The sequence below is a fragment of the Zea mays genome, chromosome 2 (genome assembly GCF_902167145.1).
Source record: "Zea mays cultivar B73 chromosome 2, Zm-B73-REFERENCE-NAM-5.0, whole genome shotgun sequence".
In the NCBI taxonomy this organism is placed as follows: Eukaryota; Viridiplantae; Streptophyta; class Magnoliopsida; order Poales; family Poaceae; genus Zea; species Zea mays.
In genome coordinates this window covers 124,475,907-124,737,808 of record NC_050097.1, presented here as the reverse complement: position 1 = coordinate 124,737,808, position 261,902 = coordinate 124,475,907, and the positions used below count along the sequence as shown (strand labels likewise).

The following is a 261,902-nucleotide window of genomic DNA, read 5'->3' as shown; positions in this document are numbered from 1 at the left end:
ATCCAAGGTTGAAAACAACCCCAAAATGTTGATTTATTTTCTAAAGCATGTTTTGAATTAATTTATGATTTTTGTGAATTATCGTTGTAATATTGAGATGACGTGATTTGGTGATTCATGTGTATGAGTATATGTGTATAAGACATGTTATTTGTGCACAATGGTTTTGACGAAATTCGGTAGACATGTGGTAAAAATAATAAATAAGTGATTTTATAACTAACTCTGTTTAGGATGAATTTTAATTAGAAGTTATAATCAAAAGGTTCATTTAGTCTCACTAATTAAATAAAGGAAATTCTTGAGCACGAAATTAGTAAGAGGTGTAGAATTTATCTTGGTGCCAGAATTATAGGTTAATCATCGGTCTAAATTATTGATTAGATGTTTGGACATCTGATTATTATTGATACTTTATTTTGGAAATAAAATATAAAACTAAAAGAATATCACCAGTCATAATGAAAATATGTTTTTACAATTCATGATAAATGTATTCATAAGTATAGCACTTAATTACTTAGAATAGTAAAATGCTTATTTATGTCATAACAACCATGATTATGTTACTAAAGCCCAATTAGTAATTTACATTAATTCTTAGAATATTAATTTTAGAAGAATTATAAAAAACAATTTTTAGTTATACGTATAATTCCTATTTAGAAAAGAAAGGAGAAAACAGAAAGAATAGAATTTTATAATATTGATAAAATGGCTTAATTTAGTGCTCACACCGTCATAACTAAAAAGATAGTTAATGAATATAGTATTCATTTTAAAAATCTAGGTCATATGTTCATAAACTTAAGGTAAAGAAAAGTAATAGATTAATTATGTTTCCTCATAATCTAGTTAATTAGATTTATATTTCAATTTCTTCACAACTAGTTATATAGGCTTAATTAATCATTTAATCAAACTTAGTCCATGTCATATATATATATATATCAATTAGTTTTCTAGACATGATTAATATTATCCATCAAATTAGTCCATATTATATATATATATATATATCACTTAGTTTTTCCTAAAGGATAAAATAACTAAATTAGTGTTCATGTTCTTTTTATAATTAAAATGTTAGTTTACATATTATTTTGTATATAGCTTTCTTAATAAAGAATAAAGACCATGCACCTTCAATAAAAATAAAAGATGGTTATTCGTTCATTATGTTTTACATGAAAATCCACTTAAGGGCCTATAACCTAACTTTTCATAAAATAGGTATTTAATAATAATGATATTTTCACATAAAACCTATTTAGACTTATATCTTAGTTTATCATAAGTGAATGTTTAACAATGATTTTCAATATGTTCCATAATGCTTCTAAAATTAATAACGTGTTTCGTAGCCCATTAACCTTAGATATATAACATATATCTTTTCTAAAAGGTTAAAAAGGTTTAATATTGTTATAACGTGTTTTATCATCTTATAAACCCTTAATCTTAGACATATCACATATGACGTTTTATAAAAGATTAAATTGGTGAACCTAATATTTGTATATTTGAATTATATTTATAAGTTCATGTCTTGTTTTATAAAGTATAGATCACACATTTTTGAAAAGAATACCTTTTTATTATAACCCTTGCGTGTAATGTTTTTGAAAAGCGAACGCTCTTTTCGTTAGGCTTTCTTTTAGCGAACGCTCTTTTCGTTAGGCTTTCTTTTAGCTTTACGTATGGTGAATGTTGTATGTTATTGAGTGGTGTTTGTTTTTTCTTGTTTGTTTGTGTGATATTCAGTGGTTGATCTAGTAGTTAAGAATCAAGATCTATTTAGATCCGTGGAAGAACCTCAAGTTTTCTATAAGCAAGGCAAGTGGACTTCTCCCTCTGCATACTCTGTTTGATCCCAAACAATACATTTAATAAAGTTTATTCTTGGATATATATGCATAATTTGATGGGTTACCTATTTAGATACACCTAACCTTTCCAATCTTACTCCTTGTTTAACCTGGGATTATGATCTAATCAAGTAGCTATGCTATTGCTACAACTTAACTTTATGCAGTCACTCCTGATTATGATATTAATGTTCCAAATGGTAAGTTTACATTATTGTTGCTAATCCGACGATTAAGCAAGATCATATGATTTAATTGGAACATTGAGTGACCACCCGGGAAAACAGTGCTACCATGAGGGTGGTATGGGACACCCTTGGCTAAATAACTAGGGAAGTCTTATGTTGGGTGCTGGTCGTGGTCGACCGGAACGGGGGCATCTACCAAGCGCTTATATTTCAGGCTCAGGAAGATTGGATACGGGCATAGTTTCCAAAGCTTTACCCTGCAGAATGGACTATAAGTTGGTTACATTAGGTGTGCTTTATGCAGTTTGACCATTTCCAGCATTTGCATAATGAGGACTCTAGAGAAAAGCCTCGTAGTGAGACCCTAGCCATTCACCTCGGAAGTGAATACACGTCTAGCTAACCCGGGCTAGAAGGGAATCGTGACTCATGGGTAAAGATGCGACACCTCTGTAGAGTGTAAAATAGATATATCAGCCGTGCTCACGGTTATGAGCAGCCTAGACCCTCACATGATAATTGAACTTGAAGATGGAAATAAACCATGGTCCTTTTTGGTTCAAGTGGTTCTGAGCTGATCCTGGTGATTATTTATGTTGATGACATATATGCTGATGAATATTTCATGTGCTTAATATGGGTTTGGTATATACTTATACCTAGTAATCAGGTGTTGATAATAAAATGTTGACCAACTAAAATGCTACCGCATTTAACTTTAGCCTTACCTTGTTACCTTGCATTTTCCCCCACTTACTAAGCCCCGACCATAAGTGAGCTCACCCTTGCTTAAATTTTGATCAGAAGTTTGCAGATGAGGTTATAATGCTGAGTTCCATGGATGCTAGTCTAGTGATACTGTGACACCCCAGGTGTCAGTTTCGTGTTATGACGGGAGATTAATCCTAATCTCGGATGCTTAGTAAAAATTTCTCTTTCCCGCTCGCGTATGTCTCTGATTATCCAGATTATTCATTCACATTTCGCCGAATTCGGAATTATTCAATCTCATAGAAGGCCAATTTTGGAGCTTGTTAAAACTTTTAATTCTCGGCACGAATATGAACTCGATAATCCATCTCGGATTATAAATCTCATCTGAAGCTCATTTAATCAAACTCTCGACGACTGTTATTTGATCTGAGCCCGAGTCTAATTCCTCGAACTTCGATCGATGTCTGACTATTTTAATCTGAGTCCGTACTCTCAAACGGAATGCTCAATATGTCGTCCTCTAATCAATTTTATCTGACTCGGCCAAATATCTCATGTCCGAACCGAATTCAAAACCCCGTATCGACAACAATTTTAAAATATCACGATTCACATTCTCCGACTAAAAATCCGAAAGCCGGTCATATCTCAAGACGATTTTAATTCAAATAAGGCGTAGGGAATTATTTCCGAGCAAATTCAAATCAGACCCTCGGCCGAATTAATCGCGCAATCGTTCGTTCGTCCGAACTCTATTTCGCTCTATTGTCCATAGAGACGAATTCCGCATGAGCGTTTGTATTCCGGGAAAATAATTAGCGAACCGATAATCCGTGTTTAATCAAAACACCATAAAAAAATGGAAATAAATTAGAGCAGCCCGAATTAGTGTTTGGGCCAGCCCAACCTAGCCCATTTAGCCCACTAAGAAAACCCTTGCCATCACATGTCTATAAATATGATGCCTCCCCTTGCAAGTTGGAAAAAATTACCACTCCCTACCCCTAGCCGCCACAGCCTTCTTCCTCCCCTCCCACACGCCACTCATCCCCTTTTTCCCCTGTTCATGGCGCAGGAAACCTCCCCATCCGAGCTCCATCCATGGCCGCTCCTCTCTCCTTCCCCTCACCAGCACACCGGGCTCCTCCCTCCTTGGCGCTCGGCCTCCTTGGATCACAACTCTTCTGCTCCTTCACCGAGGTCCATGCAGCAGGCTGTGTATGCACGCCAGGAAACGCCCGAACTCCCTCAACTACCCATGGCGCAGGGGAGCAGTAGCTCTTCATCCCCTAACCTCCATTCCCCTGCTCGGTTCGTCTTTAACCTCTAGGCCACGCGACCTTCTCCATGGCGCCCGAGCTCCATTCCTTGGTCTTCCTGCTCGGCGCTAGGTCCCAGGTCCGGCGACCTCTCCTGGATGCCTGGATCCGCGACGTCTCTGCTCTCCTCTGCGGCACCACTCCTCCCCATGGCTGGTGCGCGCCCCTGCTGTGTTTCTCCCAGCGAGCTCTCTGCTCGGCTAGCAGCCATGGCCGGACTTATGCCCCCTGTGCTCGGCACCCCAATGGTTGGAATCCGACCCCCCCTGTTTCCCCTCAAATCTGAGCTCTCCTGGTGTTTTGTTTTGTCCTGCAGAAACTCCCGTGGGCGCTGGAGATGCCCAGCTCACGCCGGAGCTCAAGGTCGCACCTCCGTCTCCATGGCTGTCGCAGCCACCACGCACCCTTGCTACCCCTTGACTGCGCGCGAGTGCTCTCCCATGTCGAGCCCCCTCCATCTGGTTTCGGGCTGCAGCAGCCGCCTCGGCATCGTCGCGCAGCGAGCTCCATCGCTGATCTACACAGCCCCTATTCGGTTGTCGTTCTGCCTTCGTCGATCTCCTCCATGCACGTGCAACAGCAGCCGCTGCCCCTTCGCTTCGAGTGTGCCGACACGGATCTATGCAGTCCCGACGCGATGTTGTCAAACTCCGGTAAAACCCCATCGCCCTCACTGCAACTTGTTCTTTTTAGCGCTCCATGAAATGACCAAAACCATGCACTGTCATATTCTCGCAGCCGTGTCATCGTCACGCCTCGCGCGTTGCTCGTCGGCAAAGAGCCCAGTCTGATGGCATGCATGTGCGACTCCGATCGGATTTTGGCCAGGTTGTTCGTCTTGAATGATTTGCGATTTGTTTTATTTACGTATTTGGTTGATGAGGTGCGTGTGTGAATATGTGCGTGAAATTATAATTGTATGAATGAACGCGTATATAGAAGAAAATGAAGTAGAACAAGAACTCAAATGTTTTTATATCTTGGTAGGAAAAAAATATATGCGATGCGTTGTTTGATGCGAAAAACTAAGTTACAAAATGTGGATTATGTTTTGGGAAATGTATCGATATGTGGTTATGCGAAAAGTATAATTGTTTTATGCAATGTGATGGGATTCATGATTATATATGGAGTATATTTATTGATGTGACGAGTAGTTAGAAAATGCTAGTTGCGTAGAGGATGAATTATTAAAACATGAGTATCGGAGTTCATATATTAGTGGTCGCGCCACATTAATTGAAGTGTCTCGAGTGCACGCCACAACATGGTTGTATGCGAGATAAGGTAATATAAGGTGTGCTCGACACGAATGTTCGGTCGATATAAGTAAGAATTGTTTTGGCTTAATTAGAGAGGTGGTGACATGCTAAAGTAGTCATCGTTTTCTCTATATTTATAAGTCGAGTCATGTCGATGCGCATTGCGCGTTCGTTAAATTATGCTTCGCATATAGTGTATGATTGTGCTCACGATTTCGAGTAGACACTTCAAGTAAATCAAGTAGGATCGTGATACAAGTTGTGTAATGAAGTTAGTCGCTTTAGAATAATTATTGGAATGTTCTGTTCATATGATAAACATGTATGTGTTCACGGTTTGGGAAGTAAATGCATGGTGTTTTCGATTTAGAGATTAGTGGTTTACGATTCGTATGCTTTGGTCGGTGTGCGAAAATACTTGTGAATATATATGTTTATAAAAACGTTGTAGTATATGTTGTGTCTCGGATTGTGATAACAATAGGCTAGCCGACGAGTAGGTTGCATAGCGGGCTAGGTCGTTGCTCTAGTTAGCCGAATTGTTAGATGACTTTAGTTAAGCTCGTAGTCACGGTGATTTGCTTGTTGTAGTCTAAATGCGTATATTTATGGTCGCGGGTAAAAAGTAGTAGTGCTGATGTGATGTCTAATTTAAAACGCAAATTGTTGGGTGTTATCGTGAAGAATGCGTTGTTAATTGGTTGTAGTAATTTTAGTGCACTAAATGATTTAGATAAAATTTGTAAGTCTAATTATTAGTCCTCATTTAATTAATTTAACTCTAAGAAATGGTAAAGTGCTAGAATGATTCAAGTCTCTAGAATGCGTCAATTCTTGAATTATATAGAAGCTGGAATCTATTGATTGCTGTTTTGGGCTGCACGCATTGTTTTCGTTGTGCTGTTTGTTTGATAAACCAAATCATGTTTTCTATAGAAAAGTCATATAGAAGAGTTGTAGATAACATGATTATATTGCTTGTACTAAACTTTGACAGCCATAAACCTAATCGTTTAGGAGTTGTGCTTTTCACAAGATCAACACCTGAATCTGTCGAATTTCTGAACAGATTTCAGAAATTGCAATGATTGCTTAAGTTAATGTTGACATAAGTTATTGGTGGTTACAAGAAAGTTGTAGATAACTCTATTATCTTACTTGTGTTAAAATTTGACAGCCATAGGTCTGACAGTTTAGGAGTTATGCTTTTTACAAATTTAGTAACTGAATCTGTCCACTTTCTGTACAGATTTCAGAAACTGCACTGTTTGCTTAAGTTAATGTTACAATCTGTTCATGGTCATTATAAGAAAGTTGTAGGTGCTTTTCTTATCTTGCTTGTGTTAAAATTTCATAACCATAGGCCTGATAGTTTAGGAGCTATGAATTTTACAGACTGGTTGCTGTGTTCTGTCCACCGTCAGAACAGATTTCGAAAACTGTGTTGTTTGATTTAGTTAAACATTGAATCACTTCTTGGTGATTATAAAAGTTGTGTAGTGCGTTTGCTGAGCTTTCCAAAAAGTCTTGGATCACTCTTTTTGGTGATCTGAAGATTAAATTATGGATGTTTAAAGTGGGAAGACTGAATCTGTCCAAATCTGGACAGCAAAGTCTTCTAGTGTATTTTATCCTTAGTTAAATATTGAATCACCTTGAGATGTTCATAAATAAATTGCAGAACATTTAATTAGCTTTCCAGAAAGTCTAAGATCACTTTGTTTGGATGTCTAAATCTTTAGTTGTGGATTTTTGAAGTTGCAAGTCTGAATCTGTCCAAATCTGGACAGAGCTGTTGTGTTGGCACTTTTTGACCTTGCTAAGTGTTGAATTATACCGAAGTAAAAATACCAAAGTTGTAGAGCCCTTTGTAAGCTTTACAGAAAGTCCTAATTTTCTATTTTTGGGTTAATATTTGAAAAGTTATGATTAAAACAAGTAGCTGCTGTGTTGCTGTCCCGAAAATCTGCTAATGCGTTTTTGATTGTTTAGTTCACCCTTCTCGCTAAAAATGTTTGGTTTGCTCTTAAGTAATGTAGACTTGCCATGGCTAAGCTAGAGATGACATGTGTGTCTTGTTTTATATGTTCCTTTATCTAGTGGTGCGATATAGGAGTTCCTTAGACATTGACGCTTATGTCCTCTATTGAATTTGTGTTGTCGATGATGCTTGTGCGCGATCAATAGGAGAACTAATGAAAAGCCGTATCCAAACAAATAAAATGCGCGTACCTGTAATGTCATAGTTGTGTTGCGTTAATAAATAAAATGTTGTTGTCTTTTTAAAGGTGTTATTATTGGACGTCGATAACGTGTAGATAACTAATGCTAGCATATGGTTGTTTACGGTGTCTTCTCATTTAATGTTTAGTTCGCCGCTGTGTCTTTGTATATCTTGTGTTACTTTCATTATATTCATACATATGCATCTTGCATCTCATATAGGACTGAGAGATGATGATCGAGCAACTGATGTGGTGCCAACCACAAGATGCAGATGATGGACAACCTAAGGAAGGATGGACATAACCAGTGGATGCTCGCCAAGCGAGTGCCACCCAGCAAACACTATCTAAGTGTTAAATTAAAGGCAAGCCCCGGTTTTATGTATAACCGTTTATATATGCTATTTTACTACACTTAATGTTTGTAGGCTTGTATTGTGCACTTAAGTGTAGGAGTTGAATGAAACCTTAGTTGCATGACTCAGGAATACCTTTGAGATGGATACTAGTATGCTAGGTCGAGTAGCTGCTTTACTAATCAGGGATCTCGGTAGAAGTCGAGTGATTTTTCTAGCACTCGCGCGAGGTCAGGACATTGATTGTACCCACTTTCATATCATATTGATGTTGGTCTGTGGACACGAATCCATGGGGATGTGTGGTCTACGAGATGAAATTGGAATAAGGATTAACGTGCGGATACCTGTGTCAAGCGATTGAACGTACTAAGCACATGCCGAGAAATATGGTAAATCGATAAGCCTAGTACCTGAGTGAACCTGGCAGCGGACATATCCCCTCACGCGACCTGAGACGTGGCCTCCCATTCCGGTTATGGTGGGTACAAGTGCGGTCACTGCACGACGGCAGTCGGGGTCAGTGAGGCATTGTACGCCAAGGCGGTGAGCCCTGATCTGCTGACGGGGAATCGATGGGGACGGTTGATGTGTGTGGGGACAGAGTGCCTCGCCATGTCGTGTGTTTAGGTTTACCTTGCAAGAATAAAAACTCGATTTGAATCGTCTGCTTCTCGCAGCTAATGAGACTGCTTGATCCATTGTACTGCATTGAGTAACAAGTGGAAATGTGATGATTTGGCAAAAGATGTTGATTGCTAAATTGCTTGATACCATGAATGAGTAGATAGTACACATTTAGTCTTAAGAGAGTCACACTAAAACTTGACAAAGCTAAAACTTGATTTTAGACTCAGCTAGTGCTTTTGGCAACCAAACCCCTCAGCCAAACAGCTGCATGTCTAGAGGTAGAGGAGTAGACTCCTCACACCGGGTAAGTCTAGCTGAGTATTAGTATACTCAGCCTTGCTTGTGGCATAATTTTTGCAGGTACTCCTTGATTGGTTGATGGTGTGACTTGGCCTTCATCCCTGCCACTGGGATAGATGGTCGAGTGGGTTACTGCTTCCGCAGGAGAGGACCAGGAGGAGTAGTGTGGCCAGGCTTCGCCATCTTACTCGGTTTTCTCCGTTAGTTATTTCCGCTGCATTAAAATTTATGATTATTATTTTTGAAACTCTGATAATGTAATCACTAATGATACTTATTAAATTTGTGGTATTATTCTTTATTGTATTTCTTTGTGCCTCTCCTTCGAGTGAGCTAGTGGTATTCGATCCTGGTAAGTGGCTTTATCAGACTAGATCCGAGGGACTGACGTTTTATTCCTACTTAAGTGTGGTCTAGCCTCTAAGGTGGGACTTAGGCACTTAAGTTGGAATAATTCGGGCGGTTCCGCCACAGATACCCCCGGTCATCTTCCTGTGGATGGATGTCCATGTTTTGTTGTACTTTGATGAATAAAGGTTAAGGCATTATGTCTGTTCGAAGTGTAATGTGTTAATATAATCGTTATTTACGCTTTTATGCATTGTTCTTTTGATATATTACACTTGTGATGTCAACATATGTGTGGAAATAGATCCTGGCACACATATGCGATGCACCCGGCTCTGCCCCTGGAACCGGGTGTGCCAGAAGTGGTATCAAAGAAATGTGACCGTAGGTCGCTAGATTAGTTAGAAATGGAAAGCCCAGTCAGCCTTTCAAATCCTGATATATTTTCCTCCATAAAAACTTACTTTATATCAAAACTCGTCTCTTTTATTTTCAACTCTTCTTGTCTGATTCTTTGTCTATCAGAAGGTTCTAATGAGAAGCATTGCAAGATGATCAAGCTAGGATTGCGGAAGTTGAAGAGAAGTTTGCCAGAAGAAACCCTTTTCGAGGCTATCGACGATGCCCTATTCTCTGTCTTATCCCCACTCAGCAAGAAGTTTTGCTATGGATCCTTTGGATCTATTACCAGACTTCTTGGTTAGGTTGATAGGATTGTTCTTTAGTATTAAGATTTTCGACTAGATCGGTAAGGGCGATATTATATTATAGTGGTTCTCTAATCCATAATATTGCTATATAACCCATGACTTATTATACTTTTGCTTTCTTGCCATTGTATTGCCACCCTTGCGCAATATCTACCTTGATATATTAAACCTTTGCCTCTCTACTTTTCTCCTTGATAATGCTTTCTTCCTAACTCACTTCATATCCTTGGTTGTATCATTTATCCTCACTTTAATAGTTCATGGTTATCTTATTTCACTATTGGCCACCAACAAATATGTCTTGTCTAACTCCTCGCTATTTCTTACCTGACTCCTTGACTTTATAATATCTTTCTTATTCCAAACCTTGTCTCACCTTTTGTTTTGGTTGAATGAGTGGAATTGGATTGTGTTGTGCTGGTATGTTTGAATTCATTGTCCCTTGTGTTCATGATTGATTTGCTTCTTTGAAATGATTGTTGGTGTATTGTGTGACTTTTGTCCATAATGGCATCAGTTAGCTAGGTAAAACCTTAGATAGATGGGTTTTCTCTGCTCTCTATAATCTATCTTTGCTCAACCCTTTCATCTCTTCCATTCTTCCATACCCATACAGATGTCAGACCTTGGAATGTCAACTACAAGTGATGTCACTAAGTGCAAAGAATGCGGTGTGTTGACAAGTCAAAACAACACTATAAATAAAACAGCTGATGAACAGACATTCAAGACACAAAAGGATGCACAACCAAACAAATAGACAAGTGACCTTGGAACATGTTGTTGTTGTGAGTACTATGGAATTCCTTGTCACCAAACCAATGCAAATGAAAGTGAAACTGCAAAACAGAAGAACCAGATTTTATTTTCTGGCATAAAAACAGATGTCCCCCTAAGAACAACTAATAACATATTTTCTCATACCTAATGCACTGTTAGTTGATGAATTGCAAAGTATTCCAAAAAGGAAACATCACAAGGATGCCCAGCCCCAAGAAGAAAAACAGGAGTATTACATTGATGGATGGATTATTACTTGCACATAGTTTCAGCCTCGTGGTCGCATCAGGTCCAAGAAACAAAAAGGGAAACATGGAAAAAGTCAAGAAATAACTTCAAGAAAAGCTTGCTATCAATGTGGACGTGAAGGTCATTACTTCCGTAACTATCCTCAGAAGAGTTCACTACAGATCACCTCCGAGATGAAGCTATCTCAGTCTTCAGACATGGAATATGAACAAAAATGCACAGAAACTTCTACCAACAACGTAAAGACAACTCCACCATGTAACTCATCAAGTTGTGCTTGCTTTGGCTGTGGTGATACCAGCCATCTTTTTAATAGTTGTCCTAAGAAGGATGTGGAGATCAATAAGGTCCAAAAGAAAAGACAACACCCTCAAACTCATGCATCAACAATGAATAAACAACGGAAAAAGTCCATGGGAAGGATAAGTTATGCAGTGACAGGAACCATTCCATATGAAAATGCAGTAATTTTTGGAACACTGGTCATTCACACAACCATCGCCATCGCATTGTATGATCCTCGTACAACACATTCTTTTATCACTACCCAGTTTGCAACAAAGTATGGTATCTTTAAGTGTCCCTTGAGATCAAGGATGACCATCAGTGCACCCGAAAGAAAAATGTTAGTAAAATACATATGTCCAAATGTAAGTGTTAAAATCAATGAGATAGATTTTCTAGCTGATCTTATAGTGATAGAATTAGTGGGAAAGGATGTGATTCTTGGAAAGAATTGGTTACAAAGAACTAAGGTAGTAATCCAACATACTGAGAGAACCATGTGTTTGGAAACCCCATCTAGAGAAAGAATAGTAATTGAAGACAATCGACCTCTAGCTCTGATTGGTGCATCTGACAAGGAAGAATAATATATCATTTAGCTAGAAGGAGTATGTCTCACGAAGAAAAAAATGTCAAGGTGTTGCCCCTTTCAAGATTTGTAATTGTGCTAAGTGATATATGAATAAATTTGGAGAATCTCTCGCACCTATTGTGTTTTGCCTCTTTATAAAGAGAATAAAGTGTGGTATCATCTACTATATGCAAACAATATGATGCTCTATTCTAGTTGCCCTAAAGTCCCGCTCAAGTTTTCTATCAATTTGTGCTCAAAGAAATACTGTTGGATCAGAAAGATGATTTGGATACCAGGCTCTGAAATCTATAAAGTTCAAAATATCTTTGTTAAGGATTATAACACTTGTACACTCTTGTAGTATGATGAAGCTAGGAGGAATCGGAAATCATCCTTAACTAATCTTATTTTGGAAATCGAAATGTTGTGTTAGCTCTTTATCTTAATGTCATGCAAGCCTCTTATGCAGTCTGTCTCACTAACTCTATTACCCTCTCACTAGATGATGAATCCCAATGGAAATAAAGTAAATGATGCCAACAACAATATTCCTACATTAACAACTATGAACGAGAAAAATGAGTCACATAGATATTTGATGAATGGAATGAAGAACAACAAAAGGAATAGAAAAATGTTTGGATACATGATTAGTCCACCTCAACCACAAGCAAAAGCCACGAAACACATGGATACCCAAACAAAAGAATCAAGTCAGGCTCAACTATATGAGATACAAACACCCAATCAACCCTCACCCCCTGTTGGTCAAGCAGAGTTGACTCGCAAAGAACTCAAAGCAAGAGGTGCTTGCTACTACTGCAAAAATGAAGGACATATTATTCGCGAATGCTCCAAGAAGAGTCTAGACCGACTAAAGAAGAAAGCTGCCAAATATGACCTAAACAATAATTCAGAAGACCAGCCATTTTATAAGTACGATGATGAAGGTCGCTTGATTAGTATACATTGCGGAGCAAAGAAGAAAGGAAGTTCCTTAATATTAGAAGAGTTCAATGTGAACTAAGAACCTACAAATAACCATGTATCTCCTTTCTTTCGTGCTAGCCTTCCTTGATCTCGAGGACGAGATTCTTTTAAGAGGGCTAGGTTTGTAACACTATAAAAACCATTAAATAAGAATAGTGCAGTTAGTTTATTAATGGTAATTATGATAATAATTTTTTCATTCAAGTGTTTGTTATTTATTTGCATTTGAAATAATTTTTGATTGCTCATGATTGATTTTAGATATTTAATAGCATTTCTTCTTAAATGAAAATCCAAATAAATAATATAATAATTATTAGCCCAAAATAATAAATATTTAATTTACAAATAATTTTGGTATAATTATTATGAATTTTAGGGTTATTTAAAAATATTTTTTGAATTTAGAAAAGAAATAGAAAAAAACCTAACCTAACCCTAACCCTAAGGCCCATTAGGGGTCCATCACACAAGCCACGCGCCCCCCATCCTCCCTGCTGGCCACCGCCACTCTCCTGTCCTCCCCCCTTATCTCACTCATAGGCAAGCGGGCCCCACGCGGCCCTCTCTTTCCTCCCTTCTCCCTTCCCTGATTTTTCTTTCACACGCAGCCGCCAGGGAGCCGAGCGCCCCTGCGCCTAGCAGCAGAGCCACAAGACCCGAGCCACGCGACGCCAGCCGCGCTTGGACGCTGATCCCGCCCTGCACCCGACGCCCGACGTGTCGCCAGGAACCTAGCACTGAGTCGTCGCCGTGCCCAGCCCCGCGTCCAATCCCACGCCAGGACGCCACGTCGAAGCCGCCGCCAGCCGAGCCGCCCCACGTCCGTTCGCCATCTCGAATTAAGGAGCTTTAATCAACCGTTTCTCTTCCCTCCCCGTTAATGGTGATAATGGTGACATTAAAGCCATTGATGGCCGCCGTTCTTCCCTCCCCAGCGCCCTCTCATCTCCTCTCTCCCTCCCTATAAAATCCGGGACTCCCTTCCTCTCTTCCTCCCCAAGCTCCCTCTCTCTCACGCGCTCCTCACTCTCTTGCTCGCCGCCGACCACGCCGTCGTAGCTCCGTCCGCGCAGCACCTCGGACGCGCCCGTTCTCTGCCCACCGAGACCGCCGAACCCTCCCTACTCGTCGACCTTCATCCCTACGCATGAGCGAGAATCCAAGGTTGAAGACAACCCCAAAATGTTGATTTATTTTCTAAAGCATGTTTTGAATTAATTTATGAATTTTGTGAGTTATCATTGTAATATTGAGATGATGTGATTTGGCGATTCATGTGTATGAGTTTATGTGTATAAGACATGTTATTTGTGCGCAATGGTTTTGACGAAATTCGGCAGACATGTGGTAAAAATACTAAATAAGTGATTTTATAACTAACTCTTTTTAGGATGAATTTTAATTAGAAGTTATAATCAAAAGGTTCATTTGGGCTCACTAATTAAATAATGGAAATTCTTGAGCACAAAATTAGTAAGAGGTGTAGAATTTATCTTGGTGCCAGAATTATAGGTTAATCATGGGTCTAAGTTATTCATTAGATGTTTGGACCTCTGATTATTGTTGATACTTTCTTTTGGAAAGAAAATATAAAACTAAAAGAATATCACCGGTCGTAATGAAAATAGGTTTTTACTATTCATGATAAATGTATTCATAAGTACAACACTTAATTACTTAGAATAGTAAAATGCTTATTTATGTCATAACAACCATGATTATGTTATTAAAGTCCAATTAGTAATTTACATTAATTATTAGAATATTAATGTTAGAAGAATTATAAATAAACAATTTTTAGTTATACATATAATTTCTATTTAGAAAAGAAAGGAGAAAATAGAAAAAATAGAATTTTATAATATTGATAAAATGGCTTAATTTGGTGCTGACACCGTCATAACTAAAATGATAGTTAATGAATATAGTATTTATTTTAAATATCTAGGTCATATGTTCCTAAACTAAAGGTAAAGATAAGTAATAGATTAATTATGTTTCCTCATAATCTAGTTAATTAGATTTATATTTCAATTTGTTCACAAGTAGTTATATAGGCTTAATTAATCATTTAATCAAACTTAGTCCATGTCATATATATATATATATATATATCAATTAGTTTTCTAGACATGATTAATATTATCCATCAAATTAGTCCATATTATTTATATATATATCACTTAGTTTTTCCTAAAGGATAAAATAACTAAATTAGTGTTCATGTTCTTTTTATAATTAAAATGTTAGTTTACATATTATTTTGTATATAGCTTTCTTAATAAAGAATATAGACCATGTACCTTCTAATAAAAATAAAAGATGGTTATTCGTTCATTATCTTTTACATGAAAATCCACTTAAGGGCCTATAACCTAACTTTTCATAAAATAGGTATTTAATAATAATAACCTTTTCACATAAAATCTATTTAGACTTATATCTTAGTTTATCATAAGTAAATGTTTAACAGTGATTTATAATATGTTCCTTAATGCTTCTAAAATTAATAATGTGTTTCGTAGGCTATTAACCTTAGATATATAACATATATCTGTTCTAAAAGGTTAAAAAGGTTTAATATTTTTATAACGTGTTTTATCATCTTATAAACCCTTAATCTTAGACATATCACATATGACGTTTATAAAAGATTAAATTGGTGAACCTAATATTTGTATATTTTAATTAAGATATTTATAAGCTCATGACTTGTTTTATAAAGTATATATCACACATTTCTGAAAAGAATACCTTTTTATTATAACCCTTATGTGTAATGTTTTGAAAAGCGAACGCTCTTTTCGTTAGGCTTTCTTTTAGCTTTACGTATGGTGAATGTTGTATGTTATTGAGTGGTGTTTGTTTCTTCTTGTTTGTTTGTGTGATATTGAGTGGTTGATCTAGTAGTTAAGAATCAAGATCTATTCAGATCAGTGGAAGAACCTCAAGTTTTCTATAAGCAAGGCAATTGGACTTCTCCCTCTGCATACTCTATTTGATCCCAAACAATACATTTAATAAAGTTTATTCTTGGATATATATGCATAATTTGATGGGTTACCTATTTAGATACACCTAACCTTTCCAACCTTACTCCTTGTTTAACCTGGGATTATGATTGTCGGAGAGTAGATCTCCGGCTGGGTGGTGGAGTGCACCCGCCCTAAATCCTAAGATGAGGAGGGGCTTAGGCGTTTTGCTTGATCGTTGGAATGAACGGGAAGAACTCAAAAACACACAAGGATTTAGAGTGGTTCGGGCCGCCGGAGCGTAATACCCTACTCTACTGTGAGTTGTATTGCTTGTGAGCTTGTATGAGCTTGCGAGTCTAAGATTGCGTATGTGTAACGTCGCATGCCTCCCCTTTTATAGCTGAAGGGGGGCATGCACAAAGGCACTGGGCCCCGACATGTGGGCCAGGGACATAAGGAATATAGTGCTTGGAGCCTACTAATGTCTATTGCTGAGACAATCTTCTTGTGCCCTGACACCCGAGATCTGCGTATCTTCGGCGTGTAGGGAAAGCTTCTTGTAGAAGAGAGGGTGAGTATAGCGCGTTGCTCGGCACGGGCGCACTGTTTTCCAGCAGACCCAGCAGGCGCGCCGCCTGCTGGATGACCTTGACGCCGCCTGCCAGCGGATGGGACGGGACGCATTAAATGCTGAGAGGGCACGTCGCCCGTCAGTGCAGTGGCAGGCGGCGCGTCCTTTCCTCAATAAATGCAGGGGCTGCACGACTTCACGTCAGGCTCGTCCCGGTAGCTAATGTCATGGGCCACAAGCAGCGGGTCTCCGCCTGAGCGGGAAGTGGAGGGCAAGGACCGGACACGTGTCAGCACCAGACCCCTGCTCATACTAGGGTCCTCCTCGTTCGGGGACCCTGCTAGGGTTCGGACCTACCCGGAGGCTCCGGACTTATATGTATAGGGGTCCAGTGTCCTTCTGTGGTGGTCCGGACTTACTAGGATGTGTTGTCGCTCCTTGCCACGTGGCGCCCTTTGGCCTGCCCATGCGGTGGGGTCAGGCGCCATCCCCTGTGTGGCTAGGAGACGTCGCATGGGTGCAGCGTCTTTATGCTGTAGAAGAGGGTACCCCTGATTTAGGGTACCGACAATGATCTAATCAAGTAGCTATGCTATTGCTACAACTTAACTTTATGCAGTCACTCCTGTTTATGGTATTAATGTTCCAAATGGTAAGTTTACAGTATTGTTGCTAATCCAACGATTAAGCATGATCATATGATTTAATTGGACATGGAGTGACCACCCGGGAAAACAGTGCTACCATGAGGGTGGTATGGGACGCCCTTGGCTAAATAACTAGGGAAGTCTTATGTTGGGTGCTGGTAGTGGTCAACCAGAACGGGGGCATCTACCAAGCGCTTATATTTCAGGCTCAGGAAGATTGGATACGGGCATAGTTCCCAAAGCTTTACCCTACAGAATGAACTATAAGTTGGTTACATTAGGTGTGCTTTATGCAGTTTGACCATTTCCAACATTTGCATAATGAGGACTCTAGGGAAAAGCCTCGTAGTGAGACCGTGGCCATTCACCTCGGAAGTGAATACACGTCTAGCCAACCCGGGCTAGAAGGGAATCGTGACTCATGGGTAAAGATGTGTCACCTCTGCAGAGTGTAAAACTGATATATCAGCCGTGCTCACAGTTATGAGCAGCCTAGACCCTCACATGATAATTGAACTTGAAGATGGAAATAAACCATGGTCCTTTTTGGTTCAAGTGGTTCTGAGCTGATGCTGGTGATTATTTATGTTGATGACATATATGCTGATGAATATTTCATATGCTTAATATGGGTTTGGTATATACTTATACCTAGTAATCAGGTGTTGATAATAAAATGTTGACCAACTAAAATGCTACCGCATTTAACTTTAGCCTTACCTTGTTACCTTGCATTTTCCCCCACTTGCTGAGCCCCGACCATAAGTGAGCTCACCCTTGCTTAAATTTTGATCAGAAGTTTGCACATGAAGTTATGATGCTGAGCTCCATGGATGCTAGTCTAGTGATACCCCCGATCATCTTCCTGTGGATTGATGTCCATGTTTTGCTGTACTTTGATGAATAAAGGTTAAGACATTATGTCTGTTCGAAGTGTAATATGTTAATATAATTGTTATTTACTCTTTTATACATTGTTCTTTTAATATATTACACTTGTGACGTCAACATATGTGTGGAAATAGATCCTGGCACACATATGCTATGCACCCGGCTCTGCCCCCAGAACCGGGTGTGACACTTTCTCTTCTGGCTCCTAGCTTATTGCGGTGAGAGTGTCTCCTAATTTGTGTCCAGTGGCTGCAGGGCAACCCCTAGCGCCATTGTCTTCTTCGGCGGCATGACGAAGGTAAATGCTTGTCGAAGGTGGTCGTTTGAGTTCACTTGAGGTGGGCACCAATGTTAGTCACTTGTTCTCAAATGCTGTGAATAAAGAACGAGGCAACACAATTGTGAATTTAGTGAACTTCGTCTTCTGGAACATTATCTCCCCATGGGTATAATGATCATCAGATGAAGGTCATGAAGGATAGGCCTCCATCATTCAATATGTGAACATGAATGCGAAAGGGCAGAGGTAGAAATTACATCTCATTAATTCCTTCATATTCGCATATTATAAAATATGTATGAACATCAACAGAACTAATATTACATTGATACCTTTGGCTTGCTCGAAGGTGAAGACGTGAGAGAGAGATTACAATCTAGCGTGAACAGTATGATGCTACTGTTCATCTATTTATAAACACAGGACGCAACACGGGTAAAAATACATTTATGTCCCCAATATTCATATATGATCATAATACAAGTTATTAAGGACTAAGTAGTCTTTTCCTCTTTCGGTCAACATCATCATTATACTTCATCTACGTTGTGAGCCGAAGCTATCCATCTGATGATAGCTTCGGCATTTACTTTTATCCCCTTTAGATCTATCTTCATCTTGTGTGCCTTCGTCATGAGGAAGAGGCGTGTATCCTCCAGACGAAGCTTTCTGTAATAGCTTATGCTGAAAACTAATGGTTAATTATGCTTTTAAGGAGAAGGCCCCCAATAGTAGTCTTGCTATTGCACCACCTGGTTTTGGGATTAATGCTACATCAGAATTATGATCATGTTCCATTTTTGTTGTTGGTTTAATTATTGTTCATGACAAGATTATTGTGATAATTGGAACATGTAGCTTAACTTGAGATAACAGTGCTACCACAAGGGTGGAACGGGATGCCCTTGGCTAAGTAATTAGGAAAGCTAGGGAGAGATTACCTTACCCAAAAGGGGCAAGCAGAGAGGCGTCGTTGCAGAGTATAGGGAGTTCCTCGGGTTGAACTGCTGCGATGGCTTTTCGGATGAGGGATTCCTATGCCTCCTTCTTCTTGAATCCGTAGCGGGTTTTCTCGAACTAGTGGAACTTCGGAAAGGCCTTGCAGTGGAACCCTAGCCATTCACCTTGGAAGTGTTTAAGGGTCTAACTAACCCTGGTGTCGGAGAGTAAATCTCCGGCCGGGTGGCGGAGTGCACCCGCCCTAAATCCTAAGATGAGGAGGGGCTTAGACGTTTTGCTTGATCGTTGGAATGAACGGGAAGAACTCAAGAACACACAAGGATTTAGAGTGGTTCGGGCCGCTAGAGCGTAATACACTACTCCACTGTGAGTTGTATTGCTTGTGAGCTTGTATGAGCTTGCGAGTCTAAGATTGCGTGTGTGTGTAACGTCGCATGCCTCCCCTTTTATAGCTAAAGGGGGGCATGCATAAAGGCACTGGGCCCCGACATGTGGGCCTAGGGACATAAGGAATATAGTGCTTGGAGCCTACTAATGTCTGTTGCCGAGACAATCTTCTTGTGCCCTGACACCTGAGATCTGCGTATCTTCGGCGTGGAGGGGAAGCTTCTTGTAGAAGATAGGGTGAGGATAGCGCGCCGCTCGGCACGGGCGCACTGTTTGCCAGCAGATCCAGCAGACGCGCCGCCTGCTGGATGATCTTGACGCCGCCTGCCAGCGGATGGGACGAGACGCATTAAATGCTGAGAGGGCACGTCGCCCGTCAGTGCAGTGGCAGGCGGCGCGTCCTTTCCTCAATAAATGCAGGGGTTGCACGACTTCACGTCAGGCTCGGCCCGATAGCTAATGTCATGGGCCACAAGCAGTGGGTCTCCGCATGAGCGAGAAGTGGAGGGCAAGGCCCAGACACGTGTCAGCACCGGACCCCTGCTCATACCAGGGTCCTCCTCGTTCGGGGACCCTGCTGGGGTTCGGACCTACCCGGAGGCTCTGGACTTATATGTATAGGGGTTCAGTGTCCTTCTGTGGTGGTCCGGACTTACTGGGATGTGTTGTCGCTCCTTGCCACGTGGCGCCCTTTGGCCTGCCCATGCGGTGGGGTCAGGCGTCGTCCCCCGTGTGGCTAGGAGACGTCGCATGGGTGCGGCGTCTTTATGTTGTAGAAGAGGGTACCCCTGATTTAGGGTACCGACATTGGCCCCCGGGCCCCCCTCAGGGGAGGATGCGAGCCTGCAGGTGGGACCAGAGTCTGGTTGGCGGTTGGACCGCTGCTCCGGCGCGCCTATTGCAGTAATTACTGCCGGCTCGCCTATGGCCTTGCCAACTATTGCGCCTATTCCCACGGTTGACTGGCCCGTGACCATCGTACTTAATGGCACTGTTGGGCCATGCGCAGGGCTACCTCGAGTCGCTGCACTGGTTCTGAAAAAAATTACCTTTTCAGACTCTCGTGACGGCCCCGAGAAGACAAGGCATTGGCGCAAACTGCGGCGCGGTTTTTTCGCACACGGTAACCGGCGCGCCAGTTGTATGACATGTGGGCCTGGGCCCCCGAGTTGGACCGCCAGTTGCAGTGGAGCTGAGGGGGTGCACAGCCGTGGGACGGTTGTACGCTTCTTGCGCGGCGGTTTGCCTCTTTGACCGCTGGATATGGCGAAGATGAAGGGGCGCTTAACCGTGGGGTGGTTGCATGCCCCTTGCACGGCGGTTTGCCTTCCTGATCGTTGGTTGCCCCGAAAACAAAAGGGCGCGTAACCGCAGGGCAGTTGCACGCTCCTTCTTAGGGTTAGTCCGTATGACATGTGGAGCCTGGCCCCCGTGTCATAAGGTGGGATCCTTGGTGCACTCCGGAGAAAAACCTATATGTTTAGGAGAAAAACCTTATCCATTAAGGTAAGGAACTTCAAGAGCAGCTAGGTCTAGAGGGAAGTTGTGAGCATTACGTTCGTGCATTACCTCCATACCAAGATTAGCACGGTTGATGATATCAGCCCAAGTATTAATAACGCGACCTTGGCTATCAACTACAGATTGGTTGAAATTGAAACCATTTAGGTTGAATGCCATAGTACTAATACCTAAAGCAGTGAACCAGATCCCTACTACAGGCCAAGCAGCCAAGAAGAAGTGTAAAGAACGAGAATTGTTGAAACTAGCATATTGGAAGATTAATCGACCAAAATAACCGTGAGCAGCCACAATATTATAAGTCTCTTCTTCCTGACCAAATTTGTAACCCTCATTAGCAGACTCATTTTCAGTGGTTTCCCTGATCAAACTAGAGGTTACCAAGGAACCATGCATAGCACTGACTCAACCCGTGACGCTTCAGGGGCGCGAGTGGGGGGATCTGCCTTTAAAAAGAGTTCGATCTCCCGGGCAGTAGACATGCCTTGCTCCTCTTGCGACCATCGCGCCCTTCCGCATTCTGGGCCTCCAGATGGGGTGCGCCAGTGTTCTCTGGAGGGATCCGCGTCAAGGTCGTCCCTTCCGGTGACTTCACGATCGGAGAGCGCGCGCTCGTGGAGGTGTCGCCGATCTTGTCTTCTTCTTGCTGCTGTTGGAGGGGTGCAACCCCATGGGAGTTGGCATCCTTCCACCAACATTCTGCTTCAAGGATTTTCATCACGCAGCCCGGTCGCAACCTCCGGCCGGGGGTCATCCAGAAGGATGACTACCAGCCTTGGTGGAGAGAAGCGAGCCAGGCTGCGGCCTCCCCCCTGCCCTCAGCTTCAAGGATGTTCATCATCCACGCTGGGGAGGGGGGCGTGCCGAGTGGGAGCTTCGCCTTCCTCGTGGGCTAGCGGTCCACTTCTTCCTCCAGCATTCGGGGGAGAAGGGCGTTTGCCGGCTTTGCGGAGGAGGCGAACTCCGGGTACTCGGGGCCGGCCGTCTGTGGCGCCGTCAGCTGCCACGTGTCTGGCTCCCCAGCCTGGGTGTCTCTGGTGCCGCCTCCGGCGCTGCCTCCTGCCGCTGGGGCGGAGCTTGGCTGCCCATCCACCGCACGGGCGATGGTGGCGCCGTGCGCGGGTTGGCCACATCCACGGCTTCTCCCGCGCCATCGGTCGCACCGGGAGGTCGTACAAGACGTCATACGCCGCGGGGGCGGCAGCGGCGTTCTTAGATGGTCTTGTCCTCACTCCCATAGTGAGGACGGGAGCGAAGACCTCTTCATGCGCGCTGGTGCAGCCGCTGCCCATCGGTGCAGAGGTGGTCGCTGCCACCAGTGGGCTGATGTGGTCGCCTCCACTGGTGAAGCTGCCCACTGCAGAGGTGGTTGCCTCCACTGGCGAGTCCGTCAGTGCCACCTGCCGCCGGACCTCCGGCTCTTTGGCTTTAATGGCCTCGCTGTCACCCCCCATAGGAGGACGAGGGCGAGGACCTATTTGCAGCAGCACTCACCCTGAGGTGACTGCTGCTGCTGGTGAGCCGCTCGGAGCAGAGGTCATTGTCGTTGCGGGTGCAGAGGTGGCCGCCGTCGTTGGTGGGGCTGTCCGAAACCAACTTCCAGCGCGACTCTTGCTGGTGCAGCGTAGTCCATTCCTGCAAAAATGGAGCTAGGATCCCGCTTGTAAGGGAATGTAACGACATTTGCTTGAGAGCAAAATGTAATAACATATGTACGCATGATTTTAGCCTGGGAAGCCAAGTTGTGTGTCCGAACCCCCTGGATGGTGGCTTTAAGTACTAAGACACCTGTCGCAGGGCGGTGGAGTATGCAGGCTCAAGGTACGGGATCAGGCTGAGCGGCCGCATGGTTTCCGGACCCCCCTAGGAGACAAGTGCTCGTTCCTCAGAGCCGGACCTCCAGGTTGTTGGATGCATAGGACTTTAGTTTTAAATACTAGGACAACCGCCACGGAGTGGTGGAGTGTGCAGGGTTTTGGGTACGAAACCAGGTTAACCGGCCACACAGGCTCCAGACCACCCTATGGAACGGGCATCCGTTCTTTAGAACTGGCCCCCAGGCCTTCCCCTATATTTGTAAAGAAATAAACATTGTTTTCTAAGCAGCATTTAACACTTATTTGTGTAACGCCTGTTACTGTTGTGTGCGATGTTGTTGACTCCTCTTTAGCACCTGGCCCCCCGCCTGGGATGCAGGCTTGATGTATTGAGGTTGGATACCAGCGTTTCTGAAAAGGTTGTCAACAATCCTCAGGAGGCAAACTCGCCGGGATCTGGATCTGTACACAACTTTTAGCTAGGAAGCATTAGTAGTACACCTCGTAGGGTTCTTTGTCTGACATTAGTCGCCCTTCGATACATGCTCGGGACCTGCAGGTTTTAGTACGGGTGGCCAAGTTGCGTGTCCGGACCCCATTGGGTCGTGGCTCTAGATACTAGGACACTTGTCGCAGGGTGGTGGAGCGTGCAGGCCCACGGTACGGGACCAGGCTGAGCGGCTGCACGGGCTCTGGACCACCCCAAGAGACTAATGTCCATTCTCTAACTCTGGTCCCGAGGTTGTCGGACTCGCAGGACTTATAACTCTAGATACAAAGTTCCCGTCACGGGGTGGCGGAGCATGTAGGCCCACGGTACAGGACCTGGTTGAGCGGCTACACGGGCTCCAGACCACCCTATGGAACAGGGTCCCGTTCTCTAGAGCCACCCCCAGGCTGTCGGACCTCCCTACTTTCGTATCAGGGGCCCTAAACTGCAAGCCTGGCTGTTCAATTCGGACATCGCCTTGTCAGACAGATGGAAACCGTATGGGTGGGTTAGCTAAAAAGTATTATCTAAAAGACTGCAAGGTAGGACCATGGAGCAGCAAGATGGAACTATCACAAGAGCAGAGCTGAGGGGGGTAGTTCCTCTTTATAACTTGTCGCGCATGTGTGCAGACCAATAGACCGGGTTCATGGGGGCAGACCCTACCGAGTTGTCGTACACGTATGCGTTATCTAGTTACAAAAAGGGGAACAAACTCAACCCCTTAGTCTTGCTCTATGGATAGAACTTATAGCGATGTTTGGCATCAGGGTAAGGTACTCCTCCAGTCGTAGCTAGATGGTTGCCCCTGGGTCGGTGCACTCCCGCTACTTTGAAGGGTCCTTCCCAGCTGGGGGAGAGTTGCGGAGCCCTCCTTGGTATGGTACTTGCCGTGGGGCTAGGTCCCGACCCAGGGTTCCCGCCTGCATTTGACACAGGAGCCCTCGTCCCTGGCTGTGGTCACTTCTGCATGTACCTGTCTGTAGCCTGGACCCGCGGGTGATCCGGAAGGGCCTCCGGAGGAAGGCATGCTTCAGTTTTGTAGACCGGGAACCCGAGGTCCCTCTGGGGTCCGTCTAGTTGTCTTCACCGGAGTAGGAGCCTCCGGCGAAGATATCCTTCAGGTCCCCCTCGGGCGACTGATACCCGAGGTCCCGCTCAGCCGCGGCCACCTCGCCGTCGTCCACCTTTTCCTTGCCGAGGTGGCGGCGAGGCGGGGAGTCGTCTTTGGAAGACTGCTCGCGCCGCTTGCTGACGCATTTTGCAAGGTCAATGATCTCGCGGCACTCCGCATTGTCGTGGCGACTGTTCGGATGCACAGGGCATGAACTGATACTTCCCCTCTGCGGCTGTGGGCGTTTGTTGCGGTCGCCCTGGCCTCTGGTCGCGGCTGCGACCACCAGAGCGGTGGACCGACCTTTGGTAGTCGCGGTCCTTCTTCTTTCCATCCCGGAGGACGGCCTCCGAGCCGCCCGACTGGGCAGCTCCAGTTTTGGGGCCGAGTGCCATGCACGGCCCTCGGCGGCTCTGGCACACTTGTCGGCCAGAGCAAAGAGTGTGGGGACAGTTTCCATGTCATGTGTGGCCATCTTCTCCAACATTTTTCATCACGTACTCCCAGTCGGAAGGCCGTGATGATAGAAGCATCAGAAATATGAGGTATCGTACCTCGCACCTTGGTGAAGCGGGAGATGAACTTCCGGAGGGTCTCCCCAGGCTCCTGCCTCACCGCATGGAGGTGGGCCTCCACATCGTGCTGCTGGTAAGCACTGGCGAAGTTCGCAACGAACCGCACGCAGAGCTCCTCCCAGGAGTAGACTGACCTCGGGGTAAGGTTCATAAGCCAGGTTCGGGTAGGTCCAGACAAGGCCACATGAAAATACGTTGCCATCACAGCGGTGTTTCCACCTGCTGCCGTGATGGTGGTAACGTACACCTGCAGGAATTCCGACGGATTCGACGTTCCGTCGTACTTTTCCGGCAGGTGCGGCCGGAACTTGGGTGGCCAGGATGCCGCACGGAGATGATCCGCAAGAGCGGCGCAGCCCACACCGGCCAAAGGGGCACTCGTTTGGGACCGGGTGCCCATTGGTGTCTACGGTGCAACCGCAGCGAAGTCTTGATCGAGGTCGTGACCATCGATGTTCTGGCGGTGCTCGCGGGCCCTTTCCAAGGAGACTCGGACATCCTCTCCCGCACGCCTGTGGTTGAGCTCTGCTCGGAGGTCGTTGGTCTGCGCGCCCCTTACTGAGGGCGAGCGCACAGATGCTGACGCCTCATGTTGGCGCCGGGATGACCGCGTCTTTGGTCTGGTCGAGGCAGAATGCGCCATACCGAGCAGTCGGTCGATGTCGTCCCGCCATTGCTTCATGGCCCCTGGTGAAGTCGCGGAGCTTGGAGGGTGTCGCAACAACTCCCTGGCCACCGACAACGCCCCCGGAGACGCCCTTGATGGAGTTCGGGACGTTTGCGCTGTCGTGTGCTGCCGTGCGGCGTGCACAGTAGGAGTGACTGGTGCTGGGCGACTGGGAATCTGCGGTGTGGAGGAAGCAGCTTCTCCTTCCACCGCAAAGTCAACCGAAGTCTCGGCGCGGTGCTCAATGATCTGCACCATCATGCTTGGGCAAGGGATCAAGCAAAAACCTAATGCCCAGGCCCCTACCTGGCACACCAAATGTGGAGAGTAAATCTCTGGCCAGGTGGCGGAGTGCACCCGCCCTAAATCCTGAGATGAGGAAGGGCTTAGGCGTTTTGCTTGATCGTTGGAATGAACGGGAAGAACTCAAGAACACACAAGGATTTAGAGTGATTCGGGCCGCCAGAGCGTAATACCCTACTCCACTGTGAGTTGTATTGCTTGTGAGCTTGTATGAGCTTGCGAGTCTAAGATTGCGTGTGTTTGTGTAACGTTGCATGCCTCCCCTTTTATAGCTGAAGGGGGCATGCACAAAGGCACTGGGCCCCGACATGTGGGCCTAGGGACATAAGGAATATAGTGCTTGGAGCCTACTAATGTCTATTGCCGAGACAATCTTCTTGTGCCCTAACACCCGAGATCTGCGTATCTTCGGCGTGCAGGGGAAGCTTCTTGTAGGAGAGAGGGTGAGTATAGTGCGCCGCTCAGCACAGGAGCACTGTTTGCCAGCAGACCCAGCAGGCGCACCACCTGCTGGATGACCTTGACGCCGCCTGCCAGTGGATGGGACGGGACGCATTAAATGCTGAGAGGGCACGTCGCCCGTCAGTGCAGTGGCAGGCGGCGCATCCTTTCCTCAATAAATGCAGGGATGCACGACTTCACGTCAGGCTCGGCCCGATAGCTAATGTCATGGGCCACAAGCAGCTGGTCTCCACCTGAGAGGAAACCTAACTCGTCTTAAATAGGTGATTAATAATATAATTATGATCTTTTCACATAAAATCTATTTAGACTTATATCTTAAATTATCATAAGTGAATGATTAACAATATGCTCCATAATGCTTCTACAATTAATAACGTGATTAGTAGCCCATTAACATTAGATATAACATATATCTTTTCTAAAATGTTAAAAAGGTTTGAATATTGTTATAACGTGTTTTATCATCTTATAAACCTTTAATCTAGACATATCACATATAACGATTTATAAAAGATTAATTTGGTGAAGCTAATAGTTGCATATTTTAATTAAGATTAAGATATTTTAAGCTTATATCTTGTTTTATAAAGTATAGATCACACATTTTTGAAAAGAATACCCTCTTATTATAACTATGACTTGCGACGTTTTTGAAAAGCGAACGCTCTCTTTTCGTTAGGCTTTCTTTTAGCTTTACGTATGGTGAATGTGGTATGTTATTGAGTGTTGTTTGTTCTTCTTGTTTGTTTGTGTGATATTTAGTGGTTGATCTAGTAGTTAAGAATCAAGATCTATTCCTATCCGTGGAAGAACCTCAAGCTTTCAATAAGCAAGGCAAGTGGACTTCTCCCTCTGCATACTCTGTTTGATCCCAAACAATACATTTAATAAAGTTTATTCTTTCGGATATATATGCATAATTTGACGGGTTACCTATTTAGATAACCTTTCCAACCTTATTCCTTGATCAAACCTGGGAATTATACTTTACCTTCGTAGCTATGCTATTGCTACAACTTAACTTTATGCAGTCACTCCCGCTTATGATATTAATGTTCCAAAATGGTAAGTTTACATTATTGTTGTTAACCCAATGGTTAAACAAGATTATTGCATATTAATTGAAACATGAAGTGACCACCCGGGAAAACAGTGCTACCATGAGAACTATCATGGCTCTGGTCTTGGCTAAATAACTAGGGAAGTCTTATGTTGGGTGCTGGTCGTGGTCGACAGGAACAGGGGCATCTGGCAAGCTCTTATAGTTCCGGCTCAGGCATATTGGATACGGGCATAGTTCCCAAAGCTTTACCCTGTAGTCTGGACTATAAGTTGGTTACGGTAGGTGTGCTTTATGCAGTTTGACCATTTCTAGCATTTGCGTAATGAGGACTCTAGGGAGAAGCCTCGTAGTGAGACCCTGGCCATTCACCTCGGAAGTGAATACGGGTCTAGCTAACCCGGGCTAGAAGGGAATCGCGACTCATGGGTAAAGATGCGCCACCTCTGCAGAGTGTAAAACTGATATATCAGCCGTGCTCACGGTTATGAGCAGCCTGGACTCCTCACATGATAATTGAACTTGAAGATGGAAATAAATCGAGATCTGATGATCTGCCAATGGTTTGCTTAAGTGGTTTCACTTAAGTGTTTTGATATACTCTTGTACCTTTGTTTAATGGGAATACTTGGGATTCACACTTATTAGTAAGACATGTGTTGTTAATAAAATGTTGACCAACTAAAATGCTTACTGCTCAACCTCAACCTCACCTTGTTACCTTGCATTAGTTTTCCCCCACTTGCTGAGCCCCGACCATAAGTGATCTCACCCTTGCTTAATTTTGATCAGAAGTTTGCAGATGAAGAGATGATGCTGAACTCCATGGATGCTAGTCTAGTGATACCCCCGGTCATCTTCCTGTGGATGGATGTCCTTGTTTCGCTGTACTTTGATGAATAAAGGTTAAGACATTATGTCTGTTTGAAGTGTAATATGTTAACATAATCGTTATTTACGCTCTTATGCATTGTTCTTTTGATATATTACACTTGTGACGTCAACATATGTGTGGAAATAGATCCTGGCACACATATGATATGCGCTCGGTTCCACCCCCTGGAACCGGGTGTGACACCATCCATAACATAGATGAAGCCAAAGTTCATCAGCAATATAAGCATAAAAGAGAAAAGGTTGCTTCAGCAGATTAACCAAAGCCCATGCTTTTGTGTGAAGACATAGCCGAGCAAAAAGTGCTATTGGGATCTCAATTATCTAACGAATAAGAGAAGACCTTGCTGAGATTTCTGTTCAACAACAAAGATGTTTTTGCTTGGTCAGCCAATGATCTTTGTGGTGTCAATAGAGATATCATTAAGCACTCACTGAATGTAGACCCGACCTTCAGACCACGAAAGCAGAGGCTTCAGAAAATGTCCGATGATAAAGCCGAAGGTGCACGAAACAAAGTGAAAAGACTTCTGAGTGCCAGTGCTATCAGAGAAGTGACATACCTAGAGTGGCTGGCTAATACTGTGATGGTAAAGAAAGCTAATGGAAAATGGAGAATGTGCATTGACTTTACAGATCTCAATAAGGCATGCTCGAAGGATGAATTCTCATTGCCAAGAATAGATTCCCTTGTGGATGCAGCAGCTACCTCGGAGCTCATGAGCTTATTGGACTGTTACTCAGGCTATCATCAAATCTAGATGAAGGAGGAGGATGAGCCGAAGACAAGCTTCATAACTCCTAGTGGGACCTATTGTTACCTTCGGATGCCTAAGGGGCTCAAGAATGCTGGAGGAAGCTTCAGCAGGATGACTGCCAAAGTTCTTCACTCTCAAATTGGCAGAAATGTGCTAACATATGTTGATGATACATAGTAAAGAGTACAAAGTAAGAAAACCACGTTGTTGATTTGTAAGAAACATTTGCCAGCTTCAGACGGTCTGGTCTTAAACTAAATCTAGAGAAATATGTCTTCAGAGTGAAGAAGGGCAAATTTCTTGGTTGCTTGGTATCAACAAAGGGCATCGAAGCTAATCCATGTAAGATAGAAGCCATACTTCGAATGGAGCAACCAAAGTCAAGAAAGGGTGCCCAAAGATTGGCAGGAAAGCTGGCATCATTGAACAGATTCATTTCAAGGTCAGCAGAGAGGAACTTGCCATTCTTCGAAGTGTTGAAGCCAGCCGAAGTCTTTCAATGGGGACCAAATCAGCAAAAAGCCTTCGAAGAACTGAAACAATATTTGATAGAGCTGACAACTTTAACTCCACCTTCGCCAGGAACTCCATTGTTGTTGTATGTAGCTGCTTCCCATGCTGCGGTTAGTGCAGCACTAGTGCAAGAGAAGCAGGAGGGCCAGACGAAAAAACAAGTGCCAGTCTACTTTGTTTCCAAAGTGCTTAGTGCATCAAAGAAAAATTATACAGAGTTAGAGAAGGTACTATATGCTATACTAATGGCTTCCAGGAAGCTTCGACATTATTTTCAAGCATACCACATCATAGTACCTTCTTCACAACCTCTCAAGAAAATAATGAGAAATAGAGAAGCCATAGGAAGAGTTCAAAAATGGGCTGCAGAACTGAATGAATTCACTATCGATTCCGTTCATAGATATTTGATCCAGTCCCAAGCGTTAGCAGACTTCATTGCTGATTGGACGCCAGGGGCTCGGGACGAAGAGAAAACAACCGATGTCAAAGCCTGGACAATGTTTTGTGATGGGTCTTGGGGAACCTTCGGCACAGGAGCAGCAGTTGTCTTAATTTCACCATCAAAAATCAAAACATGTTATGCGGCAAGATTGGACTTCAATTGCACAAACAATATTGCAAAGTACGAAGCCTGCACTTGGGGCTCCAAAATCTCAAGGCAATGGGAATAAGAAGGGCAATACTTAAATCCGACTCATAGGTCATCTCATGTCACGTTGACAAAAGCAGCAAAGCAAGAGACCCGAAGCTAGAAAAATATCTGGATACAGTCCGAAGGATGGAAGGCTCTTTCGAAGGCTTTTCTGTAAAAAATATCTCGAGAGGAGAAAACGAGCACGTAGATTTGCTAGCTAAATCAGCGGCACAGGGGCTTCCGTTACCTTCGGAAGTTTTCTTTGAAACAATAAAAGCACCTTCGGTTGAGCTCATGGAAAGAGCAGTGCTCACAATTTCACCAGTACATAGTGAAGATTGTAGGACTAAGATTGTATCTTTCCTCCAAGGCAACTGTCTTTCGGATGATGAAGTTTACAATAAAAGAATAGAAGCAAGGGTAAGACCATATATAATCATAGAAGGGGAGTTATACAAACACGGAGTCTGCTCTCCATTGCTCAAGTGCTTGTCCAGAGCCGAAGGTCAAGAATTGATGAAGGAAATACATGCAGGATTATGTGGGGCACATATTGGATCTAGGCCTCTGCTGGGGAAGGGTTTTAGACAAGGTTTTTACTTGCCGAAGGTAGCTTCGGATGCTGCAGATTTGGTTCAAAAATGTGAAAATTGCCAAAGATGTGCCAGAGACTAGAAACAACCTTCGTCTCTAACCCAGCTAATACAGCCAACTTGGACACTGCAAAGGTGGGGCCTAGATTTGTTAGGCCCACTTCCACCAGCACAAGGCAACTTGAAATATGTTGTGGTGGCAGTGGAGTACTTTTCAAAGTGGATTCAGGCAAAGCCCTTAGCTACAATAACTTTGGCCATAGTACAGAAATTCTTCTAGCAAAATATTGTTTGTCGCTTCAGCGTGCCGAAGGCTATCACCGTTGATAACGGAACTCAGTTCGATGCTGAAACATTCAAAACCTTTTGTAACCAGATTGGTGCAAAAATACACTTCGCTTCAGTAAGGCATCCGGAGTCAAATAGACTGGTAGAAAGAGCAAACGGAATTATAATAACAGGAATAATGAAGTCAATCTTCAACCAACCCAAAGGGAAGTGGCCAGACGAACTAATAAAGGTGGTGTGGAACCACAACACTGTTGTATTTAGGGCAACAAGATTTACCCCGTTCAAGCTTCTGTTCGGTGACGAAGCAATAACACCGGAAGAAGCAAGAACGGGTTCAATAAGAACCTTAGCTTCGAAAGAGGATGAAGGTGATTGCCAAATAACAAAACACACCATAGAAGGGACTAGACTGCAAGCAATAGAATACATCAATAAGTACTAGGTCGAAACAATTAAATGGCATGATAGAAAGGTAAAATTGAAGAATATTAAGGCAGGACATTTGGTGCTTCGTAGAGTGGCCTACCCTGATACAGTGGGGAAGCTTCAGGTCAAGTGAGAAGGTCCCTTTTTGGTGGTATCTTCGTCAAGACCTAGATCTTACATATTGAAAGGCATGGATGGCAACGACATACCAAGGTCTTGGAATGCGGATGAGCTTCGACGATATTATGTGTAAACAATGTAATTTTCTTATTTTTTTCCTATGGCACTCTTTTCCTTTCAAGAGGGGAGAAATGTTTTTAATGGGGCCATAGGTTGTAATTTTTATTTTTTGTTTAGCCCTATGCAATACAAGGGTCAAATTCCCCCACATGTAAAATGTAACATGAGGGACCGCACCATCGAGTGTAAGAGGCCATGGAGAAGCTCAAAATTCGTCCCTAAGGGGATGTAGAGCTAAATTGTCACCTAAGAGGTGAAGAAGCTACAAAGTCGTTCCTAAAGGGACGAAGAGTAAGTTACGAAGCTCCAAAGTTGTTCCTAAGGGAATGCAGAGCCAAAATACCACCTAAGTAAAAGGTGAAGAAGCTCCAAAGTCGTTTTTAAGGGAATGCAGAGCCAAAATACCACCTAGGTAAAAGGTGAAGAAGCTCCAAAGTCGTTCCTAAGGGGATGCAGAGCTTAAATGTCACCTAAGTAAAAGGTGAAGAGATTCAAAAGTCGTTCCTAAGGGAATGCAGAGTCTGGGTGTGTTTTTGGCATACATTTGCATATTTCATCACATCATCCTTTGCATTCATGTGAATAGGGATGAAAACGGTCGGAAACGGTCGGTAAACACTAAAACCATTACCGTTTTCATATTTTTTATCGGAAACAAAATCGAAAATGGTAATTCCGGAAACGGAAACGATATCGGTATTTCGGAAACATCGGAAATGAAAGTTTGGTGCGGAAAATACACCGGTAACGGTCAAAATCTAAAATACGATCGGTAAACATATCAAACTTCATAATACAACAAAGTTGACAAAAGTTCACAAAGACCACAAGTTCACAATTCATGACATAACAAGTTCACAAGGATCACAAATTTATAATATAAAAAGTTTACAATGATCACAAGTTCACAATATAACAAGTTCACAGTATAACAAGTTCATAAAGATCACAAGTTCACAAACTCAAAGTTCCGAATTCACAATATACACTCGATCTAGCTGACATGGCATGCTTACTTATGAAATATTTTTTTCCTCACATAAAGAGTTTTTCACAACCTCACAGGAAAACCCTAAAACCTAGTGTGTGGAAAAGACCAAATCGTTAATCTCAAATGCCTTCCAACACCATCTATCCCAAAAAAATCTTAAGGCGTCCAAAAAATACAAAAATAAGTAATCCTTATCTAGAGACGTACAGGCGATGCGAAAAATCACTTGCTGGAAAATTCCAAAAAATTCTGAGAAACAATTCCGAAAAATTCCGAGACACAATTCCGGAAAATTCCGAGACATAAATCCAGTAATTTCCGACAAAAACCGGTAACCGAAGGAAACGGTCGGTAAACACCACGCCGATTCCGAAAGAAAATTCCGAAAACCGATTTCGTTTTCGAAAAATACCGTTACCGATGAATCCGATCGAAAATTTTCGAAATCGGTTTCCGGAATACCGAAAAATTCCGAAACTGTTTTCATCCCTACATGTGAACATACATTAGACATTCATAGGCTCATAATCATGGCATAAAGCATAGACATTAATAGGAAAAATAGGAAATGCTTGTCCTTGATGAGAAAATGCTTCATTGCATACGAAGATGCTTCGTCTTCAATGAAAAATGCTTTGATGCGAACGAAAAGAAGGGAAGGTGTTTTTCGCCTTCGGCTCAAAAGACTACAAGCATTGATTTCGTCCACAACAAAGCAGTTCACACATGAGCGAAAGTTAAAATGGTATTACAAGGTATTAACAAAAATTTACAATAATTTGTCCAACTAACAATTACAATTTTTGCCATATGATACAAAGAGTTCCTAAGTCTTTCTACAGATAAATACAAAAGGAGATTCTATAGTTTTCTGTATTTTGGAACAAGCTTCGGCTTAACGACCTTCGGCGCCATCATTCTGCAGAAAAACAAGGTATAAGGTAATCGGAAATTTAATAAGGAAAAATCAAGGTAAAAAGGAAAAGGTAAAGTTTCATACTGAGTTAAGTAGCTTTCATGCTTCATCCCCGACCAATTCGCGCCCGCCCTTTGCCCAAATTTGGGTAATAAATCTATTTCCTATACTTTGGGCCTAGGTTGGAACGTCAACTAAATCTGATGATGAAAGATTAAAGTTCGGCTTGTTGACAGCTCTCGCGTGATTGCACCCGACCTTCATGAATGCTGCAGGTGTGCCGCGTGAAGCCACCAGAGCACAGAAATATCTGTGCCTAGTTATAACTTCATCAAGGGCCTCAACTTCATTCTCGATATGCTCAAAGGCCCTGGGGATATCTTCGGTAAAGGGACGATTTCTTCAGAAGTGGCTCCGACTGAGTTAAATATCACTTTCAATCGATTAATACATCGGGTCACAAAGCCGGAGCATTTATCCCGAAGGTCCTTAACAGTTTCACTTAGCTTCGCATTCTTTTCAACTTTGGCTTCGATCTTTGCTTTCAGTTCCTTCGTTTCTGTCACACCAGGTTTTAGAAGGTAAACCGAATGCGAACCATGTACGTGCCAGGATCAGAAATTCACGTACATAGCGATTACATAAATGACTCATCATAGCACAATGCTTCGAATAACAATAAATAGTAAGTAATAATATTATAGACTAGAGCCATTTACATAATATAAATCAAAGTACACATAGTAGAAACGTAGCCAACGTAAACAACCCACCACAGGCAGCTGACTGGGGGAGGTCGCTAGCCTAATCCTCGAACTCGTCGAAGTCCTGGAACTCCTGGAGATCTGCCTCGACACCTTCTTCTTTACCCGAGCATAGATTGCACCAAAGGCAACCTGGTGTTTTGTGAAAGCAAGGGTGAGTACACATCAATGTACTCAGCAAATGTCCTGTTTGGCTGTAGTGGACTAGCTTTATGTGGGGTTAAGTCAAGCAGTTGCTTTTAGTTGGTCAGGTTATTATTACTAGTAGAAAGCCAGGTTTTAGCATTAACCCAAGTTCTTAACCCAAAGTACCCTTTCCAAACGGAAGGAATACCACTTACCATTACCATAATCATAATCAAAAACCATCATTCTCATCACCACATGTAATCCGAACATCTCTGATCAAGTATCACTAATCAATGGTGCTCCCTTGGCCGCTCATAACCGCGAGCACAGCTGATATATCAGTTTTCAAACACTCTGAAGAGGTTGCACACTTTACCCACAAGTCGTGATTCCCTCTCTAGCCCAGGCTTGCAAGACCCTTATTCACTCCCAAGGTGAATGACCAGGGATTCACTACGAAGCCTTTACAAATATTCCCTGATGTTGTAGCCGCCCGTTAGGTTTCCTAAATGCACCGCACTCCTCCCCAAGAGGCGAACCAACCTTGGCAGAGCGAGCCGCATACACCGAGCCCCATTAACGGCAGGACGACGAAGCGAACTACACCCCAGTTCCTCTAATTATTCAGCTAAGGGCGTCCCATTCCACCCTCATGGTTGCACTATTTTCCCGGGCGGTCATCCAACGAACCAGTCCTTACGGATAGGCACTCGAGAAATAGCTCGAGTCCCCTTAAATGCCACAAGTATATCATCATATCCAGAATAAAACCATAGTATCATCATTGTATCTCATTATATTCATTGATTAAAGTAAAGCACTAGCATGAAGCTAACCATAGTAACCCAAAAGGTAATCAAGGACAAGGTAAATAGAAAACTAGTCAATCCTTAGGATGACCATGGTATGCGGGTTGATGAATTATAAAGTAAATGGGATATAATAGGTCAGAGGACACTTGCCTTCACCAAACAGATGCTCAGGATCTTCAGCCTCGTAGAACTCGAAGAGTTTGATCTCTTAGTCGCCGAAGCTTGATCGTGGATTCCTCGAAGCTCGGAAACGGATCGCGGTCTAATCGCAACGCGAAGCGAATACGAACAGGCACAAGTAAACAAACATATAAATATGCATAAGAATATTACACCATACAAGATAAAACATCATAAAAACGAGCAATATAAAATAGAGAGCGCTTCTTTAGTTACGCGTGGAAAGAAACGCGATCGTCGGAGCTACGGTTGAGAAGTTAGTGTGTTTACGCCAAACAAGTATTAGTTAGAAAATTTAAATCAACATAATTATATTAATTGATATTAATCAAATGTAAATTAATTCTACTACTTAGTTTTGACTAAATTACTATTTTAATAGTTGACAGTTAAGCAAGTAACTTAATTAATATAAGAGATACTAAGCGAGACGAATCAACGACGCGCGACGTGCAAAAATGACGCGCGACGCGCGGACACACACGACTTAGCGCGTGGACAATATGTGGCGACGCGCGAATAGCGCGCGACTCGCGAAAAGGGCGCGACAAGCGTGAACGATGCGCGAATCAGCACGCGACCATGGTGTGCGGACGACGTGCAGCAATGCACGCGCGACACGCGAGAATCACTAACTGAATGTCGTGTTTATTATAAACGAGTATTAATTCAGAACGTGCGAGTTGACATTAATCAAATTAACTTGTATTTATAAAAGCGCAAATTAAAAATAAAAATTATTTTAATTGGAAAGTTATTTTAATAATCAACGGATAACCAAATAACTATATAATTAACTAAAACATGTGTTGCGACAAAATAATGTTTCTAACAAGTTGACGACAATATTATTAAGCTAACAATATAAAATGGATCGAAACTGAATCGTAACACAGATTATATCGAATAATTAATAGCTCACAGATTATTTACGAAGTGACGCAACGGGATTGGTTGGAGCTAAATCACATGGAGGACCATACAAAGTGCATGCGCAGATGATCCGCGGGATCTAGTGTGGGGGCAATTTTTCTATTGGTTGATTGCATTGCATGACAGGCTGCATGCACGTGGAGACTTGAAGCTAGTCATTTCCTCATTTCTAAATAGCAAGGGGAAAAAACTAAATAGTGGAGGATCGGAATGCATCTGGGCCCACTCACCATTTTCTACTTTTCTCTAGCTTCAACCACACACACGGAAATAGAGGACCGGCAAGCAAGGGATCTCGTCGGGGCCTGGCCGCCGCGCTGGGCATGCGCAAGGCTACCGCGCTGCCTGCCGCGTGCACCCGCTAGCCGCTGTGGAACACCGGGCTGGGCCACGCCGCATCGCAGAGGCGTACCGCCCGCGCCCAGAACAAGGAGGCCGCAGGCACAGGGCCATGGTCGGACCACGGCCAACCGGCTCCGCTGCGTAGGGACGCGCTCGCGTCGGGAGAGGACACGCGAGGGGAGGGACGGAGGTGTCGTGCCTGCTGGTGGTCTGGCCTATCCGCGCAGGGGATTGGGTGTGGTGCCTCGCCGTCGAATGCAAGGAAGCAGACGATGGAACGAGGGAACCGCGACTATGGCCCTCGGCGCGCATGCCGGGAATGGAGAGGCACGGCGAATCGGCTACCCCCAACGAGGAAGAAGGCAAAATCGAAGGTTAGGGAGAGAAGAAGAAGAAGGGAGCTCACCTCGGCGGACGAGCAGTGGCGGCGCGGGTCCGACGAACAACGACGCAACGAGCAGCACTAGCGAGGTGAGGGTGTGAGGGCTGTGCAGGGACGAACGGTTTCGAGTTTATGGGGAGATCTAGAACGTGCGTCGTGGAAGGGGGTTAGAGAGGGAAGCAAGCAGCAGGTTAGAGCGTTGCGCCTGCAGGCCCACCAACCAGGGGTGGCATGGAGATGGGGTCGGTGCGCGAGCCCGCACATGGCGGCAGCGGCTGAAGCCGCTGGGCAACTGCCCAGCGCCCGCGAGGCGGACAAGCGCGTCCGCGCTCTGCGCACCGGTGGCTAGGCCGCCGTGGGCACGCTGGGCCACAGACGCTGCCAGGTGGGCCCCGCGCAGGGAAGTGTCTGGCCGCGCGCAAGCCCGTAGCCGGAGCTGGGCCGCGGACGCAGAAACGAATCAAGGCCGGCGCGCGGGACGCGTCAACGCTGGGCCGGCGGGGGTAGGTCGAGAAGGGCATGGGGGTTTTCTTCCATTTTTTCTATTTCTTTTATTTTCTTTGCCCGCTTTTTTGTAATTTTCTTTTGAATTCAAATGCAAAGCGCAAATTTGCAGACTACAGGAATGCACAACCATGGTAAATCAACATACAAAAAGAAAAAGATGATCCAGCATGTTGTGCAACAATCATGACCCTCTTTGGGTTTTATTGTACTACGCTAAAAACCTATACATATATATATACCTATTATAGAATAAATTAACTCTGCACTATTTAGAAAAAAGAGAAGAAAGGTGGTAAAGGAGAGGGTAACACCTGAATTTGGTGAATATTAGGAAAGAAATTTTATACCCCCAAATTCAGGGTGTTACAGTTTCGTGGTCGAAACGCTCTGATATCTTGTTCAAGGTTGCTCGAGCTTCGTCTAGCTCTTTCCTCATCTTATCATTCTGAGACCGCGCTTCCGCCAGGGAGCCTTCGGATGAATGCAGTAGGCTGTCTTTTTCTTTTAAAGAATCTTCAAGTTTCTTAATTTTATCTTTTAAGCCTTCAATAATAACTTCATTTTTTCTATCTTCGGCATCCTGCTGCATTTTCAAGGCTTTGCTTAATAACATACTCTGCAAAACAAGTTAAAATTAGAATATTCAAACCGCTGCGAAGGTAATATTAAAAAGTTTAGAGAAAAACCTCACCTTGAAATTGGAATAAAACAAACTACCAACAATATGTTGTCTCCTGTAGCAGCTAATGTCAGTCTCCAACTTTGGGAATCCAACCCCTTTTGGATAAGGTGCCTACAATCTTCGCCCCGGTGCGGTCGCGAATGCATCCCAAGATTTCTTCATCGACCCCACCGAAGAGCATGGACCCTGGTTGGTAACCACAAGACATAGTGAATTCTTTTAACTCTAACTTATCTTCCTCAGAAAGTTTCTGGCCACCCAGGTCCCGAAGGTCAAAATCCTTCTCTTCCGAAGGGGCATCATCAATTTTCTTCCCTTTATCAGGCACTGCGGCCATGCTTTTCTCTGCAACCACATCTGATATAAGTTTGTCAATTTCTGACATTGTGGCTGCGAATTCTTCAGCTTCGGCTCCGCCAGCATCTTCAGCGTCGGCAGGAATCCCTGCTTTCACCAACAAAGCTGAAGGCGGTGTTTGCTCAATCGCTTGCATTACATTCATAATCCGCCGCTTCCTCTGCCCTCCAACCTTCTCCTCCGTAGCTGAAGCCATTTTCTTCTTCTGTAAAAGGTTTGTCACTTCCAATCCCAGAGGACTTAGCAGCTTGAATGGTGGGGATTCAGTCATTACCTTCAAAATTTCTGACACCTCGACAGCAGAAGGCGACAAAGGGCTCAAGGTTTTTTCCGGCACTGCTTTCTTCAGAGCCTCTTCGTCCGCCTTCACGGACCGGGCAGCTTGCCTGCTCAGAACGCTGACAACTCTTTTTCTTTTCGCTCCCCCGACTCCCTCGTCAAGTCTTTCATAGTCTGGATACTCGAAGTTCAGTGCATCCATTTCTTGATTTAGCCTTCGTTTCGACTGGGTGCCGAAGGAAGCAGTCATTAGTTGATCCTCTTTCTTCGTGTAATTACCGAGAATCTCATTGCACATAGTTTCAATCATTTCTAGCCATTCGGTGCACGGTTTCTTGAATTGTTTCTCAAATTTGAAACGGTAGGGGAGTCGAACAAGCTCATATTTCTTTCCCCCTTCCTTCTTCTTCGGCATCCCCCAGTCGCTGGAGGTCGGTAAGGTCTTATTCGCCAAGTACTCCTGTACTAAATCTCTGGTGCTAATTCCAGCAGCCACCACTCTGAATTCAACCTCGACCAGCTGGCACGGGGAGCCGAGTTGCGTATGGCACAATGGCCTTGTCATCCCGAAGCTCAATCTCATGGGACTCATAACCATAGTCATCAACTTTTCCCTCTTCTTCTCGTCAGCTTTTACGTAGAACCACTCATTTGTGCACCCGGTCGGCCACTTGGTGCGGTAGACGATTACCGGGGCCCTGGTGTCCTTTCGATACGCAAAATTATAACATCCAAAGTTTTTGTGAAGGCCATCCGCTCTGGCCTTCGTTTGATAGTGCAACTCGTGCACTCGGCAGAAACCTTTGGCATTAGCACTCATGCCCTGGCTTCGGAGAGCCCATATGTAAAGACTCAGCCTGACAATGGCATTTGGCGTCAGCTGATGAAGGTATATCTCAAACTTCTTCAAAACCTATCCTATTATATCATATAGAGGAAACCGAAGCCATGCCCTGAAGAAGCTTTTAAAAACAACAACTTCATCCTCCTTCGGCTCTGGAATCACCTCCTCGCCAGCAAAACGAATAAGTTTACTCTCAGTTTCCCCAAATTAGCCCAGCTTCTTCATCATAACTAAGTCCTCTGCTGACATAGTAGATTTTCCAAATTCAATATGGCTCGGTTTCGACGGGCTCAAAATACTATTGTCTTCTTCAAATTCATCATCACTTCCATCCTCTATAGTCTGCTCAGCTTCGGCAGTTTCACCTTCGGCAACAGCTTCTTTCGGCACTACTAAACCTGATCGCCTCATCATTTCTGATATTGGCACTGTCTCTATCATTCCATCATCATCTCCCTCACGGGGCACTATAGCAGTAGATCTTACTCGGGCCATCTCAAGTATCACGGTTCCTTAAGACGAAGCTGACTTCGAAAGAGGAAGACTGTGTCTAGAAAGAGCAATCCGGAAAACTTCGGCTTTGGTTAAAAATTTTAATAGCACAACAATGCAATGGTAATGAATGTGTGGTAACTCCTCACCAACTCGTCTGCTTATATAGTGTTGTAGGGGAAGAAGGCGAACCGCCAGACCACCTGCACTGGCTGAGCGGTGCACCGCTCAACGTTCAGAATATTTTAATCGTTTTTCGATAACAAGCTAAGGGAAGGTGTTTTTCGAGCCTTCGGTATTCTGAAGCCTTTGTGTTTTTCATAGATCGAGTTTGTTACGAAAAAACGATCTAGCACCACAAAAGGGGCTATTGTTGGGGGTCTTCTTCTCTGCCGAAGGTCCTCAAGGCAAAAAAAAACCTTCGGCAAAATAATACAAAGGCTCGTCAAAGTTATCTTCAGCCTCGGTTTAGCCTCTCGAGACGAAGACTCTGTGTAGAGGTGACTATGCAGAATGCCGAAGGTCAATAGCTTCGGCTCAGACCAAGCAGAGAAGGAAAAAGGACTAGATGGACCTTATTAGTTTTAATTGCTTGTAAACAAATGTTCAAGGCATGAATGTAATTTTACCCAGTCTATCTTATACTGTTCACGTTGGATTGTATTCACTCTCTCGTATCCTCGCCTTCAAGCAAGCCAAAAGTATCAATGTAATATTGATATTGTTGATACTTATATATGTTTTATGGAATGCAAGAATAAATGAATTATTGTGATATAATTATAATATCCATCCTTATGCATTCTCGTCTATGTATTAATATGATGAAGTGAGATAATACTTCGAAGGACGAAGGTCCTTAACGATTAACAATTGTGTTGCCTTTTTCTTGATTCACAGTATTTGAAAACAAGTGACCAACACTACCGGTTACTTTTATTTGAGACACTGCACCTATCTAACGGACCATGAGTACCACGTGATTCGACACACATACGTCCACCAATATATACAACCTTCGCATAAACGAATGTTTCTAATCCCATTCATCACATCAAACGACATGACTCGCCCTTTCCTCTGATTCACCTACGTGTTTACACTACTTGCGTCCATAAGAGAAATTTCGCCAATCCACTTCACGCATATGAAAATGGCAACTAACAATAGTAAGAAAACATAAAGAAATATCTCACCCTTTTAATTTACTTCTTCCACGAGATCATCCATTTTGCACACCTGCAAGTTTTGGCAAAGCCATAAGCTTGCAAGGAGACATGACGATGACGTCGCGTCCATGATGCATGGGGTAACAATGCACTCGGGGACAAGTGCATGAGTTGAAGTGTGGAATGGCGAGGGATCGACGACGCAAGGCTGATAAGTAGGACGTGACGTGTGTGAAGGGGGTGCTCTGTGGAGGAGTTGCGTCGGTCACGACAACGACTAGAAGCCAGCCATGTCCGGTGGTGCTCACACGGGGAGGAGTTCGGACACACTGCAGAGGCAAGCACTGTGAGAGGGACGGCGACCACGAAAACAAGGATAGCATGACACCGTAGACGACGCTCGCTACCCAAACCAAGACAACACGCTGCGATGACCGTGAGTTGCGGGATAGCGAGTACAAGGCATTATAGCAGCAGGACGCACGGTGTTGCTGCTGCAGGGGTGAGGCTGGCTTAGGCATTTGGTCGAGCGCCTAGCAAGCATCGACGGCGCGGGTGTAGCGGCACGATGCAGGGGTTCCTTGCTGCTGCAAGGTACCGACGACGTGTGGTGTGTTGTGCATTTTGTCGAGCAAGCAACGCTCATGGAGGAGCAGCGGCGAGTGTGCAAAGCGGGGCTAAGCGAGTGCACAGGGGGAGCGGCGACGCACAGTGGAGCCGAGGCAAGGTCACAAACTTGGGGCTGCGGCTCCCACCATGGCAAGACCAGAGAAGGGCGGGAGACCTGCATAGATGAGGAACAAGGGGGACGCGAAGGAGAACGAGCTAAAGCTCCCTGTGCTTGAGGGACACCCAGCTGGGGGAGGCTGGGCGCTGGGGAGGGGCTCGGCCGGCGAGGTTGGCCGGTGGCCCGGCGAGGTGGAGCACTAAGCGCTTGGGAAGACGAGTCGCCACCGTCGAGCGCGAGGCCATGACAGAAGGAGCAAGTTCGGCTGATGGAGGACCTTAGGCTCCTATGCCTTGGAGCAGAAGAGGGCATGGGGGAAGGCCCATGGCCGACTTGGAGATGGTGGCTAGCAGGGAGCTAGGACAGAGGGCGCGGCCGAGAGGGAGGGAAAGCTGCAGGGGGAGAGGGTGGCGCCATGGGAGGCCTCTGCTCCTGCGCCTAAGCCAAAGAGCGAGAAGTGGCATGAGGAGGAACAGCCTAGCGGCTAGGAAACAAGGAGATTTTTGCCATTATAAAACACGACACACCCAGCTTCGACGAAACGGAGGCGCTGAGAAGGGATTCGATGATTTAAAAACCCACACAACGTGCAGACGCTGGTATAGACATGGATTCTCTCTTAGGCGCGCTGGACACTGCTTAATTCTCCGTTGTGAGGATTAGTCTGCGTGGGCATGGCTGCCGTCCTCAACGCCGTCGCTGCTCCCGGCGCCGTCGCCCATGAGTTCCTCCTAGAGATCAGCTCTCCTTCTCTCTTCTTCCTTCCCATTCTCTCCAATAGATGCTAGGTGCCATCCACATTGCAGTGCTGGCTGGGTGGAGATCGGCTGGGAGTACTAGCTGTTGTGACCTATTCTCCCCATTCCCCATTCCCTGCAGTGCAGCTGGAGCCGACCGGAAAATGTGCACCAAGATCTGTGTATTCCCCAGGAAGAAACTAAAGATCAGTGCTCACAGGCAGCAGTAGAACTGAAGAACAGAGCTCCACCAAGATCTGTGTTTGTTTTAGTGTGCTGGAGGACTAAAACAATATGCTTGTTTCAGTGTATTCCTTGTGTGTGTGAAAAGTTTCGTATGTGTTTGGTTTTAGGTTCTGTGTAGAACAGAAAATGTGCACATGAATTTCAGGTTTGTGTGTGTCGAAACATCAAGTTTGCATGTGTAGAATAGAAAATGTGCACATAAAACTTGATTTCTGAATCTGATTTTGTTCACTAACTGAATGATGTCTACTCTGCAGTTCCTCCCAGTACCGAAGGGGAGAGTGGGCAGACTAGAGAAACAGCAGAATGATAAAATCCTGAACTCTTTACTTGCCACAAGCTTTGATGAACCACTTGAATTATAGAACTTAAGCCCCAGAACAAACTCACAAGCAAAGAGGCCTATCACATAAATTATAGGGCTGACAAAGTTGTGGGCACAGTAGAAAACTGAATCTGAAAATGCACGAGTAGCTGACGACAAAGGTGAGAGAAAGGTCACAGTTAGCCGACGGCATCACCTCTAGCAGCTAAATCTCTATCTGTCGCACATAAGAGAGAATCCCTGTCCATATCAGCGACTGTGTGTTGTGTGGGTTTCCAAATCGTCGAATCCCTTCTCAGCACCTCCATTTCATTGAAGCCCACCATGCCGTGTTTTATAATGTCAAAAATCTCGGAAACAAGAGGAGTGGCGGCTAGGGGTCAGAGTGGAAATGTCCCCAAATGCAAGGAAGGAGGCCCATATTTATAAGAAGCACTAGGGTTAGGATATAGAGGGGTTGCTTAGGATAGAAGCAAAGGGCTGCTTAGGAGAGAAGCAAGGAGGTTGCTTAGGGTAGAAGGAAAATGGCTTCCTTTTAGGCTAAGGAAACTATTTACATAAAAAAATAAAATTCTCCCGCGGATTTTGCCGGTGCGGAGAACAGATGAAACCCAACATCTGACGAACGAGAGACCAAGGGAAAAATAATTGGACCAAGAATTTGATTTGGTGTCTCTCGAAAAAAATTACTCGTGCACTATTAGAAACAAATTTTTAACTCAAGGTTTTGATCAACTTTCGGATTTTTAGTCAAAAAAGGCAAATCGTGACATTTTAAAATTGTTACCGATGTGGGTTTCGAATTCGGTTCGGACACAGAGATATTAAGCTGAGTCGGATAAGAATTAATTAGAGGACGACACATTAGAGATTCTGCCGGAGAATACAGATTTGGATTAAATATCTGGACATATATCGAATAACGAGAAATCGGATTCAAACCCATATCAGATAACAACTGTCGAGAGTTCGAAGAAATGAGTTTTAGACGAGATTTGCAAGACAGGATTGACTTTCGGATTTGCATTTGTTTTGATAAATAAAAGTTTTAATAGACTCCAAATTCAACATTTCTTGAGATCGAGTAACTTCGAATTCGTGAAACTTTCATGAAAAATGTTGATAAACAGAGATAGACGTGATCGAGAAACCAAAATTTTCACTGACGATCTGAGCTTTGGATCAATCTCACGTAATAACACGAAAATAAACACATGAGGCATCACATATGGGATGCACCATATCAAATCAAGTCTATTGTCAAGTGGGTTAGTAAATAATTTTAACCCAAATTCCCCACTCATGACTAAGGTAACGAGATTTATTGCATTTCCTTGTTTTTAGATATGTGTATCTATTTTTTGTATCTAATTGTTACATTTCATACCTAGTTTAGAGATAGTGTTTAGAAGTCCTAATTCACCCCCTCCTAGGCGTCACTGTTAACTACAAAGGTTTTGAAACATATTTGCACAAACATCCCATTTAAACAAGGTCTATATGATATATAAAAATTGTAGCAATGCATGAACACCTAACTAGTAATATGTATGTGTGTGTGTACGCGCGCGCGTGGAAGAGATCTTGTGGCTTATGAAAACAAAAGCAAACATGACCTCCACTTATCTCTAACCATACACAAGAGTCAGATTGGCTATAGGGCAATTCCTTGTGTGCCATAGAAAATTATACTCATTCCTTGTGAGCCCCTAGCCCACATGTCATACACAAAAATAAATCTCTATATGCCACTCAATCTCTACTACTACTTATGTACCTACTGTAGGCGTTCACAAGACAGTGGTGCACGTTCTGCCAACGGCTGATGCCTCCCTCTCCTCTCTGCGACTGACACCTTCCTCTCCAAGATCCTCTCCGCGACTGATGCCTCTGTCTCCTCCGGCCCATCCGCGCCCCTTACAACCTCTCCGCGACGGGCGCGGACGCCTCCCTCTCCTCTGCCCCACCTCACGACTCCATCCATGCCACCATCAACGAACGGCTCCGCCCCATCCGAGCCCCTTCCAATCTGAGCCAAATCCGCCTTTCCATCCATCAGCAAATCCGTGGGGAGCATCCGAGCATCTCGGGCGACTGATGCCTCCATCTCCTCCGCCCCATCCGCGCCCCTTCCATCCTCTCCACGACGGGCGCGGACGCCTCCCTCTCCTCTACCCCACCTCGCGAGAGACGAGGTAGCAGGCTAGAGAGATGGCGTCTCCGGTTGTAGTGGTCGCGGCGCTGCTGGCGGCGGCGCTAGCGGCATTCTGCGGCACGGACCCGCTCCGGACAGGCAGCATGGTGGACTTCCCGGGGTTCGAGCCCCACCTCGTCGACCTCCCCGATCCCACCGAGATGCCGATGCACGCAGACGAACGGGAGCGGCTCCGCGGAGCCGAGGTGCGGTTCCACGGTGAGGTGCAGGAGCCCGAGAGCGTCACCTTCGACCCGTAGGGCCGTATACGGGCATCAAGAGTTTGATTTTTTCCTTCACGGTTCCTCCAATTCCCTTGTCCGACGGCCACTACCCACAGTCGTTGTTCCTCCCTTCTCTCCGTAGAAACCTCTTCCGACAGGTGACTTCACGCCGGAGTCGACCCCGGCGCCATAAACCCAAGATTCGATTGGTACGCTCTATTTCTTCTCGAATAATGGGTTTCTTTCCTTCAATACGTATTTGGTTGAGGTTGAGAGAAGATTTAAGGGTGTTGATGGAATTAGCGGCTCATGTTGTCGGGTTAGGGCGAATTGAAGTTCCTGACCGATTTCCGGTGCGCGATTTGTTGTAATCGGGCTGGCGTGAGTCCGTGGTTGCCCGCTGGGCGATGGTCGATCTGATGAGCGAGGCAGGCAAATACCCAAATCAGTGGTACCGACGTTTTGAGTTGAAGAGGAGCTGTGGTAGATTGGGTTGTGTTCTTGGTTAGTACGCACCATTTTGGTTGATCTTGGCATGATCTAATATCTTTGTGATTCATGTATTCCAGCAGATGATTTTGTACAAACAATTTGAGAAATTTCTCTATCATGGTCTCCTGGACTATAGTCAGGGGAACACATTTAATTTTACCTTCACTAGAGTATGGTAGTAGAAGAAAAAAAATATTCATCATCAATAAATATTCTATGTGTTTGTCTATGTAGTCAGGGGCCCCTTTTTTGTGTGCCTGCCTTTTTTCTCATTTGATAAGGACTTGTTGTTGAGTGGCTAGTTGATGACTTCTGTGTATTATTGCTAGCTTTCTGAATCTAGCTCCATGGCGTTTAATCTTAGTTTGGTGTTTTGTTGCCCGTGATAAGCCCATCATGGTTCATTTTCACTAGAGTTTCACTGAATCTTTCGAACTTAGTCTTATTTCTTATTTTGCCACCATTCAGTGACGCATTTGCCTATATTCAGTACTTCTTATCCTTTTGAAGTGAGGGAGTACCTTCTAAATTAAATTGCACTTGCAGGTTATGTTGACCACTTTGTTAAAGGTGTATTCTAAATGTGGTCTCTTTGAGAAGGCTAAGGGACTGCTAACTGAACTGCAAGCCTCGAGTTTTGCACAGGATGAGGCAAAACATGTGGTCTCACACATAGAAGTACTTAATGTGCATACTTGCATGGTCCCTTGAAATTAACCGACATTACATGCTATCACGATTCCATAATCCTTTGTAATGTGTCCATATGCCATACTGAATATTGATTGATGGCCTTGTCAAAGGTGGAAAGATACAGGAAGAAAAGATTCTATTTAATGAAATGAAAGAAAAAGGAGTCAAATCTGGTATGGGATGTAGCTGGATAACAGATTAAATTATCTCTCTTTTCTAGTTGTAGTTGAAGTGGACCTATTGTATCAGTTCATAGATAAGAGGTGAGACCCCCATATTTGAACGAACTGTTGTGGGCTGTAAAAAAGCAGGGGAAGACAGGCTCACAGGTGCCATCCGTGGATCTCAACCAAGTGCAGATTTCGAAGACATGAGCTGTGAGATGATATACGGCCAGGTGCCGCCTCCGTTGGAAGAGGACCTAGCGTCGAAGCAAGCTTGCTACCCGAGCCTCTGTGAGTGGTGGTAGCTCGCTCCCAGATTCAGCAGCACAGACTGAAGCACTGCGCATTCTAAACCGGCCTTTTGCTTTGTTTTCTTCAGGTTCCATGTCGATGTCGTCTGCCCTGGCCTGTCCCAAGCTTCAGTAGGTCCATACATGCATGCTCAGAGTTTGTCGGTCGGACTTGGGGTGGAATAAGTATCATTTGTTTTTTTATACATAAATGTAGCTTGTAAACTATTAGTAAAGCTACATACAAGTTTTGTTTTGAACCAGGACAGAGCACTCTGTAACAAATTCGTTGCATTTCCATTCCTTCCGCTGATCAAATGCCTTCGTTCCCAGTGGTTCTTGTAGAGCGGTTGTGTCGTCCGAGCGTTGATCTGAACCAACACAGTTTATCAGGGACGTCGCAGTGAGTTGGTGAGCTCTCTCGGCTCATAGAAGCCCTACTTTTTCTGATTTTTTTTCGAGCACAGGCTGAAATGTCAACTATTGGGCCAAAGGTTATAGAGAACTCATAGATTTGATGGCTAAACATAAAAGCAACTTAGAAGGATCCAAGTTAGATGTATACAGAAGTGGTGAGGACTCGCAAGAAGTTCAATCCACTGCCAGGAGGTTAGATTTGAGTCTCAATTTTTTTCATGGGAAGGGATCATGCTGATAATTCACTCCATGGGTACGTATCAAACAAGAAACTTTAAGGCAATTGTCAAAGATAATTAATTTTGTATTCCACTTTTTTTGATGATTACTGATGCTGCCATTTGTTGTTTGTATTTTTTTTAGGTACAAGGTTTTCAAAAATCCGAGCATTAGTGATGTCCTGTGCACAACAACATCAGAGGCTCTTGCAATGGGGAAATTCGTGATCTGCGCAGAACATCCATCAAATGAGTTTTTACGCAGTTTATCAGGGACGTAGCAGTGAGTTGGTGAGCTCTCTTGGCTCATAGAAGCCCTACTTTTTCTGATTTTCTTCGAGCACAGGCTGAAATGTCAACTATTGGGCCAAAGGTTATAGAGAAATCATAGATTTGATGTCTAAACATAAAAGCGACTTAGAAGGATTCAAGTTAGATGTATACGGAAGTGGTGAGGACTCTCAAGAAGTTCAATCCACTGCCAGGAGGTTAGATTTGAGTCTCAAGTTTTTTTCAAGGGAAGGGATTATGCTGATAATTCACTCCATGGGTACGTATCAAACAAGAAACTTTAAGGCAATTGTCAAAGAAAATTAATTTTGTATTCCACTTTTTTGTTGATTACTGATGCTGCCATTTGTTGTTTGTATTTTTTCAGGTACAAGGTTTTCAAAAATCCGAGCATTAGTGATGTCATGTGCACAACAACAGCAGAGGCTCTTGCAATGGGGAAATTCGTGATCTGCGCAGAACATCCATCAAATGAGTTTTTCATGTCATTTCTGAACTGTTTGGCAAACAAGACTTTAGAGGAGTTTGTTGCGAGAGTGAAAGAGGCAATGGATAGAGAACCCCAACCGCTAACCCCTGAGCAAAGATACAACCTTTCGTGGGAGGCAGTGACCGAGAGATTCATGGAGTACTCAGACCTCGAAAAGGTTCTGAACAATGAGGCTGCTCAGCCTGAACAAGGTAGGAAAAGAAATAATAAAAGAACCTCACAGCCTAATTTGTCTTCGATCTTCTGAAAGTCGCCTAGAGGGGGGGGTGAATAGGCAAATCTGAAATTTATGAACTTAAAGCACAACTACAAGCCGGGGTTAGCGTTAGAAATATAACCGAGTTCGAAAGAGAGGGCGAAAACAAATCACAAGCAAATAAGGCGGATGACACGGTGAATTGTTTTACCGAGGTTCGGTTCTTGCAAACCTACTCCCCGTTGAGGTGGTCACAAAGATCGGGTCTCTTTCAACCCTTTCCCTCTCTCAAACGGTCACTTAGACCGAGTGAGCTTCTCTTCTCAATCAATTGGGACACTTAGTCCCCACAAGGACCACCACACAATTGGTGTCTCTTGCTTTGATTACAAAAGTCTTGGGAACAAGAAATGGGGAAGAAGAAAAGCGATCCTAGCGCAAGAGCTCAAAAGAACACGGCAAAACTCTCTCTTCTAGTCACTAATTGCTTTGAGTGGAAATGGGACTTGGAGAGATTTTGATTCAATCTATTTGTGTCTTGTATTGAATGCACTAGCTCTTTTATTGAATGTGTTGGCTGAAAACTTGGATGCCTTGAAGTGTGGTGGTTGGGGGGTATTTATAGCCCCAACCACCAAAGTGGTCGTTGGGGAAGGCTGCTGTCGAAGGGCACACCGGACAGTTCGGTGCGCCACCAGACACTCTTCGGTGTGCCAGCCACGTCACCCAACCATTAGGGTTCGACCATTGGAGCTCTGACAAGTGGGGCCACCGAACAGTCCGGTGGTGCACTGGACAGCACTGTTCACTGTCCGGTGCGCCTTCTGGCACCTGCTCTGACTCTACGCGCGCTGTCCACTCACTGTTCACGCACTGTTCACTTTTGCAGACGATCGTTGGCGCTGTTAGTCGTTGCTCCGCATGGTACACTGGACAGTCCGGTGCTACACCGGACAGTCCGGTGAATTTTAGCGGAGTGGCTCCCCAAATTCCTGAAGCTGAGCAGTTCAGAGTTGTTCTCCCTGGTGCACCGGACACTGTCCGATGGCACACCGGACAGTCCGGTGCGCCAGACCAAGGCAGCCTTCAGTTCATTTTTGCTCCTTTCTTTTCAACCCTATCTTGGACTTTTTATTGGTTTGTGTTGAACCTTTGGCACCTGTAGAACTTATAATCTAGAGCAAACTAGTTAGCCCAATTATTTATGTTGGGCATTTCTGTAGGATCTAGGACACCGGCTAGAGGGGGGGTGAATAGACGGTTTTGACTAAAATCAACAATACTAAATAAATTTAATCAATACAACAAGAGGAATAAATTATCTAGTGTCAATAAGTAAACAATGTATGAAAAACAACTACGGAGATTGAATACTTGAAGAACAATAAGCAAATCACTAATCAATTGCAAGGCAATAAGTAATGCTAGAAGGAATAGACACCGAAATTTATCCCGTGGTATCGGTGATTTGCCGATCACCCCTAATCCACGTTGAGGTGGACTTCAAGCTCTCACTTGCTCCTCTATCAAGACACGACTTGATCTTTGAGCCAAGTGGACAAGAAATCACTCAATACCTCGATTCCACTAATGTCACCTTTGCCGCTCCGGCGAGGTAGGCGCGAACCCCTCACAATCCACACCGCGGCTTCTCCACAATCTTCTTAGAGAGCTCGACGGAGACAATCACCCGAGCCGTCTAGGAGGCGGCAACCTCCAAGAGTAACAAGCCAACGACGCTTGCTCGGTGTACCACCTAGTGCCTCAAGAATCACCAAATGATGCAAATGCACTAGGAACCCTCAATCTCTCACTAGAATGCAATCTCAAGCAAAGAGTGTGAGAGAGTGAGTTGGAGGATCACAAATGAGCTCAATGTGTGCAAGGAATGGCCAAGAGAGCTCTCTCACACGAGCTACCCTTCTATATATAGTCCCCCATCTAAAACCAACCGTTATGTGCAAAGGGGGGGGGCAGTTCTGCGCACACGCGGACCGTCCGCGCCCTAGGGCCGGACGGTCCGCCGTACATATAACGGCTATAATGACCGTTAGAAACATGTCAGAGCTGACTCAAAAGGTGGGTCCGGACAGTCCGCCCTTCAAGGCCGGACCGTCCGCGACCTGGCAGATTCAAACACCCGAGCCTCGGATCAAAAGAAGTTAACACATGCGGACCGTCCGGCTATAAATCCCGGACGGTCCGCGACCTGAGACAGTACTGTCCGGACTAGTCCCCCGGACAGTCCGTAGTACAAATCTATAAAAACACACAGTCCCTGGCCAAAAACGAGTTTGACACTTGCGGACCGTCCGCCCCTCACAGGCGGACCGTCCGCCTATAATTCAGGGACTGGCCCGAAGCCACCCTCCTCTGGTCATGACTGCGGACGGTCCGTCCCTAAGGCCCGGACGGTCCGCAGTGCAATAGAACACAGTGTCAATACAAATGGTCAGACTTCGGACCCCTCTGGTGGATCGCGGACGGTCCGCCCCTAAGGCCCGGACAGTCCGCGCGTCCATGACTACGCAATTTTTTAAACATGCTTTTGAAAGAACTTTTGACTCGCGAAATGAGAAGCGCTGTTAGTCCTCATGCAAATGCAACTACTTGATGCTCTATGAGGCACTAAGTGTTACACAAATCTAAGTCATTGACCCCTCTTAATAGTACGGCTATCTAGCCTACTAATCCGGTCAGGTATCTTCTCTAAACTCCTTAAGACCGGCAAAAATGAAACCTATATAATACCTTTCCCTTCATCTGATCCACAACCAATGCGTATGATTCTTCAACATTTCCTGTTCTATGTGGTCCAACCCTGCATTCTTATTTCTCCAAGAATCGTTAGTCCACAAACAGTTGTCATTAATTACCAAAACATTACCAAAGGGGCCTAGATGATTCACAATCTCCCCCTTTTTGGTAATTGATGACAACAACACATAGTATATTAAAGAGAAGTTTAGTTTTTCCAAATCTCTCTCATACCTAAGGTATAAGATAGATCTTGGAGATGAGTTTCATAGGACTTATCTTGGTTTGAAGTTCTGTCCGAGAGATAGATAAATCCCAATAAAAACTCAGTATGTAAGAAAGGCTCCTCCTAAGTGTGTGCAGGATTATTTGAAGCTGAAGATATAACACACATAATATATTGGAGTTTGATGGAGACTTTCCTACAATCATGGTTATCGAGGCATACAAGAGATGATTCGTAGAGTGAGCGCAGCAATTATAATCACTCCTCGATTAACCACACATAGAGTAATTTGAACTAAAACATAGTTCATCCCACAGAATATTACAGATAATAGTCCACAGACATACGACATAGAGTTAACAGTTCAAACCAGTTCCAAATGCGTAAGACATAAACTAATGCAAGCGGCATAAAAAGGTAAAATGCATATGCATGGTCTTAATGTCCACATAGAACCACCAACTCCCCCTGAAGGAGACGCCAGACAACTTCTCATCACTTCTCTCCCCCTTTGGCATCAATTGCCACAAAGGAGAGGCCTCACTGATCACTCGGCGGAGGATGCATGTTGTAGTAGTGAGTGCTGAAGGTGTCAAACAGGGAGGAGAACTGGCCAAAATCCTGCTGGAGCTGCTGCTGCCTCTGACTTATATCATGCATGTTGTCATTTGTAGAAAGATTGTCAAATTGACTGGAGAGAGCACCCATGTTATCTTGAAAACTCTGTTGCATATTATTCAGCCTGGACATGATGGGATCAGTGACATTAGTGTGAATTTGATCACGAAACTCAGAAAATTCAGAGTTGAGTGCATCCCAGTTACTGTCAAAGCGAGACTGCATGTCATCGAGGCGGTGATCCACATGTGTCATCAGGCCCTCAAAGCGAGTATCAATATGAGTCTCAAGCCCTTGCTGCATATTGTGAAAATAAGGATCAAAGTATCCTGGAGCAGGCTCCCAATAGTGCTGAGGCTGAGGAGGAGGTGGAGGAGGAGGCATCTGCTGGCCCTCAACATTAGGAGCTGCTCCACCCTCATAGCCAGGGTCTTCCTCATCATCTGGGAAGGGAGTGAGTGGCCTAGTGAGAAACCCTATCTCATTCTTAAAAGGCCTGAATGGGGTGTGAACAATCTCGCATGGGCCCTCAAATCTTGTCTTGGATTTGATGAGAGCCATAATGTAAGGAGCATATGCCAAATTTTGATTCTTGTCCATTTTCAAATCATTAAGCTGCCTCATCATGAAAAGAACAATATTCATGACTTCACCATTCATGATGTGCTGGATGATGTTCCAGAACTTATCCCGTATTTTACTCTTATCACCACTCTTGGGAAGAATGGTGACTCTGGCAATCTTGTTGATTACAGCAGGATGATGTCTGAGTCCTGCTGTCTCTCCAAACCTCCTGGGTATACCAAGCCTGGCTGGCTCATAAAACTGCACAAAATCCTCAAAATTATCTTCAGTATAAAGATCCAGCCCAGCAGAAATGGTGCCATAGTCCAGACTGTTGGCAGTGGCAAAGTCAGCAAAAGAAGCAGAATAGCGCTTGAAGCCAGTCATCCAGGTGATAGATTCTTCTTCAATATCAATCTCTGAGGTAGCCAAGAATTGCTTAACAGCCATTTCATTGAAATCTGTGCGTTGTCCCATAAACTGATATAATCCACATGTTTCAAACTTAGGGATGAGACCCTCCATGACTGATTGACTGAGCAAGAAGGACCAATCAATCACCTGATGCTTGTGAAAATTGGTATCCACCAGGGTGCCCCAAAAGACATCAAACTGCAGCTGAGTGTGGAAAAAACTGGATATTCGTATCAGATGGCAGAGTATACTGGTTCACAGTCCGTCTAGAGCAGTACTCAGCCATAGAAAATCTCCGCTTGGGATAAGTCCAGCCTTGGGTATCAATGGGATAATCGGGATGAACATGAGGAAAATCTTCAGCATCCATGGATTCAGTGCCCCCAGCTGAGGATTGGGCCTTTGAATCAGTGGTTGGTGTATAGTCATCATCATTTCCACGAGGGCGCTTGGATTTAAAGCGACCTGCAAGTTTCTTGCGGAGACCACCAAAACCACTGCAACAATGTGACAGACATCCATAGATAAATAATTGATACCAATCACCACTATAAAAAGGAATGGAACTGAAATGCTCTGCCAGGGTCCGGACGGTCCGCGCTAGGGGGCCGGACTGTCCGCGCCAGAGGCCCGGACGGTCCGCGTCCACCAGGCGGACGGTCCGCGACCGACCAGGGGCGATTCCAAAGAACCCTAGCCGCCACAAAAGTTTAATTTGATGATTTTGCAGAGAATACGCATCCAAACAAGTTCAAAATTTTGCATAGCATTCACATTGAGGAGAACTAACAATCCCACCAATCAGATTTTGAAACCCACTGCTCAATTGCAGATCAGAGAGGAAACCCAAATAATCTCAAAATAGAAGAGATTTGATGAAATCCACAAGATTTGAAGATACCGTGATGAAGACATGTTGATGGAATGTTGCTACAAGCTGTCGGACTGTCTGCGCACAACTTCACTTCACCGTCCGCGCACACTCGACACAGGAGAGTATTTGGCGAGTGGAGAGCAAGAGAGAACAAGCGAATGAGCGCAACTGACAAGTCTGCTGCCACTGCCCGTTTTTACTGCCCTGTCGCGGATGGTCCGCGCTGGGGCGGCGGACGGTCCGCGCCCTGATGATTTCAGACTGTCTGCGAGGCTGATCGGACTGTCCAGTTCCTGATGCTGCGGACGGTCCGCGGTCCATGGGCGGACGGTCCGCGGCCTGATACTCATTTTTCCAATTGCTGTCCACTTGCTGATTTTGAATTTCGAATCCGAATTGGTGCTCATATATGGACATTTTGACCAATCCAAGAGTTAGTATGCATGCATATACATATGATGTAATTGAGTAATGCAAAATTTTTGAATTAAACTATCTAGAGCAATTCGGAATGAAAAATGCACCAAAAATACCAAATAAATAGCATAAAGAGCATATTTAGACCCGAGTTGCAATACGACACATGTGTGATCAACTTCAAGCCACATTTGAGAGATCGATCACATTCATTTCACTTCTTAGAGAACAAAATCTTGTTTCATCCAAAGGCTTTGTAAAAATGTCTGCTAATTGATCATCCGTGCCAATGGAATAAATAGAGATATCTCCCTTGCCAACATGATCCCTTAAGAAGTGATGTCGTATATCAATATGCTTGGTTCGTGAGTGTTGGACCGGATTGGTAGCCAATTTTACCGCACTCTCATTATCACACATGAGAGGCACATTCTTGAAAATAATTCCATAATCCAATAAGGTTTGTTTCATCCATAATAGTTGAGCACAACAATTTCCGGCCGATATATATTCCGCCTCGGCGGTAGATAGAGCAACCGAATTTTGTTTCTTAGAAGACCATGAAACAAGAGATCTACCAAGAAATTGACAACAACCGGAGGTGCTTTTTCTATCAACTTTGCACCCCGCATAGTCCGAATCCGAATATCCAATTAATTCAAAGTGAGCACCTTTGGGATACCATAGACCAATATTGGGAGTATACTTCAAATATCTTAGAATTCTTTTAGCGGTCTTCAAGTGAATCTCTCTAGGTGAAGCTTGGAATCGAGCACACATGCATACACTAAACATAACATCGGGCCTAGATGCGGTAATATAAAGTAAACTACCAATTATTGAACGATAAAGTTTTTGATCAACCATAGTACCTCCTTCATCTAAGTCTAGATGACCATTTGTTGCCATTGGAGTCTTGATAGGTTTAGCATTTTCTAAACCAAACTTCTTGAGCATGTCCTTCAAATATTTTGATTGACTTATAAAAATTCCATCTTTCAATTGTTTGATTTGAAGGCCAAGAAAGAAGCTCAATTCTCCTATCATAGACATTTCAAATTCTTTTGACATCATTTTTCCGAACTCCTCACAAAATAATTCATTAGTAGATCCAAAAATAATATCATCAACGTAGATTTGACAAACAAATAAGTCTTTGCCAATTCTTTTAGTGAATAGGGTAGTGTCAACCTTCCCAATTTTGAAGTCTTTGGAAAGCAAGAAATCCCTAAGCCTTTCATACCAAGCGCGTGGAGCTTGCTTAAGCCCATAGAGAGCTTTAGAAAGCTTGAACACATGGTTAGGTCTTTTGGGGTCCTCAAAACCGGGAGGTTGTTCAACATACACTAGTTCACTAATCTTACCATTTAGGAAGGCACTTTTTACATCCATTTGGTAGAGCTTGATATTATGTGCACAAGCATAAGCAAGTAGAATCCGGATTGCTTCTAATCTTGCTACGGGAGCGAATGTCTCCCCAAAATCCAATCCTTCAATTTGAGTATATCCTTGTGCAACTAATCTTGCCTTGTTTCTTACTACCACACCATCTTCATTGTGCTTGTTGCGAAACACCCATTTTGTACCAATAACATTGTGGTTCTTTGGTCTCTCAACAAGCTCCCAAACTTCATTTCGAGCGAAGTTATTTAATTCTTCATGCATTGCATTCACCCAATCAACATCAAGTAGAGCTTCATCTACACGGTTAGGTTCCATACAAGATACAAAAGAGAAATGTTCACAAAACGAAGCTATGCGAGAGCGAGTTTGAACACCCTTACTAATATCACCCACAATTTGATCAACCGGGTGATCCTTCACAATAGAATGATGAATTCTTGATACCGTTTGATAATTGCTTGTTGAAGCATTAGGAGGAACCGAAGGTCTTGAAGTACCTTGATCATGAGTATCCATGGTTTCATTGAGTTGTTGGCTTTGGTGATCTTCCTCATTTATAGTTGAGGATGAAGGAATGGCAACCACACTATTTTCATCATCATCTTCCTTTGGTTTTATTTCACCAATGGCCATTGTTTTCATTGCATTTATCAATTGAGTTCCCCCAACATCATCGAGATTATCACTCTCATCTTGAGACCCATTTGTTTCATCGAATTCAACATCATATGCTTCCTCAATAATGCCATGAGTTTTGTTGAAGACTCTATAAGCCTTACTATTTGATGAATATCCAAGAAGAAAACCCTCATCACATTTCTTCTCAAATTTAGAAATCCGGCTCCCCTTTCTCAAAATATAACATTTGCAACCGAATACCCTAAAATATGAGATATTTGGCTTTCTACCAATGAGCAATTCATATGGAGTTTTCTTCAAGAGCTTGTGACAATATAGTCTATTTGATGAATGACAAGCGGTATTTATTGCCTCGGCCCAATAAGAATCCGATATACTATATTCCGCTAACATAGACCTAGCCATGTCAATAAGAGTTCTATTCTTTCTTTCAACAATACCGTTTTGTTCCGGGGTATATTTGGAAGAGAATTCATGTTTGATACCCTTGTCATCACAATATTGATCAATTCTTGCATTTTTGAATTCCGAACCATTATCACTTCTAACCTTTTTGATGTCGAAATCAAATTGATTTTGAGCCAATATAGCAAATGACTTGAATGTTTCAAACACATTGGATTTGTCTCATAGAAAATAAACCCAAGTAAATCTTGAATAGTCATCCACAATCACAAGACAATAAGAATTACCACCAATACTTACAAAAGATGTGGGCCCAAATAAATCCATGTGAAGTAATTCCAAAGGTCGATGAGTGGACATTTGACTTTTATTTGGATGAGTATTTGCCACTTGCTTACTGGCTTGACAAGAGCTACACAATTTGTTCTTTTCAAACTTCACATCTTTTAAGCCTCGAACTAAGTCATGCTTGGTTAACCGATTGAGTTGCTTCATCCCAACATGACCAAGTCTTCTATGCCATAACCAACCTAGCGAAGCTTTTGAAAATAGGCAAGTTGTGAGCTTTGCCTCATTAGATGAGAAATCAACAAGATAAAGATTTTCATGTCTAAAACCTTTAAACTTAAGATTGCTACCATCAACACTAGAGATAATAACATCTTCAACCGTGAAATTGCAACAAAATCCTAAATCACATAATTGAGCTACGGAAAGTAAATTAAAATTCAATGACTCAACCAAAAGCACATTTGATATAGAATGATCATTTGAGATAGCAATTTTACCCAAACCTTTAACCTTTCCTTTACGATTATCTCCAAATGTGATACTATCATAATTTGAGCAATCTTCCTCACTCATTTGGGTAAACATCTTCATATCCCCGGTCATGTGTTGAGTACATCCACTATCCAACACCCAATGATTCCCTCCCGCCTTGTAGTTTACCTACAAAAGGAAATCAATCTCTTTTAGGTACCCAAACTTGCTTGGGTCCTTGGATGTTAGTGACCAAGGTCTTTGGTACCCAAATAGCTTTCTTTTTGTTTCCAACAATTGAAGTACCAACAAATTTAGCATGAACACCTTTTGCATTATGAGAAAGAACATAACAATGCTCAAAACAAGTGGAGGATACATTTTTGAACTTGGGACAATTTTTCTTAACATGTCCCTTTTTGTGACACTTGTGACACACTTTGTCACATTCTTTCACAAACAATGTCTTTTGCTTTACAAAAGCATTCTTTCCTTTCTTGGGAACATATCCAAGACCTTCACGGTTAAGAGAGCATCGTTGACTTCCCAATATGAAATCCAATTTAGTCTTACCACCATATGCCTTTTCTAGGTCATGAGTTAGAGTATTTATTCTATCTACTAACACTTCATTCTCAACAATAATTTTTGATTCATCAAGAGCAATGTTATCATTGAGAGAAATTTTGCATTTATCACAAATAGAGTTAGTAGGTAGTGGTTCACTTGTAAGACTATCAAGTAAGTCACAAGTGACTCCAACATCCTTAGTGACCACCTCAACTTCATGCACAATAGATGATTTTTGAGCATCCGCAAGCTTCTCACAATTTTCTTTGAGGTCATTGTGAGAGGTCTTGAGCTCCTCAAAAGACACTTGGAGGTTTTTATACAATTCCTTCAAGGTCTTAAATTTTTCTTTTTCTTTGTGCATGTAGTCATCGGCCTCACCTAACATTCTAACAAGATCATCATATGAATAGCCATCATCATCAACATCATCGATATCATCATCATCTTTTATATCATTTAAATCGGTGATGATTTTTACCTTAGCATCTCCCTTTGCCATGAGACAATGGGGGGATGAGAAGAGTGAGGGAGCTTCCTTGATAGCAATTCCGGCATTAAGCTTGGATGAGGTGTCATCATCATCATCATCCGAGCTATCATCCGAGTCCCATTCAACTAAGTAGGCTTTGCCATCTCTCTTCTTGTTATAGTATTTCTTTTTCTTCTTGTCACTTTCATCTTTGCCCTTCTTCTTCTTGCTTGGGCAATTCATGGCAATGTGACCGGGTTCCCCACACTCAAAACATTTTCTATCATTGAAAGCATTTCTTCTAGATGTTTGACCTCTTCTAGGTTGACCTCTTTTTATCTTCATGAATTTATTGAATTTCCTTACAAATAAAGCCATGTCACCATCACTCTCACTTTCATTTTCTTCATCATTGCTATCTTCTTTTTCAATTTCCTTTGAGGCCTTGGCCTTGAGAGCAATAGATTCATTTTTCACCTTCTTTGCCAAACTTAAAGCATCGGCTTGTGACTTCTTAAATATATCTTGAGTGAGAATTTCTCCCAATACTTCGGTTGGAGAAGTTGTAGATAAATCACTCCTTACTAGCATTGTCACAATAGTCTCATATTTCTCCGGAAGTGATCTAAGGAACTTGTGTGTGAAATCCACATCCGGTACATTAAAACCAAGTCCTTTGAGTTCATTTACTATCTCATTCAACCGATTGAACATATCGGATACACTCTCATCTTCTTTCATAATAAATTGCTCAAACTTCCCTTTGCACACATATAGTTTGGCACTCTTCACAATTGTAGTTCCTTCATGAATTTCCATTAGTTTTATCCAAATCTCATGAGCGGTTGTGAGATTCTTGATACGATTGAACTCATTTATATCAAGAGCATCATAAAAGACATTCATGGCTTGATCATTTGTGAGGATATTCTCATTATCACTAACGGATGGTTCATCTTCCTTCAATACAACAAATCCATCCCTAACAATTGGCCAAATTTTTCCACCCATTGCTCTAAGATGCATTGACATTCTTATTTTCCAATAATCATAATTGTTTCCATCAAAGTGCGGTGGCTTCCCAATGTGCACATTGTTGTTACTAGCCATTTTGTCCCACTCCGGGATGATTAGATCCACAAACAATGGAGTCCTCGGCTCTGATACCACTTGTAGGATCTAGGACACCGGCTAGAGGGGGGGTGAATAGACGGTTTTGACTAAAATCAACAATACTAAATAAATTTAATCAATACAACAAGAGGAATAAATTATCTAGTGTCAATAAGTAAACAATGTATGAAAAACAACTACGGAGATTGAATACTTGAAGAACAATAAGCAAATCACTAATCAATTGCAAGGCAATAAGTAATGCTAGAAGGAATAGACACCGAAATTTATCCCGTGGTATCGGTGATTTGCCGATCACCCCTAATCCACGTTGAGGTGGACTTCAAGCTCTCACTTGCTCCTCTATCAAGACACGACTTGATCTTTGAGCCAAGTGGACAAGAAATCACTCAATACCTCGATTCCACTAATGTCACCTTTGCCGCTCCGGCGAGGTAGGCGCGAACCCCTCACAATCCACACCGCGGCTTCTCCACAATCTTCTTAGAGAGCTCGACGGAGACAATCACCCGAGTCATCTAGGAGGCGGCAACCTCCAAGAGTAACAAGCCAACGACGCTTGCTCGGTGTACCACCTAGTGCCTCAAGAATCACCAAATGATGCAAATGCACTAGGAACCCTCAATCTCTCACTAGAATGCAATCTCAAGCAAAGAGTGTGAGAGAGTGAGTTGGAGGATCACAAATGAGCTCAATGTGTGAAAGGAATGGCCAAGAGAGCTCTCTCACACGAGCTACCCTTCTATATATAGTCCCCCATCTAAAACCAACCGTTATGTGCAAAGGGGGGGCAGTTCTGCGCACACGCGGACCGTCCGCGCCCTAGGGCCGGACGGTCCGCCGTACATATAACGGCTATAATGACCGTTAGAAACATGTCAGAGCTGACTCAAAAGGTGGGTCCGGACAGTCCACCCTTCAAGGCCGGACCGTCCGCGACCTGGCAGATTCAAACACCCGAGCCTCGGATCAAAAGAAGTTAACACATGCGGACCGTCCGGCTATAAATCCCGGACGGTCCGCGACCTGAGACAGTACTGTCCGGACTAGTCCCCCGGACAGCCCGTAGTACAAATCTATAAAAACACACAGTCCCTGGCCAAAAACGAGTTTGACACTTGCGGACCGTCCGCCCCTCACAGGCGGACCGTCCGCCTATAATTCAGGGACTGGCCCGAAGCCACCCTCCTCTGGTCATGACTGCGGACGGTCCGGCCCTAAGGCCCGGACGGTCCGCAGTGCAATAGAACACAGTGTCAATACAAATGGTCAGACTTCGGACCCCTCTGGTGGATCACGGACGGTCCGCCCCTAAGGCCCGGACAGTCCGCGCGTCCATGACTACGCAATTTTTTAAACATGCTTTTGAAAGAACTTTTGACTCGCGAAATGAGAAGCGCTGTTAGTCCTCATGCAAATGCAACTACTTGATGCTCTATGAGGCACTAAGTGTTACACAAATCTAAGTCATTGACCCCTCTTAATAGTACGGCTATCTAGCCTACTAATCCGGTCAGGTATCTTCTCTAAACTCCTTAAGACCGGCAAAAATGAAACCTATATAATACCTTTCCCTTCATCTGATCCACAACCAATGCGTATGATTCTTCAACATTTCCTGTTCTATGTGGTCCAACCCTGCATTCTTATTTCTCCAAGAATCGTTAGTCCACAAACAGTTGTCATTAATTACCAAAACATTACCAAAGGGGCCTAGATGATTCACAATTTCAACCACCAAAATCATTTAGGAAAAGGTTTGACCCTATTTCCCTTTCAATCTCCCCCTTTTTGGTGATTGATGCCAACACAAGCCAAAGCAAATATATAAGTGCAGAATTGAACTAGTTTGCATAAGGTAAGTGCAAAGGTTGCTTGGAATTAAACCAATTTACATTTTATAAGATATGCATGGATTGCTTTCTTTCTTTTAACATTTTGGACCATGCTTGCACCACTTGTTTTGTTTTTGCAAACTCTTTTGGAAATTCTTTTCAAAGTCCTTTTGCAAATAGTCAAAGGTAAATGAGTAAGATTTCGAGAAGCATTTTCAAGATTTTAAATTTTCTCCCCTTGTTTCAAGTGCTTTTCCTTTGACTAAACAAAACTCCCCCTCAATGAAATTCTCCTCTTAGTGTTCAAGAGGGTTTTAGATGTTAATTTTAAAGGAGGTCATACCAATTTGAAATTATATCAAAAATAAGATTCCAATTGAAAAACTTCTTTAATACAAATTGAAAGACTACATTTTTGAAATTGGTGGTGGTGCGGTCCTTTTGCTTTGGGCTAATACTTTCTCCCCCTTTGGCATGAATCGCCAAAAACGGATACTTTGTAGTGAAATATAAGCCCTTCATTACTTTCTCTCCCCTTTGGCAAATAATATATGAGTGAGATTATATCAAATTGGAGAGTGGTGCGGAGTGACGGCGAAGGATAAATAATATGATGGAGTGGAGTGGAAGCCTTGTCTTCGCCGAAGACTCCATTTTCCTTTCAATCTATGACTTAGCATGGAATGAACTTGAAAAACACATTAGTCATAGCACATGAAAAGGATATGATAAAAGGTACATAAATGAGCAATGTGTGCAAAGTATCAATCAAAGTTCCTAGAATCAAGAATGTTTAGCTCATGCCTAAGTTTGGTAAAGGTTTTCTCATCTAGTGACTTTGTAAAGATATCGGATAGTTGTTCTTTGGTGCTAACATAAGCAATCTCGGTATCCCCCCCCCTTTGTTGGTAATCCCTCAAAAAGTGATACCGAATGGTTATGTGTGCTTAGTGCGGCTATGCTCAACGGGATTATCCGCCATGCGGATTGCACTCTCATTATCACATAGGAGAGGAACTTTGGTTAATTTGTAACCATAGTCCCTAAGGGTTTGCCTCATCTAAAGCAATTGCGCGCAACAATGGCCTGCGGCAATGTACTCGGCTTTGGCGGTAGAAAGAGCTACAGAATTTTGCTTCTTTGAAGCCCAAGACACCAGGGATCTTCCCAAGAACTGACAAGTCCCTGATGTGCTCTTTCTATCAATTTTACACCCTGCCCAATCAGCATTTGAATATCCTATTAAATCAAAAGTGGATTCCTTGGGGTACCAAAGACCAAACTTAGGTGTATAAACTAAATATCTCAAGATTCGTTTCACGGCCCTAAGGTGAACTTCCTTAGGATCGGCTTGGAATCTTGCACACATGCATACGGAAAGCATAATATCCGGTCGAGATGCACATAAGTAGAGTAAAGATCCTATCATCGACCGGTATACCTTTTGATCTACGGATTTACCTCCAGTGTCGAGGTCGAGATGCCATTGGTTCCCATGGGTGTCTTGATAGGCTTGACATCCTTCATCCCAAACTTGGTGAGTATATCCTGAATGTACTTAGTTTGGCTGATGAAGGTGCCCTCTTGGAGTTGCTTCACTTGAAATCCTAAGAAATACTTCAACTCCCCCATCATAGACATCTCGAATTTTTGAATCATGATCCTACTAAATTCTTCACAAGTAGATTTGTTAGTAGATCCAAATATGATATCATCAACATAAATTTGGCATACAAACAAATCATTTGCAATTGTTTTAGTAAAGAGAGTAGGATCGACTTTTCCGACTTTGAATCCATTAGCGATAAGAAAATTTCTTAGGCATTCATACCATGCTCTTGGGGCTTGCTTGAGCCCATAAAGCGCCTTAGAGAGTTTATACACATGGTTAGGGTACTCACTATCTTCAAAGTCAGGAGGTTGCTCAACATAGACCTCCTCCTTGATTGGTCCATTGAGGAAGGCACTTTTCACGTCCATTTGGTAGAGCTTAAAGCCATGGTAAGTAGCATAGGCAAGTAATATACAAATTGACTTAAGCCTAGCTACAGGTGCATAGGTTTCACCGAAATCCAAACCTTCGACTTGTGAATATCCCTTGGCTACAAGTCGAGCTTTGTTCCTTGTCACCACACCATGCTCATCTTGCTTGTTGCGGAAGACCCACTTGGTTCCTACAACATTTTGATTAGGACGTGGAACAAGATGCCATACATCATTCCTTGTGAAGTTGTTGAGTTCCTCTTGCATTGCCAACACCCAATCTGAATCCCTTAATGCGTCTTCCACCCTGTATGGCTTAATAGAAGACACAAAGGAGTAATGTTCACAAAAATGAGCAACACGAGATCGAGTGGTTACCCCCTTATGAATATCGCCGAGGATGGAGTTCACGGGGTGATCTCGTTGTATTGCTTGGTGGACTCTTGGGTGTGGCGGTCTTGAACCCTCATCATATTCCTTGTTTTGATCATTGGCATCTCCCCCTTGATCATTGTCCTCCTCTTGAGGTGGCTCCTCTTGATCTTCATTTTCATCATCTTCAGCTTGATCCTCATCTTGGGTTGGTGGAGATGCTTGCATGGAAGATGAAGGTTGATCTTGTGCTTGTGGAGGCTCTTCGGATTCCTTAGGACACACATCCCCAATGGACATGTTTCTTAGCACGACGCACGGAGCCTCTTCATCATCTAGTTCATCAAGATCAACTTGCTCTATTTGAGAGCCATTAGTCTCATCAAACACAATGTCACAAGAAACTTCAACTAGTCCAGTGGACTTGTTAAAGACTCTATATGCCCTTGTGTTTGAGTCATAACCAAGTAAAAAGCCTTCTACAGCCTTAGGAGCAAATTTAGATTTTCTACCTCTTTTAACAAGACTAAAGCATTTGCTACCAAAGACTCTGAAATATGAAACATTGGGCTTTTTACCAGTTAGGAGTTCATATGAAGTCTTCTTGAGGATTCGATGAAGGTAGAGACGGTTGATGGCGTAGCAAGCTGTGTTGATTGCTTCCGCCCAAAACCGGTCTGAAGTCTTATACTCATCAAGCATGGTCCTCACCATGTCAAGTAGAGTTCTATTCTTCCTCTCCACTACACCATTTTGTTGTGGTGTGTAGGGAGAAGAGAACTCATGCTTGATGTCCTCGTCCTCAAGAAAGCCTTCAATTTGAGAGTTCTTGAACTCCGTCCTGTTGTCGCTTCTAATCTTTTTGATCCTCAATCCGAACTCATTTTGAGCTCGTCTCAAGAATCCCTTTAAAGTCTCTTGGGTTTGGGATTTATCCTGCAAAAATAACACCCAAGTGAAGCGAGAATAATCATCCACAATAATTAGACAGTACTTACTCCTGCCGATGCTTATGTAAGCTATCGGGCCGAATAGGTCCATGTGGAGTAGCTCAAGTGGCATGTCGGTCGTCATGATGTTCTTGTGTGGATGATGAACACCAACTTGCTTCCCTGCTTGACATGCGCTACAAACCCTGTCTTTCTCAAAATGAACATTTGTTAGTCCCAAAATGTGCTCTCCCTTTAGAAGCTTGTGAAGATTCTTCATCCTAACGTGGGCTAGTCGGCGATGCCAGAGCCAACCCATGTTAGTCTTAGCAATTAAGCAAGTGTTGAGTTCAGCTCTATTAAAATCAACTAAGTATAGCTGACCCTCTAACACTCCCTTACATGCTACTGAATCATCACTTCTTCTAAAGACAGTAACACCTATATCCGTAAAAAGACAATTGTAGCCCATTTTGCATAATTGAGAAACTGAAAGCAAGTTATAGTCTAAAGAATCTACAAGAAAAACATTGGAAATAGAATGGTCAGGTGATATAGCAATTTTACCAAGTCCTTTGACCAAACCTTGATTTCCATCCCCGAATGTGATAGCTCTTTGGGGATCATGGTTTTTCTCATAGGAGGAGAACATCCTTTTCTCCCCAGTCATGTGGTTTGTGCACCCGCTATCAATTATCCAACTTGGGCCCCCGGATGCATAAACCTACAAAACAAGTTTAGGCCTTGTTCTTAGGTACCCAAACGGTCTTGGGTCCTTTGACATTAGAAACAAGCACCTTGGGTACCCAAACACAAGTCTTTGACCCCATGTGTTTGCCCCCAACATATTTGGCAACTACTTTGCCTGATTTGTTAGTTAAAACATATGAAGCATCAAAAGTTTTAAATGAAATGTTATGATCATTTGATGCAATAGGATATTTATTTTTAGGCATTTTAACATGGGTAGAACGCCTAGAACTAGAAGCCTCATTCTTATAAATAAAGGCATGGTGAGAAACAGAATGAGTCTTCTTAGCATGAATTCTCCTAATCTTATCCTCAGGATAACCAGCAGGATATAAAATATAGCCCACGTTATCCTTAGGCATGGGAGCCTTGCCCTTAACAAAATTAGACAATCTTTTAGGGGCATTGAGCTTGACATTGCCTCCTTGTTGGAAGCCAATGCCATCCTTAATGCCAGGGCGTCTCTCACTATAAAGCATACTACGAGCAAATTTAAATTTTTCATTTTCTAATTCATGCTCGGCAATTTTAGCATCTAATTTTTCTATCTGATCATTTTGTTGTTTAATCATAGCAATGTGATCATGGATAGCATCAACATTAACATCTCTACATCTAGTGCAAATAGAGACATGACTAACAGTAGATGTAGAGGGTTTGCAAGCATTTAATTCATCAATCTTAGCATGTAAAATAGCATTCTCATCTCTAAGATTGGAAATAAAAATATTGCAAACATTTAAATCTTTAGCCTTAGCAATTAATTTTTTATTTTCAATTTTAAGGCTAGAGAGTGATGCATTCAACTTGTCAATCTTAGTAATTAAACTAGCATTATCATTTCTAAGACTAACAATGGAATCATCACAAACATCAAACTTTTCAACCTTAGCAATTAATTTAGCATTTTCATTTCTAAGGATTGAGATAATATCATGGCAAGTGCTTAGCTCACTAGTCAAATTTTCACATTTTTCTACTTCCTGAGCATAAGCATTTTTAACTTTAACATGCTTCTTATTTTCTTTAATTAGGAAGTCCTCTTGGCTATCCAAGAGTTCATCCTTCTCATGAATAGCTCCTATCAATTCATTTAATTTTTCTTTTTGTTGCATGTTCAGGTTGGCAAAAAGAGCAAGCAAGTTATCCTCATCATCACTAGAGTTATCCTCATCACTAGATGTTGCATATTTAGTGGAGGCTCTAGATTTTACCTTTTTTGCCGTCTTTTGCCATGAGGCACTTGTGGCCGACATTGGGGAAGAGAAGACCCTTGTTGACGGCGATGTTGGCGGCATCCTCGGCGGAGGAGGAGTCGGTGGAGCTCTCATCTGAGTCCCATTCCCGACAAACATGGGCATCACCGCCCTTCTTCTTGTAGTACCTTTTCTTCTTCTTCCCTCTCTTGTCGTCGCCCCTGTCACTGTCACTAGAAATAGGACATTTTGCTATAAAGTGACTGGGCTTACCACACTTGTAGCAAACCTTCTTGGAACGGGGTTTGTAGTCCTTCCCCTTCCGTTGCTTGAGGATTTGACGAAAGCTTTTGATGATTAAAGCCATCTCCTCATTGTCGAGCTTGGAGGCGTCGATGGGGAGCCTACTTGATGTAGACTCTTCTTTCTTCTCCTCCGTTGCTTTGAAGGCAACGGGTTGCACCTCGGGTGTGGAGGTGGCGCCTCGCTTGATGATTTGTTTGGAGCCTTTGATCATCAACTCAAAGCTCACAAACTTCCCTATAACCTCCTCGGGAGACATTAGCTTGTATCTAGGATCACCACGAATTAATTGAACTTGTGTAGGGCTAAGAAAAACGAGTGATCTTAGAATAACCTTGACCATTTCATGGTCATCCCATTTGGTGCTCCCGAGATTGCGCACTTGATTCACCAAGGACTTGAGCCGGTTGTACATGGCTTGTGGCTCCTCTCCTTGGTTGAGCATAAATCGACCGAGCTCTCCCTCAATCGTTTCCCGCTTGGTGATCTTGGTCACCTCATCTCCTTCGTGCGCGGTCTTGAGCACGTCCCAAATCTCTTTTGCACTCTTCAACCCTTGCACCTTATTATACTCCTCTCGACTTAGAGAGGCGAGGAGTATAGTAGTGGCTTAGGAGTTGAAGTGCTGAATTTGGGCTACCTCGTCCGAGTCATAGCCTTCATCCCCCATGGATGGTTCCTGCGCACCAAATTCAACAATGTCCCAAATGCTAGCGTGGAGTGAGGTTAGATGGTGCCTCATTTTATCTCTCCACATACAATAATCTTTACCGTAAAAAACCGGTGGTTTGCCTAGTGGGACAGAAAGTAAAGGAGTGCGTTTGGAAATGCGAGGATAGCATAAGGGGATCTTACTAAACTTCTTGCGCTCATGGCGCTTAGAAGTGACGGACGACGTGTCGGAGCCGGAGGTGGAGGGCGACGAAGAATCAGTCTCGTAGTAGACCACTTTCTTCATTTTCTTCTTCTTGTCGCCACTCCGGTGCGACTTGACGCGGGGAGGTGATTCCTCCCTCTTCTTGTTGCTGGACTCCCCCGATGGAGCTTTTCCGTGGCTTGTGGCGGGCTTCTCGCTGATCACCATCTCCTTGGCGTGAGCTCCCGACACCACTTCGAGCGGTTAGGCTCTAATGAAGTGTCGAGCTCTGATACCAATTGAAAGACGCCTAGAGGGGGGTGAATAGGCAAATCTGAAATTTATGAACTTAAAGCACAACTACAAGCCGGGGTTAGCGTTAGAAATATAACCGAGTCCGAAAGAGAGGGCGAAAACAAATCACAAGCAAATAAGGCGGATGACACGGTGATTTGTTTTACCGAGGTTTGGTTCTTGCAAACCTACTCCCCGTTGAGGTGGTCACAAAGAGTCTCTTTCAACCCTTTCCCTCTCTCAAACGGTCACTTAGACCGAGTTAGCTTCTCTTCTCAATCAATTGAGACACTTAGTCCCCACAAGGACCACCACACAATTGGTGTCTCTTGCTTTGATTACAAAAGTCTTGGGAACAAGAAATGGGGAAGAAGAAAAGTGATCCAAGCGCAAGAGCTCAAAAGAACACAGCAAAACTCTCTCTTCTAGTCACTAATTGCTTTGAGTGGAATTGGGACTTGGAGAGATTTTGATTCAATCTATTTGTGTTTTGTATTGAATGCACTAGCTCTTGTATTGAATGTGTTGGCTGAAAACTTGGATGCCTTGAAGTGTGGTGGTTGGGGGGTATTTATAGCCCCAACCACCAAAGTGGCCGTTGGGGAAGGCTGCTGTCGAAGGGCACACCGGACAGTCTGGTGCACCACCGGACACTGTCCGGTGCGCCAGCCACGTCACACAACCATTAGGGTTCGACTGTTGGAGCTCTGACAAGTGGGGCCATGAAAGTCACCTGGAGGGGGGCTGAATAGGCGAATCTGAGATTTATGAACTTTAAGCACAACTACAAGCCGGGGTTAGCGTTAGAAATATAATCGAGTCCAAAAGAGAGGGTGAAAACAAATCATAAGCGAATAAGAGCGGATGACACAGTGATTTGTTTTACCGAGGTTCGGTTCTTGCAAACCTACTCCCCGTTGAGGTGGTCACAAAGACCGGGTCTCTTTCAACCCTTTCCCTCTCTCAAACGGTCACCTAGACCGAGTGAGCTTCTCTTCTCAATCAAATGGGACACTAAGTCCCCACAAGGACCACCACACAATTGGTGTCTCTTGCTTTGATTACAATGATCTTGGGAACAAGAAATGAAGAAGAAGGAAGCCAACCAAGCAACAAGAACAACAAAAGAACACAAGCTGATCTTTTCACAAGTCCTAACAACTAGAGTTGAATTGGGGACTTTGATTTGATCGGAGGCTTTGATTTGTGTCTTGGAGTGTTGTGTATTGCTCTTGTATTGAATGAGGAGTAGTGAATGCTTGGATGCATTGAAGTGTGGTGGTTGGGGGTATTTGTAGCCCCAACCACCAAAGTGGCCGTTGGGAGGGGCTGCTGTCGTATGGCGCACTAGACAGTCCGGTGCACCACCGAACACTGTCCGGTGCGCCAGCCACGTCACCCAACCATTAGGGTTCGACCATTGGAGCTTCTGACAACTGGGCCATCGGACAGTCCGGTGGTGCACCGGACATGTCTTGTTCACTGTCTGGTGCGCCTTCTGGCGCCTGCTCTGACTTCTGCGCGCGCAGGCGCGCACTATTCACTTTCACTGTTTCTTTGCAGACGACCGTTGGCGCGAAGTAGCCGTTGCTCCGCTGGCACACCAGACAGTCCGGTGAATTATAGCGGAGTGGCTCCCGCAAATTCCCGAAGCTAGCAAGTTTGAGTTGATCCACCCTGGCACACCGAACACTGTCCGGTGGTGCACCGGACAGTCCGATGCGCCAGACCAGGGCAGCCTTCGGTTGTCTTTTGCTCTTTTCATTTGAACCCTTTCTTAGACTTTGTATTGGTTTGTGTTGAACCTTTGGCACCTGTAGAACTCATAATCTAGAGCAAACTAGTTAGTCCAATAATTTGTGTTGAGCAATTCAACCACCAAAATTCATATAGGAAAAGGTTTGACCCTATTTCCCTTGCAATCTCCCCCTTTTTGGTGATTGATGCCAACACAAACCAAAGCAAATATAAAAGTACAGAATTGAACTAGTTTGCATAATGTAAGTGCAAAGGTTGCTTGGAATTGAAACAAATATAATTATTTCAATAGATATGCATGGATTGTTTTCTTCTTATTTAAAATTTTGGACCACGCTTGCACCACTTGTTTTGTTTTTGCAAATGTTTTGGAAATTCTTTTTTAAAGTCTTTTGCAAATAGTCAAAGATATATGAATAAGATTTTGAGAAGCATTTTCAAGATTTGAAATTTACTCCCCCTGTTTCAAATGCTTTCCTTTGACTTAAACAAAACTCCCCCTCAATGAAATTCTCCTCTTAGTGTTCAAGAGGGTTTTACAAATTTTTGAAGATACTTTCTCCCCCTTTTTAACACAATAAGATATCAATTTGAAAAACTTCATTTTTAAAATTTGGTGGTGGTGCGGTCCTTTTGCTTTGGGCTCATACTTTCTCCCCCTTTGGCATGAATCGCCAAAAACGGATACTTGTGAGTGAAATATAAGCCCTTTTTTAAACTTTCTCCCCCTTTGGTAAATAATATAGGAGTGAAGATTATACCAAAGTGGAGAGCGATGCGGAGTATCGGCAAATGTCAATGGAGTTGAGTGGAAGTGTCGTCTTTGCCAAATACTCCATTTCCCTTTCAATTCTATAACTAAGCATAATAATACACTTGAAAACACATTAGTCATAGTCATAAAAGAGATATAATCAAAGGTATATAAATGAGCTATGTGTGCAAAGAATCAATCAAAATTCCTAGAATCAAGAATATTTAGCTCATTCCTATGTTTGGTAAAGGTTTTCTCATCTAAAGGCTTGGTAAAGATATCGACCAATTGATCCTTGGTGTTAATATAGGCTATCTCGATATCCCCCCTTTGTTGGTGATCTCTCAAAAAGTGATACCGAATGGCTATGTGCTTAGTGCGGCTGTGTTCAACGGGATTATCCGCCATGTGGATTGCACTCTCATTATCACATAGGAGAGGAACTTTGGTTAATTTGTAACCATAGTCCCCAAGGGTTTGCCTCATCCAAAGCAATTGCGCGCAACAATGGCCTGCAGCAATGTACTCGACTTCAGCGGTAGAAAGAGCTACAAAATTTTGTTTCTTTGAAGCCCAAGACACCAGGGATCTCCCCAAGAATTGACAAGTCCCTGATGTGCTCTTTCTATCAATCTTACACCCTGCCCAATCAGCATCTGAATAACCAATTAAATCAAAAGTGGATCTCCTGGGGTACCAAAGGCCAAACTTAGGAGTATAAACTAAATATCTCAAGATTCGTTTCACGGCCCTAAGGTGAACTTCCTTAGGATCGGTTTGGAATCTTGCACACATGCATACGGAAAGCATAATATTCGGTCGAGATGCACATAAATAGAGTAGAGATCCTATCATCGACCGGTATACCTTTTGATCTATGGATTTACCTCCCGTGTCGAGGTCGAGATGCCCATTAGTTCCCATGGGTGTCTTGATGGGCTTGGCATCCTTCATCCCAAACTTGGTAAGAATGTCTTGAATGTACTTCGTTTGGCTAATGAAGGTGCCCTCTTGGAGTTGCTTTACTTGAAATCCTAGAAAATACTTCAACTCCCCCATCATCGACATCTCGAATTTTTGAACCATTATCCTACTAAACTCTTCACAAGTAGATTTGTTAATAGACCCAAATATGATATCATCAACATAAATTTGGCATACAAACAAATCATTTTCAATAGTTTTAGTAAAGAGAGTAGGATCGGCTTTTCCGACTTTGAAGCCATTAGCGATAAGAAAATCTCGTAGGCATTCATACCATGCTCTTGGGGCTTGCTTGAGCCCATAAAGCGCCTTAGAGAGTTTATAGACATGATTAGGGTACTCACTATCTTCAAAGCCGGGAGGTTGCTCAACATAGACTTCTTCCTTGATTGGTCCATTGAGGAAGGCACTTTTCACATCCATTTGGTAAAGCTTGAAGCCATGGTAAGTAGCATAGGCAAGTAACATACGAATTGACTCAAGCCTAGCTACGGGTGCATAGGTTTCACCGAAATCCAAACCTTCGACTTGTGAATATCCCTTGGCCACAAGTCGGGCTTTGTTCCTTGTCACCACACCATGCTCATCTTGTTTGTTGCGGAAGACCCACTTGGTTCCTACAATATTTTGGTTAGGACGTGGAACTAAATGCCATACCTCATTCCTCGTGAAGTTGTTGAGTTCCTCTTGCATCGCCAGCACCCAATCCGAATCTTGAAGCGCTTCCTCTACCTTGTGTGGCTCAATAGAGGAAACAAAAGAGTAATGTTCACAAAAATGAGCAACACGAGATCGAGTGGTTACCCCCTTATGAATATCGCCGAGGATTGTGTTCATGGGGTGATCTCGTTGGATTGCTTGGTGGACTCTTGGGTGTGGTGGCCTTGGATCTTGCTCATCCTCCTTGTCTTGATCATTGGCATCTCCCTCTTGATCAATGTCCTCTTCTTGAGGTGGCTCATCTTCTTGATCTTCATTTTCATCATCTTGAGCTTGATCCTCATCTTGGGTTGGTGGAGATGCTTGCATGGAGGAAGATGATGGTTGGTATTATTCTTGTGGAGGCTCTTCGGATTCCTTAGGACACACATCCCTAATGGACATGTTCCTTAGCGCGACGCACGGAGCCTCTTCATCATTTAGCTCATCAAGATCAACTTGCTCCACTTGGGAGCTGTTAGTTTCATAAACACAATGTCACAAGAAACTTCAACTAGTCCAGTGGACTTGTTAAAGACTCTATATGCTCTTGTGTTTGAAACATAACCAAGTAAAAAGCCTTCTACAGCCTTAGGAGCAAATTTAGATTTTCTACCTCTTTTAACAAGAATAAAGCATTTGCTACCAAAGACTCTAAAATATGAAACATTGGGCTTTTTACCGGTGAGGAGTTCATATAATGTCTTCTTGAGGATTCGGTGAAGATATAACTGGTTGATGGCGTAGCAAGCGGTGTTGACCGCCTCGGCCCAAAACTGATCCAAAGTCTTGTACTCATCAAGCATGGTCCTTGTCATGTCCAATAGAGTTCTATTCTTCCTCTCCACTACACCATTTTGTTGTGGTGTGTAGGGAGAAGAGAACTCATGCTTGATGCCCTCCTCCTCAAGAAAGCCTTCAATTTGAGAATTCTTGAACTCTGTTCCATTGTCGCTTCTTATCTTCTTGATCCTTAAGCCGAACTCATTTTGAGCCCGTCTCAAGAATCCCTTTAAGGTCTCTTGGGTTTGTGATTTATCCTGCAAAAAGAACACCCAAGTGAAGCGAGAATAATCATCTACAATAACTAAACAGTACTTACTCCCGTCGATGCTTATGTAAGCTATCGGGCCGAATAGGTCCATGTGGAGTAGCTCAAGTGGCATGTCGGTCGTCATGATGTTCTTGTGTGGATGATGAACACCAACTTGCTTCCCTGCTTGACATGCGCTACAAACCCTGTCTTTCTCAAAATGAACATTGGTTAGTCCCAAAATGTACTCTCCCTTTAGAAGCTTGTGAAGATTCTTCATTCCAACGTGGGCTAGTCGACGATGCCAGAGCCAACTCATGTTAGTCTTAGCAATTAAGCAAGTGTCGAGTTCAGCTCTATTGAAATCAACTAAGTATAGCTGACCCTCTAACACTCCCTTAAAAGCTACTGAATCATCATTTTTTCTAAAGACAGTAACACCTACATCCGTAAAAAGACAATTGTAGCCTATTTTGCATAATTGAGAAACAGAAAGCAAATTGTAATCTAATGAATCTACAAGAAAAACATTGGAAATAGAATGGTCAGGTGATATTGCAATTTTACCCAATCCTTTGACCAAACCTTGATTTCCATCTCCGAATGTGATAGCTCTTTGGGGATCTTGGTTTTTCTCATAGGAGGAGAACATCCTTTTCTCCCCTGTCATGTAGTTTGTGCACCCTCTATCGATGATCCAACTTGAGCCCCCGGATGCATAAACCTACAAAACAAATTTAGGCCTTGTTCTTAGGTACCCAAACGGTCTTGGGTCCTTTTACATTAGAAACAAGCACCTTGGGTACCCAAACACAAGTCTTGGAGCACTTGTGTTTGCCCCCAACATATTTGGCAACTACCTTCCCTGATTTGTTAGTAAGCACATATGAAGCATCAAAAGTCTTAAATGAAATGTTATGATCATTTGATGCAATAGGAGTTTTCTTCTTAGGCATTTTAACATGTGTAGAACACCTAGTGCTAGAAGCCTCATTCTTATAAATAAAAGCATGGTGAGAAACAGAATGAGTCTTCTTAGCATGAATTCTCCTAATCTTATCCTCAGGATAACCAGCAGGGTATAAAATGTAGCCCTCGTTATCCTGAGGCATGGGAGCTTTGCCCTTGACAAAATTAGACAATCTTTTAGGAGGAGCATTAAGCTTGACATTGTCTCCGTGTTGGAAGCCAATGCCATCCTTAATGCCAGGGCGTCTCCCACTATAGAGCATGCTTCTAGCAAATTTAAATTTCTCATTTTCCAAGTCATGCTCATTGATTTTAGCAGTTAATGTAGCTATATGATCATTTTGTTGTTTAATTAAAGCAAGGTGATTATGAATAGCATATACATTAACATCTCTACGTCTAGTGCAGATAGAAACATGCTCAACGGTAGATGTAGAGGGTTTGCAATCATTTAATTCAACAATCTTAGTATGTAAAATAGCATTCTCATCTCTAAGATTGGAAATAAAAATATTGCAAACATCTAATTCCTTAGCCTTAGCAATTAATTTATCATTCTCAGACTTAAGACTAGCAAGAGATCCATTCAACATGTCAATCTTAGCAATTAAACTACCATTATCATTTCTAAGATAAACAATTGAATCATCACAAACATTTGAATTTTCAACCTTAGCAATTAATTTGGCATTTTAATTTCTAAGGTTAAAAATAGTGTCATGGCAAGTGCTAAGCTCACTAGTTAATTTTTCATTTTTCTCTACCTCCTGAGCATAAGCATTTTTAGTCTTAACATGCTTTTTGTTTTCCATAATAAGGAAGTCTTCTTAGCTATCCAAGAGTTCATCCTTCTCATGAATAGCACCAATTAATTCATTCAATTTCTCTTTTTGTTGCATGTTAAGATTGGCAAAAAGAGTAAGCAAGTTATCCTCATCATCATTAGAATTATCCTCATCACTAGAGGTTGCATACTTAGTGGAGGATCTTGATTTTGCCTTCTTCTTGTTGCCGTCCTTTGCCATGAGGCACTTGTGGCCGACGTTGGGGAAGAGGAGGCCTTTGTTGATGGCGATGTTGGCGGCATCCTCGTCGTCGGAGGAGTCGGTGGAGCTCTCGTCGGAGTCCCACTCCCGGCGAACATGGGCATCGCCGCCCTTCTTCTTGTAATATCTCTTCTTTTCCTTCTTCTTCCCCCTCTTATCGTTATCCCTGTCACTATCACTAGACAAAGGACATTTAGCGATAAAATGACCCGGCTTACCACACTTGCAGCATAGTTTCTTGGAGCGGGGCTTGTAGTCTTTCCCCCTCCTTTGCTTGAGGATTTGGCGGAAACTCTTGATGATGAGCGCCATTTCCTCGTTGTCGAGCTTGGAGGCGTCGATCGGGACCCTACTTGGTGTAGAGTCTTCTTTTTTCTCCTCTGCCGCCTTAAATGCGATGGGTTGCACATCGGGTGTGGAGGAGGCGCCTTGCTCGATGATCTTCTTGGAGCCTTTGATCATCAATTCAAAGCTCACAAATTTTCCTATTACTTCCTCGGGAGACATTAGTTTATATCTTGGATCACCACGAATTAATTGAACTTGAGTAGGGTTAAGAAAAACAAGTGATCTAAGAATAACCTTGACCATTTCATGGTCATCCCATTTAGTGCTCCCGAGGTTGCACTTGATTTACCAAGGTCTTTAGTCGGTTGTACATGGCTTGCGGGTCTTCTCCTTGGTTGAGCATGAAACGACCGAGCTCCCCCTCTATCGTCTCCCTCTTGGTGATCTTAGTCACCTCGTCTCCTTCGTGTGCGGTTTTGAGCACGTCCCAAATCTCCTTGGCGCTCTTCAACCCTTGCACCTTGTTATACTCCTCTCGACTTAGAGAGGCGAGGAGTATGGTGGTAGCTTGGGAGTTGAAGTGCCGGATTTGGGCAACTTCGTCCAAATCATAATCTTCATCCTCCGGCGATGGTACCTGTACTCTAATCTCAACAACATCCCAAATGCTAGTGTGGAGTGAGGTTAGATGGTGCCTCATTTTGTCACTCCACATATTATAATCTTCACCATCAAACATGGGTGGTTTGCCTAATGGGATGGAAAGTAAAGGAGTACGCTTAGAAATGCGAGGATAGCGTAGGGGGATCTTACTAAACTTCTTGCGCTCATGGCGCTTAGAAGTTACGGACAGCGCGTCGGAGCCAGAGGTGGATGGCGACGAAGAATCGGTCTCGTAGTAGACCACCTTCTTCATCTTCTTTTTCTTGTCGCCACTCTGATGCGACTTGTGAGGAGGTGATTCCTCCTTCTTCTTGTTGCGGGACTCTCCCGATGGAGCCTTCCTGTGGCTTGTAGCGGGCTTCTCGTCGGTGACCATCTCCTTCTTGGTGTGTTCTCCCGACATCACTTCGAGCGGTTAGGCTCTAATGAAGTACCGGGCTTTGATACCAATTGAAAGTCGCCTAGAGGGGGTGTGAATAGGCAAATCTGAGATTTATGAACTTTAAGCACAACTACAAGCTGGGGTTAGCGTTAGAAATATAATCGAGTCCGAAAGAGAGCGTGAAAACAAATCACAAGAGAATAAGAGCGGATGACACGGTAATTTGTTTTACCGAGGTTCGGTTCTTGCAAACCTACTCCCCATTGAGGTGGTCAAAAAGACCGGGTCTCTTTCAACCCTTTCCCTCTCTCAAACGGTCACCTAGACCGAGTGAGCTTCTCTTCTCAATCAAATGGCACACTAAGTCCCCACAAGGACCACCACACAATTGGTGTCTCTTGCTTTGATTACAATGATCTTGGGAACAAGAAATGAAGAAGAAGGAAGCCAACCAAGCAACAAGAACAACAAAAGAACACAAGTCGATCTTCTCACAAGTCCTAACAACTAGAGTTGAATTGGAGGCTTTGATTTGTGTCTTGAGTGTTGTGTATTGCTCTTGTATTGTATGAGGAGTAGTGAATGCTTGGATGCATTGAAGTGTGGTGGTTGGGGGGTATTTATAGCCCCAACCACCAAAGTGGTCGTTGGGAGGGGCTGTTGTCGTATGGCGCACCGGACAGTCCGGTGCACCACCGGACACTGTCCGGTGCGCTAGCCACGTCACCCAACCGTTAGGGTTCGACCATTGGAGCTTCTGACAACTGGGCCACCGGACAGTCCGGTGGTGCACCGGACAGGTCTTGTTCACTGTCCGGTGCACCTTCTGGTGCCTGCTCTGACTTCTGCGCGCGCAGGCGCGCACTGTTCACTTTCACTGTTTCTTTGCAGACGACCGTTGGTGCGAAGTAGCCGTTGCTCCGCTGGCACACCGGACAGTCCGGTGAATTATAGCGGAGTGGCTCCCCCAAATTCCCGAAGCTAGCAAGTTTGAGTTGATCCACCCTGGTGCACCGGACACTGTCCGGTGGCACACCGGACAGTCCGGTGCGCCAGACCAGGGCAGCCTTCGGTTGTCTTTTGCTCTTTTTATTTGAACCCTTTCTTAGACTTTGTATTGGTTTGTGTTGAACCTTTGGCACCTGTAGAACTCATAATCTAGAGCAAACTAGTTAGTCCAATAATTTGTGTTGAGCAATTCAACCACCAAAATTCATATAGGAAAAGGTTTGGTGGTGCACCGGACAACCACTGTTCACTGTCCGGTGCGCCTTCTGGCGCCTACTCTGACTACTGTCTGGTGCGCCTTCTAGCGCCTGCTCTGACTCTGCGCGCGCTGTCCGTGCACTGTTCACACACTGTTCACTTTTGCAGACGACCGTTGGCGCTGTTAGCCGTTGCTCCGCATGGTACACCGGTCAGTCCGGTGCTACACCGGACAGTCTAGTGAATTATAGCGGAGTGGCTCCCCAAATTCCCGAAGCTGAGCAGTTCAGAGTTGTTCTCCCTGGTGCACCGGATAGTGTCCGGTGGTGCACCGGACACTGTCTGTTGGCACACCGGACAGTCCGGTGCGCCAGACCAGGGCAGCCTTCGGTTCATTTTTGCTCCTTTCTTTTGAACCCTATCTTGGACTTTTTATTGGTTTGTGTTGAACCTTTGGCACCTGTAGAACTTATAATCTAGAGCAAACTAGTTAGTCCAATTATTTGTGTTGGGCATTTCAACCATCAAAATCATATAGGAAAAGGTTTGACCCTATTTCCCTTTCATCTTCCATGCTCACCTTCGAGAGATCAAGGTCCGTGTGCTCTCTCCTTCCTCGGGCCATCTCTGATCTTTGCCTATGCCTGATTGGGATCTCCTCTTGTTGGTTTACGAATTAGCATAAGTGAGTTATGCATAGCTTAGTCTTCTTTATGCTTTGTTAGATCGTTGTGGGTGTCGTAATTAGAGCCATTCCCCAGTAAATTTTTTACATGGTCATGAACATATCTGTTTGTTTCGTCCTAGATATAGCAAGTACATAGTGCTGTTATTTTTTTTCAATATTTGCTACCCATGTGCCTGATTTATCCTTCCCTTCTATGTTGTTCAGTTGCTGCTGCGGTAGTCCCCAACCGTCATCATGCAGAATGAGGAGGGTAAGACGGTGGACCTTTACGTCCCCAGGAAGTGGTACATTTACCATACTTGTTTAAACCTTTGCCCTCTGCATGGTTAATTATGTTGTGTTAATATTGAGTTTCTGTTCTTGCAGCTCGGCCACGAACAGGATCATCACTGCCAAGGTCATGCCTCTGTCCAGATCAACATTGGCCACTTGGATGCGAATGGCATGTACGATGTCACTTCACCACGTTTGCTCTCTCTGGGTTTGTCCGTGCTCAGGTGATAGTCCAGGATGTGATGCCTACATGCAACTTTCTACTGCAATTCCATGTTATTGAGTTCAAATTGTTGGCACCTGACACAGTGAATGGCTGAATGGATTTGGAAAGAATTTATTATGTGTGGCTAAATTGACTTTCAGGAAGTCCAAAGTTATGATCTTTATGTGTTGCTAGGTTGACCACCATCCACTGTTAACTAACACATTTTCTTGCTATGGTTTATGTCTTTATTACTGTTAGTCAAGTGAATTGTTACATGTTGCTTCTGTTGTGTCATGGATTCTTCTGCTTGGTTATGGTTCTGATTACGTATTTTTTGTTGTGCCTAGGGTGATGCTGACAGCTCGTTGGACAGGCCGTGGCAGAAGAAGAAGGCTGAGATCAAGCAGTAGGTCTTGCATGTAGTTCCACCAGGAATGGACTCTTGAGGGATACTGCTTTACCTATGTTTTATCTCATGTATCCGTACTGTCCAGATGCAAGTGTTGTGCTTTCACTTGGTACCTTAATTCTGAAGACTCAATATTGTTACTTGGGTTCCATCTGAGTTCGTTGTGTTTTCACAAATGTTTCCAAACGAAGCTAAAAAGTTTTGGATTTGACTTTGCTGCTGAAGTCTGGGGTATGATTCCGATGTTTGGCTGGATGACTAGGTTTTAGTTTGTCTGGCTTTGCTCGTCATTTCGTACTTGTTCTTCTCACATATTTGTTCGCTTAGAATTTACTTCAAACTCACGTCCTTCTGGCGTGGGATTGGGAGAGCGAGTTTTATACCCAAGCACGACGGACGTCCTCGCAGCAATGGACGGACTATGCAGTTTTATAGGATCGTGAGGATGCATTTTGAGTAAGTATGCACTTTTATTTGAATAAGCAACATTAATTTGGTGGTTAAATCAACAGCCCAGTGTTTTTGCACCCATGATTTGGTCGCTAAATCAACAGCCCGGTGTTTCTGCACCATTGATTTGGTGGCTAAATCAATGGTTGTGATTGCATCTTGGAAAGCATAAAAACAAAAATGCTAGACTCCTACTGTTGTGAGAGGAAGATGAGAGCATAATACTTTCCAACTTATGGTCTATGGATCGTGATGACTATGTCAAACCGGGTGACTTATAGAAATGACCTATAATTTTAAAAATAAATATATTTTATAGGATTTAGGGCACGATAAATTATTATGCTCTAACATTAAGGTCAAAATCTAGATTATACGGCATCCAACTACGATGTAAATTTTGGAGTATGCTCTGAAGAAAATTTTGGAGCATACATACACTGGTTTGGTCACTGTAGATGATGCCATTGTTAAGCCTGTAAAAACACTTGCAAAGTATTGCCACCTGAGATCGCTGCACTTGATGCTTCAGAAAGAGCAACCTAGATGGCACTCATGTCCCATATATGATCTTACTATAGCACTCGAACCAGCTAAACATTCGTTCTCGTGAGTACACTTTCAACTGTAAACTTTCCCCTCCTGTGATGTAATCCTTTCACAGGCTCCGTCTATTGGGCTCCACGTGCACCTTCTCGACCGCGCACCATCGTCACCAAGGCCGTCACCCCCGTGACCGCGCGTCGCCACTCCATCGTTGTCCCCTAGACCTTGCTCCCTCCGTGAGACTACCCTACCCTTCTCCTCGAGCGCCTCACAGACAGGCGACCTCATATCGCGGCGCCGATGCGCTCGACCGCGACCCGAGTTTCACTTCAACATCATCTCAAACGGGTCGCGGACGTCATTCTTGATCTTAACAGTATAACACACATTTGTACATAGGTTATCTATGCTACTATATGTTTTCGTTGCAACGCATGGGCACTCACCTAGTAGTACATAAGAAATGAATATAAAATATGATAGCACATAGAGAATTTTTCCTTGGCTATACCTAGCATATACCCAAACCATGTATTCCCATATATACACACAGCATATATGCAACATATGATGTGCACCTATGTTAACCTATGCAACTAAGGTCATGTTTAGAAGCACCTAGTTTTTAAAAACTAGTTTATAGAAATCGAGATAGTTCTAAACATATCAGTTTATGACTCAGTTTATAGAAATTAGATTCTTGGTTTCTTAAAAACCAAGCTAGCCTCTTCTAGCTTAAAGATAAAAACCGATTTCTTAAAAACTGAGTTGATTCCAAACAAAGCCTAAGTTTTTTCAAAAAAAAAACTCCTTACTTTGTGACACCACACATATTTTATAGAAAACCACCTCCATTGATGTGTATTGGATGACTCTACGTGTCTAAATACATGGTTACACGGGGTTGACATGAATACACAAGATTCAGTTCAGTATATAAAAATCGTATATCTTACAAACCAGAACGATTTACAATTTAAAATATTGAAAGTAGATATCAAAATCCCAATTTTGGTACAAATTTATTTTTTTCAGAAAAAAATTAGTCATGGTGCCTAAGAAATAATACAAAAAATTTACAGTTGCGCTATTTTTTATGTTTAAGTTAGCTGTAAAATCAAATGTCGAAGAGCATGTCAAGTGTCCACGATGTCACATTTACAAACTCACGTGCCTGAAAGGATAATTGCCTAAGCTGCCCAAATGACTTTCCACAAGAAAAGCTGGGCGATGTCAACATAAATAGTATGCAGATACCAGACCTCCGGGGCAATTTACACCTTCCTTTAGGACTGTTTCCCGAAAAATAGTCTGGCCTCAGAAAACTGTGGGCAAAGAGGAACAAAAAAGGGAGATTTTCTAACAAGTCCAACCTAAGAGCCTAATGAATTATCAGCAACTATCCAATAGGGTGTACAACTATTGCATACAGGTCCTTAAGACTGAACAGCCAGCCTTTGTAGGTGCTCACAGAAGACCAGGAAGCTAACATCATCGGTGAAAATGATGTCGGAACCTGGAGCAACATCATGAGCTGAGTTATATGTGGCCGATGGATTCAGCTTAGCCAACAAAAACCTTGCCTGCAAAGATTTGTATAATATGCGACGTTAATAAGTTGAAGGCACTTCTTCCTTCACAATGTGGTATGATGTTAAGGAATTTTGCACAAAATGGTATCAGAGGTACTATCACATGGGAAGAATCCAAGTAATTTTACAACTAAGGCAAAGGTAATAATTTTCCTAGTATTTGTTGAATGTTGCAAAGTGAAGGTAGCAGAAATAGAATGTATATATATAAAATGTGCAAAGATCACAAACCTGTGAGCCATGTTGGTCACAGACAACTAGTCTTGGAACTGGAAATCGACCTTTTATTATCATCTGCGCATCCTCGTGTGGTGCTTGTAATAGTTGTGCAAATTGCTGGAAAAAATGAACAGACAGCATCAGAATGTGAGAACACTTGGATTGTGTGCACGTCGGCCCTCAAAAAGAATGTAAAACAATACATGCAACCACAATGTGTTCTTGTAAAATACACTATGTAAGGCCATTAGTGTGAAACCATCAAACCAGCACAATAGTGGCCACCAAGTTCAAGCAAAAATGTACTCCATAAGGAAAAATAGGACCAAAATAGCTCTCAGCATCAAAATAAAAGACAGGCTAGGGCTTAATAATGAAGGGAAGAAATTGTTGTCGATTATCATAGTTACCTCATGCTCAGGTTGGTTCTGATAACCCATGTTTCTCCACTGAGCAATTGTCATGCCATGGAAAATGACAACACTAAAGTACGCATCAAGTAGCAGTATACGATCTGCCGCTAATGATGCCACATCTAGAAACACCGGAGATGGAGGTGAATCAAAGGAAAATGATATCAAGGAAGGCTGGATCATGGCAACCGAGTTAGTGATACTCTCGCGATTGAGTAACATCCTGAAATAAGCTGTCTCATCTGGACTGTTATTGAAAACCTGTAAGATAAAATCTGACAGTATTAATGAAGCAAAAACATTTTGCTGTACGTAAAGGTGAAAATGCATGTCAGCACACCTGAACAAATTGTGAACGCCGCAGATTAAACATGAACTGAGGGAACAATGAGAAATTTGAATGCAAACTAAATGAAGAGGGGTCATCCTTCCGATAATCCCCAAATCTTGAGCAAAGACGTATGAGAGATCTATCAAGCCACCGTGTTGCATCGAACTCTTCCTGCAAATATAAAAAATAAAATGCTAATGCCATGTCTCGATTTTTATGAATCACAAAAGGAAACGGGCCAAAAGATATCTTCACAACAAACAGATTTGAAATGTCTTCTATTGGAGGAAAAGATGATTCAAAATACAAACAGCCCATAGGGCTAGAACAAAAAGCCCAAGGAGCACAATACATAAACACTAACAACCCCCCCCCCCCCGGTTCAAAACTCTAGCTATTGCAGACAGAGACTGGACCAAAGGTCGGAGAACACCGAGGAGGGAACCCTCTTGGTGAAGATGTCAGGACCCAAACATCGCCGACAGTGACGCACACACAGACGAAGTGGAGGTCGATCCTAACATGCTTCGTACGCTGGTGTTGAACAGGGTTGGAGAGGTACACCGCACTGACATTGTCGCAGTAGACAAGAGTGCTCTGGTAAAGAGGCTGGTGGAGCTCCAGGAGAAGTTGGCGCAACCAAGACGCCTCAGCCACACCGTTGGCCACAGCACAGTACTCAACCTCAGCACTTGAGCGGGAGACGACATGCTGCCTCTTGGAAGACCAGGAAAGGTTGTCTCCCAAAAAGACAGTGTAACCGGGCGTGGAGCGTCGCGTGTCCGGGCAGCAGGTCCAATCAGCATTGGTGTAGACAACAAGCTCGGCCGGTGTGGAATGCTGGACCAGATGACCGAAGTCAAGGGTGCCGTGAAGGTAGCGAAGAATCCGCTTGACAACGGCAAGGTGGAGGGCGCGAGAGTCTCAGCTGCCAAGGAACTGGGCCTCAAGAGCGAGCCAAGCCTGACGAGTCGTACCCCCACGCTCGTGGACGATGTCTTGCAGCTCGACGGTGAGAGTCCCGAGGATCCAGGAGAGGACGACATTGTCCATCCACAACTTGGAAAGGCCAAGCGCGGGGCAGTCAGCGAGAACATGGTCGTCGAAAGCTTAGCGCTACAGGGTGAGGAAGAGCAAATCCCGTCAACGGGCGTAAGAGGTGGTGGCGTAGCGGACGACCGACACCAGGGATCAGATGTTCTGGACACCGGTGGCCTGGGCGTGGAGGTTTGCGACCACCGAAGCCTCATAGTCACGGACGACCTTAGTGGTGGCGGGCTCATGCGGTGGACCACCAAGGAGGAGCTTAGCCTCGGCGAATTGGTAAGCGAGAGCCTCCAAAGAAGCACGCTCCTGCTCCCAGGCGAGAGCCGCAGCCCGCTCCCGTGTCTAGCCGATGGCCATGGTCGAACGGGCAACAACAACAAGGGTGGAATGCGCCGCAGACACATATGTCTGAGGGGAGGGTTAGAGGTGGCGAACACATCTGTTTGAGGGGAGGATTAGAGGTGGCGGACCTAGGCTCGTACCCGAGGGGTGGAGGGAACCTGAGAGGGTCTGGCACCCCCACTGGCAACGAGGTCGACGAGCACAGCAGGAGCGCTAGGGACCATAACGGACAACGGTGGCAAGGGCGACGCGGGCACTATGATCCCCACAGAAGCACCCGAGGCAGAGCCAATGCGCAGCCAGGGATCATCACGCTCCCGACAGCCACACAAGAAACATCGCCCCTACGCTCAAAAGCCTTCGTGTCCCATGTGGGCGAGCTGCATGACCTAGGGCAACATAATGGAGGGCACTGGCAGAAAAACTTTGAAGTCGTGGAGCAGCAGCTTGCCATGTGTGCACCATGATTCGCCTAGCTCGCCATGATTGAATTTGTTGAACATGTCGATGTAAGACTGGTGTGTGGTGGCATATCAGGTGATGTCGTCAGAGAGGTCGATTTGGAGAGGGGTGCCATGTTTGTGACCAGTGATATGTTGTCGTTGTTGTCGACATTGTGGCAAGAGAGGGCATCAACCACTGTGTTGAGGCAACCAGGGCGATGTACCAAGGTGAAGTCGATGCCAAACAACTTGATCCATTGTTGTGGAATGACGTATAGTTGTCGGTCGAGGACGAAGTTCAGGATGTAGTGGTCGGTCCGAATGAGTAAGTGACGCCCCGACAGGTATTGTCGTCAATGTCGTACTGCTTGCACCATCTCGATGAGTTCTCGCTCGTATGTAGCCAACTTTAAGTGACGTGGAGCAAAGGGCATGTTGAAGAAGGTCAGAGGCCTACGCCTTAGTGTAGGACGACACCCATGCCGGTACCAAAGGCGTCCCAGTAGACAACGAAAGGCATGTAGAAAGCCGATAGTTGGAGGACACATGTTGTTGAAAGGGCATGTTTCAATGCATTGAATGTTGCTTCTGCTTCTATGCCCCATTAAAACCCCTCTTTTTTGGAGTGGTTAATGAGTGGTGCGACAATTGCTTCGAAGTCCTTAATGTACTTGTGATAGTCGCCCGCAAGGCCTAGAAAGCCTCGAAGTCTACGGGCGGAGCGCGGCTAGGGTCAAGAGACCACTGCCGCCACCTTGTCGCTATCCATGGCGACACCCTCGACTGAAATTATGTGGCCGAGGTAGGCGATGGACGTGGTGCCAAGGCACATTTGGAGCTTGGCGTAGAGGGAATTGGCACAAAGGACATCAAAGACTGCTTTGACATGCTACAAGTGCTCTAACCACAAGGGACTATAATTGAGGATATTATCAAAAAAACAACCCAAACGGACGTGGGTCGCATGACATCATTCATTAGATTCTAGAATGTGGCCGGGACGTTTGTCAAACCTAAGTGGCATTAAAAGTGGCCATGGTAGGTGCAAAACGTCATCTTCTCGTCTTCGGTGTGCATTCAGACTTGATGGTTCCTAGAACGTAGGTCAAGCTTGGTGAAGTGTGTGCCATGGAGTTCGTCCACAATAGGGATTGGATATTTGTCCTTTAACGTACAGTCATTAAGGGCACGATAGTCGATGCAGAAGCACCATGAGTTGTCGTGTTTCTTGACGAGGGGAACCAAGGTAGAGAAGACCAAAGAGCTTGGCCTTACGATCCCATGAATGAGCATCTCAACCACCTAGAGCTCCAATTCATCCTTCTGGAATTGAGGGTAGCGGTAGGGGCATACGGCCACCGGTCCCGTGTTTGGCACCAGGTGAATGTGGTGGTCTTATGTCCTTGCTGGTGACATACCCATTGATGTAGTGAAGACATCATCGAAGGCAGCAAGGAGGTGATCATGTAGTGGTTGTGCAATCAAAGATGGTGCAGGTTGATGTTGTAGTTGCTGGAGGAGCCAGGTTCCCAGCGCCATGCCACTAAATATGGTGGCCATTACACCAGAATGACATCTAGTGATCGTGGAGGTTCCATAGAATTGGTCCAAGTGAGCGCTAGAACGCGACGCCGAGGACGAGGTTGTAGCTGCCTAATGGAATGGTGTAGCAGGTGATGGGAAATGGTTTCGTGCCCACGCAGAGCTAGACGTCTGTGGCACGACCAAAGCAGGTGACTTTGTCACCATAAGGTTGTCTGCAACAGCTATCCTATCCCCACCCCCTATCTAATACCCCTATTTCAAACTTCACTCTGTAGACAGTGTCGTCGCTGCTTGTGTCGGCCAATGATTTCAAGTCGCCTGGTCGAACCCTAGGACCGACCAGTCGACTAGTCGCGATTAGGCGACGACCAGGGCGATTAGTCGACCCCTTAGGATTAGAGCAGCAACCGCCATTAGTTAGGCATTGGCACCGACAGAGGTAAGTCACAAAGACACAGACAAAGTCACGGAACAGAACTACAAAGAAGGGGGAGTAAGGGGAATCTTGCATATTGAGATGACGAGCTCATCTCGTCACTGGTGTTGGAGACGCCAGTGATATGGAGCAGCCACCGCCCGCCGGTGATCTACAGTTATGGACTGGAGCTGTGGAACTCGAGCAGGTAGAGGAGGGGAAACCGGTGGCAGAGGAAAAGGATCAGAGTGGCAGCTCGGGGCAGAGGAGGAGGGGTAGCCGGGGTCAAGGTTTGGCCGGCAGCCGACCAGTGAGGAGGGGGCGGTGGCGCGAGGAACCAGACAGCGGCAGGAGGCAACGCCAAACAGGGAGGCGGCACATGAAAGATAGGGCGGGCAGAAAATAGAAGAGGGTGACTGCTGGAAGTTGCAGTAGAAGCCCTAATGGGCCAGTGGCTGCAACCCATTAGCAGCCCAGCAAATTCCCCTCTTGCCGGTCGCCCACAGGCCCTGGTCGCCCGACTAGTCACGATTAGGCGACGACTAGTCAGACGACTGAACGACCAGGACACCTAATCGCGTCGCTACACCAAATCGGGCTACAGAAACTAACCAGGCCGACTAATTGTGATTAGTCGGACGACTTGAAAACACTGGTGTCGAAAGTGAGCCTGACGCCCCAAGTGTGTTTGAATCGCAAGCTATAAGGCATGGTCTGCGGCTACCTCCAGTCCGTGGACCATCAGAAGCTCGCACACAACACTCATGCTCACACTGGCTTGTTGGAGATCATCCGGTGTGCATAGCTCGACGTCGATACATGGTTGTTTTGGTAATCCTGCTACAAAGAGCTGCACTTGCAGGTGTGGTGCTAGCTAATCAGTAAGGCAGAGAAGTGTCAGGAACCAATCTTGGTAGTCGGACACTAAAGAGCGCAATGGCAATCACGCCAACTCTCCTAGTGGGTTGTGTCGAGCGAGTGGCCTGAAATGCTGTTGGCAGAGGATCTTGAAACGTGGCCAGGAAATACCGGGTTCATCGCGTTCCAGCAAGTAGAACCAATGTTGTGCGCCCCCAATGAGGTGGAATGAGATGAGCCACACTTTGTCCGACTCTAGGATATGATGGCGACGAAAAAATGTTCACAGTAATTAAGCCATGTTGCCAAAATTGGAAATGATAATTTATGGAAGTGAGGGTGGCTGACAGTGGTTGTGATGTGGTTGGGACCATAGTTAATAAGGCGGAAAGGCGACATAAGGCGGTCGACCCCTTTTTACCATTTAGTCGGTAAAACGTAAGACGAGGCGACGCGTTAATTATATAGATAAATATAAAAATTAGACCAAATATTAGTTACAATCACTAATTTAAAGGTAACAAGCAAGCAGTCTATTAGGCCCATTTCAGCCTATTAGAAGAGAAAACAAGAAAAAGGAAAAAGAAATCAGCCCACAACCAGTCAGGCTAGCCTAGCCCAATTTAGGGTTACGCCTTCACAATTCACCACAACAGACAGCTTCTCCCTCCCTGCAGTTATCCCTCCCCGCAGCTGCTCCCTCACCACAATCGCCATGCGTCGCGACCCACACGCCGCCGCCTCTTCCCCTCGCCTTACTCTCGCGTGCAAGGCGATAGGATGCCTTGCTTCTCTCGGTCGCCTTACCGCTTAAGCAACGCCTTAATAACCTTGGTTGGAATCGACCATTGTGGTGATGGGCAGTGTGTAGTGACTCAGCCATGTATTGGAGATGGTGAATGATGGAATGGAATGAGATGGATGGGGAGGTTGGGTGTAGGGGAAGTGGTTGTTGGTGCATGGGAGCGAGGCCAGGGGTGTGGTAAGGTGTAGTGTGCATGGCTGTGTGACCACATAATAGAATTGTTGTTGTTGCGTGGTGTCGGAAGAAGGCATGGTGGCTACGACTGACACAATTGAGGTGGCTAGAATGTCGTCACACCTTGGTAGGTCATAGGGAACCCATGAGAGGGCAGGGTCAGAGCAGCGACAAGTTGTATGGCTTCCAGTGCAGCCAGTCGTGTTGACTATTGCACCTCCATGGAACTCAACCGTGTGGTGAGGGAGGCTAGCTGTTGCACGAGTAGGCGCCTAAAAGTAGGCTCGGACAAAAAAACCGAAAACCAAACACCGAATAAACCGGAATCGAAAAGGCTGCAATATTTTTCAGTTACCAATCTTCAGAAACCGAATTTTAGTTTGGTTTAAACCGGAAAACCGAATTTTAGTTTGGTTTAAACCAGAAAAAAGAACTGTACATGCCACTGTATCAAAATTTCTTTGTTTTAAGGTTTTTAGCCCAAGTCAGCTGACAACCACGACCCACAGCCCCACAGGTCGCCAAGCGCTCAGCACCTCAACCGCTCACGCTGAATGGCCAGATGACCCACACCGCACCTGCCCAGGTGAATCACGACCACGAACACAGCCCCACCGCACAGGCACACAGGGCACTCGGGCTCGGCACTGTATGGGATCTTGCTGTAAACAGAATCAAGTACCACATTGAGCAGAATCAAGTACGTGTGGCTATGTGAAATGCAAGATTCCAACGAAGTGTTCTCTACAAGTGTATACGAACTAACTAGTCCTTACGAAGAACCGACAATCTAGTGGACGTATTTATTTCGTTCTCTACAAGGTCGGTTTTTTCGGTCAAACCAAAAATCGAACCGAACTAAGTGGTTAACCGAATGTTTGTTTTTCCCTTTTGTAGGCATAATTTCGGTTGGCATTATCCATAAACCGAACTTTAAAAAACCGAAAAAACTTCAGTTAACCAATTGCTTAGTCCTAGCTAGAAATTAGCCTCATGTGAGCGGTTGTTAGGTGCGGTAGTGGAGGTGGTGGTGTACTGGTGTGGCAGTCAGTGTGATGGTGGAGATCAGCGGATCAAATTCGTCGTGGCTCGGTATCTCTAATACCAGATTGTTATGGCTTAAATTCCTTAGGTTTTATGAGTGGAGTGGGGGGACGGGGGCCTGGACCTCGACGCTTGGGTATCATGACCAAGGATGAGGAGAGTAGGCGAGGGGGTGAGAGTTGAGAAGGAGCAGTCGGCTATGAATTAGCCTTGCTCGATCTTTATTCCTTGCCAAGAGTACATTATATAGGCTTTATAGATAGGGATAAGACCCTAACAAATCTCAAAGCCTAGATCTTATCAGGATTTGTTAGGGGATATGGATAAAACCCTAACAAATCCTAATAAGATCCTAACAAACCTCTCTCTTGGCTAATCCCTAAGAACCCTATCTAAACAGTTGTTGCGCCATCCCCTTGGCCGGCTACTTGCTCTGGCGCTTGTGCCTCTAAGGGCTTTGGGCGTATGTGATATACTTTTCCAGTCATAACAGTAACTCAAAGAAACATGCTAAGAAACATTTAAACCAAAAATAACATAGAACAAAAAAAAGAATATTATGTGCCCAATCAGAATGATGATTAGATAACAAAAAGAGCAATAGATGATTGTTACTCTTTTATAACAGCATTAAATGTTGACAGTTCAAGTGACAAGAACATATTGCTCAATTCAAGGTTTCAAGTGCACCAAAAGTTTACCTCCATCTCCATTTTAAAAGAGATGTATCTTGCCAACACAACAGCCGCAGTTTCCTGGTCAAAACCTTCAACTAATTCCTATTTCAAAAAAACTGTTAAAACAAATGCACAATGTCGGCACTTACCACTTCTTAGCATATCAACCAAGCAAATATAATCTATCCACACAAAAACTGAAATCAATATTCTACATGAATAAGCAGGTGCAGATTTGTTTGCATAGAATAGCATAACAAAAGAAAAAAGGAATTAAGGAACTATGAAATCCGTGTATATTAGCATAAGTAGAAACTTAATACCAGACCTTGTCACATGCTTCCCCACCAAAAAAAGATATATATGTAAATGTACAATGTAAAATTAGAGTACTATCTACCCAGCATGAGCATAACACAATGAGTACAGACTAAAATATTATAACGAAAGAAAATTGCAAAAAACACACCTCGCATGGGATAATTTGGGCCCTAGTGCAAAAATGCTAGTGAGGCCTTGCATTAACGAAATGCCAAGAGCCAGTCTTCTCATTTGCAGTTACAGTGTGTCAACATCAACATCAACATAGCCTTTTAGTCCCAAACAAGTTGGAGTAGGCTAGAGTTAAAACCCAACAAGAAGTCACCAAAAAGAGAGAGAGAGAAAGGGGAGGGGAGGGGGAAAAGCTTTTGAGAGCACTAAAAAGGAAAAGGCATATTCACGGTTCGGGCACGTGGATAGCCAAGCACTTCTATCCAAACACAACTCCATAGGGATATTCCATTCATCTGCCTCTCTTCACATTATTGTCATGTCTTATGATGCCTCTGTGCACCGGTACCTCTGGGGGTCTCTGGTGGACATGCCCAAACCATCTCAACCGATGTTGAATAAGCTCTTCTTCAATTGGCGCTACTCCTAGCCAATCACGTATGTCATCGTTTCTCACTCGGTCTAATCTTGTGTGCCCACAAATCCAACGCAACATACGCATCTTTGCGACACTTAGTTGTTGGATATGTCGTCTCTTAGTAGGCCAACACTCAACCCCATATAACATAGCAGTTACAGCGTGTGTTTCATAAAAATACTTCTGTAGTTCATGTTCAAAGAACTAAAACATTATTCACCAAGTATGTTGCATAAAATATTGAGCTGCCTTTATAGAAAATAATCTACCACAAAACTAAATATTCGACGCGAAGACTCCAAATTAAAGCTAGTTGATGCAAGTCTGTTCCGACACTTGGATTATGCTTATTCACCTTGTGTTGTGAAGAAATTTCGACCATGTTTAAAGCTTGTCGTTGTGATTACTTTGGTGGAAGCTCTAAAATTATTGGGTTTAAACTTTTACAATACTGAACTCTAATAAAGACTACATTATCAAGTCTTCATTGTCGAAAACCGGTGGAATCGGAACCTCAAAACCGGAGTGATATATGGGAGGAGTTTTACAATTTTTCCCGAGTAACAATTTGATCTAGAAGAGAGTATATCATCACAAACAAAGCAGATAACAAATTTTAAAGCTAACCTCGGTATTAGTGGAACCGTCTACCCATTTCCTGCATATCGTAGTAACTCTTACCCTCATTTGACCTTCTGGGTGTTGGTAACTACAAAAGAATCAGGACATTTAGTATATTGAGACATTCTTACACCGAAGGTGGCAAAAGGGTGAAATACCTTGTTACAAATTGTATATACAAATGGGGATTTTGGTGTCCTGGTTGGCTCGACCGTTCACTCGGTGAGACATCAAAAAATACTGTCAGAGAAGTATTTCTATCGAGCCCACACATTTTCCATGCTGTTGTATTTCCTTGACCAACAATTGTGTCAGCACACACGGCTCCTTTCTGAGGTGTGCAAACATCGAGCCAAATTTCAATACCAATACCTCCAGTTTAAAGAACAATGAGAACACAATACAAATAGCTGTACCTTCTCCAAAGATGTGCATGGTCCAATAATACCTTGGACTTTAATATCTTTCGAATAGTTTATTTCAATTGTACCACTGCAGAACAAGACAAACCACAAATAATTGCACTTTAGGAGTTATTACACTAATATCACAAAATGACAATAGGAGGTGTTCTGAATTATGTATATAAAGTAGTATGCGAGCTTATAAGAGTAGTAAAAACAACATCCAGTTTATGGGATCTTATGGTTCCCTACATTATGGATTTGTTGGCTTTTGAGAAGCAATTCTATTGTGTGTTTTTACTTCTAGCAATTGAGTGTTGTTTCCTTTATGAAATCAAAATGTATTATGCAAAAGAAACATATTTGTGGCCACTTCAACTTCTCCAAGGAAATGCTTCGGGACAAGCCCCCCCCCCCCAAAAAAAACATGGTAACAACATGTTGCAAGGGTTTGTGTTAAGTGTATTGATTCAACAGAATAGATGATTCAGTCCCACCCCAATACACCACTACCAAATACCAATGTGTAGTAAGAACAACTAATTTATGTTAGGAAAAGTATCAATCAGTCACTTAGTCCATGTACCAGATTAATTGAAGAAAATAGCAGGCTCGAATAATTTATGCAGTGCACATAATAACTGTTTCTCATTGGCATGGACAATGAACCAAAAAAAAGCAACTGGATTTGGTTAAAATAAACCTTAAACATATAGGGCCTGTTTGGTAGAGCTCCGGCTCCTTTGAAAATAGTTCCGACTCCGGCTCCTCTACAGAAGCAGCTTCTTCATAGGAGCCACATCTTTTGTACAAATCATTTGGCAAAACAGCTCCTCCCATTTTAGACATTTGGACGAACACCTTGTGCATGTATTGCGCGCTACACCTACCATGAACCATGCTCGTCGTCATGTCCCGGGCCTCCGCGTTCCTCGACAGCGCCTTCACACAGCACGGCTAGGCACGGAAGCTGGAATGTGCATTCCATCCCTGGCCACACTCATGTTGCCCTCCGTCCGACTACATGGAAGCCAAGCAGAAGTATGTCTTATGCACCGTCAGTGTGGAGACGCTCACGGCCGTGCTCCTCTTCACCATGCCGTCACCATCACTGCTAGCGTCGAGGCGCGACCTGCCGCCGCCACCGAGATCTTCACATAGTACCGCCGCACCCGCATGCTCAGTCCACGGGCGAAAGGGCATGCGAGCAACACGGAGCAGTTGGGAGCTAGTTTTTCTGGCTCCGGCTCTCAAACGTTAAAACAGCTCTTGCTCCACCTATGGAGCCATTTTTCGCATCGCATTTGGGAGGGCTCCGGAAAAGAGCCGAAGCCACCTGGGAACCCTCCCAAACAGGCACATAGTCGCACACTGTCCAGTACTCCAGTATAATCAAGTTGGCTAGAAATCTCATTGCTGCTCTTCTTTTATAAGCACAATAGGAACTCCTAAAGACATGATTTTGTTTGTCCGACATTCCAAATAGGCAAATAGTAATTTATATTTAAACAATTTTCTAAATTCAGCAGTTCAAAATAATTTAGATTGCACTAAGAAGCTTGGCCGGTGGGGAAAGACTGTCCCCACAGTATTGCACTAAGAAGCTCTTAGTCAAACCAACAAACAGAACCAAACCGGCTTCACCCTACGGGGTCACACAACACAACATAACCTGGGTCGACCACAACCTTTTGGGCTAGCAACATGCTTATTAAGGCGTCGTTAAAGCGGTAAGGCAAGGCTGGAGGGCAAGGCGTCGTGGTCGCTTTACCGTGAGTGTAAGGCGTGGGGAAGAGGGCGAGGTGGGGCGCGAGGAAGAGGTAGCAACCGTGTGCAGAGCGTGGCGACGGTGGCGGGCAAAGCGTGGCGACGACGGCGCACAAGTCCCACCGACAACAGGGCATGGCGGCTGAGGCGCGCAGGTCCCGCTGGCGGCAGCGTGCAAGGCGCGACGGCTGAGGTGCGCAGGTCATGGCGGCGGCGGCGAGCAGGGAGGAGAGCCATGGGGAGGGGGAGGGAGAGGGAGAAGAGAACGACGGGTGGAATTGCTGGCGGCGGCTGAGGAACTGAGGGGTGTTGGGTGAGGTAACCTTAAAACTGTTGGGCTAGACTGGGCTGACTAGTGGGCTTATTTTTTTCTATTTCTCTCTTTTACTAGGCTAAAATGGGCCTGCTAGGTCTTATAGATATGCTAGCTTGCTTATTATCTTGGAATTAGTGATATATAAATAATATTTGGTCTGATTTTACATATTTTATATATAATTAAGGCATCGCCTCGCCTTACGCCTTACTGCTTAAAAGGTAAAAAGGGGGGCGCTCGCCTTACCGCCTTAATAACTATGGCTAGCAACCATTGCACCCCCTAGTAAGGCTGCCTCCAGCAGCTCAGGGATGCGCAACAAAAACACACTATTCACGCCAGCAGGTTGCGCATGTTGTCGCACAAAATGCACAGCCTCGCCTCGCAAGGGGTCGTGCATATCCGCATGTTCCTCCCCATCGTGCATACCATCGTTTAATGAAATGTTTACTTCTCTCCTTCGATTCCTAGCGGGAGGCAAAGCAACGCGTAGTATTTGTCGCGATGTGGGATGCGCATCCGAATGCGCAACCTGCTAGAAACTGCTACCCTAAATGTGCAATGCACAGTGCCTATTTGGGGATGCACATGGGCGAGCTGCTGGAGGCGACATAAGAGAGCCCAAACAAACCATGTGTGTCAAAGACCGGTGCCTTACCAGTCTTTTGGGTTGTTAGGTATGGTATCTATTATAATTTGCCAGGAGATAAAAACTAAATATTGATAAATCATGATACAGACCTATCCACACCGATTAACTTAAGGATGTGTAAACAAGAAAGAAAAAGCGAGGGACGTGCAGAAAACATACTTGAATGAAAGGCCTAGAGACTGTTCACCTCCCTCAAAAATGCGTTTGAAAGAATCCTTGAATACTGAATGTCCAAAACTTTCAGATAAGACAACAAGGCCACCTGTTCTCTCAATAGCAACCTTCATCTCAGCTAGTCCAACCTGTTGGCGATGCAAACATTGGCAAAGATAAAAAAACACCAGTTCAAGCAACATGTCTAGCAGGTAAAAAATAAGAACCAGGTGTAGAACACACAAATCTGTAGTATAACCATCGCATGGACTTAACAATTTGTTAATATTTTATATTAGATATTATAAATTGTGCATTTATGCTGGCAGGACACAGAAGCTCCCAAACACACTAGCAAACTTATTAATATAATTTGATGACTCATATTCTCTGGCTTAGTTGGATTCACATTGAAATTAAACAAGCAACAATTCAATGCCAATGCACAATTGAACATATGGACAAACATGAAAAGCAAACAAGAGAATCATATCTAATGTCAGTGCTACAGGCTTATGCGTTATTGCCATTAAGATAACCATAAATGCCATAATAAAGGGGGAAATCCGCTTCTCTTTTCAGATAAAGTTTGTAAAATATCTATCTAATGACATTTTCTTTTTTCCCATGTTGCCCATAATAAAGGGTGGACTGGCGCAAGGGCCATGTTGCCAAAGGGTCGTCCCGTCCAAATGCCATCCTAGCTTGGGGGCATCTCGTTCTGAGGGTGTCTTGTGCGAAGCCTGGAAGCACTTGCATAATGCCCCCAGTTTGCAGGGCTCTGGGACCTGGCTAGCTCAGTGCTTGGCCCCAGAGGTGCAAACCCCAGGGTTACCAAACTGACACCAAGCTAGGTTCCTTGTGGACAGGTGCTCTCTTAATAGTCTTGGAGGTTGTCTTACTAGCATCCAGGATACCCCTTGTCTCGGACGATGACAATAGCTCTAGGTGAAGCTTCACCCGGCCGGTAATGACTGAGGGATCTTCAATCATTACTGTGAAATTACTGACGATCTTCAGTCATTACCGTCTGTTGGAACTTGCTCTCCGGTGCAAGTTGATCCAACGGGGGAGTGTAGCGATGTAAACAGGGTTTTTGCTCGAGATGGCAATAGCTCTGTTAATCTAGCCTCTCAAGGGCACTGCGCGGGGGTATTTATAGGTATCTGAGTGCCCAGCGTCCAGTGTTAAGGACGCATGTGCCCTCAGGCACCTAGGTTATCCCCGGAATATTCCCATAAAGCAGGGTTACATACCGTAATTACAGGGAGACCTTTACAAATTAGGCCCGTAATGCGCAGCGGCCACGCAGGGCCTGTTACAATGGGCCGGATCACATGTGGGCCTCCATGTTGGACGAGGTCGCAAGATGAGACGACCTCGTCACAGGTCTTCGTCCGGCGACATGTGGGACGAAGGGTAGGTCTGCCCGTCGTCTTGCCTCCGTTGGTGCAGCGAGGTCGGTGAAGGCATCGAGCGAAGGGTGGCGTCTTCGCCTTCGCCCCAACATCTGCCCTCCGAGGGACCAGTTCGACTAAGTCATCTGGTGCCGAAGACGTCGCTAGATGGTGGAGACGCTGCCCTCGCTCGAAGTGGTTCCGCGGGGGTTTTTGACATGAACGTTGATTGACGCCGTACTGTTGGATTGCGGGTTTCCCGAAGCGCCGCGCCCTGTGTATAAAAGGGGGCGGGAGGCGACGCGTTTTGAACTTTATCTTTCCGCGCTCCGCAAAAACCCTAACCGCCTTCTCAAACCGCTCGCTGCTCGTCTGCCCTCCTTGCTCTTGCTCGTCGGAGATCTGGCCCGTGTGAAGCAGACCGCCCGCCGCCGCCGACGGTACGTAGCGATGCCATCCTCTTCCTCTTCTGCTGCCACTACACCGCCGGCCGGCGCGTCGTCCGAGGAGACGCTGAGCAATGTGGCGGAGGAGGAGTTGCGCGCCGGTGACACAGTGGAGTTCGGCGTGTCGCGGATGTCCTCGGTCCGCGTGCAAGACATGCAACAGCTTGGTTATTTCGGCGGCATAGTGGCACGTGTCCCGGGGATGGAGGAGGTCCCCGAGCCAGAAGGCGAGTTGGTTGTGTTCGAGGCTTTTTCCGTTGTTGGCCTTCGTCTGCCCGCACATCGATTTGTGGGAGAAGTTCTGCGTAGGTTCAACGTCCAGGTCCACCAGCTGACGCCAAATGTCGTGGTGGCTCTGGCGAAATATGTATGGGCAACGACTTCGTACGGCGGGCAGCCCTCGGTCGAAGTCTTTGCGAAGTATTATTGTCTGCACTGGCAGAAAAGGAAAATCGGAAATAAGATTGCTCAATTTGGATCTTGCACGTTTACGCCGAAGACGGGCAAGACTTCGATGGAAGTCGTTGAGTTGGTTCCCTGTGCCCGCAATAAATGGGGCAACTGGTGGGAATTTTGGTTATACGTTGCCGAAGGCACAGTCGAAGACCATCCGAGGCTCCCTGTGGCCGAGATGTGTTCGCATTATTACTCAGCATACCCGCGATTTGAAGTAGCGGAGGAGGATGCAGACGAAGGGGCCCTGCGGTGCGCGGCCGGCCTGAGTAGCGGGCGCGATCTGGTTGAGGAGTTTGTCGCGTATGGGGTGTGGCCCTTGGCGCGTGGCTGGGCGCTGGGCGAAGTATGCCCTCGCCAGATGCCTTCCCGTGGCGGGATGCTGGTGCGGAGTCCCGCCTTCGCACTAGATTTGCATGGCCGAGATCCCGCCGCATTTGTGCGTGAGGCGGAGGATGGGGCGGTGCGGATTGTTGGTCGCTACGTGCCAAAGACGGAGGGCCAGCGTAGTTGGGATATACGCGGATCCAACGATCGCTTGAATAGGGTCTTCGAGTTGAACCGTCTGCCATACGGCGGTTATCCCGGGCAAGACGATGTCGACCGTCGCGGGAAAAACCGGCGGCTGAGACTGAAGACGACCCCGCGCCGGCGGCCGCCCCATCCACTAAGAAGAGGAAGCTTGGTACTGCGATGGGAGGACTGGGGGTCTCCGATAGTTTTGCTATGGAGTTGATGGGGACATGCGCGGCCCCCGGGGGAAGGATGTCTTCGCCCGAGCTCAGGGAGTCTTCGCCGGCCGCCGGGATCGTCAGGAAGCTGCGCAAAAGCGTCGGGCGATCATCAAGCTGCCCGAGGCTAGGCCGAAGAGGGCGCGGGGGACCGCGAAGGCTGCCGCCCCCGGCGGTAGCCAGCCGACGCTGGCGGCGAAGTCGGTCGCCCCTGGGTCCAGCAAGGTGCCGGATGTCGTGAAGGCAGCCGGCGCCGGCGGAGCCAAGTTTGCCTCGGCCGAAGACGCGAAGGCCCGAGAATTGCCTTCGCCGGGGAAGCGCGTTGCCGATTTCGGCACTGATATTAGTGTGGATGATTATCTCACTGGTAAGTCGTTGGCCCGAGTTTTTTTTGACTGTTGATACGTTGCAGGATCGGGCGAGGGGCAACTTGTTGTTGTTCCGCCTGCGGTGGCGACCACGGTGTCTGCCACGGTGCCTGGGGCGAAGGGTAGCGCTCTCAGCGCTGGCGGTGAGATTTCGGCGCTCACCGCCGTCAAGGACGAAGCGGGCACTGTGTCCCGCCGGCTGAGGGAGGCGTCGCAGCGGCTAAGTCAGTTAAGTTGGGCTAGACTTCGATTTTTACCGCTTTCGTTGGGATTGTGGTCTTATGTTTGTCTTTTAGGCGGCTGACTTCGCTGACCGCGTGGCGTCGGGGGCCCTTACGGCAGTTGTGTCTACCGAAGTCGAGAGACTTCGGGCGCAGCATGCTGACGCCGTCCGGGAAAAGTCGGCCGCCGATAGCAAGTGCCGCAAGCTGACGGAGAAGGTGGCCGCGCTGGAGGGCGAGAGGACTGACCTCCGGCGCCAGCTGGCGGAGGAGAGGAGGGAGGCTAATCAGGCCCTCGCCAAGGCGCAGTCGGCGCAGGCGGAGGCCAATCTGGCGCGGGTGGAGGGTAGTCTCGCCAGCCAGCGCGCCGAGGAATGGGAGACGCGGTTCAACGCTCTGCAGGCCCGCATGGAGAGGGCCGAGGCTTCGACGCGCTCGGAAGTTGAGCGGACGCGCAAACAGCTCATGGACTCATACCGCGAGCTGGGCGCGCGGACCGCTGACTTCGAAGTGCCCGACCGAGAGTCAGGCCTTCGCTGCCTTGAGTGGCTGCAAGAGGAGTTGTTGGCGCCCCCGACCATTGTGGAGGGATTTATGTCCTTTGCCTCCCTGGTCACCTGCGAAGGGGCGATGAACGCGCTGTCCCGCGAAGGGTGCAGTCACTATGAGGTCTTCGACCGATCTGATGAGGATTTCGAGCGCGAGATTTACAAGGTCGAGGACCCTGTGGTGAAGGAATCCGCGGGAGCCCTCTTTGACCGGATGTGGGGCCCCCACGGTCGGGAGGTGGTCAGGGAGCGGTCCGACCGGGCGAGGGATCAGGTAATGTTTATCTTTTGTTTAGTGTTGTTGAATGTGGGTTATACGTGGGCTTGCTGAATCGGTGTGCTGTGTTGCAGGCGGCGCGTGACGAGAAAGTGGAGGACTTCGGAGCTTTGAACAGCGTGCGGCCTGAAGCGGAGTCGAACCCGGTGGCGGCCGGGGCCGAGGTCGGCCCGGCGCCGCCCCCGGAAACCGTCGAAGGCTCCCTCGCTGCCCCTGCGGCTACTGTGTCCGGTGGTGGCTCGTCGCCAACCGCTGTGCCGAGGGCTGAGGATCCCCCAAAGACGGCGATGGAGCCGGCAGCGGAGGATCCCACGGCGGCTGAGTCTTCGCAGGTGGCTTAGTGGGTGTGGGTAGTTAGGAAATTTTGTATATGTTGCTGAACCTTGGTTGCTGCGCAGGTTCAAGATTTTGGGCCTGCGCACGCAACCGCTACTGCTAATTTTTTGGCGGCTTCGACCGTGGATGCTGGAAATGAATCGGATGAGTCTGCTTCTAAGTTTTCTGATTTTGGTGACTCTGGGAGTTCGGTTGAGTGGACGGAAGAGTCGTCGGATGAGGACTTGGATTACTTTGCGGCCTTGGATGTGGCAGCGGCGGAGGCTTCGCCGCGTGCTACGGATGCTGAAGTTGTGCCTGGTCCGAGCGCTGGGCGTAGGCGGCGAAGGGCGGTTGCGAAGCGTAGAGTGAGTGAGGTGGATGGCGGTCGGCTTCGTGTGGGCAGGGCTGGCGAGCAGGAATTGTTGTCCTTGCCGGCCGTTGCGAGTGTAGGTGAGGGGGAGTTGCGAAGTCTTTTTGAGGGTGAGGAGCTTAGGATAATGCTGTACATATGTAACTATAATTTGTATGATGAGGCTGTGCGCCTGCGCGCATCCGGCTATGCTTATAAAGGCGTTGCGCATAGAGAATTTTTCCTTGGCTATACCTAGCATATACCCAAACCATGTATTCCCATATATACACACAGCATATATGCAACATATGATGTGCACCTATGTTAACCTATGCAACTAAGGTCATGTTTAGAAGCACCTAGTTTTTAAAAACTAGTTTATAGAAATCGAGATAGTTCTAAACATATCAGTTTATGACTCAGTTTATAGAAATTAGATTCTTGGTTTCTTAAAAACCAAGCTAGCCTCTTCTAGCTTAAAGATAAAAACCGATTTCTTAAAAACTGAGTTGATTCCAAACAAAGCCTAAGTTTTTTCAAAAAAAAAACTCCTTACTTTGTGACACCACACATATTTTATAGAAAACCACCTCCATTGATGTGTATTGGATGACTCTACGTGTCTAAATACATGGTTACACGGGGTTGACATGAATACACAAGATTCAGTTCAGTATATAAAAATCGTATATCTTACAAACCAGAACGATTTACAATTTAAAATATTGAAAGTAGATATCAAAATCCCAATTTTGGTACAAATTTATTTTTTTCAGAAAAAAATTAGTCATGGTGCCTAAGAAATAATACAAAAAATTTACAGTTGCGCTATTTTTTATGTTTAAGTTAGCTGTAAAATCAAATGTCGAAGAGCATGTCAAGTGTCCACGATGTCACATTTACAAACTCACGTGCCTGAAAGGATAATTGCCTAAGCTGCCCAAATGACTTTCCACAAGAAAAGCTGGGCGATGTCAACATAAATAGTATGCAGATACCAGACCTCCGGGGCAATTTACACCTTCCTTTAGGACTGTTTCCCGAAAAATAGTCTGGCCTCAGAAAACTGTGGGCAAAGAGGAACAAAAAAGGGAGATTTTCTAACAAGTCCAACCTAAGAGCCTAATGAATTATCAGCAACTATCCAATAGGGTGTACAACTATTGCATACAGGTCCTTAAGACTGAACAGCCAGCCTTTGTAGGTGCTCACAGAAGACCAGGAAGCTAACATCATCGGTGAAAATGATGTCGGAACCTGGAGCAACATCATGAGCTGAGTTATATGTGGCCGATGGATTCAGCTTAGCCAACAAAAACCTTGCCTGCAAAGATTTGTATAATATGCGACGTTAATAAGTTGAAGGCACTTCTTCCTTCACAATGTGGTATGATGTTAAGGAATTTTGCACAAAATGGTATCAGAGGTACTATCACATGGGAAGAATCCAAGTAATTTTACAACTAAGGCAAAGGTAATAATTTTCCTAGTATTTGTTGAATGTTGCAAAGTGAAGGTAGCAGAAATAGAATGTATATATATAAAATGTGCAAAGATCACAAACCTGTGAGCCATGTTGGTCACAGACAACTAGTCTTGGAACTGGAAATCGACCTTTTATTATCATCTGCGCATCCTCGTGTGGTGCTTGTAATAGTTGTGCAAATTGCTGGAAAAAATGAACAGACAGCATCAGAATGTGAGAACACTTGGATTGTGTGCACGTCGGCCCTCAAAAAGAATGTAAAACAATACATGCAACCACAATGTGTTCTTGTAAAATACACTATGTAAGGCCATTAGTGTGAAACCATCAAACCAGCACAATAGTGGCCACCAAGTTCAAGCAAAAATGTACTCCATAAGGAAAAATAGGACCAAAATAGCTCTCAGCATCAAAATAAAAGACAGGCTAGGGCTTAATAATGAAGGGAAGAAATTGTTGTCGATTATCATAGTTACCTCATGCTCAGGTTGGTTCTGATAACCCATGTTTCTCCACTGAGCAATTGTCATGCCATGGAAAATGACAACACTAAAGTACGCATCAAGTAGCAGTATACGATCTGCCGCTAATGATGCCACATCTAGAAACACCGGAGATGGAGGTGAATCAAAGGAAAATGATATCAAGGAAGGCTGGATCATGGCAACCGAGTTAGTGATACTCTCGCGATTGAGTAACATCCTGAAATAAGCTGTCTCATCTGGACTGTTATTGAAAACCTGTAAGATAAAATCTGACAGTATTAATGAAGCAAAAACATTTTGCTGTACGTAAAGGTGAAAATGCATGTCAGCACACCTGAACAAATTGTGAACGCCGCAGATTAAACATGAACTGAGGGAACAATGAGAAATTTGAATGCAAACTAAATGAAGAGGGGTCATCCTTCCGATAATCCCCAAATCTTGAGCAAAGACGTATGAGAGATCTATCAAGCCACCGTGTTGCATCGAACTCTTCCTGCAAATATAAAAAATAAAATGCTAATGCCATGTCTCGATTTTTATGAATCACAAAAGGAAACGGGCCAAAAGATATCTTCACAACAAACAGATTTGAAATGTCTTCTATTGGAGGAAAAGATGATTCAAAATACAAACAGCCCATAGGGCTAGAACAAAAAGCCCAAGGAGCACAATACATAAACACTAACAACCCCCCCCCCCCCCCGGTTCAAAACTCTAGCTATTGCAGACAGAGACTGGACCAAAGGTCGGAGAACACCGAGGAGGGAACCCTCTTGGTGAAGATGTCAGGACCCAAACATCGCCGACAGTGACGCACACACAGACGAAGTGGAGGTCGATCCTAACATGCTTCGTACGCTGGTGTTGAACAGGGTTGGAGAGGTACACCGCACTGACATTGTCGCAGTAGACAAGAGTGCTCTGGTAAAGAGGCTGGTGGAGCTCCAGGAGAAGTTGGCGCAACCAAGACGCCTCAGCCACACCGTTGGCCACAGCACAGTACTCAACCTCAGCACTTGAGCGGGAGACGACATGCTGCCTCTTGGAAGACCAGGAAAGGTTGTCTCCCAAAAAGACAGTGTAACCGGGCGTGGAGCGTCGCGTGTCCGGGCAGCAGGTCCAATCAGCATTGGTGTAGACAACAAGCTCGGCCGGTGTGGAATGCTGGACCAGATGACCGAAGTCAAGGGTGCCGTGAAGGTAGCGAAGAATCCGCTTGACAACGGCAAGGTGGAGGGCGCGAGAGTCTCAGCTGCCAAGGAACTGGGCCTCAAGAGCGAGCCAAGCCTGACGAGTCGTACCCCCACGCTCGTGGACGATGTCTTGCAGCTCGACGGTGAGAGTCCCGAGGATCCAGGAGAGGACGACATTGTCCATCCACAACTTGGAAAGGCCAAGCGCGGGGCAGTCAGCGAGAACATGGTCGTCGAAAGCTTAGCGCTACAGGGTGAGGAAGAGCAAATCCCGTCAACGGGCGTAAGAGGTGGTGGCGTAGCGGACGACCGACACCAGGGATCAGATGTTCTGGACACCGGTGGCCTGGGCGTGGAGGTTTGCGACCACCGAAGCCTCATAGTCACGGACGACCTTAGTGGTGGCGGGCTCATGCGGTGGACCACCAAGGAGGAGCTTAGCCTCGGCGAATTGGTAAGCGAGAGCCTCCAAAGAAGCACGCTCCTGCTCCCAGGCGAGAGCCGCAGCCCGCTCCCGTGTCTAGCCGATGGCCATGGTCGAACGGGCAACAACAACAAGGGTGGAATGCGCCGCAGACACATATGTCTGAGGGGAGGGTTAGAGGTGGCGAACACATCTGTTTGAGGGGAGGATTAGAGGTGGCGGACCTAGGCTCGTACCCGAGGGGTGGAGGGAACCTGAGAGGGTCTGGCACCCCCACTGGCAACGAGGTCGACGAGCACAGCAGGAGCGCTAGGGACCATAACGGACAACGGTGGCAAGGGCGACGCGGGCACTATGATCCCCACAGAAGCACCCGAGGCAGAGCCAATGCGCAGCCAGGGATCATCACGCTCCCGACAGCCACACAAGAAACATCGCCCCTACGCTCAAAAGCCTTCGTGTCCCATGTGGGCGAGCTGCATGACCTAGGGCAACATAATGGAGGGCACTGGCAGAAAAACTTTGAAGTCGTGGAGCAGCAGCTTGCCATGTGTGCACCATGATTCGCCTAGCTCGCCATGATTGAATTTGTTGAACATGTCGATGTAAGACTGGTGTGTGGTGGCATATCAGGTGATGTCGTCAGAGAGGTCGATTTGGAGAGGGGTGCCATGTTTGTGACCAGTGATATGTTGTCGTTGTTGTCGACATTGTGGCAAGAGAGGGCATCAACCACTGTGTTGAGGCAACCAGGGCGATGTACCAAGGTGAAGTCGATGCCAAACAACTTGATCCATTGTTGTGGAATGACGTATAGTTGTCGGTCGAGGACGAAGTTCAGGATGTAGTGGTCGGTCCGAATGAGTAAGTGACGCCCCGACAGGTATTGTCGTCAATGTCGTACTGCTTGCACCATCTCGATGAGTTCTCGCTCGTATGTAGCCAACTTTAAGTGACGTGGAGCAAAGGGCATGTTGAAGAAGGTCAGAGGCCTACGCCTTAGTGTAGGACGACACCCATGCCGGTACCAAAGGCGTCCCAGTAGACAACGAAAGGCATGTAGAAAGCCGATAGTTGGAGGACACATGTTGTTGAAAGGGCATGTTTCAATGCATTGAATGTTGCTTCTGCTTCTATGCCCCATTAAAACCCCTCTTTTTTGGAGTGGTTAATGAGTGGTGCGACAATTGCTTCGAAGTCCTTAATGTACTTGTGATAGTCGCCCGCAAGGCCTAGAAAGCCTCGAAGTCTACGGGCGGAGCGCGGCTAGGGTCAAGAGACCACTGCCGCCACCTTGTCGCTATCCATGGCGACACCCTCGACTGAAATTATGTGGCCGAGGTAGGCGATGGACGTGGTGCCAAGGCACATTTGGAGCTTGGCGTAGAGGGAATTGGCACAAAGGACATCAAAGACTGCTTTGACATGCTACAAGTGCTCTAACCACAAGGGACTATAATTGAGGATATTATCAAAAAAACAACCCAAACGGACGTGGGTCGCATGACATCATTCATTAGATTCTAGAATGTGGCCGGGACGTTTGTCAAACCTAAGTGGCATTAAAAGTGGCCATGGTAGGTGCAAAACGTCATCTTCTCGTCTTCGGTGTGCATTCAGACTTGATGGTTCCTAGAACGTAGGTCAAGCTTGGTGAAGTGTGTGCCATGGAGTTCGTCCACAATAGGGATTGGATATTTGTCCTTTAACGTACAGTCATTAAGGGCACGATAGTCGATGCAGAAGCACCATGAGTTGTCGTGTTTCTTGACGAGGGGAACCAAGGTAGAGAAGACCAAAGAGCTTGGCCTTACGATCCCATGAATGAGCATCTCAACCACCTAGAGCTCCAATTCATCCTTCTGGAATTGAGGGTAGCGGTAGGGGCATACGGCCACCGGTCCCGTGTTTGGCACCAGGTGAATGTGGTGGTCTTATGTCCTTGCTGGTGACATACCCATTGATGTAGTGAAGACATCATCGAAGGCAGCAAGGAGGTGATCATGTAGTGGTTGTGCAATCAAAGATGGTGCAGGTTGATGTTGTAGTTGCTGGAGGAGCCAGGTTCCCAGCGCCATGCCACTAAATATGGTGGCCATTACACCAGAATGACATCTAGTGATCGTGGAGGTTCCATAGAATTGGTCCAAGTGAGCGCTAGAACGCGACGCCGAGGACGAGGTTGTAGCTGCCTAATGGAATGGTGTAGCAGGTGATGGGAAATGGTTTCGTGCCCACGCAGAGCTAGACGTCTGTGGCACGACCAAAGCAGGTGACTTTGTCACCATAAGGTTGTCTGCAACAGCTATCCTATCCCCACCCCCTATCTAATACCCCTATTTCAAACTTCACTCTGTAGACAGTGTCGTCGCTGCTTGTGTCGGCCAATGATTTCAAGTCGCCTGGTCGAACCCTAGGACCGACCAGTCGACTAGTCGCGATTAGGCGACGACCAGGGCGATTAGTCGACCCCTTAGGATTAGAGCAGCAACCGCCATTAGTTAGGCATTGGCACCGACAGAGGTAAGTCACAAAGACACAGACAAAGTCACGGAACAGAACTACAAAGAAGGGGGAGTAAGGGGAATCTTGCATATTGAGATGACGAGCTCATCTTGTCACTGGTGTTGGAGACGCCAGTGATATGGAGCAGCCACCGCCCGCCGGTGATCTACAGTTATGGACTGGAGCTGTGGAACTCGAGCAGGTAGAGGAGGGGAAACCGGTGGCAGAGGAAAAGGATCAGAGTGGCAGCTCGGGGCAGAGGAGGAGGGGTAGCCGGGGTCAAGGTTTGGCCGGCAGCCGACCAGTGAGGAGGGGGCGGTGGCGCGAGGAACCAGACAGCGGCAGGAGGCAACGCCAAACAGGGAGGCGGCACATGAAAGATAGGGCGGGCAGAAAATAGAAGAGGGTGACTGCTGGAAGTTGCAGTAGAAGCCCTAATGGGCCAGTGGCTGCAACCCATTAGCAGCCCAGCAAATTCCCCTCTTGCCGGTCGCCCACAGGCCCTGGTCGCCCGACTAGTCACGATTAGGCGACGACTAGTCAGACGACTGAACGACCAGGACACCTAATCGCGTCGCTACACCAAATCGGGCTACAGAAACTAACCAGGCCGACTAATTGTGATTAGTCGGACGACTTGAAAACACTGGTGTCGAAAGTGAGCCTGACGCCCCAAGTGTGTTTGAATCGCAAGCTATAAGGCATGGTCTGCGGCTACCTCCAGTCCGTGGACCATCAGAAGCTCGCACACAACACTCATGCTCACACTGGCTTGTTGGAGATCATCCGGTGTGCATAGCTCGACGTCGATACATGGTTGTTTTGGTAATCCTGCTACAAAGAGCTGCACTTGCAGGTGTGGTGCTAGCTAATCAGTAAGGCAGAGAAGTGTCAGGAACCAATCTTGGTAGTCGGACACTAAAGAGCGCAATGGCAATCACGCCAACTCTCCTAGTGGGTTGTGTCGAGCGAGTGGCCTGAAATGCTGTTGGCAGAGGATCTTGAAACGTGGCCAGGAAATACCGGGTTCATCGCGTTCCAGCAAGTAGAACCAATGTTGTGCGCCCCCAATGAGGTGGAATGAGATGAGCCACACTTTGTCCGACTCTAGGATATGATGGCGACGAAAAAATGTTCACAGTAATTAAGCCATGTTGCCAAAATTGGAAATGATAATTTATGGAAGTGAGGGTGGCTGACAGTGGTTGTGATGTGGTTGGGACCATAGTTAATAAGGCGGAAAGGCGACATAAGGCGGTCGACCCCTTTTTACCATTTAGTCGGTAAAACGTAAGACGAGGCGACGCGTTAATTATATAGATAAATATAAAAATTAGACCAAATATTAGTTACAATCACTAATTTAAAGGTAACAAGCAAGCAGTCTATTAGGCCCATTTCAGCCTATTAGAAGAGAAAACAAGAAAAAGGAAAAAGAAATCAGCCCACAACCAGTCAGGCTAGCCTAGCCCAATTTAGGGTTACGCCTTCACAATTCACCACAACAGACAGCTTCTCCCTCCCTGCAGTTATCCCTCCCCGCAGCTGCTCCCTCACCACAATCGCCATGCGTCGCGACCCACACGCCGCCGCCTCTTCCCCTCGCCTTACTCTCGCGTGCAAGGCGATAGGATGCCTTGCTTCTCTCGGTCGCCTTACCGCTTAAGCAACGCCTTAATAACCTTGGTTGGAATCGACCATTGTGGTGATGGGCAGTGTGTAGTGACTCAGCCATGTATTGGAGATGGTGAATGATGGAATGGAATGAGATGGATGGGGAGGTTGGGTGTAGGGGAAGTGGTTGTTGGTGCATGGGAGCGAGGCCAGGGGTGTGGTAAGGTGTAGTGTGCATGGCTGTGTGACCACATAATAGAATTGTTGTTGTTGCGTGGTGTCGGAAGAAGGCATGGTGGCTACGACTGACACAATTGAGGTGGCTAGAATGTCGTCACACCTTGGTAGGTCATAGGGAACCCATGAGAGGGCAGGGTCAGAGCAGCGACAAGTTGTATGGCTTCCAGTGCAGCCAGTCGTGTTGACTATTGCACCTCCATGGAACTCAACCGTGTGGTGAGGGAGGCTAGCTGTTGCACGAGTAGGCGCCTAAAAGTAGGCTCGGACAAAAAAAACCGAAAACCAAACACCGAATAAACCGGAATCGAAAAGGCTGCAATATTTTTCAGTTACCAATCTTCAGAAACCGAATTTTAGTTTGGTTTAAACCGGAAAACCGAATTTTAGTTTGGTTTAAACCAGAAAAAAGAACTGTACATGCCACTGTATCAAAATTTCTTTGTTTTAAGGTTTTTAGCCCAAGTCAGCTGACAACCACGACCCACAGCCCCACAGGTCGCCAAGCGCTCAGCACCTCAACCGCTCACGCTGAATGGCCAGATGACCCACACCGCACCTGCCCAGGTGAATCACGACCACGAACACAGCCCCACCGCACAGGCACACAGGGCACTCGGGCTCGGCACTGTATGGGATCTGGGTGTTGGTAACTACAAAGAATCAGGACATTTAGTATATTGAGACATTCTTACACCGAAGGTGGCAAAAGGGTGAAATACCTTGTTACAAATTGTATATACAAATGGGGATTTTGGTGTCCTGGTTGGCTCGACCGTTCACTCGGTGAGACATCAAAAAATACTGTCAGAGAAGTATTTCTATCGAGCCCACACATTTTCCATGCTGTTGTATTTCCTTGACCAACAATTGTGTCAGCACACACGGCTCCTTTCTGAGGTGTGCAAACATCGAGCCAAATTTCAATACCAATACCTCCAGTTTAAAGAACAATGAGAACACAATACAAATAGCTGTACCTTCTCCAAAGATGTGCATGGTCCAATAATACCTTGGACTTTAATATCTTTCGAATAGTTTATTTCAATTGTACCACTGCAGAACAAGACAAACCACAAATAATTGCACTTTAGGAGTTATTACACTAATATCACAAAATGACAATAGGAGGTGTTCTGAATTATGTATATAAAGTAGTATGCGAGCTTATAAGAGTAGTAAAAACAACATCCAGTTTATGGGATCTTATGGTTCCCTACATTATGGATTTGTTGGCTTTTGAGAAGCAATTCTATTGTGTGTTTTTACTTCTAGCAATTGAGTGTTGTTTCCTTTATGAAATCAAAATGTATTATGCAAAAGAAACATATTTGTGGCCACTTCAACTTCTCCAAGGAAATGCTTCGGGACAAGCCCCCCCCCCCCCAAAAAAAACATGGTAACAACATGTTGCAAGGGTTTGTGTTAAGTGTATTGATTCAACAGAATAGATGATTCAGTCCCACCCCAATACACCACTACCAAATACCAATGTGTAGTAAGAACAACTAATTTATGTTAGGAAAAGTATCAATCAGTCACTTAGTCCATGTACCAGATTAATTGAAGAAAATAGCAGGCTCGAATAATTTATGCAGTGCACATAATAACTGTTTCTCATTGGCATGGACAATGAACCAAAAAAAAGCAACTGGATTTGGTTAAAATAAACCTTAAACATATAGGGCCTGTTTGGTAGAGCTCCGGCTCCTTTGAAAATAGTTCCGACTCCGGCTCCTCTACAGAAGCAGCTTCTTCATAGGAGCCACATCTTTTGTACAAATCATTTGGCAAAACAGCTCCTCCCATTTTAGACATTTGGACGAACACCTTGTGCATGTATTGCGCGCTACACCTACCATGAACCATGCTCGTCGTCATGTCCCGGGCCTCCGCGTTCCTCGACAGCGCCTTCACACAGCACGGCTAGGCACGGAAGCTGGAATGTGCATTCCATCCCTGGCCACACTCATGTTGCCCTCCGTCCGACTACATGGAAGCCAAGCAGAAGTATGTCTTATGCACCGTCAGTGTGGAGACGCTCACGGCCGTGCTCCTCTTCACCATGCCGTCACCATCACTGCTAGCGTCGAGGCGCGACCTGCCGCCGCCACCGAGATCTTCACATAGTACCGCCGCACCCGCATGCTCAGTCCACGGGCGAAAGGGCATGCGAGCAACACGGAGCAGTTGGGAGCTAGTTTTTCTGGCTCCGGCTCTCAAACGTTAAAACAGCTCTTGCTCCACCTATGGAGCCATTTTTCGCATCGCATTTGGGAGGGCTCCGGAAAAGAGCCGAAGCCACCTGGGAACCCTCCCAAACAGGCACATAGTCGCACACTGTCCAGTACTCCAGTATAATCAAGTTGGCTAGAAATCTCATTGCTGCTCTTCTTTTATAAGCACAATAGGAACTCCTAAAGACATGATTTTGTTTGTCCGACATTCCAAATAGGCAAATAGTAATTTATATTTAAACAATTTTCTAAATTCAGCAGTTCAAAATAATTTAGATTGCACTAAGAAGCTTGGCCGGTGGGGAAAGACTGTCCCCACAGTATTGCACTAAGAAGCTCTTAGTCAAACCAACAAACAGAACCAAACCGGCTTCACCCTACGGGGTCACACAACACAACATAACCTGGGTCGACCACAACCTTTTGGGCTAGCAACATGCTTATTAAGGCGTCGTTAAAGCGGTAAGGCAAGGCTGGAGGGCAAGGCGTCGTGGTCGCTTTACCGTGAGTGTAAGGCGTGGGGAAGAGGGCGAGGTGGGGCGCGAGGAAGAGGTAGCAACCGTGTGCAGAGCGTGGCGACGGTGGCGGGCAAAGCGTGGCGACGACGGCGCACAAGTCCCACCGACAACAGGGCATGGCGGCTGAGGCGCGCAGGTCCCGCTGGCGGCAGCGTGCAAGGCGCGACGGCTGAGGTGCGCAGGTCATGGCGGCGGCGGCGAGCAGGGAGGAGAGCCATGGGGAGGGGGAGGGAGAGGGAGAAGAGAACGACGGGTGGAATTGCTGGCGGCGGCTGAGGAACTGAGGGGTGTTGGGTGAGGTAACCTTAAAACTGTTGGGCTAGACTGGGCTGACTAGTGGGCTTATTTTTTTCTATTTCTCTCTTTTACTAGGCTAAAATGGGCCTGCTAGGTCTTATAGATATGCTAGCTTGCTTATTATCTTGGAATTAGTGATATATAAATAATATTTGGTCTGATTTTACATATTTTATATATAATTAAGGCATCGCCTCGCCTTACGCCTTACTGCTTAAAAGGTAAAAAGGGGGGCGCTCGCCTTACCGCCTTAATAACTATGGCTAGCAACCATTGCACCCCCTAGTAAGGCTGCCTCCAGCAGCTCAGGGATGCGCAACAAAAACACACTATTCACGCCAGCAGGTTGCGCATGTTGTCGCACAAAATGCACAGCCTCGCCTCGCAAGGGGTCGTGCATATCCGCATGTTCCTCCCCATCGTGCATACCATCGTTTAATGAAATGTTTACTTCTCTCCTTCGATTCCTAGCGGGAGGCAAAGCAACGCGTAGTATTTGTCGCGATGTGGGATGCGCATCCGAATGCGCAACCTGCTAGAAACTGCTACCCTAAATGTGCAATGCACAGTGCCTATTTGGGGATGCACATGGGCGAGCTGCTGGAGGCGACATAAGAGAGCCCAAACAAACCATGTGTGTCAAAGACCGGTGCCTTACCAGTCTTTTGGGTTGTTAGGTATGGTATCTATTATAATTTGCCAGGAGATAAAAACTAAATATTGATAAATCATGATACAGACCTATCCACACCGATTAACTTAAGGATGTGTAAACAAGAAAGAAAAAGCGAGGGACGTGCAGAAAACATACTTGAATGAAAGGCCTAGAGACTGTTCACCTCCCTCAAAAATGCGTTTGAAAGAATCCTTGAATACTGAATGTCCAAAACTTTCAGATAAGACAACAAGGCCACCTGTTCTCTCAATAGCAACCTTCATCTCAGCTAGTCCAACCTGTTGGCGATGCAAACATTGGCAAAGATAAAAAAACACCAGTTCAAGCAACATGTCTAGCAGGTAAAAAATAAGAACCAGGTGTAGAACACACAAATCTGTAGTATAACCATCGCATGGACTTAACAATTTGTTAATATTTTATATTAGATATTATAAATTGTGCATTTATGCTGGCAGGACACAGAAGCTCCCAAACACACTAGCAAACTTATTAATATAATTTGATGACTCATATTCTCTGGCTTAGTTGGATTCACATTGAAATTAAACAAGCAACAATTCAATGCCAATGCACAATTGAACATATGGACAAACATGAAAAGCAAACAAGAGAATCATATCTAATGTCAGTGCTACAGGCTTATGCGTTATTGCCATTAAGATAACCATAAATGCCATAATAAAGGGGGAAATCCGCTTCTCTTTTCAGATAAAGTTTGTAAAATATCTATCTAATGACATTTTCTTTTTTCCCATGTTGCCCATAATAAAGGGTGGACTGGCGCAAGGGCCATGTTGCCAAAGGGTCGTCCCGTCCAAATGCCATCCTAGCTTGGGGGCATCTCGTTCTGAGGGTGTCTTGTGCGAAGCCTGGAAGCACTTGCATAATGCCCCCAGTTTGCAGGGCTCTGGGACCTGGCTAGCTCAGTGCTTGGCCCCAGAGGTGCAAACCCCAGGGTTACCAAACTGACACCAAGCTAGGTTCCTTGTGGACAGGTGCTCTCTTAATAGTCTTGGAGGTTGTCTTACTAGCATCCAGGATACCCCTTGTCTCGGACGATGACAATAGCTCTAGGTGAAGCTTCACCCGGCCGGTAATGACTGAGGGATCTTCAATCATTACTGTGAAATTACTGACGATCTTCAGTCATTACCGTCTGTTGGAACTTGCTCTCCGGTGCAAGTTGATCCAACGGGGGAGTGTAGCGATGTAAACAGGGTTTTTGCTCGAGATGGCAATAGCTCTGTTAATCTAGCCTCTCAAGGGCACTGCGCGGGGGTATTTATAGGTATCTGAGTGCCCAGCGTCCAGTGTTAAGGACGCATGTGCCCTCAGGCACCTAGGTTATCCCCGGAATATTCCCATAAAGCAGGGTTACATACCGTAATTACAGGGAGACCTTTACAAATTAGGCCCGTAATGCGCAGCGGCCACGCAGGGCCTGTTACAATGGGCCGGATCACATGTGGGCCTCCATGTTGGACGAGGTCGCAAGATGAGACGACCTCGTCACAGGTCTTCGTCCGGCGACATGTGGGACGAAGGGTAGGTCTGCCCGTCGTCTTGCCTCCGTTGGTGCAGCGAGGTCGGCGAAGGCATCGAGCGAAGGGTGGCGTCTTCGCCTTCGCCCCAACATCTGCCCTCCGAGGGACCAGTTCGACTAAGTCATCTGGTGCCGAAGACGTCGCTAGATGGTGGAGACGCTGCCCTCGCTCGAAGTGGTTCCGCGGGGGTTTTTGACATGAACGTTGATTGACGCCGTACTGTTGGATTGCGGGTTTCCCGAAGCGCCGCGCCCTGTGTATAAAAGGGGGCGGGAGGCGACGCGTTTTGAACTTTATCTTTCCGCGCTCCGCAAAAACCCTAACCGCCTTCTCAAACCGCTCGCTGCTCGTCTGCCCTCCTTGCTCTTGCTCGTCGGAGATCTGGCCCGTGTGAAGCAGACCGCCCGCCGCCGCCGACGGTACGTAGCGATGCCATCCTCTTCCTCTTCTGCTGCCACTACACCGCCGGCCGGCGCGTCGTCCGAGGAGACGCTGAGCAATGTGGCGGAGGAGGAGTTGCGCGCCGGTGACACAGTGGAGTTCGGCGTGTCGCGGATGTCCTCGGTCCGCGTGCAAGACATGCAACAGCTTGGTTATTTCGGCGGCATAGTGGCACGTGTCCCGGGGATGGAGGAGGTCCCCGAGCCAGAAGGCGAGTTGGTTGTGTTCGAGGCTTTTTCCGTTGTTGGCCTTCGTCTGCCCGCACATCGATTTGTGGGAGAAGTTCTGCGTAGGTTCAACGTCCAGGTCCACCAGCTGACGCCAAATGTCGTGGTGGCTCTGGCGAAATATGTATGGGCAACGACTTCGTACGGCGGGCAGCCCTCGGTCGAAGTCTTTGCGAAGTATTATTGTCTGCACTGGCAGAAAAGGAAAATCGGAAATAAGATTGCTCAATTTGGATCTTGCACGTTTACGCCGAAGACGGGCAAGACTTCGATGGAAGTCGTTGAGTTGGTTCCCTGTGCCCGCAATAAATGGGGCAACTGGTGGGAATTTTGGTTATACGTTGCCGAAGGCACAGTCGAAGACCATCCGAGGCTCCCTGTGGCCGAGATGTGTTCGCATTATTACTCAGCATACCCGCGATTTGAAGTAGCGGAGGAGGATGCAGACGAAGGGGCCCTGCGGTGCGCGGCCGGCCTGAGTAGCGGGCGCGATCTGGTTGAGGAGTTTGTCGCGTATGGGGTGTGGCCCTTGGCGCGTGGCTGGGCGCTGGGCGAAGTATGCCCTCGCCAGATGCCTTCCCGTGGCGGGATGCTGGTGCGGAGTCCCGCCTTCGCACTAGATTTGCATGGCCGAGATCCCGCCGCATTTGTGCGTGAGGCGGAGGATGGGGCGGTGCGGATTGTTGGTCGCTACGTGCCAAAGACGGAGGGCCAGCGTAGTTGGGATATACGCGGATCCAACGATCGCTTGAATAGGGTCTTCGAGTTGAACCGTCTGCCATACGGCGGTTATCCCGGGCAAGACGATGTCGACCGTCGCGGGAAAAACCGGCGGCTGAGACTGAAGACGACCCCGCGCCGGCGGCCGCCCCATCCACTAAGAAGAGGAAGCTTGGTACTGCGATGGGAGGACTGGGGGTCTCCGATAGTTTTGCTATGGAGTTGATGGGGACATGCGCGGCCCCCGGGGGAAGGATGTCTTCGCCCGAGCTCAGGGAGTCTTCGCCGGCCGCCGGGATCGTCAGGAAGCTGCGCAAAAGCGTCGGGCGATCATCAAGCTGCCCGAGGCTAGGCCGAAGAGGGCGCGGGGGACCGCGAAGGCTGCCGCCCCCGGCGGTAGCCAGCCGACGCTGGCGGCGAAGTCGGTCGCCCCTGGGTCCAGCAAGGTGCCGGATGTCGTGAAGGCAGCCGGCGCCGGCGGAGCCAAGTTTGCCTCGGCCGAAGACGCGAAGGCCCGAGAATTGCCTTCGCCGGGGAAGCGCGTTGCCGATTTCGGCACTGATATTAGTGTGGATGATTATCTCACTGGTAAGTCGTTGGCCCGAGTTTTTTTTGACTGTTGATACGTTGCAGGATCGGGCGAGGGGCAACTTGTTGTTGTTCCGCCTGCGGTGGCGACCACGGTGTCTGCCACGGTGCCTGGGGCGAAGGGTAGCGCTCTCAGCGCTGGCGGTGAGATTTCGGCGCTCACCGCCGTCAAGGACGAAGCGGGCACTGTGTCCCGCCGGCTGAGGGAGGCGTCGCAGCGGCTAAGTCAGTTAAGTTGGGCTAGACTTCGATTTTTACCGCTTTCGTTGGGATTGTGGTCTTATGTTTGTCTTTTAGGCGGCTGACTTCGCTGACCGCGTGGCGTCGGGGGCCCTTACGGCAGTTGTGTCTACCGAAGTCGAGAGACTTCGGGCGCAGCATGCTGACGCCGTCCGGGAAAAGTCGGCCGCCGATAGCAAGTGCCGCAAGCTGACGGAGAAGGTGGCCGCGCTGGAGGGCGAGAGGACTGACCTCCGGCGCCAGCTGGCGGAGGAGAGGAGGGAGGCTAATCAGGCCCTCGCCAAGGCGCAGTCGGCGCAGGCGGAGGCCAATCTGGCGCGGGTGGAGGGTAGTCTCGCCAGCCAGCGCGCCGAGGAATGGGAGACGCGGTTCAACGCTCTGCAGGCCCGCATGGAGAGGGCCGAGGCTTCGACGCGCTCGGAAGTTGAGCGGACGCGCAAACAGCTCATGGACTCATACCGCGAGCTGGGCGCGCGGACCGCTGACTTCGAAGTGCCCGACCGAGAGTCAGGCCTTCGCTGCCTTGAGTGGCTGCAAGAGGAGTTGTTGGCGCCCCCGACCATTGTGGAGGGATTTATGTCCTTTGCCTCCCTGGTCACCTGCGAAGGGGCGATGAACGCGCTGTCCCGCGAAGGGTGCAGTCACTATGAGGTCTTCGACCGATCTGATGAGGATTTCGAGCGCGAGATTTACAAGGTCGAGGACCCTGTGGTGAAGGAATCCGCGGGAGCCCTCTTTGACCGGATGTGGGGCCCCCACGGTCGGGAGGTGGTCAGGGAGCGGTCCGACCGGGCGAGGGATCAGGTAATGTTTATCTTTTGTTTAGTGTTGTTGAATGTGGGTTATACGTGGGCTTGCTGAATCGGTGTGCTGTGTTGCAGGCGGCGCGTGACGAGAAAGTGGAGGACTTCGGAGCTTTGAACAGCGTGCGGCCTGAAGCGGAGTCGAACCCGGTGGCGGCCGGGGCCGAGGTCGGCCCGGCGCCGCCCCCGGAAACCGTCGAAGGCTCCCTCGCTGCCCCTGCGGCTACTGTGTCCGGTGGTGGCTCGTCGCCAACCGCTGTGCCGAGGGCTGAGGATCCCCCAAAGACGGCGATGGAGCCGGCAGCGGAGGATCCCACGGCGGCTGAGTCTTCGCAGGTGGCTTAGTGGGTGTGGGTAGTTAGGAAATTTTGTATATGTTGCTGAACCTTGGTTGCTGCGCAGGTTCAAGATTTTGGGCCTGCGCACGCAACCGCTACTGCTAATTTTTTGGCGGCTTCGACCGTGGATGCTGGAAATGAATCGGATGAGTCTGCTTCTAAGTTTTCTGATTTTGGTGACTCTGGGAGTTCGGTTGAGTGGACGGAAGAGTCGTCGGATGAGGACTTGGATTACTTTGCGGCCTTGGATGTGGCAGCGGCGGAGGCTTCGCCGCGTGCTACGGATGCTGAAGTTGTGCCTGGTCCGAGCGCTGGGCGTAGGCGGCGAAGGGCGGTTGCGAAGCGTAGAGTGAGTGAGGTGGATGGCGGTCGGCTTCGTGTGGGCAGGGCTGGCGAGCAGGAATTGTTGTCCTTGCCGGCCGTTGCGAGTGTAGGTGAGGGGGAGTTGCGAAGTCTTTTTGAGGGTGAGGAGCTTAGGATAATGCTGTACATATGTAACTATAATTTGTATGATGAGGCTGTGCGCCTGCGCGCATCCGGCTATGCTTATAAAGGCGTTGCGCGCTTGGTCTAGTACGTTTATTATGTCGGTCCGGCGCGCCTGTAGTCAGTCTTTGCGCGGACAGTTTGGTGTAGGGTTTAGCACGGGTAGTCTTTTGAGGAAGACTTCGATTTTTCGCACTTGTTGTGCTAGTCCGGCTGCACCCTTAGGCGACTTTTGCACGGATAGTCTTTTTGAGGAAGACTTCGATTTTTCACACTTGTTGTGCTAGTCCGGCTGCACCCTTAGGCGACTTTTGCACGGATAGTCTTTTTGAGGAAGACTTCGATTTTTCGCACTTGTTGTGCTAGTCCGGCTGCACCCTTAGGCGACTTTTGCACGGATAGTCTTTTTGAGGAAGACTTCGATTTTTCGCACTTGTTGTGCTAGTCCGGCTGCACCCTTAGGCGACTTTTGCGCGGAGTGTCGCACGCGAGGGTGGCTAGCGGTGCCCCTCGCGGTGACTTCGTATTGGTCGAATGCCGAAGACCGTCGACGCGGTCTTTTTTTGACGTAGATTTTTGCGGGGGATTTTTCACTTGTATATTACATGACTCCGCCTCGTTAAAAACCTCACCCCCCGGGAGGAAAAGAGTGCGGGCCAGAATAAAATTGTTTTTGCGAATTACAAGGGCGAGCTGGCCCTGAGGAGTCAAACAAAAAACTTGCGGAGATTATCAATGTTCCAGGAATGCTCTAAGTCCTCGCCGGATGGCGTTGCGAGCCTATATGCGCTGGGGGACGCCTTCGTCTTGACGATGAAAGGGCCCTCCCACTTGGGCTCCAGCTTGCCCCTGGACTCTGTCCGAGCTGTCCGGACGAGTACGAGGTCTCCTTCGCTGAATTCCCTCGGGATGACTGCGTGGTCACGTCATGCTTTTGTTTGGGCTTGGTATTTATTTAGAGCCTGTAGGGCGAAGACGCGGTCTCCATCGATGAGATCCTTCGAAGTGGGTTCGTCCACGTCGGGGACAGCTGACGGGACTGTCCGTGGGGACCCATGTTTTATTTTTTGCGGGGTCATGGCCTCCGATCCATATATAAGGCGGAAAGGGGTGAACCCAGTCGCCCTGCACTCAGTCGTGTTTAGTGCCCAGACCGCTTCAGGTAACAAATCGGCCCACTTGCCCTTTTTCTCGTCGAGGAGCATTTTCTTGACAACTGTGAAAATTTTGCCATTTGCGCGTTCCACAACTCCGTTGGACTATGGGTGGTATACTGAGGCGAAGGCAAGCTTGGTGCCAATGGAGAAGCAGAAATCCTTGAAGTCTTGGCTGTCAAACTGCTTGTCGTTGTCAACTGTGAGTTCGGACGGGACTCCGAAGCGGCAAACAATGTTTTGCCAGAAGAATTTCTGTGCAGTCTTTGATGTTATTATGGATACGGCCCTCGTCTCGATCCATTTGGTAAAATACTCGACAGCGACGAAGGTGAACTTGATGTTCCCCTGAGCCGTGGGCAGGGGCCCGACAATGTCCAGGCCCCAGCGTTGGAGAGGCCATGTGTGGGCGATTAGTTTCGTGAATTGTGAAGGGCTTCCTGATCGAGGAGAAAACTTCTGGCAGGCTTCGCAAGACCTTGTGATCCGATTAGCGGCGCAAATCATTGCGGACCAGTAGAAACCTTGACGGATCACCTTTGCGGCTAGGGCCCTTGGCCCCGCGTGAGAGCCGCAAGTACCGCTGTAGACTTCGCGCAGGATTTGGACGCCTTCGGTCTCGGTGACACATTTGAGCATGGGTTGACTGACCCCCTTCTTGTAAAGTTGGCCTTCAATTAGCGCGAAGTCTCGGCTTCGATGTCGGTTGGATGGTAGTACCCCTGTAGAAACAGGGTTATTGGTGCCCGCCAGTCTTCGGTCATAATGAGGTTGACTATGTGGTGGCCCTCGCTGTCATTGGTTATTTGGAGCCCTTCGGGGCTGCGGACGGCTGGCGTGCCGATAACATGGTAGAACACGTCGGAGGGCAGGGACTCGCCTCTGGCGGCAGCCTTGGCCAATGCGTCGGCCTCCTCATTCTTGGCCCGGTCCACATGCTGCAAGGTGAAACCTTTGAATTGTCTCTCGAGGCTACGGATAGCCGCGAGGTATTGCATAAGTGCGGGGTCCTTCGCTGCGTAGTCTTTCTCAACTTGGCCGGCGACTACCTTGGAGTCTGTTCTGATAATGCAGGTAGTGACACCAAGGGCCCTTAGTTTGCGGAGGCCGAGAATGACAGCTTCGTATTCTGCTATGTTGTTAGTGCATCTGTCAGATTCCAGAGCAAAGCTGAGGCGTGACGCGTATCTGTGCTTGACCCCGGTGGGTGAGGTGATGACTGCAGCAGCGCCTGCCCCCGCGTGGCACCATGCGCCGTCGCAATGGATTATCCAAACCTTCTCTGCGGATTGGTCCGGCTGTGTTATTGGCCCAGTCCAGTCGACGACGAAGTCTGCCAGAACTTGTGACTTGATGGCTGTCCTGGACTCGAATGTGATGTGGTAGCCGGAGAGTTCGGTCGCCCATTTGGCAATCCGGACCGATGCCTCCGGGTTTTTGAACAATTCGCCGAGTCCCCTATCTGAGGTGACCCGGACCTTGAATGCTTCAGAATAGTGGCGCAATTTGCGCGAAGCCATAACAACTACATAGGCAATCTTTTCCAGTTCCGTCATATTACATTTGGATGGTGTGAGCACTTCGGAGACGTAATAAACTGGACACTGCCTGATCACGCCCTCTATTGTCTGCTCCTAAACCAGTGCCGCGCTGACCGCATGCGGCGAAGCCGCAACGTAAAGCAACAGGGGTAGCGAAGAGTCGGGGCTTGTAAGAACCGCCAATTCCGACAGGTACTGTTTCAATGAGGCGAAGGCCGCCGCCTGCTCTGGTCCCCAAGCGAAGTCTTTTGCGCCGCGGAGAGTTTTGAGGAAGGGGAGACTTCGCTCTGCGGATTTGGAGATGAATCCGTTGAGGGCGGTCAATCTACCTGTCAGACGTTGGACGTCTCTGGCTGACTGCGGGGGCGTCATGTTGATGATGGCCTGAATTTTGGTTGGGTTGGCCTCGATTCCGCGGTGTGACACCAGGTAGCCCAATATTTTTCCCTGGCGAACGCCGAAGACGCACTTTTCGGGGTTTAGGCGAAGTCGTGCGTCCCGCATGTTCGCAAACGTTTCGGCGAGGTCAGCAAGATGGTCCTACTTGTTCCTACTGGCGACGACGATGTCGTCCACATACGTGAATATATTTCTGCCGACTTGCCCCTCGAGCACCGTTTTGGTAAGCCGGGAGAAAGTGGATCCGGCGTTCTTGAATCCCTCCGGCATTCTGATGAAGCAATACGTGCCGAAGGGTGTTATGAAGCTGGTGCTGGCCTTGTCCTCCTCCTTCATGTATATTTAATGGTAACCGGAGAAGCAGTCGAGGAGTGACATGACTTCGCACCCGGCCGCGCTATCGACTATTTTGTCGATCCGAGGCAGCGGGAAGTTGTCCTTTGGGCAGGCCTTGTTGAGACTGGTGAAATCGATGCACATCCGACATTTGCCGCTCTTTTTCTGCACCATCACAACGTTGGCGAGCCATGTGGGGTAGGCCACTGGCTCAATAAATTTGGCCTCCAGGAGGCGATGTACCTCGGCCTTGGCAGCTTCTGTCTTCTCATCAGACATTTTGCGGAGCCGTTGTTTTTTCGGTCTCACCGAAGGGTCGATTCCCAAGCTGTGCTCGATGATGGAGCGACTGACCCCGACCAAGTCGAGGGCAGACCAGGCGAAGACGTCTTTGTTCTTGGACAAACAACAGAGGAGTTTCTCCTCTTCATGCGAAGTGAGGTCTTCGCTGATGGTGACCGTCTGCTTGGGCGTGGCCTGGTCGAGGGGGACAGTCTTGGTCCCGTCGTTGCTCTGTAGCTGTGCTTTGTCGTGTTCTTTGTCAGTTGGGCTGGCGGACGCGGGGACCTCGCGCTGGGCCGTGAGGCAGTGCACGTTTCTTTGTCCGGGGACGAAGTCCCGTTCTATGTTTCGCGCAGTCTGCTAGTTGTCGTAGACCGTGATGGCGCCTAGCGGACCTGGTATCTTCATGCACAGGTAGAGTCCGTGAATGGCTGTCTCAAACTTGTTGATGGAGCCCCGACCCATGATGGCGTTGTACGGATACACCATGTCGACGATATCGAAGGTCACTTGCTCACTTCGGGCATTGGGCGCTACACTGAAGGAGAGAGGCAACTCTATTTTGACGACGGGAAACGTGCCCTTGCCGCCGAAGTCATACAGTGGGTTGTCCGAAGGCTTGAGCAGGCTGTGGCTTATGCCCATGCGGTCGAAGGCATGGAGGAAAATGATGTCTGCTTGGCTGCCATTGTCGACTAGGACTTTGTGCAGGTCCCAGCCTGCCACGCTACAGTTGATAACCATGGCGTCGATGTGGGGGGCGCTGCGCAGATTGACGTCTCGGGCGTCGAAGGTTAGCGGCACGTGGGACCACTTCGTCTGTACGACCGGACCGGTGATGGCGACGTGGTTAATGCTGCGGTAGTGGTCCCGCTTCTGCCGCTTCGTGTCGAAGTCGGCGCTGGACCCCCAGTGATCATATGAATGACTCCGCGATACGGCTGATCGGCGAAGTCCTCTTGCTTTGGGGCATGGGGGTGGTGGATGGTTTGTTGTTGCTGGTGTGGAGGTGAGGGTGGGGGAGGTACGATTTGTACTTCCTGGTGGTGTTGGTATGCGTGGTGCGGTGGATGCGGAGCGAGACCGTGGATGTATGGCGGAGGGGGTTGCTGATATGTGTGAGCGACAACTCTAGGGTTGTCGGCTGGTTGCGCCCGTGCCATCCTGTCTCTGGTGGCCTTCGTCTCTGGGCAGTCTCTGGTTTGGTGGGCGCAGTCTTCGCCGTGGAACAGGCAGTAAAATCGACACGGCTGCTGCGCACGTCCTCGGCCTCGACCACGAGCCCCGTTCCCGCGGCCCTGGAGGGGATATTCTTGGCGGCGAGGGGCGTCGCCAGCGGGGTGCTGGTTGGCGATGGTGTGCACTTGCTGCTGATTGCGGCCGTCCCGACCGGAGTCTGGATGCGAAGGCCTCGTCCACGTGCGGCTGGACTGTGGAGTGTCTTTGGGTTTCCTCTGAGACTCGACTTTGCGCCGGTGGAGCTCTTCGGATCTGGCATATTTTTCAAATAGCTGATACAACTCCTGTAGGTTCTTGGGCGGATCCCTGATGCAGTGGCTGTAAAGGACGCCGGCCCGAAGGCCACTGATGGCGTAGTGGATGGCGATTTGGTCATCGACCGAAGGCAGCTGTGACTTGAGGGTCAGAAACTTGCGGTAGTACTCCCGCAGAGTCTCTTTTTCCAGCTGCTTGCAGAGTGAAAGTTCAGGGAAGGCGTCGGTGTCTGGGCGGTACCCTTGGAAGTTGAGCAGGAATTCGTCCCGGAGGCTTCTCCAGGAGTCGATGGACAACGGGGGCAACCTGGTGTACCAGGTGAGAGCTGGGCCTTCGAGGGCGATGATGAAGGACTTGGCCATCGTGGCGTCGTCCCCTCCGGAAGATGCAACGGCGACCTGATAACTCATGATGTACTATGCTGGGTCAGTGCTGTCGTTGTACTTGGGATAGGTCCCTGCCCGGAAGTTGGTGGGCCAAGGTGTCACTTGCAGGTGTGGCGCCAGGGGACTTCGCTCATCGAGGTAGTTGACACCTTGGAAAGCCGCGGCGTGTGGGATGGCGTGTCCGCGCTGAGGGAAGTATATGTCTTCGACTTGTGCGCGCTGTTGCAGGGGTGGGCCGTGTTGCAGGCCGAGGTGGCCTTCGCGCTGCATTAGCGCGATCTCTTGTTCGAGCTTCTGGGCCTTCTGCTCTTCGTTGCGTATCATCTGCCGCACCTTGGCTTGTGCGGACACACGTTGGCGCTTGGCCTCAAGTATCTTTTTTTGCTTCTGGAGATTGCGGTTCTTGATGCGCAAGGCGCGCAGCTGTAGTTGTTCTTCCGCTGAGACACCGATGACTTCGCCGTCCTTGATGACGTCTACGAAAAAACCACCCGCGATGGCACCCAAGAAAGCTAGGTCGAAGGCTGACGAGGCAAAAAGAGATACTTGAGCATCAAGAACCGCAATCTCCAGAAGCAAAAAGAGATACTTGAGGCCAAGTGCCAACGTGTGTCCGCACAAGCCAAGGTGCGGCAGATGATACGCGACGAAGAGCAGAAGGCCCAGGAGCTCGAACAAGAGATCGCGCTAATGCAGCGGGAAGGCCACCTCGGCCTGCAACACGGCCCACACCTGCAACAGCGCGCACAAGTCGAAGACATATACTTCCCTCAGCGCGGACACGCCATCCCACACGCCACGGCTTTCCAAGGTGTCAACTACCTCGATGAGCGAAGTCCCCTGCGCCACACCTGCAAGTGACACCTTGGCCCGCCAACTTCCGGGCAGGGACCTATCCCAAGTACAACGGCAGCACTGACCCAGCACAGTACATCATGAGTTATCAGGTCGTCGTTGCATCTTCCGGAGGGGACGACGCCACAATGGTCAAGTCCTTCATCATCGCCCTCGAAGGCCCAGCTCTCACCTGGTACACCAGGTTGCCCCCGTTGTCCATCAACTCCTGGAGAAGCCTCCGGGACAAATTCCTGCTCAACTTCCAAGGGTACCGCCCAGACACCGACGCCTTGGCTGAACTTTCACTCTGCAAGCAGCTGGAAAAAGAGACTCTGCGGGAGTACTACCGCAAGTTTCTGACCTTCAAGTCACAGCTGCCTTCGGTCGATGACCAAATCGCCATCCACTACGCCATCAGTGGCCTTCGGGCCGACGTCCTTTACAGCCACTGCATCAAGGATCCGCCCAAGAACCTCCAGGAGTTGTATCAGCTATTTGAAAAAATATGCCAGATCCGAAGAGCCCCACCGGCGCAAAGTCGAGTCTCAGAGGAAACCCAAAGACACTCCACAGTCCAGCCGCACGTGGACGAGGCCTTCGCATCCAGACTCCGGTCGGGACGGCCGCAATCAGCAGCAAGTGCACACCATCGCCAACCAGCACCCCGCTGGCGACGCCCCTCGCCGCCAAGAATATCCCCCCAGGGCCGCGGAAACGGGGCTCGTGGTCGAGGCCGAGGACGTGCGCAGCAGCCGCGCCAATTTTACTGCCTGTTCCACGGCGAAGACTGCGCCCACCAAACCAGAGACTGCCCAGAGATGAAGGCCACCAGAGACAGGATGGCACGGGCGCAACCAGCCGACAACCCTAGAGTTGTCGCTCACACATATCAGCAACCCCCTCCGCCATACATCCACGGCCCGCTCCGCATCCACCGCACCACGCATACCAACACCACCAGGAAGTACAAATCGTACCTCCCCCACCCCCACCTCCACACCAGCAACAACAAAACATCCACCACCCTCATGCCCCAAAGGAAGAGGACTTCGCCGATCAGCCGTATCGCGGAGTCATTCATATGATCACTGGGGGGTCCAGCGCCGACTTCGACACGAAGCGGCAGAAGCGGGACCACTACCGCAGCATCAACCACGTCGCCATCACCGGTCCGGTCGTACAGACGAAGTGGTCCCACGTGCCGCTAACCTTCGACGCCCGAGACGTCAATCTGCGCAGCGCCCCCCACATCGACGCCATGGTTATCAACTGTAGCGTGGCAGGCTGGGACCTGCACAAAGTCCTAGTCGACAATGGCAGCCAAGCAGACATCATTTTCCTCCATGCCTTCGACCGCATGGGCATAAGCCACAGCCTGCTCAAGCCTTCGAACAACCCACTGTATGGCTTCGGCGGCAAGGGCACGTTTCCCGTCGGCAAAATAGAGTTGCCTCTCTCCTTCGGTGTAGCACCCAATGCCCGAAGTGAGCAAGTGACCTTCGATATCGTCGACATGGTGTATCCGTACAACGCCATCATGGGCCGGGGCTCCATCAACAAGTTTGAGGCAGCCATTCACGGACTCTACCTGTGCATGAAGATACCAGGTCCGCTAGGCACCATCACGGTCTACGGCAACCAGCAGACTGCGCGAAACATAGAACGGGACTTCGTCCCCGGACAAAGAAACGTGCACTGCCTCACGGCCCAGCGCGAGGTCCCCGCGTCCGCCTACCCAACTGACGAAGAACACGACAAAGCACAGCTACAGAGCAACGACGGGACCAAGACTGTCCCCCTCGACCAGGCCACACCCAAGCAGACGGTCACCATCAGCGAAGACCTCACTTCGCATGAAGAGGAGAAACTCCTCTGTTGTTTGTCCAAGAACAAAGACGTCTTCGCCTGGTCTGCCCTCGACTTGGTCGGGGTCAGTCGTTCCATCATCGAGCACAGCTTGGGAATCGACCCTTCGGTGAGACCGAAAAAACAGCGGCTCCGCAAAATGTCTGATGAGAAGACAGAAGCTGCCAAGGCCGAGGTACATCGCCTCCTGGAGGCCAAATTTATCGAGCCAGTGGCCTACCCCACATGGCTCGCCAACGTTGTGATGGTGCAGAAAAAGAGCGGCAAATGGCGGATGTGCATCGACTTCACCAGTCTCAACAAGGCCTGCCCAAAGGACAACTTCCCGCTGCCTCGGATCGACAAAATAGTCGATAGCGCGGCCGGGTGCGAAGTCATGTCACTCCTCGACTGCTTCTCCGGTTACCATCAAATATGCATGGAGGAGGACAAGGCCAACACCAGCTTCATAACACCCTTCGGCATGTATTGCTTCATCAGAATGCCGGAGGGACTCAAGAACGTCGGATCCACTTTCTCCCGGCTTACCAAAACGGTGCTCGAGGGGCAAGTCGGCAGAAATATATTCACGTATGTGGACGACATCGTCGTCGCCAGCAGGAACAAGGAGGACCATCTTGCTGACCTCGCCGAAACGTTTGCGAACATGCGGGACGCACGACTTCGCCTAAACTCCGAAAAGTGCGTCTTCGGCGTTCGCCAGGGAAAAATATTGGGCTACCTGGTGTCACACCGCGGAATCGAGGCCAACCCAACCAAAATTCAGGCCATCATCAACATGACGCCCCCGCAGTCAGCCAGAGACGTCCAACGCCTGACAGGCAGATTGGCCACCCTCAACAGATTCATCTCCAAATCCGCAGAGCGAAGTCTCCCCTTCCTCAAAACTCTCCGCGGCGCAAAAGACTTCGCTTGGGGACCAGAGCAGGCGGCGGCCTTCGCCTCATTGAAACAGTACCTGTCGGAATTGGCGGTTCTTACAAGCCCCGACTCTTCGCTACCCCTGTTGCTTTACGTTGCGGCTTCGCCGCATGCGGTCAGCGCGGCACTGGTTCAGGAGCAGACAGTAGAGGGCGTGATCAGGCAGTGTCCAGTTTATTACGTCTCCGAAGTGCTCACACCATCCAAATGTAATATGACGGAACTGGAAAAGATTGCCTATGCAGTTGTTATGGCTTCGCGCAAATTGCGCCACTATTTTGAAGCATTTAAGGTCCGGGTCACCTCAGATAGGGGACTCGGCGAATTGTTCAAAAACCCGGAGGCATCGGTCCGGATTGCCAAATGGGCGACCGAACTCTCCGGCTACCACATCACATTCGAGCCCAGGACAGCCATCAAGTCACAAGTTCTGGCAGACTTCGTCGTCGACTGGACTGGGCCAATAACACAGCCGGACCAATCCGCAGAGAAGGTTTGGATAATCCATTGCGACGGCACATGGTGCCACGCGGGGGCAGGCGCTGCTGCAGTCATCACTTCACCCAGGGGCGGATCTACGTCCGGGGCTGCCCGGGCTGCAGCCCCGGTCGTGGCCCAGCAACACAGTAAGGCCATGCCTCCGTCACATCCCTGCGCCGCTTCGGCGGACACTTGCCGCTATCGCCTTCGGGCGTGTCGACGGCGTTACGGCGAGCGGCGGCGCTCCTCCTCGCGTCCGCAGTGGCGCTGCCCTGCGTCGTGCTATACCGCGCCACCGTGGAGATTATGGAGCCCATCCACATCTCGCGTGTGCACAGGTCATTATTGCCTGCGCCGCCGCTTCCTCCGGTTCAGGTCCCCAGGATGACAGCGACTTCGATCCCTTCCCCACAGGCGATCTGGTGTGGTTTGCCTTCTCTTTGTACCTTTGTTAATTTTTTTTCTATGTTTGATAGTGTTCCGGTGATCCGAGTTATTACTTGTTTGCTGCTTATGCCCGAAATGTGATCTCAATATTCATAATCCTGCTAGTTTCGTACCTAAGAGGCTAAGACCTATCAATCCCTGCATCCCTGAACCAGATATAGTGGTGTTTTAGTGGGTTCCCTTTAAGATCATGCAGCGATTGCTGATATGTTAATATATTTGAGATTTGTTGCCTTGTTGAAGTAGTTTTTTTTAATTCTATAAAATAAACAGTTGGTTTAAAATTAAATTAAATTTTATGTTTGTAGAATAAGATGGACAAATTTATTATCAAGAACAAGAACAAATATGGTTTTAGCTTAGTAGCCCCTCTCTTAGATCAATCCTGGATCCGCCACTGACTTCACCCACCGGGGTCAAGCACAGATACGCGGCACGCCTCAGCTTTGCTCTGGAATCTGACAGATGCACTAACAACATAGCAGAATACGAAGCTGTCATCCTCGGCCTCCGCAAACTAAGAGCCCTTGGTGTCACTACCTGCATTATCAGAACAGACTCCAAGGTAGTCGTCAGCCAAGTTGAGAAAGACTACGCAGCGAAGGACCCCGCACTTATGCAATACCTCGCGGCTATCCGTAGCCTCGAGAGACAATTCAAAGGTTTCACCTTGCAGCATGTGGACCGGGCCAAGAATGAGGAGGCCGACGCATTGGCCAAGGCTGCCGCCAGAGGCGAGTCCCTGCCCTCCGACGTGTTCTACCATGTTATCGGCACGCCAGCCGTCCGCAGCCCCGAAGGGCTCCAAATAACCAATGACAGCGAGGGCCACCGCATAGACAACCTCATTATGACCGAAGACTGGCGGGCACCAATAACCCTGTTTCTACAGGGGTACTACCATCCAACCGACATCAACGAGTCCAAGCGCCTCAAACATCGAAGCCGGGACTTCGCGCTAATTGAAGGCCAGCTTTACAAGAAGGGGGTCAGTCAACCCATGCTCAAATGTGTCACCGAGACCGAAGACGTCCAAATCCTGCGCGAAGTCCACAGCGGTACTTGCGGCTCTCACGCGGGGCCAAGGGCCCTAGCCGCAAAGGTGATCCGTCAAGGTTTCTACTGGCCCGCAATGATTTGCGCCGCTAATCGGATCAAAAGGTCCTGCGAAGCCTGCCAAAAGTTTTCTCCTCGATCAGGAAGCCCTTCGCAATTCACGAAACTAATCGCCCACACATGGCCTCTCCAGCGCTGGGGCCTGGACATTGTCGGGCCCCTGCCCACGGCTCAGGGGAACCTCAAGTTCACTTTCGTCGCTGTCGAGTATTTTACCAAATGGATCGAGGCGAGGGCCGTATCCATAATAACATCAAAGACTGCACAGAAATTCTTCTGGCAAAACATTGTTTGCCGCTTCGGAGTCCCGTCCGAATTCACAGTTGACAACAGCAAGCAGTTTGACAGCCAAGACTTCAAGGATTTCTGCTTCTCCATTGGCACCAAGCTTGCCTTCGCCTCAGTATACCACCCGCAGTCCAACGGAGTTGTGGAACGCGCAAATGGCAAAATTTTCACAGCTGTCAAGAAAATGCTCCTCAATGAGAAAAAGGGCAAGTGGGCCGATTTGTTACCTGAAACGATCTGGGCACTAAACACGACTGAGTGCAGGGCGACTGGGTTCACCCCTTTCCGCCTTCTATATGGATCGGAGGCCATGACCCCGCAAGAAATAAAACATGGGTCCCCACGGACAGTCCCGTCAGCTGTCCCCGACGTGGACGAACCCACTTCGAAGGATCTCATCGATGGAGACCGCGTCTTCGCCCTACAGGCTCTAAATAAATACCAAGCCCAAACAAAAGCATGACGTGACCACGCAGTCATCCCGAGGGAATTCAGCGAAGGAGACCTCGTACTCGTCCGGACAGCTCGGACAGAGTCCAGGGGCAAGCTGGAGCCCAAGTGGGAGGGCCCTTTCATCGTCAAGACGAAGGCGTCCCCCAGCGCATATAGGCTCGCAACGCCATCCGGCGAGGACTTAGAGCATTCCTGGAACATTGATAATCTCCGCAAGTTTTTTGTTTGACTCCTCAGGGCCAGCTCGCCCTTGTAATTCGCAAAAACAATTTTATTCTGGCCCGCACTCTTTTCCTCCCGGGGGGTGAGGTTTTTAACGAGGCGGAGTCATGTAATATACAAGTGAAAAATCCCCCGCAAAAATCTACGTCAAAAAAAGACCGCGTCGACGGTCTTCGGCATTCGACCAATACGAAGTCACCGCGAGGGGCACCGCTAGCCACCCTCGCGTGCGACACTCCGCGCAAAAGTCGCCTAAGGGTGCAGCCGGACTAGCACAACAAGTGCGAAAAATCGAAGTCTTCCTCAAAAAGACTATCCGTGCAAAAGTCGCCTAAGGGTGCAGCCGGACTAGCACAACAAGTGCGAAAAATCGAAGTCTTCCTCAAAAAGACTATCCGTGCAAAAGTCGCCTAAGGGTGCAGCCGGACTAGCACAACAAGTGTGAAAAATCGAAGTCTTCCTCAAAAAGACTATCCGTGCAAAAGTCGCCTAAGGGTGCAGCCGGACTAGCACAACAAGTGCGAAAAATCGAAGTCTTCCTCAAAAGACTACCCGTGCTAAACCCTACACCAAACTGTCCGCGCAAAGACTGACTACAGGCGCGCCGGACCGACATAATAAACGTACTAGACCAAGCGCGCAACGCCTTTATAAGCATAGCCGGATGCGCGCAGGCGCACAGCCTCATCATACAAATTATAGTTACATATGTACAGCATTATCCTAAGCTCCTCACCCTCAAAAAGACTTCGCAACTCCCCCTCACCTACACTCGCAACGGCCGGCAAGGACAACAATTCCTGCTCGCCAGCCCTGCCCACACGAAGCCGACCGCCATCCACCTCACTCACTCTACGCTTCGCAACCGCCCTTCGCCGCCTACGCCCAGCGCTCGGACCAGGCACAACTTCAGCATCCGCAGCACGCGGCGAAGCCTCCGCCGCTGCCACATCCAAGGCCGCAAAGTAATCCAAGTCCTCATCCGACGACTCTTCCGTCCACTCAACCGAACTCCCAGAGTCACCAAAATCAGAAAACTTAGAAGCAGACTCATCCGATTCATTTCCAGCATCCACGGTCGAAGCCGCCAAAAAATTAGCAGTAGCGGTTGCGTGCGCAGGCCCAAAATCTTGAACCTGCGCAGCAACCAAGGTTCAGCAACATATACAAAATTTCTTAACTACCCACACCCACTAAGCCACCTGCGAAGACTCAGCCGCCGTGGGATCCTCCGCTGCCGGCTCCATCGCCGTCTTTGGGGGATCCTCAGCCCTCGGCACAGCGGTTGGCGACGAGCCACCACCGGACACAGTAGCCGCAGGGGCAGTGAGGGAGCCTTCGACGGTTTCCGGGGGCGGCGTCGGGCCGACCTCGGCCCCGGCCGCCACCGGGTTCGACTCCGCTTCAGGCCGCGCGCTGTTCAAAGCTCCGAAGTCCTCCACTTTCTCGTCACGCGCCGCCTGCAACACAGCACACCGATTCAGCAAGCCCACGTATAACCCACATTCAACAACACTAAACAAAAGATAAACATTACCTGATCCCTCGCCCGGTCGGACCGCTCCCTGACCACCTCCCGGCCGTGGGGGCCCCACATCCGGTCAAAGAGGGCTCCCGCGGATTCCTTCACCACAGGGTCCTCGACCTTGTAAATCTCGCGCTCGAAATCCTCATCAGATCGGTCGAAGACCTCATAGTGACTGCACCCTTCGCGGGACAGCGCGTTCATCGCCCCTTCGCAGGTGACCAGGGAGGCAAAGGACATAAATCCCTCCACAATGGTCGGGGGCGCCAACAACTCCTCTTGCAGCCACTCAAGGCAGCGAAGGCCTGACTCTCGGTCGGGCACTTCGAAGTCAGCGGTCCGCGCGCCCAGCTCGCGGTATGAGTCCATGAGCTGTTTGCGCGTCCGCTCAACTTCCGAGCGCGTCGAAGCCTCGGCCCTCTTCATGCGGGCCTGCAGAGCGTTGAACCGTGTCTCCCATTTCTCGGCGCGCTGGCTGGCGAGACTACCCTCCACCCGCGCCAGATTGACCTCCGCCTACGCCGACTGCGCCTTGGCGAGGGCCTGATTAGCCTCCCTCCTCTCCTCCGCCAGCTGGCGCCGGAGGTCAGTCCTCTCGCCCTCCAGCGCGGCCACCTTCTCCGTCAGCTTGCGACACTTGCTATCGGCGACCGACTTTTCCCGGACGGCGTCAGCATGCTGCGCCCGAAGTCTCTCGACTTCGGCAGACACAACTGCCGTAAGGGCCCCCGACGCCACGCGGTCAGCGAAGTCAGCCGCCTAAAAGACAAACATAAGACCACAATCCCAACGAAAGCGGTAAAAACCGAAGTCTAGCCCAACTTACCTGACTTAGCCGCTGCGACGCCTCCCTCAGCCGGCGGGACATAGTGCCCGCTTCGTCCTTGACGGCGGTGAGCGCCGAAATCTCACCGCCAGCGCTGAGAGCGCTACCCTTCGCCCCAGGCACCGTGGCAGACACCGTGGTCGCCACCGCAGGCGGAACAACAACAAGTTGCCCCTCGCCCGATCCTGCAACGTATCAACAGTCAAAAAAACTCGGGACAACGACTTACCAGTGAGATAATCATCCACACTAATATCAGTGCCGAAATCGGCAACGCGCTTCCCCGACGAAGGCAATTCTCGGGCCTTCGCGGCTCTGGCCGAGGCAGACTTGGCTCCGCCGGCGCCGGCTGCCTTCACGACATCCGGCACCTTGCTGGACCCAGGGGCGGCCGACTTCGCCGCCAGCGTCGGCTGGCTACCGCCAAGGGCGACAGCCTTCACGGTCCCCCGCGCCCTCTTTGGCCTAGCCTCGGGCAGCCTGATGACCGCCCGGCGCTTTTGCGCAGCTTCCTGACGATCCTTGTCCATCACTGCCGACACAACATCAGTAATATTCCGTCCATAAGGAAACACTCTCAAGTCACGAGCCATGCGAGATGTAAAAAAGTCTTCGCCGGCCGCGCGGGGGATAGGAACGTTCTTAGGCCACCAACCCCCGGTAACCTTCAGCATCCGCGCCGAAGACTTCCGGAGCTCGGGCGAAGACATCCTTCCCCCGGGGGCCGCGCATGTCCCCATCAACTCCATAGCAAAACTATCGGAGACCCCAGTCCTCCCATCGCAGTACCTAGCTTCCTCTTCTTAGTGGATGGGGCGGCCGCCGGCGCGGGGTCGTCTTCAGTCTCAGCCGCCGGTTTTTTCCCGCGACGGTCGACATCGTCTTGCCCGGGATAACCGTCGTACGGCAGACGGTTCAACTCGAAGACCCTATTCAAGCGATCGTTGGATCCGCGTATATCCCAACAACGCTGGCCCTCCGTCTTTGGCACGTAGCGACCAACAATCCGCACCGCCCCATCCTCCGCCTCACGCACGAATGCGGCGGGATCTCGGCCATGCAAATCCAGTGCGAAGGCGGGACTCCGCACCAGCATCCCGCCACGGGAAGGCATCTGGCGAGGGCATACTTCGCCCAGCGCCCAGCCACGCGCCAAGGGCCACACCCCATACGCGACAAACTCCTCAACCAGATCGCGCCCGCTACTCAGGACGGTCGCGCACCGCAGGGCCCCTTCGTCTGCATCCTCCTCCGCTAGTTCAAATCGCGGGTATGCTGAGTAATAATGCGAACACATCTCGGCCACGGGGAGCCCCGGATGGTCTTCGATTGTGCCTTCGGCAACGTAGAACCAAAATTCCCACCAGTTGCCCCATTTATTGCGGGCACAGGGAACCAACTCAACGACTTCCATCGAAGTCTTGCCCGTCTTCGGCGTAAACGTGCAAGATCCAAATTGAGCAATCTTATTTCCGATTTTCCTTGTCTGCCAGTGCAGACAATAATACTTCGTGAATACTTCGACCGAGGGCTGCCCGCCGTACGAAGTCATTGCCCAGACATATTTCGCCAGAGCCACCACGGCATTTGGCGTCAGCTGGTGGACCTGGACGTTGAACCTACGCAGGACTTCTCCCACAAATCGATGTGCGGGCAGACGAAGGCCAGCAGCGAAAAAAGCCTCGAACACAACCAACTCGCCTTCTGGCTCAGGGACCTCCTCCGTCCCCGGGACACGTGCCACTCCCCGCCGAAATAACCAAGCTGTTGCATGTCTTGCACGCGGACCGAGGACATCCGCGACACGCCGAACTCCACTGTGTCACCGGCGCGCAACTCCTCCGCTGCCACATTGCTCAGCGTCTCCTCGGACGACGCGCCGGCCGGCGGTGTAGCGGCAGCAGAAGAGAAAGAGGACGGCATCGCTACGTACCGTCGGCGGCGGCGGGCGGTCTGCTTCACACGGGCCAGATCTCCGACGAGCAAGAGCAAGGAGGGCAGACGAGCAGCGAGCGGTTTGAGAAGGCGGTTGGGGTTTTCGCGGAGCGCGGAAAGATAAAGTTCAAAACGCGTCGCCCCCCGCCCCCTTTTATACACAGGGCGCGGCGCTTCGGGAAACCCGCAATCCAACAGTACGGCGTCAATCAACGGTCATGTCAAAAACCCCCGCGGAACCACTTCGAGCGAGGGCAGCGTCTCCACCATCTAGCGACGTCTTCGGCACCAGATGACTTAGTCGAACTGGTCCCTCGGAGGGCAGATGTTGGGGCGAAGGCGAAGACGCCACCCTTCGCTCGATGCCTTCGCCGACCTCGCTGCACCAACGGAGGCAAGACGACGGGCAGACCTACCCTTCGTCCCACACGTCGCCGGACGAAGACCTGTGACGAGGTCGTCTCATCTTGCGACCTCGTCCAACATTGAGGCCCACGTGTGATCCGGCCCATTGTAACAGGCCCTGCGTGGCCGCTGCGCATTACGGGCCTAATTTGTAAAGGTCTCCCTGTAATTACGGTCTGTAACCCTGCTTTATGGGAATATTCCGTGGATAACCTAGGTGCCTGAGGGCACATGCGTCCTTAACACTGGACGCTGGGCACTCAGATACCTCTAAATACCCCCGTGCAGTGCCCTTGAGAGGCTAGATTAACAGAGCTATTGTCATCTCGAGCAAAAACCCTGTTTACTACACTCCCCCGTTGGATCAACTTGCACCGGAGAGCAAGTTCATCTAGCCTCTCAAGGGCACTCTCTGGTGCAAGTTGATCCAACGGGGGAGTGTAGCGATGTAAACAGGGTTTTTGCTCAAGATGGCAATAGCTCTGTTAATCTAGCCTCTCAAGGGCACTGTGCGGGGGTATTTATAGGTATCTGAGTGCCCAGCGTCCAGTGTTAAGGACGCATGTGCCCTTAGGCACCTAGGTTATCCCCGGAATATTCCCATAAAGCAGGGTTACAGACCGTAATTACAGGGAGACCTTTACAAATTAGGTCCGTAATGCGCAGCGGCCACGCAGGGCCTGTTACAATGGGCCGGATCACACGTGGGCCTCCATGTTGGACGAGGTCGCAAGATGAGACGACCTCGTCACAGGTCTTCGTCCGGCGACGTGTGGGACGAAGGGTAGGTCTGCCCGTCGTCTTGCCTCCGTTGGTGCAGCGAGGTCGGCGAAGGCATCGAGGGAAGGGTGGCGTCTTCGCCTTCGCCCTAATACCGTCTGGGTGAAGCTTTACGTAGGATTACGAATAACGCTGCCATGAGTGAAGCTTCACCCAGGGTGACAAATAGCATATATGTGTGTGTATATTATCAAGATACATAGTATATGCAATGTATCTAGAAAAGCCAAAATGTCTTATAGTTTGTGATGGAGTAAAATCTTTAGGTAATTAAATTGTTGAACAAGAACATATATTCATCTAGATTAACACTCAATCAAAAAATTCAGCTCACGACTAGAATCCAAATACCCAATATTTAATCAAATATAATTAAAAATCACTCAAAAAATTCGAGATTTTCTCTTTTGATTATGAATAAAAAAATATAAATATTGATGCAAATGCAAGCATAAACTGCTAACTAAACAATGTGCTATACAAACCTGATCGAGAGCAGATGCAAAAACATCTAACACATGGCCTTGGCTGACCAACTGCTTAGCAAGACCATCATAAAATTTAACAGCTTTCTGGAAGTGAGGAGCTGCATCCTTGTCAAGATCCTTATGTGATCTAACTGGTTCTGACAAATCTTTTGAAACAATCTGCACTCGTGAATACAGTATTAGAAAGATTTTAAAGGAAATATGAACAATAGACAGAGAATAATCTGCTATGAACGGGGGAGCATGATAAGATCCTGTATTTGCCTACAAAAGTTAGGCTAAGTGCACTTCAAGCATGACAATCCATGCAGCAGCAATATTTTGCAATTTTTAACACATCTTAAACAAACCAACATTCAAATACTTGAAGATTTCACAAGAATAACAAAATTGTAACACAATCATGTTAACATAGATTAATATGAGTAAAACAGGAGCCATCTTTACCATTCCAGGGCCCTCGGTACATGGCCCACCTAGCAATGCAATGATCATTGCACCAGTCCCAGGCATGCAAGCACCAAGCAACCCGGCAGCCACGCTGAGAGCAACACCGGTGCACCGGATGGCACGGTTCCCAGCCTCCACTGGCCATTGGTCAGGCTGTAACTCGTCCAGCAACTGCATGCGACAAGGAACTACATCATCTTCCAGTAAACCGAAGTCCAACTATATCAAAACCCAAATCCCTCACCGTGCTGAGTGTACACTCGCACTCTGACACCGGGAGCAAGAACCTGTTGACCCCGGCCGTGACCGACGGATGCATCCCATTCACCTGCGGCCCGCTCGGTTGCTGTGGCATCATGGGGAAGCCCGGGCGCCCAGCGCCCGACAGCTCAAGCTGATCCAATATTTGGTCCTTGGAGATCTCCTTGGTCCCCCGGAAAACGTAGATCTTGCTGAGATCGGAGAATCCGAGCTCGTGCAGGTGCACCTGCGTGCCGAAGGTGACGAGGCCCACGAGTGCGTGCTCCGGCAGAAGCGCGGTGGCCTTTCGCATGGCCATTTTGACGTACCCCAGCTCCTCCTCGATGACGCAGGTGTCGATGACGAAGAGAAATACGGGCGGAGGGGGCGAGCTGCCCACCCCAGGGACGCCGGCTCCGCCGACGATGTACTCGACGGTGGAGCACTGCGGGAAGAGCTCGGCAGGAACGTTGGACTCAGAGATGGCAGAGTAGTGCAGGGGGAAGTGGTTGCGGGAGAAGCAGAACGGGCAGATCCAGATCTTGGCGGCGAAGTCGACGCGCGCGAAGGGGTTGAGGAGCGCGGAGCAGGGAGCCTTGCAACGGAGCGGAGGGTAAGGGAGCGGCGGCGGGGACGCCGCGGAGGGGTCCGGGACGCGACCGGGCGAGATGGTGGCGGCGAGCGGCACGACGCAGCGGCTGGCCTCGACCTTTGACCGTGGCCAGGTGTTCCAGGTGAGCCGCACGGCATCAGGGCCATCTGGGTCAGCGACCACGGCCGCGGCCGGAGCTGCAGAGGGGTCGGCGGCCCACATCGGGGTGCGGCGAGCGGCGCGGCTGGCGGATCGGGGCAGGAGGAGGATGTGATGGTGCCCCTGCACTCTGCACGTGCGAGCGGTGGCGGACTGACGGGTGGCTAGGAGGAAAACGGTCGAAAAAAATAGCTAAATTATTTTTATTTTCATATTTTTTGGTCGGGACGAAAATGAAAACAAAAATCAACGGTCAAAATATGATATCGGAATTGTCAGTTATTCGAAAACGATCGAAAACGATAAACTATAGTCGGAAAGATAACTATTTTATAGTTTTATCAAAAACATAATAAAGTGATATATTACCTAATTTTTAAGATTTAGAAATACACAAACAACTCTTTTTCATCATTCATATTAGTTAGAGTAATTATAACATTTGCTTTTCGCTTATTCATTCACTTGAACACAACAAAAGTCTATAACTTAAATAAAATTTATGCTAGATTTATCTCATATTATATAAAACGGTAGAAAACGGTATTAGCACGACTCGGAAATGAAAAATACGAAAACGATCGAAAAACTAGCTAAATTGTTTTCGTGTCGTTTGTAATCGGTTCCTGAACCATTCGGAAACGATCGGAAAAAAACAGTATTCGAAACGGGACGGTACGGGAATTTCCCGTCCCGTTTTCATCCCTACGGGTGGCGTTCGTCGTTCTCGCTCGTTTTTTATGTTTGGAAAATAATTTCAAAAGTCCCGGTTTTAAAATAATGTTAAGGTCTAGTTTAGTAACCATATTTTTCTATGGTACTTTCATTTCTTCAAGTGAAATTAGTTCATTTTCCTTTAGAAAAATGAAAATCTCTTGGATAGGTGGTGTTCCTAAACTAGCCCTAAGATATAATTAGTGTTTTTTATCACTCTGAGCTAGTCACATAAAAAATAGTTTGAAGTTGAGTTTCAAATACTCAAAAATACCATAGCAACTATAAACTTTAATATTTTGAATAAGATGGTTTTATAATGTAGCCAAACATCTTTAGCAAAAAATTACATGGTACTCTTTAATATCATGATGTTACCTTAAAACTCCAAAAACACTTTGCTTCCAATTACCCCCTTACCTCTTCGGAATATGGCACCGTATTTACTAAGGCATGTTCTGAGTGCACTAGAACTAGTTAGCTAAATAAAAAATTGTTAGCGGTATTAGCTAACTTACTAGTAGCTAGTTAACTATTAGCTAATTTTAGTTGAATTGAACCGGCTAATAATTGGTGGTTGAGGTTGCTAGCTAACAGTTAGCTGGACTATTAGCCAGGGTGTTTGAAGGTCTCAAGCAAAAAGTAGCTAATAGCTTCGTTTGGATCTCTCCAGAAGCTAATAGCTTAACTATTAGATGTGTCGTTTGAATGTCTACAGCAAATTTTAGCAGCTAGCTGTGAGCTCTAGTGCATTCAAATAGGGGTGTTATTTGGTTTATGAATTATAATGTAAATGGCAACGGTAATGATTCACACTCGAGTGAAGGCGGTAATAAATTTGAATAGGTTGGTATCAGTTTCTAGTGTGGTATTTTGATTACGGTTGGGCTTAAACAAACATAGTTTAACGTTATTTGTTACCCTTCACGTTACAATTATGTAAACCAAACAGCACTAGGTCTTAGACCAGCACCATCCTTTACATACATCCTCTATATTCATTTATTATTGTCTCCTCTAAAAGATTTTCTCATCTATATCCCCTTCCTCTCTAACAGCGGCCTATATATCATGTCCTTTATATGTAAATACCTATATTAGAGGCAAATTTTACTTTTAGTTTTTGTAGTTTTTGTACTTGCGTATTTGTCATAATCTTAAATATTATATTTTTATATATATATATATATATTAGTTTTGCTAAATATGGTGTTTAAAGTATTAAAACGAAAAGAGAAGAGAAAGAATCTCTACAGAGAGGACAGAAGAACGTCCTCTATATTTAGAGTATCGTTTAGAGGACGCTAGCGGGATAAAAGGGAAATCGCTCCTAAATATAGAGTTTAGATCTATTTATACTCCCTTGCTGGACTCAACCTTAGTGCAACACTATTAGGCACGATCAACAACCATGTCATGCCTGTAAACATGCCAAAACATCGGTCCAGACACGACATTATAGTACTTATATAGCACTAGCATCTAGCATGTGCTAGCCCAAGCGCTATTTCACTTTAAAAACCTAAAAAGTAGAACATCTTTAGGATTACAAATATGATTTTAAAACATGAATATTCATACCAATATAAATTAGATTTATCATATTTAAAACCATAATAAAACATAATTCACAATCACATGCACACATAACAATCACATCTTTATATCACCAGTTGATTTAAGCCATCCAAATCATGGTGATGACTTAGTCGTGTCATACTCATGAGTTGACATCATTTCCTAATCGTATTGGTGTAATGTTTCTATCTGATGGGATCAGACGGCATGAGCTATTCGACATAGGCGGAAGGATGGACCCTATGGGTCCTGTATTAGATTAAATTAAATTCAATTAGAAAGTACTTATCATTTCAAGTCCTCGGACTATAAAATATACTAGTTTATGATCATAACAATTAGAAGTCATCTATTCATCCAAGCAATATGTGCTTCTCATATCATCGACGCATCACCATCTCATAAATGTAAGTGTCGGTCGAGGACAACAAAATTAAATTGATCGCGCCTTCTCCCCTTAGCCATTCGTAGAGAGGGAAAAGGCAAGGGGATAAGGGCAAGTAAATGTGGATAATGCACATGACAAAGTAGGGGTGAAAATAGGACAGGTACCCGGGTCAGTTATCGGATACAGGTAGCAAAATAACACGAAAAATCGGATATGGATATGTGTATTTTTATGTCGGGACGAATATAGGTACTACCCGGATAATATACATCTACATATGAGTAGGATACAGAATCAAGATACCCGGTGAATACCCGGGAGTGTCGGGTCGGATACAGGTACCCAAGTGTCTGGTACCTGGTAAATGTCAACCTTGTCTACTTATTCCACTGTCTCACCTAGCGAATAGCGACCCTATAGTCCTACTGGCTGCCCGCCTGTCCCCACAACCTGGTGCATCCTTGCTTTAAATTATTGCTTATTTCTTTATACAACTAGGTAAATACCCGTGCGTTGCAACAGAGGAAATATACTGCAACAATTATAAAAGTATGAGAATGCCACATTTCATCCTGATCCGATTATAAATTCAATCAGCTTCAATATCCTTCTAACGTAAGGTGGTAATACAACCTTGCCAAATCACCAACGAATGCCTACTCAGCTCCATGGAGAAAGTGTGATCATGTAGACATCGGACGTACCTTGAGATTGACACTTTTGCTGGAGCATCATAGAAACGCGACCGACTTGCCCTCTCATATGTATCACTTGACTGTTCAGTAAGAAACGGGTATTCATGTACTGCTTGTGAGCCAAGATGAGAAGTTTCAATGAAGGAGTTGCATTTCCCTGTATTTTTGAAGTAAAAGGTCTGTGGTAGTCAAGACTGTCGAAGCCTACAATGGGGAAACATATTTTAAAGTTCAAACTAATCAATGATTGGATTATCTAAGAAAACAATAATATCATCCAGAATAAAAAGCATTGGACAAGAAGGAAAATAGAGTACAACTCAAAAACTCCAAACAATGCAATTTGATGAGGTACGATAAAGTATAATATATGATCATAAAACAAATTTACAGTAACTAATCTCACAAAAAGAATATGCTCTATAAAGAGCATGGACATATGGTGTCTATTCCCTTCAATGCAACAATATGCATGAAAAGAATAAACATGCAACACATCAGCTCATTAATTGAAGACCATTACAATTCATATATTATAAGAACAAATTACGAACTCATAGCCTTTGTTTACAAAAAGTGCCAAATGTACCATTAACTACAAACTGCAATCACTATACCAATGAAAATAATACCTATGAGAAGACATATTAATGGAAACATCACATAGATAAATGGACGGAGTCTTCAGTTATGTCATCTACTCAAAACAAGGGATGATGAGATGCATCAAGAAAAGATACCAGGGAGCTAAAGTCAAAGTCTGGAGAAAAAATGGAGCAGGCAATGTAATCTCCAGGTACTTGAGCTAGAGGAATTTGTTTAATGTCATTGGTGTATTAGTAATCTAAAGACATAAATGATCTAAGGTTAGTTATGGGTAAAATATGATATATTTACTGCAAATGTATAGTCTAAACCTTGACTTTGGTTTCTGTTGAGTTTGCTGTTATAATAATACAACTATTTTATGGCAGCTTGCTTCTATAAAAATGAATTAATTATCAAGTATAAACCTGATCTCATGTTTTAATCATGCAACTATTCTATGAAACTTTGCTTCCATAAAAATGAATTAATTATCAAGGATAAAACTGACCTCATCAATGGTTAAGAGATAGATTTTGAAGATTTGGTGTAAGGAATGAATGCTCGGTAATAGCATAATAAGTTATGTTTGATGAACAATGGCAATCAAATCTTATTTCTTTCACTTGCATCTCTAGGAACTTAGAAAAGCATGAGACACGCAGGTAGCCTGAGCAGCATCTCACATCGGCATATGGGCATGTATCTGATGAAGAATGTCCTGCGTAACCATGAGATAAGTAATAAACACCGCAAAACATATGTATAAATAATGGTTTCTTTGTTGAAGTGAAACACACGTGGAAAATCTTAACGAATTATGCATCCAGCCATATTACTTATTTGTTAACAATTAGACTATTCTTTAACTACCCATCTTTTGATGATGAAATCATACCAGAAAATCATACCCACTTGAGGAGGGTCACAATCACACTTGGATACATACCATTTAATATGCAAATGAATTATAGAGTGATGGAGTTCACTAGATATCAGATGGAATGGACCAACAAATTCCTATAATCCAAAATTCATCACATATCTCTGGAAGCGGGTCGACATCCTCTTCTTCCGCCAGCTGATGCTAATGATGAAATCATACCAGAAAATCATACCCACTTGAGGAGGGTCACAATCACACTTGGATACAGACCATTTAATATGCAAATGAATTCTAGAATGATGGAGTTCACTGTATATCAGATGGAATGGACCAACAAATTCCTATAATCCAAAATTCATCACATACCTCTGGAAGCGGGTCGACATCCTCTTCTTCCGCCAGCTGATGCTGGTCCCAAGCTCCCCCACAGCGTGCAACAGCAGGGATGAAGAATATGACTGACTACAATAACATGAAATACCTCAAGAAAAATCGGTGAGATCTGCTTGCATTTTAGGAGACTCCTTTCCCCAAGCTTCACGAAACAAACGCCCCACAACAAAAACACCCACAACAATATAACTATAAGAAAACATGAAGCTTCAGGCATAGCAAACACTTAACATATAATAATCGGCACAGATTAATGCAGCATACACATTCCCGAAGCTATTCTTCACATATGCACCACCATGGTGACCATCATACATGAAGAGGGAACTAGAATGCTTGAGTGTAACCTGAGTGGAGTGATCATCATAATCACTGATTACTTCACACAAATAAACACCCATTTTTATTTGAAAGAAAAACCAACATGTGAGACATACCTTCAAGTTTGCAAGCCCATGGGACACCATATCAATCATTTTGGTCCTTGTCTGTCATCACAAAAATCAAGGGTAAGCTTAACTAAACTTTTATTCCACTTACTAAACTACAATAACATAAACCCAAAGAAGCTAGAACAATCTAAGACCCCAAGGATTTAATGCACAATGGGTTCGTTAAACATTTCTTCATTAGGGGAAGTAATTATGACCCCATAGAAATCAACAAGAGCTAAGCAGCTACAGTAAAATAGTAACTGGCAAAACTGAACGACATTTTTGGTGTTGCCAAACTCTCACCTTCTGATCGGATTTATCATTTTTGAACTTGGGGTAGAACATGGCCCTGATTTGGGCCTCTGTGAAGGTGCTATTGTCCACCTCAAAGCCCAGGACAGACTTGAAGAGTCTCGAGAGCTTTTTAATCGCAACGCCATCGCGCTCCGCTGCCCCCATCCTCGAGGTCGAGGTGGACACTGAAGCGATGCTAGGACCGTTCTCGCAAAGGTCATGTAGCCCCTAGGCACCCATAGCCGCCCTAAAAATTTTTATCGTTTGGCCTAAAATTGTATCACAATGATATCAGCTATGAAGGCAATCAAATGCACTAAGTTTTTTTTGTAGCATTCATGTGTTGAAGCGTGTGCTAATCACAAAAAAGCAAATTACTCACCGAGGAAATGTACATAATCAAAAAGTGCACATTGCAGAGTTGGTTTATAAATTATAATGACTTCAGAAGCTAACTCTATAACTAAAACAACCTCTAGAGAAAGAAACCCAAAGGTAGCCAAAATTCATCCTGTCATAAGGTACCATGTGCCACCAACAATTCCTCAATCCTTAATTAAGAAAGAAACCTACTATTACATATCTGCTATAGTAGGCTAGCTAGATAATCCAAAATAGAAACATAAGCCTACAGGGACTGACCGAAGGAGGCCTCAAAGCTATGTATATCTCGTGTGTGATGCCGGCGTGCTTGGCCTTGACTCGGATGGTGGGCACAGACTTGACGTTGGGCGATGACTCCCCATCGCCCCTCTTCTGCACCAGTAGCTCGGACGACCAGATAGGTTGGGGGAGCGCTGGGTGCCCAAACCCTTGCTGCTAGTGTCGCTCTCGTCTCGGTCCTTCGGCGGCAGGAACCAGTGGTAGTAGAGGTGCAACAGGTGGTGGATCTCGCCGTTAGGGGGTTGCATGCTCTTAGGGTCCTGTGGGCCAGCGCCCATGTCCACGGTGAGGAGAGGTGGCGACAGGGAGAGAGGAAGAGGCGCTGAGAATGGGGCAAGCGCGTGATGAGGACGCGGGGCGGGCGTCACGGCGGGGACATCGCGACGTGGGGGAACGCGAGGCGAGGGCGGGGATTGGGGAAGGGGATGAAATGGTGGCGGGGGCTCGAGCGCCATTAGTGGCGCAGGGATTAGGGAAGGGGATCACGCGGGAAAGGGCGACGATGGTGGACGGAGACGTCGCGCGTGGGGAGTATGGCGAGGGCATTGTGACGCTGGGTGTGTACGCACTTAGTAGATACATATGGTATAGTAGAGAAGGCAAGCAGTAGTACGCGATGAAAAAGATCAGTAGCATCAATCCTTACTACTCTATAAGACTCTAACTAGGTATGTGCCCGTGTGTTGCGATGGGAGTAAAAAATATATGAAACATAGAAACAGAACGACAAATATCACTATGATATGCAAAATCCGTGGTAAACATTATCAATATCGCACAAATTATGTCTAAAGAGTCAATATAGATATTTTTAATGACAGACAAATGTATCGACAACTATACACTAATCTAATCCTTTTTAGCGATATCGATAAGTCTCTAGTGTATGTTTGCAGGGATGACATATTGACACAAATTGTCCTCATAACTTAACAGATCAATCACAAAGTTCCTTCGAAGAATATTTGCTTACTACACACAAAGACATAAGAGAACAAAACGTCAAATTTATATTATGTAACCGGAATGTATTTTGAACATGAAACGATCGTACTACACTCACCCTAACAAATTCCGTTCGTCGGTCATTCCCCCACATGGCCATATCTTGTAGAACGAGGTAGCTGGTATTAAGCCTATAGAATAATGTTTGGCCAACTGTTGGGCCTGTGCTTCGTCGCCGAAGGTCTTCTAGGAAGAAGCGGCCTTCGGCTGAAGCTGTTTGTATAAGATGGCCGAAGGTCCCTCTTCATGAAGCTTCGGTATTACAAACCGACTTAAAGATAGAATGACCTTTTAGTCCATAAAGGTCTGAGTCAATGTTGTAAACTTTTATAAGGGGCATACTTGTAATCCCTCACAGGCTGCGCCCTGTGCCTATAAATAGTGAACAGTATTCCCTTACTGTTCACGGATTCTAGTAACTACAATCGCATATTCTGGAATTCAGCCTTTTGTCAAGACAGAGGTATTATTGTATTCAATGATTGGATATATTAAGAAAATATAATATAATTCATCTGTGACTTGTTTATCTCTTTTGTACCTTTTATTTTATGTCATCTTGTAATATCTATTAAAATCTTAATACGAAGATCTAAACTTCGTAATTTTACTCTCATCAACCTTCGTCCAAGACCCATTATCCTCAAGGGAATAATGTTTCATGGACGAAGGATGTTGACATTTAACATTTTATGTTGCCTTGTTCTTAATTCATAGCACTTGAGAACGAGTCTCCAACATTGGCGCCCACCGTGGGTGAACTCACTTCCACTTTTCGAGCTGATGGCTTCGTTCAACAATCAAGCTGGAGCTGCTTCGGACCCGAAGCTGGTGCTCCCAATCACAGGTGGTTCATCCTCAGAGCCAGCTAACAAGAAACAAAAGAAGGAAGCACAGAGAAGAGTACAACATGTTGGGGTGCAAGGACCCTTCATCAAGTCAAGATGGTCTCACATTCCTATTACCTTCTCCCAAGAGGACTTCCAGCTCAAGGATTACCCACACAACGATGCCATGGTTATCTCTTGCGTTATCAAAGGATTTCTGGTCCACAATGTCTTGGTTGACACAGGCAGTGCAGCTGACATCATATTTGCTAAGGCCTTCAGACAAATGCAAGAGCCAGAAGATAAGATTCATGATGCTACACATCCTCTCTGTGGCTTCGGGGGAAGACAAATTGTAGCACTGGGCAAGATTACCATGTCAGTGACCTTCGGGTTCATCAACAACACTAGAACTGAGCAAGTTGTGTTTGACATTGTTGACATGGAATACCCTTACAATGCAATTATTGGTCGTGGCACCCTCAATGCTTTTGAAGCAATTCTTCACCCTGCCTATCTTTGCATGAAGATACCTTCGGATCAAGGACCCATCGCTATTCATGGGAGCCAGGAAGCTGCCAGAAGGGCCGAAGGAAACTGGATTGATTCAAAAGCAATCCATAACATAGATGGAGCTGAAGCTTGTGAACAATACAAATTCAGAAGGGAGAAAGCAGCTTCAGCAGATCAGCCGAAGCCCATGCTCTTATGTGAGGATATAGCAGAGCAGAAGGTGCTGTTGGGCTCTCAGTTATCCGAAGAACAAGAGAAAACCTTGATAAGGTTTTTGTTCAACAACAAAGATGTTTTTGCATGGTCAGCCAATGATCTCTGCGGAGTTAATAGGGATGTTATTGAGCATTCGCTCAATGTCGATCCATCCTTCAGACCCAGAAAGCAAAGGCTTCGGAAAATGTCTGATGATAAGGCCGAAGGTGCTCGCAACGAAGTCAAAAGACTCCTCAGTGCAGGAGTTATCAGAGAAGTAAAGTACCCAGAATGGTTAGCTAATACTGTTATGGTGAAAAAGGCCAATGGCAAGTGGCGAATGTGTATCGATTTTACAGACCTTAACAAGGCTTGTCCGAAGGATGAATTCCCATTGCCAAGGATAGACTCTTTAGTTGATGCAGCAGCTTCTTCAGAGCTCATGAGTCTGTTAGACTGTTATTCAGGCTATCATCAAATCTGGATGAAGAAGGAAGATGAGCCAAAGACTAGCTTCATAACTCCAAGTGGCACATATTGTTATCTTCGGATGCCTGAGGGGCTCAAAAACGCTGGAGGAAGTTTCAGCAGAATGACTGCGAAGGTTCTCCAGTCTCAGATAGGCAGAAATGTGCTAACTTATGTTGATGACATCATTGTAAAAAGCACGAAGCAGGAGAATCATATTGCTGACTTGCAGGAGACCTTCACCAGTTTCAGACAAGCTGGCTTAAAGTTGAATCCAGAAAAATGTGTCTTCGGAGTAAAGAAGGGGAAATTCCTAGGATGCTTGGTTTCAACAAAGGGAATTGAAGCTAATCCAAGTAAGATTGAAGCTATACTTCGGATGGAGCCACCAACTACAGAAAAGGGGGCTCAAAGATTGACAGGAAGGTTGGCATCTCTCAATAGATTCATATCCAGATCAGCAGAGAGAAATTTACCATTCTTCGAAGTACTGAAGTCAGCCGAAGTCTTTCAATGGGGCCCAATCCAGCAGAAGGCCTTCGAGGAGCTGAAGCAGTATTTAATAGATTTAACAGCACTAATTCCACCTATGCCAGGGGCTCCTTTATTATTATATGTGGCAGCTTCGCACTCAGCGGTAAGTGCAGCACTTGTCCAGGAGAAGCTTGATGGCCAGGCCAGGAAACAGGTCCCAGTATATTTTGTATCTGAAGTTCTTAGTATATCAAAGAAAAACTACACAGAATTAGAGAAGGTGTTATATGCTGTTTTGATGGCATCCAGGAAGCTTCGGCACTATTTTCAAGCTTACAACATAATTGTTCCTTCTTCACAACCTCTAAAGGATATTATGAGGAACCGAGAAGCTACTGGAAGGATTGGAAAATGGGCTGCAGAGCTCAATGAATTTTGTATTGAATATGTTCATAGATCTTCGATTCAATCCCAGGCGTTAGCAGACTTCATTGCTGACTGGACGCCAGGGGCTCAGGAGGAAGGAGCAAATAAAGACACCGAAGCATGGACAGTGTTTTGCGATGGGTCCTGGGGAACCTTCGGAGCGGGAGCGGCTGCTGTGTTGGTTTCACCTTCCAAAGTTAAAACTTGTTATGCGGCAAAGCTTGATTTTAGTTGCACAAACAACATTGCCGAGTACGAAGCCCTGCTTCTGGGTCTTCGGAAGCTAAAAGCAATGGGAATCAGAAGGGCTGTTCTTAAAACTGATTCCCAAGTTGTTTCGGGTCATATCGACAAGAGTTGCAAGGCTAAAGATCCGAAGCTTGAAAAGTATCTGGATATGGTTCGGAGAGTTGAAGCTTCCTTTGAGGGATTTTCTGTCAAAAATATCCCTCGGGGACAAAATGAGCATGCTGATTTGCTAGCTAAGTCAGCAGCACAGGGGCTGCCCTTACCTTCGGATGTCTTCTTCGAAACAATAAAAGCACCTTCGGTGGAACTTCTTGAAAGAGCAGTCCTCAATATATCTCATGTTTATAGCGAAGATTGGAGGACTGAGATCATCTCTTATCTTCAGGGTAAATTCCTTTCAGATGACGAAGCTTATAATAGGAGGATAGAGGCAAGAGCTCGTCCATATGTCATGATAGAAGGAGAGTTGTACAAGCATGGAGTTTGTGCTCCGCTACTCAAGTGTTTATCCAGAACCGAAGGTATAGAGTTGATGAAAGAAGTACATGCAGGCCTGTGTGGATCTCACATTGGATCTAAGCCGTTACTTGGAAAAATTTTCCGCCAAGGATTTTATTGGCCGAAGGCAGCTTCGGATGCAGCGGAATTAGTCCAAAAGTGCGAAGGTTGTCAGAAATGTGCACGAGATCAAAAACAACCTTCGTCTTTAACACAGCTCATACAACCCATTTGGCCATTGCAAAGGTGGGGCCTTGACTTGTTAGGTCCGTTACCACCGGCCCAAGGGAACCTAAGATATGTTGTAGTGGCGGTGGAATATTTTTCTAAATGGATTGAGGCAAAGCCTTTAGCTACAATAACTTCGGCCACCGTCCAAAAGTTTTTCTGGCAGAATATTGTTTGTCGTTTCGGGGTACCAAAGGCTATCACTGTGGATAATGGAACACAGTTTGACTCCGAAGCTTTTAGGGATTTCTGTGATCAAATTGGTACGAAGATCCATTTCGCATCAGTCAGACATCCGGAGTCAAACGGACTCGTTGAAAGAGCCAATGGTATTATAATGACAGGAATAATGAAGTCAATCTTCAATCAACCAAGGGGAAAGTGGCCAGATCAGTTAACCAAAGTGGTGTGGAGCCATAATACAACAACATCAAGGTCTACAGGCTTTACCCCATTCAAGTTGTTATTCGGTGACGAAGCATTAACTCCAGAAGAAGCTAAAACCGGATCAATAAGGGTAGTAGCTTCGGCAGCATCAGGTTCCGAAGCTGATTATTCTGTGGAAAAAGATGCTTTAGAAGGGATCAGGTTGCAAGCCGTGGAAAACATCAACAAATATCAAGCCGAAACAATTAAATGGCGAGATAGAAAGGTTCGGCTAAAGAATATTGAGCCAGGACACTTGGTGCTTCGGAGAGTGGCCAACCCAGAAACAGTGGGCAAGTTACAGTTGAAATGGGATGGACCTTTCTTAGTAGCATCTTCGTCAAGACCCGGTTCATACAGATTGAAGGATATGGACGGCAACGACATTCCTAGATCTTGGAATGCGGATGAGCTTCGGCGATATTATGTATAATTCGATGTAATTTTTCATATTTTTTATTTTTCTTTCATGGCACCCTTTTCCTTTCCGAAGGGGGAGAAAGGTTTTTAATGGGGCCATCACATGTAATTTCCTTTTTTTAGTTCTATAAGAGCAAAACCCCCCAAGGAATGTAAATGTAAAAACTGAGAACGCACCATCGAGTGCCGAAAACTAAAAACGAAGAAGCTCCAAAGTCGTTCCTAAGGGAATGCAGAGCTTACAGCGAAAAGTCAACGCTGATTCCGCCAAAAGTAAAGGCGAAGAAGCTCCAAAGTCGTTCCTAAGGGAATGCAGAGCTTACAGCGAAAAGTCAACGCTGATTCCGCCAAAAGTAAAGGCGAAGAAGCTCCAAAGTCGTTCCTAAGGGGATGCAGAGCTGAGGTGTGATTAAGGAAATAATGGCTATGAGTATGGCTTGAGGTGTGATTGTTTGGCCATTCATTTGCACATCGCATTACATCATAACATTTGCATTCATAAACATTCATCCAGGCATATGTAGGATAATCATTTTCATGGTACAAGCGGTTGCTTCGGCAAATAGAAAAAGAGAGAGAAAAAAAAAGAAAAGAGGGGAAGAAAGAGCTTCGTGTATAAAAAGGAGAGCTTCGGAAAGAAGGAAAATGTTGTTTTCTATGCTTCGTTGCGTACGAAAAGAAGGGAAGGTGTTTTTTCGCCTTCGGCTCAAAAAAAAAGAAAATTTCGTCCACATCAAAGCATTTCTCATACATCAATGGAAGGATAAGGATATATTACAAGGTATGAACAGAATTCATTAAAGACAAGTTTTAGTTACATTTACAAAAGTTATCTCAAAAGTTTCTTAGGTACTGTCTACAGTCTACTGTTTAATCTCCAAGGAGCTTCGACGTCATTTTTTAATCGTCGGCTTCGGCTTCGTCATCCTACATGAATAAGGTCGTTGTAAGTCAAAATCGAGCTTGCAAGAAAAGGTAAGCACAAGGTATGGTTTCTTACTGGTTCAAGGTGGCTACGAGCTTCGTCTCCAGCCTTTTCTCGCCCACCTTTTGTCCATATCATCTTTACAAATCTATTAGAGATACTTCGGGCGAGATCAGGAATGTCATCCAGGATTGATGGTGATAAAGTGAAATTTGGCCTATTGACAATTTTTCCATGATCGCAGCCAGCTTTCAGGAAGGCTGCAGCAGTGCCTCGAGAAGCCACCCAGGCATAGAAGTCACCGTGCCCAGCTATGACTTCGTCGAGCTCGTCAATCTCACCCTCAATATGTTCGAAGGTCTTCGGTAAATCTTCACCTGAGGGGACGAATTTTTCACTGCTGGCTCCAACTGAGTGAAAAATTTTTCTTAATCGATGAATGCATTTGTTGCTGAATTCCAGACATTTTTCTTGAAGGCTTGTCAATAGTTTTCTCAAATCTGAATTTTGTCGAGCTTCGGCTTCAAGTTTTGCATTAAGATCTTGCTTTTCTCGTTCGAACTGTTCAGACTGGCGGAGAAGCTTCGTGTTCAGTTCTGTTATTTTTGCTTCAGCTTCCGCCAATGAACCTTCGGTTGCCTGGAGCTCAAAGTTCTTTTTCTCGATAACATCTGATTGCTCCTTTATTTTGCTTTCCAAATTTTCAATTATAACTTCGTGTTTTTTGTCTTCAAAATCTTGCTGCATTTTCAAGGCTTTGCTCAATAGCATACTCTGCACGGAAACAACCTTCGTCAAACATGTTCTCGTTATTAGAAACAATAAAAGTTAAGGGAAAAATAGTTCACCTTGAAATTGGAATAAAATAAGCTACCAACGATATGCTGTCGTCGGTAGCGACTGATGTCTGTTTCTAGCTTCGGAAAACCGATACTCTTTGACAGAGTACCGATAACTTTGGCCCCAGTTTGATCTCGAATACAATCTAATCTTTCGTCATCAATGCCTCCGAAGAGGAGTGCTCCAGGTTTGTATCCGCAGGATTTTGCATATTCTCTAAGCTCTTCTCTTTCAGCTTTTGACAGTTCTTCTCCAACTAAATTCTGGAATATGAACGCTTCGTTCTCTGAAGCTTCATCAGCAATTTCTTTCCCTTTCTCCGACGCTGCGGTCGCGGCCTCTTCGGCGGCGGTGGTAGCTTCTTCTGCAGCCATGTCTAGTAGTATTTTGTCAATATGTGCGATTGTGCTTTCCAGGTTCAAATCTTCAGCTGCGGCAGCTTCGGCAGCTGCGACCTCCGAAGGTACAATTTCAATATCTGTCCCTTCCGCAGCTGTTGGTGTTTTCTGAGCTGAAGCTCTTGGCGGCGTCTTGTCAATTACTTCTGTCACAGTGATAATTCTTTGTCTTTTCGCTTTGATTACTTTCTTCGATTTTTCGGGCTCCTTGTCCTTCTGAAAAAACTTTGTCAGTCGGGGCCTCAGGGGACTTAGCTTCGCAGGTAAGGATTCAGTCATTACCTTCAGAATTTCCTCAACGTCAGCAACAGAGGGTGATGCGGGGGTTTCTTCGTCGGATATTTTATGCTTCGGAGAAGATGCTTTCTTCCTCTTCGGAATTTTCTTCTTTGACAGCTCTTTTTCATCTTCATTTAAGGCTTCAGTTATCCTCTTCCTTTTTTGGCCTCCGGCACCTTTGTTCAGATTTTCGTAATCAGGGTATTCGAAACCCAGGGCGTCCAGCACTCGGTTTAGTCTTCGCTTCGGACGGGTGCCGAAGGCTGCGGTCATCAACTGATCTTCTTTTTTAGAATAATTGCCAAGTATTTCATTGCACATCGCTTCAATCGTTTCCAGCCACTCTTGGCAAGGTGTTTTAAAGTATTTCTTAAACTTGAAGTAGTAAGGTAAACGTACAAGTTCACCTTCTTTCTTTTCCCCCTGTAGCTTCGGCATTTCCCATTCTTTTAAACTGGGAAAAACTTTGAAAGCCAAAAACTCTTGAACCAGGTCCCTTGTGCTGATATGCTCTGCAATAATTCTGAATTCATTCATTGCTTGTTGCGTTGGACCTTCGGGTGTCATATTGCAGCGAGGTCGGGTTTCTCCGAAGATTAATTCGAGTGGACTTTGCACAAGTTTTTCCTTGTCGTCATCAACCTTAACATAGAACCACTCTGATTTCCAGCCTGCTGCCCATTTGCTTCGGTAGCTAATAACAGGAAACTTTGTAGATTTCCGATAGGCGAAGTTATAGCAACCAAAATTGTCGTGCAATCCATCCTTTCTAGCCTTCGTTTGATAATGCAACTCGTGAACCCGGCAAAAGCTGTCCGCAAATGGTTCCACTGCTTGGCTTCGGAGTGCCCAGATATAAACAATAAGTCTGACGATAGCGTTAGGGGTCAGCTGGTGAAAATAAATACCGAACCTCTTCAGTACCTCTGCAATAATCCCATGTAGGGGGAATCTTAATCCAACTTTTAGAAAGCTTTTGAAAATAACAATTTCATCCTTCTCCGGCTTTGGGGTAGTCTCTTCTCCCCCGAAGCGCAATAGCTTCTTTTGATTTTCAGTAAAAAAGCCCGATTTTACCATCTTGGACAGATCAGCCTTCGAAACAGTAGATTTCCCGAAGTCCAAATGGCTGGGTTTGCTTGGCATAGCAATGCGATAATCATCTTCAGAATCAGTTTCCTCAATATCTTCTTCCTCTGCTTCAGCGATTGCTTGTTCTGCATCTTCACTAGGAATCTTTTCCGAAGTCACTAGCCCGGATCGTTGCATGGCTTCGGAAATGGGGACAGTCTCCGAAGCTTCAGTTTCGTCCCCCTCCCGTACAACCCTGGCGGTAGAGCGCACTCTGGCCATTTAATTATGAACTTGTGGAACTTTAATACTTTCTTCCTCTGAAACAGGTTTCAAACAGGAGCTTCGTTCGATTCCGACAGATAAGCTTCGGCGACGGTTAAAAATTTTGGCAGCAAAACAGTGCAAATAGCAATGAATGCTGTGGTAACTTCACACCTACTCGTCTGTTTATATAGTGCTGCAGGTAAGAAGGCGAAGCGCCAGGATTTTTACACCAGGCGGACACCCGCTCGCACTCGCTGCGTGGTGGACCGCAGAGACCGAACAGTAACTCTGAAAGGTGGGGTTGCTATACGCTGACAAATTGAATCGTTTCTCGACAACGAGCTCAGGGAAGGTGTTTTTTAGACCTTCGGCGCTCCGAAGCTTAAGAGACTTTTTTCACGGATCAAGCTCGTTACGAAAAACGATCTAGCACCGCGAAAGGGGCTACTGTTGGGCCTATGCTTCGTCGCCGAAGGTCTTCTAGGAAGAAGCGGCCTTCGGCTGAAGCTGTTTGTATAAGATGGCCGAAGGTCCCTCTTCATGAAGCTTCGGTATTACAAACCGACTTAAAGATAGAATGACCTTTTAGTCCATAAAGGTCTGAGTCAATGTTGTAAACTTTTATAAGGGGCATACTTGTAATCCCTCACAGGCTGCGCCCTGTGCCTATAAATAGTGAACAGTATTCCCTTACTGTTCACGGATTCTAGTAACTACAATCGCATATTCTGGAATTCAGCCTTTTGTCAAGACAGAGGTATTATTGTATTCAATGATTGGATATATTAAGAAAATATAATATAATTCATCTGTGACTTGTTTATCTCTTTTGTACCTTTTATTTTATGTCATCTTGTAATATCTATTAAAATCTTAATACGAAGATCTAAACTTCGTAATTTTACTCTCATCAACCTTCGTCCAAGACCCATTATCCTCAAGGGAATAATGTTTCATGGACGAAGGATGTTGACATTTAACATTTTATGTTGCCTTGTTCTTAATTCATAGCACTTGAGAACGAGTCTCCAACACCAACTATGTTATATACAATGGTTATCATAGAAAAAAATTAAACTGCTGAGAAGGTGGTACGAAGAAAATACCATTTTAAGTCAATTGGAACACCAGTTCGAATTGTATGTTCTCACTTAAAAATATCCTTTGCCCACCCAGAACGTTTCCTGCTGTAGGCAATCTTATATTTCTTTGATGCCATGATAATCGCTTCTGTGAACCTCTTGTATGGCATGTGCTTACACCAATCTTGAGTCGGTGTAAAGTCGATAAAAGCCATGTGCTTTTTAATATGATCGGTTATGAAAAGGGCGTGACATCTGTTGAATTTCCATGGCATAAGAATCTGCAAAATATCAGTCATTAGGATTGCAAGAAAACCAACATAAACATGAGGTTTAAGTGTTTGGATAAGTTGCACACACCCTACTCTATATTTCTAGCACTTTATTTTGGGTACTAACTCAGTTTTGCAAGGAAAGTGCCTTTTGGGCTTGGTTTAGGCATATTGCAAATCCTGGAAAAGATAAGTGAAAAGGTATGATCCCAACACTTAGTCAAACTATGTTTGTCTAAGTGCTAGGGGTCCTCTCAAGTTGAGTCAAAAGAAGCTAAAGAGTTTTGGCACAAAAGAGAAGAAATTGGACCGATCTAGGTAGCACCGGACAGTTTGGTGCCACTCACTCGACAACCGGGTGGCTGTACGACTCAAAATCTTCGGCCTCAAAAAATTGCACTAAAAATCACCGGATAGTCTGGGCTCATCACCGGACAGTCCAGTGTGTCCAACCAACGACTACTTTGTGGCTGGCTCAACGTCCAATGGTCGACTGGGAGCACCAGACAGTCTGTTGCCCTCCCACCGGATAGTCTGGTGCCCCAGAAAAGGAAGTCAGCTAATCACGCGATGTTCATGGACTCAACCTTCTATGTTTCTAGCACATTGTCTACTAACTCACTTTTGCAAGGAAAGTGCCTTTTGGGCTTCGTTTAGGCATATTGCAAATCCTAGAAAAGATAAGTGAAAAAGGTATGATCCCAACACTTAGTCAATTATTTTATGTGCTAACTATGTTTGTCTAAGTGCTAGTGGACCTCTCAAGTTGAGTCAAAAGAAGCTGAAGAAGTTTGGCACAAAAGAGAAGAAATTGTGGAGACACTCACCTAGTAGATATACTGTTTAAAAATAATAAACACCACAGTATACAAGACTAAGCCAGATATATCCATTACAAGACTAAGCCAGATATATCAATTAAAGTTTATTTCTGCCCAAACTTTAGGAAAATGAAAAGGGGATAGAAAATGGAAACCAGAGGGTGACCACATTTTTTCTAGTATGCCTAAGTAATGTAGATCATAGGAAAAATATATGGAACCCTGGTCTAGTACTGATCTAAGGTTATAATTTTATTTAAGCATTAAGAAGTTAATAAAGGCCATGATTAAAAATATGAGGGCACATGCAATAATGGCAAGAAAAATTTAGTAGACCCCTGACCACTAACATACCACTGCAAAAATGGTAAACACCCCAAACCATCACAATAAGTGAGTTAAACAAATAGAACTTGGATTTGGCCAATACTTCAAATAAATCAAAAGAAAGACTAAAAATGGGAAACAGTGAGCAACCCTATTTTTACCTAAGTACTTAGGATGTAAACTACCAGAGAAAAATATAAGACTAAGGCAAAAATGTGATGAAATACACCTCGCCCCCTGCCCCATGAAAAAGACCATATATTCCAAGAAATTTTACAACCCCTTCCCTATAAGCAAAATTAACCAATTTGGAGAATGATTGCTCTTGTGCAAAGAAGAAGATAGAAAAAATAGGAAATTTGTTGTTTGACATTTTTCAATTATAGTAGTAGTGGAAAGCACCACTAAGCCCCCAAACTTTAGAAAATCACCATAAATTAACCACTAGGTATCTTTGGATAAAATTTGGCATATGGTCTTATTATTGCACCTAGATACAAGCAAAAATAAACCTTAGAGTAAAGTCCACTGCTAGAATAGAGTTTTAGTTCAAAGCACCTCCTTTGCCCTAAATTTTAATATTTTTGTGCAGAGAAACCCATTCTCATTTTAAGCCTCAATTTTTTAGACTGAATTATACAAACTAGTGAGAAGCCACTGTAATTTTTACAGAAGTTTTGTAAATTCTAAATCAGTGTTGTAGTTCAAAGCCACTCTAAAAGCCCAAGTAGGAAAAGGGAAAGAAAGGATTAATGAAGTACTAAATTAAGTCATAAATAACTTCAGCCAAGAACCTTATTTAATCTTCACTAAGAAATTGAAGGATTGTTAAGTACAACCTTAATCAAACTTCCACGACTAGCCACACCTACTTCTAATTACCAAGTATACCCCCTAAAATCTTAAATAATGGAACTAAAACCTGTCCTGCTAACTTGAGTACTTCACCTTGCATTTTAATTATTAAATTAACATATCATAGCATACATGAATCTTATTCATTGCATTCATTTAGATTGCAACCTCGCTGACGGAGAAACGTGCTCATCCCCGAGCAAGGAGTTTCCCAAGAGGAAGTCCAGGAGCCAGCTCCAGAGCCTGCCACCGAGGATCTCCCCGCAGCCCCAACTTTTGAAGGCAAGCCCCGATTTTATGCATAACCGTTTATATATGCTACTTTACTACACTTAATTTTTGTAGGTTTGTAATGTGCACTTAAGTGTAGGAGTTGCCTAAAACCCTAGTTGCATAAACTCAGGATTCATTTTTGAGATGGGTACTAGTATGCTAGGTCGAGTAGCTGCTTTGCTAATCAGGGATCTCAGTAGAAGTCGAGTGATTTTTGTAGCACTCGCGCGAGGTCAGAAATTGATTGTATTCATCTTGATAACGGAATCTATGATGGTCTATGGACTTGGATCCAGGGTGGATGCCTTGTCTATTAGACGGAAATGGAATTAAGGATTAATGTGTGGATACCTGAGTCAAGCGTTTGAACGTACTAGACACATGTCGGGAAATATGGTAACCGATAAGCCTAGTACCTGATTGAACCTGCTCGCAGACTTTACTCCTCATTGGACCTAAGACGGGTTCTCCCATGCTAGCTATGGTGGGTACAAGTGTGGCCGTTGCACGACGGCAGCCGGGGACAATTGGAGCATTTTACGCCAAGGCCATGAGCCCTGTTCTGTTGCCAGGGAATCGATGGGGATGGTTGATGTGTGTGGGGACGGAGTGCCCTTACATGTCGTGTGTTTAGGTTTACCTTGCAAGGTTAAAAACTCGATTCGAATCATCTGCTTTTCACAGCTAATGAGACTACTTGACCCCTTGTACTGCATTGAGTAAAAAGTGAAATGAGGTTTTACTTGAGATAACATGTTGTTTGTACTAAATGATTGTTACCATGTATGCTTAGAGAGGAGGAAACCTAGCTTAATTAAATATGCTAGAACTAGAAAAGCTAAAATTGTTTTTAGACTCAGCTTGTGCTTTTGGCAAACCAACCCCTCAGCCAAACAACTTCTTGGTCTAGAGGTAGAAGAGTAGACTCCTCACACCGGGTAAGTCTAGCTGAGTATTAGTATACTCAGCCTTGCTTGTGGCATATTTTTTTTCAGGTACGCTATAGGATATGGTTGATGGTGTGACTTGGCCTTCCACCCTGCCACCGGGTTGGACGGTCGAGTGGGATGCTGCCTCGACAGGAGAGGACCAGGAGGAGTAGTGGGCTAGGCCTTGCCCTATTCCTCAGTATCGACGTTATCGATTATCCGCTGCATTTAATTACGAATTTGTTATCTTTTATTAAAACTCCGATTTATGTAATAACTACAGTACCTTAATTTGTGGTTTCATGATTATTTTATTCTCTTTGTGCCTCGCCATCGTGTGAGATAATGGTATTCGATCCTTGGTAAGTGGCTTTATCAGACTAGATCCGAGGGACTCACGAGTTATTCCGATTTAAGTGTGTTGCTGCCTCCAAGGCGCGACTCGGGCACTTAAGCTAGAATAATTCGGGCGGTTCTACCACAGCTCAACCAGAGCTTATTATGAGACAAGTGGCTTGAATTGATCAAGGATTACAATTTACATGTGCACTATCATCCAGGGAAGGCTAACGTTGTGGCTGACGCCTTGAGTCGGAGGTCACATTGCCATAGTCTTCAACCACTCCTAGAAGATGGGTTTAATTTGCTACATCCAGTAGTGTTACTAAACATTCAGATCTATTGCTCGCTAGAAGATGAGATTATCCAGAAACAGGAATCTGATAAGGGTATCTTTCATATAAAGGAAAGGATGAAGAGTGAACCTGATAGCGCTTTAAACTTGATGAAAGAAGTGTATTGTGGTTTGACGATCGTCTTGTTGTGCCAAAGGATTAAGAGCTTAGAACCAAGATTCTAGATGAAGCTGACCAATACAAACTATCGATTCACCCAAGAAGTGGCAAAATGCATTGTAACCTGAAATCAAAATTTTGGTGGACCAAGATGAAGAAGGAGATTGCAGCGTATGTTGCAAGATGTGATAATTATTGCGGAGTTAAAGCTATTCACATGAAACCATCTGGCTTATTGCAATCATTATCTGTGCCTAAGTGGAAATGGGAATAAATTAGTATTGATTTCATTACTAGACTTCCTATTACTCAAAAGGGCAATGATTCGATTAGGGTAATTGTGGATCGACTCACCAAATCAGCTCATTTTCTACCCGTCAAAACTACCTATCGACCTCCAAAGTATGCGGTCATTTATATTGTTGAGATTGTTCGTTTACATGGGATTCCCAACACTATTGTGTCAGATCGAGGGACATAATTCACTACTCATTTTTTGGAACAATTACAAAAAGGTTTGGGAACTAAGCTTGTGCATAGCTCAGCATACCACCCTCAAACATCGGGGCAAACCAAAAGGCTAAATCAGATCCTCGAAGACATGTTAAGAGATTGTGTGCTATCATCAAAAGGATCACGGGAATTCTGGCTACCATTGGCCGAGTTTTCCTACAACAATATCTACCAAAGAAGCATCAAGATGGCTCCATTCGAAGCACTATATGGAAGACGATGCAGGACATTGCTAAATTGGGTAGAAGCCGGAGAACACAAATTTTGTGGGAATGACTTAATCACTGAAGCGGAAGAAAAAGTTTGAGTTATTCGCCAGAATATGGAAACCACACAATATCACCAGAAAGGTTATGCTGATCAAAGACGAAGACTGCTTACATTTCAAGTCGAAGACTTTGTGTATCATAAGGTATCACCAATTAAGAGCGTACAAAGATTTGGAGTAAAGAAGAAGCTTGCACCAAGATATGTAGGTCCTTACCAGATTATTGAGAGAACAGGGGAAGTGGCTTACAAAATTCAGTTCCTAGAGGACATGAGCACTATTTTTCTAGTATTTCACGTCTCTCAACTGACGAAATGTCTCAGTACCTGAAGAAAGGGTAGAAGCCAAGGATCTGAAGATTGAGATAGACTTAGTGTATCAAGAGCAACATGTCAATATTTTCGACACTAAGGATCGGATCACAAGGAATAGCACGGTCAAGATGTATAAAGTATTCTGGAGTCACCACGATGAGCGTGACACAACATGGGAGACAGATGCCTATTTACAAAAAGTTTATCTCGATTTTTAACAAAAATGGTTAGTAATCCTAAATCTCGGGGTGAGATCCCTTTAAGGGGGGAGGATTGTAACACCCCTGGCGTTAAACATGCTCATACATTTCATATGCATCATGAAAGCATCATCCTAAACATCCTTAATCATTCCCCACTTGCATTGGAGTCTTGAATTGTTACTATTCATTGTGAAGTTAATTCATGCTTGAACTAATAGGAAGCCTATGTTCTATAACAGTAGGTTATCAGTGAGTGCTTGTGTGTATAAGTAAACCCACTTGAAGAATTTAGGTTGGTTATGGTTAATCTTTCAACTCTTGATTTCATGTGGTGATAGTTTCTTAAACTATATGTAATTGTGTGGCTTAGTGAATGTTGGGCATAATGAGTAAAAATGTTACCAAAAACCAAAGCCTAAGGAGTAAGTATTTAACTCCTAAAGCTACAAATTATAAGGACCCAAATTTCAAAAGGAATGAAGTTTAACCAAAATAAAGGTTTGGGAAATGTGTTAAAAGAAATAGGAAAAACCTCATTTTTCTAAGTCCAATTATGTACCTCTCTTCAAATGTCGACATGTTCATATAAAATTAATTTTCAAATCAAATTGGTACAATTATAAAAGTTGTAGATAATTACTTAAGGCACACCTTGTAAAAAGTTGGCAAACTTTTGAAGTCGTTTGACATGTTTTGACATGGTTAGACGGTTAGTTTCCACTGTTTTGCAAAGCCCTAACAAACCAAAGTTTGGAGGTCCGTAATTCAAAATCCAGCAGCCTAATCACCCTAGAACCTATAACAGAGTTGTAGCCAGTAGAGAGGGCAGCAATTCGGCTGAAGTGGGCGACGCTTCGGAGCTCTCTTTTTGTCTCTTTTGCGCCTACAAGGAGCACATATCTCGTCTGCCAGGTGGCGCATGCCCGAACGCGTGGTCGCCGCGCCCTGCACTTTGTCCGCACACGTAGGCAAGCCCAGTAGCTGCGCCCGCTCCATTTTGCTGAGCACTCAATCGCTCTCGTCTCCCTCAGCTCTCCTTTGCGCCCTCTCGCTTGCCCTCGCCCTCTCTTCTTCTTCCACCTCGACGTCGCGCTGCCATGGGTGCCGGTGGATAGCTCCGCCATCATGCCTTCTCCTTCCTCGTCCGCACAAGCCTTGACCGCCATTGCCTTCCTCAAGCTTCTCCAAATGACGTGCGTGCTTCCTCAGAGCACAAGCATATCGGCAACCCCGACGTCAATGTCACCGCGCTTCGGTTCACGCCAGCACGCGTGCACAGAACGCCTCCATCCTCCATCCGTTGAATCGAGGGCGCCATCAAGTTTGCCTTCGTCGATCGCGCCTTCTCGCCACCTTGCCAACCTTTCCTCTGCCATCGGGGAGCCCCGATCCAAACGTTGCCGTTCTCCTCCTCTTTATGTTTGTAAAATGAGAACAAGGGCATCGGGTTTGAATAGAGTAAAGGGGAAGGGGTTTTCCGCGAACTATCATAGACCCATTCAAATAGTGTTCGAGGACCTTGAAGTAAGATCTGCATTTGGTTAGAACCTGAGAGGCTGACATGCAAAACGATTTACTCTTTTGTCGTTTTCTTCCTTCGGTTTAAACCGTAGAGAAACATGAAAAATTGTAACTCGAGTTTTAGAACACAAAAAATTGTGAAATAAATTTTGTATTACTCCTCTATGATAGATCTATGGTTTAAAAATATTGCATGTCAAAGTTCTAGTGCTTTTATGAATGGCTTGAATTTAAACGAGAAAATCGAGTTTCCATCTAAATATTAATACGAATGGATCATTGGTCAGAAAAATAGGATTTCTAATTTTGTTAGGTTCTTCTTGCAACTATCTATCTATGATAGTTATATTAGAGGTATGTTCTGGGAGGAAATGATTTTTGTGAATTGAAAAGAGAAGTTGCTGATTTCTTAGAAATTAGGAAATAAATAAAAAAAACTCACTGGTATATGTGTGAAATTTTTTGTGAGCATGACTTATGTGTTTTCTCACCTCTAAATTTAATATGAGCCACTAGTTGCACGGGAAATTTGGGAGTTATAGTTTAAAAACAGAAAACGTTGTTTTCTTTAGAAAATCATGGAGAAACAATTATAAGGAAAATGTCTGTATAAATTTTTATGCCAAGTTATTAAGCTAAGTAGAACATAATAAAATTAGGATAATGAGTGTTTAGCTAGTTTGGTAATAGATAATAGTTAAAATGCTTTCTATCCAATTGTTGGGGACTTGTTCTCAAATGCTTCGAATTAAGAACAAGGCAACACGGAAAATGTTAAGTATTAAGGTCCTTCGTCCTTCATAACGATATATCCCTTCGGGATATATAGCATCTCGGACGAAGGTTACAAAGAACATACCTTCGTAAGCATAACAATGCAGAATAAAGCATTCACATAAATCATGAAATAAACATGTAAATATTAACATAGAATTATCTCTACTTGTATTAATGAATATAAATGACTTTGAAGTACAAATGTACCTTCGGTCTTGCGGAAGGCAAAAAGTACGAATGTGATGCGAAGGCAAAAAGCAGGTTCGCGTGAACAGTACAGAGGTACTGTTCATCTATTTATAGACACAGGTCGCAGCCTGTGACAAATTACAATTATGCCCCTTGCGGAAGTTTACAACATTGACTCGGACATACATGTATAAAAAGGTCATTCTGCCTCTATGTCGGTTTAAAACGCCGAAGCTCCATGAAAAGGGACCTTCGGCCATCTCTTAGAAACGACTTTGGCCGAAGCTGCTTCTTCGTGTGAGACCTTCGGCGTACCGAAGCACGACCCCAACAGTAGCCCCTTTCGCGGTGCTAGATCGTTCTTCGTAACGAGCTTGGCCCGTGAAAAAAAAACCTCTTCAGCTTCGGGAAGCCGAAGGTCCAAAAAACACCTTCCCTGAGCTCGTTGCGGAGAAACGATCCGACTTCCGAGCGCGTGCCAAGCCCACTTTGTAGAGTTACTGTTTGGTCTTTGCGGTCCACTGCACAGCGGGTATGAGTTACTGCGCGCCTGGTGTAACAGTTCCACCGCTTCACCTTCTTACCTGCAGCACTATATAAACAAACAGGTGGGTGTGAAGTTACCACAGCATTCATTGCTATTTGCACTGTTTCGCTGCCAAAATTTTCCACCATAGCCGAAGCTTAAGTCTCAGAATCGAACGAAGGTGCTTCTCAACGTCCGCTTCGTCAGAAAGAAGAGCTTCGGAGAAAAGAAAAAAAGGAAAAAAGTTTTTAACTTCCCAAACTTAGAATCAAATGGCGAGGATACGATCTACTGCCAAAGTTATACGTGAGGGAGACGAAGCCGAAGGTTCAGACACTGTGCCCATCTCCGAAGCAATGCAGCGTTCCGGTCTACTGACTACAGAAGAAATGCCTGCTGCTGAAGCAGGCCCAACAACTGCCGAAGGAAAAGAAAACATTGAAGGGACTGACTCCGAAGATGACTATCACCTTGCTACGCCCAGCAAGCCCAGTCACCTGGATTTTGGGAAATCAACTGTTTCAAAAGCTGACCTTTCGAAGATGGTGAAAGCAGGTTATTTCAAAGAGGACCAGAAGAAGCTACTCCGCTTCGGGGAAGAAGAAACCACCCCGAAGCCAAGGAAGGATGAGATTGTTATTTTCAAGAGTTTTTTAAAAGCTGGGCTTAGATTCCCTCTCCACGGTATTGTTGCGGAGATACTAAGGAGGTTTGGTATCTACTTTCATCAATTGACTCCTAACGCCATCGTTAGGCTCAATGTTTATATCTGGGCCCTCCGAAGCCAAGCTGTGGAACCATTTGCTGACAGCTTCTGCCGAGCTCACGAATTACATTACCAAACAAAAGCCAGAAAAGATGGGCTTCATGATAATTTCGGTTGCTATAATTTTGCCTACCGGAAGACAACAAAGTGTCCTGTCATCAGCTACCGAAGCAAATGGCCAGCAGGTTGGAAATCTGAGTGGTTTTATGTAAAAGTCGATGAAGACAAAGAAAAATTGGTACAAAGCCCTCTGGAGTTAATCTTCGGAGAGACAAGGCCGCAATGCCACATTGGCGACCTAAAAGGTCCCACCTGGGCTGCTCTGGGTGAATTTGAAATTATCTCAGAACATATTGGCACCAGGGATCTAGTTCAAGAGTTCTTGGCATTCAGAATTTTCCCTACTCTAAAAGAGTGGGAGATGCCGAAGCTGGAGGGAGAGAAGAAGAAGGGGGAGCTTGTCCGGCTTCCCTATTACTTCAAGTTCAAGAAGTTCTTCAAAAAACCCTGCAAAGAATGGTTAGACACTGTTGAGGTGATGTGCAACGAAATCCTGGGGAATTACTCCAAAAAAGAGGATCAACTAATGACAGCAGCCTTCGGTGCCCGACCGAAACGAAGGCTGAACCGAGTGTTTGACGCCCTAGGCTTCGAATACCCAGACTACGAACAATTGAACAAGGGCGCCGAGGGCCTCAAAAGAAAAAGAGTAGCCGAAGCTCTGATCAGGGATGAAGAAATACCAGCAAAGGAGAAGAAAGTTTTCAAGAAAAGAAAAATATCTGCTCCGAAGCGCAAATCACCCGAAGAAGAGGAGACCCCCACACCGCCTTCTACCAGCGACGTGGAGGAAATTTTAAAGGTAATGACTGAACCCATGCCTACGAAGCTAAGTCCACTAGGGCTCCAACTGACGAAGCTTTTTGAAAAGGTGGACGAGCCGGATCAACCGAAGATAAACAAACCCAAATGGCAAAGAATTATTGCGGTAACTGAGGTTATCGACAAAACTCCACCTAGGTTGTCAATTCAGAAAACGGCAGCTGCTGAAGGTAGAGCTTCGGAAGTCGCGGCTACCGAAGCTGCCACACCCGAAGATGTAAATTTAGAAACTACTCTTGAAAATATTGACAAAATTTTGACAGAAAACATTGAAGAAGCTGCCACCGTTACTGAAGAAATCCTGGCCACAGTGCCAGGGAAAGGGAAAGAAATAGTCGAAGAAACTCCGGACGACGAAGCCTATTCTTTCCAGAATCTAATTGGGCAGAAACTGACGAAGGACGAAATAGAAGAACTGAAAGACTATGCCAAATCTTGCGGCTACAAGCCAGGAGCCCTTCTATTTGGGGGTGTAGATGATGAAAAACTAGGCTGTATTCGAGACCAGACTGGAGCTAAGGTAATCTGTACTCTATCGAAGAGTATCGGTTTTCCGAAGTTAGAGACAGACATCAGCCGCTACCGACGACAACATATCGTCGGCAGCTTGTTTTATTCTAACTTCAAGGTAAACAACCTTTTTCTCTGGTTTTTATTGCCGTTAACAATGAAAATATTACTTAACATAAGTTGTTTCTGTTCAGAGCATGCTACTGAGCAAAGCTCTGATGATGCAACAAGACTTGGAGGACAAAAAGCACGAAGCTATAATTGAAAACTTGGAAAGCAAAATAAAAGAGCAATCTGCTATCATTGAAAAGAAAGACTTCGAGCTCCAATCGACCGAAGGCTTGCTGGCTGAAACTGAGGCTAAAATATTAGAGTTAAATTCGAAGCTTATCAATCAATCAAAACAATTTGATCAGGAGAAGCTAGAACTGAATTCGAAGCTTAAAGCCGAAGTCCAGACCAGCTCAGAATTGAAGAAAGCATTAACAAGCCTTCAAGACAAATGCTTGAACTTTGGCAATAATTGTATTGGACGATTAAAGAAGATATTTTACTCTGTTGGAGCCAGCAGTGTGAAATTTAACCCTTCGGCGGAAAATTTACCCCAGGCCTTCGATCATATTGAAGCTGAAATCGAAGAGCTTGACGAAGTTATAGCCGGGCACGACGACTTCTGTGCCTGGGTAGCTTCTCGGGGTACCGCTGCTGCATTTCTGAAGGCCGGCTGCGAACATGGAAAGGTTGTCAACAGGCCCAACTTCACCTTATCTTCATCAATCCTGGATGATATGCCCGACCTCGCCCGAAGTATCTCCAATAGATTTATAAAAATGGTATGGACAAAGGGCGGGCGAGAGAAAGCTGGAGACGAAGCCCGAAGTCATCTTGAACCAGTAAGAAATGACATTTCGTGCTTACCTTTTCCTTTGGGCTTGATTCTTATGATTCCTTGACTCATGTAGGATGACGAAGGTGAAGATGATGCCTAGGATATGTCGCCGAAGTCGTCGTCGAAGCTGAAGCTTAATGAAGACTAGCAGAAGTGTGCTTTAGAAAAACTCAGGATAATTTTGTAACAACTCTTGTAAATAGAATTAAACTGTTCTTCAAGGAACTTTGTACATACCTTGTAATATATTCTTACCCTTCGATTGAGGTGCTTTGATGTGGACGAAATCAGCTTTTTGAGCCGAAGGCGAAAAAACACCTTCCCTTCTTTTCGTACACAACGAAGCATAAAAGGCCGCTTCCTCTTTTTGCCGAAGCCTTTCCTTACATAACAAAACATAAAAGACTGCTACTCTTATCTGCCGAAGCTTTTATTTACATAACAAAACATAAAAGACTACTACTCTTATCTGCCGAAGCTTTTATTTACATAACAAAACATAAAAGACTGCTATTCTTATACACAACGATTCATAAAAAAAACCACTTCTTCGAAACCTTTCTTTTACATAACGAATCATAACAAACCATTTATCCGAAACTTTTCTCTGTGCCGAAGCAACCATTTAGGAGCACAAATGCTATGAATGAATGCTTATGCATGCAAATGCCATGATGTAATGTGCAAATGAATGTCCGAAGCGTATGTCCGAAGCCACACTCATCCATCATTTTCTTAGGAGCAAACACACGTCAGCTCTGCATTCCCTTAGGAACGACTTTGGAGCATCTTTGCCTTTTACTTAGGCATTATCAGCGTTGACTTTTCGCTGTAAGCTCTGCATCCCCCTAGGGACGTCTTTGGAGCTTCTTCGTCTTTTACTTAGACGGTATAAGCTCTGCATTCCCTTAGGAACGACTTTGGAGCTTCTTCGCCTTTTACTTTCGGCGGAATCAGCGTTGACTTTTCGCTGTAAGCTCTGCATCCCCTTAGGGACGTCTTTGGAGCTTCTTCTCTTTTTTAGTTTCGGCACTCGATGGTGCGCTCTCAGCTTTTACATTTACATTCTTTGGGGGATTTTGCTCTTATAAAACTAAAAAGAAAATTACATATGATGGCCCCATTAAAAACCTTTCTCCCCCTTTAGAAAGGAAAAGGGTGCCATGAAAAAGAAAAGAAAAGTCAAAATTACATCGAGTTATACATAAAACCGCCGAAGCTCATCCGCATTCCAAGATCTTGGAATTTCATTGCCATCCATGTCCTTCAGTCTGTACGAACCAGGCCTTGACGAAGATGCTACTAAGAAAGGCCCTTCCCATTTCAGTTGCAATTTGCCCACTGTATCCGGATTGGCCACTCTCCGAAGCACCAAGTGTCCTGGCTCAATATTTTTTAGCCGGACCTTTCTATCTCGCCATTTAACTGTTTCAGCCTGGTACTTATTGATATTCTCCACGGCCTGAAGCCTGATCCCTTCTAAGGCATCTTTTTCCACGAGACAAGTATCTTCGGGACCTGATTCTGCCGAAGCTACCACTCTTATTGATCCAGCTTTAGCTTCTTCCGGGGTTATTGCTTCGTCACCAAATAACAACTTAAATGGGGTAAAGCCTGTAGATCTTGATGTTGTTGTGTTATGGCTCCATACCACTTTGGTAAGCTGATCTGGCCACTTTCCCCTTGGTTGATTAAAGATTAGCTTCATTATTCCTGTCATTATGATGCCGTTGGCCCTTTCAACAAGCCCATTCGACTCCGGGTGCCTGACTGACGCAAAGTGGATCTTCGTGCCAATTTGATCACAAAAATTTCTGAATTCTTCGGAGTCAAATTGTGTTCCATTATCTACAGTTATAGCCTTCGGCACTCCGAAGCGACAGACAATATTCTGCCAGAAAAATTTTTGGACAGTGGCCGAAGTTATTGTAGCTAATGGCTTCGCCTCAATCCACTTGGAAAAATATTCCACAGCAACTACAACATATTTCAGATTGCCTTGAGCCGGTGGTAATGGGCCCAGCAAATCGAGGCCCCACCTTTGCAATGGCCAGATGGGTTGTATTAGCTGTGTCAAAGACGAAGGTTGTTTTTGATCTCTCGCACATTTCTGACAACCTTCGCACTTTTGAACTAACTCAGCTGCATCCGAAGCTGCCTTCGGCCAATAAAATCCTTGACGGAACACTTTTCCAAGTAACGGCCTGGAACCGATGTGGGATCCACAAAGGCCTGCATGTATCTCCTTCATCAACTCTATACCTTCGGCTCTAGACAAGCACTTGAGCAGCGGGGCACAAACTCCATGCTTGTATAACTCCCCTTCTATAATGATATACGGACGAGCTCTTGCCTCTATTCTTTTATTATAAGCTTCGTCATCTGATAGGAATTTGCCCTGAAGGTAAGAAATTATTTCAGTTCTCCAATCTTCACTGTACACAGGAGAAATAGTAAGAACTGCTCTTTCAAGTAACTCCACTGAAGGTGCCTTTATTGTTTCGAAGAATACATCCGAAGGTAGCGGCAGCCCCTGTGCTGCAGACCTGGCTAACAAATCAGCATGTTCATTTTGCCCTCGAGGGATATTCTTAACAGAAAATCCTTCGAAGGAAGCTTCGATCCTTCGGACTGTGTCTAGGTATTTTTCAAGCTTCGGGTCTTTAGCCTTGCAACTTTTGTCAATATGACCCGAAACAATCTGAGAATCAGTTTTAAGGATCGCCCTCCTGATCCCCATCGCCTTTAGTTTCCGAAGACCCAGGAGCAGGGCTTCGTACTCAGCAATATTATTTGTGCAGCTGAAGTCCAGTCTTGCTGCATAGCAAGTTTTAACCTTGGACGGTGAAACCAAAACAGCAGCTGCTCCTGCTCCGAAGGTTCCCCAGGAGCCATCACAAAACACTGTCCATGCTTCGGCATCTTTATTCGCTTCTTCGCCCTGAGCCCCTGGCGTCCAGTCGGCAATAAAATCTGCCAATGCTTGAGACTGGATCGAGGATCTGTGCACATAATCAATGTAAAATTCATTAAGCTCCGCAGCCCATTTTCCAATTCGGCCAGTAGCTTCTTTATTTCTCATGATATCTTTCAACGGCTGCGAAGAAGGAACAATAATATTATATGCCTGAAAATAATGCCGAAGCTTCCTGGATGCCATTAGAACGGCATACAACACCTTCTCCAGTTCTGTATAATTTTTCTTTGAGACACTAAGGACCTCAGATACAAAATATACTGGGACCTGCTTCTTGATTTGTCCATCAAACTTCTCCTGCACAAGTGCCGCACTTACTGCTGAGTGCGAAGCTGCCACATACAACAACAGAGGAGCCCCTGGCATTGGTGGAGTTAATGTTGTTAGATCTATCAGGTATTGCTTGAGTTCTTCGAAAGCTTTTTGTTGAGCTGGGCCCCATTGAAAGACTTCAGCTGATTTTAGCACCTCGAAGAAGGGTAGATTTCTTTCCGCTGATCTGGATATAAATCTGTTAAGAGATGCCAGTCTTCCTGTCAATCTTTGGGCCCCCTTTCTTGTGGTTGGTGGCTCCATTCGAAGTATAGCTTCGATTTTATTTGGGTTAGCTTCAATTCCCTTTGTTGAAACCAAGCATCCAAGGAACTTACCCTTCTTTACTCCGAAGACACATTTTTCTGGATTCAGCTTCAGACCAGCTTGTCTGAAGCTGGCGAAGGTCTCCTGCAGATCAGCAATATGGTCTTCTTGCTTCGTGCTTTTTACAATAATGTCATCAACATAGGTCAACACATTTCTGCCTATCTGAGATTGGAGAACCTTCGCAGTCATCCTGCTGAAACTCCCTCCAGCATTCTTAAGCCCCTCAGGCATCCGAAGATAGCAATATGTACCAGTTGGGGTTATGAAACTAGTCTTCGGCTCATCCTCCTTTTTCATCCAGATTTGATGATAGCCTGAGTAACAATCCAGGAGACTCATGAGTTCCGAAGAAGCTGCTGCATCAACTAAAGAGTCTATCCTTGGCAGCGGGAACTCATCCTTCGGACAAGCCTTGTTGAGATCTGTGAAATCAATACACATTCTCCACTTTCCATTGGCCTTCTTCACCATAACAGTGTTAGCTAGCCATTCTGGATACTTCACTTCTCTGATAACTCCTGCACTTAGGAGTCTTTTTACTTCGTTGCGAGCCCCTTCGGCCTTGTCATCAGACATTTTCCGAAGCCTCTGCTTGCGGGGTCTGAAGGATGGGTCAACATTGAGCGAATGTTCAATAACATCCCGATTCACTCCACAAAGATCATTGGCTGACCATGCAAAAACATCTTTATTGTTGAATAAAAACCTTATCAAGGTTTTCTCTTGATCTTCAGATAATTGCGAGCCCAATAGCACCTTCTGCTCTGCTATATCCTCACACAGCAGCATGGGCTTCGGCTGATCAGCCGAAGCTGCTTTTTCCCTCCTGAACTTGTACTGTTCACAAGCTTCAACTCCATCTATATTATGGATTGCCTTGGAATCAGTCCAGCTTCCTTCGGCCCTTCTGGCAGCTTCCTGACTCCCATGAATAGCAATAGGCCCTTGGTCCGAAGGTATCTTCATGCAGAGATAAGCTGGGTGAAGAATTGCTTCAAAAGCATTTAGGGTACCACGACCAATGATGGCGTTGTAGGGGTATTCCATGTCAACAATATCAAACACAATTTGCTCAGTCCTTGTGTTATTAACAAATCCGAAGGTTACCGGCATGGTAATCTTCCCGAGTGCCACAATCTGCCGCCCTCCGAAGCCACAAAGAGGGTGCGTAGCATCATGAATCTTGTCTTCAGGCTCTTGCATCTGTCTGAAGGCTTTGGCAAATATAATGTCAGCTGCACTGCCTGTGTCAACTAGGACATTGTGAACCAGAAACCCTTTGATCACACAAGAAATGACCATAGCATCATTGTGAGGATAGTCCTTGAGCTGAAGATCTTCCTGAGAGAAGGTAATTGGAATGTGAGACCATTTTGACTTAATGAAGGGTCCCTGCACTCCAACATGCTGCACCCTTCTCTGAGCCTCCTTCTTCTGCTTTTTGTTAGCTGGCTCTGAGCAAGAACCGCCTGTTATCGGGAGCACCAGCTTCGAAGCCGAAGCAGCTCCAGCTTGAGTGTTGAACGAAGCCATCAGCTCAGAACGGTGGAAGTGAGTTGACCGACGGTGGGCGCCAATGTTGGGGACTTGTTCTCAAATGCTTCGAATTAAGAACAAGGCAACACGGAAAATGTTAAGTATTAAGGTCCTTCGTCCTTCATAACGATATATCCCTTCGGGATATATAGCATCTCGGACGAAGGTTACAAAGAACATACCTTCGTAAGCATAACAATGCAGAATAAAGCATTCACATAAATCATGAAATAAACATGTAAATATTAACATAGAATTATCTCTACTTGTATTAATGAATATAAATGACTTTGAAGTACAAATGTACCTTCGGTCTTGCGGAAGGCAAAAAGTACGAATGTGATGCGAAGGCAAAAAGCAGGTTCGCGTGAACAGTACAGAGGTACTGTTCATCTATTTATAGACACAGGTCGCAGCCTGTGACAAATTACAATTATGCCCCTTGCGGAAGTTTACAACATTGACTCGGACATACATGTATAAAAAGGTCATTCTGCCTCTATGTCGGTTTAAAACGCCGAAGCTCCATGAAAAGGGACCTTCGGCCATCTCTTAGAAACGACTTTGGCCGAAGCTGCTTCTTCGTGTGAGACCTTCGGCGTACCGAAGCACGACCCCAACACCAATTTTCTTGTTATTTTTGTGCATTAAAAAATAATGGTCCAAATCAATTGAAATTTCTGCAGTGTAGTATGGTAGATGAACACTACCCACTGTAAATTTTGTAGTATTTTTGGGGGAAGTCTAATTAGTATTTACTATGTAAGTCCAATTAAATATTTAAGTAATTATAAGTAATTCTTATTTCAATTATGATTAAGACTGGATTGATTAAAGAAATACTTGTTGTTATGATAGCCCAGTTTATTAGCAAAGATCCTTCTCACTAAGTGACATCTAACTTTTAAGACTAAGTGAAGAATATTGCTTAAGTGTGTACACATGTATGTGTAAAGTAATTAGGAATACCTTGTAGTGTAATTAGTGTTAAGCTGTGTGAATGATTAAGATGTTAGTCAGGACCAACTAAGAAACGACAGACTACATATTCTTGGACGATGTAGACTATCTTGTAAAACCAATGAGTAGTAACATATGAATACTAAACCTTCAAGAATGTGCACATCGTATGCACCCATAAGCATCATACATCTCTTGCATTAAGCATCATTTATTCTCATACTGCATCCATACATCATACAAAATTGCTAGAGGAAGTGCCAGTAGGGATTGTCGAGGAGCTACCAGGAATTCTTGTGGAAGAGGGTGAACCAAAAGTTGAAGCTCAGGAGTGTCCTGATCACCGCCCTAGTTCCTTCAAGAAAGGCGAGCTCTGGCATCGAACTCCCTATGTTTTGCAGTGCTTTAATTTATTCACTACCTACCTATATTGTTGCATTAGGTATAGGAGTTGATTGGAACCAAATTGTTGCATTTATCCTTGACTACCTTGTTTACCCTATCCTTGCCACCTGATTAATTTAAGTACACTTAAAAATGCTTAGGCCTACTTAGACGGTATAAGTCGGGTGATTTCCTGTCACATGCGAGATATATGTGGTTACTTATGCTTGATTGGGATAACGTCATCGGGTGATATCCATGGTAGAGTAAAAGTTAAATTTGAGACCGGGCGGACTCTTATGGGCATAGTGTAGGCTATAGTGATCCCGCCTGTGTCGATTAATGATCGTACCGAGTCATGTTGAATTTATCCCTAAACACTTAGCTGGACGGATAATTCGTTCTGATCGTGAAGCCAGAACACCATTGCAGTCAGATTCGACCTTGCGGTGCACTTACTAGTGTGGTTGAGGAGTGACGAGAACATGGCTAAATGACCCATGGTGGATGGTATGACCTAACCCTATGGTAGTCGAGAGGTCCCTAGGTATGGTGGCCCCTGTGGAATCCGTGATGTGCTGATTGTATCTCACGAAGTACTATGGGTATTGTTGGGGACTTGTTCTCAAGTGCTATGAGTTAAGAACAAGGCAACACAAAAATATTAAATGTTAATGCTCTTTGTCATTCGAAACATTATTTCCCTTAGGATATAATGATCTTCAGACGAAGGTCATGAAGGACATACCTTCATCATCGCAGTATATGCTAATAAAAGGAGAAGCATATGAAATGTAAGAGATAACATGAGCAATTATATAGCGTTATCAACTCATTCCCATTTTATTATCATGGAAAATAGAAATAATATTGAATTACAAATGTACCTTCGGCTTGACAGAAGGTAAAAGTACAAGCGTGACGCATGATCAAGTACAAGTCAGCGTGAACAGTACGGGGAGTACTGTTCATCTATTTATAGACACAGGACACAGCTTGTGAGAAATTACATCCATGCCCTTTACATTTATTATTGACTTATATACAAATCTATGGGGACTAAACAACCTTTTCCCCTTTAAGTCGGTTCCTTTTTCCGCTATTTAGTCGAAGCTCCCCTGCACGTAGCTTCTGAGCAATTTCAACCTTCGTCACGGTCATGCTCTTCTCATTGTGTATGCTTTTAACCTGAGTCTGAAGGTACTTGTTCATAAGCCATGCTTGGAAGACATTATTAAATTATGTTTTTGAGGACCTTTGGAGGATGAAGGCCCCCAACAGTAGCCCCTCGCAGTATTAATTTGTTTAAGATAACGAATTCAGACTGCGATATGGACGAAGGCCTTAAGCCGAAAGTCCGAAAAAACACCTTCCCTTTGCTAGAATAGCAACAGTCAATGACAGACGAGACCCTCCAATTTGGAGCGTGCCGAGCGTATAAATAAGAACTCGCACCAACCACATTTGGTACGCTGCTTGTGCCATTTGCTTTGTTTTCTCAATTTTATAGCTCTTGCTCACTAACGCTTGCTAGTTTCTCAAGTTTCCTGAGCTTCGGTTTGAAAGACACATTTTCGCTACTTTCGAAGGAAAAAATGTCTCAAGACAAGAAGATTGCTGCTGAGACGAAGCTGACTGAAGAGGAGAAGCTCTTTGAAGAGAAGAAGGCTGCAAATCCTTATATAGCTGGGTTTATCGAGTCAATGGCAAAATCAAATACAGAAAAGATTACTAAGGAATTATTGGAAGGCTTGTCTGAAGATACTGGTGACAATGATGATTATGATGCTGAAAGCGGGGGAGAAGATTCTGAGGATCGGCCGTGGAGGCCAAGTCATACAATTTTTGGGAAATCAACAATTAAACAGAGTCATGTTGACAATATGAGAGGAAGGTACTTTCGAGATATGTCTATTGTGAGAGTTTGTGAAGACAACAACGTCCCTGCCCCTGAGGAAGACAAAGTTGTGATTTACCGAAGTTTCTTCAAAGCGGGGCTTCGGTTTCCATTGAGCAGGTTTGTAGTCGAAGTGCTGAAAATTTATCAGATTTACCTTCATCAGATAACCCCCGAAGCTATTATTAGAATGAGGATTTTTGTTTGAGCTGTGAGAAGCCATGGGCTGGAGCCAAGCGCGAAATGCTTTTGCAGCATGCATGGACTTGTATACGAGACGAAGGCCATGGGCAAAGAACAATATCATAACAATTTTGGCTGTTATGGATTTATCGCCCGCCCCAACGCAAGCTACTCGGTGCCAACATTCCGGAAAAGGTGGCCCAGAGCCTGGATGGAGGAATGGTTTTACGTGAAGAATGACTTGAAGGCAAGAGAAGATATTAAGGAAGTTATTATGCGCCCCATTTGGTCCCGCTTCGGCCTCCAAAGGCCGAAGGTTGAAATTGACGAAGCCGCTGAAGCATGCTAGAAGGCATTTGATACTGTCTGTTTTTTCATTGGTACAAGAGATTTAATCCAAGAGCATATAGCCTTCAGAGTATGGCCGCTTGTAGAGAACTGGGAAATGCCAAAGGAAACTGTCGCTGAATCTAGCGAAGGTGAGCTGGTCCGGCTGAAGTATACATTCAGATATGGGGATAAGTTCGACGAACCAAACGATGACTGGTTAAAATGCATCGAAGTGACAAGTGATGAATTGCTTGGATCATATTCCAAGGCAGAAGATAATGCATTGTCCACAACCTTCAGAAGTCAAGGAAAGAAGAGATTGAATAGAGTTTTTGACGTTATTGGCTTCGTCTATCCTGACTACCGCTACCCGCTGCAGGGGCAAGGGAAGAAGAGGAAAGCTACTGCTGTGGCCGCCTCGGCCGAACCTGTGCCGAAGGCTACAAGTAAAAAGATGAAGGTACTTACCCACCGGCCACGCTATATTGAACCGGTCGTGGTGCCTGAGTTTGGCGGGGAGGCTTCTTCAGCTGCTGAACCAAGAGAACCCGTTCCTCCCACACAGAAGACTGAAGAGCCGGTTATAATGTCGAAGGTACCCTCAGCCGAGCTAGCTGAGTTGAAGACTGATAAAGATAAAGCTGAAAAGCCAAATATTGAAGAAACAAAAGCGATAGAAATTTTAAGCCCTTCATCAGAAGTAACAGTGCTGAAGGCACAAAAAAGTTCTGCCGCAACTTCCAAGAGGAGAAGGATGGCAAATGTACTAGATGTGTTAGAAACAGTAAAGACTTTGAGCTCTACTCCTTCAAGGAAAATTGCCGAGGCTTCAAAAGCGCAAACCGAAGCTGAAACAAAGCCGACCGAAATTGAAGCTACAGTAATCCAAGCTGGTATCGAAGCTGGGCCTTCAGAGCCCGCTGAGAAAAAGCCTTCGGAAATTGAAGAAAGGGCAACAGAAGAAAAGGCCACAGAGCAAATTTCGCCTGAAAAAGTTGCCACTCCTGCTCCCAAAGCTTTAAAAGAGAGCATTGATTACATCATCCACCATGCTTCGGGAAAAGGACTCTCTAAGGAAGAAGAACGAGAAGCTTAACATTATGCCCAAAAACTGAAATACCCGAAGGGGGCATTAGTGTTCAATGGCAGCGGGGAAGAAGATTTTTTGTACTGCCTCCCAGATAACAAAGAGATATCCGTCTGCCGGGAGATAGGTAGAAGCTTCGGATTTCTGAAGCTAGAAGATGGGCTCTCAGTATTATCAAAGGATGAATTGGCTGACAGTTTAGCATATAATAGCATAAAGGTATAAAAGTTAATTTTGTATTTTGAAAACGAGTTGTTTTATTTGCTTATATCTAATCCCGTCCTCCTCTTGCAGGGCTTAATCCTTAGCAATGTCCTTAGAGCACATAAAAACATTGAAGATGAACGGTATACAATGGCTCTGAACAACCTTCGTTCGGAGGTGATTGAACTAAGGAACGAAGGTCTTGAGAAAGACAAGATATTGATTTCATTGGTAAACAAAATAAAAGAAGACGAAGCTAGTTCCAAAGCTCAAGCTGAGGCCCAAAAGAATGAAATCAAAGACCTTCGGAAACAATTAGCAGAGGCCAAAGAAAAATGCGCTGTCGCTGAAGCTAACCGAGATGCCAGCGAATATTGGAAAAACTATTTAGAAAAGACAGTTGAAGAGCTTCGCGCATCCAAGGAAAGATGTTTTGAAAAATCTTTGGGCTGCGTGAAGAAGATAAAGACTAGCTTTGCCAACATGGGCGCCTATTCAAACGAAGATAACTTCATACGAGGCGACCCTGAGGGTGTTATCGAGTGGATCAACGGAGAAGCCGAAGCTTTTGAGGAAATTTTAAGTGATCGTGGGGATGTCTGCGCGTTCTCTGGTGCGAGAGGAGTTTCAGCTATCTTGGAGAAGGCGGGTTGCAATCATGTTAAAACCTTAGCCCAGGCCGAAGCTGCCTTCTCCGTGGATGATACAAAGGATCCCTCGGCCGAAGCAAGTTTAATGGGTGGCAAATTTTTCACTGACATCTGGGAAAATGGCGGCCGAGAAATGGCTCATGAAATAATGAAGAAGAGCGAAAAAGATATTCATGACGCTCGAGAAGCAGCAAAAAAGCTGAGAAAGCTGCAGAACTTGAGAGACGGATATGTATCATTTAATGGCTCTTAGCTTCGTCGTTTGTTTTCGTGACTTCGAACTGATTGATTTTTTTCTATTGCAGCTGAATTACCTCCTCCACCAGAGCCGTTCGACCCCCTGGCCGACCCGGAGACAAAGAAAGCAATAGAAATTATGAACATAACCGAATCTATTGTTGACGAAGTCGTCAACAAACTGCTTAACGAAGTTGCGGAGAAGGTTCTGAAGGAAGAACAGTAGTTAATGTAAAAACGTTCTTAGGTGATTAATGTAACATTTGTCGAACTAAGTCTGTAATATTTGATGTGTATAGTTTTGAATCTAATATGTAAACTATTTTGCAATTCACTTATTTGCGATGCATGAAACTTTTATATACATACCGTTTTTGAGCATTCGGCGAAAAAACACCTTCCCTTCTTTTCATGCTTCGTAAAGAAGAATATTTATGATTCGTGAGAATATCCACACTTGGTAAAGAACATCCAAGCTTCATAAAAACATCAATGCTTCGTAAACAATAGATCTCTTCTTCCACATCAGAGCTGATGAAGCTGTAATTCTCAGCTTACTTTGTGCCTTAGCACCTTTTCATTTTTGTAAAGCATTCTCCGAAGATCGACTTCATTTCCAATTCGTGTCATTGGTGTGATATGATGTATGATGTGATGCTATGCGATATGATGCGATGATATGATGCAAAAAATGATGCTAATGTCGAAGACACACACCCGCGCTGAAATACACAATCTTTGCGTCCCCTTGGGAACGATCAAAATCTCTTTGCCGTTTATTTTTCGGCTTCACCGCTTATTTTTCGGTGTAAGTTCTGCATCCCCTTAGGAACATCTTTTGAACTTCTTCGCCTTCTATTTTGGCGGTATTTTTCGCGTTGACTTTTCGCGCTTCGCCTTATATTTCGGCGGTATTTGGCTCTGCATTCCCTTTGGAACGACTTTTGAGCAAAAAACTTACACTGCGCTCCCTTAGGAACGACTTTTTGTAGCTTCGGCAAACTTACGCTGCGCTCCTTAGGAACGACTTTTTGTAGCTTCGGTGAAACTTGCACTACGATTTTTAGCTCTGCATTCCCTTAGGAACGTCTTTTGAGCTTCAACAATTTTTGAGCTTCGTAAGTCTGGGAAGAAGATATATTTCATTCTGATAGGAGCGAGGCTATTACAAGAAATTAAAAGTAGGTTTACATTGATTGTTCCTTATTGAAAACAAAATGGTAATGAACGTAAAAATGTTTCAGAGGTAGGATATCTCTCAATAGATGTGCTTTGATTCTGGCACAGTACTGTTGACTGTGCGAGCTTCGGATTCCTCCCTGAATTCCCGTTGCTATTGAGAGTGCTGGCGCCCTTCTGGCTGCTGGCTCCGGGAGTAGGTCAGTTGTAGTGGTGGCGGAGGCGGGAGTTGTGGCCAGGAAGCCTGTGAATGGCTAGCCGAAGCGATAGAAGCTGCAGGATGATTGTTCACATACTCTGGTATGTAAGGAGAGTGACATGAAGCAGTGTGCAAGACCTGCTTTGGCTGATTCTGCCGAGCTTCGGCTTCTGCTATCTCTTTTTGTTTCTGAATGGTGACGTGGCACATTCTTCTAGTATGGCCCTTGTCCTCACCATAGAATAAGCAGTAGATCTTTCTAGGCTGATCCCCAAATCTTCCTCCGAAGCCCCTGGCGCCTCTGCCCCTTGGAGCTGGTGGCCTGAAGGAGCTTTGCTGTTGCCCCGAAGATTGTGAGGTATATTGTGACCTCTGAGACTGACTTCCTTTGTCGTCACTTTGAGTGGAGTTATGGATTGACTTGACGTGCCTCGGATGGATTCTTACTCCGAAGCCCCTGGTCATTTCGGAGAATCTGTAAGCTTCTTCCCTTCTTTGGCGAAAATCATTGTCAGCTCGGATGTACTCATCCATCTTCTGAAGTAGCTTCTCCAAAGTTTGTGGAGGCTTCCTGGCGAAATATTGGGCAGTAGGTCCTGGATGAAGACCCTTGATCATGGCCTCAATGACAATCTCATTGGGCACCGTAGGCGCTTGTGCCCTCAATCGCAAGAACCTTCGTACATATGCCTGAAGGTATTCTTCGTGATCTTGTGTGCATTGGAACAGAGCCTGAGCTGTGACCGGCTTCGTTTGAAAGCCTTGGAAGCTAGTAACCAACATGTCCTTAAGCTTCTGCCACGACGTGATAGTCCCTGGCCGAAGAGAAGAATACCATGTTTGGGCAACATTCCGAACTGCCATGACGAAGGACTTCGCCATGACTGTAGTGTTGCCCCCATACGAAGATATAGTTGCTTCGTAGCTCATCAGAAACTGTTTTGGATCTGAGTGTCCATCATACATGGGGAGCTGAGGTGGCTTGTATGATGGGGGCCATGGGGTAGCCTGCAGTTCTGCTGCCAAGGGAGAAGCATCATCAAAAGTAAAGGCATCATGATTAAAATCATCATACCATGCATCCTCGTTGAATAGGCCTTCTTGACAAAGCTCCCTGTGTTGGGGCCTTCGATCTTGTTCATCTTGAACAAGATGATGCACTTCTTCAGTGGCTTCGTCGATCTTCCTTTGAAGATAAGCCAATCACGCCATCTTCTCCTTCTTCCTTTGTACTTGCTGATGGATGATCTCCATATCCCTAATCTCTTGGTCCAACTCCTCCTTCTGGAGTGTTGGACTGGTGGCTTTCCTCTTCTGGCTTCGAGCCTATCAAAGAGAAAGAGTTTCTTGGTTTGGGTCCAGCAGCTGCAGTGCAGCGGTCCCTGGTGCTGAAGCTTTCTTCGGTGGCATGACGAAGGTCAGTGCTTGCCGAAGGTGGTCGAAAAGGTTTCACCGGAGGTGGGCGCCAATGTTGGGGACTTGTTCTCAAGTGCTATGAGTTAAGAAGAAGGCAACACAAAAATATTAAATGTTAATGCTCTTCGTCCTTCGAAACATTATTTCCCTTGGGATATAATGATCTTCAGACGAAGGTCATGAAGGACATACCTTCATCATCGCAGTATATGTTAATAAAAGGAGAAGCATTTAAGTTGGTTCCTTTACATTTATTATTGACTTATATACAAATCTATGGGGACTAAACAACCTTTTCCCCTTTAAGTTGGTTCCTGTTTCCGCTATTTAGTCGAAGCTCCCCTGCACGTAGCTTCGGAGCAATTTCAACCTTCGTCACGGTCATGCTCTTCTCATTGTGTATGCTTTTAACCTGAGTCCGAAGGTACCTGTTCATAAGCCATGCTTGGAAGACATTGTTAAATTATGTTTTTGAGGACCTTCGGAGGACAAAGGCCCCCAATAGGTATGATTTGTGTTAGGAGTACCCACCAGCTGGTTAGTAACCGATTCGAATCGCCATCGCTCCTAGATAGTGAGCACTTGACTTGAGCTATCTCATCGTAGTAAGAACTATAACTTCTATGAGATTGATGATAGGATGAAGAATGATGACACTTCTGATTAAAATCAAGGGTTGGGTTAATCTTGTTTGGTTAATCAGGAATGATCTTCCTTAACTTGATTCTTCACTAAAGTTATAATTAGACTGATGGTAACTTGGCAATGAACAATTAGAGAATTAGGTGCAAACCTAGTTCTGCAGCGAAATAGGTATTAATACGGAACTGCTAAAAGTGGATTAATGAACTTGATAACCTTTTAAGATGTTAAGAACTTCATTAAATCCTATAACTCTTACAAAGCAAAGAGACAACCCCAAATATAGCTTTGCATAATAATTGGAGTCTTTTACTTTCTTATTTCCTGGTTTTGGACAGGTCAATCTAGCTGAGTACATTCCAGTACTCAAGGAGCTATTCCTAATGATTGTTGTAGATGGCCAGATGTTCTATGGATACTATGAGCTCTGCTTATACCCGATTACAGGAGATGACTAGGCCATGTGCATGGCTTCTCCATTCTCCTCTCATGCTTTTGGTGGGTTGACATCATCCTAATGTTGGCACTTTATTTTGAAAACCCCACAGGCGCTTGACACAAGTATCCACACATTGATCCTTATTCCAGTTTGTCTCATAGATAGGGCATCCCCTAGGGATCCGTGTCCATGGACAAACATAACTCCCATTATCAAGATGAATACATCCAACTCCTGACCTCGCGCGTGCTATAAAAATCAATCGACTTCTACCGAGATCCTTATATAGCATAGCAACTACTCGACCTGGCATACTAGTATTCATCTCAAAGGAACCTAAGTTCATGCATCTAAGATTTCAAACATCTCCTACACGTAAGTGCACAATACAAACCTACAACAATAATTGCAGTAAAATAGCATATATAATGGTTATGCATAAAATCGGGGCTTGCCTTCAAGTGCTGGGGATGCAGGGAGATCTTCGGTGGTAGGCTCGGGAGCTAGCTCCTGGCTTCTTCCTGGGCAACTCCTTGCTCCGGGATTAGCACGTACTCTCTGTCAGCGAGGTTGCAATCTAACAAATGCGATATATAAGATACATGTATGTCATGCTATGCAAAAAGGGTTATTAAGATGCAAGGTGAAGTAACACTAAGTTAATTAGTAAAGTTAGGGTTTATGCTTACTAAATAAGTTTTTAGCAGTGTGCACTTAGTGGTCTAGGTTAAGGGTTGATCCAAGGGATTTGGGAGGTTTAAGACTTAAACTAATTTCCTAAGGATTCAATGAAGGTTTATGTAGGTTTTTGCTTAAGTCACTTAATGAACTCTGGTTAACCCTTAATCCTCTCTTCTTTCCCTAATTAAGCTTCTAAGGGTGATTTGAACAACAACTGTGATTTAGAAAATTCCAAAAAATCTATAAAACTTATAGTGGTTTACTACTAGCTATACTAGGTTGTCCTAAAAATGGGATATCAAAACTAATTAGAATCTGTTCTGGACAAAAACAACAAAAACTAGGGCAGAGGGGGCACATTGCACTACACCTCCTATCTAAAAGTGGCTTCTACCCTAATGGATATTTTTCATGGTATCTAGATGTTATAACATGATCTTGTGCCAAAATCACAGAGGGATACTTAGTGGATATTTAGTTGTGAGTTTCTAAAGTGTAAAGCTAAAAATCCAGTTATAACTAACTTGCCATTTAAAAAATATCAAACAACAGAACTAGTAATTTTCCTAGGTTATTCCTAGCACAAGCATAGTCATTCCTATGGTTGGGGTTGTTTCTCCTTTGGAATATTTTCCTATGACTTTTTCAAGTTTATGGAAATTTTGATTTTTCTTTTGTTCCCCTCACTTGAGTAACCTTTTTGGGGACTTTGTAGATCCTTTTTGGGGTATCATCGTCAATATTTTTGTAGGTTATTTAGTTTGCTATAACTTTTATAAATGGTCCAAGTTATGATAATGTAGTTCATATGGCTTTTCTTACCCATTCCATTTGATGCTACATGTGTTCAAGGGTGGTGTGTTTTAGAATTTGGTTACTTCCTCTTCTTTACGTTGCATGGTATGGTTAAGATAGGTTATCTAAGATGATTAATACTTAATTAGGTTCTTGGCTCTCAAGTTTGGTGCCTTTTTCTCAAACTAACCCACACGTGATAATAGGTATTTGTGAGTGTGTTGAGTAGAAACCCTGAGTAACACATGGGGTGTTACAACCCTCCCCCCTTAAAAGAATCTCGTCCTGAGATTTGAGTGAGACTATAAAGGGTAAGGAGGTAGGTAACCCACTACCCAAACAGGGATAGTGTATCTATTGAGCGGTATTGGTAACTAGTTCTTCGAATGTTATCCTCTTAGCAACTTTAGAAGGAAACCATATTCTTACTAGGCAAATGATCTATCCTTCATCTAAACAAGGGGTATCATGATATCTTGAGATAGAAGGCAGGGATCATTGGAGAGTATGGTTACATACCGATATTCTTAGGTAGAAAATTGGGGTAGTTCTTGTTTAGATAATCTTCTGTTTCCCATGTGGCTTCTTCCTCGGTGTGGTTACTCCATTGTACCTTATACATTTTAATTCCCTTTTTACAAGTGGATCTCTCTTTGTGGTCCAATATTTTGATAGGGTTCTCTTTGTATGATAGGTATGGTTCTATCTCCATCTTAGGTTCAGTTAGAACTTCTATCGGTATTTGGACACACTTTTTCAGCTGAGATACGTGGAAGACATTACGTATCGCAGACATCTTAGGGGGTAGCTTCAGTTTGTAAGCTACTGGTCCACATGTTTCTATGATCTCATGAGGTCCAACGTAGCGATGGGCTAACTTGCCCTTAATCCCAAATCTGTGCATACCTTTTGTGGGTGAGACCTTGAGATACACATGATCTCCCACTTCGAATTGTAGAGGTTTCCTTCTCTTATCATGATAGCTCTTTTGCCTAGTGTGAGCAGCCTCTAAGTTCCTCTTAATGATCCTAACCTTTTCTTTAGCTTTCATGACCAACTTTGGTCCAAAGATTTATCTTTCTTCTACTTGTGACCAGTTAAGGGGTGTTCGACACCTCCTTCCATACAAGGCTTCAAAAGGTGTCATTTTCAAGCTGGACTGGTAGTTGTTATTGTAGGAAAACTCTGCCAGCGAGAGACATTTGTCCCAATCCTTGCCATAATGCATCACACATGCTCTCAACATGTCTTTAGGAATGTGATTCACTCTTTCTATTTGGCCATCAGTTTGAGGGTGGTATGCTGAGCTTCTGATTAACTTGGTACCCAGTGAGCCTTGTAGTTGCTCCCAAAATGTGCTATGAATTGAGCTCCTCGATCTGAGATGATTGTCCGAGGTATTCCATGCAAACACACTATTCAATCTATATATAGCTCGACATATCTCTTGGTGTGGTATGTTATGTTTGCACTGGGAGGAAATGAGCTATCTTGGTCAATCTATCTACGATGACCCATATGGAATCATGATGTTGGGAGGTATTGGGCAATCCCACGATAAAGTTCATACTTTTGTCGTCCCATTTCCAGGATGGTATAGGGAGTGGCTGCAAGACGCCTATCATTTTTAGGTGACTTGCTTTGATTCTTTGACAAGTGTCACACTCGAACACGTACTTTGCAATCTCCCTCGTCATCCTAGTCCAACAATATAGGGGTCTAAGATCATGATACATTTTGTTGCTTCTAGGATGCATGGAGAATTTAGAGAGGTGAGCTTCGTCCATGATCTTTTTCCTGAGCTCCTGATTCTTAGGGACAACAAGTCAGTCTTCAAACCATAAGCTGCCTTTATTGTCCTCGCGAAAGCACTTATACTTTTCCACCTTTTGGGTGAGCATATCTTTGATGATTTGGATTCCCTTATCACTGAGTTGTGCCATAATGATCTTATCTTGCAAAGTTGTCTCAACTAAGATATAATCCAGAGTTCCTGGAGATACTACTTCCATGTTTAACTTGCTCAAATCATCGCACAGTGCAGAGACATGAGAGTCGATGTAACACCCCTGGTGTTACCAGAACTAAAACTTGAGCATGACATCATATGCATTGACATGTCATTATGTTTGTTACACCTAGTGTTGGCTTCTTGTTCTCAAATGCTAAGAGTTAAGAACAAGGCAACATAAAAAGTGTTAAATGTTAAAGTCCTTCGTCCTTCAAGACATTATGTCCCTTTGGATATAATGAGTCTCGGACGAAGGTTATGAAGGAAAAGACCTTCGTAAGCTCGATAGATGATGAAGAAGAATACATATATGAAATACGAATAATAATACAGATATTATCATTAACTTATTTTTATTTTGCATTATCAAATTCATAATAACAAATTATACATGTACCTTCGAATTGACGAAAAGTAAAGGTACAGGCGTGATGCGAAAAGCGAATGCCAAGTCAGCGTGAACAAAACGGGAGTACTGTTCATCTATTTATAGGCACGGGACGCAGCCCGTGTAGAATTACATTAATGCCCTTTACATTTATCAATAACTCTATAGTAATTCTTCGAGGTCTAATTTGGCTTTTCATCTTTAAGTCGGTTCCCCTTTTCTGCTGTCATGCCGAAGCTTTTCTGCGCATAGCTTCGTGATCATCTTATCCTTCGTCATGATTGCCTTCCGTCCTACTCAAGCTTCGTCTTGACCATACTCTTGTATACTCGTGACCCGATTCCGAAGATACCTGTTCACATATTTCACTTGGAAAACATTGTCAAATCATGTTTTTGAGGACCTTCGGAAGCCGAAGGCCCCCAACAGTAGCCCCTCGCAATATTAATTTGCTGGAATGATAAATTCATATTGCGACATGGACGAAGGCTTTAAGCCGAAGGTCTGAAAAAACACCTTCCCTTTTCTAGAATAGCAACAGTCTTTGACAAGCGGGACCCTCCAGTTTTCAACGCACTAGGTGTATAAATAAGAGCTCACCACGAGTTTATTTGGCACGCTCTCTTGCCATCTGCTTTTACTCACCCAACTTTTAGCCTGCGCGCAGCAACACTGGCTTGGCTTTTTAAATTTTTAAGCTTCGGTTTCGAGAGCACTTTCTCAGCGTTTGCAAAGATGTCTGAAGATAAGAAAGCTGTTGGTGATTCGAAGCTAAGCCTTTCTGAGGAAATGCATCTGGGCTTTCTTCAATCAATATCAAAGACTAATACAGAGAAGATTACTAGGGAGATTTTGGAGGGTTTATCTGAAGATACTGGTGACAGTGACAGTTATGATGTGGATAGTGGTGGTGAAGACTCCGAAGATCGACCTTGGCGACCAAGCCATGCAGTTTTTGGTAAATCCAGTATTAAAGAAAATCATCTTGTCAATATGAAGGGCAGATATTTTTGGGACTTGTCTGTTGTGAGGGCTGACGAAGGAGAGAAGACTTGTCCGACTCCCGAGGAAAATGAAGTCGTGATATTCCAAAGCTTCTTAAAGGCTGGACTGCGATTTCCCTTGAGCAGTTTTGTCATGGAAATACTGAAGATATTTGAAATCTACCTTCACCAACTTACCCCCGAAGCAATCATAAGGATGAGCATCTTTGTGTGGGCCGTGAGGAGCCAAGGTTTGGAACCTAATGCAAAAAGTTTCTGCAACATACATGAGCTATTGTATGAGACAAAACCCTGGGGTAAAGGGCAGTATCACAACAATTTTGGCTGCTACAGCTTCGGCGCCCGGTCTGGGTCAAGCTGCCCCGTGCCAACCTTTCGAAAGAGGTGGCCCGACGACTGGATGACGGAATGGTTTTATGTGAAGAATGACTTGAAATCACAAGAAGATATTAAAGGTATCATTATGCGCCCTATCTGGCAACACTTCGGCCTCCGGAGGCCGAAGGTAGAAATGAATGAAGCAGCCGAAGAATGCCAGAGAGCCTTCGGCGTTGTTTGCTCTTTTATTGGGACAAGGGATTTGGTCCAAGAACACATTGCCTTCAGAGTATGGCCACTTGTGGAAAAGTGGGAAATGCCGAAGAAGACCATTAAAGAAACTGACGAAGGTGGACTAGTCAGGCTAAAATACACATTCAAATACGGAGATAAGTTCGTTGAGCCAGATGATGACTGGTTGAAAAGTATTGAGGCCATAAGTGATGAATTGCTTGGGGTATACTCAAAGGCCGAAGATACTGCATTATCAGCGGCCTTCGGAGGCCGAAAGAAGAAGAGACTCAACCGAGTATTTGATGCAATTGGGTTTGTCTACCCCGACTACCGTTATCCAACACGGGGTCAAAAAAGAAAGAATACATCTTCTGCAAAGGAGACTGCTTCTACTGCTCCTAGCGAGCCAGCGCCGAAGAGGAAAAGGGTAAAGGTTCTCACACACCGGCCACGTTATATTGAACCGGCCACAGTGCCTGAGTTTGTCGGTGAGACCTCTTCGGCCACCGAAGCTAAAGAACCAACTCCGCTGCCAAAAATCGAAGAGCTGGCCGAAGTGCCAGCAACAAAAAAAACAGAAGAACCAAGGACTGAAGAAACAAAGACATCAGAAGTTTTAAGTCCTTCAGCAAAAATTGAGGCAGCAAAAAGCCAAAAGGGTCCAGCAGTGACCCCGAAAAGAAAAAGGATGGTTAATGTGCTGGATGTTTTGGAGACAATTAAGTCTTCAAGCACAACTCCGAAGAAAATTGTTGAAACTTCTGAAGTGCATACTGAAGCCTTTGTTGCCGAAGCTTCAAAGCAACAATCTGAAACTGAAGCTGGGCCTTCAGAGCCCACCAAGGTAAAATCCTTGGAAGCCGAAGAAACAAAAATGGCAGAGCCAATTTTGGCTGAAGAAACTGGCACTGCTGCCCCCGAAGCATCCTCCAAAGCCCTCGATTATATTGTACAACATGCTTCGGGAAAAAGATTATCTGAAGAAGAGATTTTTGAAGCTAATCACTATGCCCGAGAACTAAAGTATCCAAAGGGGGCCTTAGTATTCAATGGCACAGACGAAGATGACTTCTTATACTGCCTCCCAGACAACAAAGAATTATCTGTCTGCCGGGAGATGGCTAGAAGTATGAGGTTCCCAAAGCTTGAAGCTGGCCTCTGCGCTATGACAAAGGACGATCTTGCATATAGCCTCGCATATAATAGTCTGAAGGTATGAGAATTGTATATTTGGAAATTTATAATTTTTGAATTATTCTTTTATTCTTATACTAATTCATTTCATATAGGGTTTAATACTTAGCAACGCTTTGAGAGCGCAAAAGAATGCTGAAGACGAGAGCTATAATATTGCTTTCAACAACCTACGAACAGAGGTTATTAAGCTGAGGAACGAAGCTTTGGAAAAAGATAAAATTCTGCTTACATTGGTGGATAAGATAAAGGAAGACGAAGCTACTTCTAAAGCTCAAGCTGAGGCTCAGAAGCATGAAATCGAGGATCTTCGGAAACAGTTAGCCAGAGCTAAAGAAGAACGCATACTCGAAGAGACGAAACGAGAACTTAGCGATCAGTGGGCAAATCATTTAGAAAGAAACGTTGAAGAGCTTCGTGCATCAATGAAAAGGTGCTATGACAAATCTATAGAATGCGCTAAGAAAATAAAAACTAGCTTCGCCAGCATTAGCCCATTCTTGAGCGAGAAAAACTTCACAAGGGGTAACCCCGAAGGCCCGATTGAATGGATCAGTCACGAAGCTGAGGCCTTTGAGGAAATTTTGAATAGCCGCGGAGACATATGTGCGTTTTCGGGTGCTAGGGGGATTGCTACTATTTTGGAGAGGAAAGGCTGTGAGCATGTGAAATCTTTGGCACAATCCGAAACTGCCTTATCCTCCGAAGATATAAAAGACCCCTCGGCCGAAGCAAGCCTGGTCGGTGGAAAATTTTTCACCGACATCTGGGACAATGGTGGCCGAGAAATGGCCCAAGAAATTATTCAAAAAAGCGAAAAAGGCATCCATGATGCTAGAAAAGTAGCAGAGGCCGTTGAGAAAAGCGCAGAGCCCGAAGGGCAAACAGGTATTAACTAGTGGTTTTTGACTCTTTGTTGTAATTTTTTGATTTCGAACTTGTTCACGGTTTGTAATAGTAATAAATCCGTATCTACTCTTCCCTCAGAACCTGCTGAGCCATCTCCGGGCCCCCACACGAAGGGGGATGACGAAATTAGACAAATGGCCGAAGCCATCATGGATAAAGTTGTTGATCAGCTTCTAAACGAAGCTGCAGAAGTAGTCCTAAGGGAAGATTAGATGCTGTTGAAAAAACATTAAGAATGTAATGTTTGTTGAGAATCATGTGTAATATTGTGTAACTTTGGATGTAATATATTAGCTGTTTATAGTTCTATTCTTTACGATGCATGAAACATCATATACATACCGTTTTTGAGCCTTCAGCGAAAAAACACCTTCCCTTCTTTTCATGCTTCGTAAATAATATCCGTGTTCTCATAAAATCAGTAACCAATCCTCGTAAAATCAATAATCAATAGATCTTTCCATTTTAGAGTTTGACGAAGATATAACTCTTCAATGGCTATTGTTTGTGCCGTGTCACTATTTCTTCAAAACGATCTTCGAATATCAATATTGAGACCCCCTTTCTTGCGTTGTTGATGCACTATGATGTATGATGTTATGCTATGCGAATGATGCAATGATGTGATGTTATGCAAAATGATATTTGCCGAAGGTCGACATTTATTTTTCATTGTAAGCCTCCCTTAGGAGCTTCTTCGCCTTTTACTTCAGCGGAATCAACATTTATTTTTCGCTGTAAGCCTCCCTTAGGAGCTTCTTCGCCTTTTACTTCAGCGGAATCAACGTTTATTTTTCGCTGTAAGCCTCCCTTAGGAGCTTCTTCGCCTTTTACTTTCAGCGGAATCAGCGTTTATTTTTCGCTGCAAGCTCTGCATTCCCTTTGGAACGACTTTTGAGCAGAAAACTTACACTGCGCTCCCTTAGGAACAACTTTTTGCTGCTTCGAAGAAATTGCACTGCGTTCCTTAGAACAATTTTTTGATAATTCGAATGTCCTCCTTGCCACCATAAATTCTTATGCTTCGGCAACTTAAGCCTATGGAGAAGATATATTTTCATTATGGTAAAAAGCGAAACTGTTACAAGAGATTGAAAAACGATAAAAAGCACTTAAACTTCCCATAATTGTTCCTTATTAAAAAGAAAGTAAGACTGAAATGCGAAAATGCGAAAAGCTGCTGTCGAGGTAGGATATTTGTCAGTAAATATGCTTCGACTCTGGCACAGTGCTATTGACTGTGCGAGCTTCGGACTCCTCTCTGAAGTCCCGCTGAAGGTGAGTGTGCTGACTCCCTTCTGGTTGTTGACCTTGTTGCGTTGGTGGTGGCGGTGGAGGCTGTTGCCAAGATGCTTGGGGTTGACTTGCCGAAGCAACAGAAGCTGCAGGGTGATTGCCTACATATTCTGGAATGTAAGGCGAATGGTACGGAGCAGTATGCATGACTTGCTTCGGCTGACTCTGTTGCGCTGCAGCTTCTGCTATCTCCTTTTGCTTCTGGATAGTAACATGGCACATCCTGGTGGTATGGCCCTTGTCTTCACCACAGAATAGGCAGTAAATTTTTCTTGGCTGATCCCCAAATCTTCCCTCGAAGCCCCTGGCACCTCTGCCCCTTGGCGCTGGTGGCCGGAAAGAGCTTTGCTGCTGCCCCGAAGCTTGCGAGGAGTACTGTGGCCTTTGCTGTTGACTCCCTCTATCATCACTTTGAGTAGAGTTGTGAATTGACCTGACGTGCCTCGGATGGAATCTTCCTCCGAAGCCCCTGGCATTTTAGAGAACCTGAATGCTTCCTCCCTTCTTTGGCGAAAATCATTGTCAGCTCGAATATACTCGTCCATCTTCTGGAGCAGCTTCTCCAAAGTTTGAGGAGGCTTTCTGGCGAAGTACTGAGCTGAAGGTCCCGGCCGAAGCCCCTTGATCATGGCCTCAATGACAATTTCATTGGGCACTGTTGGTGCCTGTGCCCTCAGACGCAGGAACCTTCGGACATACGCCTAAAGGTATTCTTCGTGGTCCTGGGTGCACTGGAATAGAGCTTTAGCAGTGACTGGCTTCGTTTGAAACCCTTGGAAGCTGGTTATCAACATGTCCTTCAGCTTTTGCCATGAGGTGATTGTCCCTGGCCGAAGAGAGGAGTACCAGGTTTGTGCAACACTCTTGACAGCCATGACGAAAGACTTTGCCATGACCGCCGTATTGCCACCATACGAAGATATGGTTGCTTCATAGCTCATCAAGAATTGCTTCGGGTCTGAATGACCGTCGTACATGGGGAGCTGGGGTGGCTTGTAAGACTGGGGCCAAGGTGTAGCCTGCAGTTCTATTGACAGAGGAGAAGTATCATCAAAAGCAAAATTTCCATGATGGAAATCTTCATACGAGTCGTCCTTGTTGTAGAAGCCCTCCTGATGAAGCTCTCTGCGCGGAGGCCTTCGGTTCTGGTCATCTTGAGCAAGATGACGAACTTCTTCAGAGGCTTCGTCTATCTGCCTTTGTAGGTCAGCTAGACGAGCCATCTTTTCCTTCTTCCGTTTGACCTGTTGATGGAGCATCTCCAAGTTTTGGATTTCTTGATCCAAGTCGTCCTCCGGAGGCGTTGGACTGGTGGCCTTCCTCTTCTGGCTTCGGGCCTCCCTAAGAGAAAGGACATCCTGATTGGGATCCAGTGGCTGCAGAGTGGCAGCCCCTGTGGCTGAAGCTTTCTTCGGCGGCATGACAAAGGTGATGCTTGCCGAAGATGTTCAAAACTCAAAAAATGGACGTGAGTTCACCGGAGGTGGGCGCCAATGTTGGCTTCTTGTTCTCAAATGCTAAGAGTTAAGAACAAGGCAACATAAAAAGTGTTAAATGTTAAAGTCCTTCGTCCTTCAAGACATTATGTCCCTTCGAATATAATGAGTCCCGGACGAAGGTTATGAAGGAAAAGACTTCGTAAGCTCGATAGATGATGAAGAAGAATACATATATGAAATACGAATAATAATACAGATATTATCATTAACTTATTTTTATTTTGCATTATCAAATTCATAATAACAAATTATAAATGTACCTTCGAATTGACGAAAAGTAAAGGTACAGGCCTGATGCGAAAAGTGAATGCCAAGTCAGCGTGAACAGTACGGGAGTACTGTTCATCTATTTATAGGCACGGGACGCAGCCCGTGTAGAATTACATTAATGCCCTTTACATTTATCAATAACTCTATAGTAATTCTTCGAGGTCTAATTTGGCTTTTCATCTTTAAGTCGGTTCCCCTTTTTCTGCTGTCATGCCGAAGCTTCTCTGCGTATAGCTTCGTGATCATCTTATCCTTCGTCATGATTGCCTTCCATCCTACTCAAGCTTCGTCTTGACCATACTCTTGTATACTCATGACCCGATTCCGAAGATACCTGTTCACATATTTCACTTGGAAAACATTGTCAAATCATGTTTTTGAGGACCTTCGGAAGCCGAAGGCCCCCAACACCTAGAATGCATCCACTAGGCAAAATTTCAAAACAAGTGTGATGTGTTGACTTGAAGTGTTCTTAACCCTAGGGTAGGGTACTTAACCCTAGGATTAGGGCATGTGGGTAATGGGAAGCAAAAATGAGTAATACCTCAAAAGTCATTGGAAATATTCATAAGAGATCATGTTTGATGGATTTGAGTGGCACAAAAACCCTAGAGTGCTCAAAACCCTATAAGGAACCCTAGAAAACCCTAACTTGTACCCTAGGGGGTGATTTCAAATTCTATACACTTTTGGACCAAAGTGTATATATCAAAGTGGTAGAAAATCAAAAACCAAACAACTTTTACATTGGAGAATTTTCAAGTAGTGTGGAGCAATTTGGACTTAATTGCAAAAGTCCCAAGAACACCCATGTGTTAAACTCTGAAATTTCAGTGAGATTAAGCTGACTTTGGAGCCTTGTATTTCTTAATTCATGAGGATTTGGCCCTAGGTCAATACATTAAACTTGTAGAGCCATGATAGGAGTATAACTTTGATTAAGTAACTAAGCATTGGTGCTGTAGAAAAATTAGAGAAAAATGAGCCTGAAGTTGGACTGTCAAGCACCACTGAAGACCGAAATTTAGTTGACAGTGAGTTCTGACGAACTCTAGAGTCGATTCAAGCTTGATCGAGTGAGCAAATGACCAAAGTTCCTATAATAGAATTGGAGCTGGTATATAGGAGATTAACTTTGTTACAGACGAATTAGGGAGTTGCCACATAAAAATTTGAGAATAGAGCATTGCAAGTTGCTCTGTTTGGCGCTCTAATGAATGATTTTGATGGTACAGTGACTGAACAAGATCAAGTTCAGTGTATCTCATCGCTGGTGAATTGGCGCCGCGATCCTTGATGGCGCTGCGATTCGTGAGATCCGGCGTGCGGATAACGGTCGCTGGTGAAAAGATCTTGCGCAGGGCTGAAGTCGGAGCACTATTATGCCCAGTCGCCGTACCCACTTGTGCTACAACGTGGCCGGATGGTCCTTGCCGTGGAGATCGCCGTTCACCGCGATTGTGCCACGTCGTAATCAATTCACCACGTTGTCGCAAGCTGCAAGGGCTCAGCAGTGACCGCCGTAGAGAGTTAGCCAGTGAGCGCCACGTTAGCGACCTCCGGTGACTCTTCCCCCTTCTCACCGCGTGCGCTTCCCCATCCAAATTCAACCTCCTCACGACCATCTTCTATAAATTGATGCCCCAGTCTGCTTCGCTAGGTTGTTACGAAGCCAGAGCACCAGCCCTCGCCTCCGATCGTCCATCGTAGCCCCCTAATTTCGTTTCCCCCCAAATCCACTCTCCGCGCCACCGTGAGTCACCTCGTCGTGGCCAGCCACCTCCAGGTTCGCTCTAGCCCTCCTGGTTCATGTTTCGACACTCTCATGTGCTTGTGATGCCCGTCGACCCCACCAATAAAGCTATACCGCGCCTAGTCGTCAGGAACACCTCAGTTTTCCCTCGGGTCTCACCGTCGTCGTGGGTAGAGGAACTCCGGGCCGAACTCGTGCAATTGAGGGATGGATTAGGATCGCCAGGGGTGGAATTAGGTGTAGACCGAGTTAGGACACTGGTCGTCGTGTATTTCAGCCGGTACGAGTTCACCGGAGAGCGCGCACGCCGTCGTTCACCGTTGGGGACCTGGAGTTGTGAAGAGAAAGAAGTGTGAGGGGTTTTGCGCAAATGTCAGAGACACGTGAATAGTGTCGTGGCTTCTTTGCTGGTTATTCAAAAGGCTGAGGGCCTCTGCGCAAGATGGCCAGCGCAGGCGCGAGTTTCCCCTGCTGGTGGGCCGTATTGGGCTGGTTTCAGCCTAGCACTATTCATTCTTTTCCTTTTTCTTTTTCTCCAGACTTAGAAATTTATAGGAAATTCTAGAAAAATGGTAAAATTATAGGACCAATTTTGCTAAACTCCTAAATTTATCTAGTATTTAATAAAAATAGTTCCAAGATTTTTAGTCCAAACCTGGATTTATTTGGTATTTTAAAATGCCTAAACCTAGTCTTTTAGAATTTTAGAATTATATTAGTAGCTCCAAAAATACTAAAAACATTTTGGTTGAGCCTAATGTGGTGATTAAAACCCTTGGGTAAAGTTTAGCATGCTTTGGATATTGTTTGATCCCAAACCCAAGAAACTAGCTTTCTAGGATTTAAATACCTAACCCTAATAGAGCACTAAACTAGGAAACTCTAGTGACTAGTGGGTACCGTGAAGAAAAGTTGTATTCAAGATACAACTTAGTGTGTTTCTATTGTAACTGCATATTCATAGCATCACATGAGCATTCATGTATATGTATTGTTATGTATAGAAAACGAAGAAGAAGTGGTAGTCGAAGAAGAAACTACCCCACAAGCTGAAATTCCACCTGTCGAGAACAACTTCTACTTTGATATTTGTGGAACAGACCCCGAGCCTCCTACAACACAAGGCAAATCCCGGTGCATTTACCCCTTCCTTGTTATTTCAAACTCTGTATCACTTGAAATGATGCAATAGGTGATAGGAGTTGAGTGATAAACAATTGCTACATTTCCTTCCTTGGAACTGTTTACCATTCCTTGATACTTGTTTTACTTAAAAGTTTTCTGATGCTTAGTCTTGCCCTAGAAAACAAAATGTTTTGTTTTAAACAAAGATGATGCTTCATATGGGATGGGAAATTTTCAAAGAAAAGACTTGATGGTGAATCCATCATGGCCATGATGGGTTCAACATCTGAAAAGATGTACCTCTCTCAAGTACCAAACTTTGGGATGTAATGATAAAGATGAGACGGGGCGGCTGACTTGCACGAGAAGGAAGTCTCAGTGTAGTGTCTCCGTCTGAGTCACTTAAGGATCGTGTCGATGTGGGTCTGCTGACTGAGGACCCTTTAACTAGCCACATGCCTCGTCATGGGTAAGCTTTGCCTTGGTCGGACCAATAAAAGAAAGGCCATCACGCAATGGGAGTGGAGAGATGGCGAGAGTAGCGTGTACCCTCCGTGGCAAGAGGCTGGACGGTGGTGTATCTGTGCTCTCAGTTGGCGTGAACCCATTCTGGTCTTGAGAAACCCGGTGGCGAGTTGACATATGCAAGGGTTAAGTGCTACATATGTCGTGTGGTTGGAGATCCTCAGCTGAGTATTAATCGATTCGGATCGCTGTTACTTCTCGGATATGAAGACTTGGTCACTGACTTACACGTAGCATTCCAGTGAACTCAAAGGGTGATAAAAGATGGCTAGTGTAGGTCAAGTGCTTGAATTAGGAAAGAAAGAACTCTAGATGCAGGTAATGACTTAACTTGATAATAAAACTGGATTTTTAAGGATCCACAGTTAGTAAGCATTTCTGCAAACAGAGTCTTTGATTCTTGATCAGCTTTACCTTGATTCCCAAAAGCCAGCATATCCTTGAGAGTATTTTTATTTAGACGGGTAAGACTTGTGAAAGTACACTTCATACTCAGGGTTTTCGAACCCATGTTGTTGTAGGTGATGAAACAACGAGGTTTTTTTTGTTTCTACTCGAAGGTGGTACCAAAGGAGGAGGCAAATCAGTGAACGTGTCGGTGGGAGAATGTTTTACCTCCCTATTTTGTAATAATAAGTTATGCACTCATAACCCCCGATACTGTAATAATACTCTCTCTATATTTTGTTAATGTAAATTATGTTATTGTAATCCGCTTCCGCTATTTCCTTACTCCGGCTATGTGTGTAATGTCTGTGTCGGTGGGAAAATCCTTCGGCCGGGTGGCGGAATGCACCCGCCCTAATCCTAAGATGAGGAGGGGGCCTAAGCGCTTGCCTGTTTGATGAATTTCGGATGAACACAAGAACACTCGAGGGTTTATAGTGTTTCAGGCCGCTGGAGCGTAATACCCTACCTCCACTGTCTGTAAGTTGTATTGAGCGTGTCCCTTGTAACGATGTGTCCCCTCCCTTTTATAGTTTAAGGGAGGGGTACATACAAGGACGCTGAGCTCCGACATGCGGGCCCAGGAGCATAATGGAAGGAATACATTATGTGAATAATTAATGCTGATAGTACACATGAGTAGAGGCATATAGGCGGAGCCGTTTAGATTCCCTCCGCCTTAGTAACGCATGAGTAATCAGCGGGAGTCATGATGACTGCAGTCCATGCAACATTGATAGATAGTGTTGGGGACTTGTTCTCAAATGCTATGAGTTAAGAACAAGGCAACATAGAAAATATTAATCGTTAAAGTCCTTCGTCCTTCGAAACATTATTTCCCTTTGGGTATAATGGTTTTCGGACGAAGGTTATGAAGGGTATACCTTCATAAATTCATTATATAATGACGAAGGGTGAAATGTAAGGAATATAGATGACAACATGAACAATTATGTATTATTATTAAGCATAAACAGAAATATCGTTGAATTACAAGTGTACCTTCAGCTGGAAGGAGATGATAGTACAAGCGTGACGCAAAAAGCGAATGCCCAGTCAGCGTGAACAGTACGGGAGTACTGTTCACCTATTTATAGGCACGGGACGCAGCCCGTGCAAAATTACATTAATGCCCTTTACACTCGATAATAATTCTATAGTAATCTGTCGAGGTCTAAATAGCCTTTTCATCTTTAAGTCGGTTTCACCTGCTGCTGTCACGCCGAAGCTTTCCTGCTTACACCTTCGGCGCTTCACCAACCTTCGTATTATTCTGGTCTACTGTGATGCCTGACTTGAGTCCGAAGATACCTGTTCACACATTATACTCCAGAAACACTATTAAATCCTGTTTTTGAGGACCTTCGGATGCCGAAGGTCCCCAACAGTAGCCCCTCGCAATATTAATTTGTTCAAAATAATAAATTTAGATTGCGACCTGGACGAAGGCTTTACGCCGAAGGTCCGAAAAAAACACCTTCCCTTTGCTAAAATAGCAACATTCACTGACAAGCGGGGTCTTTCAATTTTCAACGCACTTGGCGTATAAATACGGCCATACCGCAAACGCATTTGACACGCTCTCTGGCCAACTGCTCCCGCTCACTCAATTTTTAGCTCTTGTGCACTACGATTTGCTAAGCTTTTAGTTTTGAAGCTTCGGCTTTGAAAATAGTTTTTTAGTGTCTCCGAAGATGTCCGAAGATAAGAAGACTGCTGCTGAGACGAAGCTGAGCCTCGACGAAGAGAAAAATTTGGGGTTTCTTATAGCGATGTCAAAGACCAACACAGAAAAAATCACTAAGGAGATTCTGGAAGGTTTGTCTGAGGATACTGGTGACAGTGACAGCTATGATGTGGACAGTGGTGGTGAAGACTCCGAAGATCGTCCCTGGCGCCCAAGCCATTCAGTTTATGGTAAATCAACTATCAAAGAAAATCATCTTGTCAATATGAGAGGAAGGTATTTCCGGGATTTGTCCATTGTGAGGGCGGACGAAGGGGAAAAAACTTGCCCACATCCCGAAGAGAATGAAGTCGTAGTGTACCGAAGCTTTTTGAAAGCTGGACTGCGATTTCCCTTGAGCAGCTTCGTTGTGGAGGTGCTGAAAATATTTGAAATCTATCTCCATCAACTTACCCCCGAGGCAATTATAAAGCTGAATATCTTCGTGTGGGCCGTGAGAAGCCAAGGTCTGAAGCCTGATGCAAAAAGCTTCTGTAATATACACGAATTATCATACGAGACAAAACCTTGGGGTAAGGAACAGTATCACAATAATTTTGGCTGCTACAGTTTCGTTTCTCGGTCCGGGTCAAGCTGCCCCGTGCCAACCTTTCGGAAGAGATGGCCCGGCGACTGGATGACAGAATGGTTTTATGTGAAGAATGATCTGACAATACGAGAAGATATTAAAGGTATAATTATGCGCCCTATTTGGCAAAGCTTCGGCCTTCGGAGGCCGAAGGTTGAAATGAATGAAGCTGCCGAAGAATGCCAGAGGGCCTTCGGCGCAGTCTGCTCTTTCATTGGAACGAGAGACCTAGTACAAGAGCATATTGCCTTCAGGGTATGGCCGCTCGCGGAGAAATGGGAAATGCCACAAGAGACCGTAAAAGAGGCCGACGAAGGTGGACTTATCAGGTTGAAGTACACTTTTAAATTTGGAGATAAATTCGTTGAGCCAGATGATGACTGGTTAAAAAGTATTGAAAATTTAAGTGATGAACTGCTTGGGGCTTACTCGAAGGCCGAAGACACTGCAATGTCAGCAGCCTTCGGAGGCCGAAAAAAGAAGAGGCTGAATCGGGTATTTGATGCAATCGGGTTTGTCTACCCTGACTATTGCTATCCCATTCGAAGACAGAAGAGAAAAAACACAACCTCTGCAAAAGAAGAAGCTGCAACTGCTCCTAGCGAGCCAGAACCGAAAAGAAAGAAGATAAAGGTCCTTACACATCGGCCGCGCTATATTGAACCAGCTTCGGTGCCTGAGTTTACCGGAGAAACTTCTTCGGCCACCGAAGCCGAAAAACCAACCGAGCCAACCTTGCTGCCAGAAGTCGCAGAAACGGCCGAAGTGCCAACAAAGATAGAATTGGAACAATCAAAGATTTTGTTATCAGAAACGAAAGAGAAGGCCGAAGCGCCGTCCACAGAAAAAATGGAAGAGGTAAAAGAAGCAACTGAGGGATCCAAAACATCAGAAGTTTTGAGTCCTGCAGCAAACATTGAGACAGTAAGAAATCAAAAAGTGCCAGCAGTGACTCCGAAAAGAAAGAGAATGGCTAATGTGCTAGATGTACTGGAAACGATCAAATCTTCAAGCACACCTCCGAAGAGGGCTGCTGTCATTCCTGAAACAACAACTGAAATTTCTGATTCTAAAGCTCCAGGGCAAGAGACTGGAGCCGAAGCTGGGCCCTCAGAGCCTACAAAGATAAAATCCTTGGAAAGTGAGGCAGAAAAAATAACAGAGCTAACTTTTGTTGAAGAAACCGGTGTCATTACCCCCGAAGCATCCCCCAAAATTCGTGATTATATTGTTCGTCATGCTTCGGGGAAAAAACTATCAGAAAAAGAAGAACAAGAGGCCCAGCACTACGCCCAAAAACTGAAATATCCAAAGGGGGCGTTAATATTCAATGGCAGTGGAGAAGAAGACTTCTTGTATTGTCTCCCCGATAGCAAGGAAATTTCTGTCTGTCGGGAGATGAGCAAGAGCTTCGGATTCCCAACTTTAGAAGACAGGCTCTCGGTGCTGTCGAAGAACGATCTGGCCGACAGCCTGGCTTACAATAGCTTAAAGGTGCGACAAATGAAATCCTTGTATTTTTTGTTGAGTCCAAAATTTTTCGTTTGTTTAAACCTATTGACGCACACATATTTCTCTTTGCAGGGCCTGATACTTAGCAATGCCCTCAGGGCACAGAAAGATGCTGAAGACGAAGGGTGTTCTATAGCCCTGAGCAACCTTCGTTCCGAAGTTATTGAACTGAGGAACGAAGGTCTTGAAAAAGATAAAATATTACACTCATTGATAAATAAAATAAAGGAAGACGAAGCTGCTTTTAAAGGTCAAGCTGAAGCTCAGAAACGCGAAATTGAAGATCTTCGGAAACAACTGGCCAGAGCCAAGGAAGAACGCATACTTGAAGAAACAAAGCGAGAACTCAGCGACCAATGGGCCGATCACCTAGAAATAACTGTTGAAGAGCTTCGTTCGTCCAGAAAGAGATGCTATAACAAATCTATAGAGTGTGTTAAGAAGTTAAAAGCTAGCTTCGCTAGGGTCGGCGCCTTCTCAAGCGAAGAAAACTTTACGAGAGGCAATCCCGAAGGTCCCATCGAATGGATCGACCATGAAGCTGAGGCCTTCGAAGAAATTTTAAATAGCCGAGGAGATATATGTGCCTTCTCTGGTGCCAGAGGGATTGCCACCATCTTAGAGAAGAAGGGCTGCGAGCATGTAAAAATTTTAGCACAATCCGAAGCTGCTTTGTCCTTTGAAGATGCAAGAGATCCTTCGGCCGAAGCTAGTATAATTGGTGGAAAATTTTTTACCGATATCTGGGATAATGGTGGCCGAGAAATGGCCGGAGAAATTATTCGAAGAAGTGAAAAGGGCATTCACGATGCTAGAGAAGTAGCTGAGGCTGCTGAAAAGAGCGCAGAGGCCGAAGGTCAATTAGGTATTAACTAATAGTTTTTATTGTGTTGTAATCTTAGGCTTTAAGATTTGTTTGCGATTTGTAATAGCAATGTAGTCGTATCCTGTCTTACTTCAGATCCTGCTAAAGCGCCTTCGGGCCCTCAGCCGAAAGGAGACGACGAAATTAAAAAGATGGCTGAAGATATTATGGACGAAGTCGTCAATCGGCTCCTGAACGAGGCTGCAGAAGTCGTTTTGAGAGAAGATTAAGTATTTTTGTGAAAACTTCTGAAATGTAATATACTGTAACATTTTGTAACCCCAAATGTAATATACCTATTTTTGTTAGTCAATTCTTTACGATGCATGAAACTTTACACGTACCGCTTTTGAGTCTTTGACGAAAAAACACCTTCCCTTCTTTTCATGCTTCGTGAAGAAGAATTCTTCTTTGTTTCAACAATATCCAATGTTCTGATGAATAATATCCAGGCTTCGTGAAAATATTTTCCGAAGCTACACTTCCGAAGATCAATGATGTATCTTTTTGTGACTATGATTTCTCCCTTTTTTCAAAGCGTTATTCTGTAGATTGATAATGTGTCCACCTCTTGTGCCATGTGCAAAATGATGTATGATGCTCATGCTATGCGAAATGATGCGATGATGTTATGTTATGTGAGATGATGTTTATTCCGAAGATACATACGCATACCTGCAATAAAACACAATCTTTTATAAGCCTCCCTTAGGAGCTTCTTCGCCTTTTACTTCAGCGGAATCAGCGTTTATTTTTCGCTGTAAGCCTCCCTTAGGAGCTTCTTCGCCTTTTACTTTCAGCGGTATTCGCGTTGACTTTTCGCGCTTCGCCTTTTACTTAGGCGGTATCAGCGTTGACTTTTCGCTGTATGCTCTGCATTCCCTTTGGAACGACTTTGGAGCAGAAAACTTACACTGCGCTCCCTTTGGAACGACTTTTTTGTGACTTCGGCAAACTTACTCTGCGTTCCTTAGAACGACTTCTTGTTGCTTCGAAGAATTTTCGATAGTTCGAAGGTTCTTTTTGTTATCACAAGTCTTTGAACTTTAATCAATATAAGCCTGTGAAGAAAATATTTTTCCTTGTAGGAATCAACGAAACTAATTACATGAAACCTAAACAATGTCCTTTATTACAGAAAATAAAACTGAATGAAAAAGATTGCTATTAAGGTAGGATATTTGTCAATAGATGTGCTTTGACTCTGGCACAGTGCTATTGACTGTACGAGCTTCGGACTGCTCTCTGAAATCCCTCTGGTGTGGAGCATACTGGCTCCCTTCTGGCTGCTGGCCTTGTTGCAACGGAGGTGGAGGCGGAGGCTGTTGCCAGGAAGCTTGAGGCTGACTCGCCGAAGCAACAGAAACTGCAGGATGATTGCCCACATATTCTGGGATGTAGGGCGAATGATACGAAGCTGTATGCATGACCTGCTTCGGCTGAGCTTGTTGTGCTGCTGCTTCAGCTATTTCCTTTTGCTTCTGAATAGTAACATGGCACATTCTGGTAGTATGGCCTTTGTTCTCACCGCAGAATAAGCAAAAGATTCTTCTCGGTTGATCGCCAAATCTTCCTCCAAAGCCCCTGGCGCCTCTGCCTCTTGGAGCTGGTGGTCGGAAGGAGCTTTGCTGTTGCCCCGAAGCTTGTGAGGAACATTGTGGCCTTTGCTGTTGGCTTCCTCTATCATCATTTTGTGTAGAGTTATGAATTGATCTCACGTGCCTCGGGTAGAACCTCCCTCCGAAGCCCCTGGTCATTTCAGAAAACCTGAAAGCCTCCTCCCTTCTTTGGCGAAAATCATTATCGGCCCGAATGTACTCGTCCATCTTCTGGAGCAGCTTCTCCAAAGTTTGAGGAGGCTTCCTAGCGAAGTACTGAGCTGACGGTCCTGGCCGAAGCCCCTTGATCATGGCCTCAATGACAATTTCATTGGGCACCGTTGGTGCCTGTGCCCTCAAACGCAAGAACCTTCGGACATACGCCTGAAGGTATTCTTCGTGATCCTGGGTGCACTAGAACAGAGCCTGAGCAGTGACCGGCTTCGTCTGAAATCCTTGGAAGCTAGTTAACAACAAGTCCTTCAGCTTCTGCCATGAAGTGATCGTTCCTGGTCGAAGGGAGGAATACCAGGTTTGAGCAACACTCCTGACAGCCATAACGAAAGATTTGGCCATGACTGAAGCATTTCCACCATACGAAGATACTGTTGCTTCGTAGCTCATTAAAAACTGCTTCGGGTCCGAGTGGCCATCGAATACGGGAAGCTGAGGCGGCTTGTAGGACGGGGGCCAAGGTGTAGCCTGCAGCTCAGCGGATAGAGGAGAAGCATCATCAAAAACAAAATTCCCATGATGGAAATTGTCATACCAGTCATCTTCGTTGGGAAAACCCTCCTGATGAAGGTCTTGGTGCTGAGGCCTTCAGTGTTGCTCATCCTGAGCAAGATGACGAACTTCTTCAGAGGCTTCGTCTATCTGCCTCTGCAGTTCAGCTAACCTGGCCATCTTTTCTTTCTTCCTCTGTACTTGTTGATGAAGCATCTCCATATCTCTGATTTCTTGATCTAACTCGTCCTCTGGTGGTGTCGGGCTGACAGCCTTCCTTTTCTGGCTTCGGGCCTCCCGCAGGGAGACTGTCTCCTGATTGTGGTCCAGTGGTTGCAGAGCTGCAGCCCCAGTCGCTGAAGCCTTCTTCGGCGCCATAACGAAAGTTTATGATCACCGAAGGTGTTCAAAAAACTCAGAGTGGAAGTGAGTTCACCGGAGGTGGGCGCCAATGTTGGGGACTTGTTCTCAAATGCTATGAGTTAAGAACAAGGCAACATAGAAAATATTAATCGTTAAAGTCCTTCGTCCTTCGAAACATTATTTCCCTTTGGGTATAATGGTTTTCGGACGAAGGTTATGAAGGGTATACCTTCATAAATTCATTATATAATGACGAAGGGTGAAATGTAAGGAATATAGATGACAACATGAACAATTATGTATTATTATTAAGCATAAACAGAAATATCGTTGAATTACAAGTGTACCTTCAGCTGGAAGGAGATGATAGTACAAGCGTGACGCAAAAAGCGAATGCCCAGTCAGCGTGAACAGTACGGGAGTACTGTTCACCTATTTATAGGCACGGGACGCAGCCCGTGCAAAATTACATTAATGCCCTTTACACTCGATAATAATTCTATAGTAATCTGTCGAGGTCTAAATAGCCTTTTCATCTTTAAGTCGGTTTCACCTGCTACTGTCACGCCGAAGCTTTCCTGCTTACACCTTCGGCGCTTCACCAACCTTCGTATTATTCTGGTCTACTGTGATGCCTGACTTGAGTCCGAAGATACCTGTTCACATAGAGATGGCAATGGGTACCCGAAACCCGAAACCCAATGGGTTTTTACCCCATTAGGGTACGGGTTTGGGTCAATTTTCATACCCATGGGTTTGTTAACGGGCATAAATCTGTACCCAGCGGGTTTATGGGTACGGGTTTGTTCCTATAGTACCCAAACCCGTGAACCCGTGGGTTTTTTAAACCCGACCAAACCTAGTGCATATTGTCATTTTATTTTATAAACGAACAACAAACTTGTTATTCATTATTTACTTCATATTTTTTATCAATTGGTGAATGTATCAATAGTCGATGAGAGTGTTGCTTGCTTGATATTATAGTTTTTACTAGCGTTATATATGTGATGGATGGATAACTTAGTGCAAGATCACTTAATTATACAACTTATTATTTGTATTTCATTCTCTCTACTAATAATTTTTATACCAAATCATGAACTCGTTGTTCATTACATAGATTTTGGATCATGATATCATTAATCATTACGATACTTATTGATTATGAGAAGAACAAGTATATTGGAGATGAAACCCGCGGGTAACCCATGGGTACCCGTTAACCCGATGGGTACGGGTTTGGGCAAAATCTCAAACCCGTCATGGGTACGGGTTTTTTAATGGGCATAGATATTTTTCACGGGTACGGGTTTGGGACGGTAAAACCCAGCGGGTTTGTACCCGTTGCCATCTCTATGTTTCACACATTATACTCCAGAAACACTATTAAATCCTGTTTTTGAGGACCTTCGGATGCCGAAGGTCCCCAACAGATAGTAACCCTTTTCTTGAAAATGTGTGAGTAATGGTGAGTCATTGTCCTTGCTATGGTAACGTGTGAGTAACAGCATGACCCACGCAACGTGGACTGGGCGTGCCGCCTGTCACTGGAATGGACAGGCGCACGTCTTATCCGTAATAAATGCAAAGACACGCGTAGCCTAGAGGTTTTATGCCAGGCTCTGCCTGTTGGCTTATGTCGCGCGTAGTAGGCCACGTGGCAGCATCGGGTCTCCGCCTGGGCGGGGAGCAGGAGTGTATGTGATAAGGTCCGGATCCCACCAGATCAGGTCTGGCCACGTGTCGGCACCGGACCCCCGCCTCGGTCCTGATTAAGGCCCAGGTATGCTCTGTCCTGGGACCCTAGGACCCCACTGTGGGTGGCCTGGACCCCATACAGGGGGTCTGGATCCCATTCCAGGGGTCTGGTTCGCATACGTGGAGGTCCTGGACCAAACTTGGAGGCCCGGACCATATATACAGGGGTTCGGCACCTTTCCATGGGGGTCTAGACTCACTGGTGATGCCTCAAAGTATGTTACTTTCTCTGGACATGTGGCGGCACCGGACCCGCCCATGTGGTGGGGTCAGGTGCTGTTGCTGGCCCAGAGTAGTCGCCCGAGGCTGGGGCGAGTTATGGCCTGGTCCCACATACAACTCTTTTACCACGCGACTAAAAATAGCCACGTGGGTACTACGTCTTTATATAGTAGTAAGGGGTACCCTAGTTTCAGGGTACCGACAGTGGCCCCCGGGCCCACCTCAGGGGAGGATGCGAGCCTGCAGGTGGGGCCAAAGCTTGTACTTTGCCTCAACATGGCCTGATCAGTGATTGGCGCGCTGTTTTAGCACATTTGCTGACGCGCCCACTGTCAATCCACCTTCAGTCACGTCAACTGCCATATATGTCCCCGCGGCTGACTGACCCACGGCCCCCACGCCTGGTGGTTTCGTCGGGCCACACGCGGGGCGCCTCGTTGCCGCTGCATTGGTTTTAAAAACAACCTTTTGTCTTCTGCAGTGGCCCCGAGGGGGCACACTACCGTGTGCGATGGTTCACACCCCGCTCTTTCCGCACCCGAAACCCGGCACACAAACTGTATGACTTGTGGACCCAGGCCCCCGTGTCACAGACTGGGCTGCCTGGGTCCTAGGTGCTCGTCGAGCGGGATTTCTTGCAGCGTTTCTGGGGCGCGCGGGAGAGTTTCTGAAGCACCCCAGATCCTCTGGGACTCAAATGTGATACAATTACTAGTCACAGGAGGCTAGTAAACACATTTATACATCAGATGATTATAGATCTGCTTAAACAAGACAAACCTATAAAGGTGGCGATCAACTTTAAGAGTTGGTCCACAACTCGGGACATATCATCAGAGTGGGGCTGAAGCAGTTCGATATACGCAGCGAAGCAAATCAGCGGTCCAACAGCCACATGCAAGGTTGGGAACAGGCGTAACTCTTACCCGTTCTCCTTTTCTGAAAAATAACAAATAAGCAAGGGTGAGTACAAACGTACTCAGCAGCCCGCCTTCACTCGCGGAATGGGGAAATCAGATATAATGCATGGAATATGTGGAGCTCAGGATATTTTGCAGAAATAGTAATATTTTGTGCAAGGTTGTTTTGTAAAACATTTTGTATTTTTTTCAAAGCGCATCCTCTCCCAAAGGAGCAGGAAGTTTTTCAGTATTAGAATAAAATCCCCTAGACTAAACCATCCAGGTATCTCAGCAGTTTCCCACTGATTTTCATTTTCAAAACAGCTACTGGACTTCCCGTCCACCATAGCTCACGGCTCAACCGCCGGACCTTTTAAAAACCACTTTTCTCAAACGCACCTTTTTTTGAAAACAAAACACTAATTGTCATACCACACCAGACTCATCCATTCCTGTGGACACAGACTATTTGAATAGGTTTGAACTCTACGCAGAGGGGTACACTTTACCCACTAGTTCGGCTCTGCGATCTCATGGCCAATGAGACCCGAATCCGAATCTCTTTCTTTCCTCGCACGTCCTTACCTTAACGGTTATACCGGAAGGAGTCAGGCCACCGCTGTTGGGGACTTGCTCTCAAATGCTATGAGTCAAGAACAAGGCAACATAGAAAATGTTAATCGGTAAAGTCCTTCGTCCTTTGAAGCATTATTCCTCTCAGGATATAATGGTTTTCGGACGAAGGTTATGAAGGGCATACCTTCATAAATATATTATATAATGACGAAGGATGAATTATAAGAAATATAATTAACAACATAAACAATTATGTCTTATTATTATGTATAAACAGAAATAATCATTGGATTACAAATGTACCTTCAACTTGAAGGAGATGAAAGTACAAGCGTGACGCAAAAGTGAATGCCAAATCCGCCCCCCCAGTACGGGGGTACTGTTCACCTATTTATAGGCACAGGTCATAGCCTATGCAAAATTACATTTATGCCCTTTACATTTGATAATAATTCTATTGTAATCTATCGAGGTCTGAATAGCCTTTTCATCTTTAAGTCGGTTTCATTTTGTTGCTATCATGCCGAAGCTTTCCTGCTCACACCTTCGGCGCTGTATCAACCTTCGTATTATTCTGGTCTGCTGTGATACCGACTTGAGTCCGAAGATACCTGTTCACACATTAAACTCCAGAAATACTGTTAAATCCTGTTTTTGAGGACCTTCGTAAGCCGAAGGCCCCCAACAGTAGCCCCTCGTAATATTAATTTGTTTAAAACAATAAATTTAGATTGCGGTATGGACGAAGGCTTTACGCCGAAGGTCCGAAAAAACACCTTCCCTTTGCTAGAATAGCAACATTCACTGACAAGCGGGGTCTTTCAATTTTCAACGCACTGGGCGTATAAATACGGTCATACCGCAAACTCATTTGGCACGCTCTCTTGTCATCTGCTCTCGCTCACTCGATTTTTAGCTTTTGTGCACTAAGAATTTCTGAGCTTTTAGTTTTGAAGCTTCGGCTTTGAAAACAGTTTTTAGTGTTTCCGAAGATGTCTGGAGATAAGAAGGCTGCTGCTGAGACGAAGCTGAGTCTTGACGAAGAGAAAAACTTGGGGTTTCTTATAGCGATGTCGAAGACCAACACGGAAAAAATCACCAAGGAGATTCTAGAAGGTTTGTCTGAGGATACTGGTGACAGCGATAGTTATGATGTGGACAGCGGTGGTGAAGACTCCGAAGATCGTCCCTGGCGACCAAGCCACTCAGTTTATGGTAAATCAACTATCAAAGAGAATCATCTTGTCAACATGAGAGGGAGGTATTTCCGGGATTTGTCCATTGTGAGGGCCGACGAAGGGGAGAAGACTTGTCCACACCCTGAAGAGAATGAAGTCGTAGTGTACCGAAGCTTTTTGAAAGCTGGGCTACGATTTCCCTTGAGCAACTTCGTCGTGGAGGTGTTGAAAATCTTCGAAGTCTATCTTCACCAACTTACCCCCGAGGCAATTATAAGGCTGAATATCTTCGTGTGGGCCGTGAGAAGCCAAGGTCTGAAGCCTGATGCAAAAAGCTTCTGCAATATACACGAATTATCATACGAAACAAAACCTTGGGGGTAAGGAACAGTATCATAATAATTTTGGCTGCTACAGTTTCGTTTCTCGCTCCGGGTCAAGCTGTCCCATGCCAACCTTTCGGAAGAGATGGCCCGGCGACTGGATGACAGAATGGTTTTATGTGAAGAATGACCTGTCAGTACGAGAAGATATCAAAGGTATAATTATGCGCCCTATTTGGCAAAGCTTCGGCCTTCGGAGGCCGAAGGTTGAAATGAATGAAGCTGCCGAAGAATGCCAGAGGGCCTTCGGCGTTATCTGTTCTTTTATTGGAACGAGAGATTTAGTACAAGAGCATATTGCCTTCCGGGTATGGCCGCTCGCGGAGAAATGGGAAATGCCGCAAGAAATCATAAAAGAGGCCGACGAAGGTGGACTTGTCAGACTGAAGTACACCTTCAAGTTCGGAGATAAATTCGTTGAGCCAGATGATGACTGGTTAAAAAGCATTGAAAATTTAAGTGATGAGCTGCTTGGGGCTTATTCGAAGGCCGAAGATACTGCGATGTCAGCAGCCTTCGGAGGCCAAAAAAAGAAGAGGCTGAATCGGGTATTTGATGCAATTGGGTTTGTCTACCCTGACTATTGCTATCCCATTCGAAGGCAGAAGAGAAAAAACACAACCTCTGCAAAAGAAGAAGCTGAAACTGCTCCTAGCGAGCCAGAACCGAAAAGAAAGAAGATAAAGGTCCTCACACATCGGCCACGCTATATTGAACCAGCTTCGGTGCCTGAGTTTACCGGGAAAACTTCTTCGGCCACCGAGGCAAAGAGGCCAACCAGACCAACCTTGCTGCCAGTAGTTGCAGAAATGGCCGAAGCGCCAAAAAGGATAGAATTGGAAGAACCGAAGATTTTGCTACCAGAAACCGAAAAATGGCCGAAGCGCCATCCACAGAAAAAATGGAAGAAGTGAAAAAACCGTCTGAAGAAAAAGCATCAGAAGTTGTGAGTCCTGCAGCAAATGTTGAGACAGTAAAAAATCAAAAAGTGCCAGCAGTGACTCCGAAAAGAAAGAGAATGGCTAATGTGCTAGATGTACTGGAAACAATCAAATCTTCAAGCACACCTCCGAAGAAGGCTGCTGCCACTCCTGAAACAACAACTGAAATTTCTGATACAAAAGCTCCAGAGCAAGAAACTAAAGCCGAAGCTGGGGCCTCAGAGCCCGTAAAGATAAAATCCTTGGAAACTGAGGAAGAAAAAATAACAAAGCCAACTTTTGTTGAAGAAATCGGTGTCGTTGCCCCCGAAGCATCCTCCAAAATTCGTGATTATATTGTTCGTCATGCTTCGGGGAAAAAACTATCAGAAAAAGAAGAGCAAGAGGCCCAGCGCTACGCCCAAAAACTGAAGTATCCAAAGGGGGCGTTAATATTTAATGGTAGTGGAGAAGAAGACTTTTTGTATTGTCTCCCTGACAGCAAGGAGATTTCTGTCTGCCGGGAGATGAGCAAGAGCTTCGGATTCCCAACTTTAGAAGACGGGCTCTCGGTGCTGTCGAAGAACGATCTGGCCGACAGCCTGGCCTATAATAGCTTAAAGGTGCGACAAATGGGATCCTTGTATTTTTTGTTGAGACCAAAATTTTTCGTTTGTTTAAATTTATTGACACACACATATTTCTCTTTGCAGGGTCTGATACTTAGCAATGCCCTCAGGGCACAGAAAGATGCTGAAGACGAAGGGTGTGCTATAGCCCTGAGCAACCTTCGTTCCGAAGTAATTGAACTGAGGAACGAAGGCCTCGAAAAAGATAAAATATTACACTCATTGATAAATAAAATAAAGGAAGACGAAGCTTCTTTTAAGGGTCAAGCTGAAGCTCAGAAGCGCGAAATTGAAGATCTTCAGAAACAACTGGCCAGAGCCAAGGAAGAACGCATACTTGAAGAAACAAGGCGAGAACTCAGCGACCAATGGGCAGATCACTTAGAAGTAACTGTTGAAGAGCTTTGTTCGTCCAAGAAGAGATGCTATAACAAATCTATAGAGTGTGTTAAGAAGTTAAAAGCTAGCTTCGCCAGGGTCGGCGCCTTCTCAAGCGAAGAAAACTTTACGAGAGGCAATCCCGAAGGTCCCATCGAATGGATCGACCACGAAGCTGAGGCCTTCGAAGAAATTTTAAATAGCCGTGGAGATATATGTGCTTTCTCTGGTGCCAGAGGAATTGCCACCATTTTAGAGAAGAAGGGCTGCAGACATGTAAAAATTTTAGCACAATCCGAAACTGCTTTGTCCTTTGAAGATGCAAGAGATCCTTCGGCCGAAGCTAGCATGATCGGTGGAAAATTTTTCACCGATATCTGGGATAATGGTGGCCGAGAAATGGCCGGAGAAATTATTCAAAAAAGTGAAAAGGGCATTCACGATGCTAGAGAAGTAGCTGAGGCTGCTGAAAAGAGCGCAGAGCCCGAAGGTCAATTAGGTATTAACTAATAGTTTTTATTGTGTTGTAATTTTTGGTTTTAAGCTTCGTTTGCCATTTGTAATAGCAATGTAGCCATATCCTGTCCTTCTTCAGATCCTGCTAAAGCGTCTCCGGGCCCTCAGCCGAAAGGAGACGACGAAATTAAAAAGATGGCTGAAGCCATTATGGACGAAGTCGTCAATCGGCTCCTGAATGAGGCTGCAGAAGTTGTTCTGAGAGAAGATTAAATACTATTGTAAATTAAACTTCTGAAATGTAATATATTGTAACATTTTGTAATCCTGAATGTAATATACCCGTTTTTATTGCTCAACTCTTTACGATGCATGAAACTTTACACGTACCGCTTTTGAGTCTTTGACGAAAAAACACCTTCCCTTCTTTTCATGCTTCGTGAAGAGGAATTTTTCTGTCACAACAACATCCAGTGTTCTAATGAATAATATCCAGGCTTCGTGAAGATACTTTCCGAAGCTATACTTCCGAAGATCAATAATGTATCTCCTTGTGACATTATGATTTTTCCCTTTTTTTCAAAACGTTCTTCTGTAGATTAATATGATATCCACCTCTTGTGCCATATGCAACATGATGTATGATGCTTATGCTATGCGAAATGATGTGATGATGTTATGCTGTGTAAGATGGTGTTTATTCCGAAGATACACACATTCCTGCGACAAAACACATAATCTTTTGAATCAGCATTGTCTTTTTACTATAAGCCTCCCTTAGGAGCTTCTTCGCCTTTTACTTCGGCGGAATCAGCGTTTATTTTTCGCTGTAAGCCTCCCTTAGGAGCTTCTTCGCCTTTTACTTTCAGCGGTATTCGCGTTGACTTTTCGCGCTTCGCCTTTTACTTAGGCGGTATCAGCGTTGACTTTTCGCTGTATGCTCTGCATTCCCTTTGGAACGACTTTGGAGCAGAAAACTTACACTGCGCTCCCTTTGGAACGACTTTTTTGTGACTTCGGCAAACTTACTCTGCGTTCTTTAGAACGACTTTTTGTTGCTTCGAAGAATTTTCGATAGTTCGAAGGTCCTCTTTGTTATCACAAGTCTTTCAACAATTTAATCCTGTGAAGAAAATATATTTTCCTTGTGGGAATCAACGAAACTATTTACATGAAACCTGAACAATGTCCTTTATTACAGAAAATAAAACTGAATGAAAAAGATTGCTATTAAGGTAGGATATTTGTCAATAGATGTGCTTTGACTCTGGCACAGTGCTGTTGACTGTGCGAGCTTCGGACTGTTCTCTGAAGTCCCTTTGATGTGGAGCATATTGGCTCCCTTCTGGCTGCTGACCTTGTTGCAGCGGTGGTGGAGGCGGAGGTTGTTGCCAGGAAGCCTGAGGTTGACTCGCCGAAGCAACAGAAGCTGCAGGGTGATTGCCTACATACTCTGGGATGTAAGGCGAATGATACGAAGCAGTGTGCATGACCTGCTTCGGCTGAGCCTGTTGTGCTGCCGCTTCGGCTATTTCTTTTTGCTTCTGGATGGTAACATGGCACATCCTGGTGGTATGACCTTTGTTCTCACCACAGAATAAGCAAAAGATTCTTCTCGGTTGATCGCCAAATCTTCCTCCGAAGCCCCTGGCGCCTCTGCCTCTTGGAGCTGGTGGTCGGAAGGAGCCTTGCTGTTGCCCCGAAGCCTGTGAGGAACATTGTGGCCTTTGCTGTTGGCTCCCTCTATCATCATTTTGTGTAGAGTTATGAATTGATCTAACATGCCTCGGGTAGAACCTCCCTCCGAAGCCCCTGGTCATTTCAGAAAACCTGAAAGCCTCCTCCCTTCTTTGGCGAAAATCATTATCGGCCCGAATGTACTCGTCCATCTTCTGGAGCAGCTTCTCCAATATTTGAGGAGGCTTCCTAGCGAAGTACTGAGTTGACGGTCCTGGCCGAAGCCCCTTGATCATGGCCTCAATGACAATTTCATTGGGCACCGTTGGTGCCTGTGCCCTCAAACGCAAGAACCTTCGGACATACGCCTAAAGGTATTCTTCGTGATCCTGGGTGCACTGGAACAGAGCTTGAGCAGTAACCGGCTTCGTCTGAAACCCTTGGAAGCTAGTTAACAACAAGTCCTTCAGCTTCTGCCATGAAGTGATCGTTCCTGGTCGAAGGGAGGAATACCAGGTTTGAGCGACACTCCTGACAGCCATAACAAAAGACTTGGCCATGACTGCAGCATTGCCACCATACGAAGATACTGTTGCTTCGTAGCTCATCAAAAACTGCTTCGGGTCTGAGTGGCCATCGAATACGGGAAGCTGAGGCGGCTTGTAAGACGGAGGCCAAGGTGTAGCCTGCAGCTCAGCGGACAGAGGAGAAGCATCGTCAAAAACAAAATTCCCATGATGGAAATTGTCATACCAGTCATCTTCGTTGGGAAAACCCTCCTGATGAAGGTCTTGGTGCTGAGGCCTTCGGTGTTGCTCATCCTGAGCAAGATGACGAACTTCTTCAGAGGCTTCGTCTATCTGCCTCTGCAGTTCAGCTAGCCTGGCCATCTTTTCTTTCTTCCTCTGTACTTGTTGATGAAGCATCTCCATATTTCTGATTTCTTGATCTATCTCGTCCTCTGGTGGTGTCGGGCTAACAGCCTTCCTTTTCTGGCTTCGGGCCTCCCGAAGGGAGACTGTCTCCTGATTATGGTCTAGCGGTTGCAGAGCTGCAGCCGCAGTTGCTGAAGCTTTCTTCGGCGCCATAACGAAGGTTTATGATCGCCGAAGGTGTTCAAAAAACTCAAAGAGTGGAAGTGAGTTCACCGGAGGTGGGCGCCAATGTTGGGGACTTGTTCTCAAATGCTATGAGTCAAGAACAAGGCAACATAGAAAATGTTAATCGGTAAAGTCCTTCGTCCTTCGAAGCATTATTCCTCTCAGGATATAATGGTTTTCGGACGAAGGTTATGAAGGGCATACCTTCATAAATATATTATATAATGACGAAGGATGAATTATAAGAAATATAATTAACAACATAAACAATTATGTCTTATTATTATGTATAAACAGAAATAATCATTGGATTACAAATGTACCTTCAACTTGAAGGAGATGAAAGTACAAGCGTGACGCAAAAGTGAATGCCAAATCCGCCCCCCCAGTACGGGGGTACTGTTCACCTATTTATAGGCACAGGTCACAGCCTATGCAAAATTACATTCATGCCCTTTACATTTGATAATAATTCTATTGTAATCTATCGAGGTCTGAATAGCCTTTTCATCTTTAAGTCGGTTTCATTTTGTTGCTATCATGCCGAAGCTTTCCTGCTCACACCTTCGGCGCTGTATCAACCTTCGTATTATTCTGGTCTGCTGTGATACCGACTTGAGTTCGAAGATACCTGTTCACACATTAAACTCCAGAAATACTGTTAAATCCTGTTTTTGAGGACCTTCGTAAGCCGAAGGCCCCCAACAACCGCCATGTCCAAACCGGACAAAACATTCCCCCTCCTTATCCTCCCAGTGCTCCCCAGCCTTCATAACCTTGGGGTTTGGACCGTATGAGTTTAGATTGAGTGACTGCCCATACAGTCTCGAGTGGTTGTACTTATCATGAGTACAGGTAGTGAAGGTTGACAAACCGGTCCTTATATGAGGAGACGATCCTTCTGCCCACGCCTAAACCAGCTGAGCCATCACCTTAGGCCCTCCCCTAAACCAGGGAGTTCCTGATCATCCCACTCACAAGGTGATAAGGGTGAAAACCCTTCATCATACACATTTTGAAAAGCATTTTCTTTTCAAAACTCACACCTTTTCTCAAATCATTTGTAACAAATATATCAAGGATTGATTGCGGCAAGCGGCTGGGTGGCCATAATAACTTGTCTCAAAATTATATCATGCATAAAATAACAGGCTGAGGGTTGTGGTTGAAAAATCATAAGTAATTTATGCATCAAAGGGATCCAGTGAGCTTGCCGTGCTTATCCAGCGAATGGGGAAGAGCTCGCGGAACTGGTTTCTGGCTCCACCGTCTGGCGTAGACTTGCAGATCCGACCTCCACGAGACGGCACGAACGCTCCGATAACTATGCAACATGAATGTTGGAACTTTCTCTCCGGTGCAACGTGATCCAACAGGGGGTGTGTAGTGACGTAAACAGGGTTTTCGCACGAGATGGCAATAGCTCTGTTAATCCAGCCTCTCAAGGGCACTGTGCGGGGGTATTTATAGGTATCCGGGTGCCCATCATCCCGTGTTAAGGACGCATGTGCCCTCAGACACCTAGGTTATCCCCGGAATATTCCCATAAAGCGGGGTTATAGACCGTTATTACAGGGAGGCCTTTACAAATTAGGCCCGTAACGCGCAACGGCCACGCAGGGCCTGTTACAATGGGCCGGATCACACGCGGGCCTCCATTCTGGACGAGGTCGCAGGATGAGACGACCTCGTCACAGGTCTTCGTCCGGCGGCGTATGAGACGAAGGGTAAGTCTGCCCGTTGTCTCGTCACCGTTCTTGCAGCGAGTACGACGAAGGCCTCGAGCGAAGGGTGGCGTCTTCGCCTTTGCCCCAACATTTGCCCTCCGAGGGACCAGTTCGACTAAGTCACCTGGTGCCGAAGACATCGCTAGATGGCGGAGACGCTGCCCTCGCTCGAAGTGGTTCCGCGGGGGTTTTTGACATGACCGTTGATTGACGCCGTACTGTTGGATTGCGGGTTTCCCGAAGCGCCGCGCCCTATGTATAAAAGGGGACAGGGGGCGACGCGTTTTGAACTTTATCTTTCCGCGCTCCGAGAAAACCCTAACCGCCTTCTCAAACCTCTTGCTGCTCGTCTGCCCTCCTTGCTCTTGTTCGCCGGAGATCTAGCCCGTGTGAAGCAGACCGCCCACCGCAGCCGACGGTACGTAGCGATGCTGACCTCTTCTTCTTCTGCTGCCGCTACGCCGCCGGCCGACGCGTCGTCTGAGGAGACGCTGAGCACTGTGGCGGCGGAGGAGTTGCGCGCCGGCGACACAGTGGATTTCGGTGTGTCGCGGATGTCCTCGGTCCGCGTGCAAGATATGCAGCAACTTGGTTACTTTGGCGGCGGAGTCGCTCGTGTCCCGGGGACGGAGGAGGTCCCCGAGCCAGAGGGCGAGTTGGTTGTCTTCGAGGCGTTCTTTGCTGGTGGTCTTCGCCTACCTGCGCACCGATTCGTAGGAGAAGTCCTGCGCAGATTTAACGTCCAGATCCACCAGCTGACTCCGAATGCCGTGGTGGCTCTGTCGAAATATGTCTGGGCGACGACTTCGTACGGCGGACAGCCATCGGTCGAAGTCTTCGCGAAGTACTATTGCCTGCACTGGCAGAAAAGGATGATCAGAAATAAGGTTGCTCAGTTTGGGTCCTATACATTTACGCCGAAGACCGGCAAGACCTCGATGGAGGTAGTTGAGTTGGTTCCTTGCGCCCGCAATAAATGGGGCAACTGGCATGAGTTTTGGTTCTACGTTGCGGAGGGCACAGTCGAAGACCATCCGGGGCTCCCCGTGGCCGAGATGTGCTTGCATTATTACTCAGCATACCCGTAGTTTGAAGTGGCAGAGGGGGATGCAGACGAAGGGGCCCTTCGGTGCGCGGCCGGCCTGAGCAGCGGGCGCGATTTGGTTGAGGAGTTTGTGGCGTATGGGGTGTGGCCTTTGGCGCATGGCTGGGCGTTGGGCGAAGTATGCCCTCGCCAGATGCCTTCCCGTGGTGGGATGCTGGTGCGAAGTCCCGCCTTCGCACTGGATCTGCATAGCCGCGATCTGGCCGCCTTTGTGCGTGAGGCGGAGGATGGGGCGGTGCGGATTGTTGGTCGGTACGTGCCGAAGACAGAGGGCCAGCGTAGCTGGGATATACGCGGGTCTAATGACCGCTTGAACAGGGTCTTTGAGTTGAACCGTCTGCCGTATGGCGGTTATCCCGGGTAAGACGATGTGGATCGTCGCGGGAAGAAGCCGGCGGTAGAGACTGGAGATGACCCCGCGCTTGCGGCCGCCCCATCCTCTAAGAAGAGGAAGCTAGGTACTGCTACGGGAGGACTGGGGGTTTCCGATGGTTTTGCTAGGGAATTGATGAGGACATGCGCGGCCCCCTGGGGAAGGATGTCTTCGCCCGAGCTCCGGGAGTCTTCGGCGCGGATGTTGAGGGTTACCGGGGGTTGGTGGCCTAAGAATGTTCCTATCCCCCGCGCGGCCGGCGAAGACTTTTTTACATCTCGTATGGTTCGTGATTGGAGAGTGTTTCCTTATGAGCGGAATATTGTTGTTGTTGTGTCGGCAGTGATGGACAATGATCGTCAGGGAGCTGCGCAGAAGCGCCAGGCGGTCGTCAGGCTGCTTGAGGCCAGGCCGAAGAGGTCGCGGGGGACTGCGAAGGTTGCTGCCCCCGGTGGAAGCCAGCCGACGCTGGCGGCGAAGTCGGCCGCCCCTGGGTCCAGCAGGGTGCCGGAGGCTGTGAAGGCGGCCGCCGCCGGCGGTACCAAGTCTGTCCCGGCCGGAGCCGTGAAGGCCCGAGAGTTGCCTCCGTCGGGCAAGCGCGTTGCCGACTTCGCCACCGATATTAGCGTGGATGATTATCTTGTTGGTAAGTCGTTAGCTCGAGTTTTTTTAATCTGTTGATACATTGCAGGGTCGGGAGAAGGCCAACTTGTTGTTGTTCCGCCTGCCGTGGCGACCGCGGCGACTGTCATGGTGCCTAGGGCGAAGGGTAGTGCTCTTAGTGCCGGTGGTGAGATTCCGGCACTCACTGCCGTCAGGGACGAGGCGGGCGCTGTGTCCCGCCGGCTGAAGGAGGCATTAAGTCAGGTAAGTTGAGCTAGACTTCGGTTTTTACCAGCTTCGTTGGGGCTGTGGTCTTATGTGTGTCTTGTAGGCGGCTGGCTTCGCAGACCGCGCGGCGTCGGGGGCCCTTACGACAGTTGTGTCTGTCGAAGTCGAGAGACTTCGGGCGCAACATGCTGACGCCGTCCGGGAAAAGTCGGCCACCGACAGCAAGTGCCGCAAGTTGGCGGATAAGGTGGCCGCGCTGGAGGGTGAGAGGGCTGACCTCCGGCGCCAACTGGCGGAGGAGAGGAAGGAGGCTAATGAGGCCCTCGCCAAGGCGCAGTCTGCGCAGGCGGAGGCCAATTTGGCGCGGGCGGAGGACAGTCTTGCCAGACAGCGCGCCGAGGAATTGGAGGAGCGGTTCAACGCTCTGTAGACCCGTGTGGAGAGGGCCGAGGCTTCGACGCGCTCGAAGGCTGAGCGGACACGGAAACAACTTATGGACTCATACCACGAGCTGGGCGCGCGGACCGCTGACTTCGAAGTGCCAGGCTGAGAGCCCGGACTTCGCTGCCTCGAGTGGCTGCAGGAGGAGTTGCTGGCGCTCCCCGCCATCGTGGAGGGGTTTATGTCCTATGCCTCCCTGGTCACCTGCGAAGGGGCGATGAACGCGCTGTCCCGTGAAGGGTGCCGGCACTATGAGGTCTTCGACCAAGCCGATGAGGATTTCGAGCGCGAGATTTACAAGGTTGAGGACCCTGTGGTGAAGGAATCCGCGGGAGCCCTCTTCGACCGGATGTGGGGCCCTCACGGTCGGGAGGTGGTCAGGGAGCGGTCCGAGACGGCGAGGGGTCAGGTAATGTTTGACTTTTGTTTGGTGTTGTTGAATGTGGGTTATATGTGGGTTTGCTGAATTTGTGTGCTGTCTCAGGCGGCGCGTAACGAGAAGGTGGAGGACTTCGAGGCTTTGAACAGCGCGCAGCCTGATTCGGAGTCGAATCCGGTGGCGGCTGTGTCCGAGGCGCCGCCCCCAGAAACCGTCGAAGGTGCCCTTGATGCCCCCGCAGCCACTGCGGCCGGCAGTGGCTCGTCGCCAACTGCTGCGCCGAGGGCTGAGGATCCTGTGAAGATGGCGGCGGAGCCGGCAGCGGAGGATCCTGCGACGGCTGGGTCTTCGCAGGTGGCTTAGTGGGTGTGGGTAGTTAGGGAATTTTGCATATGTTGCTGAACCTTGGTTGCTGTGCAGGTTCAAGATTTTGGGCCTGCGCACACAACCGCTACTGCTAATTTATTGGCGGCTTCGACCGTGGATGATGGAAATAAATCGGATGAGTCTGCATCTAAGTTTTCTAATTTTGGTGACTCTGGGACTTCGGTTGAATGGACTGAAGAGTCGTCGGATGAGAACTTGGATTATTTTGCGGCCTTGGATGTGGCAGCGGCGGAGGCTTCGCCGCGTGCTGTGGATGCTGAAGTTGTGCCTGGTCCAAGTGCTGGGCGCAGGCGGCGAAGGGCGGTTGCGAAGCGTAGAGTGAGTGAGGCGGACGGCGGTCGGCTTCGTGTGGGCAGGGTTGGCAGGCAGGAGCTGTTGTCCTTGCCGGCCGTTGCGAGTGCAGGTGAGGGGGAGCTGCGGAGTCTTTTTGCGGGTGAGGAGTTAAGGATAATGCTATTTAACTATAGAGAGATGGGAATTATTCCGAAGGTTGAGCCGATGTAAAGTGTGATGCCCTCGCTTGTACATATATAATGGCTTGTATGATGAGGTTGTGTGCCTTCGCACCTTCGGCTATGCTCACGAAGGCGTTGTGCACTTGGTCTGGTGTATTTGTTATGTCGGTCTGGTGCGTATGTAGTCGGTCTTTGCGCGGACAGTTTGGTGTAGTCTTTTTCGCACTTGTTGTGCTTGGTCCGGCTGCACCCTTGGGCGACTTTTGCACGGATAGTCTTCGTGGAAGACTTCGATTTTTCGCACTTGTTGTGCTAGTCTGGCTGCACCCTTAGGCGACTTTCGCACGGATAGTCTTCGCAGAAGACTTCGATTTTTCGCACTTGTTGTGCTAGTCCGGCTGCACCCTTAGGCGACTTCTGCACGGATAGTCTTCGCGGAAGACTTCGATTTTTCGCACTTGTTGTGCTAGTCCGGCTGCACCCTTAGGCGACTTTCGCACGAATAGTCTTCGCGGTCTTTTTTCGACGTAGATTTTTGTGGGGGATTTTTCACTTATATATTACATGACTCCGCCTCGTTAAAAACCTCACCCCCCCGGAAAAGAGTGCGGGCCAGAATAAAATTGTTTTTGCGAATTACAAGGGCGAGCTGGCCCTGATGAGTCAAACAAAAAATTTGTGGAGATTATCGATGTTCCAGGAATGCTCCAAGTCTTCGCCGTTTGGCGTTGCGAGCCTGTATGCGCTAGGGGAGGCCTTCATCTTGACAATGAAGGGGCCCTCCCACTTGGGCTCCAGCTTGCCCCTGGACTCTGTCCGAGCTGTTCGGACGAGTACGAGGTCCCCTTCGCTGAGTTCCCGCGGGATGACTGCGAGGTCACGCCATGCTTTTGTCTAGGCTTGGTATTTATTTAGAGCCTGTAGAGCGAAGACACGGTCTCCATCGATAAGATCCTTCGAAGTGGGTTCGTCCACGTTGGGGACAGCTGACGCAACTGTTCGCGGGGACCCATGCTTTATTTCTTGTGGGGTCATGGCCTCCGATCCATATAGAAGGCGGAAAGGGGTGAACCCAGTCGCCCTGCACTCAGTCGTGTTTAGCGCCCAGACCGCTTCAGGTAACAAGTCGGCCCACCTGCCCTTTTTTTCGTCGAGGAGCATCTTCTTGACAGCTGTGAAATTTTTTCCATTGGCGCGTTCCACAACTTCGTTGGACTGCGGGTGATATACTGAGGCGAAGGCAAGCTTGGTGCCAATGGAGAAGCAGAAATCCTTGAAGTCTTGGCTGTCAAACTGCTTGCCGTTGTCAACTATGAGTTCGGACGGTACTCCGAAGCGGCAAACAATGTTTTGCCAAAAGAATTTCTGTGTAGTCTTTGATGTTATTGTGGAAACAGCCCTCGCCTCGATCCATTTGGTAAAGTACTTGACAACGACGAAGGTGCATTTGAGGTTCCCCTGAGCTGTGGGAAGGGGCCCGACGATGTCCAGGCCCCAGCGCTGGAGAGGCCATGTGTGGGCGATCAGTTTTGTGAATTGCGAGGGGCTGCCTGATCGAGGAGAAAACTTCTGGCAGGCTTCGCAGGACCTTGTGACCCGATTTGCGGCGCAGATCATTGCGGGCCAGTAGAAACCTTGGCGGATCACCTTTGCGGCTAGGGCCCTTGGCCCTGCGTGAGAGCCGCAAGTACCACTGTGGACTTCGCGCAGGATTTGGACGCCTTCGGTCTCGGTGACACATTTAAGCATTGGCTGACTGACCCCCTTCTTGTAGAGTTGGCCCTCAATCAGTGCGAAGTCCCGGCTTCGATGTTTGAGGCGCTTGGCCTCGTTGATGTCGGTTGGGTGGTAGTACCCCTGTAGGAACAGGGTTATTGGTGCCCGCCAGTCTTCGGTCATAATAAGGTTGACTATGTGGTGGCCCTCGTTGTCATTGGTTATTTGGAGCCCTTCGGAGCTCCGGACAGCTGGCGTGCCGATAATATGGTAGAACACGTCGGAGGGCATGTACTCACCTCTGGCAGCAGCCTTGGCCAATGCGTCGGCTTCTTCATTCTTGGCCCGGTCCCCATGCTGCAAGGTGAATCCCTTGAATTGTCTTTCGAGACTTCGGATGGCCGCGAGGTATTGCATAAGTGCGGGGTCCTTTGCTGCATAGTCTTTATCGACTTGGCCGGCGACTACCTTGGAGTCTGTTCTGACAATGCAGGTGGTGACACCAAGGGCCCTCAGCTTGCGGAGGCCGAGGATGACGACTTTGTATTCTGCTATGTTGTTTGTGCATCTGTCAGATTCCAGAGCGAAGCTGAGGCGTGCCGCGTATCTGTGCTTGACCCCGGCGGGTGAGGTGATGACTGCAGCGGCGCCTGCCCCCGCATGGCACCATGCGCCATCGCAGTGGATCGTCCAAACCTTCTCTGCAGACGGGTCCGGCTGTGTTATTGGCCCAGTCCAGTCGACGACGAAGTCTACCAAAACTTGTGACTTGATGGCTGTCCTGGGCTCGAAATTGATGTGGTAGCCGGAGAGTTCGGCCGCCCACTTGGCAATCCTGACCGATGCCTCCGGGTTTCTGAACAATTCACCTAGTCCCCTATCTGAGGTGACCCGGACCTTGAATGCTTCAAAATAATGGCGCAATTTGCGCGAAGACATAACAACTGCATAGGCAATCTTCTCCAGTTCCGTCATGTTGCATTTGGACGGTGTTAGCACTTCGGAGACGTAATAAACTGGGCACTGCCTGATCACGCCCTTAACTGTCTGCTCCTGCACCAGTGCCGCGCTGACCGCATGCGGCGAAGCCGCAACATAGAGCAACAGGGGTAGCGAAGAGTCAGGGCTTGTAAGGACTGCCAATTCCGACAGGTACTGTTTTAATGAGGCGAAGGCCGCTGCCTGCTCTGGTCCCCAAGCGAAGTCTTTTGCACCACAGAGAGTTTTGAGGAAGGGGAGACTTCGCTCAGCGGATTTGGAGATGAATCTGTTGAGGGCGGCCAATCTGCCCGTCTGGCGCTGGACGTCTCTGGCTGACTGCGGGGGCGTCATGTTGATGATGGCCTGAATTTTGGTTGGGTTGGCCTCGATGCCGCGGTGTGATACCAGGTAGCCCAATATTTTCCCCTGGCGAATGCCGAAGACGCACTTTTCGGGGTTCAGGCGGAGTCGTGCGTCCCGCATGTTCGCGAATGTCTCGGCGAGGTCAGCAAGATGGTCCTCCTTGCTCCTGCTGGCGACAACGATGTCGTCCACATATGTGAATAAATTTCTGCCGACTTGCCCCTCGAGCACTATTTTGGTAAGCTGGGAGAAGGTGGACCCGACGTTCTTGAGTCCCTCCGGCATTCTGATGAAGCAATATGTGCCGAAGGGTGTTATGAAGCTGGTGCTAGCCTTGTCTTCCTCCTTCATATATATTTGATGGTAACCGGAGAAGGAGTCAAGGAGTGACATGACTTCGCACTCGGCCGCGCTATCGACTATTTTGTCGATCCGAGGCAGCGGGAAGTTGTCCTTTGGGCAGGCCTTGTTGAGACTGGTGAAGTCGATGCACATTCGCCACTTGCCGCTCTTTTTCTGCACCATCACAACGTTGGAGAGCCACGTGGGGTAAGCCACTGGCTCGATAAATCTGGCTTCCAGGAGGCGATGTACCTCGGCCTTGGCGGCTTCTGTCTTCTTGTCGGACATTTTGCGGAGCCGCTATTTTTTGGTCTCACCGAAGGGTCGATTCCCAAGCTATGCTCAATTATGGATCGGCTGACCCCGACCAGGTCGAGGGCGGACCAGGCGAAGACGTCTTTTTTCTTGGACAAGCAGCAAAGGAGTTTTTCCTCGTCATGCGAAGTGAGGTCTTCGCTGATGGTGACTGTCTGCTTGGGCGTGGCCTGGTCGAGGGGAACAGTCTTGGTCCCGTCGTTGCTCTGCAGCTGTGCCTTGTCGTGTTCTTTGTCGGTTGGGCTGGCCGACACAGGGACCTCGCGCTGGGCCGTGAGGCAGTGCACATTTCTTTGCCCGGGGACGAAGTCCCGCTCTATGTTGCGCGTAGTCTGCTGATTGCCGTAGACCGTGATGGCGCCTAACGGACCTGGTATCTTCATGCACAGGTACAGTCCGTGAATGGCTGCCTCAAACTTGTTGATGGAGCCCTGGCCCATGATGGCGTTGTACGGATACACCATATCAACGATATCAAAGGTTATTTGCTCACTTCGGGCATTGGGTGCTACACCAAAGGAGAGAGGCAGTTCTATTTTGCCGACAGGAAAAGTGCCCTTGCCGCCGAAGCCATACAACGGGTTGTCCGAAGGCTTGAGCAAACTGTGGCTTATGCCCATGCGGTCGAAGGCATGGAGGAAAATGATGTCTGCTTGACTGCCATTGTCGACTAGGACTTTGTGCAGGTCCCAGCCTGCCATGCTGCAGTTGATAACCATGGCGTCGATGTGGGGGGCGCTGCGCAGGTCGACGTCTCGAGCGTCGAAGGTTAGCTATACGTGGGACCACTTCGTCTGCACGACTGGGCCGGTGATGGCAACGTGGTTGATGCTGCGGTAGTGGTCCCGCTTCTGCCGCTTTGTGTCGAAGTCGATGCTGGACCCCCCAGTGATCATATGAATGACTCCGCGATACGGCTGATCGGCGAAGTCTTCTTGTTTTGGGGCATGGGGGTGGGGGATGTTTTGTTGTTGCTGGTGTGGAGGTGGGGGTGGGGGAGGTACGATTTGTACTTCCTGGTGGTGTTGGTATGCATGGTGCGGTGGATGTGGGGCGGGGGCGTGGATGTATGGTGGAGGGGGTTGCTGATAAGTGTGCGCGACAACTCTAGGGTTGTCGGCTGGCTGTGCCCGTGCCATCCTGTCTTTGGTGGCCTTCGTCTCTGGGCAGTCTCTGGTTTGGTGGGCGCAGTCTCCGCCGTGAAAAAGACAGTAGAATCGACGCGGCGGCTGCGCACGTCCCCGACCCCTACCGCGAGTTCCATTTCTTCGGCCCTAGGGGGGATATTCCTGGCGGCGAGGGGCGTCACCAGCGGGGTGCTGGTTGGCGATGTTGTGCACCTGCTGCTAATTGCGGCCGTCTCGACCGGAGTCTGGCTACGGAGTTCTCGTCCATGTGCGGCTGGACTGTGGAGCATCTTTGGGTTTCCTCTAAGACTCAACCTTGCGCTGGTGGAGTTCTTTGGATTTGGCGTATTTTTCAAATAGCTGATATAATTCTTGGAGGTTCTTGGGCGGATCTCTAATGCAGTGGCTGTAAAGGACACCGGCGCGAAGGCCACTAATGGCGTAGTGGATGGCGATCTGGTCATCGACTGAGGGCAGCTGTGACTTGAGTGTTAGAAACTTGCGGTAATACTCCCACAGAGTCTCTTTTTCTAGCTGCTTGCAGAGTGAGAGTTCGGCCAAGGCGTCGGTGTCTAGGTGGTACCCTTGGAAGTTGAGCAGGAATTTGTCCCGGAGGCTTCTCCAGGAGTCAATGGACAGCAGGGGCAACCTGGTGAACCAGGTGAGAGCTGGGCCCTCGAGGGCGATGATGAAAGACTTGGCCATCGTGGCGTCGTCCCCTCCGGAAGATGCAATGGCTACCTGATAACTCATGATGTACTGTGCTGGGTCAGTGCTGCCGTTGTACTTGGGATAGGTCCCTGCCCGGAAGTTGGCAGGCTAGGGTGTCACTTGCAGGTGTGGTGCCAGGGGACTTCGCTCGTCGAGGTAGTTGACCCCTTGGAATGGCGCGGCGTGTGGGAAGGCGTGGTCGCGCCGGGGGAAGTGTAGGTCTTCCATTTGCGCGCGCTGTTGCAGGGGTGGCCCGTGCTGCAGGCCGAGGTGGCCTTCGCGCTGCATCAGCGTGATCTCCTGCTCAAGGTCCTGGGCCTTCTGCTCTTCGTCGCGTATCATTTGCCGCACCTTGGCTAGTGCAGACACACGTTGGCACTTGGCCTCCAGTATCTCTTTTTGCCTCTGGAGATTGCGGTTCTTGATGCGCAAGGCGCACAGCTATAGCTGTTCTTCCGCTGAGACGCCGAGGACTTCGCCGTCCTCGGTGAGGTCCGTGCCCTCCGGTGGGGCGAAGCCTGGGGGAGGTTGCGGTTGTCCTTCAGGGCCGCTGGTGCGGAGTGCGTCGTCTTCGCAGGTGCGGAGAACGCCGTCTTCAGTAGCCTCTTGGTGGGTGGAGTGGGTGAGGGCGAGGGCCTTGCCCTTCTTTGCGGCCAGCAGTGCTGCCTTCGCAGCCTCGTCAGCCTTCGAGCTAGCTTTCTTGGGTGCCATCGCGGGTGGTTTTTTTGTAGCAAGAACGATGGGCGCCAAATGTTGGAACTTGCTCTCCGGTGCAAGGTGATCCAACGGGGGTGTGTGTAATACTCAAAAGTGCAATAATGAGAATAGAGATAATCTCAGTAATTTGTGTCCTCTACTTATCATCACATGTGATCAACCCTAGTTATAAGTGGATAATTAACACAAAGAACACATAGATAACCTGTGCATCATGCTGGAGTTTAGTTGATTGTGCATTTGTGGATGATAAAAATAAAAGCATCAATAGCAATGTAATAATGTGCCCATGACATCCAAACCCTAAATTGAAAACAAAACCATGAAAATGGAGAAGGAAAGGAATAAATATTGTACAATGCAAAATAAATATATAAATAAATAAATTCCTCTCATTTTTGGGTATGATAAAATTGCACTTATAATTTGTGGATAAATTTGACACAAGGGTGGAATTTAAATTTGAAATGGAAATATGAATTTGGAAAGGAAATAAAAAAAAGAAAAAGATTAAAACCTGCCTGGGCCTCGGATTTCCCCTTTTCGGCCCACTATCCATTCATGCCCGCGCGGCCCATTCTAACCTCCACGCGCGCTCGGATCAGCAGCCTCCGACAGCGCGGTCCCACCTTGTCAGCCGCCACCAGCAATGTCTCGCCCGCGCCGCTCTCTTCGCCTCTGTCGCTGGTTCTTCGGTCCCACTTGTCATCTCGCTGCCCGCGACAACAAACCGCGCGAGAAGCTCGCCACCATTGCCGGAATCGGGCACGTCGTTATCCCTATCCCGAGCCGAGTCTTCGGGGGATAAGTAGGGATACCCCCTCTTCCCCTCCCTTACCTCCATTACCTCCCTGCACGTCCACCGTGACAAAATCGCCACCGTCTTTGCCGGCTCCAAGAGTGCCGCCGCCACCAAGAGAGAGAGCAGAGCGCAGAGAGAGAGGAAGTAGCACCGTCACCAGCCCTGTGAGTCTCGTCGTGCGTCGGGGATTGATCCGGGGACCTCCCTGCCGTGAATTGGCGGCCAGAGCCCTCGGGATTCGTCGCCGTGGCGCGAACACTGCCGCGCGTCCGCCAAACTCCGTGGGGCGGTTCGTCCGTTGCCGGAAGCTAGGTAAGAATCCCTCCATTGTGTTCGCTATCATCTCGGCAACGCATAGGAGCTTTCGGATCAGAGGATTTGTACGTATGTGCGCGATTGGGGTTCACCGGAGGGGCCTCCGCCGTCGGACCTGTGGCGCCGCCTTCCTTGGCCGTCGGGAGGTGGAAGGCAATGTCGTGGCCACAGGATCCCCGGGGAACGACTAGGATTAGTTTACTAGTACCGGTTCGGCTGGGTGATCGGGACCGTCGATCAGTGTATGCATGGTGAAGATTAGATCGCGCCTTCATTAAATTGTGGGCGTCGATCTTTGATCTAACGGGTACGATCGCTTACCGGTTTGGAGTTGGAAAGATTTAATCTGGGCCGTCCAAACCTAATCCGAAGGCCAGAAACAAATGATACCGCTTCACAGTGCTCTTTTGCATATGAACCCTCGGGGTTCTGAGGAATAGAACCCGCAATCCAACCTGTGCTGCGCACTGAGTCTAGGATATTTTACCAGCTAACCCCTGCACTTTCCAGGAAATGATGCCCAGCCCAGTCTAGATAATTAACAAAACCAGGAAAATCCTTTAGAAATGGTTTTTAGTACATATTTAAATGCAGAAACTTGTTTAATTTGTAGAAAATGCATATGAACTCTAAATCAGTCCATTCTAGTTCCTAAATTTTTGTAATATTATTGTCTAGCCATTAGTGCCTCTGTTTTGGCATGAAAGACACATTAAAATTTATCTAGCAATTAATCTTGTAGTAAATACTTAAAACCTTCAGAAATTCGTATCTTAAAATCTGTAACTCCAAATTTAATGATTCCAGTTCCTGTGATCTCATTTTAGTGTATAGATTATTACTGTGTATTTTTTACATGGTTGGTGTAATGTTAATTCTTGCTATACTATGTATGTATTGTGTTGATGCGAGTAGACGGTCAAGTTACCGAGGATTCTGAGGTTCAGCTGGTAGAGACTGCTGAGCAAGAGCTCGTGGAAGGCAAGTTGTGCCCTTGATCACTTCTTTTTACCCACTCATGTTCTAATTAATCATAATGATCTGCATATGTTAATTTTGATGGGTCCCAATAGGATACCCTAGTTTGTCTATCTTTATACCTTGTTTACCACTGAACTTTCTGGGTAGTACTTGCTAGTGCTATATGTGGTTTTGGGTATGGAGATACCTTTTATTCATGATTATATCTTTGTTATCAGTTGTTATTTACTGTTCATGATAAGATCATTATGTTAATTGGAACATGGAGAACCACCCGGGAAAACAGTGCTACCACAAGGGTTTATGGGACGCCCTTGACTGATTAACTAGGAAAGCTAGTGGATGGCTACCTTACCCGAAAGGGGCAAGGGCAGTAGGGGAGTGGTCAGTGTAGGGAGGTCCTTGGTTGATTTTGCTGCGATGGCGGTCAGGCAAGAACCCTGCACTGGAGCTTCCTATAAACTGTAGCGGGTAGTCTGAAGCTAGTGGAACTTTGTAAAGGCCTCGTAGTGGTACCCTGCCTCGCTTCCTTGGTAGAGGTGTATGGAGTCTGATCAACTCTGTGGCAAATGGGTAACACGACTTGTGGGTAAAGATGCGCAATCTCTGCAGAGTGTAAAACTGGTATACTAGCCGTGCTCACGGTCATGAGCGGCTCGGACACTTACATGATTAAATTATGGAACTTAAACTCAATTTGTCATATGCATTGCATCGCAGGTGAGGTTGTTACTTTTGTTCTACTACTTAATTGGGTTGGTATTTATTTATACTTAGTAATTGCTAATAAAATTTTGACCAACTTTAAAAGCAATGCTCTGCTCTAACCATCCTCTTTGGTAAGCCTTACACTTCACGTGAGCTCCCACCTTTGGCGAGTTCATGCACATTATTCCCCACAACTTGTTGAGCGATGAACGTATGTGAGCTCAATCTTGCTGTCTCACACCACCACGGTCAAGAACAGGTACCACAGGATGAGGCGCATGAAGGATGCTGTGGCGAGTTCGTGAGAGGTCTAGGTCGTCGTCTTCCAGTCAACTTTGGTTTGCTGGACCGTTGTCTCCTTATAATGTAATTATTTATTTATTTTGTACAGAACTCCTGTTATGTAGTAAAGATGTGACATTCGATCCTGTGCCATGATTCATCATATGTGTGAGACTTGGTCCCAGCACACCTGGTGATGTTCGCGCCCGGGTCTTGGTGCCCCTAAAACCCGGGTGTGACAGTGTGTAGTGACGTAAACAGGGTTTTCGCACGAGATGGCAATAGCTCTGTTAATCCAGCCTCTGAAGGGCACTGTGCGGGGGTATTTATAGGTATCCGGGTGCCCAGTGTCCCGTGTTAAGGACGCATGTGCCCTCAGACACCTAGGTTATCCCCGGAATATTCCCATAAAGCGGGGTTACAGACCGTAATTACAGGGAGGCCTTTACAAATTAGGCCTGTAACGCGCAACGACCACGCAGGGCCTGTTACAATGGGCCGGATCACACGCGGGCCTCCATTCTGGACGAGGTCGCAGGATGAGACGACCTCGTCACAGGTCTTCGTCCGGCGGCGTATGAGACGAAGGGTAAGTCTGCCCGTTGTCTCGTCACCATTGGTGCAGCGAGTACGGCGAAGGCCTCGAGCGAAGGGTGGCGTCTTCGCCTTCGCCCCAACAATGAATAAGCAAACATACAAACAAGCAAGCATGCCAACAAATATTTAGTATAGTGGTTAGAATAGCGATATATGGACGGGTAGAGTCTTGAGCAAAATCTGTGTCATGTGGTGTTGAGATACTACTAGTGGTGGAGCGGAGGTGCTTACCAGGAGGGTGGACTGGAGGCGAAGCGACACTATGCGTGTAGCCGGCAGAGCGGAGTAATTGAGTGGGTGGGGTGTTTGCCTTGGCTGAGGGTGTTGAGTGTGTGTGGAGAGGGAGAGGGTAGCTGGGTGTATTTATAGCTGGGTTTATGTGGTGTAGCACAGTGAAGTTCACTGTTGGTGAGAATAGTGACGAATGAATCGTCTGACTTAGTATGAACATGAGAGTTATAGGCAGAATATGGGACAAGAGTATTTTGGGAGTTTTCTGGAACATGAACCATGTTTAAGGGATGACATGGTTGGATAGGGAATACTTCGATAAGAATTTAGAAACAAGAATTATTGGAATCGGAGTTTGGAAGCCTGGTTCGAAGGAATCTCAAAGTTAAGCGTGCTCAACTTGGAGAAACCTGGGAGGGGTGACCAGATGAGAAGTTCCCACTAGAAGGAAAATCACAGTCACCAGAGTTCGTATGACTGAAATATTGGTCTGGCTGGTCTTAGGTAGACTGGACAACATGACGAATGAGTAGTTGAAATTTGGGTTGAGCGGATGATCGATGAATAGTAACAGTGAATAGAAACGATGAATAGTGACGACGAAAAGGTACCATAGATGGCATCGATGAATAGTAACGATGAATAGTGTCGTCGAATAGCAATAACAAATAGTAACGATGGTGAAAAGTGTCGATGAATAGTAACGATGATGAATAGTAACGATAAATAGTAATGGTGGACAGTGATGGTGAATAGTCGTATGAACGAACAATAAACGATGAATAGTGACGATGAACGAACGATGAACGAACGGATGAACGATCGAATGATCGGACGAACGAACGATCGGAATTTCGGCAGCATAACAGCATGACAAAGATTATCTGGAAAAACGATGAATAGGGACTATGAACGAACGATGAACGATGAATAGGAACTATGAACGAACGATGAACGATCGAACTAACGAACGTTCGGAATTTCGGCAGCATAACGGCTGGAAAAAGATTATTTGGACGAACGAACGGACGAACGATCGAACGATTGGACGAACGAACCATGAATGATCGAACGATCGGACGAACGAACGAACAAACTAAGAACAAGGGGATGAACGATCGAAGAACGACCGAACGATCCTTGTGCTAGTGTGTGCTTGTGTGGGAGATGGAGTGGGCGTGTGGGGGGGAGTGGAGAGAGTTGCCATGAAATGGCTTGGGGTGGGATGAGAGGAGACCCTTGCCCCTCTATTTATAGCCATGGTGGGGGGATTAGGGGAAGGGATGAGAGGATTAGTGGGAGGATGAGAGGATTAGTGGGAGATTAGCATGGATTTGTCTTATATGAGTGTAATTAGCTTGTAGAGCTCACCGTATGACACCGGAGGCATACGTATATGTATGAGCATGAGAAAAGTTATGAAGAAAATATTTGTAGGGACTTGAAAAATGATTCTGAAGGTATTTCTCACGAGGAAAATACTTGGAGATATATCAGTGGAATATCTAGGCAATATTTCTGGAAAGAACTTGAAGGGGATCACTAGGGAAATATCTGGGCAGTATTTCTGGAAAGAATTTGAAGGGGATCATTGGGGAAATATTTGTAGGATATTTTTAGGAGGATTTTGGAGAGAATATAGACCACTATAATTTTATTTACTGATATCAACTCGCAAACAAACATTTTGAAATGAAATTTGAAATTCATTTTGAATTTAGAGCAAGTTTGAGAAAATTTCAGGATTTGAATTTTTGGGATGCTACAGTTTCCCTGAAAAAGGATTCAGGTTTCCCTGAAAAAGGATTCACCCCGCGTGCAGCAGTTACCTTTTCGCATTCTCTCCCAATCGGCTACGCCCCTTTGCCTTCGTGCTCCTTTGTTCCACGCCCGCACCGCTGCACACGCCATGGCTTCGCTCGGTCATCCTGATCGCTTTCAGGCTAAGGGAGCGCTCAATCTAATGCGTGGCCTGCTTGGGTGGAGCGTGCCAGGGTTCGCCGGAAGAATCTGTGCCGGCGCTGCCCCCCTTGGCGATCTCGCCGCCGGGGAGTTTGTGTTGTTCACCTCCTACATCTCTTGTGGGTTGGCGCTGCCGATTTCTCCCTTCTTCCTACTACTGCTGGAGGAGTTCGAGCTTCAGGTTCAACACCTCACGCCCCACTCCATCCTCCAAGCAGCAATCTTTGTCCACCTCTGTGAAATGTTTGTAGGTGTGGCCCCATGCACTTCCCTCTTCCGCTATTCATGCTGGTTAGGTCCAGGAAGACTAGGGACCACATCGGTGCCTACTAGTTTCAGATGAGGCCAGATCCGGCCATAGTCTACATCCCCACCTTTGGCGGTGCGAGGTGGGAAAACTAGCGCAGTGACTGGGTGATTGCCAGCACCGAGGCCAACGACCGCCTCATCCTGCCGAGCAATGGGCCAGCACTCGACCGCAAGCAATGGAGGACCAAGTCATCCCTCTCGGCAGAGTTCCTGCCTATATTGGACAGGATCAAGGTCTTGGCTACGGGCGGCCTGACATCAATGCACGTGGTCGGCGATCTCTTGAAGCGTCGGATCACGCCGCTGCAGAGGAGGCCACGCCTATCCTGCTGGTTCAACGGCCCAAACGACATCGGTAGGATCCAGCACGGGCCGGGTACCGATCTGTCATGGGACGAGCTGGAACTCCTGGTGGGGGGGATTACTGGGGAGACTTTTGTCCCTAAATCCCTGATACTCCCCCAGGACATCCCGGCGCTCTGTGATGACCCAGGCCTAAGGACGGCGATCTTGGCCACGTTGCCGACCCTTGACGACAACGGCGTGGCGGTTTGCCAGACCGGCGGTCGGGACCCCCTCCACGGGATCCAGATCTCCGATGCACCGGCTGGGGGTCCCCAGCCCACCAGTGTGGCTCCTAGCGCCAATCCCGCCATGGCCCCCAGCCCCTTGGACAAGGGCAAAGGGGCTGCAAGCAGTGCCTCCGCCCCAGGTAGCTCCGGGGGGTCGGAGGAGGAGAGGCGACATAGGCTGCGTCGCCTTGACGGGTCGCTTGTTTCGGAGCCCCTCAGAAGCGCCGAAGGGCTGCAGGTGGGACCAAGGAGTGAAAGGGAAATGTGCCCTTGGGCCATTTCTAAGTGTTTTGGTGATTTAGTGTCCAACACAAGTGCCTAAGTGTCAAATGGTGGACAAAGTACAAATCAAGTATAAAGGTATGTTTCTCAGACTTAGTACATTGTTTTAGTGACTAATGTATTGTGTCTAAGTGCTGGAAACAGGAGAAATCGAATTGGAGAAGAGATGGCCTTGTTCAGCCAAAGCCAGCTCTGTCTGGGTGCACCGGACTGTCCGGTGGTGCACCGGACAGTGTCCGGTGTGCCAGGCTGGCTCAGGCGAACTTGCCGTTCTCGGGAATAAGTTAACGGCGTACGACTATAATTCATCGGACTGTCCGGTGTGCACCGGACAGTCTGGTGAACCAACGGTCGGCCGGGCCAACGGTCGGCTGCGCGATCCGCGCGAGACACGTGGCCGAGCCAACGGTCGGGAGGGGGCACCAGACTGTCCGGTGTGCACCGGACAGTGTCCGGTGCGCCAACGGCTCCAAGCCTGCCAACGGTCGGCTTCGCCAAATAAGGAAGGAAATCCGCACTGGACAGTGTCCGGTGGTGCACCAGACTGTCCGATGCGCCAGGCGACAGAAGGCAAGAATTGCCTTCCCGGATTGCTCTCAACGGCTCCTAGCTGCCTTGGGGCTATAAAAGGGACCCCTAGGCGCATGGAGGAGCATACCAAGCATTCCTTGAGCACTCTTGATCACTCACACTCCATTCTTGTGCACTTGTTCGACATTCTAGTGATTTGAGCTCCGTTCTAGTGTGCTAGTCTTTTGAGCTTAAGTCTGGGTCTTGTGTGTGTGTATTTGCTGTGATCTTTGTGTCTTGTGTGAGTTGCTAATCCCTCCCTTACTCCGTGCTTCTTTGTGAACATCTTTGTAAGGGCGAGAGACTCCAAGTTGTGGAGATTCCTCGCGACCGGGATATAGAAAAGAAAAGCAAACACCGTGGTATTCAAGTAGGTCTTTGGACCGCTTGAGAGGGGTTGATTGCAACCCTCGTCCGTTGGGACGCCACAACGTGGAAGTAGGCAAGTGTTGTACTTGGCCGAACCACGGGATAAACCACTGTGTCTACCTGTGTTGATTCTCTTGTGGTTATTGTGTTTCGCTAAGACTCTTCTCTAGCCACTTGGCAATACTGTGCTAACGCTTAACCAAGTTTTTGTGGCATTAAGTTCAAGTTTTATAGGATCACCTATTCACCCCCCCTCTAGGTGCTCTCAATTGGTATCAGAGCCGTTCTCTTCTAGAAAGGGACTAACCGCCCGAAGAGATGGATCCTAAGGGGAAGGGAATCGTGATCAATGATAAGGAGAAGGAGTCCTTCGTCAACGAGCCGAAGGATGACAAGCCTACCGACTCGGGCACGGGCCACAAACGAAAGGATGGGAAGAAGAAGAAGACAAGGCGCATCAAGGAGATCGTCTACTACAACGACAGCGACGAGTCCACTTCTTCCCAAAAGGACAACGACGACAACGACTACGAGAGAAGGAAACCAGTTAATTCGAACTTTTCTTTTGACTACTCTCTTATTCCGCAAAGTACAAATGCTCATTTGCTCTCCATTCCACTTGGCAAACCTCCTCACTTTGATGGAGAGGACTACGGATTTTGGAGCCACAAAATGCGTAGTCACCTGTTCTCTCTCCATCCGAGCATATGGGAGATTGTGGAGAGTGGAATGAAATTTGATAGCTCGGATATACCTATGTTTATCAATGAACAGATTCATAGAAATGCACAAGCTACTACTGTGTTGTTAGCCTCTTTGTGCAGGGACGAGTATCATAAGGTGAGCGGCTTGGACAATGCCAAGCAGATCTGGGACACCCTCAGGATCTCACATGAGGGGAACGACGTCACCTTACTCACCAAAATGGAGTTGGTGGAGGGCGAGCTTGGAAGATTCGCAATGATCAGGGGAGAGGAGCCAACCCAAACATACAACCGGCTCAAGACCCTCATCAACAAGATAAGGAGCTACGGAAGCACACGATGGACGGACCACGACGTTGTTCATCTAATGCTAAGGTCCTTTACTGTACTTGATCCACATTTGGTGAACAATATCCGTGAAAATCCTAGGTACACCAAGATGTTGCCCGAAGAAGTTCTTGGGAAATTTGTAAGCGGGCGAATGATGATCAAGGAGGCGAGATATGTCGACGACGCGTTGAACGGTCCAATCCATGAGCCTCAACCCATTGCTCTCAAGGCAACGAGGAGCAAGGAGGCGCTACCTAGCAAGGTGGCGCAAGTTGAGGCGGCCGGGCTCAATGATGAAGAAATGGCCCTCATCATCAAGCGCTTCAAGACGGCGCTAAAGGGTCGCAAGGGGCAGCCAAGCAAGACCAAGACAAAGGGGAAGCACTCATGCTTCAAATGTGGTAAGGTTGGTCATTTTATTGCTAATTGCCCCGACAATGATAGTGACCAGCAACAAGGGAACAAGAGGGAGAAGAAGAAGAACTATAAGAAGGCAAAAGGCGAGGCACATCTTGGCAAGGAGTGGGACTCGGATTGTTCGTCGTCCGACTCCGACAACGAAGGACTCGCCGCCACTTCCTTCAACAAGTCATCCCTCTTCCCCAACAAGCATCACACTTGCCTCATGGCAAGGGAAAAGAAGGTAAGCGCTCGTAACACTAGTACTTATGCTTCTTCAAGTGAGGATGAGTCTAGTGACGATGATGAAATAGATTATTCATGTTTATTCAAGGGTCTAGATAGAACCAAGGTGGATAAAATAAATGAATTGATTGATGCTTTGAATGATAAGAATAGATTGCTAGAAAAGCAAGAGGATCTCTTATATGATGAACATGATAAGTTTGTAGAAGCTCAAAAATCCCTTGCTTTAGAAATAAAGAGGAATGAAATGCTTTCTTGTGAATTGTCTACATGCCATGACTCTATTTCTAGTTTAAAAAGCACAAACGATGACTTGAATGCTAAGTTAGAAATAGCTAATAAATCAACATCTTGTGTAGAACATGTTGTTGTTTGCACTAGGTGTAAAGATTTTAATGTTGATGCTTGTAGTGAACACCTAGTTTCAATTTCTAAATTGAATGATGAAGTGGCCAGTCTTAATGCCCAACTTAAGACTAGCAAAAGCGAATTTGATAAGTTAAAATTTGCAAGGGATGCCTACACGATTGGTAGACACCCCTCAATTAAGGATGGACTTGGTTTCAAGAAGGAAGCCAAGAACTTAACAAGCCATAAAGCTCCCATCCCCGCCAAGGAGAAAGGGAAGGCCCCTATGGCTAGTAGTGCTAAAAAGAACCATGCTTTTATGTACCATGATAGAAGACAGTCTTATAAGAGTTGTAATGCTTATGATGCTTTTGAATCTCATGCCATGTTCGCTTCTAGTTCTTCCTATATGCATGGTAAAGATATGTCTAGGAGATATTTTGTTCATATGCCTAGGAGAAATGTTGTTAATGTTCCTAGGAAAGTTAATGAACCTTCGACAATATATCATGCTTTAAATGCTTCCTTTGCTATTTGTAGAAAGGATAGGAAGATAGTTGCTAGAAAATTAGGGGCAAAATGCAAGGGAGACAAAACTTGCATTTGGGTCCCTAAGACAATTGTGACTAACCTTGTATGACCCAACAAGAGTTGGGTACCTAAGACCCAAGCCTAAATTTGCCTTGCAGGTTTATGCATCCGGGGGTTCAAGCTGGATTATCGACAGCGGATGCACAAACCATATGATGGGGGAGAAGAAGATGTTCACCTCCTACGTCAAAAACAAGGATTCCCAAGATTCAATAATATTCGGTGATGGGAATCAAGGCAAAGTAAAAGGGTTAGGTAAAATTGCTATTTCATCCGAGCACTCTATATCTAATGTGTTTTTAGTTGAGTCTCTTGGATATAATTTGTTATCTGTTAGTCAATTATGCAATATGGGATATAATTGTCTATTCACAAATGTAGATGTGTCTGTCATTAGAAGAAGTGATGGTTCACTAGCTTTTAAGGGTGTATTAGATGACAAACTTTACTTAGTTGATTTTGCAAAAGAGGAGGCCGGTCTAGATGCATGCTTAATTGCTAAGACTAGCATGGGCTGGCTGTGGCATCGCCGCTTAGCACATGTGGGGATGAAGAACCTTCACAAGCTTCTAAAGGGAGAACACGTGATAGGTTTAACTAATGTGCAATTCGAAAAATATAGACCTTGTGCAGCTTGTCAAGCAGGCAAACAGGTGGGAAGCTCTCATCACACCAAAAATATGATGACCACATCAAGACCTTTGGAGATGCTTCACATGGACCTCTTCGGACCCGTCGCCTATCTAAGTATAGGAGGAAGTAAGTATGGTCTTGTTATAGTTGACGACTTTTCCCGCTTCACTTGGGTATTCTTTTTGCAGGATAAATCTAAAACCCAAGGGACCCTCAAGCGCTTCCTAAGGAGAGCTCAAAACGAGTTTGAGCTCAAGGTGAAAAAGATAAGGAGCGACAATGGGTCCAAGTTCAAGAACCTTCAAGTGGAGGAGTACCTTGAGGAGGAAGGGATCAAGCACGAGTTCTCCGCTCCCTACACACCACAGCAAAATGGTGTGGTAGAGAGGAAGAACAGGACGCTTATAGACATGGCAAGGACGATGCTTGGAGAGTTCAAGACCCCCGAGCGCTTTTGGTCGGAAGCCGTGAACACGGCTTGCCACGCCATCAACAGGGTCTACCTTCATCGCCTCCTCAAGAAGACGTCGTATGAGCTACTAACCGGTAACAAACCCAATGTTTCGTATTTTCGAGTTTTTGGAAGTAAATGCTACATTCTAGTGAAGAAGGGTAGGAATTCCAAATTTGCTCCCAAAGCCGTAGAAGGTTTTTTTGTTAGGTTATGACTCAAATACAAAGGCGTATAGAGTCTTCAACAAATCATCAGGTTTGGTTGAAGTCTCTAGCGACGTTGTATTTGATGAGACTAATGGCTCTCCAAGAGAGCAAGTTGTTGATTTTGATGATGTAGATGAAGAAGAAGTTCCAACGACCGCAATACGCACCATGGCGATTGGAGATGTGCGGCCACAGGAACAAGATGAGCAAGATCAACCTTCTTCCTCAACAATGGTGCAACCCCCAACTCAAGTTGATGAACAGGAGGCGTGTGATCAAGGGGAAGCACAAGATAATCATGTAATGGAGGAAGAAGCACAACCGGCACCTCCAACCCAAGTTCGAGCAATGATTCAAAGGGATCATCCCGTCGACCAAATATTGGGTGATATTAGCAAGGGAGTAACTACTCGATCTCGATTAGTTAATTTTTGTGAGCATTACTCCTTTGTCTCTTCTATTGAGCCTTTCAGGGTAGAAGAGGCCTTGCTAGATCCGGACTGGGTGTTGGCCATGCAGGAGGAGCTCAACAACTTCAAAAGAAATGAAGTTTGGACACTGGTGCCTGGTCCCAAGCAAAATGTTGTGGGAACCAAGTGGGTGTTCTGCAACAAACAAGATGAGCACGGGGTGGTGACAAGGAACAAGGCACGACTTGTGGCAAAAGGTTATGCCCAAGTCACAGGTTTGGACTTTGAGGAGACTTTTGCTCCTGTGGCTAGGCTAGAGTCCATTCGTATTTTGCTAGCATATGCCGCTCACCATTCTTTCAGGTTGTTCCAAATGGATGTGAAGAGCGCTTTCCTCAACAGGCCAATCAAGGAGGAGGTGTACGTGGAGCAACCCCCTGGCTTCGAGGATGAACGGTACCCCGACCACGTGTGTAAGCTCTCTAAGGTGCTCTATGGACTTAAGCAAGCCCCAAGAGCATGGTATGAATGCCTTAGAGACTTTTTAATTGCTAATGCTTTCAAGGTTGGGAAAGCTGATCCAACTCTTTTTACTAAGACTTGTGATGGTGATCTTTTTGTGTACCAAATTTATGTCGATGACATAATGTTTGGTTCTACTAATCAAAAATCTTGTGAAGAGTTTAGCAGGGTGATGACTCAAAAGTTCGAGATGTCGATGATGGGCGAGTTAAACTACTTCCTTGGGTTCCATGTGAAGCAACTCAAGGATGGGACCTTCATCTCCCAAACAAAGTACACACAAGATTTGATCAAGAGGTTTGGGATGAAGGACGCCAAGCCCACAAAGACTCCAATGGGAACCGACGGACACACCGACCTCAACAAAGGAGGTAAGTCCATTGATCAAAAGACATACCGGTCTATGATAGGGACTTTACTTTATTTATGTGCTAGTAGACCGGATATTATGCTTAGCGTATGCATGTGTGCTAGATTTCAATCCGATCCTAAGGAGTGTCACTTAGTGGCTGTGAAGCGAATTCTTAGATATTTAGTCGCTACGCCTTGCTTCGGGATCTGGTATCCAACGGGGTCTACCTTTGACTTGATTGGATATTCAGACTCCGACTATGCTGGATGTAAGGTCGATAGGAAGAGCACATCGGGGACGTGCCAATTCTTAGGAAGGTCCCTGGTGTCATGGAGTTCTAAGAAACAAACTTCCGTTGCCCTATCCACCGCTGAGGCCGAGTACGTTGCCGCAGGACAGTGTTGCGCGCAACTACTTTGGATGAGGCAAACCCTCAGGGACTTTGGCTACAATCTGAGCAAAGTCCCACTCCTATGTGATAATGAGAGTGCTATCCGCATGGTGGATAATCCTGTTGAACACAGCCGCACAAAGCACATTGACATCCGTCATCACTTTTTGAGAGACCACCAGCAAAAGGGAGATATCGAAGTGTTTCATGTTAGCTCCGAGAACCAGCTAGCCGATATCTTTACCAAGCCTTTAGATGAGCAGACCTTTTGCAAGTTGCGTAGTGAGCTTAATGTCTTAGATTCGCGGAACTTGGATTGATTTATAGCATACATGTGTTTATGCCTTTGATCATGTTCCTTTTGCATTGTGTTGTTTATTTATGGTGCTCAAGTTGTACATGCACTCCCCGGACCTCACAAGTCCTTTGCAAGTGATGCACAAATTTAGGGGGAGATGTGCTACAACTTGACCCTTTGAGACTAATTGTGTGCTTGAGTTTGCCTGATTTAGTCTCGAAGGTGGATTGAAAGGGAAAAGGTGGACTTGGACCATGCAAGACTTCCACTGCACTCCGATGAAAGAGTAACTTCTTCCAAGTTCATCTTAGTACTCTTATTGCCTTTTTACTCTCAGTTGAAGATTTTGGTGAGGCAATGGGGTTAAAGGGCCAAAATTGATCCCGTTTTGGTGTTTGATGCCAAAGGGGGAGAAAATAAGGCCAAAGCAATAAATGGATCAGCTACCACTTGAGAATTTTGAAAAAGTAGAGTTAGAGTTTTTGTTTGTCAAAATACTCTTGTTTGCTTCTTATTATCAAAAGTTAATCTATTGTGGGGAGAATGGTGGATTATGGGAAATAGGGGGAGTTTTTGATACTGTGATCAATTTCTATTGGAACAACTCTCTTTATGTCTCTACAAGTGTGTTTGACTTAGAGATAGGAAATTGAGTTTGATTTGCAAAAACAAACCAAGTGGTGGCAAAGAATGATCCATATATGCCAAATTTGATTCAAAACAAATTTGAGTTCTTGTTTGAATTAATTTTGTACTTGTTCTACTTGCTTTATGTTGTGTTGGCATTAATCACCAAAAAGGGGGAGATTGAAAGGGAAATGTGCCCTTGGGCCATTTCTAAGTGTTTTGGTGATTTAGTGTCCAACACAAGTGCCTAAGTGTCAAATGGTGGACAAAGTACAAATCAAGTATAAAGGTATGTTTCTCAGACTTAGTACATTGTTTTAGTGACTAATGTATTGTGTCTAAGTGCTGGAAACAGGAGAAATCGAATTGGAGAAGAGATGGCCTTGTTCAGCCAAAGCCAGCTCTGTCTGGGTGCACCAGACTGTCCGGTGGTGCACCGGACAGTGTCCGGTGTGCCAGGCTGGCTCAGGCGAACTTGCCGCTCTCGGGAATAAGTTAACGGCGTACGACTATAATTCACCGGACTGTCCGGTGAACCAACGGTCGGCCGGGCCAACGGTCGGCTGCGCGATCCGCGCGAGACACGTGGCCGAGCCAACGGTCGGGAGGGGGCACCGGACTGTCCGGTGCGCCAACGGCTCCAAGCCTGCCAACGGTCGGCTTCGCCAAATAAGGAAGGAAATCCGCACCGGACAGTGTCCGGTGGTGCACCGGACTGTCCGGTGCGCCAGGCGACAGAAGGCAAGAATTGCCTTCCCGGATTGCTCTCAACGGCTCCTAGCTGCCTTGGGGCTATAAAAGGGACCCCTAGGCGCATGGAGGAGCATACCAAGCATTCCTTGAGCACTCTTGATCACTCACACTCCATTCTTGCGCACTTGTTCGACATTCTAGTGATTTGAGCTCCGTTCTAGTGTGCTAGTCTTTTGAGCTTAAGTCTGGGTCTTGTGTGTGCGTATTTGCTGTGATCTTTGTGTCTTGTGTGAGTTGCTAATCCCTCCCTTACTCCGTGCTTCTTTGTGAACATCTTTGTAAGGGCGAGAGACTCCAAGTTGTGGAGATTCCTCGCGAACGGGATATAGAAAAGAAAAGCAAACACCGTGGTATTCAAGTAGGTCTTTGGACCGCTTTAGAGGGGTTGATTGCAACCCTCGTCCGTTGGGACGCCACAACGTGGAAGTAGGCAAGTGTTGTACTTGGCCGAACCACGGGATAAACCACTGTGTCTGTTGGAGACTCGTTCTCAAATGCTATGAATTAAGAACAAGGCAACATAAAATGTTAAATGTTAATGTCCTTCGTCCAATGAAGCATTATTCCTTCAAGGATTAATGAACTTCGGACGAAGGTTAAAAACGATACAATTACGAAGGTTAAATCTTCGTAATTGAACTCTAGAAGATTATATAAAATAATACGAAATATGAAGCATTAAAGACAAATAAATTATAAATGAACAACATCACTTTTATATTATCTCCATTTAATGTATTCAAGTATTAAATACATTTATACCTCTGCCTTGACAAAGATTAATTCCCGATTGACGCGATTGCAATTGCAGGAATGCGTGAACAGTAAAGGAGTACTGTTCACTATTTATAGGCACAGGACACAGCCTGTGAGGAATTACAATCATGCCCCTCATAAAAGTTTACAACAACGACTCAAACATTTATGGACTAAACGGTCATTCTATTTTTAAGTCGGTTTGTAATTCCGAAGCTTCATGGAGAGGAACCTTCGGTCAACACATGCGGACAACTTCAGCCGAAGCTGTTTCTTCCGGCAGGACCTTCGGCGACGAAGCATGGTCCCAACAGTAGCCCCTTCGCGGTGCTAGATCGTTTTTCGTAACGAGCTTGATCCGTGAAAAAAGTCTCTTAGGCTTCAGGGAGCCGAAGGTCCGAAAAACACCTTCCCTGAGCTCGTTGTCGAGAAACGATTCAGTTTCCGAGCGCGTAGCGGTCCCACCCTGCAGAGTTACTATTTGGTCTCTGCGGTCCACCGCGCAGCGGGTGTAAGCAGCTGTTCGCCTGGTGTAAAAATCTTGACGATTCACCTTCTTACCTGCAGCACTATATAAACAGACGGGTAGGTGTGAAGTTACCACAGCATTCATTGCTATTGCACTGTTTTGCTGCCAAAATTTTTAACCATAGCCGAAGCTTGACTCTCGCAATCAAACGAAGCTTTCGGTTTAAAGCCTACTTCGTCAGAAGAAAAAACTTCGGAAGAAAAAGTTTTTAGTTCCCAAAAAATTCAGAATTAAATGACCAGAGTGCGCTCTACCGCTAGGGTTGAGCGTGAGGGAGGCGAAGCTGAAGGATCGGAGACTGTTCCCATCTCCGAAGCGATGCAACGATCCGGACTGGTGACCTCGGAAGGAATCCGTACTGCCAAGACAGAGCAGACTGTTGCCGAGACGGAACAAGTTGCTGCCGAAGCAGAAGAAGGAAATATTGAGGAAGCTGATCCCGATGATGATTACCATATTGCTGTGCCAAGCAAGCCCAGCCACTTGGACTTCGGAAAGTCGACTGTCTCTAAGGCCGATCTCTCCAAGATGGTGAAGTCGGGTTACTTCAGTGAGAATGATAAGAAGCTACTTCGCTTCGGGGGGGAAGAAACTACCCCGATGCCAGAAAAGGATGAAATAGTCATTTTCAAGAGCTTCCTAAAGGCTGGGTTAAGATTTCCTTTAAATAGGATGATCTCTGACGTGCTGCAAAGATTCAGCATCTATTTTCACCAACTGACGCCCAACGCAATTGTCAGGCTCAGCGTCTATATCTGGGCTCTCCGAAGCCAGGCGGTGGAGCCATTTGCCGACAGCTTCTGTCGAGTTCATGAGCTGCATTACCAAACAAAAGCCAGAAAAGATGGATTGCATGAAAATTTTGGTTGCTATAACTTTGCTTATCGGAAAACCACGAAGTTTCCCGTGATCAGCTACCGAAGCAAATGGCCGGCAGGCTGGAAATCAGAATGGTTTTATGTCAAAGTTGACGAAGACAAAGAAAAGCTGGTTCAGAGCCCTCTTGAACTAACCTTCGGAGAAACAAGACCCCGATGCAGAATGGAAGTAGAAGGTCCAACTTGGGCTGCACTGGGCGAATTCAAAATTATTGCAGAACATATTGGCACTAGAGATTTAGTGCAAGAATTCCTGGCCTTCAGGGTTTTTCCAACTATGAAAGAGTGGACAATGCCGAAGCTTAAAGGGGAAAAGAAAAAGGGGGAACTCGTCCGACTGCCCTACCATTATAAGTTCAAGAAATACTTTAAAGTACCCTGCCAAGAATGGCTTGATACAATTGAAATAATGAGCAATGAAATTCTTGGGAATTACTCTAAAAAAGAGGACCAACTGATGACAGCGGCCTTCGGCACTCGGCCGAAACGAAGGCTGAACAGAGTACTTGATGCCATAGGATTTGAATATGCTGACTACGGTCGTCTGGGCGGAGATGCTGGGGGCCCGAAGCGAAAAAGGATTGCTAGCACTACTGACGAAGAAGTCGTCAAGGCAGCAAAAAAGAAAAAGAAAGATTCTGATAACATTAGCGCTGAAGAGTTAAATCCTGAGCCGAAGGTGCCTACGGCAAAAAAGAGAAAAAGTGCATCCCCAGAGCCAGAAACGCCGGTCCAAGAAGAAGACACTCCTGCTTCTCCTTCTGCTATTGAAGTAGAAGAAATTATGAAGGTAATGACTGAACCTTTGCCTTTCAGGCTAAGTCCGCTGGCACTGGAACTGACGAAGTTTTTTCAGAAGGACAAGGCAGCTTCGGCAGTAAAAAGTCCTGCGAAGCCAAAAAAGCGGAGAATTATTCAAGTAACAGATGTGATCCATCAGACGCCGCCACCGGCAACGGTGTCAAAAATTGTTTTTGCTGAAACTGCCAAAACCGAAGCTACTGAAATGAAAACTGCTGAAGCTGAATCCGGCGAAGCCGAAGCTACCGGGGCCGAAGCTGGGGCCACCGAAGAGTCGAACCTGGAAACCACACTTGAGGTTATTGACAACATACTGCTAAAAATGGCTGAAGAGGAAGCTACCGTGGCTACAGTGAATATGGCAACTGAGAAGAGGAAAGAGCAAATTAATGAAATTTCAGAAGAAGAAGATTTTAACTTTCAAGATTTGCTCGGACAAGAATTAACGGACGCTGAAAAAGAGGAGTTGAAAAAATATGCCACATCTTGCGGATACAAATCAGGGGCTATGCTTTTTGGTGGGGTCAACGAAGGGAAATTAAGATGCCTTCGGAACCGCACCGAAGCCAAAATTGTTAGAACCCTTTCCAAAAACATTGGCTTGCCGAAGCTGGAAGTGGACTTGTGTCGTTATCAACGACACCACATCGCCGGAAGTTTGCTTTATGCTAACTTCAAGGTAACAAATATTTTTGTTATTTTATTACTATTATTATTAACTTTTGTGTCGTGTTCTGACGAACATCATTTCGACAGAGCATATTATTAAGCAAGGTTCTGAAGATGCAACAAGATCTGGAGGAAGAGAAAAACAAAACCGTCATTCAAGATTTGACTGAAAAAGTTGAAAATCATGAAGCCAATCTGAAAAAGAAAGACTTCGCAATTCAAGATCTTGAAATCATGGTCAAAGAGCACGAAGGTGCACTAGAAAAGAAGGATTTTATTATTCAGACCATGGAGGGCTCTTTGGCTGAAGTCTAAATTGAAAATGACAAATTAAAGAATGAATTGCTCCGTCAATCAGAAAAATTTGAGCAAGAAAAGAAATATTTTGAAGCAAGCCTGAAGACTGAAGTGGGTAAATACTCAAATCTGCAGAAATCCTTTACAGAACTTCAGGAGAAATGCTTAAACTTCGGCATCCGATGTGTGCAGCGGCTGAAGGACGTGTTTCACTCTGTCGGATCTAGCTCTTCGAAATTTACACCTTCAGCTGAAAACTTGCCAAGAACATTAGAACATATTGAAGGCGAAGTTGATGCCCTTGACGAAGTTATTGGTGGGCACGCTGACTTCTGCGCCCTGGTAGCTTCTCGGGGCACAGCTGCAGCTTTTTTGAAGGCTGGCTGCACACATGGAAACACTGTGAACAGACCAAACTTCAGCCTGTCAGCTTCAGATTTGTTAGATATCCCAAGCTTAGCCAGAAGCATCGAAAATAGATTCATGACCCAGATCTGGGTAAATGGCGGGCGGAAAATGGCAGGCGACAAAGCTCGAAGCCATCTAAAGCCGGTAAAAAACTTATGTTTGTTACTTTTACCTCCCCCTTTGGAATTTGTACCTTTCTTACTGTGCTGTTTGATATATACAGGATGACGAAACTGAAGATTGACAGTGCTGAAGTTTGACAAAACTGAAGACAAAGCCTTAGCTGAAGCTTAAAATTGCTTATAATGTGCTTTCCTGCAAAAATTCTTGGAGAAACTTTTGTAATATAGATATGGAGTAACTTATGTAAATTTGTACATACCTTGCAATATATTTTGTCTTCTTTAATCGCATCCAGTCTGCTTTGCTGTGGACGAAACTTCTCTTTTGAGCTGAAGGCGAAAAACACCTTCCCTTCTTTTCGTACACAACGAAGCATAGAAATTTTTTCCTTCGAATCTTTTTCCCTTCTCTTTTTTTCTGAAGCACCTATCTTTTTTGTGTAGCATGATGATGATTCTATATATGTCTAAATGGATGTTCATGAATGCAAATGACATGATGATATGTTATGTGCAAATGAATATTAGGACACATGCTCAAAAAACCATAAGCACGGTCCTTCGTCCTCTCAAGAATGATAAAAATCTTTTTTGCCGTTTACTTTTCGGCTTCACCGTTAACTTTTCGGTGTATCAGCGTTGACTTTGCGCTGTAAGCCTCCCTTAGGAGCTTCTTCGCCTTTTACTTTCGGCGGAATCAGCGTTTATTTTTCGCTGTAAGCCTCCCTTAGGAGCTTCTTCGCCTTTTACTTTCGGCGGAATCAGCATTTATTTTTTGCTGTAAGCTCTGCATTCCCTTAGGAACGACTTTTGAGCTTCTCCCTGTTTTCTTTTCTTTCTCTTTGCACTCGAGGGTGCGTTCTTAGCTTTTACATTTACATTTTTGGGGGATATCGCTCTTATAGAATTGAAATAAGGAAAAGAAAAATTACATGTTGTGGCCCCATCAAAAACCTTTCTCCCCCTTTGGAAAGGAAAAGGGTGCCACAAAAAAGAATATAAAAAATTACATCAAACTAAACATAATATCTCCGAAGCTCATCCGCATTCCATGATCTAGGAATGTCATTGCCGTCCAAGTCCTTCAACCTGTAGGAACCAGGTCTTGACGAAGATACTACCAAAAAGGGGCCTTCCCACTTCAGCTGTAATTTGGCTACTGTTTCAGGGTTAGCTACTCTTCGAAGTACCAGGTGTCCTGGTTCAATGTTCTTCAACTTGACCTTTCTATCACGCCATTTTATTGTTTCAGCTTGATATTTGTTGATGTTTTCCACTGCTTGGAGTCTGACCCCTTCGATAGCATCTTTTTCTACGGAGCAATCAGCTTCGTGTTCGCCCTCTGCCGAAGCTACTGTCCTTATTGATCCTGTTTTAGCCTCTTCTGGGGTTATTGCTTCGTCACCAAACAACAGTTTGAAGGGTGTAAAGCCTGTTGATCTTGAGGTGGTTGTGTTATGACTCCACACCACTTTGATTAACTCGTCTGGCCACTTTCCCCTCGGCTGATTGAAGATTGACTTCATTATTCCTGTCATGATGATCCCATTGGCTCTTTCAACAAGTCCATTTGATTCTGGGTGTCGGACTGATGCAAAATGGATCTTCGTGCCGATTTGATTACAAAATTCTCTGAAGGCATCAGAATCAAACTGTGTCCCATTATCCACAGTGATAGCCTTCGGCACTCCGAAGCGACAAACAATATTTTGCCAGAAAAACTTTTGAATAGTAAACGAAGTTATTGTGGCTAAGGGCTTCGCCTCAATCCATTTGGAAAAATATTCCACTGCTACCACCACGTATCTTAAGTTCCCCTGTGCTGGTGGTAATGGACCTAGCAAATCCAGACCCCACCTTTGCAACGACCAAGTGGGTTGTATTAACTGAGTTAAAGACGAAGGTTGTTTTTGATCTCTTGCACATTTCTGACAACCTTCGCACTTTTGGACTAAATCCGCTGCGTCCGAAGCTGCCTTTGGCCAATAAAATCCTTGGCGAAAAACCTTTCCAAGCAAAGGCCTAGATCCAATGTGAGATCCACACAGACCTGCATGTATGTCCTTCATTAATTCTATACCTTCGGATCTGGATAAGCACTTGAGCAATGGGGAACAGACCCCGCGCTTGTATAACTCCCCTTCTATTATAACATATGGTCGAGCTCTTGCTTCTATTCTCCTGTTATAAGCTTCGTCATCTGAAAGAAAATTACCCTGAAGGAAAGAGATGATCTCAGTTCTCCAATCTTCACTATAAACAGGGGATATGTTAAGGATTGCTCTTTCAAGAAGCTCGACCGAAGGTGCTTTTATTGTTTCAAAAAATACTTCCGAAGGTACAAGCAGCCCCTGGGCTGCTAACTTAGCCAATAGATCAGCGTATTCATTTTCTCCACGAGGAATATTTTTGACAGAGAAACCTTCGAAGGAAGCCTCAATCCTTCGGACTGTATCTAGATACTTTTCAAGCTTCGGGTCTCTTGCTTTGTAACTTTTGTCAATATGACCAGAAATAACTTGGGAATCAGTTTTAAGGATGGCCCTTCTGATTCCCATTGCCTTTAATTTCCGAAGACCCAAAAGCAGAGCTTCATACTCGGCGATGTTATTTGTGCAACTAAAATCAAGTTTTGCCGCATAACAAGTTTTAACTTTGGAAGGTGAAACCAACACAGCAGCCGCTCCCGCTCCGAAGGTTCCCCAAGACCCATCGCAAAACATTGTCCATGCTTCAGCGTCTTTATTTGTTTCTTCCTTCTGAGCCCCTGGCGTCCAGTCAGCAATGAAGTCTGCTAACGCCTGGGACTGAATCGAAGATCTATGAACATATTCAATACAAAATTCATTGAGCTCTACAGCCCATTTTCCAATCCTTCCAGTAGCTTCTCGGTTCCTCATAATATCCTTCAGAGGTTGTGAAGAAGGAACAATTATGTTGTAAGCTTGAAAATAATGCCGAAGCTTCCTGGAGGCCATCAAGACAGCATACAGTACCTTCTCCAACTCTGTATAGTTTTTCTTTGACAAACTAAGAACCTCGGATACAAAATATATTGGGGCATGCCTCTTAACTTGGCCTTCAAGCTTCTCCTGAACAAGTGCTGCACTTACCGCTGAGTGCGAAGCTGCCACATATAATAACAAAGGAGCCCCTGGCGTAGGTGGAGTTAGTGGTGTCAGATCTATCAAATACTGTTTCAGCTCTTCAAAGGCCTTCTGCTGGATTGGTCCCCATTGAAAGACTTCGGCTGACTTCAGCACTTCGAAGAATGGTAAGTTTCTTTCTGCTGATCTGGAAATGAATCTATTGAGAGATGCTAGCCTTCCTGTCAATCTTTGAGCCCCCTTTTTTGTACTTGGTGGCTCCATTCGAAGTATAGCTTCGATTTTACTTGGGTTGGCCTCAATTCCCTTTGTTGAAACTAAGCAACCAAGAAATTTCCCCTTCTTTACTCCGAAGACACATTTTTCTGGATTCAGCTTTAGACCAGCCTGTCTAAAATTAGCAAAGGTCTCTTGTAAATCAGCAATGTGGTTATCCTGCTTCGTGCTTTTTACAATGATATCATCAACATAAGTTAGTACATTCCTGCCTATCTGAGAATGGAGAACCTTTGCTGTCATTCTGCTGAAGCTTCCTCCAGCATTCTTAAGCCCTTCAGGCATCCGAAGGTAACAATATGTCCCACTAGGGGTTATGAAGCTGGTTTTTGGTTCATCCTCCTCCTTCATCCAGATTTGATGATAGCCTGAATAGCAATCCAGCAAACTCATAAGTTCTGATGAAGCTGCTGCATCGACTAGAGAATCTATCCTTGGCAATGGGAACTCATCCTTCGGACAGGCCTTATTGAGATTAGTAAAATCGATGCACATTCTCCATTTACCATTGGCCTTCTTCACCATAACAGTGTTAGCCAACCACTCTGGGTATTTTACCTCTCTAATAACTCCGGCACTGAGGAGTCGTTTCACTTCATTCCGAGCACCTTGGTCGTGGGTTCGAGCCCCACGGTGGGCGCCAATGTTGGAGACTCGTTCTCAAATGCTATGAATTAAGAACAAGGCAACATAAAATGTTAAATGTTAATGTCCTTCGTCCAATGAAGCATTATTCCTTCAAGGATTAATGAACTTCGGACGAAGGTTAAAAATGATACAATTACGAAGGTTAAATCTTCGTAATTGAACTCTAGAAGATTATATAAAATAATACGAAATATGAAGCATTAAAGACAAATAAATTATAAATGAACAACATCACTTTTATATTATCTCCATTTAATGTATTCAAGTATTAAATACATTTATACCTCTGCCTTGATAAAGATTAATTCTCGATTGACGCGATTGCAATTGCAGGAATGCGTGAACAGTAAAGGAGTACTGTTCACTATTTATAGGCACAGGACACAGCCTGTGAGGAATTACAATCATGCCCCTCATAAAAGTTTACAACAACAACTCAAACATTTATAGACTAAACGGTCATTCTATTTTTAAGTCGGTTTGTAATTCCGAAGCTTCATGGAGAGGAACCTTCGGTCAACACATGCGGACAACTTCAGCCGAAGCTGTTTCTTCCTGTAGGACCTTCGGCGACGAAGCATGGTCCCAACAGTGTCTACCTGTGTTGATTCTCTTGTGGTTATTGTGTTTCGCTAAGACTCTTCTCTAGCCACTTGGCAATACTGTGCTAACGCTTAACCAAGTTTTTGTGGCATTAAGTTCAAGTTTTACAGGATCACCTATTCACCCCCCTCTAGGTGCTCTCAAGGAGGCTAGCTCCCAGGCCCACGACGCGCAGAGGCGCGTCAGTCCTCCGATTTCGCCGCCACCACCACCATCCAGGGGTGATCACTCCCGGGAGTACCAGCAGCAGCAATAGCAACAGCAACAGCAACAGCAGCAACAACAACAACAGCAACAGAAGTAGGAGCGGCGATCGCCTCACTTTCAGGGTCACTGGAAAGTCCAGGGCCCCAAGTAAGTGTAGTCCCTTTTTCCACGAGTCTAATCATCATGCCGACAAGTCTTAACCCATCATCTGTTTGCCAGGGCTTCCTCCTCCGCTGCTCCCAAGGCCACGCCTCCTTCGCCAGACACCAGGCCCATCAACAGGTCTAGCTCTCAACAGTAGGAATCCGCTGAGGGTGGTGCCGATGGTCCGCTCCCAGCTGCTGCCAAGACAGCGCCAATGACTTCCCATGCCCCAGCCGGGGATCCAACGGCAGCGACCCCAGTGTTAGGCGGCGTCGTAGTGGCGGAGGAGGTCCCAACTGGGGGGTTCGCGCCCACTCTAGACACTGGGGGTGACACAGGAGGCGCGTCCAGCTCCAACCCCCGCCTGCTCCGGAGGAGATGGAGGTGGTGTTTGGGCGGCAACTCCGGTCAGGTGCCGAGCAAGAAGCTACGCCAGTCCCGCTCCCCCGCATGCTGTCCCGTCCCACCAGGTTCTTAGTGAAACTGAGGCAACAAACTTGCGAGAGTGGGAGGCGCTTGAAGCTGAGCACCAGCGCCTCAGTGACTGGCGCACCCAACTAGAGGAGCGTACCAAGTCGGCGTCCCGACAGTTCACCTCTGAGCGGTCCCAACTCGAGCGGGATCACAAGGAGTACAAGAAAGACCTCCAGAGGGTGTGCGCTAGGGAGCTGGAGGCGACCCGAAGGGAGAAGAAAGTGGCCAGGAGGGAGGAAGCCGTGACCCAGAGGGAGGCCCTCACGACGGAGTACCAGGCCAAGCTAAGTGCTCTGGACCAGGCTCTGGAAGCTAAGTGGGCCCAGCAGGTGAAGGCCGTGGAAAGGCTATAGAAATGGCAGCAAGAGCTCGAGGGCAAGGCCAGCAACGTCGCCCTCGCCAAGGAGAATCTTAAGGAGAAGGAGCTGTCCTTGGACAGGCGGGAGACGGATCTCATCAGGTGAGAGACAGATCTCGCCTTCAGGGAAGAAATGCTCACCCGACGAGGCGAGTTGCTGGCCGAGCACGAGCTCGAAGCAAAGGAAAAGGAGAGGAAGCTGGAGGAGCAGATTAGCCAGTTCAATGCGGCGCAGGCGGCGCCGGGCCCCAAGGCAATGGAGGCCACCAGAAAGGCCCTCAAGGATCTCTAGGCAGAACACCGCGTCGGGGTCTAGCGCATTGCCGAGTGGGCCGACGAGGCAAGCACGACACTGGTGCCACTAGGGATGAGCCCCATCCTTGTGTCGGAGCCGCCAGTGTCGATCTCTGATGCCATCCAGGTGCTGGACTCTGTAGCCGATCGTCTCTGGCGCCTGGATCAGATCCTCGGTGCCCGCCTAGAGGCAGAGGGCAGCAAGCTCTGCCGGGCGGTGGTAGACTACATCCTGACGTGCTTCCAGAGTCATGACCCCGCCATATCCTTGGCGCCGGTGATCGATGGTCTTGGTAGACGCCACAGAAGCTGCCGCCCGGGAGAGTGTACAAAATGTCATGGAGATGGTGGCCGCGCGCTTTCAGCGTGATCCTGCCAACGCCGAATAGCTGCACCTATAGAGACAAGGCGAGGGTTCCGCTGAGGGGCGGCTGTAATAACTTTTGGTCATGTAACGTATTCTACGAACCGTTAATCAGGTGGCACTAGAACTTAAACTTATCTGTATGTTATTTGTCCTTGCTGTGTGTAGCATCATCAACTTCCCCCTGGTACTTGGCCCCCTGGGAGGTAGGCTCGACGTGTCTGTAAGTGCAATCAACCCCAAGTGAGGGTTTTGGTGATTTAATGACAAAACAAATAAGGGTACTAACAGTTTTGTTCTCAGTGTTAGATTAGAAAGAAACAGGAACTTAAGGAAGCACCAAGGACTTCATGCAACGGACGTATAAAAATTTATGTAAAATCTTGTGTTGCATGATGTAATTCTTCCTTATTCTTTTCCGCACAGGTATAGGTGTTTGCTATAGCTCAAGTCCCCAAATTCAAAAGCTATTTTTGAAAACCAAAAATCACTTTAACATTATTTGGTTGACCATGGTTAGGGTTGAGAAACCTAGAGTGTTCTTCCTGAAAAGCAGCTGAACTTCTTCAACTGCAGCTGAGCTTTCCAGCTGAACTTAAGTTCAGCTGTGATGAGCTTCTTCAGCTGCAACTGAGCTTTTCAGCTGAGCTGGACCTCAGCTGAGTTGAACTTTCAACTCCAGCTGAACTTCAACTTCAGCTGTGGACCTCTTTGACCATACCCAGCTGAACTTGCCCCCGGGTAGCTGAGCTGGGGTTTTCTCTCCAAAACTCTCTGGTCTAGACCAGCTGAACTGGTCCTGGAGGGCAGCTCAACTGGTCTCTGACCCTTTGACTTCTGATCTGCAGTCTGCCAGTCAGACTGGGAGTCAGGTCACCAGGGGTGTCAGGGGGCGGTTCAACCGCCCTAGGGGGCGGTTCAACCGGTCCTGACGTGTCTGACCTGCCTGCAGGTCAGTCTGCCAGTCAGTCTGGCAGTCAGACTGGCAGACAGTTTGCTGACCTGTCAGGGGACGGCTCAACCGGTTTTCTGCGAGGTTTCTGGTCAAACGGCTAGTTTTTGAGCAGTGACTATAAATAGAACCCTCTCTCTCTCTTCTTCAATGCGGCTGGACACTCACACATTTATTGCTCACCTAACTTGAGACAAAGCACTCATCTCTCCATCTCTCTCACACTTAAATCTTCCTCAAGGTTCAACCTTGTTGGAGGAGCTCTTGGGTGTGAGGTTTGTGCTTGTGCTCACGATTTGGCTTTCCTCTCCCAACTCTTTTTACAAAGACTTGAGCTTGTGCAAACCCTTCTTGTGCTTTCTTGGTGTTCTTGAAACCCTAGGTTTCAAGATCTTTTGAGGTTGCTTGGGAGTCTCCAAATTTGTGGACGACCCCAAGAAGTTTGTATCACCCGCTCTTTGAGCTAAGATAAGAAGAGATTGCCTTGAGCTTTGTGGTCGGCTTTTGGAGGATTAGGGTTGAGAAAGACCCGGCCCTTTGTGGGCTCCTCAACGGGGAGTAGGACACCTTAGTGGTGTGGCCGAACCTCGGATTAAATCTTGTGTCTTGTGTTCTTGCTTGTTTTTAACTTGAGATATTTTTACTTGCAAGATTGACATAAAGATTTTTCCGTAGAGTTTATCTAGAAGTGAAATAGCCTTTACATATTCATCTTTTCATCCTAACTTAGCTATATCTTACTTCTCACAAGAACTCGCGAAATACTTTTTTGAGTAGATTTTAGTCTAAAGTTTATAAAACAGTTGGATTGGTTCAGAGTGGTTCAACTTGCGCACGTAGCTGTTGAACCGGCCTGCACCAGTCGAACTGTGTATTTAACAATCTTTCGAAGTTTGTTGTGAAAATTTTTAGATTAGCCTATTCACCCCCCATCTAGGCTACTTTCAATTGGTATCAGAGCTTCGTACCTCGTTTTACGCTTAACCGCGTGAGGAAACAATCATGTCTACTCAACGGGACCATGTGGATCCTCTCCTCGAGGAAATCCCCATCACATCTTCTGGTGAGGAAGTGGACCCCAAGGTCCTCGACCTCGCCATGAAGATTGCCGAGAAGATGTTCCTCAAAATGAAAGAGGAAGATGCTAAGAAAAAGGCCGAAGAAGAAGAATCAAGAAGAAAGGCCGAAGAAGATAAAGGTAAAGGAAAATTTGATTACAATGACGATCTAATGGATCTTTTGGTGTCGAAGGTGTTGAGCAAGGTAAGTCTCAACACCGAGGGATCATCTACCAAAAGCAAAGGTAACGAATTTAGTAAAGTTCAATTCGATTACTCTAGAAATTTTATCCCCAACTTCTCTTCCGCCCCACTTGGAAAGTTACCAACTCTTAGTGAGTTGAACTATGATGAGTGGGCCGACAAGATGAAGTCGCATTTAATCGGTGTGCATCCTAGTCTTTGGGAGATTGTTAATGTAGGTATGTATAAGCCCGCCCAAGGAGAAGAGATGACTCTAGAAATGATGCAAGAGGTTCATCGCAATGCTCAAGCAGTGAGCATAATTAAAGGAAGTCTTTGTCCGAAAGAATACCGGAAAGTTCAAGGAAGAGAAGATGCCGTGACATTTGGAATATTCTTAAAATGTCACATGAAGGAGATCCCAAAGCTAAGAGACATAGAGTTGAAGCTTTGGAGAGTGAGCTTGCAAGATATGATTGGACAAAGGGTGAGTCGCTTCAATCACTCTTTGATTGGTTGATGGTGTTAGTAAACAAAATAAGAGTGCTTGGGAGTGAAGATTGGAGTGACTCCAAGGTCACAAGATTATTCATGAGAGCATATAAAGAAAAGGATAAGAGTCTTGCAAGGATGATAAGGGATCGGGATGACTATGAGGATATGACGCCTCATCAATTATTTGCAAAGATTCAACAACACGAGTCCGAAGAAGCCCCTATCAAGACAAGAGACTCTCATGCCTTGATCACTAATGAACAAGACACCCCCAAGAAGAACAAAGACCACAAAGCAAAGAAAGTGGTCAAGACCTCAAGTGATGAAGATAGCTCAAGTGATGAAGACACGACTATGTTCATCAAAACATTCAAGAAATTTGTAAGGAAAAATGACAAGTTCCAAAGGAAAGGAAAGAAGAGGGCATGCTATGAATGTGGCCAAACCGGTCATTTCATAGCGGATTGTCCTAACAAAAAGGAACAAGAAGCCAAGAAGGAATACAAGAAGGACAAGTTAAAAAAGGGAGGCAAGACCAAGGGATACTTCAAGAAGAAGAAATATGGTCAAGCCCATATTGGTGAAGAATGGAACTCCGATGAAGAGAGTTCTAGCTCCGAGGAAGAGGAAGTGGTGGCAAACGTGGCCATTCAATCTACATCAAGCTCGCAACTCTTCACCAACCTACAAGACGACTCCTACACTCCAACTTGCCTCATGGCAAAAGGAGATAAGGTAACCTTATTTAGTAATGATTTTCCAAATGATGATGATGATGAACAAATTGCCATGATAAATAAAATGATTAAAGAATTTGGCTTGAATGGATACAATGTTATCACCAAATTAATGGAGAAGCTAGATAAAAGAAAAGCAACTCTTGATGCTCAAGAAGACTTGCTTATCCTTGAAAAGGAAAGAAACCTAGAGCTTCAAGAATTGCTTCACAATAAAGATGAAATGCTAGATGTCTTGACTAAGGAAGTATCTTTAGTCAAGATAACTATATAGAATAAAGATAAAGAAGTAATTAATATGAAAACCTCTATAGCTAATCTTGCAAATGAAAAGAATGCACTTGAAACAAGCATGTTAAGCTTGAATGTTCAAAATCAAGAACTTCAAGTGCAACTTGAAAATTGCAAGAACATCAATGCCTCATCTTTAGTGATTGAATCTAAGTCTAGCTCCTTAAATGATAATTTTTGCAAACATTGTGCCAAATATCATGCTTCTTGTTGTCTAACTAACCATGCAAGGAAGAATAGCCCACAGGTGAAGGTCAAAGGAATATTGAAAAGATGCTCTAGCAATGATGGGTTAAAGAAAGTTGAACCCAAGTACAAGTCCCTAAAGCCCAACAATGGAAGAAGGGGGCTTGGGTTCAACTCATCCAAGGAAAACCCTAGCACAGTGCACAAGGGGTGGAGATCCCCCAAGTTCATAGAGGGAACCACCCTATATGATGCCTTGGGGAGGATTCACTCCTCAAATGACAAGTCACCTCATGTAAAGGTAAACTTGAGTTCCACAAAGAGTAAGATGAAGGAAGTGGGATCCTCAAGTGGACAACAATTTAATGCACCCATTTCTAACTCTTATCTTTGTGATTATATGTTGACTTGGGATTTAGGGAAATTGGTTGTCAAATATGTGGGTGCCTACACTAAAAGAAAAGTCATGAAAAGAAGTGTGTGGGTACCCAAGGCTATAACTAACACTATAGGACCCAATTCAATTTGGGTACCTAAAAGCATAGCCTAAACTTGTTTTGCAGGTCTACTCCTCTGGTGGGTCAAGTTGGATGCTTGACAGTGGATGTACAAATCACATGACCGGGGAGGAAGACATGTTTCATTCATTGCAACTAACTCAAGAAGCACAAGAAATTGTGTTTGGAGATAGTGACAAGAGTAAGGTGATTGGTATTGGTAAAATTCCTATCTCTGACCAACAATCACTTTCAAATGTTTTATTGGTAGATTCTTTAAGCTACAATTTGTTGTCCGTTTCACAACTTTGTGGAATGGGTTATAATTGTTTATTTTCTGATGTGGATGTGAAGATCCTTAGAAGGGAGGACTCCTCAGTTGCCTTTACAGGTCGCTTGAAGGGCAAGCTTTATCTTGTTGATTTCACAACAAGTAAAGTGACGCCTAAGACTTGTTTAGTGGCAAAGTCCGACAAGGGTTGGCTATGGCATCGCCAGCTAGCCCATGTCGGTATGAGGAATTTGGCCAAACTTCAAAAGGATAATCACATCATTGGACTAACAAATGTTGTATTTGAGAAAGATAGGGTTTGTGGCGCATGCCAAGCAGGAAAGCAACATGGAGTCCCACATCAATCAAAGAATGTGGTCACAACAAAGAGACCATTGGAGCTTCTTCACATGGACCTCTTCGGACCTGTGGCTTACGTTAGCATTGGTGGTAGTAAGTATGGTTTAGTCATTGTTGATGATTTTTCTCGATTCACCTGGGTTTTCTTTTTGAGTGATAAAGGTGAAACTCAAGAAATATTGAAGAAATTCATGAGAAGAGCTCAAAATGAGTTTGAGCTCAAAATCAAGAAAGTGAGAAGTGGTAATGGGACGGAATTCAAGAACACAGGTGTCGAAGAATTTTTAGGCGAAGAAGGAATCAAGCATGAGTTCTCGGTTCCTTACACTCCACAACAAAATGGTGTTGTGGAAAGAAAGAACCGAACTTTAATTGAAGCAGCTAGAACCATGTTGGATGAGTACAAGACACCTGGCAATTTTTGGGCAGAGGCGGTCAACACCGCCTGTCATGCAATCAACCGTCTCTATCTTCACAAGATCTACAAAAAGACTGCTTATGAGCTTCTCACTGGTAACAAACCTAAAGTTGATTATTTTAGAGTATTTGGTTGTAAGTGTTTTATTCTTAACAAGAAAGTCAAGAGCTCAAAGTTTGCTCCTAGAGTGGACGAGGGTTTCTTGCTTGGTTATGCATCAAATGCGCATGGATATCACGTTTTCAACAATACCACCGGTCTTGTTGAAATAGCGATAGACGTGACATTTAATGAGTCTAATGGCTCGCAAGGGCATGTTTCTAATGGCACTGCAGGAAATGAAGAACTACCTTGTGAGGCCATAAAGAAACTTGCAATAGGTGAAGTGAGACCTCAAGAAAAGGATGATGAGGAAGGAACTTTGTGGATGACCAATGAGGTTGTTGATGTGGGTGCAAAGGTGGTGGGTGACAAATCCTCCACCCAAGCAAACCCATCAACCTCAAGTCATCCAAGTCTTGAAGAAAATCATCAATTCCAAAGGATGCCAACTATGGTAGAAGATGAACACGAAAGTGTTAATGGTGAAGTACCTCTTGATCAAGTGAATGATGAGGAGGAGCAAATACAAAGACAACCATCAGTGCCTCATCCTAGAGTCCATCATACCATTCAAAGGGACCATCCGGTGGACAACATCCTGGGTAGCATCAGGAGAGGGGTAACAACTCGATCTCGTTTAGCTAATTTTTGTGAATTTTACTCGTTTGTTTCCTCTCTTGAGCCACTTAAGGTTGAAGAAGCATTGGGTGATCTGGATTGGATAATTGCCATGCAAGAGAAGTTGAACAACTTCTCCCGGAATGAAGTTTGGTCCTTAGTCCAAAGACCCAAACAAAATGTGATTGGGACAAAATGGGTCTTTAGGAACAAACAAGATGAACATGGCGTAGTTACAAGAAACAAAGCATGGTTGGTTGCCCAAGGCTACACTCAAGTGGAAGGACTTGATTTTGGTGAAACATATGCGCCGGTAGCAAGGTTAGAGTCAATTAGAATATTAATTGCCTATGCTACTAACCATGATTTCAAGCTATATCAAATGGATGTCAAGAGCGCATTTCTAAATTGACCATTACAAGAGAGGGTCTATGTGGAGCAACCACCGGGCTTTGAAGATCCAAAGAAGCCAAATCATGTTTACCTACTTCACAAGGCACTCTACGGGCTTAAACAAGCCCCTAGAGCTTGGTATGATTGTCTTAAAGATTTCTTGCTTAAAAATGGTTTTGAAATAGGAAAATTAGACTCTACTTTATTCACTCGCAAAGTTGACAATCAATTATTTGTTTGTCAAATATATGTCGACGACATTATATTTGGCAGTACTGATGAAACTTTTTGTGAGGAATTTAGTAGGGTTATGACAAATAGGTTTGAGATGTCCATGATGGGTGAGCTCAAGTACTTCCTGGGTTTTCAAGTTAAACAACTCAATGAAGGAACCTTTCTGTGCCAAACCAAGTACACACAAGACATGCTCAGAAAGTTTGGCATGGAAAAGGCAAAGCATGCCAAGACAACAATGGCTTCAAGTGGTCATCTCGACTTAAATGAAGAAGGTAAATCTGTAGATCAAAAGCTTTATAGATCAATGATAGGATCTCTACTATATTTGTGTGCATCTAGGCCAGATATCATGCTTAGTGTGTGTGCATGTGTGCCCGTTTTCAAGCTAACCCCAAAGAGTGTCACTTAGTGGCTGTTAAGAGAATTTTGAGATATCTAGTTCACACCCAAAATCTAGGTCTCTGGTATCTTAAGGGCTCCTTTTTCGATTTATTTGGCTACTCTGATTCAGACTATGCCGGTTGTAAAGTAGATCGAAAAAGCACCTCGGGGACTTGCCAATTCCTTGGGCGGTCCCTGGTGTCTTGGAGCTCTAAGAAGCAAAACTGTGTTGCACTTTCCACTGCCGAGGCCGAATATATAGCTGCTGGTGCTTGTTGTGCTCAGTTGCTATGGATGAAGCAAACTTTGAGAGATTTTGGCTATGAGTTTAAAAGAATCCCACTACTTTGTGACAATGAGAGAGCCATTAAACTAGCCAACAATCCTGTGCAACATTCTAGAACCAAACACATAGATATAAGACACCATTTTCTGAGGGACCACGAAGCAAAAGGAGATATCGAATTATGTCATGTAAACACAAAAAATCAACTAGCCGATATCTTCACAAAACCTCTCGATGAGACTAGATTTTGCTTTCTTAGGAGTGAATTAAATATCTTGGATTCTCGTAACTTAACTTGAAAACAGACACACAGATTGTTTGATTCACTATTTTTGATTGATAGTTTTAAAGCTTTGTGATGATCTTTCAAAACTTGGTGGAAATGTTAAAATTCGAATGAATTTTAGTGCTAAGATTTTTTAAAATTTTTTCACTTGAAGCTCAACTGGCTTGGCCAGCTGAACTTTCTAGTTCAGCTGGAGGAGGCCAGCTGAACTTCAGAGCTGAACTTCAGCTCAGCTGCTTTTAACCAGATTTTACCAGGACCATCCTGGCCAAAACCGGTTGAACCGGCATTGAAGACCGGTTGAACCGGTCTGGCTCTGACCGGTCAGCCCCGGTCTATCAGCGCAGGTCTGTCCGCGCAGGTTTGTCCGCTGCAGCTTTTTTCAATCGCGCAGTAGCTTTTTCAGCCGCGCAACAGTGTCAGGCCGCGCAGAATTTTTTTTGGGCCGTCCGGTCACTTCCGTGCAGCAGTGTCAGGCCGCACAGCAATTTTTTTTGGGCCATCCGGTCACATCTGCGCAGCCCCTTTTTGTCTTTTGTGGCGCTTGGAATCTCTGCAGCTTTAATAAATGCCATGTCGGGTCGCGTCAGTCACTTTTTGGAACACCTTTTCAGAATCCTGCGCAGTACTTTTTCAGTTTTTACTGTTTGAAGAATCTGCTTTTTACTGCGCAGACGCGTCAGAAATTTAATTTTTTTTGTTTTTTTTCCTCTGACCATTTCTGTCACTCTGACCGCACTGGTCAGAAGCGGTTGAACCGGCCCCTGGGGAGCGGTTGAACCGGTCCTGGGGACCAGCTCAACTGCCTATATATTTGTCGCTCCCCTTCTCTTCCCTCACTCCAACCATTCTCGCCTTAGTCTCTTCGCAGTGTTTAGAGCCTCCTCTCTCACTCACCTCAACCGGTTCATAGTTCTAAAACCTCTCCAATCATGGTGCGTCGTCGCAACCCTTCCGTGATTGAGTTTAGCAGCGACTCAGACGAGATTCAGGAGGAATCTCCCGTCCCCTCTCCTCCGCCTCGTCGCTCCCTCTCTAAGAGAGGACGCGGCTCTGGTAGGATGGATGGAGAGGGTTCTTCCATGCCCTCGCAGCCGACTCGTGAGAGGCACCAAAAGGTTGGCGCCACTCGTCCTCGTCGTAGCACGTCCTCCTCTAGATATGCTCCCTGCCAGGAGGAGGATGGGGCTTTCGATGACTTCATCGACCTTCCGGCGCCAGATGCACTCTACATCATCGGTCTGCGCATGCATCCGGCGAACGTCACCCGCGGTCCACATGAACCTCCTGTCGACTTCTCTCTGAAGGGAGTAGACACCCTTCAGCGCCTGAGGTTCACCAATCCTTCTCTCACTCCTCGTCATCCTGGTGTCCAGGACCCTCGGTTCTGGAATCTTTTCCAGGCTGATTTCTACAATTCTGTCATTCTATCCAAGGAACACCCAGTCGCCAGACATAGGTTTATAGACTGGGAGGGATGTGAGAACATGGGAGATGCTGACATGACGTCAGCTCTCCAAAACTTAGAGAGAAAGGGGTTAAGAAATATTATGACCATGGAATACCCCTGGAACGACGAGGTGGTAGCTCAGTTCTATGCCACCCTCTAGATCAAGAAAGTAGATGAGGAAGCCGACAGGTATGATTACCCAGTCATGTATTTCTTCATCCAGGGTAACTGGCACAAAGTCAGTTATCGTCGTTTTGCCCATATTCTGGGCTTCTCTGATGCAAATATTCAGGGCAGCAACATGCGAGTGCATAACATTAGGCTGTCCATGCGGGAAGAGACTGAATTTATTCATGTCTCTAATGATCGGGAGTTCTGGACGACCGCTAACATGCATAGGTACTACAGATACCTTAATACCTTATCCAGGATGACTGTTCTCCCGAAGGGCGGGAATCAAATGAACGTCCTTGGGGAGAGTCGAGTCTTCCTTCTCCTCCTTGCTCCCAACAGTCTCGCCCGCATCAATGTGTTTGACATGATCTGGGAAGAGATCATCCGTGCTTCTTGGTCTCCTCTCAGAGGGTGTCTTCATGCACCCTTTATCATGAAGATGATCGAAGTGGTCACCCAGACCCACTTCGAAAAACCAGTCAAACACTCCCGCTACGTACCCTACTAGGTTGATTCCTCCAACCCAGCTGCTCGTATGAAG

At 46.0% G+C, this 261,902-nt stretch overlaps 2 protein-coding genes, 1 long non-coding RNA gene and 2 pseudogenes across 3 annotated transcripts; 2 read left to right on the top strand and 3 right to left on the bottom strand.

The window, feature by feature from the left end:
• Window positions 1–41,509: 41,509 nt before the first annotated feature.
• On the bottom strand, window positions 41,510–44,076 carry LOC111590830 (uncharacterized). Its single transcript, XR_002749957.1, has 2 exons — window positions 43,887–44,076; window positions 41,510–43,297 (listed from the first exon to the last, which is right to left on the bottom strand). It is a non-coding gene; the product is annotated as an uncharacterized lncRNA (long non-coding RNA).
• A 4,657-nt stretch (window positions 44,077–48,733) lies between these two features.
• Window positions 48,734–49,410, top strand: LOC103648898 (digalactosyldiacylglycerol synthase 1, chloroplastic-like; annotated as a pseudogene).
• A 30,421-nt stretch (window positions 49,411–79,831) lies between these two features.
• Window positions 79,832–80,494, top strand: LOC103646927 (40S ribosomal protein S21-like; annotated as a pseudogene).
• A 2,085-nt stretch (window positions 80,495–82,579) lies between these two features.
• On the bottom strand, window positions 82,580–138,144 carry LOC100191508 (uncharacterized). The gene is made up of 12 exons (NM_001136940.2): window positions 137,269–138,144; window positions 137,022–137,195; window positions 136,572–136,733; window positions 113,139–113,281; window positions 110,256–110,331; window positions 109,998–110,170; window positions 92,932–93,013; window positions 91,419–91,496; window positions 84,054–84,215; window positions 83,711–83,974; window positions 83,313–83,417; window positions 82,580–83,072 (listed from the first exon to the last, which is right to left on the bottom strand). The coding sequence occupies exons 1-12, from the start codon at window positions 138,076–138,078 to the stop codon at window positions 82,926–82,928; spliced, it is 2,376 nt and encodes a 791-aa protein (NP_001130412.2). The 5' UTR covers window positions 138,079–138,144; the 3' UTR covers window positions 82,580–82,925.
• Window positions 138,145–142,657: 4,513 nt separating this feature from the next.
• On the bottom strand, window positions 142,658–250,537 carry LOC103648897 (tRNA ligase 1). Its single transcript, XM_008673277.1, has 6 exons — window positions 250,387–250,537; window positions 143,992–144,167; window positions 143,692–143,742; window positions 143,521–143,601; window positions 143,228–143,323; window positions 142,658–142,696 (listed from the first exon to the last, which is right to left on the bottom strand). The coding sequence occupies exons 1-6, from the start codon at window positions 250,535–250,537 to the stop codon at window positions 142,658–142,660; spliced, it is 594 nt and encodes a 197-aa protein (XP_008671499.1).
• Window positions 250,538–261,902: the final 11,365 nt, after the last annotated feature.

Excerpts from the sequence above, each read along its gene's own strand:
- LOC100191508 (NM_001136940.2), bottom strand. The coding sequence starts at position 138,078 with ATGTGGGCCGCCGACCCCTCTGCAGCTCCGGCCGCGGCCGTGGTCGCT. Across the intron at positions 137,196-137,268 it reads GCGAGTGTACACTCAGCACG|TTGCTGGACGAGTTACAGCC; the intron begins GTGAGGGATTTG and ends TGTCGCATGCAG. Across the intron at positions 110,332-113,138 it reads TCTCTAGGCCTTTCATTCAA|TGGTACAATTGAAATAAACT; the intron begins GTATGTTTTCTG and ends CTTGTTCTGCAG.
- LOC103648897 (XM_008673277.1), bottom strand. The coding sequence starts at position 250,537 with ATGATGATTAGACTCGTGGAAAAAGGGACTACACTTACTTGGGGCCCT. Across the intron at positions 144,168-250,386 it reads TGTTGCTATTGCTGCTGCTG|TGTCCACCTCGACCTCGAGG; the intron begins GTACTCCCGGGA and ends GCATCGCTTCAG. Across the intron at positions 143,324-143,520 it reads TGAAGAATAGCTTCGGGAAT|TCAGTCATATTCTTCATCCC; the intron begins GTGTATGCTGCA and ends ATGTTATTGTAG.